General features: G+C 42.5%; 17 protein-coding genes and 2 long non-coding RNA genes across 49 annotated transcripts; 8 read left to right on the forward strand and 11 right to left on the reverse strand.

The window, feature by feature from the left end:
* Nucleotides 1-17751: 17751 nt before the first annotated feature.
* Nucleotides 17752-32302, reverse strand: LOC118384028 (EGF-containing fibulin-like extracellular matrix protein 2). Of its 3 annotated transcripts, XM_052509581.1 has the most exons (12): nucleotides 32077-32302; nucleotides 31837-31867; nucleotides 22479-22714; nucleotides 22101-22149; nucleotides 21759-21971; nucleotides 21326-21448; nucleotides 20759-20875; nucleotides 20472-20591; nucleotides 20172-20291; nucleotides 19875-20001; nucleotides 18898-19093; nucleotides 17752-18613 (listed from the first exon to the last, which is right to left on the reverse strand). In XM_052509581.1, exons 3-12 carry the CDS (start codon nucleotides 22566-22568, stop codon nucleotides 18452-18454), a joined length of 1317 nt encoding a protein of 438 aa, XP_052365541.1. In that variant the 5' UTR covers nucleotides 22569-22714; nucleotides 31837-31867; nucleotides 32077-32302; the 3' UTR covers nucleotides 17752-18451. The 3 variants fall into 3 exon arrangements, with proteins under 3 accessions (XP_052365541.1, XP_052365540.1, XP_052365547.1); XM_052509580.1 differs by lacking the exon at nucleotides 31837-31867; XM_052509587.1 differs by lacking the exons at nucleotides 31837-31867; nucleotides 32077-32302 and adding an exon at nucleotides 24097-24247.
* Nucleotides 32303-33623: 1321 nt separating this feature from the next.
* Nucleotides 33624-37181, reverse strand: LOC118377443 (acidic fibroblast growth factor intracellular-binding protein B). Its single transcript, XM_035764361.2, has 12 exons — nucleotides 37076-37181; nucleotides 36788-36929; nucleotides 36522-36606; nucleotides 36201-36399; nucleotides 35983-36109; nucleotides 35698-35798; nucleotides 35482-35615; nucleotides 35225-35333; nucleotides 34955-35018; nucleotides 34576-34662; nucleotides 34328-34425; nucleotides 33624-33966 (listed from the first exon to the last, which is right to left on the reverse strand). Exons 3-12 carry the CDS (start codon nucleotides 36604-36606, stop codon nucleotides 33897-33899), a joined length of 1074 nt encoding a protein of 357 aa, XP_035620254.1. The 5' UTR covers nucleotides 36788-36929; nucleotides 37076-37181; the 3' UTR covers nucleotides 33624-33896.
* Nucleotides 37182-37731: 550 nt separating this feature from the next.
* Nucleotides 37732-171669, reverse strand: LOC118377620 (sorting nexin-12). 5 transcript variants are annotated; one of them, XM_052509769.1, is made up of 6 exons: nucleotides 171525-171658; nucleotides 171110-171391; nucleotides 169898-169993; nucleotides 169646-169770; nucleotides 169392-169482; nucleotides 37732-37744 (listed from the first exon to the last, which is right to left on the reverse strand). In XM_052509769.1, the coding sequence occupies exons 2-6, from the start codon at nucleotides 171272-171274 to the stop codon at nucleotides 37739-37741; spliced, it is 483 nt and encodes a 160-aa protein (XP_052365729.1). In that variant the 5' UTR covers nucleotides 171275-171391; nucleotides 171525-171658; the 3' UTR covers nucleotides 37732-37738. The 5 variants fall into 5 exon arrangements, with proteins under 5 accessions (XP_052365729.1, XP_052365724.1, XP_052365735.1 ...); XM_052509764.1 differs by lacking the exon at nucleotides 37732-37744 and adding an exon at nucleotides 160601-165218 and having other exon boundaries at nucleotides 171525-171659; XM_052509775.1 differs by lacking the exon at nucleotides 37732-37744 and having other exon boundaries at nucleotides 169380-169482; nucleotides 169898-169966; nucleotides 171525-171669.
* On the forward strand, nucleotides 49434-53643 carry LOC118377478 (coiled-coil domain-containing protein 85B). Its single transcript, XM_035764395.2, has one exon. The coding sequence runs from the start codon at nucleotides 50648-50650 to the stop codon at nucleotides 51248-51250; it is 603 nt and encodes a 200-aa protein (XP_035620288.1). The 5' UTR covers nucleotides 49434-50647; the 3' UTR covers nucleotides 51251-53643.
* On the reverse strand, nucleotides 53397-59203 carry LOC118377456 (fos-related antigen 1-like). Of its 3 annotated transcripts, none has more exons than XM_035764385.1 (6): nucleotides 58970-59203; nucleotides 58453-58667; nucleotides 57607-57906; nucleotides 56923-57180; nucleotides 54875-54982; nucleotides 53397-54698 (listed from the first exon to the last, which is right to left on the reverse strand). In XM_035764385.1, exons 3-6 carry the CDS (start codon nucleotides 57736-57738, stop codon nucleotides 54138-54140), a joined length of 1059 nt encoding a protein of 352 aa, XP_035620278.1. In that variant the 5' UTR covers nucleotides 57739-57906; nucleotides 58453-58667; nucleotides 58970-59203; the 3' UTR covers nucleotides 53397-54137. The 3 variants fall into 3 exon arrangements, with proteins under 3 accessions (XP_035620278.1, XP_035620270.1, XP_035620263.1); XM_035764377.1 differs by having other exon boundaries at nucleotides 58463-58731; XM_035764370.1 differs by having other exon boundaries at nucleotides 58453-58731.
* LOC118377524 (protein YIF1A-like) lies at nucleotides 65095-72393 on the forward strand. 7 transcript variants are annotated; one of them, XM_052509635.1, is made up of 10 exons: nucleotides 65150-65208; nucleotides 65544-65587; nucleotides 66350-67230; nucleotides 67480-67724; nucleotides 69633-69737; nucleotides 70169-70247; nucleotides 70369-70426; nucleotides 71058-71207; nucleotides 71323-71416; nucleotides 71571-72393. In XM_052509635.1, exons 4-10 carry the CDS (start codon nucleotides 67557-67559, stop codon nucleotides 71727-71729), a joined length of 813 nt encoding a protein of 270 aa, XP_052365595.1. In that variant the 5' UTR covers nucleotides 65150-65208; nucleotides 65544-65587; nucleotides 66350-67230; nucleotides 67480-67556; the 3' UTR covers nucleotides 71730-72393. The 7 variants fall into 7 exon arrangements, with proteins under 7 accessions (XP_035620352.2, XP_035620366.1, XP_052365595.1 ...); XM_052509632.1 differs by lacking the exon at nucleotides 65150-65208 and having other exon boundaries at nucleotides 65219-65587; nucleotides 66350-66530; nucleotides 67143-67230; XM_035764459.2 differs by lacking the exon at nucleotides 66350-67230 and having other exon boundaries at nucleotides 65095-65164.
* On the forward strand, nucleotides 72687-81027 carry LOC118377503 (forkhead box protein N2-like). 4 transcript variants are annotated; one of them, XM_035764437.2, is made up of 5 exons: nucleotides 72690-73954; nucleotides 74061-74748; nucleotides 74857-74978; nucleotides 75282-75337; nucleotides 80124-81027. In XM_035764437.2, exons 2-5 carry the CDS (start codon nucleotides 74107-74109, stop codon nucleotides 80471-80473), a joined length of 1170 nt encoding a protein of 389 aa, XP_035620330.1. In that variant the 5' UTR covers nucleotides 72690-73954; nucleotides 74061-74106; the 3' UTR covers nucleotides 80474-81027. The 4 variants fall into 4 exon arrangements, with proteins under 4 accessions (XP_052365550.1, XP_035620330.1, XP_052365549.1 ...); XM_052509589.1 differs by having other exon boundaries at nucleotides 72690-72901; nucleotides 73296-74748; XM_035764423.2 differs by having other exon boundaries at nucleotides 72695-72901.
* LOC118377488 (atlastin-3-like) lies at nucleotides 81522-87753 on the forward strand. Of its 2 annotated transcripts, none has more exons than XM_035764405.2 (14): nucleotides 81522-81681; nucleotides 82756-82965; nucleotides 83142-83279; nucleotides 83426-83530; nucleotides 83624-83674; nucleotides 84253-84309; nucleotides 84487-84579; nucleotides 84706-84844; nucleotides 84939-85066; nucleotides 85153-85209; nucleotides 85387-85458; nucleotides 85572-85763; nucleotides 85940-86179; nucleotides 86398-87753. In XM_035764405.2, the coding sequence occupies exons 2-14, from the start codon at nucleotides 82762-82764 to the stop codon at nucleotides 86455-86457; spliced, it is 1536 nt and encodes a 511-aa protein (XP_035620298.1). In that variant the 5' UTR covers nucleotides 81522-81681; nucleotides 82756-82761; the 3' UTR covers nucleotides 86458-87753. The 2 variants fall into 2 exon arrangements, with proteins under 2 accessions (XP_035620298.1, XP_035620306.1); XM_035764413.2 differs by having other exon boundaries at nucleotides 83145-83279.
* LOC118377568 (cofilin-2-like) lies at nucleotides 88908-94257 on the forward strand. The gene is made up of 4 exons (XM_035764509.2): nucleotides 88908-89075; nucleotides 92599-92909; nucleotides 93046-93122; nucleotides 93306-94257. The coding sequence occupies exons 1-4, from the start codon at nucleotides 89073-89075 to the stop codon at nucleotides 93416-93418; spliced, it is 504 nt and encodes a 167-aa protein (XP_035620402.1). The 5' UTR covers nucleotides 88908-89072; the 3' UTR covers nucleotides 93419-94257.
* On the reverse strand, nucleotides 95056-101003 carry LOC118377557 (serine protease 23-like). 2 transcript variants are annotated; one of them, XM_035764498.2, is made up of 3 exons: nucleotides 100564-101003; nucleotides 100065-100360; nucleotides 95056-97061 (listed from the first exon to the last, which is right to left on the reverse strand). In XM_035764498.2, the coding sequence occupies exon 3, from the start codon at nucleotides 97048-97050 to the stop codon at nucleotides 95884-95886; it is 1167 nt and encodes a 388-aa protein (XP_035620391.1). In that variant the 5' UTR covers nucleotides 97051-97061; nucleotides 100065-100360; nucleotides 100564-101003; the 3' UTR covers nucleotides 95056-95883. The 2 variants fall into 2 exon arrangements, with proteins under 2 accessions (XP_035620391.1, XP_035620384.1); XM_035764491.2 differs by lacking the exon at nucleotides 100065-100360 and having other exon boundaries at nucleotides 100564-100999.
* On the reverse strand, nucleotides 128186-136106 carry LOC118377579 (ubiquitin-like protein 3). The gene is made up of 5 exons (XM_035764518.2): nucleotides 135216-136106; nucleotides 132181-132289; nucleotides 131743-131829; nucleotides 131284-131361; nucleotides 128186-131076 (listed from the first exon to the last, which is right to left on the reverse strand). Exons 1-5 carry the CDS (start codon nucleotides 135240-135242, stop codon nucleotides 131024-131026), a joined length of 354 nt encoding a protein of 117 aa, XP_035620411.1. The 5' UTR covers nucleotides 135243-136106; the 3' UTR covers nucleotides 128186-131023.
* Nucleotides 136300-156744, reverse strand: LOC118377589 (cationic amino acid transporter 3-like). 6 transcript variants are annotated; one of them, XR_008119105.1, is made up of 13 exons: nucleotides 156577-156744; nucleotides 145683-146101; nucleotides 145101-145262; nucleotides 144711-144882; nucleotides 144343-144461; nucleotides 144033-144255; nucleotides 143591-143730; nucleotides 143381-143483; nucleotides 143069-143304; nucleotides 142652-142818; nucleotides 142281-142389; nucleotides 141795-141998; nucleotides 136300-138806 (listed from the first exon to the last, which is right to left on the reverse strand). XR_008119105.1 is itself a non-coding variant. In XM_035764542.2 (12 exons), exons 2-12 carry the CDS (start codon nucleotides 146047-146049, stop codon nucleotides 141856-141858), a joined length of 1941 nt encoding a protein of 646 aa, XP_035620435.1. In that variant the 5' UTR covers nucleotides 146050-146101; nucleotides 156577-156744; the 3' UTR covers nucleotides 140558-141855. The 6 variants fall into 6 exon arrangements, 3 of the variants coding, with proteins under 3 accessions (XP_035620435.1, XP_035620430.1, XP_035620443.1); XR_008119107.1 differs by lacking the exon at nucleotides 136300-138806 and adding an exon at nucleotides 140558-140857; XR_008119101.1 differs by lacking the exon at nucleotides 136300-138806 and adding an exon at nucleotides 140558-140934.
* A 599-nt stretch (nucleotides 171670-172268) lies between the features above and the next one.
* foxo4 (forkhead box O4) lies at nucleotides 172269-180285 on the forward strand. 2 transcript variants are annotated; one of them, XM_035764598.2, is made up of 4 exons: nucleotides 172269-172433; nucleotides 174232-174705; nucleotides 174932-176382; nucleotides 176605-180285. In XM_035764598.2, exons 1-3 carry the CDS (start codon nucleotides 172407-172409, stop codon nucleotides 176351-176353), a joined length of 1923 nt encoding a protein of 640 aa, XP_035620491.1. In that variant the 5' UTR covers nucleotides 172269-172406; the 3' UTR covers nucleotides 176354-176382; nucleotides 176605-180285. The 2 variants fall into 2 exon arrangements, with proteins under 2 accessions (XP_035620491.1, XP_035620499.1); XM_035764606.2 differs by having other exon boundaries at nucleotides 172269-174705.
* A 2710-nt stretch (nucleotides 180286-182995) lies between these two features.
* On the reverse strand, nucleotides 182996-200370 carry LOC118377666 (sestrin-3-like). 2 transcript variants are annotated; one of them, XM_035764623.2, is made up of 9 exons: nucleotides 200252-200370; nucleotides 188053-188253; nucleotides 187669-187851; nucleotides 187023-187268; nucleotides 186801-186912; nucleotides 186352-186476; nucleotides 185979-186145; nucleotides 185542-185686; nucleotides 182996-185325 (listed from the first exon to the last, which is right to left on the reverse strand). In XM_035764623.2, exons 1-9 carry the CDS (start codon nucleotides 200288-200290, stop codon nucleotides 185236-185238), a joined length of 1308 nt encoding a protein of 435 aa, XP_035620516.1. In that variant the 5' UTR covers nucleotides 200291-200370; the 3' UTR covers nucleotides 182996-185235. The 2 variants fall into 2 exon arrangements, with proteins under 2 accessions (XP_035620516.1, XP_035620508.1); XM_035764615.2 differs by lacking the exon at nucleotides 200252-200370 and adding an exon at nucleotides 199419-199614.
* Nucleotides 200371-205822: 5452 nt separating this feature from the next.
* Nucleotides 205823-208625, reverse strand: c4hxorf65 (chromosome 4 CXorf65 homolog). 2 transcript variants are annotated; one of them, XM_035764640.1, is made up of 6 exons: nucleotides 207537-208625; nucleotides 207342-207428; nucleotides 206629-206751; nucleotides 206429-206497; nucleotides 206179-206291; nucleotides 205823-205985 (listed from the first exon to the last, which is right to left on the reverse strand). In XM_035764640.1, exons 1-6 carry the CDS (start codon nucleotides 207559-207561, stop codon nucleotides 205896-205898), a joined length of 507 nt encoding a protein of 168 aa, XP_035620533.1. In that variant the 5' UTR covers nucleotides 207562-208625; the 3' UTR covers nucleotides 205823-205895. The 2 variants fall into 2 exon arrangements, with proteins under 2 accessions (XP_035620533.1, XP_035620525.1); XM_035764632.1 differs by having other exon boundaries at nucleotides 207342-208625.
* Nucleotides 208626-208853: 228 nt separating this feature from the next.
* Nucleotides 208854-210860, reverse strand: LOC118377716 (uncharacterized). Its single transcript, XR_004824308.2, has 3 exons — nucleotides 210699-210860; nucleotides 210456-210511; nucleotides 208854-209059 (listed from the first exon to the last, which is right to left on the reverse strand). It is a non-coding gene; the product is annotated as an uncharacterized LOC118377716 (long non-coding RNA).
* A 1740-nt stretch (nucleotides 210861-212600) lies between these two features.
* Nucleotides 212601-216753, reverse strand: LOC118377694 (ras-related protein Rap-2c). Of its 3 annotated transcripts, none has more exons than XR_004824305.2 (4): nucleotides 215550-216753; nucleotides 214849-215167; nucleotides 213969-214045; nucleotides 212601-213769 (listed from the first exon to the last, which is right to left on the reverse strand). XR_004824305.2 is itself a non-coding variant. In XM_035764656.2 (4 exons), the coding sequence occupies exons 2-3, from the start codon at nucleotides 215622-215624 to the stop codon at nucleotides 214889-214891; spliced, it is 354 nt and encodes a 117-aa protein (XP_035620549.1). In that variant the 5' UTR covers nucleotides 215625-215816; nucleotides 216130-216750; the 3' UTR covers nucleotides 212601-213769; nucleotides 214849-214888. The 3 variants fall into 3 exon arrangements, 2 of the variants coding, with proteins under 2 accessions (XP_035620549.1, XP_035620541.1); XM_035764656.2 differs by lacking the exon at nucleotides 213969-214045 and having other exon boundaries at nucleotides 215550-215816; nucleotides 216130-216750; XM_035764648.2 differs by lacking the exon at nucleotides 213969-214045 and having other exon boundaries at nucleotides 215550-216752.
* Nucleotides 216754-232285: 15532 nt separating this feature from the next.
* Nucleotides 232286-240522, forward strand: LOC118384029 (stonustoxin subunit beta-like). 2 transcript variants are annotated; one of them, XM_052509648.1, is made up of 3 exons: nucleotides 232286-232468; nucleotides 239518-239564; nucleotides 239646-240522. In XM_052509648.1, the coding sequence occupies exons 1-3, from the start codon at nucleotides 232317-232319 to the stop codon at nucleotides 240194-240196; spliced, it is 750 nt and encodes a 249-aa protein (XP_052365608.1). In that variant the 5' UTR covers nucleotides 232286-232316; the 3' UTR covers nucleotides 240197-240522. The 2 variants fall into 2 exon arrangements, with proteins under 2 accessions (XP_052365608.1, XP_052365606.1); XM_052509646.1 differs by having other exon boundaries at nucleotides 232288-232468; nucleotides 239515-239564.
* A 257-nt stretch (nucleotides 240523-240779) lies between these two features.
* Nucleotides 240780-254773, forward strand: LOC118383854 (uncharacterized). Its single transcript, XR_004825744.2, has 4 exons — nucleotides 240780-240866; nucleotides 245757-245867; nucleotides 247835-247907; nucleotides 254098-254773. It is a non-coding gene; the product is annotated as an uncharacterized LOC118383854 (long non-coding RNA).
* Nucleotides 254774-276287: the final 21514 nt, after the last annotated feature.

The following is a 276287-nucleotide window of genomic DNA, read 5'->3' on the forward strand; positions in this document are numbered from 1 at the left end:
GGTACAGAGCAGGTTATGTCTTTAGCCTGGGTAAGAGCAGGTTAGTTTATGTCTTTAGCCTGGGAAGGTACTTTTAGAGCAGGTTATTTAGCCCTTAGTTTATTATGTCTTTAGCCTGGGTACAGAGCAGTGTTATGTCTTTAGCCTGGGTATGTCTTTAGAGCAGGTTATGTCTTTTTGTCTTTAGCCTGGGAATAGAGCAGGTTATGAGCAGGCAGTTATGTCTTTAGCCTGGGTACAGATGTCAGTATGTCTTTAGCCTGGGTTAAGCCTAGAGCAGTTTATGTCTTTAGCCTGGGTACTGAGCAGGTTTTGTCTTTACAGAGCAGGTTATGTCTTTTAGCCTGGGTACAGAGCAGTGTATGTCTTTAGCAGGTTTATGTCTTTAGCCTGGGTACAGAGCAGGTTATGTCTTTAGCCTGGGGTACAGAGCAGGTTATGTCTTTAGCCTGGGTACAGAGCAGGTTATGTCTTTAGCCTGGGAATAGAGCAGTTTATGTCTTTATTCTAGGTACAGAGCAGTTTATGTCTTTATTCTAGGTACAGAGCAGGTTATGTATTTAGCCTGGGATTTAGCCTGGGTACAGAGCAGGTTATGTCTTTAGCCTGGGTACAGAGCAGTTTATGTCTTTATTCTAGGTACAGAGCGGTTTATGTCTTTATTCTAGGTACAGAGCAGGTTATGTATTTAGCTTTATTTAGCCTGGGTACAGAGGTTATGTCAGCATGGTATGTCTTTAGCCTGGGTACTGAGCAGGTTATGTATTTAGCCTGGGTACTTTATGTCTTTAGCATGGGTACAGAGCAGGTTATGTATTTTGGCTAGGAATAGAGCAGGTTATGTCTTTCGCCTGGGCACAGAGCAGTATATGTCTTTAGCATGGGTACAGTGCAGTTTATGTCTTTAGCCTGGGAATAGTGAGGTTTATGTATTTAGCCTGGGTACAGAGCAGGTTATGTCTTTAGCCTGGGTACACACAGAGCAGTATATGTCTTTAGCATGGGTACAGTGCAGTTTATGTCTTTAGCCTGGGAATAGAGAAGTTTATGTCTTTTGCCTGGGTACAGAGCAGGTTATGTCTTTAGCCTGGGTACAGAGCAGGTTATGTCTTTTGCATGGGTACAGAGCAGGTTATGTCTTTAGCATGGGTACAGAGCAGTTTATGTCTTTAGCCTGGGAATAGAGCAGGTTATGTCTTTAGCCTGGGTACAGAGCAGGTTATGTCTTTATTCTAGGTACAGAGCAGTTTATGTCTTTCGTCTGGGTACAGAGCAGGTTATGTCTTTATTCTAGGAACAGAGCAGTTTATGTCTTTATTCGAGGTACAGAGAAGTTTATGTCTTTAGCCTGGGTACAGAGCAGGTTATGTCTTTAGCATGGTACAGAGCAGGTTATGTCTTTAGCCTAGGTACAGAGCAGTTTATGTCTTTACCCTAGGTACAGAGCAGGTTATGTATTTAGCCTGGGTATAGAGCAGGTTATGCATTTTGCCTGGGTACAGAGCAGGTTATGTCTTTAGCCTGGGAATAGATCAGTTTATGTCTTTATTCTAGGTACAGAGCAGTTTATGTCTTTATTCTAGGTACAGAGCAGGTTATGTATTTAGCCTGGGTTCAGAGCAGGTTATGCATTCAGCCTGGGTAAAGAGCAGGTTATGTATTTAGCCTGGGTACAGAGCAGTTTATGTCTTTATTCTAGGTACAGAGCGGTTTATGTCTTTATTCTAGGTACAGAGCAGGTTATGTATTTAGCCTGGGTACAGAGCAGGTTATGCATTTAGCCTGGGTACAGAGCAGGTTATGTCTTTAGCATGGTACAGAGCAGTTTATGTCTTTTGCCTAGGTTCAGAGCAGGTTATGTCTTTTGCCTGGGTACTGAGCAGTTTATGTCTTTAGCCTGGGAATAGAGAAGTGTATGTCTTTAGCCTGGGTACAGAGCAGGTTATGTATTTAGCCTGGGTACAGAGAAGTTTATGTCTTTAGCCTGGGAATAGAGAATTTATGTCTTTAGCCTGGGTACAGAGCAGGTTATGTATTTAGCCTGGGTACAGAGCAGTTTATGTCTTCAGCATGGGTACAGAGCAGGTTATGTCTTTTGGCTAGGAATAGAGCAGGTTATGTCTTTAGCCTGGGTACTGAGCAGGTTTTGTCTTTAGCCTGGGAATAGAGCAGGTTATGTCTTTAGCCTGGGTACAGAGCAGTGTATGTCTTTAGCCTGGGTACTGAGCAGTTTATGTCTTTAGCCTAGGTACAGAGCAGGTTATATCTTTAGCCTGGGAATATAGTAGGTTATGTCTTTAGCCTGGGTACAGAGCAGGTTATGTCTTTAGCCTGGGAATAGAGCAGTTTATGTCTTTAGCCTGGGTACTGAGCAGGTTTTGTCTTTAGCCTGGGAATAGAGCAGGTTATGTATTTAGCCTGGGTACAGAGCAGTGTATGTCTTTAGCCTGGGTACTGAGCAGTTTATGTCTTTAACCTAGGTACAGAGAAGGTTATGTCTTTAGCCTGGGAATATAGCAGGTTATGTCTTTAGCCTGGGTACAGAGTAGGTTATGTATTCAGCCTGGGTACAGAGCAGGTTATGTCTTTAGCCTGGGTACAGAGCAGGTTATGTATTTAGCCTGGGTACAGAGCAGTTTATGTCTTTAGCATGGGTACAGAGCAGGTTATGTCTTTTGGCTAGGAATAGAGCAGGTTATGTCTTTAGCCTGGGTACAGAGCAGGATATATCTTTAGCCTGGGTACAGAGCAGGTTATGTCTTTAGCCTGGGAATAGAGCAGGTTATGTCTTTAGCCTCGGTACAGAGCAGGTTATGTCTTTAGCCTGGGAATAGAGCAGTTTATGTCTTTAGCCTGGGTACTGAGCAGGTTTTGTCTTTAGCCTGGGAATAGAGCAGGTTATGTCTTTAGCCTGGGTACAGGGCAGTGTATGTCTTTAGCCTGGGTACTGAGCAGTTTATGTCTTTAGCCTAGGTACAGAGCAGGTTATATCTTTAGCCTGGGAATATAGCAGGTTATGTCTTTAGCCTGGGTACAGAGCAGGTTATGTCTTTAGCCTGGGAATAGAACAGTTTATGTCTTTAGCCTGGGTACTGAGCAGGTTTTGTCTTTAGCCTGGGAATAGAGCAGGTTATGTCTTTAGCCTGGGTACAGAGCAGTGTATGTCTTTAGCCTGGGTACTGAGCAGTTTATGTCTTTAGCCTAGGTACAGAGCAGGTTATGTCTTTAGCCTGGGAATATAGCAGGTTATGTCTTTAGCCTGGGTACAGAGCAGGTTATGTCTTTAGCCTGGGTACAGAGCAGGTTATGTGTTTAGCCTGGGTACAGAGCAGGTTATGTCTTTAGCCTGGGAATAGAGCAGGTTATGTCTTTAGCCTGGGTACAGAGCAGGTTATGTCTTTAGCCTGGGTACAGAGCAGGTTATGTCTGTAGCCTGGGTACAGAGCAGGTTATGTCTTTCGCCTGGGAATAGAGCAGGTTATGTCTTTAGCCTGGGTACAGAGCAGGTTATGTGTTTAGCCTGGGTACAGAGCAGGTTATGTCTGTAGCCTGGGTACAGAGCAGGTTATGTCTTTCGCCTGGGAATAGAGCAGTTTATGTCTTTATTCTAGGTACAGAGCAGGTTATGTATTTAGCCTGGGTACAGAGCAGGTTATGCATTTAGCCTGGGTACAGAGCAGGTTATGTATTTAGCCTGGGTACAGAGCAGGTTATGTCTTTAGCATGGTAAAGAGCAGTTTATGTCTTTTGCCTAGGTTCAGAGCAGGTTATGTCTTTTGCCTGGGTACTGAGCAGTTTATGTCTTTAGCCTGGGAATAGAGAAGGTTATGTCTTTTGGCTAGGAATAGAGCAGGTTATGTCTTTAGCCTCGGTACAGAGCAGGTTATGTCTTTAGCCTGGGAATAGAGCAGTTTATGTCTTTAGCCTGGGAATAGAGCAGGTTATGTCTTTAGCCTGGGTACAGAGCAGTGTATGTCTTTAGCCTGGGTACTGAGCAGTTTATGTCTTTAGCCTAGGTACAGAGCAGGTTATGTCTTTAGCCTGGGAATATAGCAGGTTATGTCTTTAGCCTGGGTACAGAGCAGGTTATGTCTTTAGCCTGGGTACAGAGCAGGTTATGTCTTTAGCCTGGCTACTGAGCAGTTTATGTCTTTAGCCTAGGTACAGAGCAGGTTATGTCTTTAGCCTGGGAATATAGCAGGTTATGTCTTTAGCCTGGGTACAGAGCAGGTTATGTCTTTAGCCTGGGTACAGAGCAGGTTATGTCTTTAGCCTGGGTACAGAGCAGGTTATGTCTGTAGCCTGGGTACAGAGCAGGTTATGTCTTTAGCCTGGGTACAGAGCAGGTTATGTCTTTAGCCTGGGTACAGAGCAGGTTATGAATTGCAAAAATCGCTGAAGTTGAGACTTTATCTCCTCACCAACTTCAAACATCAGCTATCCGAGCAGCTAACCGATCGCTGCAGCTGTACATAGTCTATTGGTAAATAGCTCACCCTTTTCACCTACCTCATTCCCATACTGTTTTTATACTGTTTTTATTTATTTACTTTTCTGCTCTTTTGCACACCAATATCTCTACCTGTACGTGCCCATCTGATCATTTATCACTCCAGTGTTAATCTGCAAAATTGTATTATTCGCCTACCTCCTCATGCCTTTTGCACACATTGTATATAGACTGCCCATTTTTTTTCTACTGTGTTATTGACTTGCTAATTGTTTACTCCATGTGTAACTCTGTGTTGTCTGTTCACACTGCTATGCTTTATCTTGGCCAGGTCGCAGTTGCAAATGAGAACTTGTTCTCAACTAGCCTACCTGGTTAAATAAAGGTGAAATAAAAAAAAAAATAAAAAAATATGTCTTTAGCCTGGGTACAGAACAGGTTATGTCTTTAGCCTGGGAATAGAACAGTTTATGTCTTTAGCCTGGGTACAGAGCAGGTTATGCATTTAGCCTGGGTACAGAGCAGGTTATGTATTTAGCCTGGGTACAGGGGTTATGTCTTTAGCATGGTACAGAGCAGTTTATGTATTTTGCCTAGGTTCAGAGCAGGTTATGTCTTTTACCTGGGTACCAGTTTATGTCTTTAGGGGAATAGAGAAGTTTATGTCTTTAGCCTGGGTACAGATTTAGCCTGGGTAGAGCAGTTTATGTCTTTAGCATGGGTACAGAGCAGGTTATGTCTTTTGGCTAGGAATAGAGCAGGTTATGTCTTTAGCCTCGGTACAGAGCAGGTTATGTCTTTAGCCTGGGAATAGAGCAGTTTATGTCTTTAGCCTGGGTACTGAGCAGGTTTTGTCTTTAGCCTGGGAATAGAGCAGGTTATGTCTTTAGCCTGGGTACAGAGCAGTGTATGTCTTTAGCCTGGGTACTTGAGCAGTTTATGTCTTTAACCTAGGTACAGTGCAGGTTATGTCTTTAGCCTGGGAATATAGCAGGTTATGTCTTTAGCCTGGGTACAGAGCAGGTTATGTCTTTAGCCTGGGTACAGAGCAGGTTATGTCTTTAGCCTGGGTACAGAGCAGGTTATGTCTTTAGCCTGGGTACAGAGCAGGTTATGTCTTTAGCCTGGGTACAGAGCAGGTTATGTCTTTAGCTTATGGCCTGGGTACAGAGCAGGTTATGTCTTTAGCCTGGGTACCCTGGGTAGAGCAGGTTATGTCTTTATGGGTACAGAGCAGGTTATGTCTTTAGCCTGGGTACAGAGCAGGTTATGTCTTTAGCCTGGGAATAGAGCAGGTTATGTCTTTAGCCTGGGAATGAGCAGGTTATGTCTTTTAGCCTGGAATAGAGCAGGTTTGTCTTTAGCCTGGGTACAGAGCAGGTTATGTCTTTAGCCTGGGTAGAGCAGGTTATGTCTTTAGCCTGGGACATAGAGCAGGTTATGTCTTTAGCCTGGGTACCAGGTTATGTCTTTAGCCTGGGTACAGAGCAGGTTATGTCTTTAGCCTGGGAATAGAGCAGCAGTTTATGTCTTTAGCCTGGGTACAGAGCAGGTTATGTCTTTAGCCTGGGAATAGAGCAGGTTATGTCTTTAGCCTGGGACAGAGCAGTTTAGCCTGGGTACTACAGAGCAGGTTATGTCTTTAGCCTGGGAATATAGCCTTTAGGGTACAGAGACAGGTTATGTCTTTATCCTGGGTACAGAGCAGGTTATGTCTTTAGCAGTTTATGTCTTTAGCCTGGGTACAGAGCAGGTTATGTCTTTAGCCTGGGAATAGAGCAGCATGTCTTTAGCCTTACAGAGCAGGTTATGTCTTTAGCCTGGGAATTAGCCTGGGTACAGAGCAGGTTTTGTCTTTAGCCTGGTACAGAGCAGGTTATGTCTTTAGCCTGGGAATATAGCAGGTTATGTCTTTAGCCTGGGTTCAGAGCAGGTTATGTCTTTAGCCTGGGAATAGAGCAGTTCTGTCTTTAGCCTGGGTACTGAGCAGGTTTTGTCTTTAGCCTGGGAATAGAGAAGTTTATGTCTTTAGCCTGGGTACAGAGCAGGTTATGTATTTAGCCTGGGTACAGAGCAGGTTATGTCTTTAGCCTGGGAATAGAGAATTTATGTCTTTAGCCTGGGTACAGAGCAGGTTATGTATTTAGCCTGGGTACAGAGCAGTTTATGTCTTTAGCATGGGTACAGAGCAGGTTATGTCTTTAGGCTAGGAATAGAGCAGGTTATGTCTTTAGCCTGGGTACTGAGCAGGTTTTGTCTTTAGCCTGGGAATAGAGCAGGTTATGTCTTTAGCCTGGGTACAGAGCAGTTATGTCTTTAGCCTGGGTACTGAGCAGTTTATGTCTTTAGCCTAGGTAGAGCAGGTTATATCTTTAGCCTGGGAATATAGTAGGTTATGTCTTTAGCCTAGGTACAGAGCAGGTTATGTCTTTAGCCTGGGAATATAGCAGGTTATGTCTTTAGCCTGGGTACTGAGCAGGTTTTGTCTTTAGCCTGGGAATAGAGCAGGTTATGTATTTAGCCTGGGTACAGAGCAGTGTATGTCTTTAGCCTGGGTACTGAGCAGTTTATGTCTTTAACCTAGGTACAGAGAAGGTTATGTCTTTAGCCTGGGAATATAGCAGGTTATGTCTTTAGCCTGGGTACAGAGTAGGTTATGTATTCAGCCTGGGTACAGAGCAGGTTATGTCTTTAGCCTGGGTACAGAGCAGGTTATGTATTTAGCCTGGGTACAGAGCAGTTTATGTCTTTAGCATGGGTACAGAGCAGGTTATGTCTTTTGGCTAGGAATAGAGCAGGTTATGTCTTTAGCCTGGGTACAGAGCAGGATATATCTTTAGCCTGGGTACAGAGCAGGTTATGTCTTTAGCCTGGGAATAGAGCAGGTTATGTCTTTAGCCTCGGTACAGAGCAGGTTATGTCTTTAGCCTGGGAATAGAGCAGTTTATGTCTTTAGCCTGGGTACTGAGCAGGTTTTGTCTTTAGCCTGGGAATAGAGCAGGTTATGTCTTTAGCCTGGGTACAGGGCAGTGTATGTCTTTAGCCTGGGTACTGAGCAGTTTATGTCTTTAGCCTAGGTACAGAGCAGGTTATATCTTTAGCCTGGGAATATAGCAGGTTATGTCTTTAGCCTGGGTACAGAGCAGGTTATGTCTTTAGCCTGGGAATAGAACAGTTTATGTCTTTAGCCTGGGTACTGAGCAGGTTTTGTCTTTAGCCTGGGAATAGAGCAGGTTATGTCTTTAGCCTGGGTACAGAGCAGTGTATGTCTTTAGCCTGGGTACTGAGCAGTTTATGTCTTTAGCCTAGGTACAGAGCAGGTTATGTCTTTAGCCTGGGAATATAGCAGGTTATGTCTTTAGCCTGGGTACAGAGCAGGTTATGTCTTTAGCCTGGGTACAGAGCAGGTTATGTGTTTAGCCTGGGTACAGAGCAGGTTATGTCTTTAGCCTGGGAATAGAGCAGGTTATGTCTTTAGCCTGGGTACAGAGCAGGTTATGTCTTTAGCCTGGGTACAGAGCAGGTTATGTCTGTAGCCTGGGTACAGAGCAGGTTATGTCTTTCGCCTGGGAATAGAGCAGGTTATGTCTTTAGCCTGGGTACAGAGCAGGTTATGTGTTTAGCCTGGGTACAGAGCAGGTTATGTCTGTAGCCTGGGTACAGAGCAGGTTATGTCTTTCGCCTGGGAATAGAGCAGTTTATGTCTTTATTCTAGGTACAGAGCAGGTTATGTCTTTAGCCTGGGTACAGAGCAGGTTATGCATTTAGCCTGGGTACAGAGCAGGTTATGTATTTAGCCTGGGTACAGAGCAGGTTATGTCTTTAGCATGGTAAAGAGCAGTTTATGTCTTTTGCCTAGGTTCAGAGCAGGTTATGTCTTTTGCCTGGGTACTGAGCAGTTTATGTCTTTAGCCTGGGAATAGAGAAGGTTATGTCTTTAGGCTAGGAATAGAGCAGGTTATGTCTTTAGCCTGGGTACAGAGCAGGTTATGTCTTTAGCCTGGGAATAGAGCAGTTTATGTCTTTAGCCTGGGAATAGAGCAGGTTATGTCTTTAGCCTGGGTACAGAGCAGTGTATGTCTTTAGCCTGGGTACTGAGCAGTTTATGTCTTTAGCCTAGGGACAGAGCAGGTTATGTCTTTAGCCTGGGAATATAGCAGGTTATGTCTTTAGCCTGGGTACAGAGCAGGTTATGTCTTTAGCCTGGGTACAGAGCAGGTTATGTCTTTAGCCTGGCTACTGAGCAGTTTATGTCTTTAGCCTAGGTACAGAGCAGGTTATGTCTTTAGCCTGGGAATATAGCAGGTTATGTCTTTAGCCTGGGTACAGAGCAGGTTATGTCTTTAGCCTGGGTACAGAGCAGGTTATGTCTTTAGCCTGGGTACAGAGCAGGTTATGTCTGTAGCCTGGGTACAGAGCAGGTTATGTCTTTAGCCTGGGTACAGAGCAGGTTATGTCTTTAGCCTGGGTACAGAGCAGGTTATGAATTGCAAAAATCGCTGAAGTTGGAGACTTTATCTCCCTCACCAGTTTCAAACATCAGCTATCCGAGGTAACCGAGCTGCAGCTGTTATAGTCTATTTAAATAGCTCTGGGTACCTCATTCCCATTTTGGGTACTGTTTTATACTGTTTTTATTTATTTACTTTTCTGCTCTTTTGCACACCAATATCTTACCTGTACGTGCCCATCTGATCATTTATCACTCCAGTGTTAATCTGCAAAATTGTATTATTCGCCTCCTCATGCCTTTTGCACACATTGTATATAGACTGCCCATTTTTTTTTCTACTGTGTTATTGACTTGCTAATTGTTTACTCCATGTGTAACTCTGTGTTGTCTGTTCACACTGCTATGCTTTATCTTGGCCAGGTCGTAGTTGCAAATGAGAACTTGTTCTCAACTAGCCTACCTGGTTAAATAAAGGTGAAATAAAAAAAAATAAATAAAAAAATATGTCTTTAGCCTGGGTACAGAACAGGTTATGTCTTTAGCCTGGGAATAGAACAGTTTATGTCTTTAGCCTGGGTACAGAGCAGGTTATGCATTTAGCCTGGGTACAGAGCAGGTTATGTATTTAGCCTGGGTACAGAGCAGGTTATGTCTTTAGCATGGTACAGAGCAGTTTATGTATTTTGCCTAGGTTCAGAGCAGGTTATGTCTTTTACCTGGGTACTGAGCAGTTTATGTCTTTAGCCTGGGAATAGAGAAGTTTATGTCTTTAGCCTGGGTACAGAGCAGGTTATGTATTTAGCCTGGGTACAGAGCAGTTTATGTCTTTAGCATGGGTACAGAGCAGGTTATGTCTTTTGGCTAGGAATAGAGCAGGTTATGTCTTTAGCCTCGGTACAGAGCAGGTTATGTCTTTAGCCTGGGAATAGAGCAGTTTATGTCTTTAGCCTGGGTACTGAGCAGGTTTTGTCTTTAGCCTGGGAATAGAGCAGGTTATGTCTTTAGCCTGGGTACAGAGCAGTGTATGTCTTTAGCCTGGGTACTTGAGCAGTTTATGTCTTTAACCTAGGTACAGTGCAGGTTATGTCTTTAGCCTGGGAATATAGCAGGTTATGTCTTTAGCCTGGGTACAGAGCAGGTTATGTCTTTATCCTGGGTACAGAGCAGGTTATGTCTTTAGCCTGGGTACAGAGCAGGTTATGTCTGTAGCCTGGGTACAGAGCAGGTTATGTCTTTAGCCTGGGTACAGAGCAGTTTATGTCTTTAGCCTAGGTACAGAGCAGGTTATGTCTTTAGCCTGGGAATAGAGCAGTTTATGTCTTTAGCCTGGGTACTGAGCAGGTTTTGTCTTTAGCCTAGGTACAGAGCAGGTTATGTCTTTAGCCTGGGAATATAGCAGGTTATGTCTTTAGCCTGGGTTCAGAGCAGGTTATGTCTTTAGCCTGGGAATAGAGCAGTTCATGTATTTAGCCTGGGTACTGAGCAGGTTTTGTCTTTAGCCTGGGAATAGAGCAGGTTATGTCTTTAGCCTGGGTACAAAGCAGTGTATGTCTTTAGCCTGGCTACTGAGCAGTTTATGTCTTTAGCCTAGGTACAGAGCAGGTTATGTCTTTAGCCTGGGAATATAGCAGGTTATGTCTTTAGCCTGGGTACAGAGCAGGTTATGTCTTTAGCCTGGGTACAGAGCAGGTTATGTCTTTAGCCTGGGTACAGAGCAGGTTATGTCTTTAGCCTGGGTACAGAGCAGGTTATGTCTTTAGCCTGGGTACAGAGCAGGTTATGTCTTTAGCCTGGGTACAGAGCAGGTTATGTCTTTAGCCTGGGTACAGAACAGGTTATGTCTTTAGCCTGGGAATAGAACAGTTTATGTCTTTAGCCTGGGTACTGAGCAGGTTATGTCTTTAGCCTGGGTACAGAGCAGTGTATGTCTTTAGCCTGGGTACTGAGCAGTTTATGTCTTTAGCCTAGGTACAGAGCAGGTTATGTCTTTAGCCTGGGAATATAGCAGGTTATGTCTTTAGCCTGGGTACTGAGCAGGTTATGTCTTTAGCCTGGGTACAGAGCAGGTTATGTCTTTAGCCTAGGTACAGAGCAGGTTATGTCTTTAGCCTGGGAATATAGCAGGTTATGTCTTTAGCCTGGGTACAGAGCAGGTTATGTCTTTAGCCTGGGAATAGAGCAGTTTATGTCTTTAGCCTGGGTACTGAGGAGGTTATGTCTTTAGCCTGGGTACAGAGCAGGTTATGTCTTTAGCCTGGGTACAGAGCAGGTTATGCATTTAGCCTGGGTACAGAGCAGGTTATGTATTTAGCCTGGGTACAGAGCAGTTTATGTCTTTCTTCTAGGTACAGAGCGGTTTATGTCTTTATTCTAGGTACAGAGCAGGTTATGTATTTAGCCTGGGTACAGAGCAGGTTATGCATTTAGCCTGGGTACAGAGCAGGTTATGTCTTTAGCATGGTACAGAGCAGTTTATGTCTTTTGCCTAGGTTCAGAGCAGGTTATGTCTTTAGCCTGGGTACTGAGCAGGTTTTGTCTTTAGCCTGGGAATAGAGCAGGTTATGTCTTTAGCCTGGGTACAGAGCAGTGTATGTCTTTAGCCTGGGTACTGAGCAGTTTATGTCTTTAGCCTATGTACAGAGCAGGTTATGTCTTTAGCCTGGGAATATAGCAGGTTATGTCTTTGGCCTGGGTACAGAGCAGGATATATCTTTAGCCTGGGTACAGAGCAGGTTATGTCTTTAGCCTGGGTATAGAGCAGGTTATGTCTTTAGCCTCGGTACAGAGCAGGTTATGTCTTTAGCCTGGGAATAGCAGTTTATGTCTTTAGCCTAGGTCTAGAGCAGGTTATGTCTTTAGCCTGGGAATATAGCAGGTTATGTCTTTAGCCTGGGTACAGAGCAGGTTATGTCTTTAGCCTGGGAATAGAGCAGTTTATGTCTTTAGCCTGGGTACTGAGCAGGTTTTGTCTTTAGCCTGGGAATAGAGCAGGTTATGTCTTTAGCCTGGGTACAGAGCAGTGTATGTCTTTAGCCTGGCTACTGAGCAGTTTATGTCTTTAGCCTAGGTACAGAGCAGGTTATGTCTTTAGCCTGGGAATATAGCAGGTTATGTCTTTAGCCTGGGTACAGAGCAGGTTATGTCTTTAGCCTGGGTACAGAGCAGGTTATGTCTTTAGCCTGGGTACAGAGCAGGTTATGTCTGTAGCCTGGGTACAGAGCAGGTTATGTCTTTAGCCTGGGTACAGAGCAGGTTATGTCTTTAGCCTGGGTACAGAGCAGGTTATGTCTTTAGCCTGGGTACAGAGCAGTTTATGTCTTTAGCCTGGGTACTGAGCAGTTTATGTCTTTAGCCTAGGTACAGAGCAGGTTATGTCTTTAGCCTGGGAATATAGCAGGTTATGTCTTTGGCCTGGGTACAGAGCAGGTTATGTCTTTCGCCTGGGTACTGAGCAGGTTATGTCTTTAGCCTCGGTACAGAGCAGGTTATGTCTTTAGCCTGGGAATAGAGCAGTTTATGTCTTTAGCCTGGGTACTGAGCAGGTTTTGTCTTTAGCCTAGGTACAGAGCAGGTTATGTCTTTAGCCTGGGAATATAGCAGGTTATGTCTTTAGCCTGGGTACAGAGCAGGTTATGTCTTTAGCCTGGGAATAGAGCAGTTTATGTCTTTAGCCTGGGTACTGAGCAGGTTTTGTCTTTAGCCTGGGAATAGAGCAGGTTATGTCTTTAGCCTTGGTACAGAGCAGTGTATGTCTTTAGCCTGGCTACTGAGCAGTTTATGTCTTTAGCCTAGGTACAGAGCAGGTTATGTCTTTAGCCTGGGAATATAGCAGGTTATGTCTTTAGCCTGGGTACAGAGCAGGTTATGTCTTTAGCCTGGGTACAGAGCAGGTTATCTCTTTAGCCTGGGTACAGAGCAGGTTATGTCTGTAGCCTGGGTACAGAGCAGGTTATGTCTTTAGCCTGGGTACAGAGCAGGTTATGTCTTTAGCCTGGGTACAGAGCAGGTTATGTCTTTAGCCTGGGTACAGAGCAGGTTATGTCTTTAGCCTGGGAATAGAGCAGGTTATGTCTTTAGGCTGGGTACAGAGCAGGATATGTCTTTAGCCTGGGTACAGAGCAGGTTATGTCTTTTGCCTGGGAATAGAGCAGTTTATGTCTTTCGCCTGGGAATAGAGCAGTTTATGTCTTTAGCCTGGGTACCGAGCAGGTTATGTCTTTAGCCTGGGAATAGAGCAGGTTATGTCTTTAGCCTGGGAATAGAGCGGGTTAAGTCTTTAGCCTGGGTACAGAGCAGTTTATGTCTTTAGCCTGGGAATAGAGCAGTTTATGTCTTTAGCATGGGTGCAGATCAGGTTATGTATTTAGCCTGGGAATAGAGCAGGTTATGTCTTTAGCCTGGGTACAGAGCAGTGCATGTCTTTAGCATGGGTACAGTACAGTTTATGTCTTTAGCCTGGAATAGAGAAGTTTATGTCTTTAGCCTGGGAACAGAGCAGGTTATATGAGTTCTAGGAGAAGCCTGTCATGTTGGAGATGTCCTTAGATTGAGTGCTCTATATCTTCCATTAGATGTTTTATATCTTCCATTAGATGCTCTATATCTTCCATTAGATGCTAGTGATTGTATTAGGGTTTTTTCACAAAAAAGTTTTTTTTTTTAATTAACATTTATTTCACCTAATTTTAATAAAGAGCCCATGTTCAACTTAATAAAAAACACTTTTTCCTGTTTCAAGAGGTAAAAAAAAAATTACTAGAGTGCCAAAAACAGTAACAGAATTAACCATAACAGGGGTGACCATTGAATCCCCCCATGAGAGAGGGGATGGAAGCTTGTTGTGTGCAACAGAGATTGGCAGTTGAATGCAAGATTCACAAAAACATTTAAATAGTGAAAACATGTATAGCCTGTCTATCTATGGGTAACAGGGTTGATGTGTTATGCTCGACCCATTCAGTTTTACACCACAAAACACCAGAAAATGGCCTAAAAGAGTAGAACCAGAACACCTAGTTTTACACTATGATTTGATGTTAGATGTTCAATGTTTGTTTCGAAAAAGTCATTATAAAGGAATAGTTTCATCCTATTAAAATGAGAGTTCAGTTCACGTAACAGGGTTGACCTTAAAATCAGGGATATGTTCTTGTTTTTTAAACTTTGTACATATTTGTGTGTGTATCCATAGTGTCTTTAATCACATCTTCAGAAATGACTTTGTCAAAGTAACAAAATACCAATATTGGTGCACAGTTTCTACTTAGAATTGAAATGGGATGTGAAAGGGACACATTCCATGGAACAACCCACTACTGTCCCATTGACTCCCACCCCCACACCCAGCCCGCCCACGGTGGAAGGCTTGCCCAGGGAAACAAGCTCATACCTTGGTGGAAGTGGCAAAGAGAGGCCCACCGTTCCGCTCCCTACTGCCACCCCAAACACTCCACCCCATGTCTGCATACACTCACACACACACTCACAGTCTTATTACTCACACACAAACAAACACCCTCGCACATACAAATGCCCATACACGCCCACCCACACACAACATAGTGCCATCCTTCCCCGTGCCCACTGTGCGGACACAGCACAGTCTGATTCCATTTCACTCAGGTCATAACTGTGTCTCAGTGCCAACAGGAAATGCCATGGGACTTGTACCACTCTGTTCCTCCCCTGTAACCCACACACTCCTCCCACATACATCACTCCCCCCTCCTCCATATCCCGCAACAACATCAGGTTGTTAACTCTGATCTGACCACTAAGCCCTCAGCTAAGGCTAACATACTGATGCCATATGTTTTGGAACATCTCATTCCAAAATCATGGGCATTAATATGGAGTCGGTCCCCCTTTGCTGCTGTAACAGCCTCCACTCTTCTGGGAAGACATTCCACTAGATTTTGGAACATTGCTGTGGGGACTTGCTTCCATTCAGTCACAAGGGCATTAGTGAGGCCGGATACTGGCGTTGGGCGATTCGGCCTGGCTCCCAGACCGTTATACCTACTCCACCAAACTTTGCAGTTGGCACTATGCATTGGGGTAGGTAGCGTTCCCCTGGCATCTGCTAAACCCAGATTCATCTGTCGGACTGCCAGATGGTGAAGCATGATTCATCACTCCAGATAACACGTTTCCACTGGTCCAGAGTCCAATGGCGACGAGCTTTACACAACTCCAGCTGACGCTTGGTATTACGCATGGTGATCTTAGGCTTGTGAGCAGCTGCTCGGCCATGGAAACCCATTTCATGAAGTTCCCGATTAACAGTTATTGTGCTGATGTTGCTTCCAGAGGCACTTTGGAACTCTGTAGTGAGTGTTGCAACCGAGGACAGACAATTTTTATGAGCTTCGCGCTTCAGCACTCGGCAGTCCTGTTCTGTGAGCTTGTGTGACATACCACTTTGCGGCTAAGCCGTTGTTGCTCCTGGACGTTTCCACTTCACAATAACAGCACTTACAGTTGACCAGGGCAGCTCTAGCAGGGCAGAAATTTGACAAACTGACTTGTTGGAAAGGTGGCATCCCACATCAGTGAGCTCCTCAGTAAGGCAATTCTACTGCCAATATTAGGCTATGGAGATTGCATGGCTGTGTGCTCGATTTTATACACCTGTCAGCAACGGGTGTGGCTGAAAAATCTGAATCCGCTCATTTGAAGGGGTGTCCACATACTTGTGTACACTTCACGTTGCCTCTGCATCTCGCAAGCCTAGGAGTTCACTGATAGGGAGAGGGAAGGCAGGTTCAGTAGTCAGGTTACAAAACCAGCAGATTCCATCACCTCGGGTTGTTACTATTCCTGTCTCAGCCTGGGAGAGAGAGCTGTGTGTCACACTGCCCCCTTGTGGCTGTACTGGCTACAGACTTCACCTTCGGCTCCTTGTGTCTGTACTGGCTACAGACTTCACCCTCGGCTCCTTGTGTCTGTACTGGCTACAGACTTCACCCTCGGCTCCTTGTGCCTGTACTAGCTACAGACTTCACCCTCGGCTCCTTGTATCTGTACTGGCTACAGACTTCACCTTCGGGTCCTTGTGTCTGTACTGCCTACAGACTTCACCCTCGGCTCCTTGTGTCTGTACTGGCTACAGACTTCACCCTCGGCTCCTTGTGTCTGTACTGGCAACAGACTTCACCCTCGGCTCCTTGTGTCTGTACTGGCTACAGACTACACCCTCGGCTCCTTGTGTCTGTACTGGCTACAGACTTCACCCTCGGCTCCTTGTGTCTGTACTGGCTACAGACTTCACCCTCGGCTCCTTGTGTCTGTACTGGCTACAGACTTCACCCTCGGCTCCTTGTGTCTGTACTGGCTACAGACTTCACCCTCGGCTCCTTGTGTCTGTACTGGCTACAGACTACACCCTCGGCTCCTTGTGTCTGTACTGGCTACAGACTTCACCCTCGGCTCCTTGTGTCTGTACTGGCTACAGACTTCACCCTCGGCTCCTTGTGTCTGTACTGGCTACAGACTTCACCCTCGGCTCCTTGTGTCTGTACTGGCTACAGACTTCACCCTCGGCTCCTTGTGTCTGTACTGGCTACAGACTTCACCCTCGGCTCCTTGTGTCTGTACTGGCTACAGACTTCACCCTCGGCTCCTTGTGTCTGTACTGGCTACAGACTTCACTCTCGGCTCCTTGTGTCTGTACTGGCTACAGACTTCACCCTCGGCTCCTTGTGTCTGTACTGGCTACAGACTTCACCCTCGGCTCCTTGTGTCTGTACTGGCTACAGACTACACCCTCGGCTCCTTGTGTCTGTACTGGCTACAGACTTCACCCTCGGCTCCTTGTGTCTGTACTGGCTACAGACTTCACCCTCGGCTCCTTGTGTCTGTACTGGCTACAGACTTCACCCTCGGCTCCTTGTGTCTGTACTGGCTACAGACTTCACCCTCGGCTCCTTGTATCTGTACTGGCTACAGACTTCACCTTCGGGTCCTTGTGTCTGTACTGGCTACAGACTACACCCTCGGCTCCTTGTGTCTGTACTGGCTACAGACTTCACCCTCGGCTCCTTGTGTCTGTACTGACTACAGACTTCACCCTCGGCTCCTTGTGTCTGTACTGGCTACAGACTACACCCTCGGCTCCTTGTGTCTGTACTGGCTACAGACTTCACCCTCGGCTCCATGTGGCTGTACTGGCTACAGACTTCACTCTGGGCCTGATTATGTAAGACTGCATGGCGTATGAGTCATCACCATTGAGCTGAGGATAGAGGGGAGGGGAGGGGAGGGGTGTGTGTGTGTGTGTGTCAAGGTGGAGGCTGGCTGGGCAGAGTGAGCAGCAGCGGAGGCGATGGACGGTGCATTAGGGCTTTCCCCTGTTTTTTTTGTGGACAGGAGAAGAATCACTACCCAAGCAATATGGCTTTAGTCACCCAGGGGAGAGGCTGTGGCTGTTCCATCAGTATGCCACTGCAGAGCAGGTCGCCTTGTTATGCCCCACATATTAAGGCTAATGAGTCTTAACTGAATATTGACCCGTATAATCCAGCTGATTTCTCTAGCGAGACCTTCTGCCTCCTCTCATTGTTCAAGAGATCTTTTCCATTCTCTCAGTGGTTGTCACACAAGAAGCCCAGGCATGTTCTGCAGCTGTGGAAAGACAGAGTGCCACTGGCACTGGAGCACAGTGGACCTGGGGGGATACATTCAGAAAGGTCAACTAGCTACGACCATAGCACGCTGTGGGGGAAATTAGGACATACTGGTTGAAGGAAAAGGAGAAACAGGAGTTGAAGAAGTAGGAGAGAAATGGGACTATATTAAGAAGGGTGACATGGTGAAATAATATGCACAAAAAGCTATGGTTAACACGTGATTTAAATGTATATCGTTTTATTTTGTATCAGCTTTCTGATACAGCTTTCTGTAACGTTACAAAGCTACAAACGGTGCGTGAGTGAGTCAGAGCTTCAGCACCAGGACTAGGTATGATTCAGGAATTCAGGAGAAGAGGTTTGATCTGAGTGGTTATTGAGTCGTGTCCATGGATGATAAGGGAAACTGTCATAAAGGAATGGGAATAGCACGAAAACATAGGAGTGAGAATGAGTCTGTTCAAAGCAAGGGAACGACAGAGTCTGGATGAGAATGATTATGATACAATGATAACGTAATACGTTTTTTGGTTCTCTCTAGATCTTCAATTGGAGGGTGTTTGGTTGGTACCAAAGGTTACTAGGGTAATGGGCAACGTGGAGCGGTTGAGAATGATACTCTAGGAGGCAGGGAGCAAACATGTACAGTATATCAATACTACTTCGTAGTATTCATATTTATCAGTCATACGTTATTGATGCAGTATTCCTTTTTTATACATTTATTTTTACCTCACTCTATCTTAGCTTTCCCAAATGATTGGGATTTGACAGAGTTGTGTGTTACCTTTGACATCATGTTACATTATCTGACTGTTCTGTTTCTGACCCCTTTCAATTCTAGATTGTTCTGTGTTTCCTATTTGTCCTCTCTTGTGTCTATACTGTGTGTCCCCCTCTTTCTATCTCTCTCCCCTTCCTCTAGAAGGCATGAGGCCCTACGTAGATGGACAGTCGCAGGGCCGAACTGGTCTGGTAGCTCAGGAGGGGATTGACTGACACCATCTCCAGGTCCAATGTGTACTCCAGGGGTCCTGTCACGGCCCGGGCTAAAACCAACATGGCGCTGATGTTGTTGATTTGCTGAGGGAGACACAGAGATGATAGTGAGGTTAGTCAGAGTCAGTCACACTACATTAGGCAGAAAAAGTGGGTGTTTGTTTGACATATTTCTCCTAGTCTTCGAAGTCAAGAAGCTTATCTAAGTGTTGTTATGATGCAAGGTCTCAAAACTGCAATACAACACGTTTCTAGACCTCCACTGTCATCATACATTCACTAGTCTATCATCATATATTCACAAAGTGGATGGGAGGGTGACTCAGGCTGGTGCTATACAAGGGTTGTTACACTATATCTGTGCTCACTCTGATGTAGAAGTCTCCGTTGTCGTCTCCAGAGCGGATACGGAAGGTGTTGTAGGCTCCGGGGTAGACGCTGGTGGCCTGGATCTGAAAGATGTCTGAGGGGACGGAGCGTTCCGACGTGATGCTCATGTAGCGGTGGACGATAGAGAAGGGTAGGTCTCGACAGGCTGGCTTGGTCACAGGACAAACACAACGACTAGACACACAGGAGAGAAAAGTAGCAGTTTTTAGTCCTCTCTCTGAGAGACTGTATATGAGTTGTGTCGTTAGTGGAAGTCACTTCCTGAAATTTGACATCATGAACTAGACTGCTTAATGATTCACTTTTGATTCTGTTTCATTGAAATTAAAACTGAATATTTGTTCATCAATATTGTATATTTAGTGATGAATATGTCCTCTGAAATGCTCATGCCTCTAGATAAAATGTTCAAAAGAGTAGTTCATAACTCAACCACTAGAGGGGTATGTTGCAATACAGAAGGAGCACTGGCGAACTATCCTCAAACCAAGACGGATTACATACAACTGTATTTGAACAGTGGCCATTTCCCCAAGTCATTTTCTGAAACCTTTTCATAGAGCCAAAACAAGTTGAGGGAAATACACCACTGTCCACACCTGTTATCAATTTAACACGTGTTTCCCTCTTCTAACAGCTTTCTAATTGTACTGGAACACGTTCAACTGAAAAGGGCACAGAATTGGACAGAAATATGGAAAAAGTAATTGGAGCAATCTTAGAAATAATGTGAGCTGTGCTCCATGCAGAGCGAGGCTGATGATATGGACAGAGGTTGATAATGGGGGAAAAGGTGTGTGTGTGTGTGTGTGTGTGTGTGTGTGTGTGTGTGTGTGTGTGTGTGTGTGTGTGTGTGTGTGTGTGTGTGTGTGTGTGTGTGTGTGCGTGTGTGTGTGTGTGTGTGTGTGTGTGTGTGAGCGTGTGTGTGAGCGTGTTTTAATAAATGTTCACTCACTTGTCAGTTATTTGGATGTAAGGGTCCTGACAGAGGTTGGTGTCCACACACTGGTAGGCACCGTGGATATTCACACAGGTCTGTCCTGTAGTACACTGGTGCTCTCCGGTCTCACACTCATTTATATCTGGGGGGAGAGGGATAGAGAGAAGGTTAAGAATACAATAGGAGAAAATCTAAATGAATAGAATAGAATCAAGTTGTCCACTAACTAGGACAACGAAAGAACACAGGTACAATTAGCTGACGTTGAAGTGAAAGACGGGCAAAAGGAGAACAGATGGAGAGGGTGCTTACCCTGGCATAGTCGGGTGCCCAACAGCTGGTAGCCTTCTGGGCACTGACAGGAGAACTTCCCGGGTTCATTGACACACTGGAACTGGCACAGGTAACTGGAGTAGCTGCACTCGTCTATGTCTGCAGAACGCAGGAGGGGGAGAGAGGGGAACAGCGTTTCAGATCATAGCGCAGCTGTTTTAACCAAAGAAACAGACAGAGAGCTTTTAAATAATGCAAGAAAGAAAGTGATTGGTTTTTCTTTTCAGATCGTAGCACTGCGATTTTAATGGCACTATAGAGACAGACAGATCCTCTCACCATTGCAGGCGAAGCCGTCAGGCCCCAACTCGTAGCCCTGGTCACAGCGACAGAGGAAGGTACCGTAGGTGTTATAACACCTCTGCTGACAGGGGGCGCCCATGTCACACTCATTCACATCTGGAAGGAGGACGAAAGGGAGAAGTCTATCAGTATATACATTCTAACATCAGTCTGGATAGTGTGGGACTCTGTACATTTGTCTGGTTGTAGCTATTAGTTTTACCATGACTCTGTGTGTATACAGTATGCGGTATTGCGTGTGTGCGTGTCTGACCATGCCTCACCAATACAGGAGCGGTTGTTGCCGGCCAGCTGGAAGCCTGGTTCACACTGACAGGAGAAGGAGCCGGGGACGTTGACACAGCGATGCTGACAGTACCTGTACCTGCACTCATCAATATCTAACAGCACAGATGGAAGGAGAGCATTCAGAAACAGTTCCAGAGAAAGAGGAGATTGCTTTGACCAACCAGGTTGTTATGGTAAAGGAGAATTTGATCCAAGGACTTGCCTGGTTAAATAGAGGTCAAATAACATGCTACAATGACTAAGCTGAACCACAACAATGCAGTGAGACCACAAACAGTGAGTTGGTGTGACTCAGGCCAAGGAGTAGGCTGGTTAGAGAGAGTCCTATGGAGAGTGCTATACATTCTTAGAAAGAATGGTGCTATCTAGAACCTAAAAGGGTTATTTGGCTGTCCCCATAGGAGGACCATTTGAAGAACCCTTTCTGGTTCCAGGTAGAACAATTTCCCCAGAGGGTTCTAGATGGAACCCAAAAGAGTTCCTACGGGGACAGCCGAAGAACCCTTTTATAAAACCCTTTTTAAGAGTATAGTTTGACTTACCAATGCACTCGGTGCCAACCTTGCTGTAACCATCAGGACACTGGCAGGTAAAGGCTCCAGGTGTGTTGATGCACTGCTGGCTGGGCTGGCAGTCGTGTTCATCTCTCTCACACTCATTCACATCTGCGTGTGTCATATGGCAATGAAACACACCGTTTTTAAGTAACATAGGAAGTTAATACATTTGATGCACCAACAGCTGAGAATTCCCCACTTTGCTGAATTGTTATTCCTGTCTCATGCATTCCCCATCAACAACAACACCTACCACCCCGACCCCAAGGACAACAGGACAAACAGCTCTTTCACCACTCTCCGTCCCATAAAACTAAGAGCAGCTGTCCTCGTGAAATCTACACATTCCAGTAACAGCTATCCACGTACACACACACACATTATCCCTCCCCTGTCTCATCCTCCAGCCGGTACTCACCCACACAGCTGTCTCCCTGGGGTTCGTAGCCCAGAGGACAGGGGTTGAAGGGCTCTCTGGCGGTGCTCTCCAGGTTGGTCCCAGGCTGGCTGGGGGGGTCCTGGGCTGGGATGACTGAGGCAGAGCGGGGGAGGCACAGGTAGCCCCCGTAGTGGTTGAAGCACTTCATCTCACCCTTACAGGCCTCTGGAATGGTCTCACACTCATTTATGTCTGACGGGAGAGAGGGAGAGACAGGGAGAGGCTGAAGGAAAAGGACTGAAAGACAGGAGTGGTTTCAAGTTGTAATGCTCTCACTCAGGACACGGACATGGGGACATGAGGATAAGCGAGAGCCTTTACCTTTGCAGTGCTGAGTCTGGGAGTCCCATTGATACCCATCTGTGCATTCCTACAGATAGCAGGAGAGAGTCTCATGTACTGTATCATCCAAATAACCTTTCATGTACAGCTATTATATGCACTTTAAATCATGGTTGTCCACTGTCACACCAATAGGATGAGAGGGAGGAGGAGATGATGACACATAGTCATGAGCACAGAGAACAGGTCAGCGGAGGTCAACTGAAAAGAGAAGAGCAGCTGCAGTACAAAAAGGGGTCAAATCATCAGTCTGGTACATGGTGGGAGGAGGACGAAAAGATAGCAAGGTAGGAGAGAGGGATTGAGAGAGTGAGAGAACGAGAGTCCTGGTTTGCACGCCGAAATACCCATCCTTACCGTGTAGGTGTCACTTTCTGTAGGTGGCTGTGAAATAGCACTGCGGAGGATCACAGACACACACAGGATGGACACACACACGCCCCGCATGCTCACGTACTGACTGGCAGATAGAACAGGATCACACGCGTTAATACACACTGGCACAGCCGGCGGGTCACACAGGTAACGGCGCCTCAGGTCAGGATGAAAGAAGCTTCCGACTTGTTGTGGTGCTCAGAGCAGTTCAGTGGTATCTGTAGAGAGGGAAAGGGGAGAGAAAGAGAAAGAGAGAAAGAAAGAGAAAGAGAAAGAGACAGAGAGAGAGAGACAGAGACACACACTCTGGTGACTCATTGACCTGGGTTGAGAACACTTCAGAAAGAGAGAGATAGACTCAACAACCTGAGTGGTAAATCATCCACCTCATAAACTTCTCAAAACACTGAGCTGTGTGTTGACATCTTTTCTAAAGCCAGGCTCAGACACAGAGCAGAAGTCAAGTCAAACAAGTGACATGTGACATTATTTGCTAATCAAACATATTTCCCCCTGAATCCACGCCAGTATTATGGAGAGGAAGTACATCTCCCCCTGCTGGTGAAAGATAAATATAAGGATGGACTCCATCCATCAGCTAAAAATAAAGAAAAGTCAACAGCAAGGAAATGCTTTCATTATAGCTCTCCACACACAGCCATCTATTCCCTAGACAGCCCCACTGTAACTGGGACTAGGAATACACACACACACACACACGGAAGCGCCCATACACACACCACACACACACAAGCCCGCTGGGACTTCACATTGAAATCTTGTGGAGGCTGAACCTGCAGTATATCAGAGTGGGCCACTAAACACAGTAACCCTGTAAGAGGTCCAAAATCTCAGGGTATTATCTGTCAATTTCAAGACATTACTTTCCGTTCTCCCAGATGTCGCAGGCTCTCAGACAGGTATCTGCTCTGTTCATCCATCTACATCACTGTTACTAGTACCACGTAATCCATTGTTGTCTTTATCTGAGCCTTGCTTCATTCATCATCATGGCTAGTGTTATTAATCACTGAAGTACTGCATATGGAGGTGGAGAAGTATACAGACAGGGCTTTGCTGCCTATTTCAGGAGAACCCAACCATCCTCCATGTAATGTTCTTGGCACGAGGAAGCACAGCTGTTTAAGTAGAACATGTACCTAGACAAATAAATCCTCAATTCCAGCTCCCCATTTCTGAGTAACCGTTGTTCGTGCAAAACTGTCAGCAGAGGCTCCAGACAGAATAGATGAAGAGGAAAGTTATAATCACTGCTTTCTTTGTACGTGTACACACACACATGCACGCGCACGCACACACTTTAAATATTTTATTGAATCCACCAATCACATTATATCACAAAGGACCCATTTCAAGAGTCACTCACGTGAACAAAAAGAGCTTCTCCTCCACACAGCTAGGTGGCCCATAACTGCCGAAACAGAGAAGTAATCTACTGTACATGCACACACCTACACACACACAAACCTCATGCCGAGTGTGTTGGCTATTATGCTAATTAACAAAAAAAGAGGCCACAGAGTGACGTGCGTGCCACACGTAAATACTGTCTTACATCACACTCCAAATGTAGCCTTACCTTCGCTCTGAAGCACCAACACCAAGAGCAGATGTTCCACTGAGTTCCCAGGACAAGTACCCACTCAGTATACACAATGCACTTGTCACACAACTTCACAATCTTTCATACACTCACAAAAGTCTTATAGTGGGCCTTGCATCATATCATCTTCAATAGGTCTGCATCATAAGCAGGAGGACACTTATATACAGCCCCGATATGAGGACACGTCAGAATCCTTGTGTAGACACTGTGGTACTCTTACAGCCAGGGCGGGGGGGATCTGACCTAAAACCACCAAAAAACAAAAACTGTCCGCCCGAGTCCACTCAGTCACCCAGGACTGTGGGCAGCAGGGAGACGTGGGTATGTACTGCCCCGCCACCGCTGACCAGTGAGCACCAAGTGGTGTTTGGACCTCTGGAATGCCCGTGGCAAGGATGTGGGCTGCAGTTCCCAGTAGGGATACCCTACTATCAGTGTTTCCCAGAGTATCAGGTTCTGGGAAAGCCCCCCATGGTTCATGTAGGACAGCTGCTGCCAACCCTACAGCCTCTGGTCTCTGAGTGGGCGGATGGTTCGTCACTCTGACAGCCCTCCACAGGTCAACCACTGGTCTGTTCATTGTTTGTGGTTCTGGTAAAGACAAGCGTTGTTGAAGAAATATATGATTTCCTTGACTGTCATTAAAATGGAATTACAGTTGTATGACTAAAGGAAAATGGGTAGCGTGAAAAACTTGCCATTTAACAGAAGTGTAGAACCACGTAGTTTACCATTTTTCACAGAAATATATATATATATAAAGTTGAAGTTGGAAGTTTACATACACCTTAGCCAAATACATTTAAACTCAGTTTTTCACAATTTCTGACATCGAATCCTTGTAAAAATTCCCTGTCTAGGTCAGTTAGGATAACCACTTCATTTTAAGAATGTGAAATGTCAGAATAATAGTAGATAGAAGGATTTATTTCAGCTTTTATTTCTTTCATCACATTCCCAGTGGGTCAGAAGTTTACATACACTCAATTAGTATTTGGTAGCATTGCCTTTAAATGGTTTAACTTGGGTCAAACGTTTCAGGTAGCCTTCCACAAGATTGCCACAATAAGTTGGGTGAATGTTGGCCCATTCCTCCTGACAGAGCTGGTGTAACTGAGTCAGGTTTGTAGGCCTCCTTGCTCGCACACACTTTTTCAGTTCTGCCCACACATTTTCTATATGATTCAGGTTAGGGCTTTGTGATGTCCACTCCAATACGACTTTGTTGTCCTTAAGCCATTTTGCCACAACTTTGGAAGTATGCTTGATCATTGTCCATTTGGAAGACTCATTTGCAAATAAGCTTTAACTTCCTGACTGATGTCTTGAGATGTTGCTTCAATATATCCACATAATTTTCCTCCCTCATGATGCCATCTATTTTGTGAAGTCCCGCCTGCAGCAAAGCACCCCCACAACATGATGCTGCCACCCCCGTGCTTCACGGTTAGGATGGTGTTCTTCGGTTTGCAAGCCTCCCCCTTTTTCCTCCAAACATAAAAATGGTCATTATGGCCAAACAGTTCTATTTTTGTTTCATCAGACCAGAGTACATTTCTCCAAAAAGTATAATCTTTGTTTCCATGAGCAGTTGCAAACCGTAGTCTGGCTTTTTTATGGCAGTTTTGGAGCAGTAGCTTCTTCCCTGTTGAGTGGCCTTTCAGGTCATGTCGATATAGGACTTGTTTTACTGTGGATATAGATACTTTTGTACCTGTTTCCTCCAGCATCTTCACAAGGTCTTTTGCTGTTGTTATGGGATTGATTTTCACTTTTCGCACCACAGTATGTTCATCTCTAGGAGACAGAACGCGTCTCCTTCCTGAGCGGTTTGACGGTTGCGTGGTCCCATGGTGTTTATAGTTGCGACTATTGTTTGTACAGATGAACGTGGTACCTTCAGGCATTTGGAAATGGCTCCCAAGGATGAACCAGACTTCTGGAGGTCTACAAAACATTTTCTGAGGTCTTGTCAATCATAGAGGCACTGAGTTTGAAGGCAGGCCTTGAAATACATCCACAGTTACACCTCCAATTAACTCAAAGGATGTCAATTAGCCTATAAGAAGCTTCTAAAGCCATGACATAATTTTCTGGAATTTTCCTAGCTGTTTAAATGCACAGTCAACTTAGTGTATGTAAACTTCTGATCCACTGAAATTGTGATGCAATTTCTTTGCTTTTTAATGTGTTTGAGCCAATCAGTTTTGTTGTGACAAGTTAGGGGTGGTATACAGAAGATAGCCCTATTTGGTAAAAGTCCATATTATGGCAAAAACAGCTCAAATAAGCAAAGAGAAACGACAGTCCATCATTACCTTAAGACATGAAGGTCAGTCAATGCGGAAAAATTCAAGAACCTCAAAGTGCAGTCGCAAAAAAATTCAAGCGCGATGATTAAACTTGCTCTCATGAGGACCACCACAGGAAAGGAAGACCTAGCGTTCCTCTGCCGCAGAGGACAAGTTAATTTGCGTTACCAGCCTCAGAAATTGCAGCCCAAATAAATGCTAAGAAGATACTTGCTTTGGGCCAAGAAACACGAGCAATGGACATTAGACCGGTGGAAATCTATCCTTTGGTCTGATGGGTCTAAATTTGAGGATTTTGGTTCTAACTGCCGGGGTTTTGTGAGATGCCGAGTGGGTGAACGGATGATCTCCACGTGTGTAGTTCCCACCATGAAGTATGGAGTAGGCGGTGTGATGTGCTTTGCTGGTCACACTGTCATTGATTTAATTAGAATTCAATGCACAATTAACCAGCATGGCTAGCAATACGCCATCCAATCTGGTTTGCGCTTAGTGGGACTATCATTTGTTTTACAACAGGACAATGATCCAACCCACCTCCAGGCTGTGTAGGTGGCTATTTGGCCAAGAAGGAGAGTGATGTATTGCTGTATCAGATGACCTGGCCTCCACAATCATCCGTACTCAACCCAATTGAGATGGTTTGGGATGAGTTGGACCGCAGAGTGAAGGAAAAGCAGCCAACAAGTGCTCAGCATATGTGGGAACTCCTTGAAGACTGTTGGAAAAGCCTTGCAAGTGAACCTGGTTGAGAAAATGCCAAGGGTGTGCAAAGCTGTCATCAAGGCAAAGGATGGGTAATTTTGATTCATCTAAAATATAAAACACAAAGACACGGCGGTTGCAACCAAAAGACAGATTTCCACCGGCCTAATGTCCAATGCTCGCGTTTCTTGGCCCAAGCAAGTCTCTTCTTCTTATTGGTGTCCTTTAGTATTGGTTTCTTTGCAGCAATTCGACCATGAAGGCCTGATTCACACAGTCTCCTCTTAACAGTTGATTTTGCGAAGTGTGTGTTACTTGAACTCTGTGAAGCATTTATGTTGGCTGCAATTTTTAAGACTGGTAACTCCAATGAACTTGTCCTCTGCAGCAGAAGTAACTCTGAGTCTTCCTTTCCTGTGGTGGTCCACTTGAGAAACAGTTTCATCATAGCGCTTGATGGTTTTTGCAACTGCACTTGAAGAAACTTTCAAAGTTCTTGACATTTTCTGCATTGGCTGACCTTCATGTCTTAACATCATTTCTCTTTGCTTATTTGAGCCATAAAATGGACTTGGTTTTTTACCAAATAGGGCTATCTTCTGTATACCACCCCTAACTTGTCACAACACAACTGATTGGCTCAAATCAATCAATCAAATTCATTTATAAAGCCCTTATTACATCAGCTGATGTCAAAGTGCTGTACAGAAACCCAGCCCAAAACTCCAAACAGCAAGCAACGCAGGTGTAGAAGCATGAACCTTTACAGGATCGGTGTCACCCCGCGGGATGGTTGAGCTAACGTAGGCTAATGTGATTAGCATGAGGTTGTAAGTAACAAGAACATTTCCCAGGACATAGATAAATCTGATATGGGCAGAAAGCTTAAATTCTTGTTAATCTAACTGCACTGTCTAATTTACAGTAGCTATACCATGCTATTGTTTGAGGAGAGTGCACAGTTATGAAAAAAATGTATCAATAAACAAAATGTATCAATAAACTAATTAGGCACATTTGGGCAGACTTGATACAACATTTTGAACAGAAATGCAATGGTTCATCGAATCAGTCTAAAACTTTGCACATACACTGCTCCCATCTAGTGTCCAAAATCGACATTGCGCCTAACATGAAATAGTACATTGTGACCGTTCCTCTTTCATTTCAAAGATAACGGAACAAAAAATAAGAAAGAAACACATTTTTTTCTTTGTTTTACCTTTTACCAGATCTAATGTGATACATTATCCAACATTAGTTTATTTCCACAAACTTCAAAGTGTTTCCTTTCAAATGGTATCAAGAATATGCATTTCCTTGCTTCAGGTCCTGAGCTACAGGCAGTTAGATTTGGGTATGTCATTTTAAGGGAAAACTGGGGGAAAAAAGTTTGTGATCATTACGAAGGAAAGAAATTCCACAACTTAAATTTTCACAGGGCACACCTGTTAATTGAAATGCATGAAGCTGGTTGAGAGAATGCCAAGAGTGTGCAAAGCTGTCATCAAGGCAAAGGGTGGTTACTTTGAAGAATCTCAAATATAACAAAATATATTTGATTTGCTGAACACTTTTTTGGTTACGACATGATTCCATGTGTGTTATTTCATAGTTTTGATGTCTTCACTATTATACTACAATGTAGAAAATAGTAAAAAATAAAATAAAATGTTTAAAAAAACTTGAATGAATAGGTGTGTCAAACCTTTGACTGGTAATGTATATATATATACAGTGCCTTCTGAAAGTATTCAGACCCCTTTACTTTTTCCAAATTTATTTACAGCCTTATTTTAAAATTGATTAACTGGTTTATTTTCCCTCATCAATCTACACAAAATACCCCACAATGACAAAGCAAAAACAGGTTTTTAGAAATATTGGCTAATTTATTATAAATAAAAAAACTTAAATATTACATTTACATTAGTATTCAGACCCTTTAGTCAGTACTTTGTTGAAGCATCTTTGGCAGTAATTACAGCCTCGAGTCTTCTTGGGTATGACTCTACAAGCCTGGCACCCCTGTATTTGGGGAGTTTCTCCCATTCTTCTCTACAGATCCTCTCAAGCTCTCAGGTTGGATGGGGAGCATTGCTGCACAGCTATTTTCAGGTCTCTCCAGAGATGTTCAATCGGGTTTAACTCCGGGCTCTGGCTTGGCCACTCTAGGACATTCAGAGACTTGTCCCGAAGCCACTCCTGCGTTGTCTTGGCTGTGTGCTAAGGGTCGTTGTCCTGTTGTAAGTGAACCTTCGCCCCAGTCTGAGGTCCTGAGCCCTCTGGAGCAGGTTTTCATCAAGGATCTCTCTGTACTTTGCGCCTTCCACTGTCCATTGCTCCTGCCACTGAAAAACATCCCCACAGCATGATTCTTCAACCACCATGCTCCACTGTAGGGATGGTGCTAGGTTCCTCCACAGCATGATTCTTCAACCACCATGCTCCACTGTAGGGATGGTGCCAGGTTCCTCCACAGCATGATTCTTGAACCACCATGCTCCACTGTAGGGATGGTGCCAGGTTCCTCCAGACGTTACGCTTGGCATTCAGGCCAAATAGTTCAATCTTGATTTCATCAGACCAGAGAATGTTGTTTCTCATAGTCTGAGAGTCTTTATTTGCCTTTTGGCAAACTCCAAGCAGGCTGTCATGTGCCTTTTACTAGGAGTGGCTTCCGCCTGGCCACTCTATCATAAAGGCCTAATTAGTTCAGTCCTGTACAGATGGTTGTCCTTCTGAAAGGTTATCCCATCTCCACAGAGGAACTCTAGAGCCCTGTCAGAGTGACCATAGGGTTCTTGGTCACATCCCTGACCAACGCCCTTAACCCCCGATTACGCAGTTTGCCAGGACGGCCAGCTCTAGGAAGAGTCTTGGTGGTTCCAAACTTCTTCCATCTAATAATGATGGAGGGCACTTTGTTCTTGGGGACCTTCAACACTGCAGACATTTCTTGGTACCCTTCACCAGATCTGTGCCTCGACACAATCCTGTTTCGGAGCTCTACGGACAATTCCTTCGACCTCATGGCTTGGTTTTTGCTCTGACATGCACTGTCAACTCTGGGACCTTATATAGACAGGTGTGTGCCTTTCCAAATCATGTCAAATCAATTGAATTTATCACAGGTGGACTACAATCAAGTTGTAGAAACATCACAATGATGATCAATGGAAACAGGATGCACCTGAGCTCAATTTCGAGTCTCATAGCAAAGGGTCTGAATTCTTATGTAAAATAAGATATTTCTGTTTAAACCTGTTTTCTCTTTGTCATTATGAGTGATTGTGTGTAGCTTGCTGATGATTTTTTTTGTATTTAATACATTTTAGAATAAGGCAGTAATGTAAAAAATGTGTGGAAAAAGTCAAGGGGTCTGGAAACTTTACTTGGTTTGAACAAGGAATTCAACTACTCTTGGGGGACAATGTGATGTCTTTAATTGGCCCAGGTGCTTACTTATGTTACTGGCATCAGTAGTATGTTAACTCGTGCAACAGGAGGCATCACTCTCCCTGAATCCACACCATCAGCAGAATGACTAAGCAAAATATCCACAGGGTCAAACAGAAATGACCTCATGGGGACTAGGCAAAACACATAGCGAGACCACACACACAGTTATACACACATACAACTACATCTACACACACACCGGTGGGAGAGCCAACCAGAGATGGTCCTATCTTGAGATGTGCATACTGTACATAGCCAGCTTTGTTCTGTTCTGCTCAGTAGCGCATGGATTTGCTCTCTCCCTAACATGGTGGCCTGGTGGGCTCAAGTTGTGCTCTGCTCCCCTCGCTGCACTGAACCTGCCACCCAGAGGCCAGAACTTCTTACATGTGATACCACTGAACTCCTGTGATGGGAGATTTCTCTCACATTGCCGGACAGTAGCTCTGCAGAAAAACACATAACAGTTCCCTATGGAGTTAGCCTGTTGTCCCATTAGCACAGGGCGGCAGTCTGCTGGGGAGTACATTGCTGTAGTAAATGGATGAGGTGAGGCGTGCCGAGGGCAGGAGATAATGGACACAGGGTGGGTCAGAGGGGGGAGTTTGGTCCTCTGGGGTGCAACTCTCTGACCCTCCTTGGCATGCTTCTGCACTTTCCCCTGAATCACTGTAGTCATTCCAGCCTCATACAGGCCTATGAACGGACTATTCTTTCTGTCAAATGTTAGTTATTAAGAGTATATAAACAAAGCGATAAAATGGGGCCCTGCTCTGCACAGAAGTGGTACGTATGTAACGGAGTAGGAAGGCAGTGTCCTGCACTGTGATGGTGTGTGTATATAGGAGTGAGAGTGTATACAGGGTGTGTTTAGTGCACCTGTCTCTCTAGTTTGATGTGGATGTCTTAGTGTGACCATATGGTACAAAAGGCCTGGCTGCTCTTCCTCACACTAATGGAAGACTTTCCAACAAACAAATCCTGAACTTAAGGTTTTCTCTTAACTGACCATGTTGTCTGGCAGGATTTGTCATGCAAAAGGTGCACAGGGGATATTAATAGACTTTGCGATTGTGACATTAAATAGTTGTGAAATAGTAGTTGGATCTGTAAGAGCGTTTTGTAATACATTTCCATTGACAAATACACCTACTATATTACACATGCTCTCTGTCCCCTCCCTCCCTCCAACTCCCTCTCTAACACACACACATACACAAGCGCAGGGCCTTACCACCTCAGCTCTTGTAAGGCTTGAACTGCAGCTGTGGAGGTTGAGAGGAGAGAATGGTTTAACTGTGACGTGTCCACCCCCTCCAGGAGCAAACAGAAGGTCAGAGGCATTACACACTTTTTCCCCCTTTTCTTTGTGACACACACACTTGGTTACTCACTCGCAAACACTCTCGTAGACACCCCCCCATCGCTCTTTCAAACCTGCACACACTGTCATTGTAAAACATGGTGAACTCACAGACAAGTCTTCTTTCCTGTGTGAAATCTTCTTCTTCTTGCTATCTTCAGGTCCCTAGTTTGTGTCCCTGTTGCTCTGTGCTCGATGTGCTGTTCTAGTCCGCTGGTGGTGGTAGTCCCTGGTGTGTTGTGAGCATGAAGAGCTGAAGTGGTCCTTCTGTCTGTCCTGCTCCTGCCTCTATGGCCCTGAGAGAGTGAGTGGGGAGATCGACAGCTGGAGCAGCTGAATGCATGCAGGGGAGGGAGAGAGAAAAAGAGAGAGGGAGAGAGGAGAGAAGGACAGCCCATTTCTACCCCCACTCTGGCCCCCTGCACTGCCATCCTCCACCCTCCCACCGACCCCCCTCCCTGACCCCCCAGGATGCAAATTCCTGGTCTGCGGCCCAAATTCCAAATCTGTCCAAATCACAGGCGGAACAACAACTTGCATAGATTCACACACATACTCCCACCTCCCCCCTGTGCCCCCACTCACTGGTCACACAACGCACCTGGTTTCATTTCAAATCACCCTCCACAGCTTCACAACTCACTCCCCCATTCACCCCCCATCTATCTATCCTTACCTCCCCCATCTTTTTCTCTCTTTCTGTACAGCCACTTAGTTTCCTTCACTCTCGTCCAATCTGACACAGACAGATATTTATAGCTTGGGAGAGAAGTTGGTGGAATGTGGACAAAAAAAAATTGCTAAGGAGAGAGGGAAAGAGACAAGCCCTCTTGGAAAAGTGGTTAGCTTTTCTAACTACCAATAAATATTTAAACTGGAGGTCCTTTCTGGATGATATACAGAGACAGACATGTTTATATGTAAAAGCATGGAAAGAGTGACTGAAGTAATCATCCATTTCTTCAAGCGGTTTTGTTGTAACTACAGTACTACTACTTTGGCAACACAGTATCTCTTCTAACAATTACATGAAAGCTGTGTACTCCAGGACAGCTCTACTACCGTGTACAGACAGAGAAATATGTTCATCCTTATTATTATTATTATCGAAGTGTCTAAATTGTTAGTTATAATTTCACATTCCTAGTTGACAAGGAAATAAGCAGTGTCATTATTGTCATTAAACACACCTAATCATGGGTTGCTTGTGTGTGTGTGTGTGTGTGTGGGAGGGGGGGTGAGAGCTGTCGTCGAAACCCTCCCCCAGCTGACAAATTGCGCCCCCTCCCGTTGCTGCTACCCAACCCCCAGTGGCCACACACAGACACAATTCACTACGGTCTTCTCATTTCATAATCCACTCAGGTTTATTTTTACTATGCAGATGCATTCCCAATATAGTCATTACCAATATTCATTCATCCATACTGGGGTGTATGAGATTCTAACCGCTTCCTTGGCATGTTAAAACTGTGAAAGATCTAAGCGTTATATTAAACCAAAAGGGTCCCAACACCTGCAGCTGCCGTCAGTTTTTAAATCGTAGTACTTTGCATCTGACATTGTAACACACACAAGCACTCACAACATATGCCCAAATACACACCTTATCTCATTCACAGATCTGCAATACAATCAGCACAGAGACACCGTCGGTATAAAATCAGTTGACTTTATTTACAATAAAAATGAGGTGATATACACGATGACGTCGCAAAGTAGGTCGTCAGAAGAGACAGAGGGGGAAAAAAACTGCATAACAGCATGAAGGACGGAGAAATGTGGGCACTGGCATTAGAGGAGGAAGGCATCTGACAGACAGAGCGGAGGATTTACATGATGACTGCAGACAGAAAGAGGGAAAGAAGACATGACTCCGATATAAAAGAGGACAGAAATTTCCGAGTAGATAGTTGAGCGAGGTCTACGTCTCAGTCATGGTACATTTTGAGGATGCAGCTTTTTATCACTCCCATGTACCTGTCCCACACTACCTGGTGTCTGAGAGAGAGGAGGAAGAGAGAAGAAGACAAATTCTCATTATGAGTACTGGCCAAGGTTCCTAATATGGAGCGATTCTTTGTTAATTCACTTTAAAGAGAGGCCTATGTTTTAATATGGTTGTCTGATGAATATGTCTTTGCTGAGTGTGTCGTGGTGCAGGGTTGTGTAAACCGTTAACTACATTCCAGAATGGCTGCGCTAGAAACAAGGTAACTATAGTTTGAAGAAACGTGGAGAGAGATGCAGTGACACCCACTGGTGACAACTGGGATGTGAATATGAAGAAAAACATAAAACAGCCTGTGACCTTGATGAGTGCCAGACAGCACAATATGTATAACAATTATATTATACTCACTTGAATGTGTCGAGTACGTGTGCAGAGTTAGTGTAGTGAGTGAGGTAGAGTCTCATGTCTCCTGCTGTCCATTTGTCTGACCGACACGGCTCAATGAACTGGCAGGGAGGGAGGGAGGGGGAAAGATGACATCAGTCTCATGGGCAGCAGAAATGTCTATAGACCTTATTGGCCTCGTAACCCAGAGCCAGTGTTGAATATAGAGACGAAAGATGTACTACTACACTACTAATGATTTATAAATGTACCTTTTCCACCAGATCAATGAAGAAGTCTCTGACTTCTTTTGTGTTGGTTAGTTTGGCAGCAATGTTGACAAGGCCTCTGGAGAGATTCTTTGGCAAAAATAGAGAGAGAAGTGTTTGTTTAAAATATTTATCAAATAATTAAAATCTTTTTGATACTGCAGTTTAGAAATAATTGATACTGCAGTTTAGAAATAATTAAACTCAAGTGAACTGATTGAATTAGACAACGTACGTGCACATTTGACCCCATATAACCATGGTTACCACAATTACTATTGACTGATTTACAGATTGTTGTAGTAGGCTGGACACCACCTATGAAACCTATGAAACTGGGTGATGTCCAGCCATGTTGGATAAACACAAGCATGTCACTCACCTTGAAGTTGGCTTCCATCTCATTAAATGCTTTGGTCTTCCCCCGGAGAGCCGTGCACACCAAACTGAGTGGAGCAGAGGGGACGAGAGAAAACAGGAGCAAGGGCATGAGGGACCTTACCAAAATATTATCATTCATAATAATAGAACACACATAATATGGAGAGAAATAAAAATCTTTGTGAATTCTTGACAGGAACTTAAAAAAAATTAAAAGAATCAATAACATACACATCAGGCGATCAATAACAAATCAACCACACTCTCATGCCTCTTGTGCTGGTCCAGCAGATCCCTGTCAGTGATTAAAATCTTCAGTTCTTTTAGATCTTGTAAGAACTCCTTCTCAAGATCCACGTCCATGTCTTCCACCATGTTATCTGAGAAGACAAAACTACTTCAGACCTCTGATGTTGCCATATTATATTACAGTGCTGGGATCGTATAATTGTTTGCAGAACTTCAATTATAATGCGGGTCTCATAGGGAAGCAGGACTGATTGCAGATCTGATGGACCAGGGAATCACCCAATGCTCCCACTGTCCAGTTGCTGATGAGCTGCCCTGCACAGAAGGCAAAGTCCTGGAATGTAAGATAGTGCAGCTTCTTCTTCCCCGTCTCAAAGCGATTATTGGCAAAGAAAACGATGGCAGCGTAATCCCTGAGAAGAGGAGACACAGGGGAGTTTTATAAAAAAAAACAGATAGATACAAGATTTAAATTCCACTATTTTCTACTCTTACCTGGCCAGCTTGTCAGAGAGAAGGAAGTGCTGACGAATGTTCTCCACCAGGGGTCCCTTCAGTTCCTCCACAACTTTGAATACACGCTTGAAGTTATCAAACTAGGAGAAAAAGGTGATAGTTCAGAAGTCCACATGTAGAAAAACAGTTACATTTGGCCTTAAAATTGCAGTGTCTAGAGCTCTGTAGCTCATAGAATCTGTACAGGCAGGACAGTTTCACTAATGTTACAGGTCAGAGATATAGTCATTGTTATTGGGAGAGTCCGTCTTAGGTTTTTGCTACCTGCCGCCTGCAGCTCTTCAGTGTGACACCAGTCTTTGCACTGACGTCATCAAGGTCCTTTTTGGTCCCCTTTGAGAGCTTCTTCCCAAGGACCTCTCGTACAAACACGCTATCGAAAGCATAGTACCTTTACACAGAGGAGAGACAGACAGATTAGGTGACGTTTAAGCCAGAGGAAGATAAGATATAAAGATGTGTATCAGGAGTTGGTAGAGCACCTCTCTATGAGCATGACCTGGCGATGAGGTGGGATCTGGAACAACAACTGATTGGCCAGCTTGACAGGGCTGTGTAGGAGGCGCTCACACATCTGGAAGGTTCTGTACTGGTCCATGGTGTCACTGTGCAGAACCTCAGCACTGGCCTCACACCCCTCCAATACCCCTCCCTCCATACGAACCTTCACTGCATCATTCACTGAGGATGGGGCAGAAAGGTAACAGGATTCACGGTTTACGTCATAGAGAATTTGATTAAATAACTTTGATGGATGACTGTGTCTAGTATATCTATGTGTTGGTTAATGTTGTGGCCCAAACCTGTGTAGCCATCCAGCCATAGCTGATACACTTCCTCATCCATAATGGTGGTGTTAACCACAAACACATCAAGTTCAACTGACATCTATGCAGAAACAAGAAAAATTGTTTTAATAAGCTTCAAAGTTTTCATTTAACTTGTCACAATACCTGTGGAATATCATTAACCATAACTACTGTACTAAGTTATCAAGTCAAGGTAGCTAGCTACTTGTTATATTAACTAAAGTTACATACATTATCTGACTAAACAAGAAGATACTTACCCTTTTAAATTATGGTTCCAATATTCTATATTGTTATTATACTGCAAGTTTTTTAAAACTAGGAGTAATAATCCATAGGCTGTCCAGAATTGGTAAATGAACGTTGGTTAAGGTGGCTAGCGAGTTGACCAGCGATGATCACCTAAGATAAAACAGGTGAAATATGAATTAGTATCTAAAAACATATCGGATAATAACCTCATATAAAATATAGATTTACTACAGGAGACATTTCCATGCGTTGCTAATGCTGTAGTGATGCCCTTTTAAAAAAACGACAGAAAAGACCTGTCAACAACAGACTTGCTTCCATACAGCTGAGCACTTCCGTGTTTTGTCACGCAAATGGAGTCGTAGGTCCTTCTTCTTCTTCTTCGGTGGAGTTTAACGTCGGTTGGCATCCAATATGTGCATTGCCGCCCCCAAAGGAATTATAGTGTACATCCCTTCAATGTTCCCTCAAAAAACGTCACTGAGCAAATGTTAGGTCTGCTGAGAGCAAACTTGAACGTTGTGAAAATTCTGTGCAACTTCCAGCGCACGTTTACTGTGTACCCACTTTAAATGACAGTTTTAACAGTGGCCAAGTAGGCTACTGTGTTTTTTTTATCACAATATAGGCCTAACAGAGTGGCCTAAAATAATAAACTATGGAGAAAATGCATCCCATAACAGTTTAACATGGAAATAGCTGTGCTATCATTCAGCCTACAATAGCAGCCAATGTGTGGCGTTCAATGTAGGGCTACAATCCATGAGACTTTTAAGAGAGAAAAAAACATGCAGGGCTTGACATTAAACTTTATCCACTTGTCCTTCAGACAAGGAGGTGACTAAAAATGTTTGTGTTGTTTGATGCAAGAAACCACTTTACAAACTAAAATACATTATTCACATACCATTATTACAGAGAATCAAACAAATGATTCTACCCTCTGCCTATTGGCTTATTCACGCCTGTCTCAAAATACAACACTGCCTCTTTAAGACAGAAATGTACATGTTTTGTGCTCATTGCTGACTACAAATTATCTATAACTGGGCTAATAAGTCACTAACTAGCAAAGGATATGAACAAAATGTGCACAGGTGGCTACATGCAGCTCTTGCTTTGATCTCAAAACAAGCACATTACTAAGATCACAGCTGTAAACACAGTCCAGTCCTAAGTAAATGGCACAGATTAATTTATGGCAATGGTCTATTTGCATATAGGCCTACTGCAGCTCTGATTGGTTATGCAGCACCGGTCTGTCTAGACTACCGGCTGTCATGAGCAGTAGAATCCAACTCTGATGCGTTCTGCCTACAAGAAAATCTATTGCATAGTTTGTTTTGTTTTCGGTATGTTGAATTGAAGTATCTAATTTAATCAATCACAATTGCAACAGTAAAGGGAAATGTTTACAGTGTTAACTACCTAACAGGGAAAACTATAGAAAGTTGAGTGAAGTTCAATCTTATGCTTCTCTCTGTGGGCTTCTGTGCTCTGCACGGCAGTCCTGAATGCACACACACAGCTTAGAGGGAACATTGCATCTATTACACTTTGTGATACAAAAGGGGGAACGGGAAAATAAAATACAAAATATATTTTTCATTACCTTACACATTTCACTACTTCGACCCTATCTGCCACTGCACCATGCCAAAGGCCCGGGAGAACAGAACACCACCAGTCAACACACCCTGTAACTTTTCTGAAGTCAAATCTGGTATACCCAAATACTTCTCTGCAGCTGCCACCACAACATCTATTCTCTGGGATTCACGTTCCATTTCTGTGGTACAATTGACAACCATTGCTATGAACGCTAAGAAGCCAACCTTAATGAAGCATACTGTATATCACTCATTGGCCTATCCCTCTGTGCTGGCACAGATCTACTACTCACAGGAATCCTCTCAGGATGCCTCACCCTTGACCCATCCTCCTCTACTTTCTTCACTGTCTCATCATATGACATCTTCTGCACTACTCTAGCCAGCTCAACCTGCCTCTCTCGCACTGGACAATTCTGATTCCGCCTCTACCATACGTCCTATTGGCCAACGTGCAATCATTGGAGAATAAACTGGATGAGCTCCGTTCGAGACTATCCTACCAACAGGACATTAAAAACAGTAATATCTTGTGTTTCACTGAGCCGTGGCTGAACGGCAACAAAGATAATATACAGTTGGCTGGGTTTTCCTTGCATCGGCAAGACAGAACAGCTACCTCCGGTAAGACAAGGGGTGGTGGTCTGTGTCTATTTGTCAATAACAGCTTGTGGGCAAAATCTAATATTCAAGAAGTTTTAAGGTTTTGCTCGCCTGAAGTAGAGTAAGCTGTAGACCAAACTATTTACCAAGAGTTTTCATCTAGATTTTTCGTAGCTGTCTATTTACCACCACAAACCGATGCTGGCACTAAGACGGCAGTCAACGAGCTGTATATCGCCATAAGCAAACAAGAAAATGCTCATCCAGAGGCGGCGCTGCTAGTGGCCAGGGACTTTAATGCAGGAAACTTAAATCCGCTTTACCTCATTTCTACCAGCATGTCACATGTGCAACCAGAGGGACCACCTTTTTTCCACACACAGAGATTCATACAAAGCTCTCCCTCGCCCTCCATTTGGAAAATCTGACCATAATTATATCCTCCTGATTCCTGTGTCAGAGGAGGCATTAAAAACTTCCAAAGTCTCCAGCCACCCTATTCATGGACTGTTCTCTCTGCTACCGCACAGCAAGCGGTACCGGAGCGCCAATCTCGGTCAAAAAGGCTCCTTAACAGCTTCTACCCCAAAACCATAAGACTACTGAACAGCTGATCAAATGGCTACCTGGACTATTTGCATTGACCCCCCCCTTTTTTTTACGCTGCTGCTACTCGCTGTTTATTATCTATGCATAGTCACTTTACCCATACCTACATGAACATATTACCTCAATTACCTCGACTAACCTGTACCTACGCACATTGACTTGGTACCGGTACCCCCTGTATATATAGCCTCGTTATTGTTGTTTTATTTGTGTAACTATTTTTTACTTTAGTTTATTTGGTACATTTTTTTGTTAACTATTTTCTTAAAACTGCATTGTTGGTTAAGGGCTGGTAAGTAAGCATTTCACAGTAAGGTCTACACCTATTGTATTCAGCGCATGTGACAAATACTATTTTATTTTATTTTGTTTGGCTGCTGTGATTTCAAACTTTCCATGTGTGTGGTCTTGGTCGGGAGAGATGACGGTAAGGAAGTTCAGTTAGTGTCACGCCCTGACCTTAGAGAGCCGTTTTATTTCTCTATTTGGTGAGGTCAGGGTGTGATGTGGGGTGGGCATCCTATGTTTTGTATTTCTTTGTGTTTGGCCGTGTGTGGTTCCCAATCAGAGGCAGCTGTCTATCGTTGTCTAGGATTGGGAATCATACTTGGGTAGCCTTTTTCCCCACCTATGTTGTGGGATCTTGTTTTTGTACAGCTCTTGTAGCCTACGGAACGGTCGATTTGGTTTCACGTTGTTATTTTGTTGCTGGTTCTCATTTAAATAAATATGATGACCACAAATTACGCTGCGCCTTGGTCTCCTTCAAACAACGGACGTTACAGTTAGGCTATCATTTTGCCTTTCACTTTGAGCTGTGTCTTTGGTGTAGCTACCTAAGTTCTTCGTAGATGTATACTAGCTTGTTATTGCTGTCTAACATTCACGTGGCTATAATCTACCAAGATAACATGAACTAACCTAGGCTGTTAAAGTAGCTATCATCATTGAGAGTACTGTTTGCTGTGAGCGACTGCTAGCTAACGTTATCAACTCATCTAGCTAGCTAGCTTACTAAACTATTTGTAATTTATGCTTGTGTTTGACAGCATATCACAGTTTTTAAAGCTGCTGATAGCTGCATAGGTTTATTTTATCCCAGTGCCAGAATGCCAATTGTATTGTTGTCCCGTCTGCCCCCTCCCATATAATGCCCCGAGACTATGCCCCCTCCCATATCATGCCCCGAGACTATGCCCCCTCCCATATCATGCCCCGAGACTATGCCCCCTCCCATATCATGCCCCGAGACTATGCCCCTCCCATATCATGCCCCGAGACTATGCCCCCTCCCATATCATGCCCCGAGACTATGTGAGCACATATTGAATCTCACAGATTGAAGTCTGTGCCGCATAGAGGTAAGCACATGTAGCTACAGTAATTGCGCCATAATATTTACATCTAAATCAAATGGAAAATTATGATTTCCCAGTAGGGGAGCAGTGTAAAAAAAGGGGGGGTTAATAATATTGCAGATAGCTACACACAGGCCTAGCCACATAAAGCCTACCATTAATTGGACTAGGTCATCCCCTGTCATCACATGATAACATTGTTTAATATAGACTAGCCAGGCTATTTGCATCCCCTTCCGTTAACACTTAGTGTTTAAGTTTTTGTCATTTCAGAGGGATCTGTGGATGCTGGTGGCGTCTCTGCGTCTGAAACCATTCGACATGAGAGAATGGTAAAACAGTCATATAGAGAGACCTGTCACAATAGGACCGGCCTTAAGAACCTGCAAGCTCTGGTGAAGTGTATCACGCTGCGTTGTACAAAGACCAGCCATGTGTGTGGGCAGCCTCTGTTCTCTCTGCCGGAAAGGAGCATTAGTATAGAAGAGGTGGTGATGGCACGCACAGAGGGACACACCACCATCCGCAGGCACGTTGTGGAGGGGTCCTTCCTCAGGAACTACGTGGATGTTTTGGTTATTCTGGTCATGCTGAGACGGTTCTGCTGCTACCCCTACTGGGCAAGACCACTAAACACACAGGTGTGGTAGCTGTGACTCCTGCAGAGTTGAGAGGGCATCTGATAGAGATGCTGAGGCTGGTGCTGGGCAGTGGCTCTGATGAGGAGTGTGCTGTGTGTCTGGACTGTCCTTTTGCCCTTCACCATGCACTGTGCACACAGGTCTACTGCAGACTCTGCAGTGCAGAGGTCATACGTACCAAGCAGGAGCAGACGCGGTGCCCTCTGTGCAGAGGCCAGATCAATGCCAATGAGCTGGTGGAGTTTCCTCAGGAAGAGGAGGAGGAGGAGGAGAGCAACCTCTCAGAGAACTGGAGGAGCAGCTCCAAGGTGGAGGCTGTAATGTCTAGCCTGCTCAGACTGCACAGTGAGGAGAACAGCATCAAGAGTCAGAAGCAGAATCTGGTGGAGAAGGCTTTTGGCTTCCCCAGAGAGAGGAAGACTTCATGCGTAGATGATATCCGAGCCCTCGTGGAGCTCTAGACATCTGGCTGTTAAAAATACTGTTTGAAGAAGACTGTTCTCACTGTTCTTTTGTTCTTTAATATCCTTTAAGTTCAGAGGGAATGTACACAGACACAAACACAACAAGGCCCATATTTTACAGAAGTTGTTTCTAAAATGGTATACGTGGGAATACAGTTTGTGACAAACCATGAAAAAAAGGGTGAATATCACCAGGGACCTCACAATACAATATCACGATACTTAGGTGCCTACACTATATGCATTGCAATTCTCACTATTCTATATATGGCCTATTGCGTTTCTGCGATTCAATGTTCTAAACATATTGCTCACTATATGTCTGCTGCAGGGAGACAAGAGAGCCATGAGAAAATCAGTTTTGATCAGTCATGGAAATGCAAGAAATACTGCAAAAGGCCTCTTGTGTTATTTTCTTTCTGGCTTTCATTATAGTCCTGTTGCCATGCCAAGCTAGAATTGGTACATTGTATTCTCAGAAATGTCACGTGTAGAAAAAGGGGTCTGTGAGGAGGGGTGGGTTTCTTTAGGATTCAGATTAACCCTAGATGCTTGTAATGTCCAACTGGTTTAGTCATGATGATAACATGATACCCCTCCAAGTCAAGACCTAAAGCACCTTTTGTATACTCCAAATGCCATTCTGTTTGAGCTGTACGTTGTAAGATGAATATCTCACATTAAAATGCCCTCTTTCATAATTTCATTCTGTCTTTCAAAATTGTCCTACATGATAAGTTTGGATGCTGTTCACATGGGAAACCATCAGTCCAGGCTAAACATAGTGCCAACTGTAAAGTTTGTTGGAGGAATAATGATCTGGGGCTGTTTTTCATGGTTTAGGCTAGGCCCCTTAATTCCAGTGAAGGAAATCTTAACGCTACAGCATACAATGACATTCTAGACGATCCTTTGTGGGAAAAATTTTGGGAAAACCCTTTCCTGTTTCAGCATGACAATGCCCCCATACACAATACGAGGTCCATACAGAAATGGTTTATCGAGATAGGTGTGGAAGAACTTGACTGGCCTGCACGGAGCCGTGACTTCAACCCCATCGAACACCTTTGGGAGGAATTGGAACGCCGACTGTGAGCCAGGCCTAATCGCTCAACATCAGTGCCCAACCTCACTTATGCTCTTGTGGATTAATGGAAGCAAGTCCCCGCAGCAATGTTCCAACATCTAGTGAAAAGTCTTCCCAGAAGAGTGGAGGCAGTTACAGCTTCAAAGGGGGGACCAATTCTATATTAATGCAAATGATTTAGAATGAGATGTTCGATGATCAGGTGTCAACCTATATATAAACTCAGCAAAAAAAGAAACGTCCTCTCACTGTAAACTGCATTTATTTTCAGCAAACTTAACGTGTAAATATCAGTATGAACATAACAAGATTCAACAACTGAGACATAAACTGAACCAGTTCCACAGACATGTGACTACAGAAATGGAATAATCAAAAGTAACAGTCAGTATCTGGTGTGACCACCAGCTGCATTAAGTACTGCAGTGCATCTCCTCCTCATGGACTGCACCAGATTTGCCAGTTCTTGCTGTGAGATGTTACCCTACTCTTCCACCAAGGCACCTGCAAGTTCCCGGACATTTCTGGGGGAATGGCCCTAGCCCTCACCGTCCGATTCAACAGGTCCCAGACGTGCTCAATGGGATTGAGATCTGGGCTCTTCGCTGGCTATGGCAGAACACTGACATTCCTGTCTTGCAGAAAATCATGCACAGAACAAGCAGTATGGCTGGTGGCATTGTCATGCTGGAGGGTCATGTTAGGATGAGCCTGCAGGAAGGGTACCACATGAGGGAAGAGGATGTGTTCCCTGTAACGCACACTGTTGAGATTGCCTGCAATGACAACAAGCTCAGTCCAATGATGCCGTGACACACCGCCCCAGACCATGACGGACCCTCCACCTCCAAAATCGATCCCGCACCAGAGTACAGGCCTCGGTGTAACGCTCATTCCTTCGATGATAAACGCAAATCCGACCATCATATTCCATTCAAAATCAGCCGTTTCCAGCTACAATAGTAATTTACAACATTAACAATATTTACACTGTATTTCTGATCAATTTGATGTTATTTCAATGGACAAAAAATTAGCTTTTCTTTCAAAAATAAGGACATTTTTAAGTGACCCAAAACTTTTGAACGGTAGAGTATACACATATACAGTACCAGTCAAAAGTTTGGACACACATACTCATTCAAGGGTTTTTTCTACATTGTAAAATAACAGTGAAGACATCAAAAGTATGAAATAACACATATGGAATCATGTAGTAACCAAAAAAGTGTTAAACAGATAAAAATATATTTTATATTTTAGAATCTTCAACGTAGCCACACGTTGCCTTGATAGCAGCTTTGCACACTCTTGGCATTTTCTCAACCAGCTTCATGAGGTAGTCACCTGGAAAGCATTTCAATTAACAGGTGTGACTTGTTAAAAGTTGATTTGTGGAATTTCTTTCCTAGGTAGGGGTGGTATACAGAAGATAGCCCTATTTGGTAAAAGACTAAGTCCATATTATGGCAAGAACAGCTCAAATAAGCGAAGAGAAACGACAGTCCTTCATTACTTTAAGACATGAAGGTCAGTCAATCCGGGAACATTTCAAGAACTTTGAAAGTTTCTTCAAGTGCAGTCGCAAAAATCATCAAGAGCTATGATGAAACTGGCTCTCATGAGGACCGCCACAGGAAAGGAAGACCCAGAGTTACCTCTGCTGCAGAGGATAAGTTCATTAGAGTTTACCAGCCTCAGAAATCAGCAATTAACTGCACCTCAGATTGCAGCCAAAATAAATGCTTCCCGGAGTCAAGTAACAGACACATCTCAACATCAACTGTTCATAGGAGACTGCGTGAATCAGGCCTTCATGGTCTAATTGCTGTAAAGAAACCACTACTAAAGGACACCGATAAGAAGAAGAGACTTGCTTGGTCCAAGAAACACGAGCAATTGATATTAGACCGGTTGAAATCTGTCCTTTGGTCTGATGAGTCCAAATTTGAGATTTTTGGTTCCAAACGCTGTCTTTATGAACCGTAGAGTAGTTGAACGGATGATCTCTGCATGTGTGGTTCCCACCGTGAAGCATGGAGGAGGAGGTGTGATGTGTGGGGTTGCTTGCTGGTGACACTGTCAGAGATTTATTTAGAATTCAAGGCACACTTAACCAGCATGGCTGCCACAGCATTCTTGCAGCGATACACCATCCCATCTGGTTTGCGTTTAGTGGGACTATCATTTGTTTTTCAACAGGACAATGACCTAAAACACACCTCCAGGTTGTGTAAGGGCTATTTGACCAAGAAGGAGAGTGATGGAGTACTGCAGACTTCAACCCAATTGAGATGGTTTGGGATGACATGGGCCGCAGAGTGATGGAAAAGCATTCAACAACTGCTCAGCATACAATATGTGGGAACTCCTTCAAGACTGTTGGAAAAGTATTCCTCATGAAGCTGGTTGAGAGAATGCCAAGAGTGTGTGCAAAGCTGTCATCAAGGCAAAGGGTGGTTACTTTGAAAAATCTAAAATCTAATATTTTGATATCAATATGTATAATATGTTTTGATTTGTTTAACACTTTTTTGGTTACTACATGATTCCACATGTGTTATTTGATAGTTTTGATGTCTTCACTATTGTTCTACAATGTAGAAAATAGTAAAAAATAAAGTAAAACCCTAGAATGAATAGGTGTCAAGACTTTTGACTGGTACTCTCTCTCTCTCTCTCTCTCTCTCTCTCTCTCTCTCTCTCTCTCTAGATATATATATATATATATATACACAGTGCCGTAAGAAAGTATTTGCCCCCTTTCTGATTTTCTCTATTTGTGCACATTATCAGATCTTCAACCAAACCTAATATTAGATCAAGTTTACAATTAACAAAAAAAGGTATGCTTATTTTATTTGTTTAATTAACAAAGTTATGCAACACCCAATGCTCCTGTGTGAAAAAGTCATTCACCCCTTACACTCAATAACTGGTTGTGCTACCTTTAGTTGCAATTACTGCAACTAAAAGCTTCCTGTATTAATGTTGTCCCAATCTTCCATGCAGAACTGCTTTATCTCAGCGATATTTCTGGGTTTTCAAGAATGAACTGCTCATTTCAAGTCCTGCCGCAACATCTCAATTGGGATTAGGTCTGGACTTTGACAAGGCCATTCCATAATGTCAAATTTGTGCTTGTTAACTATTTTCACTTAGGCTTGATTGTGTGTTTTGGATCATTGTCTTGCTGCATAACCCTTCAGTTCACAGACAGATGGCCTGACATTCTCCTGTAGAATTACAGTGGGGCAAAAAAGTATTTAGTCAGCCACCAATTGTGCAAGTTCTCAAACTTAAAAAGATGAGAGAGGCCTGTAATTTTCATCATAGGTACACTTCAACTATGACAGACAAAATTAGAAGAAAAAAATCCAGAAAATCACATTGTAGGATTTTTATGAATTTATTTGCAAATGATGGTGGAAAATAAGTATTTGGTCACCTACAAACAAGCAAGATTTCTGGCTCTCACAGACCTGTAGAAGAAGAAGGGCATTTGGGCATTGAAGATGAAACGTGGCTGGGTCTTTCAGCATGACAATGATCCCAAACACACCGCCCGTGGGGTCAAAAGATCACAAAAAATCCCAGAAACGGGCAACGAAGGAGTGGCTTCGTAAGAAGCATTTCAAGGTCCTGGAGTGGCCTAGCCAGTCTCCAGATCTCAACCCCATAGAAAATATTTGGAGGGAGTTGAAAGTCCGTGTTGCCCAGAAACAGCCCCAAAACATCACTACTCTAGAGGAGATCTGCATGGAGGAATGGGCCAAAATACCAGCAACAGTGTGTGAAAACCTTGTGAAGACTTACAGAAAACATTTGACCTCTGTCATTCCCAACAAAGGGTATATAACAAATTATTTAGATAAACTTTTGTTATTGACCAAATACTTATTTTCCATCATAATTTGCAAATAAATTCATAAAAAAAAAAAATCCTAATTTTGTCTGTCATAGTTGAAGTGTACATATGATGAAAATTACAGGCCTCTCTCATCTTTTTAAGTGGGAGAACTTGCACAATTGGTGGCTGACTAAATACTTTTTTGCCCCACTGTATCTGATACAGAGCAGAATTCATGGTTCCTTTTTTAAGGCAAATCGTCCATGGTCCTGAGGCAGCAAAGCATCCCCAAATCATCACACTACCAACACCATGTTTGACCGTTGATATGAGGTTCCTACTGTGGAATGCAGAGTCATCTATCCATAGAACATTCTTCCAAGAGTCTTGATGATCATCCAGGTGCTTCCAGGTGTTTTTTGGCAAACTTCAGTCAACTTTTTGGTTGAGATGGTTCCCATTATGTCTGGCGAAAACCAAACACTGCATTCCAAGGTAAGAACCTCATACCAATGGCCCTCCAACTGGTAATTACTAGTGGGAAACTCATCTATCATCCTTGAGCTCCAAGTAGGAGGTGGGAATTGTGAAGTTGTAAATACCAGTTGGATGCATTCACATGCTTTGAACTCGTTGAGAAACGCCCGATTGGCTGATGGCCAACAAGTTGTGTCAACCATAAACTAAAAGTACAGCTATCAGGCTTTTAAACAAATAATATTGTTCAAAAACCATATTAATAGATTGCTTTTAAACAATAATGTTTTGTAGTTGCATTTAACTGCTGAAAATGTTGTTATGCTGTTATCTCTGTCAGCGGTCACCATGTGGGAGATGTGTGAGAGAAGCTCAAGGATGACAGATGTATTTCCCACTAGTAACTACCAGTTGGAGGGCTGTTCAAATAGACTTTTCCCAGTTGTATGTGGTAAACATAGAGAATGATAGAGATATCATCTTTATATTTGTCCCATTATGATGTCTGTGGGTGCACGGGCAGTGCCATTGAGACCATCTCCATTTTGAAGTAGTACATTTTTCTTTTTACTACTACTTTACGAGTTGGCAAACAAACTGAAAGGGTGCATACTACCATCTAGAGTGTGTTGTTTGAATGGGTATAAAGCCATGGTTGGTGATTTACTGCCACCTACAATTATGGAATGTTTGCTCACAAGAATAATTAATTGACCGATTCCTCCTGATGACCCGGATGGAATCATGTAATCCTTCCTTCACCCACAGGACGGCACACTCAGTTGACTACTTTAAAATAGTGGTAGCCCTCAATGGCAATGTCCATGCCAAAATGGGTTTTTATCCATTTAGAGTCTTCCATGTAATTCGATGGTGGTAAATCCCCACTTCCCAATTGGTTAGGAACGCCGCATTACTCAATCAAATTATTTAAAAAGGAAAATCAGAACTGTTATTTTCCAATAATAAACACAAATAAAATAGTAAAGAGTAGAGGGCTACTATGAGGAATTGTGGTGTGTGTGTGTGTGTGTGTGTGTGTGTGTGTGTGTGTGTGTGTGTGTGTGTGTGTGTGCGCCATGCGCACTTCCCCCACAGAGATTAATCTGACTAAATCTCACCAAATCTCTCTCCTCACCCCTCCCATCCTCCTTTTGCTTCATCTGTCTGTGTCCTTGCAAAATTACAAAAGAGAAAAACTACATAGTCAACTGTCTTTTTGTTTTACACCACTCACTGCAAACCAGCTAACCCCCTCCCTCTCTCAGTTCCAGCCCTTCTGTTAGCTAACCTCACAGTGACCTGATTCTGTCCCAAGCGAACCCCAGTCCTGGCTAACACCCTATATTGTTAAGGCCTCACTGAAACAATAGAGTAGGAAGTGGAGGGCGGAAGGATAGAGCCGAATGCCGCAGCTTAAACCATAGAAAAGCCATTTGTCAAACTTTCTGTCTGTGTACACTGTAACTGTGCTACACTTCTTGTTATGCGTCAAAGTGTGATACTGATGCCTTTGTGTCATATTCTCTGCTGTGTGTGTGTGTGTGTGTGTGTGTGTGTGTGTGTGTGTGTGTGTGTGTGTGTGTGTGTGTGTGTGTGTGTGTGTGTGTGTGAGGGAGGGCCAAAGCTTGGGGGGGTGCAGAGTGCAGGAAGTCTTTAAAAATATATTAAAAAATGAATATTAAAAAAACGATAGACTAAAAAGATACTATGATATATAGCCTATTTTTTGTGTGTATTTCATAGATTAGGCCTATACATAGATTTGAACACAAATGTGATAGGCTACAGACTAAAGAAAATGAGTATGCCTATAAAAACATGCACTCAAATTGCATGTGTGATGTCATTTCTTTCCACTGGACACAATCCATAAGCTATTATTTTACCGTAAAGGAAAACCAAACGGAAAGGGAGAGGGGGAGACGGCTTCAGCAGAGGGGGCATTCCTACAGCGCCTCCTTCACAACCGCAATCAGACAACCAGATTTGAATGCTCGTAACGACATACTGTAGGATAATAGTCAGCGTTTTTTTACTTCAATGTACTGTATATTTTTATCTTCAATGTTAAGCCGAGCATATCTTCCAAAGAAGTGGTCTGTATCGATTTCGTACATTTTTATTGTGTTTATCCGTGTTGTTTTGATAAGCCTCGCCTGTGGATGATGATTTGACACTTATATTACTTTTTATGTGAGGGGAGAGTAAAAAGCACAATCCCATTATTTTGAAATGGGCGTCATTTTCTGAAATGCACAGAGTGGAGAGAAAAACCGAGTTTGAGAGAGAGGAGACATCCGTTTGATAAGTGACAGTGAAGAAGGCGGACATTGTTATCCTCCACACACCACGCAATAGGACAAGCATGAGTCTGGATTCATATTTTTTGAGTGACTTCAAAGCCTTATGGTTTGATTGTTTTTCTATGGTGAATTTCAAATGACTGCCTCTCATAGGTTCATAATCAAAAGGAATGAATGTTATGCCATGAACAAATCATTCAAACAGAGCGAATACAACATTTACTCGGACAACGAACGCAGATGCTCTGCAGCAGGTCTTTTCTGAAAAGACGTGAAGATCTCAGTGAAAGAACATTGTCATATCTTTGTCCAAGGTTTTGCGATATAGGATTACGAGCCAGCTGCAATAAAAACGAAATAACGGATTGAAGCAGCATGAAAACCTCACCCTGCCGACGGTAACCAAGGAAAAGAAACGGGAAACAGGACAGACAGTAATGCAAACTTGTTTCATAAAGGCCTCTAATCACAGATTACCATGTGAGATTTGAGAGTGATTGGTTGACATTTGATAGAACAAATATTGCCATTGTTGCTTGGTTGTGTTATAGCAATAGCGATCCTGTTCAGGGCATTTTATAGCTCATAGAAAAACGTCAATTTGATCATGTGAAACATGTGCCCTGTTCCCATTATTCATAGGCAAAGCCAAGAATTGCTGTTGGCCTACATTTGTTTCAACGGTGGGAAAGAGACAGTTGATAGTCACAATTTAGGGCAGACTAAAAAGCTTGCTTTTCATGCCCCATTGCAGAGCATCCCAGGAATTAAAGGCTACCGTTATTTTACCCTCAACTGCCTGTAACCTGTAATCAGGAAAGTCATTTTTCTCAGGTTATTGTATTACAATCAGTTAAAACAATATGGGGAGTGACAGTGAGATTTACAACAGAGAGTTGTCAAAGATGTCTGACGAGGATTTACTCGCCTGCTCTAAAGAAGAACTGGTGAGGCGACTGCGTAAAGAGGAGTCTGAAAAGATCTCTGCTCTTATCCAGCGTGGACGGCTGATAAAAGAAGTCAACAAACAATTACAAGGCCACCTGCTTGAGATCAGGGAGCTAAAAACCATCAACCAGCGTCTCCAGGAAGAAAACACAGAACTGCGCGACTTGTGCTGTTTTCTTGACGATGACCGACTAAAAGTGAATAAACTGGCCCGGGAATGGCAGCTGTTCGGTCACCACGCAGCCAAAGTGATGCGTGAGGATCTGGGCGGCTACTTGAAAAAACTGTCCGACCTAGAGCGCATGCAAGACGGATTAGTGAAGGAGAATCTGGACCTGAAAGAGCTCTGTCTGGTCCTGGAGGAGGAGTGTGTCAGCAGGAGTGACTCCAGTCCCGGTGGATCCACTGAGCTCAACCTGCCGTGCATGGTGTCCCGAGACCTGGGGGATGGAAGTTCAAGCACTGGGAGCGTTGGTAGTCCGGACCAGCTCCACCTGGTTTGCTCACCGGATGACTGAAGATGGAACAGAGCTGGATACTTCACTGATTAGTGAAAAAGCACGATACAGCGAAATATGGGTTGAGGAAATATGTTGACATTGTAGGAATATAATTGTTTACAGCATTCATTGCTAGAACACGAACTTTGTTGGGATTCTTTTAAGAAGATAGCATATTACACGAAATACAGCAACATCTCCAAAATGGCAGCCAGTCAGTTGTGCCTTCAGCACCTGCTGCTGTCCTAACGAAAACTTGAAAAATAATCCTGAAGAGAAAATAAAAATGCTTTTTCCTGGAAAGATGACAGCCCTACAGAGACATTAGACACTAAAGATCAAGAATTTTTGGAATTATAATTTCTCAATTTGTATTTATTTTTTTGACCAATCTTGTCAGAGGTTTTCCTCTTTTCGGTGATTGAGACTGTATATGGTTAACATTAGAAGGTGTTGTTGGAAGGAGGTTGAGTTAGGATGTTATCTCATGCACTGGACTGTCCTGGCACCGTATTGCACTGGACAAAGCTACCATGGGATCCCTGTAGATTCATATCTCAACACAGATTTGAGCCATACTAGTACATGATATCCAAAACCATTGAAAAAATTGAAGGGTGAGTTTTTTTTGTGAGAGACCTTTATATAACATTTAAATCATGTAGATTATGCATTCAGTCCCTCAGGTCAGGATTGGAGTGCTGTGTGTATGAAAACACAAACTAACAATGAAATTGTGTATTATCAGCGCTGTCTTGGCAGCCCTTCAGTTTTACACTGAAATTGCACGAGAGACATAGTGTGCTACAGTAATTTAGGCTGTACAATTCACTAAACATGGCACCGCTGGTTTGTGTCTTACACCTGCACCTATGAACTGAACTCACTCAGAACTGAACTGCCCAAGCAGTTCTCAACCAGCCACTTTTGTATCAACAAACTGGTAGGTCTAGACTGGAGTTTACGAGATGATGGATTTATAGATGCTGGCGACTAGGCAAGACACATTTCTTTATTATTGTTATGATTATTATAACTGCTTCACATTCTCTGTATAAGTTGCCAGTAGTCAGGATCCCAATATAACTCATGTTTTGTGGTAATTCTGTAGAGCTACTCTCTCATTGTCTTCATTAACTTGACCTATCAGTATTACTTCATTAATGAATACACATTTCTGTTTTGTGCATATAGAACATGCTCCTGGATTGGATAAGATTTGCATTTTTGGCTTTAATTGGTGGGCTGCTCGTAGTGCATTGAAGACCTTTAAATACACTGGCTGAGACACTCAATCGTGTTATGACCTTTGTGTGTGCAGGAAGGCCATTTTACATGGTGTAACGTGAGTGATTGATTGATCTCGCGATCTGTTTGTCCCAGACTGCAGTTGATTGATGTTCCTGTCCATGTCATACAGCCTGACATTGTGGATATTCATCAGATGTATTGTTGGACCTGTTTGCACAGCAAGGAGACCTGGAGTGGACAGTAACACTTTCATCAACTTAGTGAAACACAGAGAGCTCCTTTGACAGCGAGGAACACACATAGGCACTCTCTCTTCTAACCCCTATACTTATCATATGCTCTCTGGGCCCCGTGTGAGTGACTGACTCACTTCATTTGCGAGAAGTACAGTAACAAGAGAACTCTGTGTTCAGGAATCAGGGTCATGGTAAACTGTTCTCCATTTACTAGACTCATTATGATCTACTCCTCTACTTTCCTGGACTCCCTCTTACTGTAAACATGCTTTCCCATTCAATCAAACCAAGATGTCTCATTGTGACCTCATTTTCTTCTTGCTCGTTATCTTTCATACTCGGCACATCTGAAATGTTAATGTGTTCTTTTCATCTGTTTGTATATGCTAGTGATGCAGTTCTTTGCCTTTTACAAGGACAACCATAGAGGAATGGCCAGTTTGCCACTCCCTTTACTCCCCAGCATCCATTACCCCCTTCTGTAAGGTTGCTAGGCAGCAGCATCAAGCAGGATCTATTCAAAATGGAACTACTAACTAATTGGTTTAACACTAAGGAATATTCTTTAACCCTTTTGTACTATTTTAAAGCATAGAATTTGCTTGGACTTGACAATGTGATATTTGCATCGGTATATTATCAAACATACTTGATCACCACCAAATTAACATCCGTAACCTTGTCTTTATAGTCTTTTATTGCATTGCTTTGTAAGGTCGCATCAGATCGCATCAAAATGAAGGCACTGCCCACTATAAACCCACAGTCAAAAGAGAACACATTATCAAAAATATACACTACACGCTCAAATACATGTCTATATATATTCTATATTTACTCCCATGGTCCTGCCTTAGTTGTCTTAAATGTTCCCAGTTCCCAGTTTTTCATAAATTAAATAAATTCTATTGTATTAAACTACAATATGTATACATTTTTTTATATAAAGATAGCATACATGAGAAAGATTACAACTTGGCATGCATGTATGATTATCCTAAAACAAAACCAACGTGTTTATTACCATGTTGTTACAGGTAATAAAGGCCAGTGTTCATACAGAACATGTAAGGCTTCAGTAAATTGATGTGGTTCCTACATTTCAAATGCAGAAATATCACCATTATTGACAAACTGCACAAAGTTGATGCATTTTTGTTTGAACATTTGCACAATTCTACCTCTTGGGTTTTGAGCATAACACATATAGTTAGTCAGATGTTAAATGCATCAGGGAAAACAAAAAAATAGTGTAACAATACAATCCTTTAAATATGAGTCGTTTGCGTCACCATAATGCTTTGTGAGTGTCAGTGTGTTAGCTTTTGTATGTCACCCATGTCGTTGTCATAATCGTCGTCATCTTCATAACCGCCAGTGTTGTCACTCAGTCTTTTCCAACATGGAAGCCCGTTAAATCACAGTGTGAAGATGGTAGGGGAGTTTAGGGAGTGATCTGATTGGTCCCCACTGCTGCTGCTACGGCGATGGGCAATACTACAGGGCTGGGGGTTTCGAGACTGCTGGGCCACATCCTGTTGAGAGGAAGATGGCAGAGGTGGTAGAGCCTGGGATGAACTAGTGGAACTGGAGTCTAGAGAGCCAGAAGGATAACTGAAGACCAGACTAGCCATGAAAGGAGTAAGAGATGGAGTAGAAATAAGAATTGGGGTATGAAGGGACTCAGATTCTATGGGGACGGTAAAGGATGTCACAGGACGAGCAGGGATAATAATTTGGGGTCTGGGCTTCTTAATCTTTGATTGGCTCTTTACTGAGGACTGTGGTAGGTCCTCAGGCTCGATTTTAATTCCTAATGAGGGAAGCCCTGAGCTCGGGTCAGAATCCAAGTCAGAGTCCTGGATCTTGCAAATGGGACGGTGGGCCTCTATGACCAACTCTAGCTTTTCTTTCTCCTTCTGTAGTTGAGCAATCTCCTTCTGCAGATGTGACTTTTTAACTTCCAACTCGTCTGTCTCCTAAGAAAGGGAAAACGAAAGAGAAAAGGTTAGGGTTGTATTGTCAATCTATTTATTTTTTCAATTGGCACAAAACCCAGTAATTAAAACATTAAATGTGAGTGTCTTATAAACTGGTGATATTTTTTTACGTTTTGTAAATCATATGTTAATAAGCCTCTTCAAATTAAACTTACACTTTGCAGCGTGTCTGTCAGCTCACGTCGGCGGTTACGACACTTGGCAGCTGCCTGTTTGTTTCGCTCCCTCCTTATTCTGCGTCTTGCCAACTCCTCTGGGGACAACTAAAGTGAGAGAAAGACATTTGATGACTACGAAAAAAAGTACCAATAAGTTTGACAAAAATGTACTACAACTTGAAAGACATCTAGCTCAACGCAACTGAAGGGGACTGCACTAAACAGCAGATTACTAAAATGTGTCGTGAAATACTACCACCTTGTGTATAAACTGAGTCACTACATTCAAACTTTCACAATGGCATTTTGTAACATCTGAGACTTTTGTCACGCCCTTCCTCCAATTTAATTTAACATTTTGTCCAGTTATTTGTTTCTTTACATCCAATTTTTCCCGCCCCTGTATTATGATGATTCACTCAGACCCCCGTTGTGACTCCGGTATGAGTCATACGACTTGCCCCGCTGAGTCACATGATAGCCCATTTTCCATCCCATCAAGCTCAAATCAACCACACATTCTGGAAGTGTAACTGATAGCCAACGGGTATAAAAAGCATATACCCTCAAGGAAAACAAAAACTCACTACTAATAGTAGTTAAGCAATTTGATAAATTACTTTATGTGTTGCCTTCTTACATTTCGTGAACCCGCACGTCAGATATATTTAGTCTCAAAATCAAAAACAGGCTGATAAAAGCACTCATTTTCTAGCACTTAGCCTAATAAGTCACTAACGTCAAATGAGCAGCGTATCTCAAACAATTATAAAGCAGGTCAGTGTACATAGCTCTTCCAAAGTACATAGATCTAGGTGTCAACCAAAACAGATGTGGTCAACCTCTGCATCATCTGGAATTTCCAAATTTTCACCCCCCAAAAATCTAGCCCATTCAAAAGAGAGCTCTCAGGAATATTTGTTTCTGTAATTTCGTTTTCATCCTATCAGACAGATTGGTGTGTGGTAATGTCTCACTGCCATATCAGAAGTATAAGTCAGTCACCGGCACTACAGGATATTACTCACTACCGACACCGACTCAGCCATCCGTCTCGACACCTCTGTGAAGTCCCTAGTTGCCCTTTTCCATGCCCCTCTCAGTCCCAACGAAGCACTGGAATTATAAGCCTCTCTGTATCCAGTGTAGCATTATTAATAAGACAACTACACGGAAAAGGGTCTACTAGTGCAGAGCGATTAACCGAAATGTCTGTTTTTTTTTTAAAGAACTAATTGACAGAAGTCAGTTCAATTATTTGATTTCCATTTTGTTTTTCCTGTAGAGATAAATCAGATGAAGCCTGAACTGTCCGGTGTAGTAGGGAGGTGTAGTTTCCACCAGGCCAATATTCTACAGTTTAGCTCAGAAAATGTTGTAATTAACTACAATGACCATAATCCATTGTGCTCCTGCTTAAACTTGTCTGGTCTGAGCGGAGCAGACATGTAGACAGAGAAGAGAGAATGCGCGATCGAGAGGGCTAGAAAGCAGTTGCTTTGCGAGCTTGAAAATACATGATCTAAGTGATTGATAGTTGGTATTCAGCAGTCAAAGTATGCCTTATTTGGAAAACCTATTAAAATAGTGATTTTGTCAGACAGCATAGGCAGCAGAGCTCTACAGAGATGAGATGACTCAGAATTAAATAATTAAGTCATCAAATAAAACTAATATTTTATTAAAGTAAAGTTATGTGAATAAATTATGATTAATAACTGATAAGTCACGACCATCATGGGACTTTTATTAACTGGTTTATTCAGTGTTCAAGCATTCAGCCCACACAAAAACCATGAGATTTTTAAATAAATCGAACTGAAACCAAACCGACTTCAAAAAGGTACTAATCACTCAGCACTATGGCCTACTAAACTATACCTCTTCAAGGACAACCACCTCTTCGAAATGCATGTTATGATAAGTGACCTTACGATTCATCTGCATTTTGGTCAAATATCCACCGACATTCTGGCACAATACCTACCTACCTTTTGAAATAAGAGTTTCACACTCTGCTGGCTAAAGACGAAACATATTCTTACATGTTCATCGTTCCTGCGTCTCGTCGTGCTTCCAGAACTTGCCGCGGCCCTTATGACCCCTGGTCTGTAAAGGTGTGGTTGGGAAGGTGAGGGGTTGAAGGACCTCATTCCTGCTACAGGTGGGTAAGGAGGACGTGGAGGCCGCGAGGGGCCACCTGGACCGATGAGAGAGGGCTGGACCAACCACTGGAGGTCTTGGTTGGAAGTGATGTCGTTGAGACTGGGAATAAACTGACTGCCTCCTGCCACAGTGAACTTCTGAGGAGAGCAAGAGCAACAAAAAAATTATGAGAGCAAAAGAGAGCGAGATTAGCGTAAAGAGATTGACAAGCAGAAGGATTTAAAGCAAAACTATTATTTTGAACCAGATATTTGACATGGACATATGCATGTATCAGGACATAAAGGCAACAATTTTGATAGACTGAGAATCAATGTTTAAATACATCCATCACGTGTATCAAGTCAACATAAACCCACACTCAGACAATGGTAATCAGACATACACCATGGCTATGATACAATTTCTTATGTCATTATTATTCCATTACTACTCTATTATTAATATATTCTGCAATTAATACTATTAAGCAACATAACTATTGGGGGAAAAATCTAAACAAAAATTAGAATGTATTACTCTTATTAAAGTTTATCAACATAGCCCATATGTGTGCCGCCTACCTGATGTTGTTGAGTGGTTGAGGTGCTGGTGTCCTGGGATACAGCGCTCGATCCGGTGTGTGGGGAGCCAGAGTCGCTGTTGGGGTACGTAGAGCTGCCTCCGTGGCCCATGTCCCCAAAGTTCCGGTACATCTTTGATTGTAAACTTCTATCCCGATGAATGCAAAGTAATCCGGATGAGTTTTATGAAGAGCAAGCGGTGAAGTGAACGAAGCGTTCGAGTAGTGTCACGTTCACTATTCAAACATTGGGGAAACCCTACTTGTTGCGGGAAGTTGGTAGGATCTGAAAAGATGTATCCTGAAAGGGGAAGAAGGAAACTTCTAATGAAAAACTTGTTCTTGTGTATGACTAAATTCTCTCAAATAAATGTAAAATTACTCCTTACATACATGGATCATTCCAGTTGGACTGAAAAGTGTAGAGTGATCGTAGAATTATAAACGTCTAAACCAATACTATAGTTTTTCCACGCCCCTCCCAAATTACTGGAAATGGTGTTGTCTGGTTTTCGGTGTGTAACTGACCACGTGCGAATGACGTTTTTGGCCAAATATGGTGAGTTTCCTCCAGCAAGTGTTCCCGGGAATCCTCATTGCCAGTTTGGTTGTTTCAATCAAATTGTATTGGTCACATATACGTATTTAGCAGATGTAGCGAAAGGCTTGTGTTCCTAGCTCCAAGAGTGCAGTGGTATCTAACAAGTCACAACAATACACACAAATCTAAAAAATAATAATAATGGGATTAAGAAATATTTAAATATTAGGAAGAGCAATGTCTTAGTGGCATTGACTAAAATACAGTAGAAGCTGTTTTTCAGTCTCGGTCTCAGCTTTCACGCACCTGTACTGACCTCGCCTTCTGGATGATAGAGGGGTGAACAGGCCGTGGCTCGGTTGGTTGATGTCCTTCATGATATTTTTCGCCTTCCTGTGACATCGGGTGCTGTATGTGTCCCCCGGTGACGCGTTGGGCAGACCGCGCCACCCTCTGGAGAGCCCTGCGGTTGCGGTCGGTGCAGTTGCCGTCCTATGGACAGGACGCTCTAAACTGTGCACCTGTAAAAGTTCGTGAGGGTCTTAGGGGCCAATATGAATTTCTTCAGCTCCCGAACCTAGAAAACTATGGGGCAAAACAGATGGGGTTGGCTTAGATTTGTGACAACATGTAAACTATATATTGGGTCTTCAATGTTTATTGAAAACATGAAAAGACGTTTGCACAATGACCACTTGTCTCAAGTACATTGTTAGTTGTTGGTTAGCAAGCTTGCGAGTTTTAGCAGACATTAAATCAGTCAAAACACCTCAAATCAAAACGTGTTATCAAGAACAAGCTTAAACTAGTTTAAATGACTCACGTAAGATTCCCAATCCCCACATTGCAGTTTCTTGTCATTGTTGGGAGCTATCTGGCCATCCAGAATCACAACAACTCACGGACATCTGCCCAATTGAAGCGTGTGTATTGTTTTGGTGTTATTGTCAGCTAACCCATAACAGGGGCGGAAAGCACGCTCTCTGCCCCATACTTTGCATCCACTTTCTTTTTCTTGAACACATAAATCTGGGGAACACTGCCTGAAGGGGGTCAGTCAGCGGAATGACATTTTGGCTGCGTTTAGACTTGCGTTTTCACTAATTGGTCTTTTGACCAATCAGATCAGCTCTGGAAAATCTGTGATGTGATTGGTCAAAATACCAATTTATGGCAAAAATATCAGAATTTGGTTTGCCAGTGTGAACGCAAAATGTGAATTATTTCTCCATCTGTTTCAACTGTCTTTGGCAGTGTCCGTAACTTGCTGTTTTCTATGTAGTCTACTGTCAAACGCTTCTTAAATCCTAAATGTGCAGCGACTGCCACCATCTCTCTAGTAGTGGCGATATCACTGAACCGCTGCAGTCCCTGCTCTTCCCTTATGGCTCGATTGGGGTTGAGTTCCCGCCATGGTTGACTCATCTTTTGTGAATAACTACCGAGTATTATCAAAGCCAATACGTAGCCTACTGTATGATTCAGTTGCAATTTATTCCAGCTTGTCTCTTAGGATATAGAATAAGGCTACAACTTAGCAGCATGTATTATGATAAATTGATATGTATTGAAGATACAGTGAATCATGACTGTTTTATCATCTTTATCATTTTAACCATTTTGCCCTTACTGTTGTTTTTGGCACTCAACAACATCACAATGCGTGAAAGTGAAAGATGTATACAACATTTGATTTATTTAATTTTTATTGAACCTTTACCCAGGCAAGTCAGTTAAGAACTAATTATTATTTACAATGAAGGCCTAGCAACAGTGGGTTAAGGTTAACTGCCTTGTTCAGGGGCAGAACGACAGATTTATAAAGCATGGCATTTTTGTCTTATGCATCACAGTGACCTAATATTACTTTCACTTCCTTATTTTCAGGTTTACTTTGCCTGTATTATTTCTTTTTGTGGGGAGACACGTGCACTTCTCTCTCTGTGGCATACTATATGAATGACACCTCATCAGACTGTTGAATGAAAATATAGGGGAAGGTGAAGATGACTTAATGCCTCTGGAATGCCATGATGACACACCGTTTCTGTCTCTATATGACATGCCACAACATGCTGACCAGCCCGGGATTTTTTTTCACACCAATTGACTCAGACATGCATCATTGATGCATCACAGACATAGACTACATATACATGCAGAGGTAGGTAGCTACAGTGGTACACACCGTACAACCATGCACATTACAACACCCAGATGCATTTTCTAAGTCTTCATGTTTTTTTCATATGCCACATCACATACACCTACTCATCCAATCCCCCATAACACACACACACACACACACACACACACACACACACACACACACACACACACACACACACACACACACACACACACACACACACACACACACACACACATGCAATCTCCTACCATACACGCTAACATCTAATATGGATGAGTAATTTCCCTGTCTTTTTGGTGTATCTTTGATAAATAATGTTTTGTTGATATGTTGTTCATTTGATTATGTATCAGATTACAAGTAATAACCTTCACAATTACCAAGTGTATTTAATTAGTCACCACGAGTCACTGTTTCTTTCAGAAGGCAACATGGGCTACCTTCTATAAAACTAAAGTTAGCCAGAGGAAAAGTGCACTGTAATTTGGTTTTATGTAAATCAACACTGTGTTTACAATGGGTTTTTGTTATATATATTTATTACATTTCTTAGGTGACAGATAAGCATAGAAGCAGAAAATGGCCAACTAATTGAAGCAAGCAGGGTCAAGATGAAGTAATGTTCCTCTATTCAACAGTTTTGACTTTTGGTACAAGGTGCCTACAATTCTTGATAAATGTGTAGTTTGAGTGCATTCTTTGAGCATAAATTGTTTCTGTATCCAAGCTCTAGATGACAATCCACCTCTTCAAGGAGATAGGATACTGCTAATACCATAGACACTCAGGAGGTAGCTGATTTTGCTTGATATTGGCCATACTTATATAAATATCTATATGGCTGTATAATGTATATATATGCTACCAGGACTGCCCAACCCTCTTTCTGGAGATCTACGGTCCTGTGGGTTTTCAGTCCAACCCTAGTTTAACACACCTGATTCTACTAATTAGTTGCTCAAAAAGACCTTAACTAGCTGAATCAGATACACTAAATTAGGGTTGGATTGAAAACCTACAGGGCAGTAGATCTCAGGAAGAGGGTTGGGCAGGCATGTGCTATATAGAGCCTATTCAGATCTTTTTTTCACTAATTGGTCCAATCAGATCAGCTCTGAAAAATATCTTGATGTAAAAAGTACCAATTACTTAGTGGAAAAAGGGTCAGAATTGAGTTGTCTGTGGTAACGCAGTCTATGTGGCTCTCTATAGCATATATACACATCATACACACTAAAATACAGTAGAATAGAATACAGTATATACATATGAAATTAGTAAAGCAGTATGTAAACATTATTCAAGAGACTAGTGTTTCATTATTAAAGTGAACAGTCAATGTCACGCCGACATTGCTCATCCTAATTCCATTATTTATTTAGATTTGTGTGTCTTGTTGTGAATTGTTAGATATTACTGCACTGTTGGAGCAAGGAACAGAAGCATTTCGCTAGACCCGCAATAACATCTGCTAAATATGTGTATGTGACCAATACAATTTGACTTGATTTAGAATACATGTGTATTCATGTCATAATATTCTAAATGTTTGACATGGTAAAGACTACAACAATCCTTTTTACACCGGCCAAGGTTGAAGGAGCTGATGATAATGCACGATTCCTGATTCACCACGACAGATATCCCGGAAAACCAATCAGTGCACAGACTGAATCTTTATTGGTCGTCATAAATTACCACAGCCACAAAGTCATAATTATGGCTAAACCCCGCCAATTTCTACATTTGATCTTCTTACACTGCTAACTTTATGCCTAACCTTAAATGCCTAACCTTTATGCCTAACCTTACATTTTAAGATATAGACCATTTTGACTTTGTGGCTGTGGTAACAAACATCTTTATGGTTGTAACGAGAGTGAGTACAGCTTCGACCGGAAGTTATTTTATTTATTTAGCCTACCTTTTATTTTATTATTATTTTTATTTCATCTTTATTTAACCAGGTAGGCAAGTTGAGAATAAGTTCTCATTTACAATTGTGACCTGGCCAAGATAAAGCAAAGCAGTTCGACACATACAACACAGAGTTACATATGCAGTAAAACAAACGTACAGTCAATAATACAGTAGACAAATAGGTCTATATATGATGTGAGATAAGGGAGGTAAAGGCAAAAAAAGGCCATAGTGGCGAAGTAAATGCAATATAGCAAGTAAAACACTGGAATGGGAGATTTGCAGTGGAAGAATGTGCAAAGCAGAAATAAAAATAATGGGATGCAAAGGAGGAAAATAAATAAATACAGTAGGGGAAGAGTTAGTTGTTTGGGCTAAATTATAGATGGGCTATGTACAGGTGCAGTAATCTGCGAGCTGCTCTGACAGCTGGGGCTTAAAGCTAGTGAGGGAGATAAGTGTTTCCAGTTTCAGAGATTTTTGTAGTTCGTTCCAGTGATTGGCAGCAGAGAACTGGAAGGAGAGGCGGCCAAAGGAAGAATTGGTTTTGGGGGTGACCAGAGAGATATACCTGCTGGAGCGCATGCTACAGGTGGGTGCTGCTATGGTGATCAGCAGGGTCTTGTAGATGACCTGGAGCCAGTGGGTTTGGCCACGAGTATGAAGCGAGGGCCAGCCAACGAGAGAGTACAGGTCGCAGTGGTGGGTAGTATATGGGGCATTGGTGACAAAACGGATGGCACTGTGATAGACTGCATCCAATTTATTGAGTAGGGTATTGGAGGCTATTTTGTAAATGACATCGCCGAAGTCGAGGTTCGGAAGGGTGGTCAGTTTTACGAGGGCATGTTTGGCAGCATGAGTGAAGGATGCTTTGTTGCGAAATAGGAAACCAATTCTAGATTTAACTTTGGATTGGAGTTGTTTGATGTGAGTCTGGAAGGAGAGTTTACAGTCTAACAGACACCTAGGTATTTGTAGTTGTCCACATATTCTAAGTCAGAACCGTCCAGAGTAGTAATGCTGGACGGGCGAGCAGGTGCAGGCAGCGATCGGTTGAAGAGCATGCATTTAGTTTTACTTGTATTTAAGAGCAGATGGAGGCCACAGAAGGAGAGTTGTATGGCATTGAAGCTCATCTGGAGGGTTGTTAACACAGTGTCCAAAGAAGGGCCAGAAGTATACAGAATGGTGTCGTCTGCGTAGAGGTGGATCAGAGACTCACCAGCAGCAAGAGTGACATCATTGATGTATACAGAGAAGAGAGTCGGTACAAGAATTGAACCCTGTGGCAGCCCCATAGAGACTGTAAGAGGCCCAGACAACAGGCCCTCCAATTTGACACACTGAAGTCTATCAGAGAAGTAGTTGGTGAACCAGGCGAGGCAATCATTTGAGAAACCAAGGCTATCGAGTCTGCCGATGAGGATGTGGTGATTGACAGAGTCGAAAGCCTTGGCAAGGTCAATGCATATGGCTGCACAGTATTGTTTCTTATCGATGGCGGTTAAGATATCGTTTAGGACCATGAGCGTGGCTGAGGTGCACCCATGACCAGCTCTGAAACCAGATTGCATAGCGGAGAAGGTGCGGTGGGATTCTAAATGGTCGGTAATCTGTTTGTTGACTTGGCTTTCGAAGACCTTAGAAAGGCAGGGTAGGATAGATATAGGTCTGTAGCAGTTTGGGTCAAGAGTGTCCCCCCCTTTGAAGAGGGAGATGACCGCAGCTGCTTTCCATTCCTTGGGAATCTCAGACGACACAAAAGAGAGTTTGAACAGGCTAGTGACAGGGGTTGCAACAATTTCGGCAGATAATTTTAGAAAGAAAGGGTCCAGATTGTCCAGACCTTAACTCTAACCTTAACCTAAGTCTCATAACCTGATGCGTAAGAGCCAACTTATACTTGATCCGAAAATGTTGTCGGAGACTCTGTATGGAGGTGACGCAATCGAGGGGACTTTGGAGCTCAGTACCGCATGGCTGTGGGCCTCCCAAATTTTGTAACATTGCAGAGGGCTCTGTATAGCTCCGTGTTGACATGATTGTTTTGATAGTAGGTGGGGGCGGGAGGTCCTGTTTAAACACAAACTCACTTCCTTGACAACATCCTTCACAACAGCTCTGAGCTGTGCTGCAAAGCGCAAGAAGCATGAATGCTCTTACTTCTGCAGAGGCCCTATAACCGTAAATGCTGCACGGCCAATGCAGATGTCAGATTTACCATGTAACACCTTTAAATTCTTCAAACCTGTTACGAAAAAGTCAATTCCGGTCGTAGCTGTACACTCTCTAGTCAGAACCCATCTTTATATATGCCAATATAAGCGCAAATAGAACAATACAACTTTGATATAAGTATTTTGCTAATAGTTAGTGCTATTTGGAATCCTTAAGACGTCTCTACCATGGATTCTAACCTTAACCACTACCTAACTTGAACCCTGAACCCTTAACCGTATCCATTTTTTTGTATGTTTTTATTTATTTATTCATTTTATTTTATATTAACAAACAAATATCAACAAACAAAAGAGGAATAGCCACATGCAAACAAACATACATACAAACTATTTATATTGCCAGGAATCCTAAACAAACAAATTATATTCATAATACAAGTAAATTTCCTTTTTGTTTTTCCTTTTAGTTAAATTAGTGCCATGTTGTTGAAATTCAAATTCATCACAAGTTAGGTTTTGAATTAGCAATATGCATTTGCGAATATGAAATTTACCTAATATTATTAGCAGTTGAATTAAATATACTTAAACTTTATCAATGTCAGAATTTCTTAAATAAATAATTATATTTTAACTGAAGTATTTTAAATATTAACTCCAATAAGGGGTAACGTCAGAGTTGGGAAGTCCCAAGGATGCCAGATAGCCAAATGGTTATCCACTCTGCCACGCAGGCAGAGAAGGAGACCAATAATAGGTTAAGGTAATGTAAAAGGGGCGGGTTCTACGAAGGCCCAGCATACGTATGTAGGTGAAGTTTGGGCTTTTTAAATAGTTTATGTTTTATTCCATGAGTAAATAGGTCATAGTGTTATTATTATTTTTTAAATATATTTTTTTATATAATCGTGTACGTTGAAATATGTTATTCTACTTTAATTAACTGTCAATTGTTGTTCAATTGAAATGGTGGCAAAAACTAACCATCTCTCAGTTAGCTAGCACACATTAGCGAACTAGCAAGAGAAACCAGCTATAGCTTGCTAGCTAGTGACGTTACTGGATGTGAAGATCCAGCAACGTATGAAGGAGCGTTGCAGGCCGTTATCAAACCAGAATATTGTGTTTCTATTTTTGAACAGCTGTTTTACAATGGACCTTCCACAGCATGGTTACAGAGCAAGTGGTAAGTAACGTTAGCTAAAATGTTCTCTGGAGCTAGCTAGAGTTAGGCAAGCAAGGCTGTCATTGCATTATGCTACAGGTTGAATACTCAGTCACTTTTAGAGTCTCATAATTGCTTTGGGACTCAGTATTATCATGCTTCACCATAGTTGAGGAACCCCGGCTCAACTCCATTCTCTTATATGGATGCTGAGTTGGATTTTCATGACTGGTCGCGGAATTTGCTAGCAACAACATTGAGTCACCATCAGTCGATTCTGAAAACGCTTAAATGTTTGTTCTGTACAAGTGAGTTCCTTCCGCGGGGTGCCGAAATTAATACTTAAAATAATAACTTTTAGCGAATACAACCACCGATTTTCTTTTTTTCCCCCGTTGACGTCCCAATGATCCCTGTTTGCATTGAAACAATTTAATCTCTGTTTAGGTAGTATGAGCAACGAGGAAAATGTCGGTTGTATTCGTTAAAGTATGAATTTCGACACCTCGCGGAAGGACCGACGTTGTACAGGTAAGCGTACAGGTATGGTGACTAAATGTTGTTGCTAACGGATCCAGAGACCAGTCCTCAACTTAACTTCGCCTCTATATAAAATAGAACGTTTATACATTGTGAAATAATAGTGAAGACATCAACTATGAAATAACACATGGAATCATGTAGAAACCAAAAAGGTGTTAAACAAATCAAATAGCCACCTGTTGCCTTGATGACCGCTTTGCATTCTCTCAACCAGCTTAACCTGGAATGCTTTTCCAACAGTTTTGAAGGAGTTCCCACATATGCTGAGCACTCGTTGGCTGCATTTCCGTCACTCTGCAGTCCTACTCATCCCCAAACCATCTCAATATGGTTGAGGTCGGGGGATTGTGGAGGCCAGGTCATCGGATGCAGCACTCCATCACTCTCCATCTTGGTCAAATAGCCCTTACACAGCCTGGAGGTGTGTTGGGTTATTGTCCTGTTGAAAAACAAATGATAGTCCCACCCGTTCATTCACACCGCGTCTCACAGACATGGCGGTTGGGTCCCATTTGGACTCCAGACCAAAGGACACATTTCCACTGGTCCATTGCTCATGTTTCTTGGCCCAAGCAAGTGTCTTCTTATTGGTGTCCTTTAGTTGTGGTTTATTTGCAGCAATTTTACCATAAAGGCCTGATTCACGAAGTCTCCTATGAACAGTTGCTGTTGAGATGTGTCTGTTACTTGAACTCTGACACATTTATTTGGGCTGCAATTCCTGAGCCTGGTAACTCCTAATGAACTTTCATCATAGCACTTGATTGTTTTTGTGACTGTACTTGAAGAAACTTTCAAAGTTATTGAAATATTCCGGATTGACTGACCTTCATGTCTTAAAGTAATGATGGACTGTCATTTGTCTTTGCTTATTTGAGCTGTTCTTGCCATATTATATAGACTTCATCTTTTACCATATAGGGCTATCTTCTGTATACCACCCCTACCATGTCACAACACAACTGATTGGCTCAAACGCATTAAGAAGGAAAGAAATTCCACAAATTAACCTGTTCATTGAAATGCATTCCAGGTGTCTACCTCACGAAGCTGGTTGAGAGAATACCAAGAGTGTGCAAAGCTGTCAAGGCAAAGGGTGGCTACTTTGAAGATTATAAAATGTATTTTGATTTACCACTTTGTTTTGGTTACTACATGATTCCATATGTGTTATTTCATAGTTTGATGTCTTCACTATTCTACAATGTAGAACATGGTAAAAATAAAGAAAAACCTGGAATGAGTATGTGTCCAAACTTTTGACAGGTAGTGTCATTTTTCACATTTATTATCAATACCAAATATTTCTGATATGATGTCATACAATACTACAGAGGGACAAATCTCTATCTCATTTCATCCCTCTGTAGCAAAGCCAAGAGCTCGTGCAGGTCCCCACACCGGGGACCCTCTCCTCTTTGCAGATACCAGTTCTGCAGCACCACCAATGAACAATCAGGGTTATTACACTCCTGGATACAACATTGGAGGGGCTCCAGTTGGAGGACCAGCGGATGCTGGGGTCAACAACCTGTTTGCTGACCCAATGGCCAGTGCAGCCATGATGTATGGCTCTTCCCTGGCCAACCAGGGGAAGGAAATTGTTAACAAGGAGGTGAGAGAATCACAGAGGCTGGTTTCATTTTCATTAGGATGATGGCTACATTCCAAAAAACTAGCAGCTGAATGCACTAACGTTGCTGCAGGTACAGTGCCTTCGGAAAGTATTCAGACCACTTTCTCCACATTTTGTTACCTTACACCCATATTCTAAAATGGATTAAATGAAACAATTTCCTCCGCAATTTACACCCACTACCCCATAATGACAAAGTGAAAACTCATTTTTTGCTAATTAATAAAAAATAAACGTATACCTTATTTACGTAAGTATTCAGTCACTTTCTATGGGACTTGAAATTGAGCTCAGGTGCATCCTGTTTCCATTGATCATCCTTGAGATGTTTCTACAACTTGATTGGTGTCCACCTGTCGTAAATTCAATTGATTGGACATGATTTGGAAAGGCACACCTGTCTATACAAGGTCCCACAGTTGACAGTGCATGTCAGAGCAAGTAACAAACCATGAGGTCGAAGGAATTGTCCCTAAAGCGCTGAGACAGGATTGTGCCGAGGCACAGATCTGGGGAAGTATGCAAAAAATGTCAAAATGCAGCATTGAAAGTCCCCAAGAACACAGTGGCCTCCATCATTCTTAAATGGAAGAAGTTTAGAACCACCAAGACTCTTCCTAGAGCTGTCCAAACTGAGCAATCGGGGGAGAAGGGCCTTGGTCAGGGAGCTGACCAAGAACCCGATGGTCCCTCTGACAGAGCTCCAGAGTTCCTCTGGAGATGGGAGAACCTTTCAGAAAGACAACCATCTCTGCAGCACTCCACCAATCAGGCCTTTTTGGTAGAGTGGCCAGATGGAAGCCGCTCCTCAGTAAAATGTACATGACCTCCCGCTAGGAGTTTGCCAAAAGGCATATAAAGGACTCTGATGAAACCAAGATTGAACTCCTTGGCCTGAATGCCAAGCATCACATAGGAGGAACCTGGCACCATCCCTACGATGAAGCATGTTGGTGGCAGTATCATGCTGTGGGGATGTTTTTCAGTGGCAGGGACTAGTAGACAAGTCAGGATCGAGGCAAATATGAACGGAGCAAAGTACAGAGATCCCAGTCTGAGGTCCTGAGCAGGTTAAGGTTCACCTTCCAACAGGACAATGACCCTAAGCACACAGCCAAGACATCGAAGGAGTGGCTTCGGGACAAGTCTCTGAATGTCCTTGATTGGCCCAGCCAGGAGCCCGGACTTGAACCTGATCGAACATCTCTGGAGAGACCTAAAAATAGCTGTGCACCGACGCTCCCCATCCAACCTGACAGAACTTGAGAGGATCTCCAGAGAAGAATGAGAGAAAATCCACAAGTAGATGTTTGCCAAGCTTGTAGAGTCATACCCAAGAAGACTCGAGGTTGTAATCGCTGCCAAAGGTGCTTCGACAAAGTACTGAGTAAAGGGTCTGAATACTTATGTAAATGTGATATTTTCGTTTTTATTTTTAATAAATTAGCAGAACTTTCTAAAACAGTTTTTGCTTTGTCATTATGGGGTATTGTGTGTATATTGAGTGAGGGGGAAACTTAAAAAATATATTTTAGAATAAAGCTGTAACCTAACAAAATGTGGAAAAAGTCGAGGGGTCTGAAATACTTTCCGAAGGATCCTTTCAGATCAACTCAGGATGAGGTTTTATGAAAATGCTTCAGCCAAATATGGATAAAGATAGGATTGTTTATGGTTAGCCGTGCATGAGGTAGCCACATGAGTTCTAGAGCTGGTCTGCATCTGTTCCTTTGGCTCAGTTTGTGCCTGATGGAGCCCACTGTTTACCTTTTCCATAGTTTGTTCCTTAGTATTATGAAACATTTCTCTGTCCGTCTCTTGATGCTGGATGAGACTGCGCCAACAGTCTTTGACAGAGAATTTCATTTTCGCAATCTCCCTCTTCAGATCAGCAGGTACGTGTCTGTGAACAAGCTGAAGTACTTCTTTGCCGTCGATTCCAAATATGTAATGAAGAAACTACTGCTCCTCGTGTTCCCGTACACACATCAGGTAATGAAGTAATTTTATTACACCAAACACACCATATCACAGCCTTACACTTGATGTTCCACAGCGTATGATACCCAACAGCACTGTAGCACACACTGGTGTGTCATGGAGATGGTCTCGGCATTCCACCTTCGTCTCGTCTCATGTTCTCTTGCGCCTATCAAATAGTCAGGCCTCCAAACAAGATAATCACTCAGCTAGCACTGGTGTGTTTTGATGTTGATGTCACATAGAAGATGTAGAAGGGACGGCTGCATTTGTGTTTCATCAATGTTTTATATTAACAAGCCTGATCAGTTTCCACACATGTTCCATACTCAGACTTAGAGAAATGGTTAGACATTCTGTGACCTGATTAAATGTTAGGTTCAGCAAAAACTATGGCTTCTCTATGAGGTGTAAATATATTGCACATATTGTAATGTCAATAGGACTGGGAAGTTCGTTACCACAGGGACACTCCTCTCACACCCAGGCATGATGTGAATGCGCCCGACCTTTACATACCTTGTAAGTTAAGTTTATGACATCAGAAAGATGTTTAATATCATTTGTCCTTCATGACGGAATCTTTTGAATTGGAATACACACTTTGAATTGTTTTGTTTATTATTACTGTATTGTTTTTCAGCAATGGCTTTCATCACCTACATTTTGCTAGCTGGGATGGCCCTTGGCATTCAGAAGAGGTTACTTCAACTACTTTTTCTTTACAACTGTACAAACATGGCCAAGCAAATACAGTGGGGCAAAAAAGTATTTAGCCAGCCACCAATTGTGCAAGTTCTCCCACTTAAAAAGATGAGAGGCCTGTAATTGTCATCATAGGTACACTTCAACTATGACAGACTAAATAAGAAAGAAAATCCAGAAAATCACATTGTAGGATTTTTAATGAATTTATTTGCAAATTATGGTGGAAAATAAGTGTACCTATGATGAAAATTACAGGCCTCTCATCTTTTTAAGTTGGAGAACTTGCATAATTGGTGGCTGACTAAATACTTTTTTCCCCCACTGTATATGATTTCTGTAATGTTACAGATACTGTGTTAATGAAATTAATACATTGTATTTGTCTCTATTTGTAAATTAATCAGCAAACTAAAGTTCTTCCCTCATTATGGTCCTTCTGTGGCTCAGTTGGTAGAGCATGGCGCTTGTAACGCCAGGGTAGTGGGTTCGATTCCCGGGACCACCCATACGTAGAATGTATGCACACATGACTGTAAGTCGCTTTGGATAAAAGCGTCAGCTAAATGGCATATATTATTATTATTATTATTATTATTATTATTATTGTCTCTTCTTCAATGGCAGGTTCAGTCCAGAAGTCCTTGGTCTGTGTGCCAGCACTGCTTTGGTGTGGGTCGTCATAGAGGTCTTGGTCATGTTCCTGTGTCTCTACATTCTCTCTGTTCACTCTGACATTTTTGACCTCTTTGCATACAGTGGATACAAATATGTGGGGTAAGGGATCCAATAGATCTACATTCTGTAAGATATATATACCTCAAGTTGTTACATTTGTTCACACATTACTGTGATACCTCAGTTTTTTTAGCATGATGATTCTTTGTTTTAGAATGATTTTCACAGTGCTGGGTGGTCTGCTGTTTGGCAGTGATGGGTACTTCGTGGCTCTCACTTGGACATCTTGTGCTCTTATGTTTTTCATTGTAAGTACTTCAGAACTCTGGAACTGTTTCAGATATTGTATTACCTAGTAAGGCATGCTTAATGCAAGATAGTAGACAAGTTGACATGGTTTAATTAGTTTATTTTACTTTCAACTTTGTTTAAGACTAAACGGCATTTTGATCACCACATCAGGTCCGCTCTCTCAAAATGAAGATTCTGTCGTCTCTCTCCCATGACTCCATGGGGGCTGGGGCGACAGCCAAACCAAGACTCCGCCTGTACATCGCCGTGGCCACCGCAGCCTTTCAGCCAATCATTATCTACTGGCTCACCTCGCATCTGGTCAGGTGACCTGGTACAGGTTCTGACCCTGAGGGTCATTAGTATCAAACAAAAAACAAAAAAAAAATGTTGATGCTTTCTACAAACTTGGCTCTTGCGAGTGTCATTTACCTACATACCAGCTCATCTGCCAGGGAAAGCGGGATGATGGATATCGAGCTGTATCTTGTGTTCAGCTTGTGGGTTAAAGCTTAAAATTAACATTTTAGTTTTTACTTCTGTAGGTGAGACTTTTGCATGCAAGACATCACTTGTCATGATGAGTGTTTTACAGTCATTTTTGGCCACCTTATTTATAAAGAAAGAAGGGCTTTGTATTCCTGAAATTTGAATTTATGGTTATGATAAACCTTTGTCACACTCCAGTTCTTCCTCTAAAGTTTGTCCGTTTGGGCTTACCAGAAATGCTGCAATGTGGTTAAATGGAAAATGATTGAGATATTTTTTTATTTTATTTTACCAGGTAAGTTGATTGAGAACAGACTCATTTACAGCAACAACCTGGGGAATAGTTACAGGGGAGAGGAGGGGGGACTTGGAGGATGTGCTATCAGTGCCCTCTTCTGCATTTTAACCTTCTCTGTTAATCCCTCCTTTTTATTATTTATCCAAACTTTGTGGAGCATGAACAAGTTTTATTATTTTTGTAAAAATAAAATAGAATATAATTTTATCCATGCCTCTGTGATTTTGTTAACTGAATGGATCATCCTGAATTTAGGGGCTCCCTTCGTGACGCAGCGGACTAAGGCACTGAATCACAGTGCTAGAGGTGTCACTACAGACTCTGGTTTGATTCCAGGCTGTATCAAAACCGGCTGTGATTGGGAGTCCCATAGGGCAGCGTACAATTGGGCCCAGCATCGTTAGGGTTTGGCTGAGGCAGGCCGTCCGTTGTAAATAAACATTTTGTTCTTAACTGACTTGCCTAGTAAAATAAAGAATTTGTTGGCAAAAGACAGAACTGTATCTTTAAGGCGAGAACGCGCAGGCTGCGGGCAATCTACAAAGCGTCCTTTTGGTTTCCAAGGGAACCCTGGAAGAGATCACGGATAGTCGGGAATTAGATTTAGATTCTTTGTATGGTTCTCGGACAATATTTTAAACCGTTGAATGGGAGATTTAGCATGACTCAAGCCTTTTACTAATATCCCCTGACAACTATTTACGTTGCTTTATAGGTAAGACATGCATTGTCTATTTTTATTCTCAAGTATTTCTGCTCCAGAGGGGTATTTGACAAAAGACTGCTTGACTGATGGTGCTAAATGTAACTTTATATTCTACCGCCATTTTCCGAAGTCTGAGCACATTGAGCAGCTTTGTTGAGCACCATGAGGCTTTATGGGCAGAATGTTCAATTTACCCTTATGAAAATAAGTTGTTTTCCAATCAAAAGGATTTTATGCATGCACCTGTCCAATGCCTATTTGCTAGCTGTCTGAATGAGAGTAACAGTTTATAGCTAAATCATTTATCCGTTACAGAAGTGAAATGGGGAGGACTTTGTTCAGACTTTTGTCTTAATCTTTAAATTGTTAGCTAATGTATTTTTTTTATTCTTACCAACTGAAGGTTCTTTGTGCATGGAGTGCACAGTGAAGCTTTTGAAGAGCGATTGTTTTGTTTTTAATTCAAAAGGTGATTCCCAACCTTTTTTGGTTACAGTACCCCGAGTCACATTTTGCTCAGAACCCACGAAGTACTTCCTCGTGTGCATTTTACCAGTAGGCCTATGGTCTTTTGAGTCTTCCCAAGGGGAGGGAAGTGCGGCCCGCCGGGCACTTCAATCTGGGCCGCAATACATTAAAAAAACATATTTTCTCTCCACAATTTCGTGGTATCCAATTTAGTCTTGTCCCATTTCTGAACCTCCGTACGGACTCGGGAGAGCCGTGCGTCCTCCGAAACACGACCCAGCCAAGCCGCACTGCTTCTTGACACAATACACGCTTAACCTGGAAGCCAGCCGCACCAATGTGTCGGAGAAAACACCATACACCTGGCGACCGTGACAGCGTACATGCGCCCAGCCCACCACAGGACGACGCTGGGCCAATTGTGCGCAGCCTGGGGTCGAACCCGGGTCTGTAGTGATGCCTCAATCACTGTGATGCTGTGCCTTAGACCGCTGTGCCACTCGGTACCCCCTCCAGGGGTACATGTACTCCAGGTTGGGAACCAGTAGACTGATCTGGTCTACCATCTGATCTGCTAAGGCTATTATAAATTGGGTTTGTCTACATTTTTCTAATTGTGTAAATGCATTGCCATCAACTTGAGCTGAATTTTTCACCATGCCATTGAAATAATGTTTGTCTGCTCTGCTTTGCCCATCAGATCAACTATTGAATGAGTGTATAAGAAGTCTGCTGCTGGTAGAGAGATGGAGAGTGACTCTCACACACTGCCACTCCTCCCTATATCTCTTCCTTATCCCGCCACTCTCTACCACTCCCTGCCTTTCTCTTCCTCTCTTTTGCAAACTTCTTCCACTGTTCATGTTTCACTCCCTCTGTCTCCTCTATCAATCCCGCCATCCCCTACTTCACTTTGTCCCACAGCCCCAGCTTCAGTTCACCTCAAGACTCAACCTCTCTCCCCTCTTTTACACACCTTGTCCCCACCTTTGTTTCTTGATGGACAAAACTTACGCTGCCTAAACTCTCTAACCACATCTGACGAAGATGACTTGACCTGCCTCAACTGGCTGCATCAAAGAGGCAACTTGCTTCCCCTGCAGCCCCTGCCCAAAACAACACCACTGCCTCAGCTGGAGCCCCAGGATCCCATACCTACCCCACACCTTCCTCCCTCCCCATCCAAGCCCCCTTACTCCTTTAGTAGTCTAATCTTCATGGCGATAGAGGACTCGCCAGACAAGAGGCTCCCAGTAAAGGGTATCTATGAATGGATCGTGAACAGCTTCCCCTACTACAGAGCAGCACCTGGGGGGTGGAGAAACTCTGTTCGACACAACCTGTCTCTGAGTAAGAGCTTCCGTCGGATTCACAGGGACAAGAGCCAGGTGAGATGTGTTCACTGGTTTTCAATGTGTCAGTTTGCAAGGTCTAGATTTTGGGTTGAAATTATGGTGTTTAGTGATATTGAAGATTGTGTATGATTTCTTTTTCAGTTTGTGGGGAAGGGCTCACTGTGGTGTGTGTGTCCAGAATATCGACATGCTCTTCTGGAGGTGCTCAGGAAAGCGCATTATTACCACGGCACCAACAGTAACTTACTAAACAACCCTGCATTGTGAGTATGAACAAACACATTTGCAGTTTAGTTCAGTGTTAAATATCATGACTAATTTGCCCAAAGACTTGTTGGTTAATGAATGTCAGTTAATGATATGTCTTACAGTAGTAGACTTATCACAGCCCAGTCAGAACCTTACCAGTAGTCCAACTAACTGTATTACTTATACAACAGAGTATAAGTTTACCTAGATACAATTCTATTTAAAATGGGGATATTGTTTATTCATTTATCCATAATAAATCCATAATAAATTCAACAATTTTTCATCCCTCTCTGTCCTGTGTGTCCGTGGAGCAGGTTGGAGGGAGCTGATTACGAAGTATCTATGGTGTGTGACACTGTGGAGATCTCAGGTTAGCCCTCCTCCATCACTAAGCATGTCAGCCTCAGATCTTGATAACCATGCTGAACATTGGGGTAAACTACAGCCCCTGACAGTATTGTAATGCCTCTTACAAATGTTTTTTTTAAGATGTCAGTTTCCTCTTAATTTTTAATTAATAGTTTAATCTAAATACTTATTTTCAATTGAGGAACAATTGAACTATTACGCCTTAACTTGTCTGCCAATTTTTATTTCTTTCTTTTTTTCCCCCTAACCCTTTCTCTGCATGTTGCATGGTTGGTGAGTTTGTGTGCTGTTGTCTTGACAACAACCGTCTATTGCCTTGGCAACCTATAGCCATAGCAACACACTGGCTCAGTTCTTTATGTCACTCTCTTTTAGTGCAGTGCTTATGTAAAACTGGTTTTGGCCAAGGCCAGTAACTCCCTACATTCCACTTAGATTGTCTACAGGGTATACACTGTAATGTAGTGATGGCTGGAAAAAATTGATGGTTATATTTTGCAATGTTATTTTGGATGATATTATATCGATACTTTGACTCCAAGTATTGATTTGTGTATATATATGAGTACCTGTCAAGTTTGGCCACACCTACTCATTTCAGGGTTTTTCTTTATTTTTTTTTACAATTTTCTACATTGTAGAATAATAGTAAAGACATCAAAACTATAAAATCAAACAAATGGTATCATGTAGTAATCAACAAATCAAAAATATATTTTATATTTGAGATTCTTCAAAGTAGCCACCCTTTGCCTTGATGACAGCTATGCACACTCTTGGCATTCTCTCAACCAGCTTCATGAGGTAGTCACCTGGAATGCATTTCAATTAACTAGTGTGCCTTGTTAATTTGTGGACTTTATTTCCTTAATACATTTGAACCAATCAGTTGTGTTGTGAGAAGGTAGGGGTGGTTTACAGAAGATAGCCCTATTTGGTAAAAGATCAAGTCCTTATATTATGGCAAGAACAGCTCAAATAAGCAAAGAGAAACGACAGTCTATCATTACTTTAAGACACGAAGGTCAGTCAATCTGGAAGATTTCAAGAACTTTTAAAAAGTTTCTTCAAGTGCAGTTACAAAAACCACAAAGAGCTATAATGAAACTGGCTCTCATGAGGACCGCCACAGGATTGGAAGACCCAGAGTTACCTCTGCTGCAGAGGATAAGTTTATTAGAGTTAACAGCCTCAGAAATTGCAGCCTAAATAAATGCTTCACAGATTTCAAATAACAGACACTTTTCATAGGAGACTGCGTGAATCAGCCCTTCATGGTTGAATTGCTACAAAGAAACCACTACTAAAGGACACCAATAAGAAGAAGAGACTTGCTTGGGCCAAGAAACACAAGCAATAGACCAGTGGAAATCTGTCCTTTGGTCTGATGAGTCTGAATTTTATATTTTTGCTTCCAACCGCTGTCTATGTGAGATGCAGATTAGGTGAACAGATGATCTTCGCATGTGTGGTACCCGCCGTGAAGCATTGAGGAGGAGGTATGATGGTGTGGGGGTGCGTTGCTGGTGACACTGTCAGGGATTTATTTAGAATTTAAGTCCCATTTAACCAGTATGGCTACCACAGAATTATGCAGCATTACGCCATCCCTTCTGGTTTGTGCTTAGTGGGACTTTCATTTGTTTCCCAACAGGACAATGACCCAACACACCTCCAGGATGTGTAAGGCCTATTTGACCAAGAAGGAGAGTGATGGAGTGCTGCATCAGATGACCTGGCCTCCACAATCACCTGACCTCAACCCAATTAAGATGATTTGGGATGAGTTGGACCGCAGAGTGAAGGAATAGCAACCAACAAGTGCTTAGCATATGTGGGAACTCCTTTAAACTGTTGGAAAAGCATTCCTGGTGACTACCTCAATGTGCTGGTTGAGAGAATGCCAAGAGTGTGCAAAGCTGTTAAGGCAACAGGTGGCTACTTTGAATAATCTAAAATATATATATATATTTTTTTACCTTGTTTTTGGTTACTACATGTGTTATTTCATAGTTTTGTGTCTTCAATATTATTCTACATTGTAGAAAATAGTAAAAATAAAGAAAAACCCTTGAATGAGTAGGTGTGTCCAAACTTTTGACAGGTGAGATATACAGTAACAATCTAAGCACAATATCCCATAATGACAGAGTGAAAACGTGTTTTTTTTTTTATTGGGCAAATTGATTGAGAATGAAATACAGAAATATATTTTTTCCATAAGTAATCACACCCCTGTGTCATACTTTGAGGCGATTACAGCTTTGAGTCGTCTTAGGTATGTTTGTATCAGCTTTCCACATCTGGATTTGGGGATTTTATCCCATTCCTCCTTTCAGAGTTTCTCAAGCTCTTAAGTTAGAAGGGGAGTGGTGGTGAACAGCAATATTCTGTTCTTTCCATAGATTTTAGATAGATAGTCATAGTCTTTACATAGATAGATAGTCTTTCCATAGATTTTCAATAGGATTCAAGTCTGGGATTTAGCTGGACCACTCAAGGACTTTAACATTATTTTTTCCAGCATTGCTTTGGTTGTATGCTTGGGGTCATTGTCCTGTTGGAACTTAGACTGGGGCGAAGATTTAAGGTCGTTTGCACTCTGAAGCAGGTTCTCATCAAGGATTTGCCTGTATTAGGCTCTATTCATTGTTCCCTCTATCCTTACCAGTCTCACAGTCCCTGCCGCTGAATAGCATTCCCATAGAATGATGTTGCCACCATCATGCTTCATGGTAGGGATGGTGTTAGACTGGTCATGAAATGTGCCTGGTTTTCTCCAGACATAGCGCTTTGCATTCAGGCCAAAGAGTTCCATCTTAGTCTCATCAGACCAAATATTTTTTTGCTTTGAGTCTTCCATCTGCCTTTTTGCAAACTCTAGGCAGGCTGTCATGTGCCTTTTTGTTGGGAGTGGCTTCCGTCTGCCCACTCTCCCAAAAATCCCAGATTGGGTGAAGTGCTGTAGAGACTGTTGTCCTTTTTGTGGGTTCTCCCTTCTCAGCCAATTAACTCTGTAGTTCTTCTTTCCCACTTCCTTGGTTGGATGGCCAGCTCTAAGCAGAGTCTGTGTAGTTCAATATTGTTTTCCATATTCCAATGATGGAGACCACTGAGCTCTTGGAAACCTTCAACACTCTAGAAATAGTTTTATACCTTTCCCCAGATGGAGGCCTCATCACAATTCTATCTCAGAGATCTACGGAAAGTTCCTTTGACTTCCTGGTGTAGTTTCTGCTCTGACATACGCTGTCAACTGTGGGACCTTTATATAGACAGGTATGTTTCTTTCTAAATCTGTAGATCAGTCTAATGTCCACCACGTGACAGGTCCAGAAGTGACCCAGCATCCTCTTGGGCCTCAGCATCTTATTTACATAAGTATTCAGACCCTTTGCTATGAGACTCGAAATTGAGCTTAGGTGCACCCTGTTTCCATTTATCATCCTTGAGATGTTTCTACAACTTGATTGGAGTCCACTTGTGATAAATTCAATTGATTGGACATGATTTGGTGAGGCACACAGCTCTCTATATAAGGTCCCACAGTTGGCAGTGCATGTCAGAGGAAAAACCAAGCCATGAGGTCGAATGAATTCTCCTCAAAGCTCAGAGACATGATTGTGTAAAGAGACAGATCTGGGGAAGGGTAACCAAACATTTCTGCAGCATTGAAGGTCCCCAAGAACACAGTGGCCTCCACCATTCTTAAATGGAAGAAGTTTGGAACACCAAGACTCTTCCTAGAGCTGGCCACCCGGCCAAACTGAGCAATCGGGGGAGAAGGGCCTTGGTCAGGGAGGTGACCAAGAACCCAAGGGTCAGTCTGATAGAGCTCCATAGTTTATCTGTGGAGATGGGAGAACCCTCTAGAAGGACAACCATCTCTGCAGCACTCCGCCAATCAGGCCTTTATGGTAGAGTGGCCAGACGGAAGACACTCCTCAGTAAAAGGCACATGACAGCCCGCTTGGAGTTTGCCAAAAGCCCCCCAAAGGACTCTTAGACCATGAGCAATAAGATTCTCTGGTCTGATGAAACCAAGATTGAACTCCTTGGCCTGAATGCCAAGCGTCACGTCTGGAGGAAACCTGGAACCATCTCTACGGTGAATCATGGCGGTATGCTGCATTATGCTGTGGGGATGTTTTTCAGTGGCAGGGACTGGGAGACTAGTCAGGATTGAGGGAACAATGAACAATGAACAGAAAAGTACAGAGAGATCCTTGATGAAAACCTGCTCCAGAGCACTCAGGACCTCGGACTGGGGCGAAGGTTTACCTTCCAATCGGACAACGAACCTAAGCACAAAGCCAAAACAACGCAGGAGTGGCTTCGGGGCAAGTCTCTGAATGTCCTTGAGTGGCCCAGCCAGAGCCCTGACTTGAACCCGATCAAACATCTCTGGAGAATAAGGCTATCTCATTTTAGAATAAGGCTGTAACGTAACTTTAATGTGGAAAAAGTCAAGGGGTCTGAATACTATCCGAATGCACTGTTTTGTGAGGAACATGTTTGGAACATCAAATTGCAATAAAATGCAGAATTGAATCACAATACATATAGAATTGTGAAAATTGCAATTGTATCATTACCTTAGTATCATGATAATATCGTATCGTGAGGTCCCTAGCAATACCCAGACCTACTGTAATCTCTTTAAATTGTTCAATTGTTCTACTGTATAGGACACTATTATAAACAATTGCACATCAACCACATGGATGTTGATGTGCCACATTTTTCAATGTGCAGTATACAAACTATTTTGGGTCTCTCTCACACAGATTCCCATTGTCAAACTCTCCTCCTCTCCTCCCCCTCTACCCCAGCCTTGACCATAGACAACCCACCTCTCTCCTCATATCCACTTTGCCCTCTAACCCCTGACCATGAGGAGATGGTCAACATGGAGGCAATGGAATATGAGGAAGAGGTTGGTGAGGAGATGGAGAAAGACCCCCTGTCAGACAGTGGCTACATAGAGTTGCACTACTACCAGTATCACCAGTACCAGTATCTGGTCCTGCCCGGGGACACTGAACTGGATCTGGAGACCGTAGAGATCCTGCAGCTGGATGCTGAGGCCCAAGAGGCTGCTGGGTCACTTCTGGACCTGGCAGGGGGTGGACATTAGACTGATCTACAGATAAGGACATGCAGTGTGGTCTAAACAAATTGACTAATAGACTGAAGTACACTGTGATGTAAGGAGATTATGTGTAACCTGAGTAATATACATTTGCAATACGTTTCTGTGTGCTGACATTTTGACACTGCCTGAGATTTGATTTGCTGTCATAAAGTGATATACTGTAGCTACTATGATTGCACATCCAAGCCACCTTACCATGTAAACACATTTAAGCCACTCGCCACACTCATTGACATATACCAGACATTGGCGTATGCTTTTGGTATAAATTGAGGAGGAAAAATATTGACGCTGTACTGATAAGAATCAAGGCCTCTATATTTTGATGGAATAAAACAGATGAATGATATCATGGGAAATCTACTGCCAATTAATCCACTCAGATTCAGGGGACAAAGAAATGTATGTTCAATTCTGAATCCTGAATCTGATTTTATAATAATCTCTACCAAGTGCATCTTTTATTGAACACTTATTATCGTGCAGAATTTATTTTATAGGCTATGTCTATGTTAATAAAGAAACATTAGACATTTGTCATTCATTCAACTCTTTTTTTTCATTTCATAATTGTATTAACAATAAAGCACCAAACTCTTATAGGAACTGTTAATATTTTTTTGTGTTCAAACGTTTTATCATGTACACCTTTTTCAAATACTTTATGGGAATCTATCAAGGAATCAAATATTTCTTTCGTTTATATTTCTAAATATCTTTGCATTCCTTGGATTCAATGTGCAGACTGACACCCCTAATTAGTGGGGAGACATTTGACTGGAAGTAACCGAAATAAATGCACATTTTTATTTGTGTCCGTCTAGGTATTATGTCAAGAGCCAAAACGCAAGATTAACATGTTGAAAAAAATCATAGCTATGTAGGAAAGTCGATTTTGGGTGTGGTGTTGATGGCATAACCACACTTTATATTCCGCGTTCGTAGCACTTCGATAAAACTACATTTGCCATCATCATTAGCGCAACTGTTATTGCCTGGAGGATCTTTGTAAATGTAGTTTAACTACTTCCCTGGATTACGCCATTGATCAACACTAAAACTACAAGGCGATCGGACACGGAAGCGACAATTCGTAGTTGGAAAGTTTTCATGGTTGCAGTGTTGTTATTTTTCTGACTCATAGCTATCTAGCTTGTTCCTGTGAAATTCGCTCATTTGGGATACCAAAGGTAAAACAGTGTTTCGGTTAATAAATAACGACTGTTCGTGAACAGTAAAATGTCGTTAACAATTGTGAGAATGTTTATGTTAGCTAGTTGCTTTTTTCGGCGAGCTAAAAGCATCGCTAATTTAAGCGTGCGGTCAGTTACGTTAGCTAAAATATTGTACTATGCCGTGTCAACTAGCTAGATTGCTGAATAATTTCACTTGCCAACTAATGCCCTCAATGTATCAAATTGTTATTGGTTTAGAGTAGGCATAAACTGTTGTCTAGACTGGTAGTAGTATAAAAGGAGTGTGAAATTGTTTGGGCCTTTCTATGTACTTTTAGCTAGTTACACAGATCAGCGAAACCTGTTTCAGTCATGCATATGCCTTTGTTACTCTGTACACTGCCTGTCAGACAGTCATGGTACCACACCTTCAGAGCACCGGTCATAATTGCTATTTGGCTATCTTGTCTATGACAGGAGTAATGTAATAGTGTGTGAACACATTCATTTTAGTTTGATCTAAGAATGTCTAGTAAGGTGGGATATTGATGTAGCTTCCAACCAGGTAAAGAATTGGAATGTTGTGTTGATTGATATAGCCCTATTGGCCTTTACCCCAACTTTCAGCAAGGGTGGCTACTTGCACTGCAACAAAGAGCCTCATTGAGAGGGCTAAAGGAATCTCCGCGTGGATGTGGAGCGTGCATTAGCTCTCAGCAGGGTTGATGTATCACACATTACTTAGATACAGTCCTGCACATAGACCAACATTGTCTAATGATTTAAAGAGTATCTCTGTATGAATAATTTCTCATTGGGTTTTCCTCGTGGGGGGTAACATTTCTATGCTACTCTGTCTTTCATGGCCTCAGTTTGAGCTTGAATTGTTTATACAAGGAGTGAGATGACATGTCAAAATATAATGGCATAAGTTACCAGATTTGTAACACCCAGTAGTTATACAGTATCATCAGCGTTTATATCAGCTTGATGTGAGACAGGCCTACATCTAACCGGCAATAACATGAAACGCCTCAGATAAGTACCGACATATAAGTCAAAATGTCATGTCTGTCCCGTCACCCACAGGGAGCGATGGGCAGTGAGCCAGGTCCAGTCCAGATTGTGACAGTGTGCAAGAAAGATCACTCCTTTGCCTTGGATACAGAGGCTTTAGGACGGGTTCTGCTTGCACTGGAGGTTCGGGATAAACATGTGGTGGTGCTCTCGGTGGCCGGGGCCTTCCGGAAAGGCAAGAGCTTCATTCTGGACTTCATGCTCCGCTACATGTACAGGAAGGTCAGTGTTTCTGAAAATGGAACATGTACAGCCACACTTGGTTCAAAGTTCAGTATGTCATTCGTTTTATGTCACATACCATCTTTCCCTGTGACGTGAATTGTTTCCTGATATCAGACTTAATCCCAGGGCTGCTGACCAGTCAGTAATGTGTAGTGACGTCTGTATTCCTCCAGAAGCATGGTGAGGAGTGGCTGGGTCAGGAGGATGAGCCCCTGACTGGGTTTAAATGGAGGGGGGGCTCAGAGCCAGAGACCACCGGCATCCAGCTGTGGAGTGAGGTCTTCCTGGTGGAGAAGAGTGATGGGATGGAGGTACTGACTCCAACATTCAAAACTATGCTCCTTGGAATGATTGTGCAAGAAATTGATATGTGCATTGGAACACAAAAGTATGCAAATTGTAATGTTGGTGTTGGTATTATGCATTTGATTGATGCATTGATTTCTGCCCTCGATAGGTGGCAGTATTACTGATGGACACCCAGGGTGCATTTGACAACCAATCCACCGTGAAAGATTGTGCCACAATCTTTGCCCTCAGTACCATGACCAGCTCAATACAGGTGGTCTGCTATGCGCTCATGTAATTTGTTGTAATTGGTGTTACTTTTAAAAAACATGTATGTAATATGGTTGTGATTGTTTCTCTCTTGCAGATCTACAACCTCTCACAGAACATTCAGGAAGATGATCTGCAGCAGCTGCAGGTCCGTGTTCCTCAGCAGTAACATGTTCGCCTGGCTGAAACGACAGACTCTTGCTAACTCGATTCTCGGGAGACACTGTAATGTTCCGATAATGAAAGGGGCTGTGCTCTTACAGTGTTTGGTTCTCTGGGTCTCTCTCATCTGAAACACCCACACACAGCCCTCCAGCCCCACCACCTTCCATTGCAACTATTCGTTTTTCAAATCCAAGCAGCAAGAGGACTCAATCAGCTTGATTGCTCAAAACTGAGTTCTAAAACTACTGTAAATGTTGGACTCAATGAGAGTTAAAAAATAAACAGGGTATTCAGACCCAACAGTGTGTACACAGCTCACATTGTGCCATGTGGTCTGGTGTCAGACAGACTAACATGTTCTACCTGTTCCACAACCTGAGAGCATTTCTCCCCAAAGGCATGGAAATATCAGGGAATTAAAAAACCTGACACGGGTTTTGGATATCAATGTGCTCATTCAAAATCAGAGAATTTGAATGTACCTAAAGTACTTTTTTGTCATTTATTATTTGATTTCCTCTGCATAATGAAGGACATCCTTTATGTTCTGTCTTCTTCCAGCTGTTCACAGAGTATGGACGCCTCGCCATGGATGAAATCTTCCTGAAGCCATTTCAGGTATGAGAACCAAACGTCTTATAAATACAAAGCAATTGGTTATTAAGAATCTAGTCCAATCATCTTTAAGTTCCTTTTGACTTTCCTTGCTGCTTAGGGTATAATATTTGCTAACTAAAAGTGTATTGTTATGTGCCTTGTTTTTAATTATATTGGTATATTCTCCCATTTTCTCAGTCTCTGATGTTCCTAATCAGGGATTGGAGCTTTCCCTATGAATATAAATATGGTCTGAAGGGAGGCAGTGAGTTCCTTGATAAACGTCTACAGGTACTAGACCCTTTTTAGGGTACCATTTAATGTTGTTGGTGCTGCACTGTGTAAGATGAGAGAGTACATTTTGCCAGGTTTAAGTGTGCATTGGTGATAGTAACCAGTATTTGTGATGTTGTGCAGGTGAAAGAGACCCAGCATGAGGAACTACAGACAGTGAGGGAACACATTCATTCCTGCTTCACCTCCATCAACTGTTTCCTGCTACCACATCCTGGGTTGAAGGTGGCCACCAGCCCCGCTTTCAAGGGCCAGCTTAGTGGTATGGTTGCTCCTTGTACATCTTGTTAATCCATCTAATGATATCCACCTGAGTGTCTGAGGAAGGAACTTAATCGGTTTCAAACCTGTGTCAGATGTGGCTCCAGAGTTTAAAGAGGAGCTACGCAACCTCATCCCCACACTGCTGCATCCAGACAACCTGGCTGAGAAAGAGATCAACGGCAACAAAGTCACCTGCAGGGGCCTCCTGGAGTTCTTCAAGGTGAGACTCTGTTTTTAGCCCTCTGAGGTTCCTGACTGCCAGGTTTGTATCATTGTTGTGTTTGACAGTGGAATGTTTGATTTCAGGCATACATCAAGATCTACCAGGGTGAAGACCTACCACACCCAAAGTCCATGCTGCTGGTACACACCCATTTATCACTTAGATTTCAGCATTACACCTCTTTGAGAGATGTAATGTAAATGCTGTATTGCTCTTCCAACAGACAAGTTCATATTTGAGGTTCTTAAGTCTTGAGTTTTTGTTGAATGTCACTAGTCCACTGCCAGTAAATGTACATGGCATCTCTCTCACACAAGGCCACAGCAGAGGCCAACAATCTGGCAGCCGTGGCGGCAGCCAAAGACCAGTATTACAAGAACATGGAGAAGGTGGGTTTGTGTTCTTGGCAAAGAAATCTATGTGCATTTTTTCATCTGAAAGAAAAATTCTACTTTACTCTTAAGGCCTTGCATTCTGTATTAATCTCTCTATCGTCCTAAAGGTCTGCGGGGGAGACCTTCCCTATGTGGCTCCTGCCTCTCTGGAGGAGAAGCACCACTTCTTCCTCCAGGAGTCCCTCCATGTCTTCTCCTCCACTAAGAAGATGGGAGGACAGGAGTTCTGTGACCGCTACCAAGACCAGCTTGAGGCCGAGTTGGTAGAGCTGTGGCAGTCTTTCAGAAAGCACAATGAGGTAAGAGAGACTGACTCACAACCCAATGTTATCACTTGGCACCAGATTCATTTTTGTCAGTAAACATTTTATTTTCCATTTTAAATTTACTGTGGATACATAAAAGGTAGAATTATTGAAGTTCAGTTTACAGATAAATATTTTGATTAATATTTTATTTTATTTCTCTTTGAAAGTCAAAGAATGTCTTCACTGCATTCCGGACGCCTGCAGTGCTGTTTGTCCTTGTGTGCTTCCTGTACGTGCTGTCAGGGCTATTGCTCTTCATCGGCCTGGCTACCATTGCTTTTGCATGTGACTGTGTCTTGGGCCTGGCCATGGTCGCCATGCTCACCTGGGCCTTCATACGCTATTCGGGAAAATACCGGGGGCTGGGGGGAGCCATCGACCAGACGGCAGGTGTCATACTGCAGCAGGTGAGAACATCTTTTGAATTGTAGGTGTAGGTGAGACATGAGACAAGGCCCATTACAGTTGTTGCACAGAGTATGCCGTTGGACTGTAAAAAATAATTATAGCTAAGCATAGTTGTTTGTGAACTTTTAGTAAGAATCAAAATGTCCTTAGAAGTAATTCAAGTACCCTTATTTAAATGTTTCATTCAATGCAATTTAATGATGTCCTTTTCTTTCAGGCCACTGTGGTGTTGAATAAGTCGAGGCCAGCGGTGGCTAAGATGAAGAAATCCAGCTAGATGGCCTCTTTATCTCATTGCAATACAACACGCACACATCCCAGCACTAAAGCCTTACCATGCTATCACATGGAAACCGACATATAGCACTGACAAGGTGCAGTTACAACACCAACACATGATTACAATGGCAGTGGGAGGTCAACATAATGCACATACACCAGCATCTTTTCAATCGCACAATTGTACACTACATCACTCTATCTACATCAAGATGAGACCATAGTCTTACGGAGTATCTGGGGCAAAGGTGCATTATCTCATACCCATGGGGTTGTTTAATCCTCTGGACCTGTTTTTAACACTGACTGACACTGCCATTCGCACACTCCTCCTTGTCTGTAAAGACAACCCAGTGATGTTTACTTAGACACCCTAGACCCAAGTAATGCATTATTGGACATGCCATGGATTTCAATGCATCATGATCTATGTATCCTTTGTGACCAATGCTTATTACTAAGAGGCTTGCATGGAGGCTTTTAAGTCAAATTAGACTTGAGCAATTTATCCTCCTGATGGAATTGACCTATGCTGTGCTGTAATGGGGTATACATGTAGCCAGATCTTCTTGACTTTATGCTGGTCTCTTTGTACCTCTCTGTGGCCTTGTGCACATTCCATCCCATTCCCAGTTTTGCAGCATGCTCCTTATTTGCTTCCCCTTATCCATGTCAGGGATTCCTTGTTGTTGTACTGTTTTTGCTTTTGTGTTTTATTCCAGGCTTGGAATCCTACTGTAATAGCTCTCATTTTATGTTTTTACAAGCCCACTTTAGAGGCACCACTTCTCCCTTGTAACTTGACCAAAAATGTCTTGCGTTACTTCTGAAATGGAATGGTTGGTTGAGAAACGTTAGTTAAGTGGCACTTACTTGAATGAATGCTCCAAAGATGTTATATGTAAGATTTCGCTATACAGAGGATCACTTGAAATTAGATTGTGATCATTTGAGAATTTAAAAAAAATTCTGGATTAGGTTAACTGTTTGTGTGTAAACAAGTGATGGGTAGTAATGAGGCCCTTGTTCACCTGTCAGCCAAAGAATTACCCATAAGCATAGGGGTACAATGAAAGGCAAAAGACCTTGCTTGTCCTCAGAATCCAGATAATTATACATAGTTCTAAAAGTTGTATTGTCTCTGACTTTCTTTTTGCACATTCCATGTCTGTGTTACATTCCATTGTTGAGGCAAACAATTGGAGGCGTTTTCTGCATTTACTATTGCACTCTCCCTCCTCTATGTACTGTTACTTTTAAACTCATTCAACAAATAAAAATATACATTACAGTAGATGCATGAAATTCATTGCTATTGTTTTTAAATCATCTTTTGCAATATTGTTTTGTGGCCTTGGTAACTATGTTTTTATTTACAATTTTTAGGATAAGTATTGCTTAAGCCAAATAAAATGCAAAAGACCTGTAAGTTTGGTTGAGTTCTTGACTAGTTCATATACCTATTTCACTATAAATTGAATATATATACCTATGTCAAGCCAAAAACATTTTTCATTAAATTATTCTGGTGTTCCTTTTACTGATAGGGTCAGTATGGAATGGATATAGGCCTACAGATGATTGATGACATTAATTGATATTATCAAGATAGCAATCTTTTTGCAGTATTTTAATTGTGATAAATCAATCACCCCTTACTGTTAGTTGGCATCAAGCAGGGTTATTGAATTAATTCACAGGGTGGGTGTGCCAAATGACAGGTTTTTGTGTTGTACACTGCTTCGTTGTAACCGAATGAAAAGGGGTTATTATCCATTCATACTCCAGTGGCGGAGCCGTTCCCTCTTTTTATTTTGTCTTTGTCCCTCCTACTTCCCCCCTCTTGCTGTCACTCTTTTCTATGCTCCACAATGCTGCTCCCACCAGTATGTACTGCGCAGTGAAATTTGCTATAGCGAAAATCATGTCCTTGTTTCCTTATATGGTGATCGGCGTCGCGGCCTGCCTTGTTGAACCGAGGCGCGTGCACTGCCGCCGCCACCATTCGCTTCCATATTTGGAAGTGAGTTCAACAATCCTTGAAGAGGGGGTGTGGTGAGGCGAGAAAGAGCAAATGAGACCGAATACTGAGTTATTATGGATCCTACACTATGATAAATAATTATTATCGTATCTGAATAGCATACGTGTTCGTAGTCTTATATTGTACTCATAGAATCACTGTGATGCAGGGCGAATGTTTTCCCCAAAATATTTTTCAAGTGAATGTCAGTGGCCGGCCTCAGGCATAAAAGCAACAGCATGCAGCATCTTTTGAGAGTTAAGGGATACTCATCCTCGCATCCGTGCAATTCTAATTTCATTTAAAAAATGAAAATATACTTCTATTTTATATAAATGTTGTTTATTTGTTCACATATTTTTTATTTGGACAAACATTAAACGTTTGGCAAAAAATGTATAATTTCTAATCCCACCATGCTCTATGTTAAAACTAACGACCACTCTTTCCTGGAGATGCTCGCACTTCTCACCCCGGCATCAATCACGCGCAGCTAAGCGCGTTCACGTTCTGTATCAAGTGTGTGCGAGATCGACACTGCATCACAGCTCATTCAATTTCTAACCAGACGCCGACCAATTCATACAGCGATGGTACGTTTACATTTAACAACTAGCTATGTGGTATATCATTGAAAACAAATATATATATCACACAAGTATCATTACTGTGTTTTCGCTTTATTTGTTGATGCAATGTATTTTAGCTAGGGAACAGCGAGTTCATTTTGAGATGAAACCGACAGCATCATCAGATTGTCGGGTCAGCTGTGACTGCTATGCTTGTTCTGGAACGTTTCCTAGTTGAATATTGAATCTTGGATGGTTGTAAATTCGTTTTAAAGTGTTTTTGAATCAATCAGGTGACTGTCACTAACTTATAAAAGCATGTTTTATGCAAATGTTTGCTCGTCTCTTGACGTTATCGCCTAGCATAGGACGTGTTTGTATGGAAAGAAAGCGACCCAAAAACTGCCTGGCGCCATTTTCTCCATCACCCAATATCCCGTCACTAAGGCCTAATGCCCAGTCTAGCACTGTAAGCACCGAGTTGCAAGTAGCATATTCGGTGATAAGTGACTGCTATCTAGTTTAATTAGCTAGTTACGGCCCAGTACTACTCACCCCCGCCACCCCCTCGAATTTGCCAGCTATCTAGCACTCTGGCCTTGCATTTGCCGGTACTAAAGGCTAGTTTAGCATGGCTAACGGAGTGCATTTTCTGTGCCTACACATAGCTAACTAGCCATTTAGCAAGCTAACATGAAGCTAACTAGCTAATTTGATTTCCACCTCCTTTGTCTCCGCCAGTCGCACGAGCCCCTTCTGTTTTTATTAACTAGCAAACTAATTTGCGTAGGTGCAATGACACTTGACCAACGTAAGCTTAAATTATGGATGGGACTTCTGTTTACAACGTGTGAAAATAATCGCGTTAGCTGTCTGGTATTTTCTCAATATCGTTTTGCCTTATATAGTGCACATGTGCCATCACTGCATTCATGGCCCCACCCTGGTTTTTGGTGCAAAGAACATTTTTGAACCCTTTCTCTATTGTAAACAGTAGGCAACCAACGTTAGCTATTACATGTCTATCCTGAGGAACTTTTTTTTTACATTTAGTGATGGGTAACGTTATAACAGTCAGGCGAAGGTGAAAAATTGTCGGGGATGACACCGTTATTCCACGAGCTAACGCTAAAGGTTTTTGCAAGCGTTTCCCACGACGTTCTTCCTGTTTTCTACGGAACGAAGTGCGGGGATGCTTTGAACGACCAAATCTACTGTAGCATACGCAATAAACAACCCGTCAAATGTTTGTGTGGCACGCACCCGGGTCTCACTCAACGTACCTAGGCTTAACCCTGAATAAACTTGTCGAATTATCAACATGTTTGTCCACAAGCGCAAATTCTGGGTTCTATTGTCATGCTTTCCGCATGGTATTGAATTATGTTCTTAATTTGGTGAATCTGACTGATTGTGGAGGGGGATGTCGATTATTTTCAATTTAATCGACTAATTAGAGATTTTCCCAGTTGCTGTTCATTTGTGAGTCCCTTATGTGCCGTTCTTGATCATGTGAATAATGTATTACAACATGACATCAATGCTTTGGTTCTATTGTGTATATGATGAATGAATGGTCATTGTTGGACACGATTGGCCCCTGTTCCTGCCGAGTAGTGAGCTGGCTGGGTCCAAGGGCTAGGCTGAAGGACGTGCTGGTTCTGTCCCAGCTATTCCGCAGGAGCCCACAGTTGTCTTTAGTGCCCTATTATGGGTGCAGTTGGACAGACGCAGGACAAGTAAAGTAAAATGATTGGGTGAAGTAATTTCTTGTTAACAGCTACTTGGAGAAGGATTATTTTAGATTTGTTACACTTGATTTCAAGTGAATTGGAATAAAATTATTGTCCCTTTTCACTGCCTCAACTGACGGTCAGTCTGGAGAACTACCTTTGTAGTCACGAACCTGACATTATCTGTCTTATCATATGCTGTTACTTGAACCTTAACCGTTGGCAACATTCCATGGTATATTATGGCAGGAAGAAAGGGATCTCTATTGCTCTGAAAATAATATGCTTTCTGCGTGGAGGAACTAAAAGGGTATAATCTCCACTGGCTTCTGGGTATTTGTCTTTTCATACAGTTATCACTAGTCAGCGCTTTAGTCTGTTTTGTAGCTTGCTGCAGTGTGAAGAAACATACATTGTCTGAAGAGATCTCAGAATAGTAGCAGGAGTGCTAATTGTTTGGGAAGATTGGTAGGATTAAGTGGAGCTGCATGGCAGTTGGCTTCTCTTAAAACACTCTGGCCGCTTCACCCTTGGTAGTGGTGCCTTGCTCTTCCTAGAAAAAACGATTGCCCTGGAAATAGAACTTTCCCCGGCAGTACTTCTAATACTCTTGCAATGTCTTTTCCCTCCTGTTGAGGATGTCTCTAATCCAGATGTTTGGATCTAAACTCACCACTAGGTGATTAGGTCCTGAGCCCAGTGTGGTCTCTCGCAGGTCCTGGCCATCCTCACACCCAGAGCAAACAGGCCCACACCCTTCACACACAAATTACTTCAAATTGGGTCACTACAGTGGCAGGGCTCTGGAAGGATTGGATGCCACTCAAGCCAGGAGGACATTTTTGTATGGATGTGGCTTTACTTGGTGAAAAGAGTGTATAGTCTACCTGATTTGGCAGAAGGCTGGTGAAGGGGTTGGCCAAAACCTGCCAGACGGAGGGATGTTTTGACACTTGGTAACATCCTCTGGCCGGTTCCTGCATGGGTTGATGTGATACCTGTTGGGTAAAATGCCCTAATGGAAATCAGAAAACCGGAGCAAGGTTTATAGGGCTGTTGTGACTCGGATGTGGCCTATTTTATTTTTCCCCCACAGAGGATCCATTGTCTGTGACCGACCCACACATTCTAAGGCCTAATTCCTGTCCCCACCTTCACTCCCATGGCTATTTGTAAAGCAGTTACTTACGTGGCATGGCTGGCTCTCACATACTGTACACGTTCATAGTAGGAGGGGAAAACCCCTCCTTGTGTAACCTGGTTTTATCTGCCCTTTTTCAGAAACACCGGTTACTGGCCCTTATCAGGCAGTGGCAATCTATCAATGCACCTTTGGCATGTTACTTTATTTACAAAGGTACACCAGACAGACCAACATTCATCTGTCCCCCTCACAGCTACAGGTATCCCTTACTCATCAGAGATTTTGGTGTGGGTTCTCCAGATTGTGTCCAAGTTTGGAAAAAGGGTTAAACCCTGTGCCTTATTCTGAATGCCACGCCTGCTGAGTCATGCATGCCATGCTGTACATCATGCTTTTCTGGTCAGTGCCATGGATGGGGACTTGTATAGTCGCCATTTCTTGACTCATCATGTGGGTAGAGGTCATAGAAACCATAGGATTGCAATCTGGCTTATGGTGCCCCACACCCATAGGACTAGTGGCCGCTTGTTCATAAATGCTTGTCATTGTGCATCTACCTCCCTATTGATTTATCAGCTGTCCTTTAAGGGTGCGTTCCTGCAGTGTGAGAAGTCCAAGGGAGATGTATATGACTACTCTCACTGACTTCTCTCTGTCCCTCTCTGCGCAGGCTTCCGGGGTGACCGTAACAGATGATGTTATCACAGTCTTCAACGAGATGAAGGTGCGTAAAGCACAGGCGAACGAGGATGAGAAGAAGAAGAGGAAGAAGGCGGTGCTGTTCTGCCTGAGTGAGGACAAGAAGCACATCATCCTGGAGGAGGGCCAAGAGATCCTGACAGGAGACGTGGGTGTCACGGTCCAGGACCCCTACCTGCACTTCGTCAAGATGCTTCCCCCAGACGACTGCCGTTACGCCCTCTACGACGCCACCTACGAGACCAAGGAGACCAAGAAAGAGGACCTGGTCTTCATCTTCTGGTGAGGAATGAGAGGGGGGGGCTCGGCTAGACTTGGGTGTAGGCTGAGGGGGGCATCGTACATTTTCCGTTATGGTATGGTGTCACTTTGCTTCAACACTCGGGACAATGGTTAAACCATTACTCCTCCCTCATAGGGCCCCAGATGGCGCTCCCCTGAAGAGCAAGATGATCTACGCCAGCTCAAAGGATGCCATCAAGAAGAAGTTCACAGGTGAGAAGCACTGACAGTTGCAGATGTAATCAAACTTTTGGGCTCTGTGGGTTCTCTTAAAATTAAATGGCATCTCCTTGCTCAACCCTATAGCTCTGTGTAATTTAATTAAACATGTGTTTTTTTTGGGGGTGTTAATATGCAGCGTTTCCTATGTGAAGCTACATTTTCCCTCCGTTTCAGGTATCAAGCACGAGTGGCAAGTGAATGGTTTGGAAGACATCAAGGACCGGCGCACCCTTGCCGACAAGCTTGGAGGCTCATCGGTAATCACCCTGGAAGGAAGCCCTCTATAAATTTAGCCTCAGGCTTCTGCTGAAGCCAGACATCTGAAGGGGTTGGCTGTTCATTCCAATATGGTTGGGAGGAGGGGCAAAGCGGGACCAGGATCATTTGTGGGACTTTTGGGGGGAGGGGTATTGTGGGAGGGGGGGGAGGGGTGAAAGTGACAGTTTTCAAATTCCACAAATGCAGCCTGTCATTCCAGTTCACACGACATAATGAACACGAACAAAACGCACACTAAAAAAAAGCAATAAAAATATCAATAAAAAAAAAATACAAAATTGATGAAGGATGATGATTATGAAGACTAAATATGTAAGTGTTTGAGGACATGGTTTTGTTCTTTCTGGATTCCGCTAGAATGACGATCGCAGAGAAAAGGAACAGGGCAACAACTGTTACAATTCCAACCTGGCTCCAGCAAGATAATGTTCTTAATTATACAACTACCTTTTTTGCCAAACTTCTAGTTAAGTTTTCTAAGTGTGTGTAGTTGAGACTAGGTGTAGTACAAGACCATTAATGCTTGATCGATTGCAAGTGACGCATCGACGTTCTCCGGGGGAGCACGGTTCATTTGGGGGCGGGGGGGTTGAACATGCAAATTACACGACTTTTTAAGTGAGTCCAGTTATTTTTATTTCCAGTTCTGAGTTAAAATAAATAAACCATGGCATTGATGTAGTAATGGAACACATTCCTTATACAACAGGATCTGGTGGGTTTAGAAGTGTGAAGGTAAGGACGGGGGCGACGTATTTGAACAACCTGTGTTCAGAATTTAGACTGGTATTGAATGGTGGATGTTTTGTATCGTCTCCTTATCTCTAATAAAAAGGCACTAAACTAACTTTGTACTCTGCCTTTTATTTTTGTCTAGCTTGTGTGATTTGAGGAATGACGAGCTAATATGGTTGATAATCTAGCCTGTCCAAATGGAAGCTGTGGATGTCTTGAGTGTTTTATGCTAAAATATTGATATCCTATTGGCTGCCTTTACACAGGCAGCCCAATTCTGATCTTTTGCCTAATTATTGGTCTTTTGGCCAGTGAGAAAATATTTTGCCAATAATTGGTCGAACGATCGAAATGGGCCTCCTGTGTAAATCACTGTTAAGTGTCTGGGTAATATCTGAATAAATTGTCACTTAGTTGGGTAGCCTAGTGATTAGAGCGTTGGGCTAGTAACAGTTATATGCAAGTTCATATCCCCGAGCTGACAAGGTAAAAATCTGTTGTTCTGCCCCTGAACAGGCAGTTAACCCACTGTTCCTAGGCCGTCGTTGAAAATAAGAATTTGTTCTTAACTGACTTGCCTAGTTAAAGGTAAAATTGTAATAAAAAATATTAAATGTTTGGTTGGTTCAGGAACCTGCTTACACTGGGAAGTTAGTGATACTTTTATTTGAAATTGGTGAACTTGGTCTTCTGTGCAATGTATACCTTTTAACATCCGCTTGATTGAGTTTTATTGTCAAACTGTCCAATTGAAAAAATTAAAGACCAATGGCATCATGTATCCTAAATGTTTACATACTGACCACATGAGGGCACTCTTAACTCCGAAAGGTGGATTCCATTTTACAGTAGCAAGTAGCAACTCATTTTTTGTATACCTGTTGGTTTCCGTAACTGACACAAGCATTAATGATAAACTAAAATATTTATTAAAATAGGCATTTACAAAAAATATCACCATTCTGATTTTCACCCCCTAACCCTCTTGAAAGCAAGTAGTTTATGCTGCCAGCATTGAGTAAGGAACTCCCTTAGGTTTTCAGAGTCTGACTTTTGTTGATTTCACCATTGATACCTTTGACCCTTTTTGACATGTTTGTTGTATCGAGGCACCGTATCTTGTCAGTGTGGCTAGATATGCCTCTGGGCCATTGGGGCTGAGTGTTGATATTTTACAGGTGTCTTTCTAACCCAGAATGAGAAGTCCCTGTACTTTCCAAAATCATTCACATCCTTAAGTGACGTTACCTAAACAAATAAGCGGCCCCCTCCCACATCTCTTTGTAAGATCAACTCCACACCCGCAGATTTGATCCTAAATGTTGAAAACATGCAGCCACAGTATTACGGAGAACAATGGGAGTATGATATCTAAAAATAAAAAAAATCCAATATTTGCTCCATTGGCTAAAGCTGTTCAATATTATTCCAAAGTATAAAGTTAATGGCTGCTACCATAGTTATAAAACAGCAAGGCTCCTAGTCACAGTGGTTAACACCTCCAAGGGAAACCTGTTACGGTGCATGAAGGTTTAGCAGTCCTGTTTTCTTCGATAGTATTGTAGATGTTTTATTAGGATTAAATCCAGTTTCACTCTTACCCTTTTAAAAACTAAGTTGGGGAGTAATTTCCTCTCCACATCTCCTTTAAAGGATTTTGTGCTTACTTTAAATAGTTATCTGTCATGGACTTCATAGCCTCTTTTTTTTTATAGGCCATCCCCCCTCCCCTTCTCTCTCAGTCCTGACTACAGTCCACTCGGTTCCCATGCACCCAGTAACAGATCTGGGCAAACTTCAGCGGGGTGAATCTCACAGCCACGTTGTAGTCTCGGTTCTCCCCATCAATCTCCAGCCACTGGTGTCCAGAGAAAATGCCGATGACTTTCCTCTCCCAGCGTTCCAGAGCTGTGTCCCACACGCGGCCGTACACCCCCGAGCCGCTGGCCCCCGGCCGGGCATCACAGTGCTGGTAGATCAGGTCGTTAGACTCGTCTTCCACAGGACAGAAGCGGTAGACCAGCTCCCCAGGCCTGTCACTGTCAAACCCAGAGAAATGGATGCGTTTCCCTGCCAGGTCGTCAGAGGAGGGAGCCACAGACAGACGCATGAAGGGCCGGCGGTGGGGCCAGCGCAGCTCCAAGAGGGCGTAGTCAAAGTCCATGCTGACCTCTTGGGGGCCCTGGATCCAGCCCTTTGGGACACGGGTGCGTTTGACCCGGACCCAGCGCACCAGGGGCTTCTTGGTGGGGGTCTGGCTGGGCTTGGTGCCGTTGATGTACGGAGGAGTCAGGAAGCCTACCCTCAGTTTACGGGCTCCCTTGACATAGTCCTTCCCATCATGCACACAGTGGGCGGCGGTCAGGACATGGAGTCGAGACACTAGGACCCCAGTGCAGCCGGTGGAGATCCTCACAGCTGTGGAGAATGGGTAGTCCAACAGGAAGTGGTCACCGCGTATGTTGAAGCGCCCATCAGCCCCGTAGATCTGTCTTTTCTGACGCCTGTGCCTACTGGTAACTCTACGTCCTCTTGTTGGTGGAGGTTGAATGGCAGGACTGATGGTGCCCTCATAATTATCCTCATCCGCCACATCCACAGTGGTGAGGGTACGAGAACCGTCTGCATAGAGCGTCTCGAATGCCAGCTGCTCAGTCAGGTGCTCTCGCCTGCTCTCTTGCTCTCCTTTGTGGTAACAGCTGGCATTGCAGTGAGTGGTGAAGTCCAGTTGAGTCTGGGAACTAAAGCGAGAGCGGGAGAGGGGCAGGGGTGCATGGGGCACCAGTGAGGGGAGGTGGACGGGGTGTTGGTGAGGGGGGGCTCGAGATGGCAGAGAGAGGGGGAGGAGCAGGACTAAGATGGAGAGATGAGCCAGGCCAGAGTTTGGATGTGGATACATGGTCATTGAGCAAAACACTGAAATGAAAAACATATAAAACATTTAATGTACGCTCCACAACAACACACAAAAGACACAAAAAAAGGAATCTACTTATCTGTGAGGAACAGTAGGGTATAGATGAACTAGGAATGTCATGGACTTTGCAGAAACCTTGTTTGATTAAAGACGCTTAAAAACAGATCATCACTAATGAAACACAACGGTGTGGAGAACACTGGCTTTACAGGCTTGTCTCCCCAGTTTAAGTACATCATTCACACTCTCAACCCATAATCCCCCATAAAACCAGTCCACTCTTAGTCTGACACATGGCTTCCAGAGCCCATACACACGGGATCAGCTAATGCAGGCTCATGTTGCAATGCAGGTCTGAATTTTCATTTCTTTGAATAGGTTACAATGCAGCTCTTGTTCCTGTCTATACTGTGGGCTATTCAGAAAATGTCATTTTAAACCACGCTACAAGGGTATTATGACAAGCATTAAAATGTCAGTTCTGCTGGTGGTCTTAGTGCTCAAAGAGAGGTTTGTTATACAAGCCATCTGGTTATGTACACAAGATAAGAGTACATAAGGTGGCTGTTGGGACACACATTGGATATCGGTCGTTGAGTTTGGACACTTATCGTTGCACCGTTTATTTGTCTGCAAATTAATTTGTATCATAACGTTTTGAATCTTGGCTACCGTGTTGTGTATGAGTGGGAGGATAGGTGGACTGAAGGGGAGGGGACGTGCATTCCAGCTTGCTCTGCGGAAAGAGAAGGGCGTCTCAAATGTTATTTGTGATAAGGCTCTGGGGCAAGGTGGTGTCTGCCGTCAAACATGAACTCCCTTTCTATGTATGAGTGTCGTAGGCAGGCTCACAGGGTCCAGGGGGAACTCGATAGGTAGGAAGACTATGGACACTCAGGCTCTAGTGGCGTAGAAGAGAGCAGGTGTCTCAAGACCCGTTTATCCCTGGTGCTAACATGCATCCTGTGTCCAGATAATGTCCACATTCGTATTATGCCCACATTTTCAGATAGGCGTAAACGATTAAAATACGCATTGTGAACTGATTTTGATCAGATCTTATAAGTGTAAACGGACAAGATCAGGACACACTCTGACCTATACTGCTATGCAGTCAAAAACAGCAGTCTCCACACCCTGGTCTCTGTTCCCCTCCCATGTACATGCCAGGTATTAGTGGAGCATAAAAGTGGAACAATTCAGCGCTAGCTGTGCCACCAGAGACTCTGGGTTCGCGCCCAGGCTCTGTCGTCCATGGGACGACGCACAATTGGCCTAGCATCGTCCGGGTTAGGGAGGGTTTGGCCGGTAGGGATATCATTGTCTCATCGCGCACCAGAGAATCCTGTGGCGGGCGGGGCGCAGTGCGCACTAACCAAGGTGGCCAGGTGCACGGTGTTTCCTACGAATTGGTGCGGCTGGCTTCCGGGTTGGCGCTGTGTTTAGAAGCAGTGTGGCTTGGTTGGGTTGTGTTTCGGATGACGCATGGCTTTCGACTTTCATCTCTCCCGAGCCCGTACGACAGTTGTAGCGATGAGACAAGATAGTAATTACTAACAATTGCACACCACGAAATTGGGGAGAAAAGGGGGCAAAATAAAAAAGTGGAACAATAGGCATTGGCATACAAAGAGAGGCAGGGGAAGGGTGGAGGCGAAAACGGGCAATTCCCACCACACAACTGTATCATCATAGTGTAGACAGAGAAGATACAGTTACTCAAAGGTGCTCATGTCTTGAATAGATGCAGCCAAGGGACTCCATTTTAGGGGTTACTGACCTACACTGCTATGCAATCAAAAACAGCAGCCACCACACACCCCTGTTCTCTCATCCCCTACACATCAAACATCTACATTTAGCCATCTTTTATTGGGATTTTTACAAACATGTCAGAGAGGACTTAACATGAGTGTCGACTTCTAAGGCCATTAAAGTCTGTATAGACTGTAACCTTTATAGTTTCCATGGTCTGAGACAGATTAGCTTTAATTGTGGAAAAGGTATAGAATATCAAGTAGAATCACACATCTAACCACACTAACCTATAATCAGCAAGCATTTGATGAGGGACCCAAAGCAATGGATAATATACGTCAAGAAATATCATGGTGAGTCTTTATTCCATTTTCCAATCATCTGCGGAGGGTGAGTTTGGTTTGGGTGGCCCTCCATTGTAAGTCCCAAAGTACACAACAGTAAACTGATCCCCACATTAGAAAGATCTTCCGGCTCTAACACATTGTAGAGCCAAACAGCCCAACAGCCTTTTTGACTCCTCTCTAAGGCACTGGACCACCACTAAAACTGTCAGCACCTTGCATCAGTCATTTCAAATACAGTTCAATTCCAGTCAATTTCATTTGGCAATTTGAATGGAACGATCTTCCCCATTTCCATATAGATCCCATTTCTGACAAGCAATGTGATGATTATAGCCCTCTCAGAGGGTAATATACTAGTGCTACATAAATCCATGACTACACGGAACTCTATTCCACATTATGTAACTCATACAAGCAGTAAAATTAGATTTAAAAAACAAGATTAAAATACACCTTACGGAACAGCGGGGACTGTGAAGAGACACAAACACAGGCACAGACATGCATAAACACACGATAACATACGCACTATACACACATACACGTGGATTTTGTGTTGTAGATATGTGGTAGTAGAATAGTGGTCTGAGGGCACCCACTTAATGTGTTGTGAAATCTTTTGTGAATATATTGTAATGTTTTTAAAATGGTATAACTTCCTTAATCAATCAATCAATCAATCAAATGTATTTAGAAAGCCAATTTTACATCAGCTGATGTCACATTGTTTTGCTGGACCACAGGAAGAGTAGCTCTGCCTTGACACCAGCTAATGGGGGTCCATAATAAATACAAATACAAATAGCCCTCTGAGGGATCGTGAGAGGCTAACAAGCACCAATGCACATATATAAGCTACTAAGCACATAAACATTCGAATAATGGATATATGTACACCTGAAAGCTGTTGTCGGCATTCTTCATCTCATCTTTGACCCTTGAGTGAAGGCTCTGGAATTCTGAGAACAACCTGCTTCCCAGGGCCAGAGCTTTGTCCTGAAAACCCCCTCACTGGGTCTTTTGTCATTCACCAACCACATTCATCATGAGTAAATGTAGTACCGTGCCATGTCCCCTCGTTGGGTTGTTGTTAGACCCCAAAGACAACAGATGATGTTTACCTTGCCCTGTCACTATTGAGTTGCACCAATACAGGGGAATAGTGCTGGGTGGGAGGCAGTATACTCAACTCACTGAAAAATGGGGGGGTTAGCTATGAAACGTTCCCTTACAGTAGTGGAGCAACAATATGAGTTACTTTGCAAAACATTTCCCAGGCTAAAAAAAGTGATGTTACAATGTGGCCTCCTGGTGACAAACCAGCTATAACTATATTCCAAATAACGATTAACAAATTATTAGGCTACTTAGAATGACAATAAATGTCATACTGTACCTTTTTGTTAAAAGGTTAGTCTGTGTTTAAATCCAATTCACGTTTTCGCCCCCTTCAAAAATATCGGGTAAATCAATTCTCCAGATTTCTCCCATCGCTTCAGTGTGACAGGTATCTATCTATCTCTCTCTCTCTCTCTTCACAGTCCCGCAGAGAGCGAGTCCCCACTTTGATAAAGTGTCCTAATCAATTCGGTCAAAGCAAAGTTTATTGATGAGAGTCAACTATTGGATTATATTCATTCCTACTCAAAGTGAATGTCCGTCCTTGTGAGTCGCTTCAACTGCTATCCGGCTCAAACGCGCTTACAAATAACTGTCTGAAAATGTTACTGAAAATGCATTTAGAGGCGCTCTCCCTCACGGTCCTAGCGCCCCTGCTATACACAAAAAACGTAACATGTCTCAACTGGACAAATCTGCTTTTAGGATGGTGAGAGAAGATGGGTACTGACAGAGCACATACGAAACATTCTGAAACCTTCAAGTCAAGATCATTGTGTCCTCCAGCTGCAAACAGTCCAAGTGAAACTGTTAACTTGTTTCTCCTGTCAGGAGTAGACCTTGGCACTAGGGTTGGGGAGTGAATCAAATGTGAATAGACTGAGGCTATATCAAATGCCATCTGTCATTTAGAGCCTGATACAGTTGCAAAAAAAGCATACATGGACTTATTAAGCAGCCTATAATGTACAGTTGTGGCCAAAAGTTTTGAGAATGACACAAATATTAATTTTCACAAAGTCTGCCGCCTCAGTTTATATGATGGCAATTTGCATATACTCCAGAATGTTATGAAGAGTGATCAGATGAATTGCAATTAATTGCAAAGTCCCTCTTTGCCATGCAAATGAACTGAATCCCCCCCAAAAACACTTCCACTGCATTTCAGCCCTGCCACAAAAGGACCAGCTGACATCATGTCAGTGGTTCTCTCATTAACACAGGTGTTGACGAGGACAAGGCTGGAGATCACTATGTCATGCTGATTGAGTTCAAATAACTGACTGGAAGCTTCAAAAGGAGGGTGGTGCTTGGAATCATTGTTCTTCCTCTGTCAACCATGGTTACCTGCAAGGAAACACATGCCTTCATCATTGCTTTGCACAAAAAGGGCTTCACAGGCAAGGGTATTGCTGCCAGTAAGATTGCACCTTAATCAACCATCATCAAGAACTTCAAGGAGAGAGGTTCAATTTTTGTTTAGAAGGCTTCAGCGTGCCCAAGAAAGTGCAGCAAGCGCCAGGACGGTCTCTTAAAGTTGATTCAGCGGCGGGATCGGGGCACCAGCAGTATAGAGCTTGCTCAGGAATGGCAGCAGGCAGGTGTGAGTGCATCTGCACGCACAGTGAGTGAAGAATTTTGGAGGATGGCCTGGTGTCAAGAAGGGCAGCAAAGAAGCCACTTCTCTCCAGGAAAAACATCAGGGACCTCTGAGGACTGGGGTAAAGTCATTTTCTCTGATGAATCCCCTTTCCGATTGTTGGGGGCATCCGGAAAAAAGCTTGTCCAGAGAAGACAAGGTGAGCGCTACCATCAGTCCTGTGTCATGCCAACAGTAAAGCATCCTGAGACCATTCTTGTGTGGGGTTGCTTCTCAGCCAAGGGAGTGGACTCACTCACAATTTTGCCTAAGAACACAGCCATGAATAAAGGTACCAACACATCCTCCGAGAGCAACTTCTCCCAACCATCCAGGAACAGTTTGGTGATGAACAATACCTTTTCCAGCATGATGGAGCACCTTGCCATAAGGCAAAGTGATAACTAAGTGGCTCAGAGAACAAAACATCGATATTTTGGGTCCATGGCCAAGAAGCTCCCCAGACCTGAATCCCATTGAGAACTTGTGGTCAATCCTCAAGAGGCAGGTGGACAAACAAAACCCCACAATTTCTGACAAATTCCAAGCATTGATTATGCAAGAATGGGCTGCCATCAGTCAGGATGTGGCCCAGAAGTTAATTGACAGCATGAGAGGGCGGATTGCAGGGATCTTGAAAAAGAAGGGTCAACACTGCAAATATTGACTCTTTGCATCAACTTCATGTAATTGTTAATAAAAGCCTTTGACACTTATGAAATGCTTGTAATTATACTTCAGTATTTCATAGTAACATCTGACAAAAATATCTGAAGACACTGAAGCAGCAAACTTTGTGGAAATTAATATTTTTGTCATTCTCAAAACTTTTGGCCACGACTGTAGGCTATTGTATATCTAATGCAAGCAGTTTCCAGTAGTCCACGTGGATTATCCCAGTCTCTAAAAAACACAGTAATTAAGGTATGGGTTGCAATGGATGCCATCCAACTTCTCCATCTGGACTGTTTTCCATCATATAGGATTTGATGAAACTCACCTGAACGGAGACATATTTATCCTTATTAGTGGTGTGATTATAACCCACAGGCAGGCTGAGGAATTCCTGAGATGTTGGGGCATGTTGTGGCAGTGATGGCGGTGTTCATTCATTCCCTGCCCACATCCCAGTCGGGGGGGGGGGCCCTATGCGGACATTTGTTTTTTTCTAATGCACGTCTCAGCTCATTCTCCCAGTGACCCTCCACTGGCGCTGAAACAGAGGTCCCACTCACAGACACAGCGCCTTCTGGAAAGTTGTGTAATCTACCAGCAAGGACAGAACTCGAGCTCTCTCAAAGACAATGTGTCTGCTGTTGTCCCCAAGTGGGTGTGTATGCTTCCTCACTGTGAACGTCACACATACCTAGCAAAGGTTTACACTTTGGCCTCTTATCACCCATCCTTGAACTATTTTGGCATGGCTCATCACAGCTTGCCTTACGCCTCCAGGAGCTGGAATATGAGATGACAGATTCATGAGTTTTTCACATTAACAAGCGACCAGCAGTCTGTGTTGGTGATGAATGGGTTTTCTGACGCATCCATCTTCTCTCTGAGGTGGTCCAGGGATATGTTGAGAGAACAGGGAATTGAGGCCAAAGTTATGGTCAATTACAGGAGTTTGCCTGGTAGTAGAAGCCACATTAAACTGGGAATGATGATGAAGGGGACTTATATCTTGTTGGTAGAAACAGTCCTGTGTAAGTGCGTCAGGCTGCAGCCACGCCGTTTCCACTGATGGTATCACTCTGGCTTTGGGCAAACATGAACTGTGTCACAGCAGGAGAGAGAGATTTCCTCTGTGGGTGTTTGGCATCAAAACGACTAAGATCCCTCTGTTCCCCTCTGCTCCTTTTATTTTGTTCCTCAGGTTAGTTTTCCCTCTCACACACTCATGCCTCTCTGGGATTGTCTCTACAATCATACATATATACAACATTGAGCATCAACAGACCAATTAGAACCATTAATCATATTCCAATGAGATTAGTGATTTTTTTTCAGCATTGTCTACTTTCCAAATTTCCTCCAGTTTCACCTCTCTTTCAGCGTGTGTAATTAGGAGGACCTAATGAGATGTTGTAAAAAAATAGGCTCCTGGTCAGGATTTCTGCAGGACTGACTCCCGCCAGGAGTACAGTGGAGCGGTTGTTCCTGCCCTGACCTGGGATTCACGCCTCACCCAGGAGAGAGAGACTCACGAGGGCGCTTTGTAAAAACATTTTGGTCCTGTAAAATGTTGAAAACATCTCCATTTAAAGAACCCTGTCTCCACACACAGGTCCTGGGGGTCAGTGGCCTTGGGGCTCCTCTCTCTTCCCCTCTCTCCCTGAACCAGTTACTCTTTTCTAGATGATTCAGTTAAACCAACAAAGCAGCCCCCCCTGCCCTTTCCCCCACGGGACATGGCTATCTTTATCGTATGACCACTCTTCAGGGTGAATGTTTAGTCTGTCAACTCTGACCAGGAAAGAGCGGAATTATATTTTAGAAACACAGATTATGAAAGCTATTGACTATTATGTTATAAGTCAGCGCTGAGAAGCGATTATGTTCATGTTTGCCTAGCTTGACTGTTTTGTGTTTTAGGTTCGCTAATATGTTTTATTACTTATGGCAGTCAGAGTTTGAGGCAAAGCAGAGCCACCTGGTAGGAAACAGTAAAGATTCCAGATGAGTGAGTTCACACTGAGTATATGTGAGTAGGCATACATCACATTTCCATGGAAATGGTCTGCCGTGGTAGGCACAAGACAAAGCCTGCATGTCCATACTGTACAAACACCCTGCTCATATCTTATAAGCTTTTCCCTATGGGCAAACAGAGGTGAGTTCTATTGGATATTACAGAGATTACAGTCTCTCTCTCTCTCTCTCTCTCTCTCTCTCTCTCTCTCTCTCTCTCTCTCTCTCTCTCTCTCTCTCTCTCTCTCTCTCTCTCTCTCTCTCTCTCTCTCTCTCTCTCTCTCTCTCTCTCTCTCTCTCTCTCTCTCTCTCTCTCTCTCTCTCTCTCTCTCTCTCTCTCTCTCTCTCTCTCTCTCTCTCTCTCTCTCTCTCTCTCTCTCTCTCTCTCTCTCTCTCTCTCTCTCTCTCTCTCTCTCTCTCTCTCTCTCTCTCTCTCTCTCTCTCTCTCTCTCTCTCTCTCTCTCTCTCTCTCTCTCTCTCTCTCTCTCTCTCTCTCTCTCTCTCTCTCTCTCTCTCTCTCTCTCTCTCTCTCTCTCTCTCTCTCTCTCTCTCTCTCTCTCTCTCTCTCTCTCTCTCTCTCTCTCTCTCTCTCTCTCTCTCTCTCTCTCTCTCTCTCTCTCTCTCTCTCTCTCTCTCTCTCTCTCTCTCTCTCTCTCTCTCTCTCTCTCTCTCTCTCTCTCTCTCTCTCTCTCTCTCTCTCTCTCTCTCTCTCTCTCTCTCTCTCTCTCTCTCTCTCTCTCTCTCTCTCTCTCTCTCTCTCTCTCTCTCTCTCTGCCCATGTTGTGCCATCGTGGTAGGCCCAGGGGCTCAGACCTTGTGTAATCACTCAGCCCGGCCCCACGACAGTTCTCCAAGCAAACAGGGATTATTAAGAGGATCACAGGGATTTCTCTGTACTCTTTAATCCAGTAATTGGGTTCAGATTCAAGCCAGTGATCTGGGCCTCACAACAGTAGAATGAACCTTTCATGACAATGGCCGCCTGAGCCCGCTTGTCACTCACAATTCTCAACGTACTCCTTGGAATTCAGAGCCTCCAGTATGTAATTCTTTAAGAGTGGTGAGCTGTGAACACAAACAATGTCCCCTTTCTGCCCTCACTCCAGCACTCCAGGATTTTATGGTTCTCTTTTCTACGTCACTACCTCGGTCTTCGTTTCATGAAGACCACAATGAAATTTGTTTTCTAAACTTTTATGTGGATTCTCATTCGTTGTGATGTTGGCCAAGGTTTTTTTCCATGTCATGTGACGCTTGAATGTACAGCTTCGAATAAATCACTTGATCCCTTTCTCCCCACTCTCTTTCTGTGCCTTTCTCCGTCTCTCCCTCACAGGAGGTTGGTGGCACCGTAATTGGGGAAGGCAGGCTCGTGGTAATGACTGGAGCGGAATTATGACATTCCATTCACTCTGTTCCACCCATTATTATGAGCCGTCCTCCCCTCATCAGCCTCCACTGGTCCCTGTACCAGCTCCTCCCGCTGGTCCCCGGTCCTCCTGCAGGACCTAGATGGTACGTCTCCAGCCCCACTTCCCCCTCTGCATGAGGTCATCCTCCGTTTGGCAGCATAAGCAGAGTGAGCAGGAAGTAATGGGAAAACACAGTTAGCAAAACAGCAATAGAGAATGCAAGCTAGAATCAATTTTAAGGATAGGAGATGAGTCCTTAACCAGCTCAGGCATGGTGAAGGGTGTGGAGGCGAGAGTTTGTTAGACTTGGAACCTGTCCTAAAACTGTATCCTATCACTCCACACCAACCTCTAGCCCTAACAAGCCTAATCTCTGTGTTTGGGCTGCAGCCATGGAAACCTGAGGGTGATCTGGTGGTCTAATCTAGTGAGGTCAACCCCAAGTCTATGGGTCAACCCGGTCAGGTCAAAACATAACCAGCAGGACATCTAAATGGACAGAATCAATGTAGTTTTCCACTGTTTTCATTACAAAGCCAGATGGAAGTTTGTTATCAATTTGCCTCACAGGGTCACTAGATGAGATCCTGAATGTGTATTAGGAGGAAAGTACAAAGATCTTTTGTTTATGGGACTCCCATTCAGCATTTCAAAAGATGAGGGGAGGGCTACGATGCTTAATTACTTTGAGTGCGGTTATTTTGATGCAACTTCTATTCCATTATGTTAAAATCTTCAGCATTGACGCCTATTAAACTAAATGAAGCTAAGCCAAAACTATGACAACATCTTTCATGGCTTGGCAATAAAAATGTACCTCGTTCCACAGTGCACATAACACAGCACTTTCCCCCATATAAATATGTATTTTTCCTGTCACAGTAGCGTCATGATAAAAAAAAAAATACACCAGTATCGCATTGCTCAGTGACATAAGTTTTTCTTCCTAAAAACAGGCTTTAGGCATGAGCTGCAGTTATAGAAGGAATATTTATAAAAACATCAACTGGTCTTTGAATCTTTCTGTACAGCAACTGTCCCTCCCTAGAAAGCCATGCCATCCGATTTTGAATAGTACAAGTCCTCCTTTGTTTCAATGATCTGAATTCATAATGACAGACATCATTCTGGGGTATGTCTTCAAGGAATCCTGCCAAAGCATTCAGCAAACAGAGTTTCAAGCACAGTTGGCATGTCTAGAATCTCACCATGGAGGACAATGAGCATATGCCAATTTGTTCATGGTGGAGTGCTATTTCAATGTGAGTTTAGCGAGTGCTGAGTGATACCAAGGAGAATCCAGAAGTGCCATTCAGACATGAACTGCTACTGTAGCTCAATAACTTTTTGAGCCACGCAGATGTGGTTTCAGATATGTTGGTCATCTGCAGGCACTTGAAACCTCTGTAACATGACTTGGTAGAGATGTATTTCCTGTGCTAGCCTTTCTATCCTATCTCCTCTTCCCTCTGCCCAATGTGTCATGCTGCATATTGGAAAATAATCAAACAAGTTGTCATCACAACATGTAGAGGAGACCGGGGTTGGTTGTCACACTAATTAGTGTATTTCTCAGCACCAGTACAGTATATTGTACATGGACATTTTCAATATCAGGAGAAATATTGGGTTGAAATGGGGTTAGTTTTTACCCTCATATCTTATTCCAACATGGAGTTATAAGCCATTAAACACAGCTATTAAACACTTCCCGAGGTTGATTGTCACACAATTTGTTTGTCAGCAACAATTTAAACAATTTACAATGTTTTAGTAAAAGTAAAGCCTTTATTTATTGAACAATATTGCTACCTAACATAATAATCAATCATTTCTAACACAAATACAAAAATAAAATAATATTTGCTTTGACATTGTAGTTCTTCCACCACTCAAATCAAATCAAATCGTATTGGTCACGTACTCATATTTAGCAGATGTTACTGCGGGTGTAGCGAAATGCTTGTGTTATATCCAACAGTGCAGTAGCATCTAACATTGCAGTAGTATTTAAAAAAGATTCACAACAATACACACAAATGTAAAAGTAAAATCATTTAATTAAGAAATATATAAAGATTGGATTGAGCATTGACTAAAATACAGCAGAATAGAATACAGCATATACATATGAGATGAGTAAAGCAGTATGTAAACATTATTTAAACATTATTAAAGTGACTAGTGTTCCATTATTAAAGTGGGCAATGATTCCAAGTCTATGTAAATAGGGCAGCAGCCTCTAAGGTGCAGTGTTGCGTAACCGGGTGGAAGCCGGCTATAGATGGCTATATATCAAATCATCATATCAATGCTTCATAAAAACCAACAACAGTAACCATCTGATATTTGGATAAAAGTTTTATACATTGATAGGATGAAAAAAACATGTGTTTGTTGAAAAAAAGGAATGCTTTCCCAAACAGGAACAGGTGTGTGTGTGAGTGTGTGTGAATGTTGTTGACTCTCAGTCTGAGTTGCGTGATTCACCATTTTGACAAGCAGGTCAGAACCAATCATAGATGTTTATGTTTTACAATTTTGGACAACACAGTACACAGTACAGTAGAGGACAGCAGAGTACATTAGAGTACAGAACGGTACAGTAGAGTACAGAACAGCACAGTGGAGTACAGCATAGTAAGAGCACAGCAGAGTACAGTAGAGTGCAGAACAGTAAAGTAGTACAGTAGAGTACAGTAGAGTAGGATACAGCACAGTAGGGTAGAGTAAGCCTACATAGGCTGCTTTTCAACTATAACACCATTGTTACATTAGTGTGTACAGTACACCCTTATGTTAAACTAGGGTTTCCATAGCTAGGGCTGACTGTGAGGACTTGTGAAAAGCTGAATAAATAACCTTTGCATAATCAAAACTATTGCTTTGTGTGAAGGTGTTAAGGTTTTACAATCAGTCATTATTATGTAAAATGTTTTGGATAAAACACTGGGGTAAATCCTGTATTGAAATGCACCAAAAATGTACTGTATTATATCCTACTGTACTCTACTGAATTAAACTAAACTGTACTGTACTCTACTGAATTAAACTCTACTGTCCTGTTCTCTATTTTGCTCTACTGTCCTATACTGAATTCAATGGTACTGTGCTGCACTGTACTGCACTGCACTCTAATATACTGTATTCTACTCTACTGAATTAAATGCAACTGTACTGTACACTGCTTTGCTCTCCTAGATTAAACTGTACTGGACTGTACTGTGCTATCCAAACTTCTTTTCGATGTAATTTAGCTTACTGGGTATATTGTTACAATGGGGATGGTTGTCAGATTGTGACAAGCAACCCCAACATCAATATGACAGCCCCCCTCCTCCCAATGCTAATGGGTAAGACTCTAAGAGCTTTGCACACCTGGATTGTACAACATTTGCACATTATTATTTTAAAAATTCTTCAAGCTAGGTCAAGTTGGTAGTTTGTTGATCATTGCTAGACAGCCATTTTCTTGCCATAGATTTTCAAGCTGATTTAAGTTAAAACTGTTACTAGGCCACTCAGGAACAGTCAATGTCATCTTGGTAAAGCAACTCCAGTGTAGATGTGGTCTTGTGTTTTAGGTTATTGTCCTGCTGACAGGTGAATTTGTCTCCTAGTGTCTGTTGGAAAGCAGACTGAACCAGGTTTTCCTCTAGGATTTTGGACTTAAAGTTAATTTCTTAGCCACATTTTTTGCAGTTTTACTTTAGTGCCTTATTGTAAATAAAGAGGCATGATGTGGAGTATTTCTTTATTTGTACAAACTTCCTTCTTTTCACTCTGCAATTTAGGTTAGTACTGTGGAGTAACTACATTATTGCTGATCAATCCTCAGTTTCCTCCTATTATAGCCATTAAACTCTATAACTGTTTTAAAGTCCCCATTGGCATCATGATAAAATCCCTGAGCAGTTTCCTTCCTCTCCGGCAACTGAGTTAGGTAGGACGCCTGTATCTTTGTAATGACCAGGTGTATTGATACACCATCCAAAGTGTAATTAATAACTTCACCATGCTCAAAGGGATATTCAATGTAATATAATAATAATAATATATGCCATTTAGCAGACGCTTTTATCCAAAGCGTCTTACAGTCATGTGTGCATACATTCTACGTATGGGTGGTCCCGGGAATCGAACCCACTACCCTGGCGTTACAAGCGCCATGCTCTACCAACTGTGCTACAGAAGGACCATGTCTGCTTCTACAAATAGGTGCCCTTTTAGGCGAGGCATTGGAAAACCTCCCTGGTCTTTGTGGTAATTTTATGTGTGGGGTGCAGAGATGAGGTAGTCATTCAAAAACACAGAGTGAGTCCACGCAACTTAATACGTGACTTGTTTACTCCTGAACTTATTTAGGCTTGCCATAACAAAGTGGCTGAATACTTATTGACTCAGCATTTCATTTTGAATTATTTTGTAAACATTTCTAAAAACATAATTCCACTTTCACATTATGGGGTATTGTGTGGAGGCCAGTGGACATTATTAAATCCATTTTAAATTCAGGATGTAACACAACAAAATGTGGAAAAAGTCCAGAGGTGCGAATACTTTCCGAAGGCACTGTATATTTCAGAGTGTTATTGAGAAGCTTAGCTCTGTTGTCTTCATCTTCAAACCTGCACATGTCCCTATGAGTAAGAAGTTCAGGCAGACATGCCTCAATGGATGTGGTGCGGGTTTTTCCCTTCAAGGCTCGGAGAGCACAGCGTACCAGCACACCTGTCTTTCAGCACATACACACTACAGAGCTATGAGCCTGGCAGAGGGTGGCACCTGAGTCCTCAATGGAATGTCCTGCCCCCCCCCCCCCTGCTCTCCCCTCTCTGGAGGCACTCCCACTGGAACAATGGAGGTTGCCAGGTGACCGAACAGTCTCAATGACAGGCAGATCATCTAGTGACCACACACTGGAACTCATGTGGGGTGAGTGGGGAAATATGTGTGTGTACTTCAACTCACCTTTCACTCCCAATTAGTTCCACAATACAGTGAGGGAAGACTTGAGGAAGAAATACAAGTCATGCAGAAACCCCCTCTATCTCAATTCAACTCAAGGGGCTTTATTAGCATGGAAAACACATGTTGCAAAAGCAAGTGAAATGAATAAACAAAAGTGAAATAAACAATAAAAGGTGACACACACAAATACTACACTCACAATATCACACACTCTCTCTCTGTGTGTGTGTGTTCAATGGAGATACTCCAAACCCAAATCTGGCAAACAGAGATAAGACGATTGCTGCCAGACCATTCGGTCCTATCTGCAGCTGTAGATCTAATCAGCTCTACTCTGCTGCCCCCAACCAGAGATAATCAACTGACATTAATCACATGAGGGAAAACAACCAGCAGTCAGCTTAACATCTCTGAAGCTCCTTAACAAGACATTTCCTCTGCAACACTCTAGACCAGTTTCAGTCAATCACTCTGCACAAGCCCTCGACACACCCTATCCTACTTACTTACCCAGTTATATTTCTCTTCTGACTTCAGTAAGACAGATTAAACTTTCCAACAATGGATAAACAAACTATCAGTGTTGTGTTTAACTATTACTGAGATCTCAAATGCAAGTGGAATTATTTCTTTTTCAACATCTCTCTCTGCCAGAGATCTGGACGTGAGGGATTTCATGGTTCTCCTAGTCTCTGACAGAACTGTGCAAGTGAATGAGGAGCTGAGTGAAGAGGAGGGAGGGACGGCACAGGGAAGTATTCATGTTTATCAAAAAAGGGAAGGAGTGAGGGAAAAAATAGAAAGAACGGGAATGTGGCTTCTTTTCCTGCAGCATTCTTTCCCTCATCAGGAATTCACTGAGGTTTTGGCAGGCAGACTTTTATATTAACTTTATTTCCTCTCGACTTGGGAAGGACTAGGCAGCCTGTTCTGGTCCCCGGGCCCTAAAACAGTGGATGTGTAGACGGATGGGGCTTTAAAGTAATCAGAGACCTCAAAGAAAGGCGAGCCTCTCCGAAGCCCACGCTTAATCCTTTAAACACCACGTATCGGATGGAAACAAAGCACTCCCTCACTCCCAGTGTCAGAAACAGGCCTCCGATCTAAGCCACTTACCGTGTGGCAGAGAATGCCATGGAACTCATTTCAGAGGAGCATAATACTCTCACTGCTGCTCCGCCATGGGCCTGACCTGTGTTTTTGTTCCCTGGAGGGAGATGAGGCAACAGCAGAGGCCTAATGGGATTCCAGCAGGCCTCATCTCTGATCCATTACTTTATTGAAGCTATTGATGTGACCAGATTTGAATCCATCGCTGATTGAGGTCTATAAATCCAACCGATGGGAGGTGGCTCGGATATTTACGGTTCCAAATATCTCAATCAGCCACACACTATCCCTGTGAAAACAACACTGCAACGACAATTGTTTAATTGCAAGCTTACCTGGTGGTATCGATAGCCAACTGACAGACCTCCCAAGAGGATCAGCGCCGGCAAGAATGGGCTGATCACGAAATCGGTGCTAATGCCTGTCTGTTTATAATACGATTTTTTTAAACACCACATACAGTGCTAAGGAAAACGTAGAAAAACATCAGCCTCAACTCCGACAGCAGGAATCTATTTGGGAGAAGCTTAAAAAAATCAAAAGGCAATCATTTTCAAGGCTGTTGGGGTTAGTGATAACGATTCTGTACCAGCAACAAAAGAAACACACCATATACATGTCTCACTCTGTGCAACTATGAAACAATTGCAGTGTGTGTGTGTGGGGTTGTGTTTTGGGGTATCTATACACTTAAAAGTGATGGATTTAAAGACAGTTTATTCAGCGGTCCCATTTCCATCACATCCGGAGGCTGCTGCCTTTCAAATAGTCCCAACAGGGGGAGAAGAAGAAAGTAGAGAGGGAGCGGATGAGAGAGAGAAAAGAAAATGGGAGAGGAGTTAGACAGTGTACTGGATGTGACCACCACACAGCTACATTCAGAGCCATACAGAGCCTTAAGCTATTCAAGTATTCACACACTTGACTTTTTCCACATTTTGTTGTGTTACATCCTGAATTGAAAATGGAATACATTGAGATTGTGTGTCACTGGCCTACACACAATACCCCATAATGTCAAAGTGGAATTATGTTTTTAGAAATGTGTACAAATTTAATAAAATGTAAAGCTGAAATGTCTTGAGTCCAAAAATATTCAACCCCTTTGTTATGGCAATGTCACGCCCTGACCTTAGAGCTTTTTATGTCTCGATTTTGGTTTGATCAAGGTGTGATTTGGGTGGGCATTCTATGTTCTTTTTTCTATGTTTTTGTATTTCTTTGTTTTGGCCGGGTATGGTTCTCAATCAGGGACAGCTGTTTATCGTTGTCTCTGATTGGGAACCATACTTAGGTAGCTTTTTCCAACATGGTTTTTGTGGGTAGTTCAATTCTGTTTTGGTTATGCTCTTTGTTATAGTGTTCAGTTCCAATAAAAAGCATGAACACTTACCACGCTGCCCTTTGGTCCGATGAGTCCTCTTCTTCAGACGACGAATACCGTTACAGGCAAGCCTAAATAAATTAAAAAGTACAAATTTGCTTAACAAATCACATTAAGTTGCATGGACTCACTCTGTGTGCAATAATAATGTAACTTACCTAAATAACTTACCTAAATCACAGAGTGAAAAGAAGGAAGTCAGTACTTAATAAAAATATTCCAAAACATGCATCCTGTTTGCAATAAGGCACTAAAGTAAAACAGCAAAAAATGTGGCTAAGAAATTAACTTCATATTCTGAATACAATGTGTTATGTTTGGGGCACATCTGACACAACACATCACTGAGTACCACTCTTCATATTTTCAAGCATTGTGGTGGCTGCGTCATGTTATGGGTATGCCTGTCATCGGCAAGGACCAGGGAGTTTTATGGGGATAAAAATTAACAGAATATAGCTAAACCAGTTGAACCAGGTTTTCCTAGCTTTCCAACAGATACTGGGAGACAAATTCACCTTTCAGCAGTGAAATAACCTAAATACAAGTCTAACTATACACTGGAGTTGCTTACCAAGATGACATTGAATGTTCCTGAGTGGCTTTAGTTACAGTTTTGACTTAAATCGGTTTGGAAATCCATGGCAAGACTTGAAATTGTCTGTCTAGCAATGATCAACAACCAACTTGACAGAGCTTGAATAATTTTGTAAAGAATAATGTGCAGATATTGTACAATCCAAACATGTTTTCACTGTCATTATGGGGTATTGTGGGTAAATGGGTGAGAGAAAATAATTATTAAATCAATTTTGAATTCAGGCTGTAACACAACAAAATGTGGATTAAGTCAAGAGGTATGAATACTTTCTGAAAGCACTGTATCTGTCATCGTCAACTTTACAAACAACCACGTCCATCTCTGCTTTTCGGTCACTTCCTCACCATTAAGTCTGAATGCTTTACCTAGCAAGAAATCTATCAACCATGACTGACCAACAAACCATTACATTTTGAAAACAGGGCTCCTGTGAAGTAAAACCTTCATCTTTCTAAACTTAGATCTGAGAAATGTTGTCTCCAAAGCAGTAAAACAAGCAGTGTTTACAATAAATGTCTCCCATCTACACACTCTTCCTGCTTTAGTGTAGACTATGTGAAGCTGCACAGACTGCTGGCAGGGTTGCAGACGGCGAGCAGAAGATCCGAGCGGTAACACTCGTCTGTGATTATTACTATGAGAGGGACTGGCGAACAGAGTTGCAGGCCCAAGGCCAGGCCAAGGACCAAGACAGGCGGGCTGCAGCTGTGTGTCTCTGTGTTGAAGTTCAACCTCCATTCAGCCCTCCATTCGCTTGGCTCTTCCACATCAAATATGCTCTTATTCAACAGAGATCTGGGCTCACTGACACTTGGATGGGAATTCACTTGGATTATCCACACTAACAAACGCGCCAATTTAAGCATGCACTCTCTCTCTTTATTGCTTGCTCTCTCTATCTCTCACACACGCAATGTTAATAGCGAGGCATTTGTGAGTTTAAATAGCATTTGTGAAACAGGTCCGTCCGGCACCTTAGGGACAGATGGAGAGGATAAATCATGTGTATAAGAGGGCGTTGAATCACATTGGCCTGCAGGGTCCCAGGCAGCATGACAGAGGTCTGCAGACTGCAGCCACAGACCTCCTCCAGGACTCAGTCTGCTTAACCTGCAGCCAGAGGCCAAATCCGAACCAGCTACCGTATAATATGGAACAGTTCCTATAAGTGACCCAAAACAATCAATTCAGTTTCAGGCTGACCTGAATCACTTCTTCAACTTTCCTTGAGAACCCAGCTTCAATGCAGATGTGCATCATTTCTATTTTCCTATGTACATGTAGGTATGAGGTGTGAGTGAGTTATTTGACTTAAACAAACGGAAATATCATGTTTACATACATATTCAGACCCTTTACTCAGTACTTTGTTGAAGTACCTTTGGCAGCGATTACAGCCTCGAGTCTTCTTGAGTATGATGCAACAAGCTTGGCACACCTGTACTTGGGGAGTTTCTCCCATTCTTCTCTGCAGATTCTCTCAAGCTCTTTCAGGTTGGACGGGGAGCGTTGCAGCACAGCTATTTTCAGGTCTCTCCAGAGATGTCTGATCAAGTTCTAGTCCAGGCTCTAGCTGGGTCAATCAAGGACATTCAGAGACTTGTCCCGAAGCCACTCCTGCGTTGTCTTGGCTGTGTGTTTAGGGTCATTGTCCTGTTGGAAGGTGAACCTTCACCCCAGTCTGAGGTCCTGAGCTGTCTGGAGCAGGTTTTCATCAATGATCTCTCTGTACTTTGCTCCGTTCATCTTTCCCTCAATCCTGACTAGTCAAAACATCCCCACAGCATGATGATGCCACCACCATGATTCACCGTAGGGATGGAGGCAAGTTTTCTCCAGACGTGACGACATTCAGGCCAAAGAGCTCAATCTTGATTTCATCAGACCAGAGAATCTTGTTTCTCATGGTCAGAGTCCTTTAGATGCCTCTTGGCAAACTCCAAGCGGGCTGTCATGTTCCTTTTACTGAGGAGTGGCTTCCGTCTGGCCACTCTACCATAAAGGCCTGATTAATGGAGAGCTGCAGAGATGGTAAACCTTCTGAAAGGTTCTCCCATCTCCACAGAGGAGCTCTGGAGCTCTGTCAGTGACCATCGGGTTCTTGGTCACTTCCCTGACCAAGGCCCTTCTCCCCCGATTGCTCAGTTTGGCCGGGCGGCCAGCTCTATCGGGAGTCTTGGTGGTTCCAAACATATTACATTTAAGAATGATGGAGGCCACTGTGTTCTTGGGGACCTTCAATGCTGCAGAAATGTTCTGGTATCCTTCCCCAGATCTGTGCCTCGACACAATCCTGTCTCGGAGCTCTACGGACAATTGCTTCGACCTCATGGCTTGATTTTTTGCTCTGACATGCACTACCAACTGTGGGACCTTATATAGACAGGTGTGTGCCTTTCCAAATCATGTTCAATCAATTGAATTTATCACAGGTGAACTCCAATGAAGTTGTAGAAACATCTCAAGGATGATCAATGGAAACAGGATTCCTCTTGAGTTCAATTTTGAGTCTCATAGCAATAGGTCTGAATAGGGATTTTTTAAAAACATTTTATACATTCGCAACAATTTCTATAAACCTGTTTTTGCTTTGACATTATGGAATATTGTGTGTAGATTGATGAGAATCTTTTTTTATTTAATCCATTTTTGAAAAAGTCTAACGTAACAAAATGTTGAAAAAGTCAAGAGCTCTGAATACTTTCCAAATGCACTGTATATATAAAAGTATGTGGACACTTCTTTAAATTAGTTGATTCAGCTATGTCAGCCACAACCGTTGCTGACAGGTGTATAAAATCGAGCACGCAGCCATGCAATCTCCATAGACAATTATTGGCAGTAGAATGACCTTACTGAAGAGCTCAGTGACTTTCAAAGTGGCACGGTCATAGGATGCCACCTTTCCAACAAGTCAGTTTGTCAAATTTCTGCCCTGCTAGAGCTGCCCCGGTCAGCTGTAAGTGCTGTTATTGTGAAGTGGAAATGTCTAGGAGCAACAACGGCTCAGCCGGCGAAGTGGTAGGCCACACAAGCTCACTGAAGGGGACCGTCGAGTGCTGAAGCGCATAGCACGTCAGTCCTCGGTTGCAACACTCGCTACTAAGTTCCAAACTGCCTCTGGAATCAACGTCAGTACAATAACTGTTTGACAGGAGCTTCATGAAATGGGTTTCCATGGTCAAGCAGCCGCACATAAACCTAAGATCACCATACGCAATGCCAAGCATTGGCTGGAATGGTGTAAAGCTCGCCGCCATTGGACTCTGGAGCAGTGAAAACACGTTCTCTGGAGTGATGAATCACGCTTCACCATCTGGCAGTCCGACAGACTAATCTGGATTTGGTGGATGCCAGGCGTATACTACCTGCCCCAATGCATAGTGTGTTTTATAGCTAGGGCTAGGCCCCTTAGTTTCAGTGAGGGTAATCTTAACGCTACAGCATACAATGACATTCTAGACGATTCTGTGCTTCCAACTTTGTGGCAACAGTTTGGGGAAGGCTACAATGCCCCCATGCACAAAGCGAGGTCCCTACAAAAATGGTTTGTTGAGATCAGTGTGGAAGAACTTGATTGGCCTGTAAAATCCCTTGACCTCAACTCCATCAAACACCGTTGGGATGAATTGGAACGCCAACTGCGAGCCAGGCCTATTCCCAACATCAGTGCCTGACCTCATGAATGCTCTTGTGGCTGAATGGAAGCAAGTCCCTGCAGCAATATTGCAACATCTGGTGGAAAGCCTTCCCAGAAGAGAGGAGGCTGTTAAAGCAGCAAAGGGGGAACCAACTCCATATTAATGGCCATGCTTTTGGAATGAGATGTTCAACGAGCAGGTGTCCACAGACTTTTTTAATGTAGTCTATGTGCCCGAGGCTTGGCAGCAAGTAGAGTGACCGTCTGCTTTAAAGAGCATTGGTATACCAGCTCCACCATGTCTCAGACAACGTTTCACTCAAGAGTTTTACTCCCCAGGGATTCACAGATGCCCTCTCACACACAACAAACACTCAGAGAGCACACAAAACGGTCATGGATCCGTGTCCTCCCTCTCTCTCTCAGGCTCCATAAACTGAGATGTCGGATGAAAAAATAAAACAGGATATGAAACCGCTGACAATAAATAATAGACTCTGCAGCTCTGCAGAACAATAGAGTCTACGTGACCTTTATTTGTTGCTGCTCTCAGCACCACCGGATCCTGATTCCCTGCACCCGCTGCCACTGCTGGCTTCCCAGTCTCTGAGGCCCAGCTGGACAGAACCCTCAGACAGACTGACAGATACCAGAGGTATGAACACTCACTGCTAGTTCACATGGAGGTGAATAGCTACGGCGTCACAGAATATAATATAGTTCAAATTGAAGTACTCGAACAAAAAGGCTTCATCAAATCCATCTGTTGATGTCGTAAATAAAACAAAGTAGAAGGATGTAAACGAAGAGACTGGTTGGAGAGAGAGCATCAAACGGAAAAACAAATAGCTCTGGAGTAAACAGTACATGGGACAAGCAACAAGCAAGAGGGAGTGTTATGTTGTGGTGCTGGAAGGAGGAATGGCTGAATTCTTTGTTGTTGCTGTTTCTATTCATGAGTTGCCCAGACTTCACGTGACAGACATATGGGCCTCATGCTGAGCCATGGAGACCCAAGTCCCTGAATCATCCTTCTTCAACCCAGACCCAGGCACAGGGAATCAGCATAGCACACAGATGAAGAATAGAGACCGAACCCTCAGGGATCCTGCACAGTGTCTTCTCCCTTTACTCGGGCAATGAGATGCAGCATGCTCTCAGCACTGTTCTCTTTCTATCACTTTCCCTCCCCTGATCCTCACCTCTCCAACTCTCTTTTTCTCACTCTGTTCTCTTTTGGGACACTTTCCCTCCCCTGATCCTCACCTCTCCAACTCTCTTTTTCTCACTCTGTTCTCTTTTGGGACACTTTCCCTCCCCTGATCCTCACCTCTCCAACTCTCTTTTTCTCACTCTGTTCTCTTTTGGGACACTTTCCCTCCCCTGATCCTCACCTCTCCAACTGTCTTTTTCTCACTCTGTTCTCTTTTGGGACACTTTCCCTCCCCTGATCCTCACCTCTCCAACTCTCTTTTTCTCACTCTGTTCTCTTTTGGGACACTTTCCATCCTCTACCCTTTCACTTTCTTTATTCTTCCTCCAAGTGGTGTTTTTTCCCCCTTTTATTTGGCTGTAACACAAGGAAACTGCAGAGGACATCCAACAATGCAACACAGGACTTTAGTGAATGCGGGTGGATTTAAGTAACGTCTAACCTTGTCCTTTTACCCTCGGGCTCCCTACACTCCCTCATTTGATTCCCTCTGATGGAGGTGCTGAGGTGTCAGATTCAGCTAGGCCAAGGTCAGGCCGGCCCACGTCTTCACTCGGTGTTAACCCTATGCAATCAATACGCTCAGTCAGTGCAAAGTCAGATCACACACAACCTGCTGGTAGTGCTGGCCTCATGGAACCGGACTGATCCGGTACAGACCAATCCATTGTGGATCCATAAGGGTTCATCAGTGGACTCAAGGCGATCCCCATACATTGTATGTTGGATGGGAATCCCATATAAAACAAACAGGTGGAGTTTGGCTCACCGGTACTCTCATCGTAGTTTGGAGTTCGGTGATACAACATAATCAATAGTATCATAATGCCTACAGCAGACCATGCAGCCCAGCTGTATCCATGCAGAGCTGTGGTGGGCGAGGGGCCAGGTATTTAAATCCCCATCACCATTGGGAATCCTACCAAGAGAGCACATTAGTGGGGATAAGAGCAGTAATTTAGTGTAGAATGGCAGGGTTTGGCAATGGGCAGACCTCCGGATCATACCCCCAGCTGACAGTGAACTTCTTATGATCTCTCACCACCTACTGTAATGCACTGCAATGTGCTGCTAAATGCCTTAATGAGCCACACCCACATTAAAAAATAGTATAGTATGGTATAAATACTATAGTATAGTATGGTATAAATACTATAGTATTCACTATAGTGTTTTTGCAGACTTTATTTGGTACAAACACTACAGCGAATACTGTACTATTTACTGTAGTATTTACTATAGTATTCTACAGTATACAACAACATTCTATAGTAGGTACTACACGTGATCAAGGGATACAACAGTGTATAGTATAGTATACTACAGTTCACTATAGAATTCTATAGTAAGTACTCTCGTATTATATAGTAAACTGTAGTATTTTTTAATGTGGGTATACAGCAACAAGAAGCCCAATGAAGGCAATCAATGAAATACAGCACCGATGTTTGCAGATACTGTGGAAACACGTATAAACGTATAAAGACAAGCATTTCATTACGTACTTTCTCACACACACAGCACAGGCTCACATTTTCAATTGGAAACGCTCTGAAATACTCACGCAAACTGTGATTAGTTGGTTTGAATGATGTCACAGAGCACATTGGCCAGGCGGTTTGATTCCAGTTTCATATGGTCCAGTTAAATCTCACGGCACCACTGTGTAGGTCAGTGAATGACGAAATGTGTTAAAGGAATGGGCACACGTCCAGATTAGGTCACCTCTCCTCCCCTTCTGGTCCAGTGATCCAAAACACAAATAGACACTAAACTTCAAACAAACAACTCCTTACTAATACTTACCTTTCTGGTGCCTAGGGAGTCGACTGTCTGAGCCACTGAGGAGATGCAGAAACCAGAGCCACCCATTCACAAATCATCATCATCCCCATCATCATCACCATCATGGAAGAAAAACAGAGAGATGAGAAAATGCAAACATGAACCAAATGGAAGTCATTAAAGATACATATTCATGACCGCAGACCAGAGATGTAACGCATGTCATCTGATCAAAGCCTGAGAGAAATATGATTAATCATTTGTCAGAAGTAAACAATGTTCTTTTTGTGGTAATATTTATGTAAACCAATGACAACAGCTGTCTGGATAATATTTATGTAAACAGCTGTCAGGATATCTATACTGAATCTATATCCTTGTCACTATATTTAAAGATCATCTGTTTGGTGGCACAGAGCAGACAAATCAGATAGATTTACAATATGTGGTTTATTAAAACTGATAAACTGTTTTGATGAACCAAAATAACTTAATGTGCATGACTAAAGTGTAATCAAACACAAAGATAACAACATTTAATCACTTTACATGAGCTGTTTGATGGCTGAGAAGTAGCTGATTCTGAACCATTCTGAAGGGCATGTAGTTACCAAGTTTTGGCACAGCTTTTCTTTGTATAATTTATTTTGTATGTTTTTCTTCCTAGCTTATTTTTTCTCATTTTATTTCACTAAGAGTTTGGATAGAAACCAGTCCCATAAAGTGACCAGTCGCCCTGCTCTAACAATGAGCACACACAAGCCAAATCCATGAGCACACACAAGCCAAATCCAAACAAATCTATGGCAAAATGTTACTGTAGAAAAACATCAACTGGCCCTATATTCATTCACACATCATCTTTGAGCTATTTGTATTATGATCTGCAGCCCCTAGAAGACTCTGCTATTACTATTCCATCTAATATGATCACTAATACCACTGCTAAAAGTCAACACCAGGGCTAACCTATTATCCTCAGCAGATCAACTCATCCAAAGAGGCTGGAATTGGGGGCAATTTCCAAACGCCTGAAGGTACCACGTTCATCTGTACAAACAATAGTATGCAAGTATAAACACCATGGGAACACACAGCTGTCATACCACTCAGTAAAGAGACACGTTCTGTCTCCTAGAGATGAACGTACTTTGGTGCGAAAAATGAAAATCAATCCCAGAACAACAGCAAAGGACATTGTGAAGATGCTCGAGGAAACAGGTACAAAAGTATCTATATCCACAGTAAAATGAATCCTATATCGACATAACCTGAAAGGCTACTCAGCAAGGAAGAAGCCACTGCTCCAAAACCACCATAAAAAAGACAGACTACTAACTGCACATGGGGACAAAGATCGTACGTTTTGGAGAAATGTCCTCTGGTCTGATGAAACAAAAATAGAACTGTTTGGCCATAAAGACCATCGTTATGTTTGGAGGAAAAAGGGTGAGGCTTGCAAGCCGAAGAACACCATCCCAACCGTGAAGCACATGGGTGGCAGCATCATGTTGTGGGGGTGCTTTGCTGCAGGAGGTGCTTTGCTGCAGGAGGGACTGGTGCGCTTCACAAAATAAATGGCATCATGAGGGAGGAAAATGACGTGGCTATATTGAAGCAACATCTCAAGACATCAGTCAGGAAGTTAAAGCTTGGTTGCTAATGGGTCTTCCAAATGGACAATGACCCCAAGCACACTTCCAAAGTTGTGGCAAAATGGCTTAAGGACAACAAAGTCAAGCTATTGGAGTGGCCATCACAAAGCCCTGACCTCAATCCTATCGAAAATTTGTGGGCAGAACTGAAAAAGCGTGTGCGAGCAAGGAGGCCTACAAACCTGACTCAGTTACACCAGCTCTATCGGGAGGAATGGGACAAAATTCACCCAACTTATTGTGGGAATCTTGTGGAAGGCTACCTGAAACGTTTGACCCAAGTTAAACAATTTAAAGGCAATGCTACCAAATACTAATTGAGTGTATGTAAACTTCTGACCCACTGGGAATGTGATGAAAGAAGTAAAAGATGAAATAATAATTATCTCTACTACAATTCTGACATTTCGCATTCTTAAAATAAAGTGGTGATCCTAACTGACCTAAGACAGGGAATTTTTACTAGGATTAAATGTCAGGAATTGTGAAAAACGTATGTTATGTATTTGGCTAAGGTATGTAAACTTCAGACTTCAACTGTATATTGTTCCCTTTTACAGTGGAATTTTATGAAGGGACAAGGGACCATCTGGTAAAATCCACTGACAAAAAAAAATTGATGTCGCAAAACGATGCCCGGTGGTTGACTGGGTGGCTCCCTCCACAGTTCTACATTGGTGCCACTACTTCTTGGCTGTGAAAACAGTAGGACTATGTTGATTTGAAACCCCTTTCCCTCTCCACATGCCAAGGCAAAGTCCACGTCGCGTCCTTGACTTCTGTCTAGTGTGGGTCCTTTCATGTGGAACGAATGGAGTCACATGAACTGGTGTCATTTTTCCAATTAGGAGAAGAGGGGATGGCTGGAGAAGGGAGTGAAGAGAAGGGAAAGACTGCTTCAGTCAGTGTGTGAACACTCATTCACACCCAGCTGTGTGAGTTTAAGCCATGCGAGCATGTGTGTGGTGGATGTGTGTGTGTGTTTTCATACTGGCCTACTGAACTCTTATAACTCCACCATGAGTGGGGTTTTCGTGCATTAAAAAAAATGAGACGGAGGAATGCACACGCTGTAAAAAATAGGCACAAGTGTACGTACACACTTTCACACAGACAGACAGCGACACACACCGAAACAACTTTCTCACGCATCCTGTCTGGCTTTCTCCCACACTACTGTCTAACCAGGCTGTACAGAAAGGTTGACTGACTTAGAATGACAAGCTCAGACTCTGTGGTATCAGTAGCTTGTCCTCAGTCTATGTGCTCAACTGTGTGTGTGTGTGCGTGTCTGCACTCACAGCTGGTTTTAATATAAGTGGGACTGACAAGGCAAGATGTATCTGCACCAGCCAGAAGCAGGAAGGGGGAAATGGATTCTGGTAGGCTTAAAAAACAGAGGAATTAAAAAATGTCACAACAAGGTTTGGAAACATTCAAAGTTTACCAGTAAAGTACTGGAATTTGGTATCGTTCAAGGATTTTATGTAATCTATCACTAGACATCTAGTGGCCCTTTTGGGTACTTCAGATTATTAACAATGTCTAATTATCTCTGAACCTTTATCTGGCCTTATCACAGGTAAAATATGAAATAATTAAATACATTTTTTTTTATTGAATGACAAACCTGTAAAACATTATCCTAAATATACCATTGGTGTTTAATACGAGGATTTCAGCATGAAATATACTTATATATATATATATATATATATATATATACTGCTCAAAAAAATAAAGGGAACACTAAAATAACACATCCTAGATCTGAATGAATGAAATATTCTTATTAAATACATTTTTCTTTACATATTTGAATGTGCTGACAACAAAATCACACAAAAATGATCAATGGAATTCAAATGTATCAACCCATAGAGGTCTGGATTTGGAGTCACACTCAAAATTAAAGTGGAAAACCACACTACAGGCTGATCCAACTTTGATGTAATGTCCTTAAAACAAGTCAAAATGAGGCTCAGTAGTGTGTATGGCCTCCACGTGCCTGTATGGCCTCCCTACAACGCCTGGGCATGCTCCTGATGAGGTGGCGGATGGTCTCCTGAGGGATCTCCTCCCAGACCTGGACTAAAGCATCTGCCAACTCCTGGACAGTCTGTGGTGCAATGTGGCGTTGGTGGATGGAGCGAGACATGATGTCCCAGATGTGCTCAATTGGATTCAGGTCTGGGGAACGGGCGGGCCAGTCCATAGCATCAATGCCTTCCTCTTGCAGGAACTGCTGACACACTCCAGCCACATGAGGTCTAGCATTGTCTTGCATTAGGAGGAACCCAGGGCCAACCGCACCAGCATATGATCTCACAAGGGGTCTGAGGATCTCATCTCGGTACCTAATGGCAGTCAGGCTACCTCTGGCGAGCACATGGAGGGCTGTGCGGCCTCCCAAAGAAATGCCACCCCACACCATGACTGACCCACCGCCAAACCGGTCATGCTGGAGGATGTTGCAGGCAGCAGAACGTTCTCCTTGGCGTCTCCAGACTCTGTCACGTCTGTCACATGTGCTCAGTGTGAACCTGCTTTCATCTGTGAAGAGCACAGGGCACCAGTGGCGAATTTGCCAATCTTGGTGTTCTCTGGCAAATGCCAAACGTCCTGCACGGACGTTTGTTTCTGACTGTTTAAGCAGACACATGCACATTTGTGACCTGCTGGAGGTCATTTTGCAGGGCTCTGGCAGTGCTCCTCCTGCTCCTCCTTGCACAAAGGCGGAGGTAGCGGTCCTGCTGCTGGGTTGTTGCCCTCCTACGGCCTCCTCCACGTCTCCTGATGTACTGGCCTGTCTCCTGATAGCGCCTCCATGCTCTGGACACTACGCTGACAGACACAGCAAACCTTCTTGCCATAGCTCGCATTGATGTGCCATCCTGGATGAGCCACTTGTGTGGGTTGTAGACTCAGTCTCATGCTACCATGAGAGCACCGCCAGCATTCAAAAGTGACCAAAACATCAGCCAGGAAGCATAGGAACTGAGAAGTGGTCTGTGGTCACCACCTGCAGAACTACTCCTTTATAGGGGGTGTCTTGCTAATTGCCTATAATTTACACCTATTGTCTACTCCATTTGCACAACAGCATGTGAAATGTATTGTCAATCAGTGTTGCTTCCTAAGTGGACAGTTTGATTTCACAGAAGTGTGATTGGCTTGGAGTTACATTGTGTTGTTTATGTGTTACCTTTATTTTTTTGAGCAGTTTATATATATATATTTCTTCCCCCTTATTTTGGTATGTCAATATGTATTTGCTGTCAATGTTTTAACGTCAAACTGGTGGCAGTTGTGGAAAAAGTAAATTGTAGGAAGTGACAGAGTTCATTGAAAATAATTAGTGGTGTAAAGTGCTTAAGTACTACTTTAAAGTATTTTTACTTAAGTCATTTTTGGGGATATCTGTACTTTACTATTTATATTTTTTCCAACTGTTACTTTTACTTCACTACATTCCTAAATAAAACAATGTAGTTTTTACTCCATACTTTTTCCCTGACACCTAAAAGAACTCGTTACATGTTGACAGGAAAATGGTCCAATTCACACTTATCAAGAGAACATCCCTGGTCATCCTTTCTGCCTCTGATCTGGCGCACTCACAAAAAAAAACTCACTATAAATGATGTCTGAGTGTTGGACAGTGCCCCTGGCTATCCCTCAATATAAAAAGAAAATACATTTGTGCAGAGTCTGGTTTGCTTATTATACGGAATTTGAAATGGTTTATACTTTTACTTTTGATAATTAAGTACATTTAAAACCAAATACTTTTACTCAAGTAGTATTTGACTGGGTGACTTTCACTTTACTTGAGTAATTTTATATGAATATATCTCTACTTTTACTCAAGTATGACAATTGAGTACTTTTTTCCACCTCTGTAAATAATGCCATTGTTGACTAAATGCTTTTTTCATGAATTAGGCTATTTTCACTTGAACCATGTGGTCTATCTACAAGAAACTTATGGACACAGATATAACCAATTAGTACTATACAGTGGGGTAAAAAAGTATTTAGTCAGCCACCAATTGTGCAATTTCTCCCACTTAAAAAGATGAGAGGCCTGTAATTTTCACCATAGGTACACTTCAACTATGACAGACAAAATGAGAAAAAAATCCAGAAAATCACATTGTAGGATTTTTTATGAATTTATTTGCAAATTATGGTGTAAAATAAGTATTTGGTCACCTACAAACAAGCAAGATTTCTGGCTCTCACAGACCTGTAACTTCTTCTTTAAGAGGCTCCTCTGTCCTCCACTTGTTACCTGTATTAATGGCACCTGTTTGAACTTGTTATCAGTAGAAAAGAGACCTGTCCACACCCTCAAACAGTCACACTCCAAACTCCACTATGGCCAAGACCAAAGAGCTGCCAAAGGACACCAGAAACCAAATTGTAGACATGCACCAGGCTGGGAAGACAGAATCTGCAATAGGTAAGCAGCTTGGTTTGAAGAAATCAAATGTCTTCCATTATTAGGAAATGGAAGACATACAAGACCACTGATAATCTCCCTCAATCTGGGGCTCCACACAAGATCTCACCCCGTGGGGTCAAAATTATCACAAGAACGGTGAGCAAAAATCCCAGAACCACACGGGGGGACCTAGTGAATGACCTGCAGAGAGCTGGGACCAAAGTAACAAAGCCTACCATCAGCAAGGGCATTGAAGATGAAACGTGGCTGGGTCTTTCAGCATGACAATGATCCCAAACACACCACCCGAGCAACGAAGGGGTGGCTTCGTAAGAAGCATTTCAAGGTCCTGGAGTGGCCTAGCCAGTTTCCAGATCTCAACCCCATAGAAAATCTTTGGAGGGAGTTGAAAGTCCGTGTTGCCCAGAAACAGCCCCAAAACATCACTGCTCTAGAGGAGATCTGCATGGAGGAATGGGCCAAAATACCAGCAACAGTGTGTGAAAACCTTGTGAAGACTTACAGAAAACGTTTGACCTCTGTCATTGCCAACAAAGGGTATATAACAAAGTATTGAGATAAACTTTTGTTATTGACCAAATACTTATTTTCCACCATAATTTGCAAATAAATTATGTGGGGACTGTATATTAAAACAGAAGATTCCAGTAACTTTGGTAAATTACCGGTAACGTTGCAACCTTAGTCACAACCCACTGCAAGTGCAGAGCCTCAGACATCTAATACTCTTATGATGTTCACACACCTATTACCCAGAGTGCCTGCAAAGGGCCTCTGAGAGAGAGGGGGAGCTGGAGGAGGGAGTGTGAGATACAGAGCCCAAGATGAAGAGGGGAAAAAGAGTGACGGGTCTCCCAGGGCCTCAGAAATCACTACAGACAGGCCTCCGCTCTGCCACATGCAGCCCCTCTCCCAGATCACGGCTTCCCTGCAGAAGAGAGTCCCCAGCCAAGGCCAGAGGAAGCTGGGTATGGCAGCTGTACTCCACCCCACCCCTGCCGATCACCGCAGCAGCATAGCACACTGTACACAGAGACGGCCCAGCTGAACCATGTGTGGTTCTGTTACCCTTGGTCGCCAAACCTGGACTGGGGCCCACTCTAACACACTGGACAGACTGACCGCACGTGCCAACTCATGCAAGTTATTCATCCTGAAACAGTGGTATCTGTGTTTAGAGTAGTGATGCTTTCAACAGATGCTGCTTCCAGGTCAGAGATGCTGGTTATCACCTCACAGTTGAGATCCCTTTGTTATGACCATCGCTCTCCTCTCTGTGTTACTTCATCCACTGCCAGACAGAGCTAAAAACAGACAGAGACATGAGCAGATGCATGGAAGAACAAGTAGTTTATTTAAAAGATTAAGAACAGCAGTAGGTTTTAGAATAAATCTGGGAGCTTGACAGCACTTTTCCTAACTTTAATTGCCAACGTCAACTGGAAACCTGGAGCGCTCTCAGTTATACGTCATAACCAGGTTTTTGGAGAGAATAATATTGAATAATAGGAGTTCGACCAACTGTTACGACTGAATCACTACAACATGCATAGCATTTTATATGGGGTCTAAATCGCAGACAGAATCCAAGATGCACAAACTTATTTCCAGCACCAAAACTATATAAATTGGTATCAGAATGTATTAAAATAGCCATTTTTTTATTTTGATGTATTTAACCTTTATTTAATCTAGTGACTGATTACTACCTACCGTAGTTATCCAAGTCCACATAAGGTAATCCATCAAAACACTGATTCATATCCATTGTTAAGGTAATTTGTGATATTGGAGAGTAATATTGATCAGTCTACTACTTAACTAAATTCATTGCAAAGAACCTCTGAATAATAGATAACGTCAGCCAACCATTATTACAGTCAGAGGAAAAGGTTATGTAACAGCCAACATCAAATAGTACATTCTGACCTTGGAGTATCACACATGGAATTCTTATCGGTACAGGGGCTCCCGAGTGGCAATCCGGTCTCAGGCACTGCATGCAAGAGGCGTCACTACAGTCCCTGGTTAGAATCCAGGCTATATCACATCCGGCCGAGATTGGAAGTTCCATAGGGCTGCGCACAATTGGCCCACCGTCGTCCAGGTGTGGCTGGGGTAGGCAGTCATTATTTTAACTGACTTGCCTAGTTAATTAAAAAAAAAAATACAAGTATGGGACTCAACCAGGTGGTGTTGAACAATGATAGCCCAGGGCCTAGGATGAGAATGGAGTAGCTACACAACACTGCCACCCAGCGGCCATCCAGCTGTTCTACTACTGACAAAGAACATAGATCTGTCCCCTATATCACAAGTCACAACCTCTACAATGAAGAATGCATATTGTCCAAGCAGTGTTCCACACTTTAAAACTTAGAACATTTCTTTAAGATGTTTTATTAATTTATAATACAAGCTTTAAGCAGACAACATTTCATTAGTATTCTTTTTTTTTTATACATTTATTCATATTGAGCTACATTTCATAGCAGTGACATTGGTTGACGGCCACTAACCAAAGGACACTCACTAAAAGGAAGGATTCACACTGTTTCCATGGAAACCACAGCCAAGACCAATCTGTTCTACTCCACCACCTGCATCACTAACCTCCAGTGTTCACACACACACACCGTTTTTAGGTTTTCACAAACACACACCCATTACTCAAATACACAAACTGTCTCCATACACTCAGTCATTTCCCCAACCTATCCACTCACACATACAGTCATGTAAAATTAATACGCAATTCCCACACACACTAACTCCTGGGACAAAAGGCATTCAATTAACAGGAGTCAGACATCAGCAACTGGACAAACAATATCAATACAAGATAAAAATTGACATTTTCCAATTGCAATATTAATGATATTACTGAATAATTCAACAATCAAAAAGGCAAACAAAAACAGACAGCATCCAAACAAAAAGGAGGTCAAATACCATCATCATTTCCTCCTATTTTCCAGAGGGGAACCCTCTCCAAGGACTTGCTCCCTCATGCCTCTAGTCCTAATGTCCTGTAGTTGGCCATGAAGACCAAATGCCAACACCTCTCTGTTGACTGGCTCCTGGTGTCGATTCCCTTATTCCTCACTGAGGTCGGACGGGGAGTGGCGAGGGGGCTGTCCCATGGGACGGGATGTAGTCTAAATGGTCATGTTGATCAGAGGTGGAAGCCATACAGAATGACAATGGTCACTCAGAAGCAATCCTTCAATACTTTTCACTCAGTTAAAAAAAAGGTGGAAAAAAAGCAGGGCTTCACAACCAGGGGGAGAATGTGTAGGAGTTAGTTCAGATTCTTCTAGCTAGACCAGTTCATCATTCACCGTCGAGGTGATCAAACACGTGACAATGCCACACACACAGGTGTCCCTTTACAACTTTGAACTCTTCCTCTGTTGGTCCAAGTCCAGGAACAAACACGAGTGTGGCCCATGTCAGAGATACACACCACTCCACTGGTGCTATGGCGGACTACACACACCCTGCTAGTAGGAGTCAACTACTGTACTGTGCATGGTCTACATTGGGTGAGGAGGATGGCACTTTGTCTAACAGTAGGACATTATTCTCTCTTCCTTTGTAAGATGGGGAGATTAAGACGATACAAAACAAACAAACACGAGAAACACTTTCTAATAAACAACCCAGTTAAGTGCAATGAGAGGTTTTAACGCCGTTCTACAAGAGCCATGGGAACTTCCATTTCATTAGCAGAAAGATACTTGGAGTCAATGCAAATGACCAACGCCACAGTACGGGTCAATGTTCCGAAGTCATAACTATGACAGTGTTCCTGTGGGAGGTCTTCAAAACCTGTATGGTCACCCAGCTATCTCATCCTGGGTAACCACGGAGATATGTACAAATTCTCAACATGGTTTTACAACACAGAAGAAAAAGGCAGAATCTGGCAAAAGGGTGAAAAAAGAAAATTGATCTGAATAAATGGGTACAAAAAAAAAACAACCTACAAATAATTCCAAAGCCACCGATTAGGCCAGAGTGCCACAAACATGTGCCAGACAGCAGGCTGACAGCTCTGTGACCCATCTCCCTGTGATCTCTCCAAATCCATGGTTGACGGGCAGACAGAAGCCGAGCAGGGGTGAATGTGGGGGAGGGTTAAGGGGAGGATTGTGGTTTGTTGTCGTCTTTACAAGAGCAGACAGCAGTTGCTCTCCGCGGTCTTCTCCCGGTTACGCTGACCTACAAAGACGAGGACGATAGAAAGAAACTTGGTAAGACAACTGCAAACACGACAACTAGAGAGCAAATATCACCAGACTTTCCGGTTCAAAAGGGACCATAAGGCCTAAAGCTGTAGCAATTACAGCTCAACATGGTCCCTGACAGCTAGGTGATGGGATGGGTTGACCTCCTTGAGATGAGAGAACGAGACGGAGGGGTTCTCACCATGGGAGTTAGGCTCTGGCAGGGTCTCTCTGGCAACCAAGTGCATGACAGTTGTTCGGCCAGGGGGCAGCTTTAAAGCTTAGAAAACAAAAAAGGACAGACAATGAACAATTAATATGCAGAATATATAAATCCTCTTTAATTATGGTATTACTAAACATGTTCCGAATGCCCATTCCCCACCCTTAAGTGTGGCACGGGTAACCCTCTAGAGTCTAAGGCCACCATCGGCGGATGTGGTGGATTGAGACACAGCCCATGCAAAAAAACTGAATCTCTCTTACTCAACAGTTGATGTTTTTAGTATGCTAATTAGATGTTTGCGGGGGAGTGGACACCGACTCTAGGGTCAAACTTAATTTCAAATGACACAGGTCATTCAGTCACAGTATTCGCTAGTAAATTTCAGACATGTAGGATGAGTGTGTGTGTGTGTGTGTAGGAGGGTCCATCAAATACCTCCCAGGGTGACGTTGCCATGCAGGAAGCGTCCCTGGAAGATGAGGCGTAGGATGCTGGCGCTGCTCACCTGCTCCTCCTCCCATCCTGATGGAGCGATGAGACAACACACAGAAGCTCAGGGGAGAATTGTTTTTATCGGCACCAGAAACACTCAGAGACACTTCCTGCAGTGGTTGAACCCACACAAACATTACTACCATCATCAGGGGTGTGGAGATGGAATAAAGTGTTACGACACAAGGCATGGTCCAATAGCTGTTCCTATAACAGTAACGGACATCAAAGTGGGCTTTCACAACAAGAAATAGAAGTATGCCCAGTACACTAAATCAGACAGTTGAAGTGACCTAATTAATTCCGCAATACAACTCAATAGAAAACAAGACAGTGAAGTGGTAGTTTCTTGGTCCACCTCCCAACATGCAAAAAACTCACCCAAGGGCCAGTTATCAAAGACGTGCTTGGCGATGTCCATGGCTGAGTCGTTGGGGGAGAAGATGAAGTCTTGCGTCTTCCCACTGACCAGGATAAGACGCAGGTTCACCTGTAATGGCCCAAACAAAACATCTGAATAATCCTACACATGCTCCACAGAAATCACAAGATTACAGTATAATAAAAGTCCACATTTCCACCCCATCGAGCAATGAGAGGCACGTAGCGTCGCCTAATCACATGGAATCCTTCCGTTTTCTCTCACCTCAAATGACATGAGATGACCTTTGGAAGCCTGCACCAAAACTGGCATTCCAGTCTAATTAGATTTCTCTGGTGCAGCTCTCAGCCCCTTTGACTGGGCTGCTTCCTTCAGAGAGGACTGAGCTTGTTGTGTAGTGAGCCCCTATAGTAGGACGGGGCATAGATAAGGGTGGAGCTGGGGGGTGATGGGGTGGAGGGGGAGAACAGTGGGCCTTCAGTGGCTTGAGGCAGGGAGCAGCTCCTCTCTCCGGGCTGTCGGCCTAATGTGATAACCCCAGGTGTCCCAGACAGGCCTGGGCCACATTATTACATTGATATTGCCAACGCGTAACCCGGGGGGGTGGGTGGGTGTACGTGAAGGTCTTAGAAAGGGCTTTTCCCTGCTCTTCTTTGTACCCACCCAGTCCACTAAATGAAAGCATCGAAAGAAAAAAAAAATACATGAAAATGTGTTTGACATGTTGCCCTAATCGTACTAGCACCTCATGACATGTTTCCCCAAAGCCTTAAAAGGCTCCTAAAACAAACAGAGACCATTTCATATGTATTAGTCATTTACAGAGTCCAAAAGAATGGTCCTGGTTTACTCTTTAGGAGACTTGGGTAATGGCACTTAAAACAATATATATAATCTTGGATTTAAAATAGTTATTTGGTTTAACGGTTACATCATCCACATGCTGTTTGCAGAGTTCTGCTGGGAATAAACGGCAAAAGAGAAGGACAAGGTAAGGTCCAGTGCATTGAGTCAAATCCCAAATGCCACAGAATAATGAATCAAATGAATAAAACCAACTGACTATTTCTGAGAAATCATAGTACATACAAGTCATGAAATTGAAATCCCATTGGGCAATAGGGAAACATAATTTCACATGAAGTAGATTGAGGTAGTGCAACTCTGAGGTTTCCTGTCAGACACTCCATGTAGGCTATGTAAATGGGATCTATTATCAACTCATGAAACATCCGCTACGGTAAGTAGCCTTAAGCATACACAGCAGTGCCTGCACAAGAGGAGACCCAGGCTCAAAGCCTTCCCTCCTGTGGTGGCAGCAGCCCCAGGTCAGAACCTCTGATAGGGAAAAATGCTCTGAAGCATCATTATGGATGGAAGGCACACCGTCTCCACCCCTCCTCTGCATTAGTTGACGAATCGTAACACGCTGCACACACAACCACTGCCTCACATTAAAGAAAACAATCAAAAAAATAGTAGATATTGGTATTCCACCAGAATCCAGAAAATGCCTGGGAAATCATGGCATTCCAACCATTAGGCCTACCAATACTATTATAATTTGGAGACCAATATCAATGTTACGTTAACAGATGGGTATTTCCCCCACATATTACAATGTGTTAATTTGATCCTAAACTTTCTCTGTTGGTAATCAGGGAAGCCAGAACAAAGAGTGTGCCACCAGGTGTGACGTCAGGACAGTCCTACAATGATCCGTTTACAAACATGCCAACCCCCCTAAGCAGAGGAAGTCCCTCCCCCCTCCCCCCATGAACTGCATAACCCCCCCTGTGGGGTGACATACCCATGTCATCATTAACAAGCTTTAACCCCCCCTTATCCACAACCAAACAAAAAACAAGCTAGAATCTGCCCAGCTGCCCTTTATTTTAATCCATCAAGGATATACTGTTAAGATTATCCAATCAAGAGACAAACAAAAATGCGCTTTAAAACTCAGATTTGAATTAAGAGAAAAGGTCTGCAACATGCATGCATTGAGAACAGATATGTGACAATGAGAGATTCTACCAAATAAGCAAAAGTAGAGGAATCCAGAACACCACAAGCTGGCATCAGTACACAACAGTACAGGCAGTCCAAAGTAGCCTACTAGCTTCTGCATTGATTTTTAGATTGTTTATGATTTCAATTTGACTGGTTCTCCTCAGTAAAAAAAAAAAAAAAAAAAAAAAAATCCCCTCTCCATCCATGCCTTAAAAACCATGTCCGTGGCACTTGTGTTACACTGGTCATACAGGTTTGTTTAAGAAATGAACAATACCCAAGAGGGTAGAGCTGTGATTTGGGGATATGAATCAAATCAGTTAAAGGTCCAATGCAGGCGTTTAATTCTCAATAGCAAATCATTTCTGGATAACATTTAAGTAGCTTAGCGAGATTAAAAAAAAATAAAAACAAAGATTTTTTTAAATAAAAATTTAAAAAAGAAGTTTCTTAGCAAAAAGGACAATTTCTCAAGCAAGAATTTAGCTAAGACTGTCTGAGAATGTTTTGAGTGGGGAAGGGAAATTTAAATGAGCTGTTATTGGCAGAGAGGTTTGGAACTCGATTGGTCTATTAACCAATTTACCACATGGTGACATCACCATAGAAGGCCAAAACTCCCTCCCACTAAAACTGGCTGACATTTCAGGCAGTCTGAAAAACAGCTCTTACACTAAAAGTGCATTATAATTTTCACAGCATTATTCCAACCTCAGTGTGGAAATGTTTATAAAAGCACAGGGGGGGGAAAAAAAGAAAAAAAATCACGTTTGACTGCACTGGGCCTTTAAGGCTCACCTCTACAAAAAATGTGGGGCAATCTCAAAATGTAGTTTGACTGATGATTACAGAAACAGCAGCTATTCTGTTTGAGTTAATCCCTGATCCTAAACTAGCCTCCAAATACATTCAGACATGGAAAACAGAACACGCACTGTAACCACGTCAATATTAGACATACACAGCATTGGATCTTATGCAGTAACTAAGGATTGGTTGTTGGGTTGCAATTAATACTCACAATATCGACATCCCTTTGAGTTGTCATGGCTCTGAAGCTGCTCTGAACAGAGCCGACTGGGCAGTTAGTGTTGCGCTTTGCTGATGGAGACTGGGCCAAACCCCTGGCACAAAGAACACTGTGTGCGTTTCACTACTCTCTCAACCCCCCACCCCCCCTCCTTTCTCTGCTTTCCACAGCCTGGCACCAACTCAACCGCTCTGACCAACGTGAAACATAAAATTGGTTACAAGATTCGCCTGTTGATGTGATATCTGCGAACGATGGTGGCTAGGTGTCACGCGTATGTATCAATTAACCACTGCCTAGCAATCATACACTGTCAGACGGAAGCTATTTACATACATAGCATTTGGCTACACATTAGCTAGTTAGCTAGCTAGCTTCAGTAGCTTGCCAACACTAACGTTACTTAGTTAACAAATGGCTATAAACTCGTTGCTTTATCCTCGACAGATTAACTCAAAATCAACCGTATTGCTTGACAAGATCTAACGCTGGCTTGTAACTAGTAGCATGGTTGGTTAGCAAGGAGATGACACCATAAGAAACGTTAGTTAGCTGTGTTAATTTACAAGGTAGGTAACTAATTTATGTAGGTAGGTAGCTACGTTGCTAAAATGTAACTACAGTGAACATATGACTGCGGCAGAAAAGAGGAACTGTGGGAGCACAGAAAAGACAACCCGCGATATCACGACCGTTAATCTTAACAAAAAAAAAACTCACATCTCTAAAGACCGTAATGGTATAAAACAAATACTTAAATATATAAGCATCCCAATGGTTAAACGTATCCCACGTTTGGGTGTCTCTTTCCGTCAAATAACATCGAACCTAACTGCTGCTTGTCGAAGAATAATGGCAGGACATTTAAAGACACCGGAAATCAGCTGTTTGTCAACATAGGAAACGAAAAGTATTTCTGGGAGTTGCAGTCTTGCCATAAGATTCCATTTTGATTGAACAAGTGATGAAAGTCGGACACGAAGGAAATCAACAGAAATTGGGATAATTTTACATTTGTTTCAAGCCACCTTGTAAAGTCTGAAAAAAATAAAAATTCAGTAAGTCACAAAGACAGTTTTCATTGGAGGATTCAAATTTACTTAACAAAAAAAAAACATTGATTATATACAGTAATTTCTCTTCACACATTTACAGATAGTACAGTTATACTATGCTTTAAAATCAGTAAGAGTACAAATGGACATGAAAAGGTTAGTACAAAACAATTGTTATTTTCTCAAATACTGTTCTGATGACCAAGGTAGTTTGTAAACATCCTAGTATTGTAACTCACTCCACAAAACCTTGTATGAGACACTGACGTAATGTGCAAGACTTTTCTTTGCAACATGATTCTGTATCAAGCTTTGAGCCCCCTGGAAGCATAAAATAAAATACAAAAATACCATATTGTAGACTTTCTCACAGCTATTTGTAGTGTGTTTTCTAGGCCATTTTTACACAAGACTGGCCAGTCTTGATCTTAAAATGGTCATTTAAATCGCAATAATCTGAAGGGATACCAATTTGAATTGATTATCTGTGATGTGACCATTTCCACATCTCGTAAATAGGCATAGAATACAAATAACAGTTACTTACATACCCTTGAAGTGAGCAAATAAATTGAGGCACACAGTTAAAACAGAAAAAAACAAGTTGATTTGAACACCACAGCAAAGTGTCTAGAAACAAAATTGGACTGAGGCTGGTGGGGTTTTCAGTTAATGTTATTAATACATTCAGTTAGACACTCAGAGTTAAGAGATTAAAACCCAGGCCCATCTATCAATGACACAATTATATACAAAACAGTTATGTACAAAATTATACATGGAATCAATCATGTAAGTAACATGTACCACGAGATTAAGACCTTAAAACAGGAATGAAACCTGTAAGCCCTTTCATACTAGGCTAATGTATTGTAATCCTTTCTCTGCCTTTCAGTAGTGCCAGTTTTGGGCTCCAAGGAATATCAGCATTTTTCTTCAGTGTACCTTCCTATAGACATCTCTCTATTTGGTAGAGTTTGTCGATCATCATGGTACAAAAATAAGTTATTTCTCTCTACAGTTAAGAGCATCATTTTAAATTGAATAATTATTTGGGCAGCTCTTCCAATAATTAACAAATATAGCATACATATCTATGTATAAATATGAAAACAAAATTCAACTAATGATTGTTTAAAAAAATATTCTCTATTCTAAATGATAAATTCTTAAACAATTAGAAATATTACCATCTTTTGGGTAAGGACCAAGTTTTACAAAATTTAATTTCATTGTCAAGCATCTCTCTAAAGTGCAGACAGTGAGTTCTGGGTTTGTTTGACCCACTCCTTGGTATTGCCTGTCCCCAAAGAACACAAATAATACCATAGTAATTTACCTATATGGACAGGAGGACACACAACATACCCTGTTGGTGTGCTTACTGTACCCAGCAGTAACTCACAGGCAAAGACAGTGGATATCAGACACCATTTTGGGGAAAATGGCTGAATTCAGGCAGAAACAACCAGGCACTAGAATAACACATTAAAAATGGAGGAACTCTGTGTCATGCCATTTGTACCACCTAAATGACATATTTAATACAAAAAACCTTTTCAAAATGGTTAGATATGCAGAAATTTGGCAAGTTCATGTTGATCGAGTATACAAAACGTTAAGAACACCTTCCTAATATTAAGTTGCACGCACCCCTCCCTTTTGGCGTCAGGGCATGGACTCTACAAGGTGTCGAAAGAGTTCCACATGGATGCTGGCCCATGTTGACTCTAATGCTTCCCACAGTTGTTTCAAGTTGGCTAGGTGTTCTTTGGGTGGTGGATCATTTTTGTTACACATAGAAACCTGTTGAGCATGAAAAACCCAGCAGTGTGCCTCTTACCTACTACCATAACCTGTTCAAAAGGCACATAAATCTTGTCTTGTCCACCCTCTGAATGGCACACAGACAATGTCTCAATGCTTAAGAATCCTTCTTTAACCTGTATCCTCCCCTTCATCTACACTGATTGCAGTGTATTTAACAAGTGACATCAATAAGGGACTGTAGCTTTCACCAGGTCAGACTGTCATGGAAATCACAGGTGTTCTTAATGTTTTGTACAATCAGTGTATATCTCAGTGCACATACAGTACCAGTCAAAAGTGAATACACACCTACTCATTCAAGGTTCTTTATTTTTTTACTTTGTAGAATAATAGTGAAGGTATCAAAACTATGAAATAACACATGGAATCATGTAGCCAAAAAAAGTGTTAAATCAAAATAGTTTTTATATATTTGAGATTTTTCAAAGTAGCCAGCCTTTGCCTTGAGGACAGCTTTGCACACTCTCAACCAGCTTCACCTGGAATGCTTTTCCAACAGTCATGAAGGAGTTCCCACATATGCTGAGCACTTGTTGGTTGCTTTTCCTTCAACTGCAGTCTAACTCATCCCAAACCATCTCAATTGGGTTAGATTGGGTGATTGTGGAGGCCAGGTCATCTGATGCAGCACTCCATCACTCTCCTTCTTGGTCAAATAGCCCTTACACAGCATGGAGGTGTGTTTTGGGTCATTGTCCTGTTGAAAAACAAATGATAGTGGGACTAAGCACAAACCAGATGAGATGGCGTATCGCTGCAGAATGCTGTGGTAGCCATGCTGGTTAAGTGTACCATGAATTCTAAATAAATCACTGACAGTGCACCAGCAAAGCACCCCCACACCTCCATGCTTCACGGTGGGAACCACACATGCGGAGGATCATCCGCTCACCTATTCTGCATCTCACAAAGACACGTGGGTTGGAATCTAAAATCTCAAATTTTGATTCATCAGACCAAAGGACAGATTTCCACCGGTCTAATGTCTACAACTCATTTTTCTTAGCCCAAGCAATTCTCTTCTTATTATAGGTGTCCTTCAGTAGTGTTTTTTGTTATTGCAGTAATTCAACCATGAAGGCATGATTCATGCAGTCTCCTCTGAACAGTTGATGTTACATTTACATTTACATTACATTTAAGTCATTTAGCAGACGTTCTTATCCAGAGCGACTTACAAATTGGTGCATACATCTTATGACATCCAGTGGAACAGCCACTTGCATCTAAATCTTTTAGGGGGGAGAAGGGGGGAGAAGGATTACTTACCCTTACTTACCCTATCCTAGGTATTCCTTGAAGAGGTGGGGTTTCAGGTGTCTCCGGAAGGTGGTGATTGACTCCGCTGTCCTGGCGTCGTGAGGGAGTTTGTTCCACCATTGGGGGCCAGAGCAGCGAACAGTTTTGACTGGGCTGAGCGGGAACTGTACTTCCTCAGTGGTAGGGAGGCGAGCAGGCCAGAGGTGGATGAACGCAGTGCCCTTGTTTGGGTGTAGGGCCTGATCAGAGCCTGGAGGTACTGAGGTGCCGTTCCCCTCACAGCTCCGTAGGCAAGCACCATGGTCTTGTAGCGGATGCGAGCTTCAACTGGAAGCCAGTGGAGAGAGCGGAGGAGCGGGGTGACGTGAGAGAACTTGGGAAGGTTGAACACCAGACGGGCTGCGGCGTTCTGGATGAGTTGTAGGGGTTTAATGGCACAGGCAGGGAGCCCAGCCAACAGCGAGTTGCAGTAATCAAGACGGGAGATGACAAGTGCCTGGATTAGGACCTGCGCCGCTTCCTGTGTGAGGCAGGGTCGTACTCTGCGGATGTTGTAGAGCATGAACCTACAGGAACGGGACACCGCCTTGATGTTAGTTGAGAACGACAGGGTGTTGTCCAGGATCACGCCAAGGTTCTTAGCGCTCTGAGAGGAGGACACAATGGAGTTGTCAACCGTGATGGCGAGATCATGGAACGGGCAGTCCTTCCCCAGGAGGAAGAGGAGCTCCGTCTTGCTGAGGTTCAGCTTGAGGTGGTGATCCGTCATCCACACTGATATGTCTGCCAGACATGCAGAGATGCGATTCGCCACCTGGTCATCAGAAGGGGGAAAGGAGAAGATTAATTGTGTGTCGTCTGCATAGCAATGATAGGAGAGACCATGTGAGGTTATGACAGAGCCAAGTGACTTGGTGTATAGCGAGAATAAGAGAGGGCCTAGAACAGAGCCCTGGGGGACACCAGTGGTGAGAGCGCGTGGTGAGGAGACAGATTCTCGCCACGCCACCTGGTAGGAGCGACCTGTCAGGTAGGACGCAATCCAAGCGTGGGCCGCGCCAGAGATGCCCAACTCGGAGAGGGTGGAGAGGAGGATCTGATGGTTCACAGTATCGAAGGCAGCCGATAGGTCTAGAAGGATGAGAGCAGAGGAGAGAGAGTTAGCTTTAGCAGTGCGGAGCGCTCCGTGATACAGAGAAGAGCAGTCTCAGTTGAATGACTAGTCTTGAAACCTGACTGATTTGGATCAAGAAGGTCATTCTGAGAGAGATAGCGGTAGAGCTGGCCAAGGACGGCACGCTCAAGAGTTTTGGAGAGAAAAGAGAGAAGGGATACTGGTCTGTAGTTGTTGACATCGGAGGGATCGAGTGTAGGTTTTTTCAGAAGGGGTGCAACTCTCGCCCTCTTGAAGACGGGAGGGACGTAGCCAGCGGTCAGGGATGAGTTGATGAGCGAGGTGAGGTAAGGGAGAAGGTCTCCGGAAATGGTCTGGAGAAGAGAGGAGGGGATAGGGTCAAGCGGGCAGGTTGTTGGGCGGCCGGCCGTCACAAGACGCAAGATTTCATCTGGAGAGAGAGGGGAGAAAGAGGTCAGAGCATAGGGTATGTTGAGATATGTCTGTTACCTGAACTCTTAAGCATTTATTTGGGCTGCAGTTTCTGAGGCTGGTAACTCTAATGAACTTATCCTCTGCACCGGAGGTAACTCTGGGTCTTCCTTTCCTGATGCGATCCTCATGAGAGCCAGTTTCATCATTGCGCTTGATGTTTTTTTGCGACTGCAGTTGAAGAAACTTTCAAAGTTCTTGACATTTTCCGGATTGACTGACCTTCATGTCTTAAAGTAACGATGGACCGTCGTTTCATTTTGCTTCTTTTAGCTGTTCTTGACATAATATGTACTTGGTCTTTAACTAAAAAGGGCTATATTCTGTATACCACCCCTACCTTGTCATAACACAAGTGATTGGCTTAAACACATTAAGAAGGAAAGAAATTCCACAAATTAACAAGGCACACCTGTTAATTGAAATGCATTCCAGGTGAATACCTCATGAAGCTAGTTGAGAGAATGCCATAGGTGTGCAAAGCTATCATCAATGCAAAGGGTGGTGACTTTGATGAATCTCAAATATAAAATATATTTAGACTTTATACTTTTTTGCTTACTACATGATTCCATGTGTGCTTTCTATAGGTGTGATGTATTCACTATTATTCTACTATGTAGAAAATAATACAAATAAAGAAAAACCCTTGTATGAGTAGATGTCCAAACTTTTGACTGATACTGTACATCCAAAATCCATTTAGCATGTGAGGGTCTCTCTACATTATAGGAATGACCAAATATCAACAAAGGAGAAGACAGTCGGTTGTAGCACAAAGCCCCGACAGTTGAAAATTAACACAATGAGACCGTGCACCTGTTCGTCTTGCGTGTTATGTTGTTGGGGCGTACACCATCTACTCCACCACTATTCTCCTCTAAGGTGTCATCCCTTCCACCTCACTGTCATCCTCTGCCAGGTAGATGGGACTCTTTGATCGGAGGACTGTCTCAAATTTACCACGGTTGGGTGAGGCCTCTGAGCTGTTCTTAATCCCATAACCAAAGTAGATGAGAAAACCTAGGTGAAAGAGAAGGAAGAAAAATGGATTTAAACAGTGAAACTGCAGCATGTCAAAGGTGAACCTCACTGAGACACTGTACTTGTGCCCCCGCACCTCTCGGATTCAGAGGGGCTGGGTTAAATGCGGAAGACACATTTCCGTTGAATGCTTTCATTCAATTGTACAACTGACTATGTATCCCCCTTTCCTTTCCTTGAGTAACACAACATTAAGTAATAATACAGATCGGCACAAGAGCAAGAGGCAAAGCAAAAATAAGGGGTGGGGATCTCACTAACCAATAGTCATCCACACTGCAAAGCGACACCATGTTGGCCCATCCAGCTGCATCATGAGGTAAATGTTGACAAAGATACTGACCAATGGCAGCACTGGGAGCAGGGGTACCTGAGGGGATTCACATTTTTTTGTTTTGTTTCTACATTAACCACAATTAGCAAACACTGGACATAATCAAGACTAACAAGTACAACATCTAATGTTAATTTGCTTTTTTTAAGCTAAGAGCTGATGATTCAATGAAACAAGTACAGACAGACAGTGGTTTCTAGGAGAACGCGGAAACCTACAGTAAATAGGAAATGGTTTCTCAGGATGAATGAAACAACAAATGTGAACTGAGTCATGTGATTGACAACTCTCATCATACTTTAAAGGTGAGTGCCTGTCTGCTCGGGGGCTGTCTCCAGATGATGGCCACACACAGGAAGGCGAAGAAGGCCAGTATGGCACATATGGTGACCCACAGGGGGTGGCCACTCACCACCTCTGCCCCCCACACAGCCAGCACTACGCACAGCAGGGTGAATACCACAGCTACAGAGAAAAAGAGAGTTTGCGAACTTCAGCATGTATAGTGGAATCTTAATTATACTTTACAGTTCTTGGTCATACATAATGCAAATGAGAGAATGCATTGAAATTATCAGACAGCTGCTTCCATTTGTAACCAGTATGCCAAACTTATTTTTTAAAAATGCGCTTAAATATGTGGAGCTATTCTGGTACACCCAAAACAGCTTTAAACGTCATCAACACTTCGCCCTGACAAAAGGGGGAGACTCACAGATGACAGCGGTAGTGATGTACACGATAAGTCCGGAGGTCTTGGTGGGGACGTCACAGCTGGGCACCAGCAGCATCTTGAGGGTGAACCTCTCCCTGAGGGGCCTGGTCTCCCCCTCACCCTCCTGGTCAAACTCGTCTCCACTGTCCCCCTCCCCCATGGTTGCCCTCCGCAGACCCACCAGCTCCACCAGCTTCTCACTGGCACCGCTGAGGCCCAGGGTACCCGGCTGGTACCTGAGAACAAATACACATAAAGAGTCAACCCTACGTTGACTGAGAACTCTTTTTAGCCAAGATCCTCTGCACTAACCTGAGGATAAGCACACACACTGCCACTAGTGTGTATGCCAGGAGAGTTCCTATCGACATCAGGTCTACCAGGGCTGCCAGATCAAACAGGAATGCCATCAGGGCTGCAGAGAGAAATAATCAATTTCAAGTCTAAGAAACATAGAGTAGCTGCTAAACAGTTGACAGAAAACTAAGTGTTGGTGCACAGTAAAGCAAGGGCTAAGCTTACCTGCTACAATACCCGACACGATGGTGGCTAACAGGGGCGTCTTGGTTTTTATGTTCATCTTTGAGAGGAAGCGGAAGAGCAGGCCGTCCTCAGCCATGGCATAGATTACACGGGGCATGGGGAACATTGAGCCCAGTAAACTGGACAGAGAAAAGACAGAGGGACTCAGACACAGGCAAAGTCATCGCCATCACACTGACTGGCCATCAACATTGAACACAAGAAACAAAAAAAGTTTGGTTCATATATTCCACGTCATAATTGGTTATTTGCAGACAAATAATGAACAACAAAAAGGAACTGAAAGCACAGCATATGATAAGAAACATCTGTTCAGACACAAAAATAAATGAACTAAAAATAGCCTGCCATCTGGGTGCCTTTCTACCTTTGCACACAAGGCCATGAGAAGTCTCTATGGGAAACTGTCTGTGCCAGTCACCTGGTGGAGAGGGCACAGAGGGAGCCCACAGCCACGATGTAGCGGGCAGGGTCCCAGTGCACATAACTGAAGGCCTCTGGCAGTGGGCTCTCTCTGTTCAGCAGGTAGTAGGGCATCATAAGGGTGAGAGCCGCAGACACCCCGAAGTAGGCAAAGAAACAGATGAGCAGAGAAGCCACGATACCGATGGGGATAGAACGCATAGGGTTCTTGGCCTCTTCACCTGTGTCGATAGAGATGGTTTAAATTTGAGTCGTCAACCACAGAAAAAAAATACTCTGGTGTCAAGAGACAAGAAGAAATGGCCTACTTGTTGTTGCGATGCAGTCGAACCCCACAAAGGCATAGAAGCAGGTTGCTGCCCCAGACAGGACTCCACTGAAGCCAAATGGAGCAAAACCCCCGGTGCCAAACTTCTCTTTAATTATCCTGGACAAAGATAGAGAACTTGAAAATACAGAAAAATGCCCAAGAGAAAGAGTAATCGTTTCATATTTAGTCTTCAAGAAGAGAACTGCTACCTACCCCTGATGGCTGCAAAAGCTTTGATCTATTTTTGCAAACAGACTTTCGTACCCTCTCAATTACTGCATAGGGCTTATTTTAAAACACCACCATTCCTGCCTAATAAAGTACTCTTTCTGAGCTCCCCTGCCCGTCTTGTCTTTGGTGACTCACTCTGGATCAGTGATGTTGGTTGTGTTGACAAAGTCCTCCACAGTGAGGTTCCAGTTGGTACGGTCTCCCTTCACCAGGCCTGAGATGATGACGAAGCCCAGCACCACCAGGTTGACCCCCGTGAAGATCTTGTTCACCAGGGCCGACTCACTCACGCCAAACGCCAGCAGGCCTGTGTGGGTGTTAGCAAAGTGTCAGAGCCACAGATGTGGGCAGCGACCAAGCGCGGCCAATCATAATGCTGCACTGAATGGGCACTCTGTCCTTGCTCTAGGGCAGCAATGAAGAGGCAGCCATAGAAACCTCTCTTTAGTAGCTGTAGTTTCGCAGAGGTTGTCAATAATGCTTTCAAATGTGTTTTGAGTTATGTTAATGAGATGTGAGCCACACCAGTGAGCAGCAAGATCAGGATGAAGGCGAAGAGGTCTGGGTATTCAGCAAGAATCTTCCCAGGGACCTTGATGGACATGGAGGCTCTGAAGAAGTCTGAGATCTTCTGTTCAACCAGGTTGTCAAAGGTGGAGCTCCAGGCCCGAGCAACACTGGCTGTGCCTGAAAGGGGGGAGAGACTTACAATGAGAGGTTGGAGTCATACATTCAAGGGCTCTTCTGTCATGAGGCAATCCTTCTGAAGGACCAGGCACTTGTTCTGTCTGTAAAACCTCTTCAGCTCACGTACTCGTCAGAATCTTAATCATTCAGTCTAATTATTCAGCTACTCATAATTGCTGATTATCTCAAATGACTGGCTGGGTATAGCAGTAATATCACTGCAGTTTAAGCAGCTTGGAGTTGTGTGCAGTCACATAGATTTATGTTATCCTTGCACCTCATATCCTGCTTTTACCTTTAAAAACATGTTTCTTGCAACTTTACATAAAAAAAAATCAAACATTTCCTGACCATTTTTTGAAATCACTTTGGTTGTTAATTTCAAAATCACTAATTTTTACTAACCCACTTCTGACTTACCTATGACATAGGAGAGGATGAGGTTCCAGCCAGTGATGAAGGCCCAGATTTCCCCCACAGTCACATAGCTGTACATGTAGGCTGAACCAGTCTTGGGCACACGAGCACCAAACTCAGCATAACACAGACCAGCAAGGACGGAGGAGAGCGCTGCGATGAGGAAGCAGAGCACGATGGCTGGGCCGGCCTTCTCCCTGGCCACCTCTCCAGCCAGCACATAGACGCCGGCCCCCAGAGTGGCACCCACCCCCAGGGCAATAAGGTCCAGCGTGGTCAGGCAGCGGGCAAAGTGGCTCTCTTCCTGGTTACAGTCCAGCGCCCGTCGCCGGAGCAGCATCTTACCGAAGGACGCTAGCTTTTCAGCCATGATAGGACAGGTCACCAAATCAAGAGGAGATGAAGGATCTTCTTACAGCCAACTGAGGAAGAGGACAATCTACTGTCAAATGAGAAAGGAGAGTGGTTTGGAGGGACAAGTCCAGACACAACAATCATCATTTTGTAATCGACTACTTTCTCAGAAAAAGAGAACATATAATCAAATGGGGAGTGAAATGTCAGTCAGAAAAACGCTTCTTCACACATGTGGAGTAGATGCCAAAACTGTATCATAATTCTCTGAAGGGTCATTCTGTTTGAATTCAGTCACTTTTTGACCACATGCATTTTGATTTGAACAAAACTTTCTAAACATATTTGCCCATGGTAGAATTGGTCAAAAAGTGACTGGACATGAATGCCAAAACATTTAGAAGACAGATGTGCTCAAAGTTGACCAATTTTGCATAACACACCCTACCATAAGACACCCATGTTTTCATCACTGGATAAGATAAACAGTTGAGTTTGATCACTAAAAAGCTTACAAACTGGGTTTACACATTTAAAAAAAAAAAAAAGAATTGTCATTTTTTATTTTAAGTTAGACCCTATTTTACATCATCTGAAGTGTAGGTAAGCACAACATCCCCAATTGCAACATTAGAGACATGCATCCTTCGTCAATCCCCAATCTCTCTGCTGATCTAACACTACGTTAACAGTGCTGGGCAATCCCACAGTAACAGCATTGCGCTGAGACTCAGATTTTTCACTTAAAATGTATTCCAAACAAAAACCATTGATTTCAAAGTTAAACAAACCATACAACTCCATGCACAATGACGGCTTTAAAACAATTTACACAGAACAGCTTACAGAAACATTTACTGGAAGAACTGTGCATATGCAAAGTTTGGTAACAACATTTCAGTAAAATATTACTCAGTTATTAAATATCTGCTAAGAATTAAGATTCAAAGATGTCTGCCAACAGAATGGTGTGTCAGCTGTCACAAGGCATCTTGACTCTGAAAAAAATCTATTTTGGAACTACAGTAAGTGAAGTGGATTTACACCCGGTGACATAATTGCGATTATGGAATTCCATCATGGGTGCCTGATCTGTACTACACAAAAATGTATAATTATGGATATGAATGTCGTTCTCTTCATGGTGATGTATCCCAAAGTGGTACACAAAGGTATAAATAACCTCATTTGCATATTTGGGTATTATTCTACACACTTGCTATTATTTTAACGAGCTCCACTGCCAAACTTGGTTGGACCAGACCGGACCAAACCTGAAGCAATCGTATTTGTCTATGTTTCACAATTTTGGATATTAAAGTACAGCACAGTAGAGTAGAGTACAGTACTGCACAGAACAGTAGAGTTCAGTAAAGTATAGTTCAGTACATTAGCGTAGTAAACTAGTGTACAGCACTCTCCTATATGGTACTGTGCTGTCCACTTGTGAAACAGACGTCTATGATTGGTTCAGATTTTGTCCGGTCCAAACCTGGAACAATTATGGACGTCTATAAAAATTGTAAGAAGAAAAATAGTGATTTTGTGATATCTAAATTGGTAGTTACAGTCTTGTCCCATTGCTGCAACTCCTACGCACTTGGGAGAGGCGAAGGTTGAGCGCCATGCGTCCTCCGAGACACAACCCTGCCAAGCCGCACTGCTATCTTAACCCGGAAGCCAGCTGTACCAATGTGTCGGAGGAAACACCATCCAGCTGGCGACCGACATCAGCTTGCAGGCACCCAGCCCGCCACAAGGAGTCGCTAGAGCACGATGGGACAAGGAAATCCCGGCAGGTCAAACCCTCCTTCTCAGACGACACTGGGCCAACTGTGCCCCGCTTAATGGGTCTCCCGGGTCACAGTCGGCTGTGACACAGCCTGGGATCGAACTCGGGTCTGTAGTGACACCTCAAGCACTTCGATGCAGTGCCTTAGACCACTGCGCCACTTGGAGCCCATGGACGTCTATGTTTGGGCCAAATGAAGGCCGTATCAGACGTCGGTGGACGTTGAAATCAAGATCAGGCTGGACCAAATTCCAACTACTTTTCATCATTCATGGTAGTCCGGTGTCAGTTGGTGCTTAGTGGGAGAGGATGCTGATTACAGTAAAATGGGAAGAGAGGGGGCTCATGGGTAGGTGTCAATAAGAGCTGGGAGAGGTGACATTAATTGGAGAGACTTTTCACACTCTTCCTTTGACCACCAGACTACAGAAAGAAAACTTAGCAGATCAACATGACAGTATGCCAGCAGAAGGGAGGACAGCAGCAGGGGACCCAACTGTGGTTTGTGACAACTATGATTTCCCCATTGTAGCCAATTCAATTGCAGAACTTCTGTTACCAATTCACTTAATTCATAAACAAAACTGATATCAGTAAAACACTACAACTAATTGATGTCTACCTTTACTTGTTCTGTGAACATTCATTATCCTTCCTCCTCATGAGGGAGAGAAATTTGAAAATATCTCAAAAGAGATTCTCCATTTTTGTATAGTTTTTTTGCCTGTAGTTCTTAAAGTTGTGCTCACAAGCCAAAAGTGGTCCCCGAAAATTGCTACCGTCACATATGTTCAGATATGTACACCACGTCATTCATTGCATGTGCATCTTGCTAGTCTTCACTGAAATGGCGAGGGGTTGAAGCTCATTGGCTAGAACTCAAATTGCTAGGGGGCTGGCCCATGTGGGGGACAAATGGTGCAGTACAGCTTCCAGAAAACAAGTTGATTTCAAACTAGGGACTTCGTGGTCAATGTAGGTAATTCTGCTCATAGATTATGCATGTATGAAATACACCGACAAATCCAGCCTAAAGCGGAAGGTTTAAAAAAAGGCTTAGTAGTCGCCAAAGGTCTGGATCATATCTAATGATGTGGGTTTTTGGTAATGGAATTCCAAGGCACGATTTCTTGAACTTACAGAATGCTGACCTTTTCTCTTTATAAACTAAATATAAAAAAAGTGTTGATATTAATTGGCAGGGGTCTTCACTTCAACATTGTTTTTTGGTATATTTCTAACACCTTTTAAGACTTTCTGGTAGATGTTTTCTAAGACACCTTTTCCATCTGTTTGATAAGAAATCATAGCTTTTGCTTATTCCACATTTTTAGGATGGAAAATGGTTGAAAAATGTATATATGCCTTAATTTCTCAAAAATAGAGACTCTTAGCTTTCATTTGACATGCTCATATGAACTTGTGGTGTTGGTGCCCGTAGGTCCTTTTACATGGAATTTACCTGCTTCTAAAAGGCAGTCTGACTGAATAGTGAATCATGTCAGGCAGCCATTTAGGCACCGATCACTGGCTGGTAGCCGCTCGAGGAAAGAAAGCCCTGCAGTAGAGAATAGTGCTGACCAGTACCCTGACCTTGGCAGAGACCATATTGAATCTGAAAGACTGAAAGGGAGGGAGTCAACAACCCCATTAATGTGCAGCCAGAAAAACAAAAATAGGAGAATGAAGAAAATAAATTAAAAGAGAACAGGGTGAAAGGGGGAATAGCAGGAATGGTAGCATAGTTGGCAAATAAAGCTTGGGAGAGAGAGGGGAATGGAAAAACATGATGAAAGGCCTCTGACTTGACACACCAGACCGATTAAATTTTTAAGAAGCAGACAGATGATCCCAATACAAAGCTGGGTAAGAATTGCCCTATCCAACTGTGCCCAAAAAAGGAACTATTCAACAGGAAAGAAATTGCTGTCCAAGCCCACTGTGTGGGCACCATGGTTGGACATAATAAAGCTCTCCTGTCTGGCAATGGGTCCAGGTCGAAGGGTTGATCCTGGCACACACACACCGGAGAGGCCATGCAAGTTTAATCAGGCCAGGTCTGGGAAACACACCTCATCAGGAGGGAGAGAGTGTCCATGTTAACTCTGTTTAGCTGACAGGAGACCATGTCTACAGGGGACACAGGCAACTGCATTTCCTACACCCAGATATCATACCCCTGTGGCCCTTGTTCTTAAATCTAGTGTACACACTATAGGCCAGGGCTATTCAACTGGCGGCCAGCAGGCCAGATCTGGCCCGTATATTAATTTATACCGGCCCTTAGATAAATTCTGAACAAAAGATCTGAAAAAAAAATCCCTGCAGAAATCTGACATTCAGTGCCAAAAAGACAAGCACTATGGTGGTTGTCTATAGTGTTGTTTCTAGCGCCTATGTGGCATGTTGATTATTAATTCTTCATACGAACTTCTCTCTAGCGTTTGAACGGTTGAAGCTGTGACCACTTTCCTAAAAGCTACGACTCTCAGGAACACGCATGTGCCTTCCATTTCACCCTCTGGTGCTCGCAAGAAGGGTGTGACAAACATCTAAAGACTGAGAAAAATGAATTCAAAGAATTCTTCCTTCAGACTGGAATTTGGCATATCTTTGTCTTATTTATTGTGATGCTTAATTAAGCTTTTAATTAGTTACTTTTAATTAAGAAGCTTTTAATGGTTGTTTAAATAAAACAAAAATAATGGTGAGCGAGCATTGCGCCTTTTCCTTTCAATGATGATCAATTGTTTTGGTTGCACCTTAACTGGTGTTGGTTGAACACACTCAAAAGTGCTATATTGGTGGTAATGCATTGCTTTTTTTAACACTTCTTCCGAAGAATAATTGCATGTGCAAAACGTCCGGCTCCCGTGCAATTAACCTTTTTACATCTGTCCCCGTAAGAACACGTTGAATGGCCCTGCTATTGGCTATGAGTTCAACAAACAGGCATCTCAGTCACAAGTTACTACACCCACAACACTTACAATTTCCTAACAATTTGACCAGTAAAATTTCTCTGACTTTAGGCTGATAGAGATACAGTCAAAATGGGATTGCAAGGTCTGCCTGGCTTCATGCTGTCATCTACTCGGCGCAGTAGACTGACATACTAGCCAGGCTAAGTTGGGACAATCCAGACTCTGGAATAACAACTATATCAAGCACAGTTGGCCTTTCTCCTCCATTAAGAGGATAATCAACAGTGTTACATAAGCCTGCTAACCTTCTTAGAGGTGAACAAATAATTAGTCATGATTACGTTTGTGTAGCCTAGCATGACCATGGTAAAATGTGTGGGCTAAACTTCACCACAAAGTCTTTGCAATATGATGTGGAAAATTAATTGCATGTTCTGGTAATTTCTAAGAAGTATTAAAGAATAGAACTGTTTTGGACCCCCGAGTGGCGCAGCTGTATTTTTATGTTTAACTGTAAAGAGGGCCTCAAGTTAACATTTTGGCCCACCAGCCACTGTATAATAAAACAAATAAGCATGCTATGTAATTTTCCTAAAACAATACATGCATTACTAGTAAGACATAACGAAATGATGAAACAATATATTTAAGTTTTTTGGAGACAAATTTTTACTTGCCCCTTTAACATGCTCCTGAGTGGCGCAACGGGCACTTCAGAGTAGACATTCCCTAACCGAAATATGCAAATATGTGCTAGAACGCGCCAATAGGATCTCGCTAGCTCGTGCTTGGCTCTGCCCACTATGACTAATTTGTTCCAATGTAAAAAAAAAAAGTTTTAAAAAAAAGGACAAGCTCTGGTCTATCAAGTAATAACAATATTTGTTAGTGGTAAGGCGACTCGAGTCATGTTTGTGCTTGTGAGAATGAGTCTGACTAGTAGCCGTGTTGTCTTCTTTTCCCTAGCATTTGAAACTCAAAACATTGAAAAACATAGCTTGTGAACAATGTAAATAGCCAAGAAACACAGTGACAAAGTCTCACTTCAGTAGACTTTTGTTTCAACTAAATTAGACCATTATGCCTGTGCTCAGCACTTCAAAAAATAATCCTTCACTCAGCTCTTCACGTGCGCACAGCAGCGCGAGGTGGGATAGGCTATAGTATATAATTCGTAGTTCTTTGACTTTGTGCGTTTACCAGCTATGAAACAACACGGCAGAAATACTCTGAAAACAGCTACTGCAGAATTGATTTAGCTATTAATGTGATCATACTTCGTATTCACAAATGCGAGTGAAATGCTCGCACTGTGGAGCCCTGACCACTCGCCAATGTGGCAAGTGAAATACTAGACCTCTAACCTGCAAAATTTAAATCCCGACTGTAAACATAGAAGAACCATTGTAAAGCAGAACTTATGACACAGGAAATATGACCTGGGTGCCAGGACATTTCTGAATTCAACAACGCAATACTGTTGTCTTGCCAAACATGACTACAACTAGAACAAGCTGTTCCATGCTCAGAAGTTCTAAATAAATAAAAAAACAAAGGTTCTATTCCCACTCATTGTTATTGTTTGGAAAAACAACAAAAGGGGAACAATGTGGCCTCCATCAAAGTGAGTGCTCAGGTTTAGTCTGTACAGCTAAATTAAAAAGGCTCATGATTCAGTTCCAACAATTCAAGGAAACAGGCCTCATTCAGAAGACCTATCATATCATTTGACAATGGAATGAATCATTGCCAACTTCGGCTAAGGAATGAGACACAGGGCATAATGCTCAATTTGTGGGTGTTTCCATGGTTAATTTGCTTTGGCTTCTCTGAAATGATGCCAGTTGATGCACACACAGCATTTGCTATTCATCAGATCCCTGTCTAAGTGCAATCTAATTATGGGCCAAGATGACAGAGCATCAGCCATCTCTTGCTACGTAAAGCCCTCTATATACTACTGCACCCGTGTCTCCACACAATAATACAATTTCACCAAAAGGCTGAAAGGAGTACTGGAGTGCCATGCTATACTTGGAGGTTATATCTCACAGTATATGACATATTTGATTACACAGCATGTCCTCCAAAAGAGCTGTTTTCCTCGTCACCCACCATACTCTCAGCCTGGGGGCACTCACAGGTCTCAAGCAGATAATGCACTTGCACAGCCTGTGACTGTCTCCTTGGGTGACACGCCTTCAGGTGGGGTTAACTTTCCAGTTACCATAAATTACTGAACACTCAAACGATCCTTGGAACCCTGAAAAAAGCTAGGTGTGGTAGTTTGATTGTTGATTAAGTTTTTTGGCTGTAAAAAAAGCCACAGAAATGTGTAACACCTGGAAAAGACAAGCCTCAGCAGGTACTTGAACATAGTTACACAACACCAAACATACGACCCAAGCCTTCCACAATAGAAAGTGTCAGCACTCACTTAGCTGATTAAGTAGCAATGGAATATGCACTATCTTTTATTGAATATATCAGTTAGAGACATTCAGATTGGTCTCATAGACTAGATGTAACATAGTAAACGTAAATCTGGGAAACAAATTAGTATGATATGCTATGGTGACATAATTGGTATGTTACATAAGACAGGTAATGTCAGGAAAAAAGGAAAAGGTGGGTGGTTGGTCGGGGTGGAGATCTCTATGTGAACGTCTAGCAACCCAAAGGTTGCGTGTTTGAATCTCATCACGGACAACTCAGGCATTTTAGCTACTTTGCAACTATACTGAACAAAAATACACTGCTCAAAAAAATAAAGGGAACACTTAAACAACACAATGTAACTCCAAGTCAATCACACTTCTGTGAAATCAACCTGTCCACTTAGGAAGCAACACTGATTGACAATACATTTCACATGCTGTTATGCAAACGGATTAGACAGGTGGAAATCATAGGCAATTAGCAAGACACCACCAAATAAGGAGTGGTTCTGCAGGTGGTGACCTCAGTTCCTATGCTTCCTGGCTGATGTTTTGGTCACTTTTGAATGCTGGTGGTGCTTTCACTCTAGTGGTAGCATGAGACTGAGTCTACAACCCACACAAGTGGCTCAGGTAGTGCAGCCCATCCAGGATGACACATCAATGCGAGCTGTGGCAAGAAGGTTTGCTGTGTCTGTCAGCGTAGTGTCCAGAGCATGGAGGCGCTACCAGGAGACAGGCCAGTACATCAGGAGACGTGGAGGAGGCCGTAGGAGGGCAACAACCCAGCAGCAGGACCACTACCTCCGCCTTTGTGCAAGGTTGAGCAGGAGGAGCACTGCCAGAGCCCTGCAAAATGACCCCCAGCAAACGGTCAGAAACAGACTCCATGAGGGTGGTATGAGGGCCCGACGTCCACAGGTGGGGGTTGTGCTTACAGCCCAACACCGTGCAGGATGTTTGGCATTTGCCAGAGAACACCAAGATTGGCAAATTCGCCACTGGCGCCCTGTGCTCTTCACAGATGAAAGCAGGTTCACACTGAGCACATGACAGACGTGACAGAGTCTGGAGACGCGGTGGAGAACGTTCTGCTGCCTGCAACATCCTCCAGCATGACCGGTTTGGCGGTTGGTCAGTCATGGTGTGGGGTGGCATTTCTTTAGGGGCCGCACAGCCCTCCATGTGCTCGCCAGAGGTAGCCTGATTGCCATTAGGTACCGAGATGAGATCCTCCGACCCCTTGTGAGACCATATGCTGGTGCGGTTGGCCCTGGGTTCCTCCTAATGCAAGACAATGCTAGACCTCATGTGGCTGGAGTGTGTCAGCAGTTCCTGCAAGAGGAAGGCATTGATGCTATGGACTGGCCCACCTGTTCCCCAGACCTGAATCCAATTGAGCACACCTGGGACATCATGTCTCGCTCCATCCACCAATGCCACGTTGCACCACAGACTCTCCAGGAGTTGGCGGATGCTTTAGTCCAGGTCTGGGAGGAGATCCCTCAAGAGACCATCCTCCACCTCATCAGGAGCATGCCCAGGCGTTGTAGGGAGGTCATACAGGCACGTGGAGGCCACACACACTACTAAGCCTCATTTTGACTTATTTTAAGGACATTACATCAAAGTTGGATCAGCCTGTAGTGTGGTTTTCCACTTTAATTTTGAGTGAGACTCCAAATCCAGACCTCTATGGGTTTATAAATTTGATTTCCATTGATAATTTGTGTGATTTTGTTGTCAGCACATTCAACTATGTAAAGACAAAATTATTTAACAAGAATATTTCATTCATTCAGATCTAGGAAGTGTTATTTTAGTGTTCCCTTTATTTTTTTGAGCAGTGTATAAAAACAACATGCAACAATTTAAGTTTATGGAGTTACAATTCATGTAATACATTATTTAGGCCCTAATCTATGGATTTCACATGACTGGGCACAGGTGCACCCACTGGGGAGCCAGGCCTAGCCAATCAGAAGAAAAAAAATTCTGCATCAAAGGGCTTTAATACATACAGAATTCCCCCCCCCCCCAAGACAATCCCTCAAGTGATGAAGCCGGATGTGGCCCTGGGCTGGCGTAGTTACACTTAATCTGCGGTTGTGAAGCCAGTTGGACGCACAGCCAAATTCTCTAAAATGATGTTGGGGGCTTATGATAGAGAAATTAACATTCAATTCACTGGCAACAGCTCTGGTGGACATTCCTGCAGCAAAGCATGCAAATTGCACACTCCATCAAAACCATGCTGTTTAATGAGCTTCTTGATATGCCACACCTGTCAGGTGGATGGATTTTCTTGAAAAATGCTTAAGGGATGCAAACAAATTTGTGCACAACATTTGAGAGAAATAAGCTTTCTGTGCACATGGAAAATTTCAGGGATTTTTTTTCAGCTCATTTAACATGGGACAAACACTTTACATGTTGCACTTGTATTTTTGTTCAGCATGTTAACCCAAAGTAACCCCTAGCCTAGCTAACGTTAGCTAGCATTAGCTATAGGTGGCTAACGTTAATATTTTCCACAACAAAATGGAATTCGTAACATATGATAGATTTAGCAAGAGCGTACCATATGTTATGAATTTGTAAAATATCATACAAAATGGATGATTGACATCCACAAATCAATATACTATATTAAATGTGTACCACATGAATATACAGAATAATACGATATGCTATGAGACCAGGTTGTATTAACTAGCCAGCTAAAATTATTAATACATTTAAAAGGGAGAGCTGCAGGCTTGCACACAACAGTCCGTGTTGGACAAGGAAGAAAAATAAACACCAACCGGATTACAAGAGTACATTGATAACGTTAGATCAAATAGAGAAGGAATGTTCGACACGAATTTAGGTTTACATTATTAGGTTTAGATTATCGACACGCTCATGGTTTACATTACTAAACTCGTTTACGTTTGGCGAGGTTGGTAAACTAGCTACCTGATTTACAGCAAGATTAATTAGACGGTCCATTCACGTGCCAGTAAAAATACCTAACGTTAGCAGTCAAGCCCTATGGTCGAGGGAGACTTGCTAAAACCAAAGAACCGACAGTTGAATTGTCTGAAAAGCTAGCTAGATCCAAACACTCCAGCATGTCTGCCAGACTACGCTAGATAGCTACAAAGAGTCTTGTTAATTCATGCTGGGCATCGCGAAAATGTTGTCCAGCTGACCAACTAGTACTGCCACATTCGATTCAGGTGTTGTTATTCACTATACATCGCCATACATTGAATTACGTTGAGTTAATTAAATCCTATCGATGAGCACTCGCTTTGGTTCAGACTCTTTCTTGGAACATATCGCTAGCAAATACAATATTCATTCGATGTCTTTGGTATAACAAACATTAGTTAGCTACATACCTGAGGAATTGATCGGCCCCAAAATAAATTGCGATCAGCAAGATGAAAACTATCGGTCTTCTGATTGAACTTTACAGTCCGAAAAAAAGGTGTGACTTGTCGGTCTTAAAACTTGATACAACACACGCTAATGTACCGTACCAGTCAAAAGTTTGGACACACCTACTGAGTCAATATTTTTTCTATTTTCTACATTGTAGAATAATAGTGAAGACATCAACACTATGAAATAACACATATGGAATCACGGAACCAAATAAAGTGTTAAACAAATCAAAATATAATTTTAGATTCTTCAAAGTAGCCACCCTTTGCCTTTGACAGCTTTGCACACTCTTGGCATTCTCTCAACCAGCTTCACCTGGAATGTTTTTCCAATATTCTTGAAGGAGTTCCCACATATGCTGAGCACTTGTTCTTTTCCTCCACTCTGCGGTCCAACTCATCCCAAACCATCTCAAACCATCTCAATTGGGTTGAGGTCAGGTGACTGTGGAGGCCAGGTCATCTGATGCAGCATTCAATCACTCTCCTGCTTGGTCAAATAACCTTTACACAGCCTGGAGGTTGGTTTTGGGTCATAGTCCTGTTGAAAAACAAATGATCGTCCCACTAAGCGCAAACCAGATTGGTTGGCGTATTGCTACAGAATGCTATGGTAGCCATGCTGGTTAAGTGTGCATTGTATTCTAAATAAATCACAAACAGTGCCACCAGCAAAGCACCATCACACCTCCTCCATGCTTCATGGTGGGAACCACAAATCTGGAGAACATTCGTTCACCTACTCTGCGTCTCACAAAGACACGGCAGTTGGAACAAAAAATCTCAAATTTAGACTCATCCACCAGTCTAATGTCCATTGCTTGTGTTTCTTGGCCCAAGCAAGTCTTCTATGTCCTTTCGTCGTGGTTTCTTTGCAGGATTCACATAGTCTCTGAACAGTTCATGTCCGAGATGTGTTTGTTACTTTAACTCTGTTACTTTAACCCATTTATTTGGGTTGCAATTTCTGAGGCTGGTAACTCTAATGAACTTATCCTCTGCAACAGAGGTAACTCTGGGTCTTCCTTTCCTGTGGCGGTCCTCATGAGAGCCAGTTTCATCATAGTGCTTGATGGTTTTTGCGACTGTACTTGAAGAAACCTTCAAAGTTCTTGAAATATTCCAGATTGACTGACCTTCATGTCTTGAAGTAATGATGGACTTTCCTTTCTCTTAGCTTATTTGAGCTGTTCTTGCCATAATATGGACTTGGTCTTTTACAAAATAGGGCTATCTTTTGTATACCACCCTTACATTGTCACAACACTACTGACTGGCTCAAACGCATTAAGGAAAGAAATTCTACAAATGAACTTTTAACAAGGCACACCTGCTAATTTAAATGCATTCCAGGTGACTACCTCATGAAGCTGGATGAGAGAATACCAAGAGTGTGCAAAGCTGTCATCAAGGCATAGGGTAGCTTCTTTGAAGAATCTGAAATATATTTTTTATTTGTTTAACACTTTTTTGGTTATTACATGATTCCATGTGTATTATTTCATTGTTTTGATGTATTCACTATTATTCTACAATGAAGAAAATAGTAAAAAACAAGAAAAACCCTTGAATGAGTAGGTGTGTCCAAACTTTTGACTGGTACTGGTATCGTCCGGATACTGTTGTGTTGTTCAGAGGAGCTAGCTAACAACACAGCTAACACAATCACTTCAAACTGAAGCTGAAAAGACTGCAAACTAGCTGCACTTAGTTTTGATTTACCTGTTTTCTATTGATAGATTTTTGTATATGTCCATAAAATGATGATGATTCATGATTGTGACTGGCAGAGAAAAGCTGCCTACCTGTCTTCATTACTATGGGACAGCTGGAGATTGAATTTGAATATTGAAACAACGTTGCAAATGTCAGAGACTGACAGTAAGGTTTATACAAATCAGCGCTGTTGAAAACAAATTGTAAGTCTAAAAGAAATGTGAGATAATGTCTAGATGCTTTTTATAGTGGAGATAAAGTTTATAAATTGCCTGGCTGGGCTGATGAGACAGTGGATTGGCGCAGTGAGATGGAACAGAGTAAATAGGCATTTTAATGTCATAGATTTAGCTGGTGGTAACTTGTGGAATAGACACTGGCTGGAATGCGATTTTAACCAATCAGCATTCAGGACTAGACCCACCCGTTGTATAAATGAAAATAATGTGCAGTAGATTCTCTCAATTCCGTAAAAAAAACTTGGTGAACATTACTTGAATATATCTTTAACAAATGGGATATCTGTCTTTTTTATCTCCTACATTGTAATAGTAGTAGATAGTAATATTCCAAATATTGTATTAATCTTGAATGCTATTACAGCAGGTGAGTCTCTTTTCTAGCCCAATATTAAATACATTTTTTTCATGAATAAAGACATTCCATAGTGACAGCATGCAAGATAAGTCATTGTACAATGCATGTACCTGCTTGCAGCATGTGTCCCACCACATCTGAAGCTACATCTATAATCAGTACACTGTTTCAATTGGATAATCACAGTTTGTGTCGCTGAGCAGAAAACAAGCAACTATTAAATCCAGTTTTTAGATGCTACCCCCTCCACAAATAAAATGTAATATGGATGGCAATGTTTTGTTCTAGCATTTGCACACATTTCTTCTACTTCCCATCCGGGGCAGCATGGTGCCCTCATTGGATGGATGACTACCTAGGTAAACAGGTGTTCGTGCAAAGTGAGAATACAACATGGAACCCATGTTTGATTGTGGGAGGTAGCATCTAAAAACTGGATTTAATGGGCGCGTTCAACATTGCAGCTGACTTTAAAAACAAGGCAAAACTGACTTATCTAGAAATCACCCTGCATCATAAATAACTACTCAGTATTATTTATAGATCAGTCAGTCATAATTTTCCCATGATACATCACCATTTTGATGCTCTTGAACACAGCTAATACTTTTTTGGTCACTGCTCAGCGACACAAACAGTGATTCTCCAATCAGAACAGTCTACTGATTATGAATGTAGCTTGGGACCCGGTACACATGCTGTTAGCAGGTTGTTATTGGGCCATGTCACATTCACATGCTAATAGGAACTCAGACATGTCTAACTTGCTGATTCGTTGAATGTGGCACGTGTGTATAAGTTTCCTAGTTCCGACTAGCATGTGAACGCAGCATTAAGTTTACCATATGCTTCCCAGTCTAAACAGTTCTGGCAGATATTCGGATAGAATTTGGCAACATTTTATTTCATTTTAGTCTTCGCTGTTGGTGCACATATTTTTTCTTGAGGCAAGTCGAGTTTGGTAGTGGAAGTCTACACCCCTTCATTGGTGATTGGTCATAAATTCTACTCCTAATAAGACAGAAATAGTGTTTGTTGTCCTTCAATGAGAGACGACTAGTTTTCATGCATATTTCACTTAAGAAATACTGCACCAAAGATCTGAGGTAGATGTACAATTGCTCGACTAAGACCTCAGCAAAAAATGTAAAAATGAATGACAGATTTCTTGATTTACTTTAGATTAATTCAGACTATTTCGAAGAAGTGTTTCTGACTATGTTGTTGCTACGGTGGCTCAAGATGAACAAACAATAATATTGCCGCTTTTTCCTTGTTTTTCAAATTGAAAGGTTTTTAGGGAGTATAAACACAGACGTTCGCCAAGCCTAGATCTGCCAGGAGCAAACCTAACCTATGTATGCAAATGTCTTTAGACTTTGTCTAATTCATTTATTAGAGGTTGCATTTACACAGGAAACCCAAGTCTGGATTTTTTTCCACTAATTGGTATTTTGACCAATTACATCAGTTCTTAACTCTGCCATATTGGGCTAGGCTCTTTCCCTCCAGTCTGGTCGCTTCCTTGTCTTTTCTCTTTCTCTTCTTGACCAATGGTAGGTCTTGATAATTGAAAGACTACTAATTGGTGAAAGTCATTTCCACTAAATTGGTAATCGAGACTAGCCATAACAGAATATTTGTTAAATGAGAAAACCAGTGTTGATATATTTTCATAACGGTTTAATAAACTAACATTACACTGTGGCCAATAACGTTAAAAAAACAAAACAATAAGCAACAATCAGCCTTTATGTATTTGAATGTCGGGAAAATACACATGAACATATAAAACCCCAATTAAATGTTTGGCGAGTAGCCATTAATTTTGTTGAGGTGAGGCAGAGGATGTCCGAGGAAGGCACAGTACAATCACAGGGCAGCAGGGACTGTCTTTGTTGCTTGATTACCAAAAAGGTCCGGCTGCATCAGTGAAAGAAATTGTTGCTCGCTATATCCAGCAAGAACTAGGACCATGAAAAAAAAAGTTTGGCTGGAGCTTTTCTGAGCGGTTGGCTATGCATGTACATTTAATGCTGATTGGTTTTGGTTTGCCCACTATAGTTCTGTCAGGGTAGATGTTCAGGCCCATACTGAGCACTTGTCTTGTCACCAACACACAGCTGTTTCCATTAGAGATAGTTCTTTATGGTTGTGTGGTTAGGTACAATGGATGAGCAACACCTTTAAGATTGGAAAACATCATGTGGGAGTCTGTCATTACCATAGATAGATGGACTCATCTCTGTTAGTGTCTTCTGTCACAGCATGGGCAGTTCCATTGAGGCGATCTCCATTTTGAAGATGTCAATTTTCTTCACGATTAGCTGATCACTCTTGAGGACCCGGTAAGACATGACTACAGCAAAATTACCAAGAGGGATCAGCAAATGAAGTTGGAAGTCCCACCCAATTGACTACATTAAAATGATGGAAGCCCTCAATCGAGCTGCCCATGCCAATACGGCCTTTTGGCCACTAGAGGCCCCTATAATTCTTCTCGCATCCAAGCGCCGATTGGTTGGATAAACAGCAGTGTGAAGGGTGATTGTCAGGGCTGCAGGGCAATCAGACTGAGAGGGCAGATCTTTGTACGATCAGCCTCACCCCACACATTCAACAGATCAGAGTGAACAGTTGCACCAAAACACTGCATACATTTCCTTCTGAGACACAACCCTGGATCAGCAAGTGTAAAAATGTATCCTGCTGGACATTTTTTTGCCATCGATCAACCTTTATTTCACAAGTAAAAAAAAAAAAAACTACAATATTGTTGCAGTAGAGAAGAGATGTTTAGAATGATTATGTGGCCACGGTGGTGAGAAGCTAGGTTGGGAGTTTTTCCAAGAAGATCGGGGTTAACATACCTGCTATTGCAGCAAGTGCCATGGAAATCTTTGATGACAATTGAGATTGTATGAATATTTGTCCCCGAAAACTCAATCATAATTATTCGCAAAAATACAATTCTAGTGTGGAATCATTCCTCAATCAAGATTCACTAATGAATTGTCAAGTACATATACATGAATAAAATAGTATTTTTAATGGAACGTAAAATAAATTGTTTTCTTTGTGTTTGGCAAGTCAGGTGGGCCAGGTTTCCCTTTGAAAATCTAGAGATCAATCTCTATAACTAAGAAAAACTAGGGGCTCTCGAATAAGTATTCAGAGCCTTTGTCATTTTTACATGAGAAATTTACACCAAATGCTACTTCACCAAGCAAAATTCATGAGTTAGGAAGCAAACTTCTGTTACTGAAACAACACAGTACTCTCTAATTTGGTGTTAACTATTACTAAATCATTAGCCTTAATGACTCAGCCTAAAGTCAAGTAGAAAATGTTCTTGTTTCAAAAGGTAGCTTACTAACTCACTCATTTCATGAATTCACCTTCTCCACCCTCAAACATCTGCTACAAGTTAAATGCTCTGTATGTAAGTATCCTGACAGCTTCCCCAGACATAGATTACAAATAAGATATGTATATATGTACATCATATTTACAGAGCGTTCCAACACAGATGCAGGTGTTAAGGAGGATGTGAGGGGAGGCCCCCTGTGGAAGAGGCAACGTGAGCTCTAGTGATAAAGCCAAACAGCCAGGGGGTGTAGGGGGAGGGGGGGGGGCTGGGCTGTGTAGATCATCATTTTCATCCCCGGGCTGCTATAGAAAGGAAAACAATTCACAGGTAATTCATGGCCTCATTAGCATCTGAACATTAGTTGCCATTTCTACAGTCACCTTTATAGCCTTGCTACACTTTGTAGACCAAGTCTTTAAAAAGTCTAAACAAAAAAAGGCACATAGAACATTACTGTTCAACAAGTAAAGCCTATAACATAGTAGCTACGAGGAAGAGAAAAAAATAATTAGAGTAGGGTCGGTGTGTGTAGGTTAGTTTTAGGCTCCAATGCTATGGCTGGGTTAACAATCAAAGAAAAATAAGTTATATGATTTTAGGGTATGTTCCATTTGACCCATTAATGACGAAGTATTGGCCGTTTGAAATCAATACTTAAAAAGAAAAATCACGATTGAAAAACTAGTCAGTGATTCATAGGCTGCATCACAACTGGGCGTGATTGGGAGTCCCATAGGGCGGCGCACAATTGGCCCAGCGTCGTCTGGGTTAGGGTTTGGCCAGGATAGGCCGTCATTGTGAATAAGAATTTGTTCTTAACAGACTTGCCTAGTTAAAGATAAAATAAAATAGAGCAATTGCGTTACCAGTATCGGTGTACTGTATTAGACGCAGACTTTAGGGTGCTGGAGATGAGAGCAGTTGATGTACACTGCTACTTCAATGTATTGTGTCATGAAAATTTTAAAAAACTATGGGCGAGATACCAACCATGGTTAGCAAAACAATGAAAAGGTCTGCATGATATACAGTATGTTAGATACCGCCCTCTAGGTCTTACTTAGTGCCCCCTTGAAAGCCTGCATGACTGGTTTGAGTCAAAAGGGGAAGTAACTAAGTTATCTCTACTAAAGATGAATTGTGAAGATTGCCCCATGCATGCAACCAGATCATGCCAACAGTTACACTTGCATTTACGCAGAGAAAATGAACAAAGGAGAACGTTGGACAGGTGCTGATTGATAAAGTAGAGGTGACGCGAAGACCGATACAGTGGGGCAAAAAAGTATTTAGTCAGTCACCAATTGTGCAAGTTCTCCCACTTAAAAAGATGAGGCCTGTAATTTTCATTATAGGTACACTTCAACTATGACAGACCAAATGAGAAGGAAAGAAATCCAGAAAATCACATTGTAGGATTTTTAATTAATTTATTTGCAAATTATGGTGGAAAATAAGTATTTGGTCAATAACAAAAGTTTCTCAATACCTTGTTATATACCCTTTGTTGGCAATGACAGAGGTCAAACGTTTTCTGTAAGTCTTCACAAGGTTTTCACACACTGTTGCTGGTATTTTGGCCCATTCCTCCATGCAGATCTCCTCTAGAGCAGTGATGTTTTGGGGCTGTTGCTGGGCAACACAGACTCAACTCCCTCCAAAGATTTTCTATGGGGTTGAGACTGGCTAGGCCACTCCAGGACCTTGAAATGCTTCTTACAAAGCCACTCCTTCGTTGCCCGGGTGGTGTGTTTGGGATAAGTGTCATGCTGAAAGACCTAGCCACGTTTCATCTTCAATGCCCTTGCTGATGGAAGGAGGATTTCACTCAAAATCTCACGATACATGACCCCATTCATTCTTTCCTTTACACGGATCAGTCGTTCTGGTCCCTTTGCAGAAAAACAGCCCCAAAGCATGATGTTTCCACCCCCATGCTTCACAGGAGGTATGGTGTTCTTTGGACGCAACTCAGCATTCTTTGTCCTCCAAACACGACAAGTTGAGTTTTTACCAAAAAGTTATATTTTGGTTTCATCTGACCATATGACATTCTCCCAATCTTCTTCTGGATCATCCAAATGCTCTCTAGCAAACTTCAGATGGGCCTGGACATGTACTGGCTTAAGCAGGGGGACACGTCGGGCACTGCATGATTTGAGTCCCTGGTGGCGTAGTGTGTTACTGATGGTAGGCTTTGTTAATTTGGTCCCAGCTCATGCAGGTCATTCACTAGGTCCCCCCGTGTGGTTCTGGGATTTTTGCTCACCGTTCTTGTGATCATTTTGACCCCACGGGGTGAGATCTTGCGTGGAGCCCCAGATCGAGGAAGATTGTCAGTGGTCTTGTATGTATTCCATTTCCTAATAATTGCTCCCACAGTTGATTTCTTCAAACCAAGCTGCTTACCTATTGCAGATTCAGTCTTCCCAGCCTGGTGCAGGTCTACAATTTTGTTTCTGGTGTCCTTTGACAGCTTTTTGGTCTTGGCCATAGTGGAGTTTGGAGTGTGACTTTTTGAGGTTGTGGACAGGTGTCTTTTATACTGATAAGTTCAAACAGGTGCCATTAATACAGGTAACGAGTGGAGGACAGAGGAGCCTCTTAAAGAAGGTTTGTGAGAGCCAGAAATCTTGCTTGTAGGTGACAATACTTATTTTCCACCCATAATTTGCAAATAAATTCATTAAAAATCCTACAATGTGATTTTCTGGATTTTTTTCTCTAATGTCTGTCATAGTTGAAAAGTACCTATGATGAGAATTACAGGCCTTTCATATTTTTAAGTGGGAGAACTTGCACAATTGGTGGCTGACTAAATACTTTTTTTGTCCCACTCTATTTTTGTTTTATGGGGGGGGGATTATCACAATGGTATTAGTACGAATAAAAAGCAACCTTACCTTATTCACACCTAAGAAAAGGGGAAAGACATTGTAAGACACAAAAACGTGCGACACAGAACAGTGATTTCAGGTACCTTAAACCACTGGAAAATGTTCTCTGACATTTTAGAAAAACCCTTTCATTCCCCTGCTAAATAAAGTATTCCTTCATTTTTACTTTTAAAATTGATTAAGCAAATCACACACATATACACAAGAAATATCATGCATGTATGCATAATTATCATATAATTCTACACAATTATGCTTCAAGTAAGCACAACATTTATAAAATATTGACAGAAGTCAAGACTGGAAAGCAGAGGTCACACACACACACACACACACACACACACACACACACACACACACACACACAAAATTATGTGGACATCCCTTCAAATGAGTGGATCTGGCTATTTCAGCCACACCCGTTGCTGACAGGTGTATAAAATCAGCATGACAATGTCCCTGTGCACAAACTGAGGTCCATACAGAAATGTTTTGTCAAGATCAGTGTAGAAGAATTTGACTAGCCTGCACAGAGCCCTGGTCTCAACCCCATCAAACAACTTTGCAATGAATTGGAACACTGACTGCGAGCCTGGCCTAATCACCCAACATCAGTGCCTGACCTCACTTATGCTCGTGGCTGAATGGAAGCAAGTCCCTGCAGCAATGTTTCAGAATCTAGTGGAAAGTCTTCCCAGAAGAGTGGAGGCTGTTACAGCTGCAAAGGGGGGACCGACTCCATATTAATGCCCATTATTTTGGAATGAGATGGTCGACAAGCAGGTGTCCACATACTTTTGTATAGATAGAGATAGATATGTATATAAACACATACAATACCGTTCAAAAGTCTGGGGTCACTTAGAAATATCCTTGTTCTCCATGAAAACATACATGTAATGAGTTTCAGAATGTACAGGAAATATAGTCAAGACGTTGACATGGTTATAAATGATTATTTTTACATTTAAATAATAATTGTGTCCTTCAAACTTTGCTTTCGTCAAAGAATTCTCAATTTGCAGCAATTACAGCCCTTTGGCATTCTAGTTGTGAATTTGTGGAGGTAATCTGAAGAGATTTCACCCCATGCTTCCTGAAGCACCTCCCACAAGTTGGATTGGCTTGATGGACACTTCTTACGTACCATACGGTCAAGCTGCTTCCACAAAAGCTCAATAGGGTTGAGATCAGGTGACTGTGCTGGCCACTCCATTATAGACAGAATACCAGCTGACTGCTTCTTCCCTAAATAGTTCTTGCATTGTTGAGCTGTGCTTTGGGTCATTGTCCTGTTGTAGGAGGAAATTGGCTCCAATTAAGCACCGTCCACAAGGTATGGCATTGCAAAATGGAGTGAAAGCCTTCCTTCTTCAAGATCCCTTTTACCCTGTACAAATCTCCCACTTCAACACCCAAAGACCATCACATTGCCTCCACCATGCTTGACAGATGGCTCGTCCAGCATCTTTTCATTTTTTCTGTGTCTCACAAATGTTCTTATTTGTGATCTGAACACCTCAAACTTAGATTTGTCTGTCCATAACACTTTTTTTCCAATCGTCCTCTGTCCAGTGTCTGTGTTCTTTTGCCCATCTTAATCTTTTCTTTTTATTGGCCAGTCTGAGATATGGCTTTTTCTTTGCAACTCCGTCTAGAAGGCCAGCATCCAGAGTCGACCTTTTAAAATAACATGTTATAAGTCACATGTGCCGAACACCTTACATTGAAATACTTACGAGCCCCTAACCAGCAACGCAGTTCACGGTTGACATTGTGACTGCTGTTTTGCGGGTACTATTTAATGAAGCTGCCAGTTCAGGACTTGTGAGGCGTCCGTTTCTCAAACTAGACACTAATGTACTTGTCCTCTTGCTCAGTTGTGCACCGGGGCCCCCCACTCCTTTCTATTCTGGTTAGAGCCAGTTTGCGCTGTTCTGTGAAGGGAGTAGTACACGCCGCTGTACGAGATCTTCAGTTTCTTGGCAATTTCTCAAATGGAACAGCCTTCATTTCTCAGAACAAGAATAGACTGACGAGTTTCAGAAGAAAGGTCTTGTTTCTGGCCATTTTGAGTCTGGAATCGAAACAAATGCTGATGCTCCAGTTACTCAACTAGTCTAAAGAAGGACAGTTTTATTTCTTCTTTAATGAGAAGAGTTTTCAACTGACCTAAGAAAATTGCAAAAGGATTTTCTAATGATCAATTAGCCTTTTAAAATGATAAACTTGGATTAGCTAACAACATGCCATTGGAACACAGGAGTGATGGTTGCTGATAAATGGGCCTCTGTACATCTATGTAGATGTTCCATTAAAAATAAGCAGTTTCCAGCTACAAGTCATTTACAACATTAACAATGTCTACACAATATTTCCGACAAACTTGATGTTATTTCAATGGATAATTGTTTTTACTTTTCTTTTAAAAATGAAGACATTTCTAAGTGATCCCAAACTTATGAACTGTAGTGGAAATACATATACTTTGCATTTGGAAAGTATTCAGACCCCTTGACTTTTTCCACATTTTGTTACATCATAGCCTAATTCTATAATTGATTAAATATTTTTTTCCTTCTTCCTCAATCTACACACAATACCCCATAATGACAAAGCAAAAAATATGTTGTATATGTTGGCTAATTTATTATAAATAAACTGAGTTCACATTTACATAAGTATTCAGACTTTTTACTCAGTACTTTGACGCACCTTTGGCAGCCTCGAGTCATCTTGGGTATGACGCTACAAGCTTGACACACCTGTATTTGGGAAGTTTCTTCCATTCTTCTCTGCAGATCCTCAAGATCTGTCAGGTTGGATGGGGAGTGTTGCTGCACAGCTATTTTCAGGCCTCTCCAGAGGTTTGATCGGGTTCAAGTCCAGGCTCTGGCAGGGCCACTCAAGGACATTGAGACTTGTCCCATTGCCACTTCTGCGTTGTCTTGGCTGTGTGCTTAGGGTCATTGTCCTATTGGAAGGTGAACCTTCCTGAGCAGGTTTTCATCAACGATCTCTCTGTACTTTGCTCCGTTCATCTTCCCCTTGATCCCAGCTAGTCTCCTAGTCCCCGCCACTAAAAAACATGCCCACAGCATGATGTTGCCACCACCATACTTCACCATAGGGATGGTACCAGGTTTCCTCCAGACGTGACGCTTGGCATTCAGGCCAAACAGTTCAATCTTGGTTTCATCAGACCAGAGAATCTTGTTTCTCATGGTCGGAGTCCTTTAGGCAAACTCCAAGCGGGCTGTCATGTGCCTTTTACTGAAGAGTGGCTTCCATCTGGCCACTACCATGAAGGCCTGATTGGTGGAGTGCTGCAGAGATGGTTGTCCTTCTGGAAGGTTCTTCTCCAGAGGAAATCTGGAGCTCTGTCAGTGACCATCGGTTTCTTGGTAACCTCCCTGACCATGGCCCTTCTCCCCTGATTGTTCAGTTTGGCTGGGAGCCCAGCTTTACAAAGAGTCTTAATGGTTCCAAACGTATAACATTTAAGAATGATGCCACTGTTCTTGGGGACCTTTAATGCTGCAGACATTTTTTGGTACCCTTCTCCAGATCTGTGTCTTGACACAATCCTGTCTCGGAGCTCTACGGACAATTCCTTTGACCTCATGGCTTGTTTTTTGCTCTGAGATTCATTGCTAACTGTGGGACCTTATATAGACAGATGTGTGCCTTTCCAAATAATGTCAAATCAATTGAATTTAACACAGGTGGACTCCAATAAAGTTGTAGAAACATCTTAAGGATGATCAATGGAAAGAGGATGCACCAGAGCTCAATTTTGAGTCTCAAAGGAAAGAGTATAAATAACTATGTAAATAAGGTATACGTTTTTTTTAATAGATCTGCAAAAATGTCTAAAAACCTATTTTCGATTTGTCATTATGGGCTATTGTCTAAAGATCAATGAGGTTTAAAAAAAATGTAATCCATTTTAGAATAAGGCTGTAACGTAACAAAATTTGGAAAAAGGGGTCTGAATACTTTTTTTTTTATACATACATATACACACAGTATTTATATTCTTTCATGTAAAAAATAAAATGCTATTCCCTTGCCGGGAGAGATGGATAGAAACCGTTAAGGATCAGCTAGTCCCTCCCACCTACTGCCACCAGCCTCTTCACCACACCCACCCAGTCAGAACCCCAACCATGCCCATCCTACTTGCGTACTTTTCCAGGAATATAGTTCCGGTCAATGGACTCATCTTGAAGGAACATGTGAAGACAGCGCTCATTCTGGGCCAGGGGATGACCTGCAAGTCTGGTGATAGAGGAGAGTAGCAGGTTTCAGTTAAATAGCAATCATAGTTGATTATTAGTGGAGTCAAAGGCAGATGGCTGGGAGTTAATTTGATAATGACCTGAAATGGAGACACAGCGATACAGAGAGAAATAATATAACGGTAGACAGAAATGATACACACCTGTTGATGAACTGCTCCAAGCCTACCCTCCGCTCCTCAATGAAGGACTCCTCAAAGATACCCTCATCTCCTCGGAAGGGCAGCTGTCTTTTTAAAGCTTTCCCAGGGAGAGGGGGCACCACAATCTATAGAAAGCACACAACTTATCAGTAACTTAGTCACATACAAACTTTAATGTATTAAACATTTCTGTTTAGATTAGTATTATACCGGTCCAACATGCAAGCAATTAGTTATTCAGTGTGTAACTACCTTACTGTCTCTCTCCAGCTCATTCTTCAGCCACTCAAAATCACTGTACCTTCTCCGCACAACAGAGTCCTTAAGTTTGAAGATGGGAAGATTTGTCTGCATGTGAAAAAATGTATATTAAATCACTATATTAAATGACAGAAATCCAGGAGTGGCATTTCCAGTACAGAATCCACAGTGACATGGTCAGACATCAGTGCTTACACCAGAACCCTTCACTGATGAATAATTTGATCAGCATCTTGTCTCTGAATCTGTGAAAAACACTTCAGTTTTGTGACACTGGTGTGTGGTGCTGTGTCTAGTGATAATAGATGGTTTATAATGCAACCACATCTTTAGAGTAGGAAAACACAGAGAGATTGTTGCATTAATATGTTGAGATTTGTAGTAGTAAGTAAGGGTATACAGTAGATATTTGTATTTATTTTACTAGGCAAGTCAGTTATGAACAAATTGTTATTTACATTGACGGCCTACACCGGCGAAACCCGGACGACACTGTGCGCCGCACTACGGGACTCCCAATCACGGCCGGCTGTGATACAGCCTGGATTCGAACCAGGGTGTCTGTAGTGACGCCTCAAGCACTGAGATGCAGTGCCTTAGACACTGTGCAAATTGTGTCTATCCCTCGGCACATGTAGCCTCTGTTCAGCATGCCAGTATGCCCTAGATCTGGGATTTAAGAGACTAGCCCATGTACAAATAGATCTTTCTAATACCATGAAGGTTTAACACCCTAGTGGCTGGTTGCCTATCTCATAACTAGAGCGTTAGCTGGCCCAGTATTCTCCCATCTTGGTCCTGGGGATTCCAAGGGTGTGCAGGCTTTTATTCTGAGTTGGAGAAAAAGCTTATACATCCTACAGAAATCAACAGAGTTTAATAAAAGAGCTATAGCCCATGCTAGTCACTATGTTATCTGGCAGAAGCACTGCAACCAAACTAACACAGTTATTTCACATACTGGCTATTTGATGTTGGTGGTAGCCATCTTAGTAACGACTGCATCAGGAATTTGTATATAACGATTATTTCAAATGACAAAGAAGTGAAAGACTAAGCATTTGAACAGCAAAAAGTCCAGTCTCTCGAAAAACCGTCCCACCCATGTTCCCTCATCATACTAGCGTCACCTAAACTAGGCCCTGCTAAAATCACCGGCCCCGATTTCAATACTGCAAGCGAGTACAAACCTAGAACACTCACCCGCATTCGCACTTCATAGGTGGTGAATCTGTTCCGGCCAACTCCAATTGTTTGTGGGTCATAAACGTCGATTTCAAGAAAATTGCTTGGGGGGCCATACGCATCTGTGAGATCCTGTGGTTTAGAGTTTAATCGGCGAGTATCTGCAACAGTGGGATCCGACATGTTCGGCTTCAGCGGCGGCTGATCTCAAGACCATACAATTGCCAAGGTTCTTGTTCCGCAGCCAATCGAAACAGAGGAAACGCATTCCTCTTTCCCCAAGTATTTACCGGCGTTAACCTTGACCAATTGCAGAAGAGAATGAAACAATTGTGCCAAAATTAAACGAGTGTAAAACAATAATCATACAGACAAAATGTGATTAAAATATTATCAATGAAGAGAACGACTGTTTAGAATTTTAAAGTCTTACAAATTTACAGGACGGCCTATTCTGTTGTAAAATAAATAAATAATTGTTTCCAAAATAAAGACTTTCAGGAGTTTAAATCAGACCAGATGTATATTTTTGTTGTACATAGGTCTAGCTCCACTGTGCATTATTATTCTGCTTACATCACGCGCTGCATTCGATAAACACTCCGCAAACAAAGTTATACTCTGAAATACACTGGGAATTGTAGTTCTTGTGCACACTGTCAGATTATTGTTTAAATAAACACACCGTACCATGTTGATTTAGGCTAATCTTAAAAAGTCAAATGAAACGTGTTGCATAGAACACATCTAACATTCCTATGCTTTTCTAGGTTGGGACCGATATTCTTGAAAAAATAATATCACACTGAAATGAATCATCTTCACAGATCTTTCTGGACACAAATCATTATTTTTGAATGTCACTGTACAACAATGGCAATTTTAAAGTAACCTGACTACGACCTACTTTTTTTATGACAGTATACCGATAGACTGGGACTATTGGTGAAAGTTTGAGTGTCAAATGAAAGAGGGATGCATGTGCTTCTTGACTAGATTGGAGCTGAATAGATCTGTAGCCTAGAACTTTAGGTGTGTAGGTGGTGTGTGTACACTTTAGGAAATGTTACACAATACTGATTTAGGTATTTTAGCTCGACAGCCGTTCGTTGTTTACATTCGTGTTTAACAAGTCACATGACTGACTGCATTTCCCAGCAGTCCTCACCACGCATGCGCAGTACACGTTTTCTGGCAGTGGTAAACAGACGTCAGAAGGGAGTCTTCGCCTCGAGTCAAAAATAAACAAAAAAAGATATACGATGAATGAATATTTGGACATCCAGAATAGCCACAAGTCAAGCGAAACTAACGAATGAAAGGGGGAGAATTCCATAGGAAGGTACTGAAGCCTTTTTTTCCAACTTTTGAAAGGATTTTAAACTCCGAAAATAACTGGAGTTAGCCAGCAGCTAACTTTAAGTGGCTATCACGCTATTTAAAAAAAACTACGTTTGGTGTGTGGAGTCGAGCCGAGGTAGGAGAGCCTAAACTACAAGAAACCGTGGATTACGAACCGTGCTTTAAATTGGCCACAAGACGCGGACTGATCCAATTTTAGGCACACTGAAGGTTTGTGCTCGCGCGAGCATCGTGTGCTGCTGCGTGTCAAGAAACATGGCAGATGGTGACACGCGCTTGCCCGCAATGTGGAGGAGCGTGAAAACTTGAATCAGAAAACCACGGACTTTCTGATAAATTTGTTTCTTCTAATTTTGTTTTACAGACCACCATGATCAAACTGTTCAGTAAGGTTTTGCGCTCAACATTTTATTTTTGTCAGTCGACTAAAATTACTTAGTACTGTAGCCAAAGAAGCGACAGCCAGCATAACATTACTGTTTTGACATCAGAAGTAAACGTGTCATTGCTTAGATAATCAAATATTGCAGATTTATTTTACTTGAAACATTGACTATTTTATTGCAAGCTCCATGAATCCAGATTTTGTGTTCACTCTAAGTAATGTTGTTTCAAGGGAGCAGTGACAGTTAGTTGTATGTTGAAATCAAAAAGTTGTTGTTTACTAAATTGCTTTGAATGTTGATATCAATGTTCAAACTAATATTATATCAACTCCAGTATTCTATTGAAGCGGGAGGTTATTTCTACGAACGAAGGAGCGAGACAGCACGTTGTTTACAAGTGCAGCAGACGGAGGCACGGCAAACCTAGTCGGCTCTTTTGTAACAGAGACCCACTGTGGTAATCCTCATTTGTGGGTTATTTGAAAAGTATATGTGTTTGAGGGTTATAATGTTAAAGCTAAAAGCAAGACGCGAAATAAGTCAGTTCAATTTATAGTGTTGTGAGAGCAATACTTTTATAGCTAAGGTTACTTTTACCTTCATAAACATCGAATATATTTACATTTTTCACAACAAACCACTGAGACAAACGTTTATATATATATATATTAAGTATATACCCCACAGTAACACGTTATGTGGGCCATAAATTGCATTGGTCTTTGATTTCAATCCAGATGTTTTGGTGTGCATTCCTCCCCGAGTTCTCTTTGTTCTTTTATACAAACAAAGGAACCGTCATCCCAGCCCTCCTCTACTCCATGTAAATCGGAAGGTTTATGATAGTTACTATTAAAGGGATTATTTGGGTCCCCTAATCTCCAATCTCAGGATTAACACCGCTATACTGGTCTATCCAGATCATTGTTTCTCTCTTCTACTAGTCCCCTTAATAGAGAATGGAACATAGCGTTTTTGTGTAGATAGTTGAGGTTTATATAGAACTTTTGGCTATACAATAATTACATTAGACAATATAGTCTAATTTTGAACATAGACCCCTTCTTAGATAAGAATAGGCCTACATTTTGGTGTGTCTATTACAAATACATGTCCCCAGATGACATTTTAGTCATTTAACGGATGCACTTATCCAGAGCGGTTTAGAGGAGCAACTAGGGTTAAGTGCCTTGCTCAAGGGCACATCAACAGATTGTTCACATAGTCATCTCAGGGATTCATGCCTTCAGTTACTTGCCTAACGCTCTTCACCACTAGGCTACCTGCGACCCTACAAAAATACAATATTGTTATTTTGATTTTTTAAAAAATTGTTTCAATATCTCTCACTATTATTTACCTTGACAATTTATTTTATGTATCATCTCTTAGTTGTCTACATTTAGGATAGTTGTAGCAAACAAAACTTTTACAATGGAGGTTTCGACGGTACCCAAGATTGACCCAGATTTTGAGCCGCAAAGCAGACCTAGGTCGTGCACATGGCCGCTCCCCAGACCCGACATCTCAGCTGTCAAACCGGAGGGGGCGGATGGCCCTGAATCTTCTGCGGGAACCCCGCCCGCCGACGACGATAAGCAGGAGCAACAGCAAATCATATCCGAGCCTGAGAAAGTTGTGGTCACAGAGGGAGGAGTCGTAGCCGGAGTAGGTGGAGCCACACCCCGAAAGGGATCATCCCGGCGCAATGCATGGGGGAACCAGTCTTACGCGGACCTGATTAGTCAGGCTATTGAGAACTCTCCAGAGAAGCGTCTAACCTTGGCACAGATATATGACTGGATGGTGAAAACTGTGCCTTACTTCAAAGATAAAGGAGATAGCAACAGCTCAGCAGGGTGGAAGGTAAAAAAAACATGCTCATCATTATTGTTATTCACATTGTTAGAACCATGTTATACAGCCAATTTGCTGTGAACACATGATACATTATTACACTGCATTAATTAGTGAATATTGGAAGTTATTGCTTGAAATCTATCGTCAAACCAAGTTGAATGTTTTCTGAAAATTTAACAAGGAACCAATCTTAAAACCCTTTTTCTTGCCCCCCCCCCTTCTTCTAACTCAGAATTCAATTCGCCACAACTTATCACTCCACAACAAGTTCCTGAGAGTTCACAATGAGTCCACAGGCAAGAGTTCTTGGTGGATGCTCAACCCAGAGGGGGGCAAGACTGGGAAAGCCCCCCGTCGCCGTGCTGCCTCCATGGACAACAGCAGCAAACTGCTGAAAAGCCGGATGCGAGCCAAGCAGACCAAGAAGGCAGCAGCAGGCCTGGGCGGGACCACTGGGGGAGATGGCGACGGGGGCGCAGACAGTCCCAACTCCTCCCAGCAGTTCCCCAAATGGGGGGTAAACAGCGGCAGCCCCTCATCCCGTGGTAGCCTAGACGAACCTGACATGTGGACCAGCTTCCGTCCACGCACCAGCTCTAATGCCAGCACCCTGAGTGGCCGGCTGTCCCCCATCGGCCCCGGGCAGGAGGATGAGGATGACCTGCCTGAGGAAGGTCTACTGGGCTACTCCACGGGCAACCTGCCCCCCACCCTCACTGAGACACTAATGGAGGAGCTGGACCTGATCGATGGCCTGACACTGATGACTGAGCAGCAGGGAGGGGCTAGTCCCAGCACAGCCCCACCGGCTCCCCCCACCCCTCTGCCCTCTGCCTCAACACTGCTTCCCCGGGGCTCCGGGTTCCCCTCCTTCCGCCAGCTACAGCCATCCAACATCTCCCAGGCCCCCAACCAGACTGGGGGACAGTCCTCAGGCACACAATGTGGCAACAATAACAACTCCAAACCATTAAACTATGGTAACTCTCTCTTTAACCCCATGCCCAGCCCTGGCTCCCGTGGGACTGGTCTCTATGGCACTCATGTTCCCTCCAGCTTGGAGGCGTTGCTCACCTCAGACTCCCCGCCTCCCAGTGATTTCATGATGACCCAGGTGGACCCCCTTATGCCCAGTCCTGGTGTAGTGGGGATGATGGGCATGGGGGGGCCCATGGTGGGAGGGCGGCCCAAACCAAACCAGCTGTTGCTGGGGAAGGGGCTTGAGCCAAACACTGTGGCATCCATGAGGATGCAGTCCCAGCTCCAACAGCAGCACTCTCAGCTGGGCCTGGGCATGATCCTGTCAGGCATGGCCCAAGACTCTCCACAGCTCTCAGCCCTCAAAGCTCAGCATGCACAGCTGCCAGGTTTGGGGCCTCACCACGGAGGGGGCCTATCCAATATAGGAGGAGGTCTGCCAGGGATGGGCCAGTTCGGAACGCCGAGCTCCTTCCTACCAAGTCAAGACCGCTTGCCCACCGACTTGGACATTGAGATGTTCACAGAGAACTTGGACTGTGACGTGGACTACATCATCAACAGTGACCTCATGGATGGAGAGGGCATTGATTTCAACTTTGACCCCATAGGTGGGCAAAGCTACTCTGGCCCTGCAACTACGCAGAGCGCCACCCACAACTGGGTACCCAGCTAACTTCTCAGCAACCTTGCAGTGTTAGCCAGGTATGCTGAAATTATACTTTCAGGTTCTAACCTCGCAGTAGTTTTGCACTCCACAACTAAACCACCCTTTTCTTTACCCATTGCTTTCTTTATCCTCTTCATGATTACCCTTGTTTCCTTCTCACCCTCACTCACTTCCTGTATCCCCTGCTTTGTTCTGGAGATTAATCAAGAACATCATGAACTACAATTTGAACATTTGTCTTTTACTTGTTGTTGCAGGTAAGGATCTCCAATCACACACAAACTCAATGACACCTACAACAAAGAACACACCTGGTGCATTCATTCCTAATCCTCATCTCCCTATTGGCTGAAGATCCAATTCCGAAGCAATTTTTTAAACCTTTGTGCTTGTACTTTTGATGAAACCAGACCTCAGACATCCATGTCACGGGCCATCCATGTCCCTCCCCCTAAGTAACAGTTGCAACTTTTGGGGACTTTGCTGTATTTTTATGAATGTTTGAGAAAAGTATGACAGAATTTATTTGGAGTGAAAAGATGAAGCACAACTAACAACTCTTAAGTTAATATCACAATGACTATTATTACTATACCAAAGTAGTTTTAGGATTGATATGGTACACTTCCTTGATGTCTTTGATATTGAAGGTGAAATGGACAGTGCACACAGGAAGAAATTGCCAGTTTTCATATAAATTGTAGGTCGTTAACTATTACCGACAACCGCCAACTTGGACATGAAATGACGCTGCTGCATCTTTATCTATGGAGGGAATGAAGTTCCAACACACTCCTCTGGACTTTCCTCAATTCAAATATTGAGAAGATGACAAGAGCAAAGGCTGATGATGTTAAGTCATTGGATGAGACCAAGTAGATATATGATTTCACATTGGACTCCGCATGTTGACCGAACGTAGTCTTAACATTTGGTCGCTTGGTGGTACGAAACATGTGTTTCTTTTTCATTGACGAGACCGGAGCTGCAAAGTAACTAGGAGTTATGTCCGTAGTCATTTAACAGTACAGGGTATGTGATATGCATTTACCGCTTGGCATTCATGACTCCGCTCAGTGTGTGCTAAAGAGCAGGGTAGAAAACACTTTGGTGGAGTTTTTTATTTTCCTGCTGTGCAGTTACACTAACAATGTGAAGAAAAGTGATTTGTGAGCTTTTTACAGGGGGCATTCAAAGGTATTTGCCAACAAATTATTTGGTTGACAAAGTGTTATATCATTGAAAGCAGTTTTTCTCCACTGCTTTAAGGGCCGTTTGAAGGTTTTGCGGAACTGGGTTGTGTTTCAAGGCACTTGGGAGTATTCTTGTCATGTGGCTCCTGTACTCTAATGGCAAAATAAGAGACTAAACCAAGTTCGGTTGAATCATTTCATCAAAGAAAAGAGGCAAGGTTGTATACATGCTATGTAAATAGACATGTCATGCTATGCAGATCAATCAGGAGAATTCAAAAGAAATCTTGAAGGAAATTGTTAAGATCTCCTCTTGAAGGGTTTTGCATTTAAAGTTTTCCTGCAATGTTCTATCCCTTAAAGTAAGGGAAACTCGGGCTTCAGGTGGAAATATTTTCTCACTGATAACTTTGTTATACATGTTTTTTTTCATTAAATTAATACAACACTTGAGAATAAAATATTTGACTAGTTTAATATACAATTTAGATGGAGGTTATATGTGAAATATTAACATATATGAATATATTTCTATTACTAATCGGACGTTATGGAGAAAAACAATTTCAGATCATTTTGAACGGTCATTTTCTATATATTCTTTTATTTTTTTGTAAAAGATGAGATGCATGTAGATTTTATACATAATCAAAATAACACTAAGAATTACATGGCAGATAGGGGGTGCTTGAGACAAAAAAACATCCGAGTGTAGATAAGCTTCGCAAGTGGAGCCAAAGAAGGAAAGAATAATAACTTGATTTTCCAAATTGACTGGCCACTTAGTTAATTTGACTTGATTATTGTGAAATTTAAATCCACGTAAAAACCTGCACATGTTATTTACACAATGGAGGATATTTTGCTTACAGCAGTGATGCTGAATTCACATCTCAAATGATGCGGCGATCAAATCTCAGGGTCATTCAAAAATAATAATAATGGAAACATCTTCCTTAAGTGAGTAATCAGATAATCATCAGAATTACATTTATTTTAGGTGAATTTAATATGTTAAAATACAAGACTGGAAACCAACAGCCCCTCGTGTTTTGCCATTTTCTTGATCGCGAGGCATCCTTGACACAAGGGTCTTTGAACCATACCACTCTCAATTTAACACTTAAAAATATAAATTCTAATTTTACTTTCTAAGATGGAAATAAACAAGAGATCTTTAGTCATGTATATCATAACAATTGTCTTGTTCGAGGTTGTTAAACTGCCAATATTGAACACTATAGCATGTTATTCAATAGCAAGATGCACCATGTCATTTTTCATGTTTTTTTCCTTTTGAAGATGAGTTTTGTGTTAAGAGGAAGTTTGTATTTAAATACTTGATCACGGCAGAAGAAAAGATTTCATTTATTGTAAATGTGTTTTGTGTTGACCAGTTTTTCATCTGAAATGCATCCTAGATGGAGTTTGACATCCATTGTTGATAATTTCACTGTAACCATGTGAATACTTTAGCTTTTCATTTGTATAAAGCGCTCTCTTTCGCACAGATTTTTCTATTGACTGGTGCTAGTTGTCATTAATGACACCCTAAGAGGGCCATAATGCAATGGGTGCATATTTCGATTATTTCAGGGCCTTGAATCATTTGTATGCAGCACAAGGATATTTTGAGTGAGGTTGTGATTAGTTCAATCTGAAATATGTAACTTTTTGGGCAACCTGACAAAATTGTCGTCATTGTAAGCAAGTCTAAGAAGCGGTAGATCTGTTCTATGTGCACTATTTCTATGCTTCCCGTTTTTAAGTTTAATTTTTCTCTTTTACTTTTGACTTTATACACCATCTGAAAATATAATTTTTGGTTATGGAAAATATATTTCACAGTGGTTTAGATGGTACAATAATTCTCTACACTATGCGTGATTGTTTTGTCACATAAACTGAAATTAGGCAAGCTATTACAATTTTAGCAACCAGGAAATGGCGGAGCGATTTCTGCATAGTGCATCTTTCAAGAAACAAACCGTTTATTTTTCTGTATTGTGATCCCCAAACGTTGTCACTTACAAATAGTTTTGAAATTAAAGTGAATACCATGTAGTTTGAGGTATTTTAGTAATGATGTATGAAATGTAAGCAAAAGGAAATTAATTTACTGGTCCCATTGATGTACAACAAATCAACTTGGTTGCTGTGATGGATTCCACAGGGTCATACTATTGTTACCATTATCGTCCGGGTCTTTGAGACATGTCTTCTGCTTATGCATCTTAGGATGGGTGTGTGTTTGATAGGACTGTATGAAAGTGAATGTGTCAGTGTTGGACAGTAGTGTAACTTGTGTGTTGGTGACTGTTTGTAAAAGCACAGGGTATAGAGGACATCCTTCTCATAGACTTTATTTGCTCGGTCATGCCTTGAATAATCTGCTGGAGTTTCAGCCACTGTCACCTACAATTTATGGGCTTTTTACTTTGTATCCCCTAGTCCCTGTAATATTTCCTCTCAATATGTTTCTTAAATTTCTTTAATACTAATTTTCTTATAATAAAAGTAGCAGTTAGTAATTTTCTTATTTTGAAATAAAAAATGGCCCCACTTTTTGATAGTACAGCATTTTAGTATGTGGACAGGGTTGAGTAAGTATTTTCTTTTTAAGGGGGGGGAAGGGGGTCAGGGGTTGATAAGTTGTGCATAGCCAATATGGGTTGATTTACTTTGATTAGTTTTGGTCTTATCACCACTACAAGAGGACATTTGAATAAAATGTTTTTAAAAATCCCATATGTTGATCACAAATGATTTATCTCATGATCACTACATAACAAAAGTTGTTTTGTCGAGGTCACGAGATAATCAAAAGTACCACACATCATCCATTCCTTTGTTCAGATGCACGATAACCACCATTGAGGAGCCCTGTGGCTGAATGAGATGCAATAGCAGCCTTAGAGGCTGATAAAACAGGATGTTGCCTTGTAGGCTGTTTCAAAGGAAGGCTCCTTGCAGACAGCCAACAAGGCAGCATCCTGACTTATCACTCTCTGAGGCTGCTATTGAATCTGATCAAGCTCTGAGGCTGCTATTGAATCTAAGTCGCTCTGGATAAGAGCGTCTGCTAAATGACTTAAATGTAAATGTAAATGATCAAGTTCTGAGGCTGAAATTAAATCTGATCAGCCTGTCAGGAATGGAGCTCACCCACTGTAAATGTTTATTATCCATAAAACATGAAGTGTCCCTTTACAATTATACACATCAGTTATGCAAGCTAACAATCAGCATAGATTATTTATATATTTTTACGAGCTAGCTTGCTCGCTCACAATACTTGCAAAGTTAGCTGCGTTGTTGCTCGCATCCGATTGGCTGTGGTCTTGGGGTTGGCACAGCCTGGGAGACAGTGCTGCCTGTCAGGCGTCGTTCAGGGCTTAAATGCCCGAAGAAAACCTAAAGGAAAATTCCACCTAAAAACTATATTTTGGTATTTGTTTCATTAGTCCATTGTGGACATAGTCCAAAATGTTTTGCCTGTCAGCAATCGTTTTAAGCTATGTAACTTTCAAAATAGAGAAATCATTGCATTTTGCATCATACAGGATGATTTCTGTATTTTGAAAGTTACATCTTGAAAATGTCATTGCTGACTAGCAAAACATTTTTGGGTGTAGTTTTCCTTTAAAACATATGCGCTGATCCAACGTGGGCTCTGCCGCTTCAACCATACTGTCAATCATTAATAGGTCCACTCCTATTTATAGAGTTTCTCGTGATCTCGACAAAACAACCTTTGTTATGTCATGATCATGAGATAAATATGTTGTGATCTCAACATAACGAGGGGGAAAAAAATAATGATTGATATGTTTGCTCTCTGGACATCCATATATTTCTCTCCCAATCGTACTTTACATGTTGTAAAGTCAGCCAGAGATAACGTTGAATACGGTTCTGGAAAGTGGAAACTGTTTAACTCATTTAGCCAAGTAATTATTTTATTTCAACATGTCATTGGTACACTAATATTCACATGTATATTGTTCATGAACTTAATGGTATCAAAGAATATAACATTGGGATGTAATTTTTAAAACGTTTTAACATTGATTCACAATGCTTAATAAATATCTGCCACGAGAGGGAGTACGTGTATAGAAAAAGGATTCTCAGACGCAAGTCCAACATTTCTGTGAGACTAATGGATTAACATATGTTATCCAATAGCAGCTACCATGTTTTAATCATGTCACGAGGGAGGGAGGCCTTTCAAAGTAATTACAGATGTATGTAGGACATTACCTTATGAATTAATTCAGGCCTCTGTTGCAACCTGTTGGCCTATGTTCCTAAGAATCAGAGAATGGGAGCAAGTGAAGACTGGTGGGACTGGAATGGAGAATCAGAAAAAAGCTGAACCCAATTCCTTTATCTTTCATGCTGTGATTTATCATAGCTGGAATCAGTTAGCCCCTTAAAATAAATCATACTGACTGTTCTATTTTAGTGACAATTTAAATGAAATCAAAGTATTTTTGCCAACTATTAGCAATATGTATGAGCACAACTGCTTGTTTGTTTCATATTACACAACAACATGATAGGTTAAATGTGAATTTCTCAGTAAAGTGATCACAGGGGTGAGGGATAAGAAGGGAACTTGGCTTACGGTCAGGGATCCGTGATGAGTTGATTGCAGACATGCTCAAATCACCCTGCCATCTGTCTTCGGTCTCAGATGCTGTTATGGATCCAGGCTAGCCTCACCCTTACTCTGCCTCAATGACATAAGACAACCATCTTTTTAACTTTTAACTGCAAGGACCTTCACCCTTTATTTCATATTTTTTTAAATATGCTTCAATGATATACGGTGAGTATACAAAACATTAAGAACATCTGCTATTTCCATGACATAGACTGACCAGGTTAAAGCTATGAACCCTTGACATCACTTGTTAAATCCACTTCAAATCAGTGTAGATGAATGGGAGGAGAAAGGTACAAGGATTTTTAAGCCTTGAGACATGGACGGTGTATGTGTGTCATTCAGAGGGTGAATGAGCAAGACAAAATATTTAAGTTCCTTTGAACGGGATCGCCGGTTTGTGTCAAGAACTGTAGCACCGTTGGATATTTCACAGTCAACAGTTTCCTGCGTATCAAGAATGGTCCACCACCCAAAACAACATCTTGGGCCAGAATTGCTGTGGGACATTTGACACCACGTAGAGTCCATGCCCTGATGAATTGAGGCTGTTTTGTAGGCCGGGGGAGGGGGAACTCAATATTAGAAAGGTGTATGCTCAGTGTATAATATGTTTCTGAATTGCACTTATTCCAATAGTACTGTGAATGGTTCAACTAAACTGGTTTGCTTGTTGTCGAGTCCCTTAGTTGTACACACTGACAAGTTGATTTGGAATAGACTACAGCATATGGCGAATGTGAAAGCACTATTAGGCAACCACAGTAAATAAAACAGTGGAAACACTCACTTGATAGAACATCTTTATAGAAAAAAATAACTTCACATTTCCCAAAAACATTTTTTTGCTTTTTTTCCACTTACATTTGACATTTTTATTTTTATTTATTGTCCATTCATTTACGTGGTAAATATTGAACAACTGTAACATCCAACTTTGTGTCAGTGGCTCTATCGTTTAGTTCCTTGGCCAGGTGGTCAGAAGCTTCAGACAGACAGGAACACAAAACTCTTTCGCTCCTGCATTTGGAGCCATAACGATGTCATAGAGGAGTTGACAAGGAGCCAATGAGGACTGTAGTACTTCCAAGTAGAGTAACCGTCCATGTGTCCAGCGGTGATGGCACAGGGAGTTATGGGCCACAGAACACTGTTCCAGAGGAGTCAGAGTGGCAGTCTGCTCAAATGAGGCCCACACTCAACCCAGAGTAGACTAGCCTGTCCACTCAAGCACCAGTCCAGTTTGGCCTAAAAGGCACCTGCACTAGAAAGCACTTCTTTTGCATCTATTGATATGCGCTTCCTTCTTTCTTTATTTCCCTCTGTCATTTAAAACGGTCGAGCCCATTAAGAGAGTCGTCAACCTCACTGCCTCTGAAATATTCAGGGTGCAGCACAACAGGCAGGATATAGCAGCGAACCCAGCAACTGAACAAAGGGCTCAACAATCATAGTACTGTGATGCAAAGTTTACAAAAAGTGTAATAAAAAAAAAATCAATAAAGGTGAAAATCTAGTTTTTAGTACCCATATTGTTCTGCTCTGCAAATTGTACCATGCATCAGCATCTTTATTTTAGGTCATAAAGCTCACCAAATAAATAATTGAAAGACAAACCTACTTTTCACATGCACAAGATCATACACAGACCACTGATGACATTTGATCTGTAGTCTACATCTTTTGTAGCTTATTAGAGTACGTTTAACAGCAATTCAAAACCCAGTGCAGGTCACTTTTGGGGACTTTTTTTGTTGCAATATTCCAGTTCAGAGTGCTGCTGACCAATGCAGTTTTAGGGATGGTTGAAGTTTCCTTGAAATGGAGATTCCTTCATTTGATCTATACCAGAGCACATCAATATAACAACTGACAGTCATACGGCTGAGCGTCACTACAAAACATTACTTTGGCCACCCCTGTGTATATTAAAGTTAAAATCTGTTTTTAAATAGTTGTAGCAATTTCAGATTTATCTAAGATACTGAAGTGAATTGTGATCTCCTTCAGGTCTGGGGCCATGGCCTCTGTTAGGACCCTGTGTAGCCTTGCACTACTCCACCTACACAAGAATGCTCTGGGACTATGTAGTGACGGTAGGAATGGAGATCAGCTGATCTAACTACAGAGGGACCCAAGAAGGATCCTTTCTATCAGACGCCATACAGCGTAAAGGAAAGACTCGGACCAACTTTGGCCTCCATCTCTGCCACTGAGCTACCTTGTTTTATTTCGTATTTTATATATAAATAAAGTGCTTTTAAAATAAACTATAGTTGTGTGATATCGTCTTGCAGTGTCTTGGTTTTGTTCTTGACCTGACAGTACTAACGCAAAATGTTAAGAGAGCTACAATGAACAACTGTCCATCACCCTCACCAACTACCTACACCAACACTGACAGGGACTAACAAGACAAATTATGACAATATCTCCAAAACATCCACTCAATCCAAAAAGGATAAACAATTTGTTTAGAACAAATGTAAAGTTCTAAAGACTAATCACAAACCAAGAAATGGGTTAGTGTGACGGCCATGGGTACGGTACGTATCTCTTTGCTACAATGCAGAACCAACCGTCTGCTTTCATCCCAGAATTGAGACAAACATTGATAAAAATGAAAATAATTCATATCTATTGTAATAATAGTATTATAATTGCACATTAACCATCAAGAGCAGAGACATTTTGTAAGAGGAAAACACATTAAATGAGAAGTGGACAGACCACCCTTGCACAGTGGAAAATGAGCAGGCAGAGTGAAGGGAAGAGAGGAATTGCGTTGTGTGTTTTTGACTTTGGAAAATAGCTTTCCACTAGATCTTAAATGATTTCATTATATTTTTTGTCCCATTTTTAACTGAGAAATAGGACAGATAGTTGCACAACGCTTCCTCCTCAGAATTGCCAGTCTCTTCCCCATATCCCTGCCTGCTGTAAGGGGGTTCCCACCCTGCGGCCTTCTAGCTTGGTCTTTCTGTACCGTTGGTGATGAACTTTGTGCCTCCCTCCCGCCAACCGACCTAAGCTATCATGTACTGGGTGATGGCTCTCAGAGCATACAGAAGCTCAGCCTGTAACCGAGCCTCCATTATAAGCAAGTTCACATGGATCTAAGAGAAGAGAGAGAGGAAAAAAAAGAGGATGATATCATAAGAGAGCAAGAGATGGAATGGGGTTGAGGGGGAAACAGAACACAAATGACCACTTTGCATCCCATTTGACCACATTAATTGGACAAAACTATTATTCTCCAGTAGATTTAGTTCCAGTATATAGTTCAGCTTTATATGGATGCAGTATGTATTGGTATGCGGTGGGGTGCGTACCCTCTCGGAAGGTTTGAGTGGTGCGCAGGGCAGGGGACACAGCGGGGTCTTGGTGGCGTCAGGGTAGCAGGCCACAGACTTGATATAAAGCTTCATCTCCCTCTCCAGCAACTGGTTTACCTCACCGTAGTCATAATCGTCATACCTGGAGACCCACACCAAGTGTCACATGTCATGCAAACATGAACGCTATCCAAGCGGGGCCTTTGCAGCGAATCCCAAGCGTTGAATCATAGGACTAACCTGGCTGCAATGCATGTGATCACGATAGCATCTCACTTTACAAGAACTCAAACTATGTACCCAGTGTTCATACGATTTGTGCTGGTTCCTATGTATGTATACGTGTGTGTGTGTGTGTGTGTGTGTGTGTGTGTGTGTGTGTGTGTGTGTGTTGTGTGTGTGTGTTTGTGTGCAGACCAATAGAATGACCTCACCTAATTCCCAACATACAGTGGATGTAGTTCCAGATGGCTCTCTTCAGGTCAGGCCCGTGGGACGAGGGGAGCGCCGTGACGCTGCGGAAACGGTCATCCAGCAGGTGCCCGATGTCCGAATACAGCCGGTTGACCAGGGAGAAGCCGTGGTCCTCCCAGGAGTAGTCCTGCCCAGACAGACCACACAAACAAACCTGAAATACTCGCATGGTTCCTGTAATACCTCAGCTAACTATATGCCCACAGACATACGATGCAGCATATGCTACTCACATTCTACAAAAGCTGATTTGTTACTTTACTCACATGGACTCCGGTCATCTCCTAGGGAGGGCATAACGTATTCCAACATGAACGTAAACCATGTTCTTACCTGCACCCGGAATACTTGGAAGTGGTCTTCCTCCCTGCGGGCAAACTCCTGGTAGCCGAACTCAGGGTCTGTTATGAAACGAGAGGGGTCTGCTGAGTAGATCATCTCCTCCTCATCTTCCCCATCTGAGAGGAAACAGTGAGGATAAATAAATATAGTCGATCAGTCACTCAACGTTCACACCAGTGGAGGCTGGTGGGAGGAGCTATAGGAGGACAGGCTCATTGTAAAGGCTGGAATAGAATCAATGGAGCAGAGTCAAACATGTGGTTTACATATTTTTGTTATACCGTTCCATTGATTCCATTCCAGCAATTACAAAGGGCCCGTCCTCCTATAGCTCCTCCCACCAGCCTCCACTGGTTCACACATGAGGATAAGTTTAGCCCTCGCAGCTTCACAATGTCAGGTGTGAATGTGAGCGGGGACAGCTGTGTGTGTGTGTGTACCTGTGTGCTGGAGTGTCTGGGTGTGTAGGACGCACTCCCCCCTCTCTTTCTCCTCCTGGGATTTCTGTATCCTCTCTTTCAGACACACCATCTCACAACTGGAGTCCAGAGACTACCAAGACAGATGAAATGATAAAAGACGTGAAGTTGAACAACATGATATAATCTGTTGTGGAATAGCGCCAATGTCATATTCAGTCTGATACAGCACACAACCCTTACCTGTCGTCGTGTGGTGTGCTCTGAGGGTGTGGTGAGAGGCGGAGGAGCGCTGACATTGCCATTGGCAGCGTCACAGAGGCAGTAGCCCGGGGGGGTGCCGTTGGGGGCTATGTGGAGGGGGACAGGGTCGGCGTCAGTGCCAGAGCCAAACACAAAGCTAGAAAGAGAGTGGCAGTGGGCCAGCAGCACCACAGCCTGAACAAGCTCAGCCAGAGACCAGCACTGCTCCCCCGTCTTCAGCAACGCCTGGTGGGGGAAGGACACAGCAGAGAGTGAGCCTCATGGTGGAGATTAGACAGGGGTGGAGAACTCTACTGATCAGGGATATGACTCTCTAAACCAGCGGTTCCCAAACTTTTTTCACTCAGGTCCCCCTTCCAACATTGGGGAACGTCCCGCTGTTCACACCCCCTCTTGTGGGTGGAGGGAACATTTTGCAGGTTTAAAGTACATTTCCTGCAATTATACACATTTTGTTATGGGGTGCAGAGAAAATGTTGCTGTTTTAAAGCTAATTTTCTTGCAATAAGAATAAGATAAGAATCAATCTAAATCCAAATTTAGGCATCAAAACATTCTTTTTTGGCACATTAGATATTTTTTATAAGAGCCCGTAACTTTTTCAAGGAGCTGGTTTTTGTGGTACCTGTATGTGTGAGCGGGCGGTGAGCCAGGGTTGGTGGGCCAGAACCTTGTTGAGTTGGTCAAGGTGTTGCAGGCGAGGGGGGACGGCCTCCAGCCCCTGTAGCCACAGCGGGTCGCCCCCCACCCTGAGGAACTGGGCCGAGTGCAGAGACACCAGGTAGCCACAGTGATGCTGCGCTGCAGCCTGGGAGAGATGGAGGGAGGGACAGAGACACACACTTCAATACAAGTAGGCTTGACTCCAGGATGTTGACCACGTTTGTGTCAATGTGCGTGGGTACATAAAAGTGGGGTCAGTGCAAGTGTACGCAACTGTGAGTGGGTGATTGGCGCAAATACAATACGCATTTCTGTGCATCATGCAGTGCGTGTCCAGTAGCCTCACCATAATGGCGATGTAGTGGCGGTACTGCAGGGGCAGGGGGCCGTCCATGTGGAGGATGTAGTGCTGGGTGCGGAGGAAGCTCTCCAGGTACTGGGGGTGAGAGGCCATCTGCTGGGACACGGCGTCCACACCCCCCCTGCTGGCCAGAGACTTCATGCACCGCAGCGACACCCGCTCCTTCTCAGCGTTCACCTTCGTCACCTGGACAGCACCAGAGGAAGAGGATGGTGAGACAGGTGGCAGAGACAATATGTCACTGACAATGCACACAGCAACTAGGTCTATGCAATGATTCATCCCAGGTGAAAATCAATGTTTTATAACAAAATGGGGAATAAATTAAATGCCAGTTTTTCCACAAGCCTTATTTAGTGCAGACTGCTTATGGTAGCAGATATGCTGACAGCCTCAGTTTTGATGGTCCCTGTGGTGTCAGCCTACAGTGAGATCAGTATGTGAATTGCAGGCAGGTCAGGACTGTGGGTTTTGAACCAACCGTCGACAGGAGACTTCTTATAAACGCAGCAGAGATATTTTACCACTAGACATTCCTCACAATATTCCCCTGCAAAACACAAACAAGGCCGCTCTGCACACTTTTCAGGCAGAGAGACTTTCTGGTAGGGAAAAGAGCTCAGCATCCAACACATTCACAGTACCAGAGAGGATCAACCAAAAGACAAAACAGATCAATAGTCATAGGAGGATGCAATGAGACTACCCTGAATTAACTGCTCAAAGTCCTCCACTTTACTATGATAAAATTAGTAGAGCAGATACATGTAGAGGAACTTGGGTGTATGGGGGGTTGTGAGGCTGGGCCTGAATGAGGCCTCATTGAGGGAAGAACCACAGTAAAGAAGTAGGAAAGTCCAAACCGACAGGGAGAGGCTGGCTGGGGAGAGTCACAGGCCAAGAGAAACTTGGACTCAGAGAGAGACTGTCTGGGGAAGAGGAGAGCCACAGGCCAAGAGAAACTTGGACTCAGAGAGAGACTGGTCTTCTAAAGGCTAAAGGGATTTATTACCTCACTCTCAACGGCTTCTAGGAAAAGGTGTTGGCACCGGGCTGAAGAGAGCGGGTCTTGACTCAGTTCCCCAGTGTGTGAAATGTGAGAGGCCAGGGCAGCTTACCTAGGATCCAAGTGGCTAAGCAGCCTCTGTTGGCAGAGCCTGGTGTTCTCAGTTAAGGCTAGGGCTGTTGTGGTGAACTTATTACCGCCACACCGGCGGTCACGAGTGATGAAGCCAGTCAAATTCCACATGACCATTTAAGTCGAGGTAATTAGGCTTCTCCAAGCTCTGATGCTGCTGCTGGTCATTAGTAGCCTACTAAACTTGCTAACTGCCTGGTACTCAGCACTCCATTGTCCCTCTAATCACTGATATCAATGCAAATGTTTTCGAAACCCTAAATCAGACCCTTCACAAGAGCCCATGAACTCATGTTGTGCAACATTTCTATAGGCTTTGCAAATGCAGGAGAAAACAGAGTGATGGCCTCTTAAAAATATAAGGATCCCATCAGCTTTCTATAGGCTCAGCCTACAAGATCTATTTCTCAACTTTCCTAATATTAAGCACAGTGCTTATATTTACAACAGGGGTATAGCCTAACTGGCTTGCATGAAAATAAACCACAGGGAAAAACATCCTCCATTCACTACTTAAGTACATAGATGACATGCATTTTTTCCTGCTGATACCGTTTGATACAGGTGCATGATAATGGTCCATTCTAAATCAAAACGTCACATTATTTAGTATATGTAAAGACAAGATTAAATCAAGAAAAGTGTGATGGGTGACAATATTAGCTTACCACTTATAAATTATATATTATCCCTTTGTTTCTTATGCTGGGCATCATTCACAATGTGACTGTAGCCTTGCCCATAGGCCTATATGTTTTGACGAGGTTTGTTTCACAAGTGGCCAAATAACTTCTTAAAATTAAGTACATTAATCCGCTTTACAAAGGGTGTAGAGCCTAACTGACATACATAAGCAGCACATGACTTTCAAGTTTGGGGAAGATCATTTTCACCATAAAAAAATGCCCCTTTATAATAAAAGCATTACATGCATAATGGCATTTGCGGTCACTTGATAATGGTGTTTTCCACTAATGGAACATTTGCACTTATACAGTGGGGCAAAAAAGTATTTCGTCAGCCACCAATTGTGCAAGTTCTCCCACTTAAAAAGAGGCCTGTAATTTTCATCATAGGTACACTTCAACTATGAAAATCACATCGTAGGATTTTTTATGAATTTATTTGCAAATTATGGTGTAAAATAAGTATTTGGTCACCTACAAACAAGCAAGATTTCTGGCTCTCACAGACCTGTAACTTCTTTAAGAGGCTCCTCTGTCCTCCACTCGTTACCTGTATTAATGCCACCTGTTTGAACTTGTTATCAGTATAAAGGACACCTGTCCACAACCTCAAACAGTCACACTCCAAACTCCACTATGGCCAAGACCAAGAGCTGTCAAAGGACACCAGAAACAAAATTGTAGACCTGCACCAGGCTGGGAAGACGGAATCTGCAATAGGTAAGCAGCTTGGTTTGAAGAAATCAACTATGGCAGCAATTATTAGGAAATGGAAGACATACAAGACCACTGATAATCTCCCTCGATCTGGGGCTCCACGCAAGATCTCACCCAGTGGGGTCAAAATGATCACAAGAACGGTGAGCAAAAATCCCAGAACCACATGGGGGGGACCTAGTGAATGACCTGCAGAGAGCTGGGACCAAAGTAACAAAGCCTACCATCAGTAACACACTACGCCACCAGGGACTCAAATCCTGCAGTGCCAGACGTGTCCCCCTGCTTAAGCCAGTACATGTCCAGGCACGTCTCTAGTTTGCTAGAGAGCATTTGGATGATCCAGAAGAAGATTGGGAGAATGTCATATGGTCAGATGAAACTAAAATATAACTTTTTGGTAAAAACTCAACTCGTCGTGTTTGGAGGACAAAGAATGCTGAGTTGCATCCAAAGAACACCATACGTACTGTGAAGCATGGGGGTGGAAACATCATGCTTTGGGGCTGTTTTTATGCAAAGGGACCAGGACGACTGATCCGTGTAAAGGAAAGAATGAATGGGGCCATGTATTGTGAGATTTTGAGTGAAGACCTCCTTCCATCAGCAAGGGCATTGAAGATGAAACATAGCTGGGTCTTTCAGCATGACAATGATCCCAAACACACCGCCCGGGCAACGAAGGAGTGGCTTCGTAAGAAGCATTTCAAGGTCCCGGAATGGCCTAGCCAGTCTCCAGATCTCAACCCCATAGAAAATCTTTGGAAGGAGTTGAAAGTCCGTGTTGCCCAGCAACAGCCCCAAAACATCACTGCTCTAGAGGAGATCTGCATGGAGGAATGGGCCAAAATACCAGCAACAGTGTGTGAAAAGCTCGTGAAGACTTACAGAAAACATTTGACCTCTGTCATTGCCAACAAAGGGTATATAACAAAGTATTGAGATAAACTTTTGTTATTGACCAAATACTTATTTTCCACCAAAATTTGCAAATAAATTCATTTAAAAAATCCTACAATGTGATTTTCAGGATTTTTTGTCTCTCGTTTGGTCTGTCATAGTTGAAGTGTACCTATGATGAAAATTACAGGCCTCTCATCTTTTTAAGTGGGAGAACTTGCACAATTGGTGGCTGACTAAATACTTTTTTTGCCCCACTGTAGCCTACTACCATGTATGCATTGCTGCGCTTATGGGAAGAAATAGCTATTTTAAGCTAAACATTCTGATTTGTTGCATCAGCCACATTGCATAAAACATGTTTTGATGCTGGTGGTTGTATTCATTTGGGATCTATCACATCCCACAACTGTCCTAGACTATGTTTGGAATATTTATTTCTCACACAGAATAGGTCAACTCATGTACTATGGGGGATAGTAGATTGACATAGGCTAGTGCTTTTGCTGTTTGTTAGGCCTACTCATCTTGTTGGCTGACGAAAAGTAAACGTGAACAGTTCTTCCAACATGCACCTCTGAATTGGATAAGGACAGAGAGTCATGTGAGTGAGAGGGCACAGCACACTCAGGGCACAACACAGCACTCCAGGATGCAAAAAGGCATGGATTTTTTTAGGGTGCATTACAGCCACAAAGGGGATGCCACCATAAAATGCAAGGCATTATCAAGTGCAAATCAAATTGTGAATGAGAGACTATTGGAGTGTGTACAAAAGCAGAGCTCATGACTTTATAGTCTAATCATGCAGCCTTACAATGTACAAAAAAAAAAAACACAAAGGCCAACTTTTGTATAACAATTAAAGTTCCATACACTCTTAATTAAGCATACAGAGTACCCACTTTGTTAACCGCTCAAAACAGAATAGTCGCATGTGGGCACTCCCTCAAATCGCTTGGAGACAATATTTATATTTTATTCAGCCTTGTTCAAATTGTATTCTTCATACTCTAAAATAATTCCACGGAATTATAAGCAAATCTTGTCTGTTAAATGAAATAGTGTAACCCACAGCCATTTGGTATAACCACATCAGGACAACACAGAGTACACTATTCTTCTCTTCTGAAACAGACTACATTTTCTTCATATCATGCTTCTTTAGACCTGTCTAAAATAAATCATGGATTTATTGTGAAGGTGTAGGCTATATTAAATGTATGCTATATTACATGGACTTTTAAAAAATGGCTTGTTGAAGCCAGGAGATCCTAAATGTGTTTTGGTCAATTACAGTGAGACTGACAGTTATTTGCTTGACAATCCCCAGCTGACAATTTCTTGACTGCCACAGCCACTAGTTATGGCTCCCCTCATACCAAAGGTGTATCTATATCAGCGGGTGTGTGGCAGCGATGGTGATTTGCGATGATCGTTATGTAGCTGTAACACCTCACATAATAGCTCCTTGGCATTTAGCCACAATGTTAGCATATCTCACTGGCTTCTCTGTGGCTCAAAAACGCTTCACTTCACACCTTACCCAGCAGGTGGTGCTGCTCTTCCTCCAACATTAGGTACAAAGACTTTCCAATATTAAAATGAATACACATCTCCAACATTTTGGTGGATGTCAAGAAGGGGAACAGGACAGGCCTAGGGGGTTTAACCACTCAGCTGACAGCCCATGGAATTCATTGTCTAAATGTGACATTTTATTTCTATGGCCTTCCAATACACGAGTCCTCATTCACAATGACTTTAGTCCTTTTTTAAATCACCATGCAACAGCTATTGACTGCCATGTGTCAATGTCATGGTAATCCTATATTGAGCATGCATGGTCAGGTGTGGCCTTTGAAGAGAGAAAAACATGTAAGTGGTTCAGTGACAGAGACCACAGCAAACAGGAGAGAAAGCTCTAGTCATGCAGACTTGGATCCTGACCCACTTGTCTACTTTCAAGGAACACGGGAGCTCAACTCTACGACACGCGCCTCATTGGTCTAGCATCAAGGTGTTTGACACTGGCATACGTCACTCACACAACCCTACATGTATGCCCCCACAACTCTGTGCCTGCTGATTTGTGGCCCCACATTTTCCATGTTGGAGAGCAATCAAAGTCCCACTCTCCAGGAACTCGGTCTAACCAAGTCTCCATGGGTGTTTTGAGAAACTTTCTGGGAATCAAGTTCCATACAAGCGAATTAAACAAGAGTTTAAATTTCAGTCAGGGCTCAGTCAGGCTTTAAAGGCTGTATCATAAACATCCTGGCTGTGGCCATGACACCACATTAGTGTGTTATTAAAGTGTCTGTCCGATGCATTAAAGCTGGAATGCCAATGCTCCAGACCAGTCAGCCAGATGGTACCCTATTCCCAACCAAGATGCTACGAGCCTCAGAGGCCACGTCCCACTCGCCCTGTAAATATATAGTAGTTCATTAGGGCCCGATAACCAAGCCCGATGGAAAACAGGCTCAGAGTGGCAGTAAAATACAAATGTGTTCAGCACCTCTCAACAGGCTAGTTAACAATGGCTTGCAAAACTACCTTTACTTCCATCATACTAGACAGAAACATGGTATCCACAACTTAATCTGACTCTGGGGAAGAAGATAAAGGGCCTCATTGCCAAAATCCATAAGTATCCCTTTAAGTTACAGTATGAGAGAACCTGTATGGAAGGCGTCACTGGCACACGTACTAGTCATTCTGTTCACCGTGGTTGGAATTGTGCAATTGTTCACTAATAATTCAAACCAAACAAGAAAATGTCAGACACTTTAAACTATCACAACAGCATACATTTTCTATACGGTACAATTAGTTTCCCCAGACATCTTGACATGCTCAAATAGGGAAATTAATCTCCAACATGTTCCATTATAAGTAGTCTAGTCAAACTAAAACAGGAACCAACATCCTTTCAACAGTCCCAGGCAGGAAATGACACAATGAGTCACACATGAATTCTGCTGACTCTTAACACATTTGTATTTGTGTACGTATAGCCCAACTAACAAGTTGGCACAAGATAAAAAAACGTAGCTAATGTACAAACTACATTAAAAAAAAATATATATATATATATATATACGCAACATGTAAAGTGCTGGTCCCATGTTTCTTGAGTTGAAATAAAAGATCTCAGAAAATCAATAGAAATCAGCCAAGATATCAGAAAAGAAAATTGTACACCTCCACAAGTCTGGTTCTTCCTTGGGAGCAATTTCCAAATGCCTAAAGGTACCATGTTCATCTGTAAAAACAATAGTACACAAGTATAAACACCATGGGAACACGCAGCCGTCATACCGCTCAGGAAGTCTCCTAGAGATGAACGTACCTTGGTGCGAAAAGTGCAAATCAATCCCAGAACAACAGCAAAGGACCCTGTGAAGATGCTGGAGGAAACAGGTACAAAAGTATCGATATACACAGTAAAACAAGTCCTATATCGACATAACCTAAAAGGCCGCTCAGCAAGGAAGAGGCCACTGCTCCAAAACTGCCATAATAAAGCCAGACTACGGTTTGCAACTGCACATGGGGACAAAGACAGTACGTTTGAGAAATGTCCTCTGGTCTGATGAAACAAAAATAGAACTGTTTGGCCATAATGACCACTTATGTTTTGAGGAAAAAGGGGGAGGCTTGCAAGCCGAAGAACACCATCCCAACCGTAAAGCATGGGGGTGGCAGCATCATGTTGTGTGGGTGCTTTGCTGCAGGAGGGACTGGTGCACTTCACAAAATAGATGGCATCATGAGGGAGGAAAAGGATATGGGTATATTGAAGCAACATCTCAATACATCAGTCAGGAAGTTAAAGCTTGGTACCAAATGAGTTTTCGAAATGGACAATGACACTAAGCACACTTCCAAAGTTGTGGCAAAATGGCTTAAGGACAACAAAGTCAAGGTATTGGAGCGGCACACACAAAGCCCTGACCTCAATCCTATAAAACATTTGTGGGCAGAACTGAAAAGGTGTGTGCAAACAAGGACTACAAACCTGACACAGTTACACCAGCTCTGTCAGGAAGAATGGGCCAAAATTCACCCAACTTATTGTGGGAAGCTTGTGGAAGGCTACCCGCAACATTTGACCCAAGTTAAACAATTTAAAGGCAATGATACCAAATACTAATTGGGATTGCACAGGGATTACTGAGAGTGTTTCCAAGAGCAGACTGCTATATTCTATTAAGTGAGGAAGGTTGAGAGGCTGTAAATCAGCTGAAAGCCTTTCAATAAAGTATTGTCCTGACGAAGGCCTGTAACTCCCTCCCAGAGGTTAACATGATTTGAAATGCAAAAGCACCATTGATTTACCACATCATCCACCCTGACCCTGGTCCCTGCCTCTCTGCTGCACAGGGAAACTAATTTGTTTATTGATCTGAGAACGTCACAAGGTAAAAACGAGATGCAAAGGATAGTGGCAGTGGTGAGGGGAGGGAAAGAGGGGTAGAAGAAACAAATCAGCCCCGAATGCTGATTGGCTGACAGCTGTGGTATATCAGACCGTATACCACGGGTATGACATACTAATTTATTTGTACTGCTCCAATTACATTGGTAACCAGTTTATGATCGCAATAAGGCACCTCGTGGGTTTGTGGAAAATGGCCAATATTCCACTGCTAAGGGCTGTATCCAGGCACACTGTGTTGCATCGTGCGTAAGAACAGCCCTTAGCCATGGTATTTTGGCAATACACCACAAACCTGAGGTGCCTTATTGCTTAAATAGACAATGGCCTATAAATTGTGGAGTAGAAAATAAGAAATGGGAAGTATGCAGAGATGACCAAGCAAAGGAGAACAAAGACTAGAAAAATGATGCAAGTAGTGGTTCAAAGGGTAAATGTGACAGGGAGGGAGGGAGCGGATAAGGTAATGCAGGGGGCTGCAAGGGAGCGGGTTAGCTGCAGATGAAGGAGGAGATAAAGGGATATTCTATCTGCATTTCAAGTGAGCCTGAAGGGGTTTGTCCTTGTCATTAGCTGCTCTGATAGTGTCGAGTCCCGGCTGCGTACCATTACCACACTCGTCCCTCATCGGAAACAAACAGCAAGCGTTGTTTTTGGCTCTGCAGGGGAGGTGTGCTAAACAACCAGCTGCAGCCCACAGAAGGGGTAGGGGGTGGGGAGCTGGGCAGGACAGCAGCCATAGACGACCCACACAAACATACCATGTTACATATGGAGACATGCAAACATGCATGTATAACACAACAGAAAAACATGACAGGCAGGTAGAACCAGATTATATGGTGACATGAGACAGACAGCTGAGCATAGACAAGAAACAAGTGCTAATGCACACAAGGTGTTTCAGAATTCAGGTTACATTATTTGCTTGATCTAGTCATCTTTTGTAACCTGGTTAGTTACATTCACAATACCCCCTTTTCAAACTTCTCTCTGACTCTTTTTCAAACTAGAAGCATGCCTAATATGCTGACTACACCAGCCACAGACACACGCGCCATCGCGGTGATTGCACGCATGTTGATTTTGTCCGCACACACCAGTCCAGAGATCATGACACGCGGGTTAAAATATCAAAACCAACTTTAATAATTTGGGGGCAGGTCGAAACACAAATGAAACATTCATGGACATTCAGATAGCTAGTTTGTCTTGGGAGATAAACATTGGGTTGTTATTTTACCCATCATGCACACGGTCCTCTTGTTTGTTGGTTCTTCGCAGAATTTTCACCCAGTCATACAAAATGTTATGTTTCTACGCTAATTAGATTTTAGCTTTCTTTAATCTCTCCTCCTTTATCTTTCAAGCATCCAGGGTTTGTAGCTTCCTGATATTCAATAATCAAATCAAACTTTATTTTTTCACATGTGCCGAATACAACAGGAAGGGACTTTCAGTGCGTTGCGTGTATCAAATAGAACCAAGTTCTATTTTAGCGCTGTCCTACGCAGACGTGATCGAGCGGTGCGGGTGAAATGATTGAAACACTTGTGTACATTTATTTTGCAACACACACACACACAACATGTGTGCATGTAAGAATTGCTAATTCATATCAATGCCAGCAGATAAGACAGTTTTTAAACACCTGACATTTATCTATGGCACTTATATTGACAGGATATACAGTGGTAAGGGAGCAATAGTCTAGGAGGGGGCCCTACTTTGGGGTCTGCACAAAGAACACACAAAAGCATGATGCAACAATATGCCTGTTGTTTTCTAACCAGAGCTGCAACAAATGTCCAAAACTGTAAACCTCAGAAAGGATATTGTTTATTCAAATTAAAAAGATACATCCTATGCTTCTGTCTAGTCAAATCTGCAAACGCCTGGTGCAAATCTCATAAGGATGGCTATTCACATTTGTATGTATGACAGGTTTGGTGCAGGCTTTAAATGTGACACATCTGACATACATTGAAGAAAGCCTTGGTCTAAACCCCTATATGCAAGTGCAGGTACAAGTCAAATATCATTTTACATCAAATATTAAGGAATGCATGTCACTGACCACATTCCTCTATTGTTCTAGCTACTTCTTTCTGAATGTTGAATCGCAGTAAACAAGTTATCCTATCCGCACTGCCCCCTCTCGGCTGTACATGGAAAAACAGCACAGAAATGAGAAAAACAACTTTGATTGGCAGTGCACCCAGCATCACTGCACACAAGGTCTAAATCTTAGTGAAAAAATACACACAAAATATCTTTATCAAACGTTTGACATTATGACAGAGATTATGACAATGCATTAGGCCGATTGAAACAGAACAGGAAAACTGCTCCTTGAACTCTGTCAACGACGGTCTTTGTTTGTTAGCAAGCCAACTAGATTCTTTGCAGCTGGTCAGAACACACTGAGACTGCCAAAATGATGGAATGACATTGCATTAGCAGACACTTTTTCTGTACGTGCAAATCGCTAGAGATTATGTCATTTATTGCCTTCAACAAAAAGAGAAAAAAAAGAGTAGGCGGTTGATGGCCATCAAACCTAGGCTGCAAATATAGCTAAAATCATAATGCAAATACATCACGAAGAAAAGTATAGCCTAGTTTGCAGATTAACATTCATTTTTACGATCCAGTTAACGTTAGCTAGTTGTCAATTCATTATGGCAACATTCTAGGACTAGGTTACCGTTCAACACCATTAGTTTAGTTGAATAGATGTCTAAACCATTTTAACAACAGCAAATGTTCATTCATTGACTGTGACTGACAAATGCAAATTATTGACAGCTTGTTACCGTCCCTTCAAGAAGCCCCTAGTTATATAAATTAAATGACAATCGATGACCATTGGCATTGCTTTGTTGGTACTTTGGCTAGTTAGTTAACGTGATTTACCTAGCTATTTCAGAGATTACAAACAATAGTTAGCTAACGTTAGTTGGCCATTTATTTGGTCAGTTGGCTCAGAATAACCGGTAGTTATCTAGCTAACGTTACTTGCCTTGGCTAGTAAACAAGCTAGCTTGTTAGCTAACTGAATAGCCACCTGTTAACGTAGTTAACGTAGCTGCTCACCTGCCCCTTGTCAACTGTCATCTAACGTTAGCTAGCTGGTTATCAAGTCAGTTGTCTGAATGAGTTACCAAGGCAGTTAACGTGAGCTACCTAGCCATTAGAGGGCGACAAACTAGCTCGGACATTAAATTAGTTAGCTAGCTAAAGCAAATCTCGAGACAAAACCCCCCCCACCATTATCAAGGGATAGAAGTAGAAGTAGTTAACGTAGTTCTGGAGTTAACAGTTTCGAGAGAGACAAAACCTGCCACAAGTTTTTCAGGACAAAATGAATGAACGACAGTCGATGGAACTTTATTAGTAGCCAGCTAACGTTAATCATAAATTGGAACGTTGACTGGCTTTTTCGTAGTTAAGTCAAGACAAATACCTGGTTCTGGACGCGCTGACATTGGTTTCTGAGAGGGTAATCCATTTCTTCCATAAAGATGATCATTTTCCAACTAATTAGTGCATGGATACGGCTCTGTCTCTCCTGATGTCCACCTGACAAAGCGGAGCCACTACAAGTCTGGGCATTTAGCTTGAGGTGAAAAAAACTCGCAGTGGACTGACAGCTCCAGTAACAGTGTGTCCAATCAAATCATAAAGGGGCGGAGTAGAGAGTAGGGGCCGTGCAAATGCTAAAGACCAATCAACTTACAGAGATGGCATTTAATGGCTTCAACTCTTTCACTGAAAGGCTGATATGAAATTCAATTACTGCTAGCTATGGTCTGGTGGGGGAAAAAAACATTTGATCCATTCAACGTTGAGATCAATTTGCAGTGTTTTTCTTTATTTTTCCACAGTCCACAGAGAGGAAAGCCATACAACAAAATTACCTCTCACAGGACTTACTCCAGTACCTACTGGGTCCAAAATACATTTTTCTCATATAGGGCCCTAAAAAAAAAAGAAATGCAAGTGATGTATGGGTATATGTATGGGTATATCAGCAGGTGTGTTTGTAGGTGGGTGCAGTGGTAAAAAAGTACCCAAATGGTCATACTTGAGTAAAAGTAAAGATACCTTAATTCAAAAATGTCCATCCTGATACTTGATTACTAGTAATTCATCAGAAAAAAATAGTGTTTGTAGGAAACAAAATAGAGGAACAGAAGATTGTACTAAAAAGGGAACATATGCATGCATCAGATAACGTCATACGGAACGATTCCCTGACACTTCTGAGGAAAAGGAAAGCAAACAAGTTATAATCACCAAGTTATAAACACAAGCCGTCCGCTGCATCTGTAACATGTTAACTTGCCTAAATCTGGTTTTAATTCCAGTTTTTCTACAAATTAATATGGAACTATTAAATCATAAGATATATGTCCTTCAAATGTGGATATTTGGTTGTGTTGACAATCAAACACAATTCAATATCACTACTTTTGAAATCATCCTGTCACACCCTGATCTGTTTCACCTGTCTTTGTGCTTGTATCCACCCCCCTCCAGGTGTCGCCCATCTTTCCTATTATCCCCTGAGTATTTATACCTGAGTTCTCTGTTTGTTTTGTTTTTGAAACATACCAGCATGTTGTTCCCCTGCGTGGTTCTTGTTCCTAGTCCTTTGTGGTTTTGAACCTTCTGCCTGCCCTGAGCCTGCCTCCCGTTTTGTACCTTACGCCCACCTAACTGGATTATTGACCCGTCTGCCTGCCGTTCTGGACCCTTTACACCCTCTCTGGATTATTGACCCCTGCTCGCCTTTGACCTGTCATTTGCCTGCCCCTGTTTTAGAAATAAACTTTTGTTTCTTGGACACTGTTTTCATCTGGGTCATACCTGAAATGTGATACACCCAGAGCTTGAAACCTTAGGCCTATAGTATTGCCTATTTTTAAGTTGCAAATGCTATATAGGCCTGACTAGCATTAAAGATATGTTAAATAAAAAGTATGGTCACATTTCATTTGCTCTGTTAAACCTACCTTTTTGAAATGACTTTGATAGCAACAGTGTACATTTGGTTTTTAAGTGGAGAGCTCTCAACAATCATTCTCACGATAGCACATTGGTAATAGTCAGTGACAAATATCAAAGCTGGGCTTGGTTAAAACCCTGATGGGAGACCAAAGGGTAGCTGTAGATAAATCAACTCTCTGCCTAGACTATTTTTACCCGACGTACATAACTGTAAAGAACTGACATTGTTTCAAAGGTACACATTTTTTATATTTTATACAAGGTTTGTCTCATTTGGTTACCATGCTGACATAATCCTGTGGTAGAAATATCACCCTTAAAACAACAGTTTACTTTTTTCAAATCAAAACTATTTTCCACGTAGAATCCACGTCACAGAAACAGACAATGAGCAACACAAAAGTGGTTAAAAAGCAGTAATGAAACACATCTGAGATTGCACTTGTGACAATATGATATACAGTAACTTGAAAACTACAAGATTCTGATGCTTCAAAGTCTAATAGGTTCATTGGTGGTATTTTATTTGGGCAAAGGACCAGGGAACGATGTTACTCTTGTGGGGAATCTGATACCAAACCCCTTTTGCTTGCCTGGAAATCTTAGACTAACATTGTCTGTAGAAGTTGCCTCATACACACTGACTCAATACAAATGTGCCAGGAAGATCATTATTTATCCTCCTACACAATTTAATATATTTGCGTTATAGAAAAATAACAAACCATCTAACTGACAGTAGAATAGCCTTCATCTGAGGAAACATACAGTATACAATGTACAGAAGCCGAAACATGAAATGGTTCACTCTTGCCCAGAACTCCATAATGGCTGGCATAATTCAAACCCCCAGGAAATGCCTGGAGAAACAAAACAGGCTGAGAAAACAATAGACAGGGTAATACATTTATTTTTTATATTAAATTATTACATAAAATCTCACCATTTCATAGCACTGTCAGCAGGGCCCCAGGCGGGACTCAAGCCAAGGAGTGCTCTTTCCTGTCTGTATTTACTAAGTTTGTCTCAGAGCCCAACGTGCTCTCCAACCTGGAGAAAACCAATATCTTAGAGCACCACTGGGATTATACTATTTGGTCGGACAATAAATTATATCAGTCCCTTAAAAAGAGCCAATATTTTTCTAACTAGATCAAGATTCTACAGCAGCAAGGTCCTCAATCCATTTAACTGAATGTGAGGCCTAGTATAAAGTGGTTGTTGTGTAAAAGAATCGATGTATATTTCCTGTTCAAGTAAACACATTTGAGAGAGAGTGGACCAAGATTCTGGCATATGTCATTAGAGCCACAGAGCTAACACTGACTTAGAACACATTTTCCCTGCCTCTTCAACTTGGCCAAGAAGTGGGAGAGCCCCATCTGTAAATGCCAGGTTAAATCACAGCCATTCCATTGTTCCCTGCTGTTGGTGTCTGGAAATAAACAAGTATCGTTGCTTTCTCCCCAAACATGTGATATCAACTAATGACTATTGCGTTCTGATTTAATGATTATTTTATTGACCTTCTGCCCCCCTGTTGCTTTCAGCTTGGACTAACTCAGTCCACACACAGGTCTTGAATGAATAGTGCTTTTGTCCTAAAACAGTCATCTGGTCATCATTCAATCATGTCCTGCTAAAATGTACAATGTTTTCGTTCCCAAAAGACACCCATTTGTCAGACATACACATGCTCTCCTAATGCACTACCTTCTGTAACATTTGCTGTTGATAAAATACTCTTCCTATTAGATTTCCACAGTCTTAAAGAAAAAGGTGGGCCTTTGAGACAAAAAAAAAAGACTACAATTGAGTTTTTGTTTTCTGTTACTGCAATGTTGAAAGGAGAGCTTGCAAGTATGTCATTGTCGCATTTTATTGTACCTTCTACACCTGCTGTATCCTGTGCATAAAAGGAATAAACTCTGATTTAGGTAAATGTAATTCCATCTAAAGATTTTATATGTGGTTTGTTTTTATTGCCAAAAGTAGCTTCTCACACTCTTGGCCTCCCTCAGGAGCAATACGTCATAATCAACAAGGCTGAGGTCGAGAGGTGAGGTGAGAGACCTACAGGGAGTGTGAGAGTGAAAGGCAACCGTTTACTTCCAAGGAAACATCCAAGGTCTGAATATTTTCCAGGTATGTCACTGCAACAGTCATTAGAAATTGTAGTTAGCCCTTTGTTTGGTTTATGTTCTGGAAGGATGAGGCCACCCCATTTCACTGGACCTCTGTTTAACTGTCATTTGTTCATTAGCTGTCACATTAAGGCCTATATTAATTCTCCCATAAAGGGAACCGATATCAATATCATCAGCGTCCGCCTGTTTTTCTAGAACAAGGAGTTGATTAAGGTCTAGGGCCTTATATAATATCAGGAGTTATTGCCATGGACTGAGTCATCTGTTCAGGGAGTCAATCAACTGCCAGTGAATGGCAAGGGAGACAGTACCCAATATTCACCCCCATTAATGATGACAGCTTACAGTCATTGTGGCCCCAGTTCCACTGGGAGAAGGGACTGGTGTACAAGCATTCTCATTCTACAGCTGGTAAAAACACAAAACAAGCTCAGAGCAATGACAAGTCAGCCTTGTCAGCACACCCCTTAGAGCTATGGTCTGCTGGTTACTGAAATTGCACCAGCCTGAAATATTTATTTCACCTCGCACATGTAAATACCATGACATATTTTATATGACTTTACTTTCAAAAGTTTGAATATCCTTTGAATGTGCAAGATATAACAGTTGTAATTGTTGGAGAAACTCGAGAGGAGAAAAACTGAGCTGCTAGAATCTAACTCCTGAATACATACTAGATTAACACACAGTTATGTCCACAAAAACATCATGTGATAGCCATTTTGGCAGACATGCAAGACCAGTCTGAACCAGATAACTCTAATCTAAATAATCAGAATAAAGCGCAACCTTTCCACAATTGAACTGGAGGGGCAATTTCATTTATTTTTTTAAATGTTAGAACATTCCATGATTGGTCAAGTCTAAATATTAAATGATTGTGATGTGAAAGGGCTGCATAAAGCTGTCATGTGGTCTCAACGAATCTGATAGGAACCTGACCAAGCTGTTTTGCAGCAAAGGGCAAAGACTTAAAAAAATTATTGGAATAGTTAATGACCCCATTATCTCATCTCCTAAATTCATGAAGTGATGTAACTATTACATGGCATGCTAAATACTATAGCAAGAAAGTAGGCTAATGGAAATATTGAATGGATATTTGCTGGATAAAAAGTGAAATAGCATATACACTGAGTGTACAAAACATTAAGAACACCTGCTCTTCCATGACAGACTGACCAGGTGAATCCATGTCACTTATTAAATCCACTTCAAATCTGTGTAGATGAAGGGGAGGTTAAATAAGGATGTTAAATAAGGATCTTTAAGCCTTGAGATATGGATTGTGTATGTGTGCCATTCAGATGGTGAATGAGCAAGACAAAATATATAGTGCCTTTGAATGGGGTATGGTAGTAGGTGTCAGGCGCACTGATTTGAGTGTGTCAAGAACTGCAAAGAGGCTGGGTTTTTCACAGTCAACAGTTCCAGTGTGTATCAAGAATGGTCCACCACCAAAAGGACACCCAGCCAACTTGACACAACTGTGGGAAGCATTGGAGTCAACATGGGCCAGCAACCCTGTGGAACACTTTCAACATCTTGTAGAGTCTATGCCGTAATGAATTGAGGCTCTTCTGAGGGCAAAAGGGGGTGCTCAATATGGTTTTTTTTTACACTCAGTGTATACTGCTCGTTCTTTTATATACAGTGTAGATGTTCTAGAGATTGGGTAAATCAATTCTCAATCAAAGAGAAGAATCACACAGCAAGCATTCCGAGTTAGATAATGGCATGGAAAATGTATTTTTTATGTTGCATTCCACTTTCTAAATGATGTCTAGATTCTCAATGTAACCTTTTACAAGAACAGCTCAGCTGTTTCTCTTTCTTCCCTATTTTTTTCCACAGTATTTAGCAAGTGGTTAGGCCATCTGCAAGACACAGCTGTATGGCCTGACAGTGGCCCTATTCAAATACTTATAACATGCCTCCTTCTTCCTTTTCTTGAGGTAATCACTTTGGAAAGGACCAAACAAGTACAGTACTTGTTTCAGTTTGGGTAAAAACCAGTTGAATGAAATGAAAACTAAACTTCAAATGGAACTTCATCACAAAATCCCAAAGGCCTTTGTTCCTCAAACGTTATTAGGCCTTCCACAGACATACATTAAGAAAATAATCCAGTGATTCTAGGAAGGGAAGTTATCTGTTATTAAAACCATCTGACCCAGGCTTTGTACATAATTTAGAAGATGGTACACCACAAACACTGGAAGGAACCACCTGCTGGCATTTAACCCACAACTTCCTGTTTCAAAGTGCCAGGCCACCCACCAGAGGTGGCTAAATAAACCTTCAGAAAAGAGAATGGCACACTGTCACACCCCTCATTCAGTCCCTCTGGCAGATAGCCAGAGGGACTGAATATAAACACTGATGTCAGAGCTTCAGTCACGATTTCACACCCTTTCTAAATATATTTATCCCAATTCAGTCATTTCCATCCAATTATCCCAACTGGTAAAGCTTGGTAAGGAACAGGTATTCATACCCACCAATCACAGAAGTAGAAGGTGACATCATCTATCGCTTAACTTCAAGGGACCATGTTAAAACTATCTTCCTTTCAGAACATAAAGCGTATTAGACATGGGAGCGTAGCAATTGTATAACAGATTTCTATTTAGATCTATAGTCATATTTCTATTTTGATCTACCGTATTATTCAACACTAATGACCATTGGCTGGCGTAGACTTAGATAGATTCAGTGTCCACTTTATTACATTTCAAAATTTATATGCACATCAATTATTGTAAAATTGATAGGTTCTTTCAGTTCCTGCTCCTCCTGCCTCCAGTTCGGCGATTGGAGGGTTCATCATCAGGGGTGTCCATATGTACCGCACGGCCCCGGCCCTTAGCCTGTGGAACACAGTACAAAAGTTGGCAATCTTCTATTTGTCCAAATAATTGGTGGAGTGTACACACACACACACACACACACACACACACACACACACACACACACACACACACACACACACACACACACACACACACACACACACACACACACACACACAGCACACACAGCACACACAGCACACATACTCACGGTTTGTGTGGGTTGGGTCTGAGAGGGCGCCTCCATGGCTCTGCGGTCCTCCTGAGAGCGGAGCTGTCTGAGACGAGCCCTCTCCAGGCTGTCAGTCTGAGTCTGCAGAGTCTCTGATACACATACAAACAGGAACAACGTATGTACACACGCTAAGACAATGGGTAAACAAATCAATCCTCCAGAAGACACACATGAAATACTTTATCTGAATGCACACACATAATTAACAAGCAGAGTTTATTGTTACCCAGAAATGCAGGGTCTGGGTTGGCCACTAAGGGGGTGATAGAAATATAGGCACCATCCTTTGGGTTTCCTGATAAGATAAACATAAACTTCAAAACAAAGAAGAGCCATGTATAGAAACATATTTTTGGTAACTAGGAATAGTTTCATAGAGGCCTTCTCCACTCCATTGGTTCTACTTCTATTATGTATAGAACTCACGATTAACAATGCAGAATGTGAGGGAGCAGCGGGGAGGCAGTAGTCGGCTGGCACACTCCTGAGGCTGCTGGGACAGAAAGAGAAGCTTCAGAGCCCCACGGTCATCACACAGATCCACCAGCTCTGAAACACGCGCACACACACAAACACACACATTTAAGACAAATCTATCTGTATATAGAGAAAGAGCCAAAACTGGTTGAATATGTAGCATAACATAAAGATGGCTGATGAGGGGCAGAGCCAGAGTGCAGGATTTACTACTGATAGTCTTGCGGTAGACAAACCCACTCATCAGCAAGCCCCATTAATCTCAGTGCTAATGAGAGTGGTAATGATAGATAGCTTCATTAGTGCATGGCGCTGGTTCTGGGCTTAGAGGCAACACAGTGGTAAGTGTGGCAGGACCCAGCAGGTGTAAGCAGACACCCTTCGAGTTGAGCAGTGTGAAATATTTAACACCAGCCGGTGAACCCCCACTCACATGCCGCTGCCCCCCCACCCCAACCAAATCCCTGACTCTCACATCAGCGCTCTCCATCCACATTCCCTGCTTTAGTTACAGCAGTGAAACTAAATTTAGGATAGACTCAAGACCCCCCTAGTCTGTAAGAGACGATCGGCACAGCAGCATTTCAATCAGGAAGCTGTCATCATCATTAAGGCCCCCCATCCCACCCTTCCTGATGACCCCCCTCCCCCTGAACTCCCACCTGTCTCCGGCAGGCCCATCTTAGCTCTCATGTACTGCAGCAGGAGAACCACGGGGCAGTTGGTGTTGGCCAGAAACTGCTCATTGTCTGTGAGGAGATAGGATGAGAATAAAGAAGTTGTGTGAAATACAGTTTCTAACACTGCAAACATCAAATGTGACACTAGCGGAATGCATTTTATAACTTTGGCCTTACCTCCATGTTTAATACAGATGAACATCACTCAGGAAGCTGAGGAACCGGAGTCACTTGCGATAATGAGAAGCCTAAAGTCACGAAAGCTTTTTGAGAAACATTCCATGGATTGGAATCATTGGAAACATGGTTATGAAGTCATAATATGAATTGTGATTTCACAGGAGTGCTCTCTTCTCTTGTTGGCTTCACAACTTTGATCCTATAATTTTGGAGGCTGCTTTCTCCATCTGTGCTAATCTCCATCTGAACAGGATGTGGTGTTTGTTTTCATGTCAGAGTGCAACCCCACTGCTGTCTATGCCAGCCTTATTACAGTGTGCTGACCAGTGTCACGAGGAGTGAAGGAAAAGCTTAATTACACTTCAGACAACAACAACAGTATAATCGAGACAACAGCATATATGAACTGCACACCAAACAGCACATCAAATTATACATATTTTTAAGTTGTTCTGTTGATAACAAATCATAGAAATTAGAGTTACAATACCCTGTATCTACATCCGAGAGTGTCTTTCCTATCATTTCAAGTTGAAAACATACCCCTTCCACCATTAAAAAGTCAGCATCTAATGCCTAATCAGCCTGTCTTCAACTAGATGAAATAGAACATGGCCAGACCTTTCAACAAACTCTTAATTTTAAAGTCTTGCATAGACTGACGTCGCATTCTGGCGTTTGCTCTGCATGCTGATAGGAGAACCTGGGGCCCAGGCTTCCCTCTGTTCAACCCCACCGCCAGTTCATCTCAAAGATGAGGAGAGTTTCAGAGTGCAAACATCTCCAGAGACCATAAAAGAACACAGAGTCGAACTCAGATATTTCCCTGCGCTGGAATCATTGAACACCAAGGGCCTTGTCCAGGAAATTGGCAAAATGATTTGGTTGTCTAGGTAAGAAGGGTGAGAGAACCGAAAGGTCCATCGTCCTCAAGGTCTCAGTGAGATTGCTGTGAAATTTGAGACAAAATTCGATTTATAAGTTGACCCAATGAATTTCAATCAGTTTGACAACTCTGGGACTTCATTAGCAGAAATCTACAATATGTTAGATTGACAAAGTGTAAGTCTTCATGATTAAGTTGCACATGAGGATTTACACTGACCTGGCAGTGAAGTACAGTAGGTCTTGGTGTAGCTGTCTGGCCAGCTCTAGCTGGTGAATGTCCATAAGTTTGTCATTGAACACCACTAATAGTGGCTTGCCTGCACCAACGCTCTCCAGACAACTACCTTCCCCTGAGAATACAAGAAGAGGCATTTCATTATGATAAATTATCATAAATTATCAACATTAAAAGACCAGCAAAATGGCTTGGTAGTTTAGCTTTTTTATTTCTTCGGACATTGTACACAACATCATGGCTGATATCCAGATTGGCACATTTGACATCTTCAGCGGTGGAATCCTTGAATTTAAAGGCCTCTAAACGTGAGCTTGTGACAGCTGTCTGAATCTGCGAAGATGGAGCTTCGTCCAACCTGCAGGACCAAATGTTGATAGCCGCGGGCTTTCAACACCTTCAAGAAAGATAAGGAAACGTTACTATAAATAGAACAATGAAAGGGTATGGCACATCTACACAACTTATCCTTGTCTAGTTTTTGAGGCCAGCTGGCTAGCTAGAGCTCATGAACCCAAGTTGGGTGTACCTAGTTTACAACCGGCCCTCCCTTGGGTTCTCAGCGGATGTTACTGATCACAGCTGGCTCCCAAGTGAACTACAAACCCGATGCTATGTTTAATCTCAAAGCTCTGTCTAAAACGAAATACTCCTAATTTGCGATACAGTTTTGCAAACCTTTGGAGCTTAACTTTCATATAAGCGTGAAATCATTTTTAAAAATACAAAATATACACTTGCTTGCATCCGGCGGTTTTCACACGGCGCCTTGGCTAAGACACATCCTCTTACGGTGCACTCGCATTTCCACTGGACCATTCCATCCCACATTTCCTGTGTTTCTCAAAATACAACTGGGTGCAACTTTCCTAAACTGCTTTTACAGTAAGTATCTTTTGTATTTGAACAAGTATTTCTCGCTTATATTACAGTTAAATTACAATTGTTTCCTAAACTGTATCGTGTGCAAAGTAGAGTGTATTTGTGTTGAGTCAGACAGAGCATTAGAGCCAGTGGTGTAAAGTATTTAAGTTAAAATACTTTAAAGCACGAATTAAGTAGTTGTTTAGGGTATCTGTACTTTACTTTACTATTTATATTTTTGACAACTTTTACTTCACTACATTCCTAAAGAAAATAATGTACTTTTTACTACAAACATTTTCCCTGACACCCAAAGTGACTTGTTACATTTTGAATGCTTAGCAGGACAGGAAAATGGTCAAATTCATGCAATTATCAAGAGAACATCCATCCCTGGTCATCCCTACTACCTCTGATCTGGTCGAACTCACTAAACACAAATGCTTCATTTGTAAATGATGTCGGAGTGCTGAAAGTGTGCCCCTTGCTATTTGTAAAAAAAAAAAATGCCATCTGGTTTGCTTAATATAAGCAATTTGAAATTATTTCTACTTTTACAACTTAAGTATATTTTTGTAATTACATTTACTTTTGATATTTAAGTATATTTAGCATATTTTCTATAAAGGTATCTTTACTTTTACTCATGTATGACAATTGGGTACTTGGCCGTAGTATATCAAACCATATAGCATGGGTATGACAAAACATTTATTTTTACTGCTCTAATTACTTTGGTAACCAGTTCATAATAGCAATAAGGCACCTCAGGGGTTTGTGATATATGGCCAATATACCACGGTTATAGGCTGTATCCTGGCACTCCACGTTGCGTCGGGCAGGCCACCTCGGGCCTTATTGCTTCAATAACGTTTACCGTCTATTTGAACGGGCTAGCTTATGTAGCCATTTTCACAGATCATACTCACTTGAACAGCTTCAGGGGAAGTAACACGTTCAAATAGGTCATCAAAGCTCGTTGTTCCTACAGTAACAAATACCCTCTTCATGGTTACGCATGTAACTAATGTTATCAAATGTTACAGTACTTGTACCAAAATATATCGATTGTTTGTTTACATCTGTCAGTAGCTTGACGTCACGTTCGCATTTTTTTTATTTACTCACAATAATACATCACTCTGCCACCTAAAGGAGATTTTGAGATTTACCTGCAGCCTCGACATTTTCTCCGCCGAATAAGAAGTGTGGTATTATTGAAATACTGTAGAAACAGTGGTAGTATCCCTCTGACAATTTAGAAAACTACGCTAGTGATGTGAAAATACTTAAATCTGTTAGACACCTGAAATGCTGAAGAATCTACTATGATGAACATCTGCTTTCAAATAAGATAATGCTGCCCCCTCGTGGCTGATTGTGTGACAGTACTTGGCCTTACTGTGTGTAACACAACGTTGTAGACAGAAATACAGTATTTTAGAGAGCTGCCACTATTCTTTCTACATGATAGAAAATCTTAACTGTCCTACACCATATTCTAAACGAATGTTGAGCTAAGTAAAAGTAAGTAGCCTCGTCTCAGCCAAAATGGCCCAACCTTAAGGCCACTTGAGTGGTTTAATCTGAATATTAAACCAAGTTTCACATTTTAATGTCACGTGCACAAGTACAGTGAAATGGCTTTCTTGAAAGCTCTAAACCAAACGATGTAGTAATCCAATAGCAAAGTAATACTAAAAATAACATAACGTAGAACAAAAAACACAATACAAATAAGAACATGAGAAAGTACTGTAAGTAAGCATAACATACTGTAACGACCCTGGGTTTATTAAGCATGGATATCAACTCTGATGCTTGAGCATGCTCTTGGGACACACCGATGGCGCTAGAATGTCGAGGGTTCGAGGCCTGCTCCCTGCCTGTTTCATTACAATACTATATAAAGGTCAGTTCCAGTGCCATATTTACAATGTGGAGGGATGGTAAATATCCCCCTAGAGTCGATGTCCAGGCCCCCATCAAAATCAAATTAGCATAATACAGAAGTCCCAATTAAAATGAGTCTGTTTAAGCAGTGTTTTTCAATGAGCCATCCTAAAATTCAGTCTTCTCAAGAAATTGTCTGTACCGCCAGAACAGTTTGGCTTACTTACTCTAAGACACTCACCAGCCTCACAAGACTCTTCCGAAGGTAGCCTTGTACCAGTTGAAACCCCAAAACAGTACCAGTCAAAAGTTTGGACACACCTACTCATTCAAGGGGTTTTTATTTTTACTATTTTAGACATTGTAGAATAATTGTTGTAAAAGCATTCCAGGTGAAGCTGGTTGAGAGAATGCCAAGTGTGTGCAAAGCTGTCATCAAGGCAAAGGGTGGTTACGTTGAAGAATCTCAAATCTTTTTTTGATTTGTTTAACACTTTTTTGGTTACTACATGATTCCACAGTTGATGTCTTCACTATTATTCTACAATATAGGAAATAAAAAATAACCCTTGAATGAGTAGGTGTCCAACCTTTTGAGTGGTATTGTATATCACAGCATCTGTAATAATGTAACAGTCTAAACCAGAAATATAAGCGCATGTCCTTACCAATAGTGATTCAGGACACCAAACGTGTGAACACTTTATCAGAGAGGTATCCTTCAACGAGGTAACCAGTCATGCAAATGTACCTTAGTCAGGTAAATTTCTACGGCAACAAATCCTTCAGAACTAAGAGGAGAAGACGCAAAGATTGCGTCATCTCCATATATACTTGCTGAATTTGCCAGATAACGTTGCCTTCATTTTGATTTCAGCACAAATGAAAATGTGTCAGACTTCCCAATCCATTGAGGTTTCAGCAGTCTCAATGAAGAGTTTGGCGTTCGACATGCAGTTACGAGCCTGCTAGGTACATCCACCGTCTTAGTACAGATGAAGCTGGAATGTGAGGCTTACTGAAGCTGGTTAGCTTTAGAAAACCCTGAGTAGATCTAGCTTGCTTCTTAGGATACCCCTCTGGCCAGGGTTCTTCAATCTTGGTATCAGATTTGTACTACATGATGGCAGTAATTACATTGAAAAGTTGGAAGACAGACAATAACCACACAGAAACCAATGTAAGACTGAAATCATTTAAGGCTCTGTTAATTCTCATCTTCAAAAACAACACACTGTAAAGTCACAAAAGCAAACCCAAAAGCAAGTATATAAAAAAAAGTTGATAATTGGCTAACAAAGCAATTAGATATTTTAATAAATAGGTTATGAGAAAAGCAAAAACAAAAGTAACAATGTAAGTTAGATCATTTAGGGCAGGGGTGTCAAACTCATTCCATGGAGGGCCTAGTGTGTGCAGGTTTTTCCCTTTCAATTAAGACCAAGGCAACCAGTTGAGTGGAGTTCCTTAATAATCATTGACCTTAATTCATCAATTCATCAATAAAGTACAAGAGTGGCATAAAAACCTGCAGACACTGCCCTCAGTACATCGTGTTTAACATGTGGTTCAGGGCAAGTTAGATGGTTTAGGGTCAGAATTTGATCAAACCATGTAACATATTAGTCATTTGCATGACTAAGAGGAAACTGTATCTCCTGTCTTTAAAGCAAACCACACAGCGGTGACCAGAAAACAAACATGCATAGTGCTCAACGTGAACGTCTCATGCTTGGAGACCTGGCTCGACCATGCCCATCGAAAAATAGAAAGTTGAAGGGTGGTCTGCTTTATAACCACCATACAGTTGGTTTTAGGCCCTATAAACCACAGCAATCATACATTTACCACGGTTTGATTAAATTCTGACCCGAGTCCTCAACCTGCATGTCCGTTATTACTTTAAAATTAGATACCAGATTTAATAAATCGATACAAGTAAAAAGTAAAACCAGGGGAACTAATGACGGAGCAGCTTCAAAAAGCTTTGCTGTGGTCCTGAACAGATCGCTGCTCATTGCCCCAGCACTCCCCAACCCCAAATGAGAAAATAGAAATCCATAGACAATCCTTCATCCTCATTCCCATAAAGGTTATCCTCTACACATTGAAAAGTGGGTCTTCCCTGGGCCGGGTCACCATGAAGGCCAGTGAGTCTGCAGGTGAATGTGTTCCATAGTCAAGATATCAAAGGTTGGGCAGGCTCAAGACTCTCTTGAATTGGATTATGGACAGACAAGAATCTGCTCTCTGGTACTGTAGGTAACACTGCCAGATGGAGAGGTCAAAAGGTGTGATCGAGCTGAAGTGGTTCCTGGGTCATCAAAGCAGGAACCAGTTGGGAGAGATCCTGCCAAATAATGATTATAGAAAACAAAAAAAGTACTATTTTACTTACTGACAGAGTAAAGGAAAGACTGAAGACACCACTAGGTGTTGAGACAGTATGAAGATATTCATATTTGTGTAATTAAGACCTTTACACAGTTAAGGAAATTAGCATCTCATCAATATGTAAACTGGGAAACCCAGTTAAAAACGACCAATACCTCAATGTGTATGTGTGTCTGCAGTTTGTGTGGGGAAGGCAGGGGGTAGTTCTCACACAGTGCAGAAAATCTGCTTCCTGTTTTGAAACATCAATTTATATTCAGGATGCTGCGTTTTCCTTTGTCTGGTCCCTCTGCCTTTACACTGCCAGCCTCTTCTCTTACTCTTCTTTTCTGCCCTTGTGCTCACTGCTCAGACAGTTGGGTTCTTCACGCCACATTCTTCATCTGATCTAATGATAACAGGCTAAACCAATGGTTTTAACAATCTGAGAAGCAAACCCCCTTCCCTGTCTGCTTTATCTAACAGCTGTAATTTTGTTCCACCCCTGATCCTCTCATCTCCCTTCCTCCGCAAGTACATTTTCTGTACACACATTATGAACTCTACACCTCTGCTACCCACGACCATACATCTTCCCACAACATTATGAACTCTACACCTCTGCTACCCACGACCATACATCTTCCCACAACATTATGAACTCTACACCTCTGCTACCCATGACCATACATCTTCCCACAACATTATGAACTCTACACCTCTGCTACCCACGACCATACATCTTCCCACAACATTATGAACTCTACACCTCTGCTACCCATGACCATACATCTTCCCACAACATTATGAACTCTACACCTCTGCTACCCACGACCATACATCTTCCCACAACATTATGAACTCTACACCTCTGCTACCCATGACCATACATCTTCCCACAACATTATGAACTCTACACCTCTGCTACCCACGACCATACATCTTCCCACAACCTGTGAATTCTTGCCCGTTGTCAGTGACAAGCCTATTGTGCATTTACACTTCTTTGTCCTACTATGTGTGTGGAGGGTAAAGTGTAGTGCTTCAGTCTCTTACCTGGGGGAGAGGTGTAGAGGGGACAGTGTCCCCTACTTCCTCACTGCACCACACAGGCCGTGCAGCACTGCTCCTGTTTCTCTGGCAGCGTGGCATAGTTCATCTGACGGACGATCTCAGCAAACAGCTCGTCCACCATGGTCTTGCTCTTGGCTGAGGTCTCGATGAAGGGGCAGCCCCACTCCTGGGCCAGGGCCCGACCGTCTGCACCTGCCACTTCTCTCTCAGACTCCAGGTCCACCTTGTTCCCCACCAGGATGAGTGGCACCTTCTCAAAGCGCTTCACCCGCACGATCTGGTCTCGCATCGGCCTAATGTCCTGGGGAGCAAAGGGGGGAGGAATTTTGGGATAGATATAAGGATATTCTCAGGAACTGTGGGGAACTGTTTGCGCAACAGTTATTGCTGCCTTGCTCTTCAATGTATATCAATGGGTTAAGTAGCAGCACTCTTCTAACCTGTTTATCTTAAACTTTCAGTGTAGAGGACAGACGTATGGAAATGGGGTAGAAGAGAGGTTTATGGATTTATATTGTAGAGATTAGGCTGTCAACAATGGTTTTTAGGAATGATGCACTCAGAATTATATGAATACAATAGGCATTGCTCAGTAGGCCCATTTAAAACATGGCTACAACTCTATCAAGAGGTTGCAGGCTCCTTGACATGTTGGCAGGTAACACCAGATAAAGGCCCTTTACCTGAAATGACTGTTGATTGACGAGACTGTAGACAAGTATGAAACCTTGGCCGTTCTTGATGTACAGGTCCCTCATGGAGGCGAACTGTTCTGTCCCTGCCGTGTCAAGGATCTCCAGCACCGAAGGCGACGAGTCCACTTCGATCTCTTTCCGATAGAAGTCCTCAATTGTAGGGTCATATTTCTCGATGAATGTGCCCGTGACAAACTGGACAGTCAGCGCGGACTTGCCGACGCCGCCGCTTCCCAGCACAACCACTTTGTACTCCTTCATTAGGGTGCACGAGTTTGACCCGGGTTACTTAGCTAACGTTAGCTAGCTGGATTGCTATAGCCTGTGACAACATTAATCAAGTAAATCTTGACAACACAACTCTGTAAACCCGCACAAATCAACCTCCCCGTTAAAATGTTAACATGTATGCGTTTAGTTAAAACAATTTAAAATCTAGTTAAAAGCAGAAGTGTTGCACTGAGCTAACTAGCAAAGTTGGCTAAATCCACAACGCCCCTCCATGCTCGCTCTCGATAAGGAGCCTTCTTATGACAAATCCTTCAGACAGTAAACAGAACTACGTTACCTTGACATGAATATGGGCTGTTGCTTCTATCAGTAATCTGCCCCAAAACGGTGCATTACCGGAGTTGGTGGCTTGCTAGTTAAGATGCACAATATTATAATGACTTGTATTGTCTCCATTTTTGGAGAACATGTGAATGTGGCTCGCTCACACCACATCATAAAGCATACCGGTGTCGCAAAAGCCCAATGCCAGCGTCTGCCACTTCCACCACGGCTGGTCCCTGGCCTTATCACGGGCAAGCTGCACTTCAGCAGCCAGATAGCGTTTAGGAACCTCGGGTTGGAGTTCCAATGCTCTCCACAGTACACTGCTTGGTTGCTATTTAGTACGAGACAGGGAAAGACCTCCCACTCCCTTCCTTAATTTCGTCCTCACGGCCTCTCCCTAGTATCCGTATTGTCTCATCCTCGCGACCACCACTGGGCTGCAATGTCCTGTGGAACCTAGTAAGTAACCAGCTCTTATTTTCTTTCACAAATCTAATCAAATGACGAGCACCAAATTTGCTGGTGCAAATACTAATATATTTAAGTCCTCTGTAGGGACATTGAATCGCTACATGGTTGTCCAAAATGCAGGCCATATGTCAAGGAAAGACCATCGTGAAAAATCTGCAATGTAATTGGTCACCTTGAAGATTTATTGTCATTCCCATTGGTTCAAATATAACTTCAGGCGGGACAGTTGGGCGCAACGTATAGAACGTTGCACATAGAAATATGCTGCATAGAATGGAATTTACAGGATTCAGTTCGCTGCAAGCTGAGGATGGTAAATTAAATGAATACATTCATCTTTATAATGGCTGATAATCGAAGTGTGAACATTAAGTGAGCTATTTACAGAAACTATGTTATAGATTGTTAATAGGCAAGAAATCATTTGTCTGATTTGTCCTATTTGTGTGTGTGTTTTAAGTGTGCTTCAGCTTTTCCATAGCAAGATAAATAGGAGATTCCAAACAAAAGCACTGATGTGAATTTGTGTTTTTTTCCCAGCTTTTTTGGACCTCATATTCTTGTGGATAATTTTTGTTCATATATATCTGATTTACCATTTATAAATTAAAGCACTTCATAGAGATAGTCCCCCCATTTGAAGATGTAATACGTATTTGGACACATTTCATTTATAGTTATAGGGTACTGAAGTAGTCAAAAATTTAGTATTTGGTCCCATGTTCCAAGCACACAATGACTACATCAATCATGTGACTTTTAAAAACTAATTGGATGTATTTGCAGTTTGTTTTGGATGTATTTTGGGTTATATTTTGTCCAATAGGAACTGAATGGTGAATGATGACTGGAGTAATTCTATTTCTGAGTAGACAAGATGCTTCTGAAAATTTCAAAATCAATCCATATAATGCCATGATTAAGAAAAATCATGAATGAATCATGAATAGTGATGAGTGAGAAAGTTACAGAGAAAGTTAAATGTTATTTTGGCATTAATGTGTCACATATTAGTTTGCAAACAATGTAAAAACAAACAAACATTGAGTTAATAATGGTCTCGAAAATGGTCTCTTTTTTTGTTTTCTTGAGTAAGACAGCTCCAAAAGGAAGTATAGTATAGTAGTATATGCCATTTAGCAGACGCTTTTATCCAAAGCGACTTACAGTCATGTGTGCATACATTCTACGTATGGGTGGTCCCGGGGATCGAACCCACTACCCTGGCGTTACAAGCGCCATGCTCTACCAACTGAGCTACAGAAGGACCACGGAAGGTGTTTCAGCCTAGCTCAGTGCTTTATGTGGTGGTGGGGCAAGGCAGCAGAAAATACGGAGCGTTGTGCTGTGATTTGCTCAGTGTTCTGTCACTCATGGGGACACTACGTCACCGCCAAGTCTAAGGGTAGACCTAGAAAATTCTAACCCTTTGGATGCTGCCATAGAGTTACATTAGAAATCCCCTTCCATGAAGGCCCAAGGTCATTGGCCACAGGTAAAATGACGTCAAATGACGTTATATGTACATTAGCTTTGATTGGACTGATCATGTCAACATCGTACTTCCAAAATCTTAGCTAGCAGCCATCATCATGAATCAAGTCGTCAATCTACTGGCAAATCCTTTTTAATCCTTGTCACATGAAGAGAAATAATGAAGAGAAATGATAGATAAAACATATCGGTGCTCATCGGCCATTGGACATTAACATTACACAGCAACATTACACAGGAACATTACCACCTTCCTGTTCAAGTGAGCACAGCACAACAAGGTGAGTCCAAAAATGTCTTGTATGCTGCTGCATAAATTATATTATATGCCAGGGAGATATGGGAGATATGTATACTGTAACTAAGAAAATAAGTGTATAAGTGTATGTAGCTGTTAGTAGCACATGTGCCTTACCCTAATAATTTGTTATATTTACCTACTGTTCTGACTTATTGGTGCACATGTAGCCTATAACCTGTTTTAGAGAAATGTAATCATCGCTTTCATCGTCTGCTTATATGCCCCCTTTATTTATCCTACGGTCTGACTTGCTGTACAGGGAGAACACTGTAACAACTGCCCATGTTCTGAATTCTGTCACTGTACATTTAAAAAATGCTAAACAAATAGTAGCTCACTCATTAATGTCTTAATCGAAATTACGGATTGCCTCTAATAGTTCTCTCACGTCACCCCGCTCCTCCGCTCTCTCCACTGGCTTCCAGTTGAAGCTCGCATCCGCTACAAGACCATGGTGCTTGCCTACGGAGCTGTGAGGGGAACGGCACCTCAGTACCTCCAGGCTCTGATCAGGCCCTACACCCAAACAAGGGCACTGCGTTCATCCACCTCTGGCCTGCTCGCCTCCCTACCACTGAGGAAGTACAGTTCCCACTCAGCCACGTCAAAACTGTTCGCTGCTCTGGCCCCCCAATGGTGGAACAAACTCCCCCACGACGCCAGGACAGCGGAGTCAATCACCACCTTCCGGAGACACCTGAAACCCCACCTCTTTAAGCAATACCTAGGATAGGATAAAGTAATCCTTCTCACCCCCTTAAAAGATTTAGATGCACTATTGTAAAGTGGCTGTTCCACTGGATGTCATAAGGTGAATGCACCAATTTGTAAGTCGCTCTGGATAAGAGCGTCTGCTAAATGACTTAAATGTAAATGTAATCCCTTATGCCATAGTTTGTACATCTCAATTGTCAAGCAATTCAGCCATATCAGCTATGGTTTTTTTAAGGCATTAAATGAGGCTGAATGAACTGTTTCGCTGCCAGACAAGGCTCTACTGATAACCAGGTGTAGAAGTGGTAAAATGTTGGGCCTGCTGTTGGGATAGCTTGATGTAGGCCCTAACAGTTTGTGGGTACCATTTGTCACCGTTATAGTGCAATTAATGTATTGTATAGTGTCGTCTTGTATACTGGCTTTGCTGGCATGCATTCAAACTTTATTTTTTTTGCCCACCAAGATTTCCATGCTAAAATCGCCAGTGCTCAGGAGGCTTCGCAAATGGGTCACACCCTCCATCCGGAACCTCCAACAACATTTTAGGATCAAGCTTAAACTCTTAGGCATGCCGGTAGGCAATGCGCTGGTAGCCGTTAATAACAGTTTTGGCTAAATAGTATTTTCTACTCTGTACTGCCATTTGTTTTGAGTTTCAGACATATTGCTAAAGCAGTGTTTTATTAGGATTACTTACCATTCACCATTGACTTGTTTTGGCATTGTATTCTTTTGCAAGTACTGCGTTACTGTTCAGTTTCACCACAGATGGTGAGACCTGCCTATGATAGTATAAATGGAGAGACTGATGAGTAGTGGCAAGTAAGGAGTAAAAAGGACATGCAGCTCATTCAATATAGTCTGCGTGGTTTCTCGTTTTAACAGTGACATTTTAATTTAAAACGTATATATTATTGCTTTAGGGAACGAATAGAAATACAGTACATTTTCTTTGAAAAACATTTACTTCACTAATTGAATTTCAGTTGCCTAATTTCTCTGAATAGACTTGAAATGAAATGGATGGAATTGAACTATGTCTCTCCTCAGATTTCCATGGGGAGTGCAGGGGCAGCTTGACACAGCAGCTGGGTCACACACACACACACACACACACACACACACACACACACACACACACACACACACACACACACACACACACACACACACACACACACACACACACACACACACACACACACACACACACACACACACACACACACACACACACACACACACACACACACACACACACACACACACACTATCTACTTTGCTTAGTGAAATGTTGTGTTTTTCCATCTCTGACTGAGCTTGCATAGTTAGTCAGTCTGCACTGCAGGTGTATTTAAGAAGGCAAGGAAGGTTCTCTTATACTCTCTCCCTCTTTCTCTCCGCTCTCTCTCTCTACCCCCCTCTCTCTCTCTCTCTTCCCCTCTGTCTCTGGGGTATGGGTATGACCGGCTGAGTTTGCTGAGTGGCCTACACGTACATACAGTTAGCAGCAATGCAGTAACAGTTCCTAAACAAATATTTTACTCCTTGCTAAAATCCACACACACGCACACACACTGTAATTCCCCAGAGGTAAGTTGGGGGAGAGCTGCTTCTGAGGTAGACTTTATTATTGCTGTGTATTTGATAAGAGCAAGATACCATTAATGTGTTTCTCTCTCTATGTGCTCCCCCTCTTTCTCCCCCTTGCTCCCTCATTCCCTCTCTCTCCCACAGGAGCCATTAACCACAGAGACCCTAAGCTGTGTACTGTGGGAGATATCCTCCTCAGCCTCTGGCCCTCTCCACTCCATCACCCTTTCACTCCTTCTTTCCTTCACTTCACTTCCCTTTCTCTCTCTTTTCATTTCTCGGTGTGTGTGTGGTCGCGTGTGCTTGCACGTGCATGTGTGTCTTGATACAGGGCCATACTGAGTAGGGAAACAGTAAGCATATTAGGGGAGAACCAACCTGAATGAATCTCTCTCTCGCTCTCTCTCTCTCGGGGACTGTATTATGTCATGTCTCTGACGGTCCTTGGTGTTTGTTTGTATATGTGTGATTATGTATACATGTGTCAAATCAAATTGTATTTGTCACATCCACATTGCTAGCCGGTGTTATTGCGAGTGTAGCAGAATGTGTGTGTGTGCGTGAATGTGTGTGTGTGCACACAAACATTTGTGTATGAATCAACTGGCGAGGACACACCCATTTTTACACAAGTGAGTGACAGCTGGATGTTGTTAGGTGAGAATGTCAGGGGCTTGTCTCATATGTGACACCATTTTCATATAGAGACAAAGTAGAGTCGCAGTTCAACGGCTCAGACATGAGAGGTATGTGGCAGGGTCTACAGTCAATCACGGACTACAAAAGGAAAACCAGCTCTGTCGCGGACCACGATGTCTTGCTCCCAGACAAACTAAACAACTTGGTGAAAACAATGTGATTTTCTGGATTTTTTTTTTCATTTTGTCTGTCAATAGTTTAAGTGTACCTATGATGAAAATTACATGCCTCTCTCATCTTTTTAAGTGGGAGAACTTGCACAATTGGTGGCTGACTAAATACTTTTTTGCCCCACTGTATCTCAAGGCCATCAGACTGTTAAACAGCCATCACTAACATTGAGGGGCTGCTGCCAACATACTGATTCATCTCTAGCGACTTTAATAATGAAAAAAATGTATGTAATAAATGTATCACTAGCCACTTTAAACAATGCCACTTTATATAATGTTTACATACCCTACATTACTCATCTCATATGTATATACTGTCCTCTATACCATCTACTCCATCTTGTCTATGCCGTTCGGCCATCGCCTCATTCATATATTTTTATGTACATATTCTTATTCATTCCTTTACACTTGTGTGTATAAGGTAGCTGTTGTGAAATTGTTAGGTTAGATTACTTGTTAGATATTACTGCATGGTCGGAACTAGAAGCACAAGCATTTCGCTACACTCGCATTAACATCTGCTAACCATGTGTATGTGACAAATACAATTTGATTTGATTTGAAATGCCACAGAACCATAAATCAAATGTCCCACATGAGAGCAAGAAGTGAACACTGAGAGGCAGATTATAGTATCAGAACTCAGGATAAGACCCAGATGCAGACAGCTAGAGTCACAGATGTTTATTGACCCAAACAGGGAGCAGGCAAAAGACAGGTCCATAATCCAGAAGAAAGTCAATAAGGTACAGAACAGCAGGCAGGCTCGGGGTCAGGACAGGCAGAGGTTCGTAAACAGGTTAGAGTTAGGAAGGTACAGAATGGCAGACTCGGGATCAGGACAGGCAGAAAAGTCAGAACCGGGGAAACTAGGAAACAGAACTTGAGAAAGCAGGGAGACGGGAAAATACTCTGGTAAGACCTGACAAGACAAGACATACTGGCAACAGACAAACAGAGAACACAGATATAAATACACTGGGGATAATGGGGAAGATGGGCGACACCTGGAGGGGGGTGGAGAAAAGTGCAAAGACAGGTGAAACAGATCAGAGTGTGACAAATAGACTAACAACTACAGATTTAGGGTCTTCATTTTATCACACTTTTGTTGCTGAGAATTATGCTGCAAAGCAGGAAATGCAAACTTGTAGTTTATTTGAGTTTTAAAAGGCTTCTAAAGTTTGTCATTTCCATTTTTAAATTTCAGACTTGATTTGCCCTAGTGAAAAATGTATCAACCCATACAAAATGTGTTTAAATTATAATGCACATTTCCTGCAGGATTATTTTCATGCTGTAGCAAACTTGCTCAAATTAAGGTTCTAAATCTGTAACATGGCCACCAACGCCATGCCCAATAGTTAGAGAGAGAGAGAGAGAGGGGGAGAGAGAGAGAGAGAGAGAATTATATAGGGTGAAATCTATGTGAATTGTCTCTTTGTCTCAGAGGCTGTGTGATCGGAGTCACTTCATGCCACTGTGGGGCAGTAATACATAAGGTAGGTCAGGTCATAGATTAGGTTTAAAAAAACACAAAAACTGGCCCCTAGCCTCCCACACACAGGCTTCTTTCTGTCCCTAACACTAAAACGAAAACTGAAACTAATAATATAAAAAATAAATGGAAAAGGTTTTTTATAAAACTTCAACCTAATAAAAACGAGGAAAGTGCATCTGAAAACTGAAACTAAACAGAATTTCAAATACAAAAAAAAATATTAAATCTAATATAAAAACACACATCTATAATAACCGTGACAAATACACTTGGCAGCTATGTGCCACCATCAAGCATCATGGTCTCACCTTCAACCCCTCTCCCGCACTCTCTGCCCTTCTGATCATATGAACCACTGCTCTTTCCCCTCCAGCTGCCCTTTCCCCCAGCCCAGCGGAATGCCCTGCCTGACTCACTCAGATAAGGCTTTGGGGGTCTTTGTCCTTGGCTCAGAGAGATGGAGGTCCTGTAGAGAGAGAATGGGGATGTTCTGCATCCCTTGTTCTGCATCCCTTATTCTATCTGACTAAATTCTAGAATGTGACTGTAGTATAATATAATAGAATGTGACTGTAGTAGAATGTGACTGTAGTAGAATGTCTCCTGTAGTAGAATCACAACTAGCACATAATATTTTGAGAAACATATGTTTCTTAGTGCTTTGGTGATTTATTTTGCATACAACCTTTCTGGGAATTGTGCAGGAGAGTTGCTTGGCTTTGGAACATTCTCAGCACATTTTAAGGAAATTGACCAAAAATGTTCTTGGTATTTCATTACTTTAACAGAACGTATCATTGATATTTCATTTCACAATGCAAATGGACAATGGAAATGGAATAGCCTTAATTTGTCAGAACAAGAATAGACTAACGAGTTTCAGAAGAAAGGTCTTTGTTTCTGGCCATTTTGAACCTGATATCGAACCCACAAGTGCTGATGCTCCAGATACTCAACTAGTCTTAAGAAGGCCAGTTTTATTGCTTCTTTAATCAGACAACACTTTTCAGCTGTGCTAGCATAATTGCAAAAGGGTTTTCTAATGATCAATTAGCCTTTTAAAATGATAAACTTGGATTAGCTAACACAACGTGCCATTGGAACACAGGAGTGACAGTTGCTGATAATGGGCCTATGTAGATGTTCCATTAAAAATCTACCGTTTCCAGCTACAACAGTCATTTACAACATTAACAATGTCTACACTGTATTTATGATCAATTTTATGTTATTTTAATGGACAAAAATTTTGCTTTTCTTTCAAAAACAAGGAAATGTCAGTGACCCCATACCTTTGAACAGTAGTGTATTCTCAGAACGTAACTGCTATGGCATGGATGGCAAAGAGCTTTGGGCAACTGTAATGCTGTCACAACCCCAAAACCTTTTTATTTGAATGCATTGATATAATCTTTTTGAAACAACAAACCTAAATAGACATGATATGTAAAAGATTGGATGAGGGGGTTCCTCTATGGCTAACCTTCAACTCACAGAGTATGGTGTCCCAATCTGTCTCAAGTGCAAGAAAACAAAGACACATAATCTAAGATTGCTACCAAGGCAACCGCCCAAGATCGGACAGGCTACAATCGGAAAGAAGTCCAAAGAGAGCAGGTACGGACACAAATCCTTTAACCACTGCCAGCAACCCTATTGAGACCACTATTAATGCCAATACTACCATTGATGTAGCCTGTCCTAACATAGTCAAACAGAGTGTCTGGTCATTGACATTTTGATGGGGGTAGTGTTTGCCCCTTGTTTGATAGATACTGGCTCTATGGTTAACACAGTAACAGAATCCATCTTTGACCAACATTTAAAGCACTGGGGTTTGCACACACTTCATGATTGTGTGTGGTTAACACTCAAAGCGACTAACAGTCTTGTTATCCCCTATGTTGGCTATCTCGAGTTGGATTTTCAGGTGTTTAATCAAAACACCCCCAGATGTGAAGTATTGGTAATCTGAGACCCTCCACGCCCCAGCACACAGCCAAGACCAGATCAGTGAGTGTTATCACGAACTGTTTGACCAGAAAGGGGAGTTATATTGTTCACTCCTACACAGGAATTCTACTCAGGCGAGAAGCTTACAATACCATTCTGCAACAGCATGGAAACTCATACCAGCATCACAGAGAGGAAGGTCAAGGTGCACCAGAAGTCAAGCATCTACATCCCTGCATGTAGTCTGACATTTGTCACTGTCAGTAGCCCTCAAGATGTTTGTGCCACGGCTAGGACCGCACTACTCTAGCCAGGATCATATGCACTTGCCCAAGGCCTCCGGATGTCCCAAACAGTGGTAAGGGTTAAGGATGGGAAAGCACAGGTCCCTATAATCAATGTAGGAACCAAGAGGGCACCTCTTCAGCCTATGTAAGTCTTGAGAACATTTAATCCAATTGAAGTAGTGGGAGAATAGGAAGTTGAGTGGGTAAACAGGAAGGAGTTCCTAGAAGAGGATGGGGAAATAGGACACAATGGTTTCAGTCCACGTCCACACTGCGGACCCCAGCCCCATTGCTAATGAACTGTTGAAACTACCCCTGCCAGGCCTCACACCAACCAAAGAACAAGCGGCACAAACTTTGCAACTGAAGTATAGTCATGTCTTTGCCCAAGGGGAGGGGGATTTGGGTTGTACTGCTGTATTGAATTTCAAGCAGAAATTTGCTTCCTGCAACACAAACTCAAAAAGTTCTGGGACACTGTAAAGTCCATGGAGAATAAGAACACCTCCTCCCAGCTGCCCACTGCACTGAGGATAGGAAACACTGTCACCACCGATAAATCCACTATAATTGAGAATTTCAATAAGCATTTTTCTACGGCTTGCCACCCTTTCTACCTGGCTACTCCTACCCCGGTCAACAGCAGTGCACCCCCCAAAGCAACTCACCCAAGCCTTCCCCATTTCTCCTTCTCCCAAATCCAGTCAGCTGATGTTCTGAAAGAGCTGCAAAATCTAGACCCCTACAAATCAGACAATCTGGACCCTTTCTTTCTAAAATGATCTGCCGAAATTGTTGCAACCCCTATTACTAGCCTGTTCAACCTCTCTTTCGTGTCGCCTGAGATTCCCAAAGATTGGAAAGCAGCTGCAGTCATCCCCCTCTTCAAAGGGGGGGCGCTCTTGACCCAAACTGCTACAGACCTATATCTATCCTACCCTGCCTTTCTAAGGTCTTCGAAAGCCAAGTCAACAAACAGATTACCGACCATTTCGAATCCCTCCATTCCTTCTCTGTTATGCAATCTGGTTTCAGAGCTGGTCATGGGTGCACCTCAGCCACGCTCAAGGTCCTAAACGATATCTTAACCGCCATCGATAAGAAACAATACTGTGCAGCCGTATTCATTGACCTGGCCAAGGCTTTCGACTCTGTCAATCACCACATTCTCATCGGCAGACTCGATAGCCTTGGTTTCTCAAATGATTGCCTCGCCTGGTTCACCAACTACTTCTCTGATAGAGTTCAGTGTGCCAAATCAGAGGGCCTGTTGTCCGGGCCTCTGGCAGTCTCTATGGGGGTGCCACAGGGTTCAATTCTTGGACCGACTCTCTTCTCTGTATACATCAATGATGTCGCTCTTGCTGCTGGTGAGTCTCTGATCCACCTCTACGCAGACGACACCATTCTGTATACTTCTGGCCCTTCTTTGGACACTGTGTTAACAACCCTCCAGACGAGCTTCAATGCCGTACAACTCTCCTTCCGTGACCTCCAATTGCTCTTAAATACAAGTAAAACTAAATGCATGCTCTTCAACCGATCGCTGCCTGCACCTGCTCGCCCGTCCAACATCACTACTCTGGACGGTTCTGACTTAGAATATGTGGACAACTACAAATACCTAGGTGTGGTTAGACTGTAAACTCTCCTTCCAGACTCACATCAAACATCTTCAATCCAAAGTTAATTCTAGAATTGGCTTCCTATTTCGCAACAAAGCATCCTTCACTCATGCTGCAAACATACCCTTGTAAAACTGACCCACCTATTGATCCTCGACTCAATGTAATTTACAAAATAGCCTCCAATATCCAACTCAATAAATTGGATGCAGTCTATCACAGTGCCATCCGTTTTGTCACCAAAGCCCCATATTCTACCCACCACTGTGACCTGTACGCTTTCGTTGGCTGCCCCTCACTTCATACTCGTCGCCAAACCCACTGGCTCCAGGTCATCTACAAGACCCTGCTAGGTAAAGTCCCCCCTTAGCTCGCTGGTCACCATAGCAGCACCCACCTGTAGCACGTTCTCCAGCAGGTATATCTCTCTGGTCACCCCCAAAACCAATTATTCCTTTGGCCACCTCTCCTTCCAGTTCTCTGCTGCCAATGACTGGAACAAACTACAAAAATCTCTGAAACTGGAAACACTTATCTCCCTCACTAGCTTTAAGCACCAGCTGTCAGAGCAGCCCACAGATTACTACACATGTACATAGCCCATCTATAATTTAGCCCAAACAACTACCTCTACTGTATTTATTTTGCTCCTCTGCACCCCATTATTACTATCTCTACTTTGCACATTCTTCCACTGCAAATCTACCATTCCAGTGCTGTTCTTGCTATATTATATTTACTTTGCCACCATGGCCTTTTTTTGCCTTTATCTCCCTTGTTTCACCTCTTTAGCTCACACTGTATATATACTTATTTTTCTACTCTATTATTATTGACTGTATGTTTGTTTTACCCCATGTGTAAAACTCTGTGTTGTTGTATGTATCAAACTGCTTTGCTTTATCTTGGCCAGGTCGCAATTGTAAATGAGAACTTGTTCTCAACTTGCCTACCCGGTTAAATAAAGGTAAAATACCTCAATTAATGGGAATGTCAACGTGTTAATTACAGTGTCTTCCCAATAGGATGTAACTGGATAAATTGAACATGCACTTCTCGCATGCCTGTTAATGAATGTAGGGCACACCACTATTGAAACAGACACTCACTCTCCACATCAATATGGCTCAACCACGTTTACCAATAATTTATTGGATCTGTGGCGATAAGGCATATCTTTGTTTACCAACAAATTAGACTGGGTGCTGTGTAATTCATAATACCAACTCCTCCATTCCAAGCAGATTAAGACAGGTTAGAAGAAGCATTTCACAATTGAATGACGTTCCAGTTGAGTCAAGACGATCATCGAAGTTGACAAGTTTTGGCGCGAGTTAATTCCATGGTATGGGGCATCGGAAAATGCCCATTTTTTAGATCGATTAGGATAGAATTTACGATTAGAATCCATTAGGATGGGTTCAGTTATTGTTTGGTGTTATGGCTGCTACAATATTTCATTGGTTGATTTATGGCTAAGTTATCTTGTTTGCATTAATGTTTATTATAAATTGTGTTAAGAAATTGTACAGCAAAACCATTGACACTATTCTCACCATGCCATTACTGACCCCTGAAGGAGATGCCCCAGAACCCTATTTACATGATTTATTTCCTATGCCTGATTACGTCTGATGAAGACGATGATAATCCATAACACCAAGGTAAAAACATTGAGTTAATGATGCAGCATGTCCATAGGCCATGCCCACAAAGCGGGTCATGTAAAGGGTGCTCCCATGGTAATGTAGACAGTGTCAATGAAGCATGTACAGATGTTTAATTAATGTTCATTTTTCCCCATTCTGAGAATGAATTGCACTATGTGACATTGGAGGTCAATGACAACAGAGGTTACAGGTCTGTGAGAGCCAGAAATCTTGCTTGTTTGTAGGTGACCAAATACTTATTTTCCACCATAATTTGCAAATAAATTCATAAAAAATCCTACAATGTGATTTTCTGGATTTCTTTTCTCTAATTTTGTCTGTCATAGTTTAAGTGTACCTATGATGACAATTACAGGCCTCTCTCATCTTTTTAAGTGGGAGAACTTGCACAATTGGTGGCTGACTAAATACTTTTTTGCCCCACTGTATATGTTGTGGCAGGTTTTGAAACGCGCAGTTCATGTTTGAAAACCCACAAATGTCGCTGAGTTAAATCAGTTCTGCATGGAAGAGTGGGCCAAAATTCCTCCACAGCGACGTAAGAGACTTTCCAACAACTGGAGGAAGTGTTTGTTTGGAATCATTGTAGCGAACAGTGACACAACCAGTTTTTGAGTGTAAGGGGGCAGTTACTTTTTCACACAGGGGCATTGGGTGTTGCATAACTTTGTTTATGAAATAAATTAAATATGTAATTTTTGTGTTATTTATTCACTCAAGTTCCCTTTATCTAATATTTGGTTTAAGATCTGATAACATTCATTATCAAAAATATGCAAAAGTGGAAAAAATTATAAAGGGGGCAACTACTTTTTCATATCACTGTACATCATTCAAGTACAGGAGGACAGACTGTAGGCTCTGATTGCCAAAGATGCGCTCCATTAGGCGCTGAAACATTCCTGGGTCATAACATAGCCCAGATGGCATACGATTGAACTCAAAGAGCCCAAATGGGGTTCAGAAGGCGATCTTTGCCTTGTACTTTTTTTGCCATAGGGACTTGGTGATAACGAATAGCTAAGTCTATGGTGGAAAAACATTGTGCACCTGTGAGGGCATCAAGGAATTCCTCGATGTGGGGTAAGCAGTATGCATTCTTCCTAGTTTTCGAGTTCAGGTGCAGGTAAATGTTTTTCTTTTTCAATATGATGATTGACGAGGCATAGGGCTTACTACTCTCCCGGATAACCTAGTTGTTTAACATTTTGAGAGGGGGACGCCTATAGCTTTGTCTTACTGGGACCTCGTCAAGTGAAGGGATCTCATGTGACAATTTTTTATTTCACCTTTATTTAACTAGACAAATCAGTTAAGAAAAAATCTTATTTACAATGACAGCCTAGGAACAATGGGTTAACTGCCTTGTTCAGGGGCAGAATGACAGATTTCTACCTTGTCAGCTTGGGGATTTCATCTAGCAACCTTTCAGTTACTGGCCAAATGCTCTAACCACTAGGCTACCTGCCGTGGTATGGAGATAATACTTGGGATGTGACAATGGTAGGTTCGGGAATGGGGTTCGCCAGAGTTGGATTAGAATAGGTTCTCGTACACGGGGTCTGGGTTCTAAAATAATTTTGCCGCACCAATGTGTGCAGTCAAATCCGCTTCTCATATTCCTTTTCAATTACAGATTACCGTTAATGCATTTGTCGCTCAAAGTTTTACCCTGTGAAGTGTAATTTGATAGGAGCACCTCCAGTGCACAGAGTGTCACTTATGCTGGTCTATACTGAATACTGGAGGAATGGTGATATCACTAAGTGTGGAAAAATACTGCAGTTGAAGTCGGGAATTTACATACACCTTAGCCAAATACATTTAAACTCAGTTTTTCACAATTCCTGACATTTAATCCTAGTAAAAATACCCTGTCTTAGGTCAGTTAGGATCACCACTTTATTTTAAGAATGTGAAATGTCAGAATAATAGTAGAGAGAATCATTTATTTCAGCTTTTATTTCTTTCATCACATTCCCAGTGGGTCAGAGGTTTACATACACTCAATAAGTATTTGGTAGCATTGCCTTTAAATTGTTTAACTTGGGTCAAACATTCCGGGTAGCCTTCCACAAGCTTATCACAATAAGTTGGGTGAATTTAGGCCCATTCCTCCTGACAGAGCTGGTGTAACTGAGTCAGGTTTGTAGGCCTCCTTGCTCGCACACATTTTTCAGTTCTGTCCACAAATTTCCTATGAGATTGAGGTCAGGGCTTTGTTATGGCCACTCTGATACCTTGACTTTGTTGTTCTTAAGCCATTTTGCCACAACTTTGGAAGAATGCTTGGGGTCATTGTCCATTTGGAAGACCCATTTGCAACCAAGCTTTAACTTCATGACTGATGTAATGAGTTGTTGCTTCAGTATATCCACATAATTTTCCTCCCTCATGATGCCATCTATTTTGTGAAGTGCACCAGTCCCTCCTGCAGCAAAGCACCCCCACAACATGATGCTGTGCTTCACGGTTGGGATGGTGTTCTTCGGCTTGAAAGCCTCACTCTTTTTCCTCAAAACATAACAATGGGCATTATGGCCAAACAGTTCTATTTTTGTTTCATCAGACCAGAGGACATTTCTCCAAAAAGTATTGTCTTTGTCTCCATGTGCAGTTGCAAACCGTAGTCTGGCTTTTTTTATGGCGGTTTTGGAGCAGTGGTTCTTCCTTGCTGAGCGGCCTTTCAGGTTATGTTGATATAGGACTTGTTTTACTGTGTATATAGATACTTTTGTATCTGTTTCCTCCAGCATCTTCACACGGTCCTTTGCTGTTGTTCTGGGATTGATTTGCACTTTTCGCACCAAAGTATGTTCATCTCTAGGAGACAGAACACGTCTCCTTCCTGAGCGGTATGACGGCTGCGTGGTCCCGTGCTGTTTATACTTGCATACTATTGTTTGTACAGATGAACATGGTACCTTGAGCCGTTTGGAAATTGCTCCCAAGGATGTACCAGACTTGTCGAGGTGTACACTTTTTTTAATGAGGTCTTGGCTGATTTCTTTAGATTTTACCATGATGTCAAGCAAAGAGGCACTGAGTTTGAAGGTAGGCCTTGAAATACATCCACAGGTACACCTCCAATTGACTTAAATTACGTCAATTATCTTATCAGAAGCTTCTAAAGCCATGACATAATTTTCTGGAATTGTCCAAGCTGTTTAAAGGCACAGTCAACTTAGTGTATGTAAACTTCTGACCCACTGGAATTGTGATACAATGAATTAAAAGTGAAATAATCTGTCTGTTAACAATTGTTGGAAAAATGACTTGTGTCATGCACAAAGTAGAAAACTATAGTTTGTTAACAAGAAATTTGTGGAGTGGTTGAAAAATGAGTTTGAATGACTCCAACCTACGTGTATGTAAACTTCCGACTTCAACTGGAGATGTAGGCAAGGATTAGGAGAAAGTGACTGGTATCAGGATAAATAATAGCATTTATAGAAGGTAGTGCGTACGGCCCAGTACATCATTGGAGCCAAGCTTCCTGACATCAGAGGAAGCCCGCCTTGTTTTTATACTGTTAACTCTATTTCTTGAACTGCATTGTTGGTTAAGGGCTTGTAAGTAAGCATTTCACGGCAAGTTCTACACCTGTTGTATTTGGCGTGTGTGACAAATAAAATTGGATTTGATTTGAAACAACAGAGGTAGTTACTCATACACAGTTTGCAGTAAGCCATCATTGTCATGTAAACTGGATGAACAAGTTCAACTTGGTGATAGAGGCAGAGTATGTCACATTGATAAAAGATTTGTTCCGTACAGTCACATTTTTATCAGTGTTCCACACTCATAAGAGGAAGAATATGGAGAGTTTAGAAGAGGACAGAGAGGGCGAAAGACTGCACAAGTAAGAGAGAGAGAGAGATTGTGTGTGTGTGTGTGTGTGTGTGTGTGTGTGTGTGTGTGTGTGTGTGTGTGTGTGTGTGTGTGTGTGTGTGTGTGTGTGTGTGTGGCTAGGCACTTGTTTTGTAATTTGAGTTTTCCTGTTTCAAACCCTATCCTAAACCTCAACCCTAACCTTAACCACTCACAATTAATGCCTGAACTTAACCCTAATCCCTAAATTGAACCAACATATCTGAAATAATGCCTAAATTTAACCATCAAGGTTATTCTGAGTTGTTAAGGTTAGAGTTGAGGTTTAGGATAAGGGGGTTAAAACAGGATAACTCAAAGCCAACGTAAAGTGAAACATGACAGAATTATAACAGCAACACACTTCATAATCTACAGACGGCACCACACTCCATATAGTCCTTAGTCTAAATTTCACATATTTCTCCACTTTGTGCTGGCAAAGTCTAATGATGATTGTCATTAGGGTCCATGTCTGTGCGTTATATTTTGGTATGATATCCACGTATTGAAGGTAGCTAAATGTGCTTATCACTGCGTTATATGTTATGACCCCTATGCTGTTAGCTGGGCCAATAGGATTGAGGGTATGAAATTAAATGTAGTATTATCAGGGAAACAATCTTCTCAAACCTAAGGTAATTTGATATGTTATTAACTTCATAATCTAACACAAATGAAGGTATGAAACCATTTGAATGGTAATGGCATCTCTATGGGCCCACCTTGGGGGGTGGGGGGGTCAAAGGCCATACATGTATGCGTTTTGGTGAACATCGAGCCAGAATGGTGAGTATTAGGATGTGCTCTATTATCTCAGATGATACCTACACCAAATTTCACACAGAATTAGGAAACCCATTGGGGAAGTTTCTGTTTGTTTGTTGCTACAGTATACAGAGTCATCATAGATTCTGTCTATATTTATTCCTAGCATCCATTAACTTCAATGTGGAGGAACTGCATTGATTTTGCATGGCCATAACTGAATAAATAATTGGTGTAATAAGACCAATAATGGAATAAAATTTGTGTTACAATGGGGAAAACACAAAATGACGGGACGTCAGTTATATCTATTTCGCTAAATATTACCGGAATAGTGGTAAAATGTAATACATTTGAAGTAGTTTCAAATGTATTACATTAAAACAATGACATGTTTGAGGAGCATTCACTGATGTCTATTGATTAAAATAGATATGCAATATTCTATAAATTGTGTAAACATTATTTACATTTTAGCAGACACTTATCCAGAGCGACTTACAATAGTGAGTGCATTCATTTTCGTACTCGTTCCCCGTGGCAATCAAACCCTGCAAACCCCACAACCCTGCAATGCTCGACCAACTGAGCTACATATTATAAAATGTGACATGAAATGAGCCACTACATTGCTCCCTATATGAAATCCCATAGGAATGCATTACACCCAGAGGTAAAGGTAATTTTATAAAATGCTTTCATAATGAGTCCACCAAACTTTCATAAAACTAGGGAAGTCTAAACAATAATGCATTACTATTATTGATTTAACCATAGGGTACACAAATTGTATTCTCCAATATGGCCGCCAACCAGTTCCATTGGTTTAAATTAGATTGGGCTGACAAGGCCACAACTCTTTCAATAATAGGTGGAATATTCCTAGTGATAACTAAAGAAGTATCATGAACTCAGCAAAAAAAAGAAAGGTCCTCTCACTGTCAACTGCGTTTATTTTCAGCAAACTTAACATGTGTAAATATTTGTATGAACATAACAAGATTCGACAACTGAGACATAAACTGAACAAGTTCCACAGACATGTGACTAACAGAAATGGAATGTGTCCCTGAACAAAGGGGGTGTCAAAATCAAAAGTAACATTCAGTATCTGGTGTGGCCACCAGCTGCATTAAGTACTGCAGTGTATCTCCTCCCATGGACTGCACCAGATTCACCAGTTATTGCTGAGATGTTACCCCACTCTTCCACCAAGGCACCTGCAAGTTCCCGGACATTTCTGAGGGGAATGGCTCTAGCCCTCAACCTCCGATTCAACAGGTCCCAGACGTGCTCAATTGGATTGAGATCCGGGATCTTCGCTGGCCATGGCAGAACACTGACATTCCTGTCTTGCAGGAAATCACACACAGAACGAGCAGTATGGCTGGTGGTATTGTCATGCTGGAGGGTCATGTCAGGATGAGCCTGCAAGAAGGGTACCACATGAGGGAGGAGGATGTCTTCCCTGTAACGCACAGCGTTGAGATTGCCTGCAATGACAACAAGCTCAGTCCGATGATGCTGTGACACACCACCCTAGACCATGACGGACCCTCCACCTCCAAATCGATCCCGCCCCAGAGTACAGGCCTCGGTGTAACGCTAATTCCTTCGACGATAAATTAGAATCCGACCATAACCCATGGTGAGACAAAACCGCGACTCGTCAGTGAAGAGCACTTTTTGCCAGTTCTGTCTGGTCCTTCGACAATGGGTTTGTGCCCATAGGCGACGTTGTTGTCGGTGATGTCTGGTGAGGACCTGCCTTACAACAGGCCTACATGCCCTCAGTCCAGCCTCTCTCAGGGTATTGCGGACAGTCTGAGCACTGATGGAAGGTTTGTGCGTTTCTGGTGTAACTCGGGCAGTTGTTGTTGCCATCCTGTACCTGTCCCGCAGGTGTGATGTTCAGATGTACCGATCCTGTGCAGGTGTTGTTACACATTGTCTGCCACTGCGAGGGTGATCAGCTGTGCGTCCTGTCTCCCTGTAGCGCTGTCCTAAGCTTCTCACAGTACGGACATTGCAATTCATTGCCCTGGCCACATCTGCAGTCCTCATGCCTCCTTGCAGCATGCCTAAGGCACGTTCACACAGATGAGCAGGGACCCTGGGCGTCTTTCTTTTGGTGTTTTTCAGAATCAGTCTCAAGGCCTCTTAAGTGTCCTACGTTTTCATAACTGTGACTTTAATTGCCTACCATATGTTAGCAGTTAGTCTCTTAATGACAGTTCCACAGGCGCATGTTCATTAATTGTTTATGGTTCATTGAACAAGCATGGGAAATAGTGTTTAAACCCTTTACAATGAAGATCTGTGAAGTTATTTGGATTTTTATGAATTATCTGTGAAAGACAGGGTCCTGAAAAAGGGACGCTTCTTTTTTTGCTGAGTTTAGTCACGCAGAGAACACAACCAATTTAGACAGGTTTGCAATATATATATTACTTGTAAAATATTAGCATCATTGTTCCAGAAGTGTACCAAAACCACTATTCATTCAACTGTTTTTGGTCAGCATGCCATCTGCATGCACCGTCAAAACTTGAGACATCTGTGGCATTGTGTTGCTTGACAAAACTGACCATTTAAGAGTGGCCTTTTATTGTCCCCAGCACAAGGCGCACCTGTGTAATGATCATGCTGCTTAATCAGTTTCTTGATATGTCACACCTGTCAGGTGGATGGATTATCTTGACAAAGGATAAAAACCTCACTAACAGGGATGTGAACAAATTTGTGCACAACATTTTTTGAGAAATATGCTTTTTGAGAGTATGGAATGTTTCTGGGATATTTTATTTAGGCTCATGAAACATGGGACCAGCACTTTACATGTCGCGTTCATATTTTTGTTCAGTGTATAAAAATAAAAATACTACAAATATACAACAACACATTTTTTTTTTAAATTACTAAGGTCCGGATCTCAGTGTCCTCATAGGTAATTATGACCATGATTCTGTTAGGATGGGATGGAGCTGGGATGGACACAGGAAAAAGATTTTGGTTGTCTCTCTCGACAATAGTGCATAGGCCAGCAAGCCATAGTAGCTCACAGCCGAAGGAGCTATAACCACTTCTCTCTCAGTTCTCAGTCCAGGAAAGTAAAGTCTATTAGAGCTCTCCCAGGCAGTGAATTCTTCCTCTGATCCCTGCCAGGATGGATTGTGAACTCAGTCAGTTAGTCTTGAATGAGCAAACAGTGCATTCCACAGGATCACCTCTGAGATGATTGCTTCTGTCTGAGTAGGATAGGTCTCGTCAATAGGTGTTTGGTTTCCAAGGGGATGTGGATCATTCTGTTCAACTGGCGTGACCACATCGCAAAGAAACTTGATCTACTAGTCTGTAGTTATAGGGATACAGAGAGGGTGGTTTCTTGTAAGCTACTCAGTGACAGGATGGGCTGATCCCCACCCCCTTTTTTATTTTACTTTTATTTAACCAGGTAAGTCAGTTAAGAACAAATTCTTATTTACAATGATGGCCTAGGAACAGTGGGTTAAATGCCTTGTTCAGGGGCAGAACAACAGATTTTTACCTTGTCAGCTCGCAGATTCAATCTAGCAACCTTTAAGTTACTGGCCCAATGCTCTTAACACTAGGCTACCTGCCGCCCTTCACCCCATTGATGCATACTATGTAGCTTAGTATTTGTATTATATATTTTACAGTCCGGTTTGCTGACCTTTATCAAGGGTGCCAATAATTTAGTTATTTCTAACATTGTTGTTTCAATGATAAGACAGTCTAGGTAAATAATTTCATCTAATGGCCAAAATTAACCAAATATCATGTTTTTTAAGATACGATCCACCCAATAGAATATTCCATTGTTGTTTGATACAGTCATTTTAAAAAATGTATGTTGTATTTTATCCCCTTTTCTCCTAAATTTTGATTTTGTCTCATTGCTGCAACTCCCCAACAAGTCAGGAGGCGAAGGTTGAGTCGTGCTTCCTACAAAACATGACCCGCCAAACTGCACTTTTTAACACCCACCCACTTAACCCAGAAGCCAGCCACACCAATGTGTCAGAGGAAACACTGTTCAACTGACAATCAGGTCAGCCTGCAGGTGCCTAGCCCACCACAGGGAGTTGCTAGAGCACAGTGAGCAAGTAAAGCCCACCCGGCCAAACCCTCCCCTAACCCGAACAGTGCTGGGCCAATTGTGCTCCACCCTATGGGACTCCCGATCACGGCTGGTTGTGATACAGCCTGGGATTGAACCCAGGTCTAGTTATGATGCCTTAGACCGCTGCTCCACTTGGGAGGCCCAATACAGTCATTTTCAATGGGCATGTGAACATTTCAACTTGTCTCAACATTCCTTGAGCAGCCTGCGAACATTCTATTGCATATATCCCATACAACAACACATAAAGATGTGAAGCTACTTTTTTAGAGAGGGAATCATATATCAATTTGATCGAAGGAATGGGGAGAATAAGATAAGACTATTAAACCTTTGCCACCACAAAGTGGAGACATTTTTCCACTGGCATAAAAGAGCAAGACATGCCTGTAATGAATTTCCTCCTCTTCTTCCGAAGAGGAGAGGCGAAACGGATCAGAGGACCAATACGCGGCGTGGTAATTGTCCATGGTTCTTTTTAATACGTTAAGGTACACATGAACAACTGACTACAAAAAACAAATGTGAAAACTCAAAACAGTCCTATCTGGTGCAAAGACAGAGACAGGAACAATCACCCACCAACACACAGTGAAACCCAGGCTACCTAAGTATGATTCTCAATCAGAGACAACCAATGACACCTGCCTCTGATTGAGAACCATACTAGGCCGAAACATAGAAATTCCCAAAAACCTAGAAAAACAAACATAGTCTGCCCACCCAACTCACGCCCTGACCATACTAACTAAATACAAAACACAGGAAATAAAGGTCAGAACGTGACAATGCCATATCTCTGAATCCTGCAGTTAAGGCCGTTTCAGTCATTTTCTTTGGAGGTTGAGTCAACTCATGTCTTTCGGTGTGGCAATTATTTTACCAGTTCAAAATAACTGATAATAGCCTGCCCTTGATTCAGCATAACTGTAATGACAGTACTAAGTCATAAATGCATGAGTGAAAGAAGGTCCAGAACCTCTTGTAGAATTCTCAAATTAAACAGTTTATTAGTTATGCACAGTGTAATGTTTGACTGTAGTCCACACCCCCAAAAAACAGCTCTTTTTAATGTAAGAGTCAACAGCACAGCATCTCAAACTCGTAAGACATAAGAGAGAGAACAATAGCAATGCATTGCAATAAAACTGAACTAGCTCCACCAAACATAAGAACACAGAAACATTCCTGCCATTCCTGCAGTTGGCAGATAACAGGCTGACAGTCAGGCTGCACCCTTGATACTTGAGTAACCCTCTCAATTGCATGGCCAACAACAACATAATGGAACGTCCATAAAAACAGGGCCAATACATTTACGAGGGTTGCTACAATACTTACACATTATAAGAACTTTATAGATACTTATGACAAGTCTTAAGGCATAGTGACCACATCATAATGCATTTTTAGGTGTATGTCTTATGTCTTAAGTAAAGAGTTAGCTGACATGATCAGGAATGTCCTGATCATGAAATGCCAACACCATAGGCCTACATGATATGAAACATGACACCATACAAAAGGAATGACAAGAAGTCATGTGGTTTCTACAGTATGAAGGATTTTTTAAAACAAGTTCAAGCTTTTTTTATTTTTGAAACTTACCTAGGGTGTTTTTGTTTCATTCAAACAGTTCTTCGTTATATTTAGCAATGCATCTACCATAGAGCATGTTTTCAACTAGCTAAATAACGTTTTGTTTTAAATTAAGAGCAGTTGGTTACACTTCACATGGGGATGCTATAAGACCCTGTCAAATAAAATGCAAATGAATATTCTTCAAATAAGCAAACAATATCATTTTTTACACTCATTATATAGTGCAAAATAGAATTTGAACATATATAAAGTGAATGTGGCTCCTTAAATGAAGACAAGCAGGCATGGTTGGGGTCATTTGCAACCCTAGCAGTGCTAATCCTACTCCTTAAACCCCACCTCTTTAAGGAATACATAGGATAGGATAAGTAATCCTTCTCCCCCCTAAAAGATTTAGATGCACTATTGTAAAGTGGCTGTTCCACTGGATGTCATAAGGTGAATGCACCAATTTGTAAGTCGCTCTGGATAAGAGCGTCTGCTAAATGACTTAAATGTAAATGTAAATAATGCCACTTTTCCAGCAGTGTGGACCATGGTGCAGAGTGCGGGTTACAGTCAACACTGAAGAAATGTAAGTCTTGATTGCGAGATTTGGGGTGCTAAATGGCTACCTGTCATAATAATGTTAACTGGTCTTGTTCTACTTCATTAGATGCCTGTGAACTCACACTGGACCCAAACACAGCTCACAGAAAGCTCATTCTGTTTGAGGGGAACAGAAAAGTGAGACGAGCGGAAGAGGAACAGTTGTATTCCGATCACCCAGAGAGATTTGAAAAATGGTCACAAGTGCTGTGTAGAGAGGGCCTGTCTGGGCGCTGTTACTGGGAGGTAGAGTGGACTGGGCAAGAGATTCGTATAGGAGTGACATATAAAGGACTCTGCAGGAGAGGATTAGGGTACGAGTGTGGAATTGGACATAATGACATGTCCTGGAGTCTCAGTTGTTATGATGACTACTTCAACGCCAGGCACAACAAGGAGAACATTACTGTACCTGCACCCTCCTCTCGCTCTCACAGAGTAGGAGTGTTTCTGGACTGGCCTGCCGGCACTCTGTCCTTCTACAGTGTCTCCTCTGACACACTGACCCACCTACACACTTTCCACAAGACATTCACCGAGCCCCTCTACCCAGGGTTTAGGACGTGGTATCGTGGGTCTTCAGTTTCCCTGTGCAAGACAACTGCTGGGGAGTGCTGAATACCAGATGTTGTTAGGACCATCAGCATGTATAAATGCTTCTCTTTTTTTAACAAGTGGGGTTACAGGCAGAATACAACACAGACACAAAGACAGGCTCTGGCATACACTTATTAAGGGTAACTCAGAGTTTATATGGGTGAGGAATGCCCTTGACTTCCATGTGAGGCTCTTGTAGATGAATCAGATGTATACATTTATCTTTACAGTGATAGAAAATGTCAAGTGAGCAATTTCCTTTATATTTCTGATGGCATGATGAATGAAAACATATTGAAAATGTTGTATGCTATGGAATCCTAACTGGTGGTAAATAAAAAGCATCGCTACAACATTTGGTATCAACTGTCTCATTTTCTACGTTCCGTCCTCAAAGTATAAACTGTGAACCACTAGTGCAGTTTCCAACTCTGCCAAGCAGAGCTCAACTTTACCGCCCCAACTAGTAAAGGCAGCCAGTAAACAAGGGTTGTGACCTCGCCCGACTCTAATATGTACAGACAGACTTGCTGAACAGGTTAAACAAGTTCAACCAAAGAATGCTAGGAGCAGTGATGTACGTCACATTAGAGAATTGTTTAGTGCATTGGAAAAACAGCCACTCTTCTACACCTATCAGAGGAACAAGATGGACAGTTCAGAGGACAGAGTGGAAGAAACACAGCACAAGGTAAAAATCTGTTGTTCTGCCCCTGAAGAAGGCAGTTAACCCACTGTTCCCAGGCCATCATTGTAAATAAGAATTTGTTCTAAACTGACTTGCCTAGGAAAATAAAACCATATGTATTTTACATGAAGGTGTAGGAGGATAGAGTTGGTAACCTTCGGGTAGGACATTTTACAAAGATCCCCGTATTAGTTACACTGAGATGTCTCAATTACACTACATTTCACCTTTCTAAATCCACCTGAATCCCCCCTTCTGATGGGATCAATATCCTCATTTTTGTGGCATTAAAACAATCCTATCGCTACCTCATAAAACCAATTCCAAAATTGATTACCAATTCCAAACTTGAATGATCTTTTGATCTCAAATGATTGTCTTTCTGCTTTGAGATACCAATTTCACCCTAGCACTGTTGCAACACATTATACACTAGATATACAAAAGTATGTGGTCATCCCTTCAAATTCAGTGGATTCGGCTATTTCAGAGATGGCGTCTAATGGTAGATTAAGAGACTTGGTAACCCTAAAAGACTAGTTGGATTTACCATTAAGATTTAGAGACATCCCATTTGCTCAAAGGTAAGAATGTCTGTCAGCTCCTATAATCATCCCAAGATGTTTTGTAATTCTCACAAATAAAAAATAAGCTCAACTACTGCATTTCTATACAATTTCAATATTCTATAACACAAAACACCCAAAAACGTGTACATGGCACACACACACGTCTGTAACATATTGCCATTTAAAAATATATATTATTATGAATGTGTACCTGGAAGGGGGGAAATATGAAAAATGATTCATCATAGCATCAGCTCCAGTCACCCTACGCACATGTTACATTTTTTGGATACGAAAAGGAGACAAAAATATTCCTGACCTGCGCTGCACATAGGAAAGTGTCAAGACGACTGTGAACTGATCAAATCAAATTTGAACAAATCTAATTTTATTAGTCACATGCGCCAAATACAACAGTTGTAGACCATACAGTGAAATGCTTACTTACGAGCCCCTAACCAATAATGCTTGTTTAAAAAAAATACAAATAAGAATAAGAAATAGAAGTAGCAAGTAGTTAAAGAGCAGCAGTAAAATAACAGCAGCGAGACTACATATAGAGGGTACTGGTACAGAGTCAATGTGTGGGGGAACTGGTTTAGTCGAGGTAATTGAAGTAATATGTACACTATCAGTCAAAAGTTTTAGAACACCTACCCATTCAAGGTTTTTTCTTCATTTTGTACTATTTTATACATTGTATAATAATAATGAAGACATCAAACCTATGAAATAACACATGGAATCATGTAGTAACCAAAAAAGTGTTAAACAAATCAAAATATTTTTTACATTTGAGATTCTTCAAATAGCCACCCTTTGCCTTGATGACAGACGTGCACACTCTTGGCAGTATCTCAACCAGCTTCATGAGGTAGTCACCTGGAATGCATTTCAATTAACAGGTGTGCCTTCTTAAAAGTTAATTTGTTAGAATTTCTTTCCTTCTTTCCTTCAGTTGTGTTGTGACATGGTAGGGGTGGTATACAGAAAATAGCCTTATTTGGTCTAAGACCAAGTCCATATTATGGCAATAACAGCTCAAATAAGCAATGAGAAATAACAGTTCATCATTACTTTACATGAAGGTCAGTTTAAAGGGAAAATTTCAAGAACTTTGAACGTTTCTTCAAGTGCAGTCACAAAAAACATCAAGTGCTATGATGAAACTGGCTCTCATGAGGACCACCACAGGAATGGAAGACCCAAAGTTACCTCTGCTGCAGAGGATACGTTCATTAGAATTAACAGCCTAAGAAATTGCAGCCCAAATAAATGCTTCACAGAGCTCAAGTAACAGACACATCTCAACATCAACTGTTCAGAGGAGACTGTGTGAATCAGATCTTCACAGTCTAATTGCTACAAAAAACACTACTGATGGACACCAATAATAAGAAGAGACTTGCTTTGGCCAAGAAACATGAGCAATGGACATTAGACCGATGGAAATGTATCGTTTGGTCTGGAGTCCAAATTGGAGACTTTTATTTCCAACCGCCATGTCTTTGTGTGGGTAAATGGATGATATCCGCATGTGTATTTCCCACCGTAAAGCATGGAGGAGGAGGTGTGATGGTGTGGGGGTGTTTTGCTGGTGACACTGTCTGTGATTTATTTAGAATTCAAGGCACACCTAACCAGCATGGTTACCACAGCATTCCGCAGTGATACGCCATCCCATCTGGTTTGGGCTTAGTGGTACTATCAAATCAAATTTATTTATATAGCCCTTCGTACATCAGCTGATATCTCAAAGTGCTGTACAGAAACCCAGCCTAAAACCCCAAACAGCAAGCAATGCAGGTGTAGAAGCACGGTGGCTAGGAAAAACTCCCTAGAAAGGCCAAAACCTAGGAAGAAACCTAGAGAGGAACCAGGCTATGTGGGGTGGCCAGTCCTCTTCTGGCTGTGCCGGGTGGAGATTATAACAGAACATGGCCAAGATGTTCAAATGTTCATAAATGACCAGCATGGTCGAATAATAACAAGGCAGAACAGTTGAAACTGGAGCAGCAGCATGGCCAGGTGGACTGGGGACAGCAAGGAGTCATCATGTCAGGTAGTCCTGGGGCATGGTCCTAGGGCTCAGTTCAGTTGAAACTGGAGCAGCAGCATGGCCAGGTGGACTGGGGACAGCAAGGAGTCATCATGTCAGGTAGTCCTGGGGCATGGTCCTAGGGCTCAGTTCAGTTGAAACTGGAGCAGCAGCATGGCCAGGTGGACTGGGGACAGCAAGGAGTCGTCATGTCAGGTAGTCCTGGGGCATGGTCCTAGGTCTCAGGTCCTCCGAGAGAGAGAAAGAAAGAAGGAGAGAATTAGAGAACGCACACTTAGATTCACACAGGACACCGAATAAGACAGGAGAAGTACTCCAGATATAACAAACTGACCCTAGCCCCCGACACAAACTACCGCAGCATAAATACTGGAGGCTGAGACAGGAGGGGACAGGAGACACTGTGGCCCCATCCGAGGACACCCCGGACAGGGCCAAACAGGAAGGATATAACCCCACCCACTTTGCCAAAGCACAGCCCCCACACCACTAGAGGGATATCTTCAACCACCAACTTACCATCCTGAGACAAGGCTGAGTATAGCCCACAAAGATCTCCGCCACGGCACAGCCCAAGTGGGGGGCACCAACCCAGACAGGATGACCACAACAGTGAATCAACCCACTCAGGTGACGCACCCCCTGCAGGGACGGCATGAGAGAGCCCCCAGTAAGCCAGTGACTCAGCCCCTGTAATAGGGTTAGAGGCAGAGAATCCCAGTGGAAAGAGGGGAACCGGCCAGGCAGAGACAGCAAGGGCGGTTCGTTGCTCCAGAGCCTTTCCGTTCACCTTCCCACTCCTGGGCCAGACTACACTCAATCATATGACCCACTGAAGAGATGAGTCTTCAGTAAAGACTTAAAGGTTGAGACCGAGTTTGCTTCTCTGACATGGGTAGGCAGACCGTTCCATAAAAATGGAGCTCTATAGGAGAAAGCCCTGCCTCCAGCTGTTTGCTTAGAAATTCTAGGGACAATTAGGAGGCCTGCGTCTTGTGACCGTAGCGTACGTGTAGGTATGTACGGCAGGACCAAATCAGAGAGATAGGTAGGAGCAAGCCCATCATTTGTTTTTCAACAGGACAATGATCCAAAACACCTCCAGGCAGTGTAAGGGCTATTTACCAAGAAGGAGAGTGATGGAGTGCTGCATCAGATGACCTGGCCTCCACAATCTCCTGACCTCAACCAAATTGAGATGGTTTGGGATGAGTTGGACCACAGAGTGAAGGAAAAGCAACCAACAAGTGCTAAGCATATGTGGGAACTCCTTCAAGAATGTTTGAAAGCATTCCAGTTGAAGCTGGTTGAGAGAATGCTAAGAGTGTGCAAAGCTGACATCAAGGCAAAGGGTGGCTATTTGAAGAATCTCAAATATATAATATATTTAGCTTTGTTTAACACTTTTTTGGTTACTACATGATTCCATATGTACTATTTCATAGTTTTGATGTCTTCACTATTATTCTACAATGTAGAACATAGTCAAAATTAAGAAAGAACCTTGAATGAGTTGGTGTCCTAAAACTTTTTACCGGTAGTGTACATGTAGTTATTAAAGTGACTACGCTTAGATAATAACAGAGAGTAGCAGGGGAATAAAAGAGAGGGTGAGGGGAGGGGGGCAAATGGTCTGAGGGCCTGGGTAGAAATTTGATTAGATGTGTAAGAGTCTTATAGCTTGGGGGTAGAAGCTGTTTAGAAGCCTCTTGGACCTAGACTTGGCCCTCCGGTACCGCTTGCCGTGCGGTAGTAGAGAGAACAGTCTATGACTAGGGTGGCTGGCGTGTTTGACAATTTTTAGGGCCTTCCTCTGACACAGCCAGGTATAGAGGTATAGATGGCAGGAAGCTTGGCCCCAGTGATGTACTGGACCGTACGCACTACCCTCTGTAGCGCCTTGCGGTCGGAGGCTGAGCAGTTGCCATACCAGGCAGTCAGGATTGACAGATTGACTGGGAAATTATATTTAATCTCAGAGATTATCAGTAATGTGGTGTCGCCAGGCGGATTAGATATGAGTGTGGCGCAGCAGTAGTTTCACGGTCTCCCTAACACAAGTGGTAAGGGATCAAATCTCACCCCACCTATGACTGTTATGCTGTATCTCTCCCTATAACCCCTTTCAAAATATCAAAATAAATTGAAAGGGAAAATAGACAGAACCAGGGTAACATTTCCCCCTTTTTATCAAGCATGTAGTGTTCCAAACTTGTTTAGAAATAACTAAATATTCTTAGTAACTGTTATATCTGTGTGTTGAAGCCCAATCCACCAGGAGAGGACAGACTCACCTGTACCCAGCTGTACGTCCATGCAGAGTGATCATTCTATGGATTTTCCATTACAATTTAGAGACTTCCCAATTGCTCAAAGGTAAGAATGTCTGACAGCTCCTATAATCCACCCTCCATCTTTCCCAACCCCACATCTAAACTTTGGAAATGATTTATGACTCCTCTCTGTCTATAGAATCACAAAGCACACAACTTGGATACTTTTTATCTGAACAAATTGTTACTGTTGATATTATGCTAATTGTATGAATTAGGAAGTAATTATCAACTATTTCCTCTCGAAAGTTACTCTCTCTTATTTATTTTTTGTGTCTGTCTGTTTACAATGTCAGGTTGTAATATTCTCTATAGTTTTTTTTAACCATTAGAAGCATATATGCATGACACACACAATCAATTGGTCTGGAAATTAAAAACAATTGGTCAGTTCCACGTAACTCATGTAACCTATCATATTATGTTATTTTGGTGTTTACAAACTCCATTGGTCAGTGTACCATACACTCACAATCTATTGGTTTGATCTTTCTACAACTGATTAACCAATCCCCCTCAGCAAATCACCAGTGAGTTACATTTTAATTCCTTTTCCCATTCACTGTGTTGGTGGTGCTCATAAAATTGAGTAGTAGCAGCGCACCCACTCTGGAAATGTGATGTACTTGTCGTAGAAGGATCTCTAAAAATTAACAAACTCAAAATGGGTACTTTGTTTAATGAATAAATTCATGTGAATTTTTGTATTTCAGAATGTAGGCATACTTCATATTTTAGAGCACATAATAGGGAGGTTAATGATACCAAGATGTTGACCATCAAGTACGGCTCACGGATCATTGGGTCTTACAGGAGGCATGTTATAGGTCTAAAAAGGGCCTAAAATGGTTTGTGATAAAAATGTCAAAAGCATATCAAACATCCTTCCTCCCAATGAAGTTTATATGTAAGAATTGGCAGATCCATTTTTGGGCCTTTCTGGCGTGGACTTGCCCAGGAGATTTACTAGGGCGTCGAGAAAACAGTAGGGTTTTTACATGCTACGACACTGGAAGTGTCTAAGTCTTTGCTGGCGTGAGCAGAGTACAAGCCCCTTTAACCTGTTCTACTTTACTCTATGCCTTTCAGACCATCAGTACGGTTGAAAGTATGGATTATAGTTTATCACAACATCATCTAGCGGCAACCAGAGGTTACTGACGTAACCCCGGTTCTATGAACCAGCCACACATTTTCTCTTGCCACCCCTAGTTCGGGAAACCCTGGTTTGGATACAAGCATTATGAAACCTCTAACACAATACATTCATTTGACTCTGTGTTTTGTGAATACAAGCTTGTTGGATGCTTTTGCTGTTTGTTTTGGTTGTGTTTGAGATTATTTCCACCCAATAGAAATGAATGGTAAATAATGTACTGTGTCATTTTGGAGTCAATTTGATTGTAAATAAGAATATGTTTTCTAAGTACTTCTACATTAATGTGGATGATACCAGGATTACGGATAATGCTTAATGAATCATGAATAATGATGAGTGAGAAAGTTACTGTAATGGTGAGAGGGTGGCATGTGTGGTGTGATATTTGTGCATCTATAACTTTCTCACTCGTCAATATCCAAGGTTAATTCAGGACTATTTTAACACTCATATAATATTTTGGTCCCCTAAAATGGTGGGACTGTGTACAAAAAGTGCTGTAATTTTAAAATGGTTCACCATATATGGATGAATACACTCTCAAATTAAAGATGACAGCCTGGACATTAACCTCATAGTCTTTGTATCATTTCAAATCCCAAGCGCTGGAGGACAGAGCCAAAACAACAACGACAAATCCTCACTGTCCCAATACTTTTGGAGCTTACTGTATTTGGTGAAATTATTCATTTTGTGTGTGGTTTCCTTTAAACAAGGGTGGCCCAACTTACCCCTTTGGCTCAATTTACTCCAATCTCCCTGCGCCTAGTTTCATTGAAATTCTTTGGCACGTATCATGCTCTTTGTGTCCGGCATAGTTTGTCAAAATGAACGTAATGTTTTTCTTCCAGATACCAACAGGAGAGATTAAAGTCAGAGATTCCCAGTTATCAGAGTCAAACAGATCTGTCCTTCATATTTAAGGTGAGTTGGCTTCTTTCTTTGCACATACTGTGGTGGTTCCAACTCCTGTCATCTCTGATATTAAATCTTGGTTGGGAGTTGTCGTGACTATCATTAATGTAATGAATGCTATTCATCAAATAATTATCTACTACATTTAATTATTACTCTATTAAATGAATCATGTGACAATGAACTCATTAGGAATTTGGGGCACCACAGGAAGAGTTTATTCATTGAGTTACCTATTCCCGAATTAATGCAAGAACATATTGATTTCATACCAGTCATCAAATAATCATTTTCTCATATCAATCTCATTCTGAATGTCGCTGACTTCATGAATCTGCACATACCCTAACCTGAATCTAATCTAGATGAGTCTAGTTCAAAAACAAGTTAAAAACAAGTTTATTTACTAACTAACGAAATAATCACACAGAAATACATAAACACACACACATAGGATATTGAAATAATGCAATGAAAACAGTCCCTAGTGGACTAACCCGATATGATGGCTTGTTACACAATGGAAAGGTGTGGGGAAAGATAAAGAGCGAGAGAGACAAAGACTTATCGTACGTACATTTGGAAACGATGCTTACTGTAAATAGGAATATTTAGCACCCTAACAACTGCTCATTCGCATTAGAAATGCTACATATATTTACACGTAGATGTCTTTCTCTGTCGTCTCTCTGTTGAAACCACTCGATCCGTCTATGGGAAGTAGTTCGATGTAAGTCTCTCAATGCAAGTCTCTGGCAAGTCTCACCATGAGATCATGTCGCCGACAGAGATGGTCGCCTCACTTTTCGTTCTTAGGAAACTATGCAGCATTTCGTTTTTTTATGTATTATTTCTTACACTGTTACCCCAGGAAATCTTAAGTCTTATCACATACAGCCAGGAAGAAATATTGGATATAAGAGCAACGTCAACTTACCAACATTACGACCAGGAATACAACTTTCCCGAAGTGGATCCTCTGTTTGGACCACCACCAGGTTATATAAATCAAAAATTGTGAGCTTAATGAACCTCTATAGGATGACTGGAAACAGTCGCTTTTTGGTAAACTCTGTTCCATTCTATGCAATTACACATGCTGCACTGTTCATTAGTCTCTTCATTCACAGGACAATTGATAATATTGTCAAACATCAGGCTATTGTTAATGTAACATTGTCTTTAGGCTTTGTCTCTACTATTATAGGCCTATGTGTGAAATTTGTTTTCGATATAGTTTAGGTTTCGATGTGCCATTGCCAGATGGCAGACAACTGTCGGGTGAAGGCAGGGGTAAAAAAATGACATGTCCACGTAAATCTGCTTATAACACAAACTCTATGATATCGAAATGCAAACAACGTCAGTGTGTAAATTAAAAATTGACTTATTTAGAAAAGGTCGAGGACGGAGGGAGACGACTTTAAAAAATGGAACAGATGTTGTCATTTTAAATTCCTATGACGTCAAAATTAGGGTTTAACATATTTTTTTAAATGTGTATTTAACTAGGCAAGTCAGTTAAGAACAAATTCTCATTTACAATGACGGCCTACCCCGGCCAAGCTTGGACAATGCTGGGCCAATTGTGCGCCACCCTATGGGACTCCCAATCACAGCCGGATGTGTTACAGGGTGATCAAATTAAGATCGTACATACGGAGAGTTTGCCGTTTCTAAAAGGATGATTTTGACTGTTTTTGTAGCCTTCCCACTGGGCAAACCATGCCATTTCCAAATGGAGAATTTGTAAATATTTGCTACATATGTTGATCGATGAGATTCCAACCTATTTTCCACTCAAAAAGACAGCCAAAAGTTTGTTGAATTCCCAGTTCTTTCAACCACCTAAAAGCTCAACCAAATTCCAATGGAAAATGTATGTCTGTTTTTTAGTTTAGTTTTCACCTAAATGTGTGATCACTGCACTTTCAACCATTTAAAAGCCCAACGAAGTTCAAATAGGAATACGTCAGATATTTTGTCTATTTATACAACAGCTTAATGTATTATCACTGCGCTTCATCTAATAGCACAACCAAATGACCTGGATTGCTGGTCAGATTACATTAAAGAACATTGCTGTTTGAAATTCTGTGCAGATTATTGTAGCGATTGTGAAGATTTCCACAGACCTGCGACCCTGAACACGCACCCTTTCTATGATTACATAAGAAGACATTCGTTGTTACAGTAACCTCAATTTGTCCATGGATGTGCTACTAATTTTAAGGTTGAATAAATACTGTTACATTAGTTTGTAAGATATCCTTAACATTAAGCTCTATATTGCCTTACAAAAGTTATATTGAATTGTGTTTGGTTGACCACGCAACCAAATATCAACATTTAAAGTAGATGTATCTACTGCTTGGACAGTTCCACCTGTGGCACTGTGTATAGCTTTAAATCCAGTTTTTCTACAAATTAACAATTGATATGTTGGATTCACAATAAAATGTCCACTGGCTTAATCCTTTTCTTTTATCTGTTTAACTTTCAGTTTTGGTTGAGATTGAGACGTGAATCCAACATATCATTTGATAACTTGTGAAAAAGTTAATAGACAATTTACTGTGTTGCAAAAGTGATATTGTGTTTGGTTGTCAACAAAATCACATATCAACATTTGAAGGAGCTGTTACTTCTGCTTGAATAGCTCCATCTGTGCCACTGAGTCTTGCTTTCAATCCAGTTTGTCTACAAATTAATAATGTATATATTGAATTCATATCTCCATTTCAACCAAAACTCTAAGTTGAAGAACAGGACTAAGTCAAACCAAATCAAACTTTAAAATAAATAAATACAGTTTGATTTGATTTAATCCTATTCTTTGGTTGAGATGGAGATGTGAATCCGACATATTTATTATTAACTTGTAGATTCCATTTGGAATAAACAAAAGCTTGAAACCCTAGGCCTATATGTATCATCTATTTTTAGTTAAATCCTGGGCAGAATTTAAACAATAGTGTTAATAAAGGAAATCCGAGGAAAACACTACTGAAATTCTATCAACACACCTCCTGTGCTATACTCGCAACACAGACCCTGGATCATTGCTTCTCTCTCTTCTGGGACGGCTACAAGGCCCTCCCTCGCCCTCCCTTTGGCAAATCAGATCATACCTTCATTCTGATCCTCCCCACCTATAGGCAGAAACTTAAACAGGATGCTTCAAGATTGTTTTAATCACATTTTAATGTTCTGGGTCACCTCTGAGAATAGTATCGATGTAGATACTGACTCAGTGGCTGGGTTCATCAAGAAGTAGATAGAGGATGTTATTCCCACTGTGACGATTAGAACTTATCCAAAACAAAAACTGTGGATAGATGGCAGTATTCATGCAAATCTGATAGTTGGAACCACCTAATTTAACCATCGCAAGGTGACTGGAAGTGTGCAAACAGCTACGACCTCCGTAAGGACATCAAAGAGGCAAAACGACAGTACTCAGACACGAGACATATGGGACTCCAGAGAATCACGGATTATAAAGACTTCCTGTTTCACTGTGGAATTATGAGGTGACACACAGGCTAAAGTCCCTTAATCCTCCATCAAAATGGGAAAGGTCAGAGAACACACAAATGAAGACACAAAATGTTGTTGACCTTCACAAATCAGGCAATGGCTATAGAAAGATAGCTACATGCCTGTAACTACCCATCTCCACTATTAGGGCAATTATTAACAAATTGTAAACAACTGGAGCTGTGAAGAACCTGCCTGGAAGAGGAGGCAAGTGTTTTTCCCCCCCACGCACAGATGGTTCAAGTGGCAAAAGAATCTCAAAGGATCATAGTTGGAGGATTGCAGAAGTTGGTTACATCTTGGGGTCACCAAGTCTCCAAAACTACAATTAGACGCCAACTCCATGCCAACATGTCATTTGGAAGGGTAGCCATAAGAAAGACTCTGCCGTCACCAAACCACAAATGTAAGCACCTGGAGTTTGCTAAATGTCATTGGAACTTGGATTGGAACCAGTTACTATGGTCTGATGGGACTAAAATATAGCTTTTTAGCAAAAGAACAATAGGTGGGTATGGTGTAAAAAGACCCATGGTCATGCTGAAAATAACCTTATCCCCACTGTGAAGTATGGTGGTGGATCTGTGATGTTGTGGAGCTGTTTTACTTCCAAAGGCCTTGGGAACCTAACTTTGTTAGGATAGATTGCATCATGAACTCCATCAATAACCAGGAGAGTTTAGGCCAAAACCAGTCTGCCTCTACAAGGAGGCTAAAACTGGGTCGTTGTTGGATCTTCCAGCAGGACAAAGTACCAAAGCAATACCTCCAAATCTACACTTAAAATTGTTCACTGCCATAGAATCAAGCTTTTGCAATGTCCATCCCAGGACCATGACCTAAACCCCATTGAAAACCTGTGTGTTGAGCTGAAGAGTTCACAAGTGAGGAACAAGGACTCTGAAGGATCTGGAGAGTTTCTGTATGGAGGAATGGTCTCAAATCCCTTCCTATGGATTCTCCCACCTCATCAAACAGGAGACGACTCAGAGCTTTTATCTTGGCAAAGGGAGGGTGCACAAAGTACTAAAGGCAGAGGTGCCAATAATTGTGATATGCATGTTCTTTTCTTGGTATCCAATTGGTAGTAGTTACAGTTGTCTCATCGCTGCAACTCCCGTACGGAATCGGGAGAGGCGAAGGTTGAGAGTCATGCGTCCTCCAAAACAAAACACAACTTAGCCGCACTGCTTCTTGACACAACGCACATTCAACCCTGAAGGCAGCCACACCAATGTGTCAGAGGATACACTGTACACCTGGCGACCTGGTCAGCGTGCACTGCACCCGGCCCGCCACAGGAGTCGCTAGTGTGCGATGAGACAAGGATATCCCTGCCGGCCAAACCCTCCCTAACCCGGACGACGCTGAGCCAATTGTGCGTCGCCCCATGGACCTCCCGGTCACGGCCGGCTGCGACAGAGCCTGGGCTCGAACCCAGAATCTCTGGTGGCACAGCCTTAGACCACTGCGCCACCCGGGAGGCGACATGCATGTTTTTGGATAAAATCCTTTAACTCAATTAAAGTTTAGGTTCATATGATATTTTGAGTGTAATATCAAGCTGATAAACAACAGCCTTTTTTGTTCATATTTAACTACGGTTCCAATAATTCAGCAGGGCACTGCACTGTCTTTACACACCATTATATGTATATATATTTATATACATTATATGTATAAAGTATATATTTATATTCTGGTCTCTGACATTGCTTGTGCTGATATTTCTTAATTTTCTGGATTGTGTGTATTGTTTAAACATGTATTTATTGATAGGTACAGTTTTACTGATATATAATTGCTAACGTATGTTTACATTTAATTTGCTCTGTTGAACCTACCCTTAGGAATGACTTCGATACCAACAGTGAATCTATTAAGTAAAGATTTTTCAACAATCATTCCCAGGATAGAACATTGATTATAGTCAGTGACAAATATCAAAGGGGCTTGGTTCAAAACCCTGGATGGGAGACCGAAGGAATAGCTGTAGATAGATCAACTCTCCAGTAGGAGGTGCTGCCCAGCCTTGAGTTTTTTTCTTATAGTGAATATTACGTTGAAGATCTGATGTTGTTCCAATGGTACAAATTCACCATATTTTACGTTAGTCTATGTTAAAAATTGGTTACCATGATGACATAACTCTCAAAACAGGTTGATTACTTTGAAAAAAATCAGATGTATTTTGAACATGGATTTCACGTCACAATACATCAACAAATTACGTTGAAACAATGTTGATATAGCCAGTTTATGCCCAGTGGGTTTGTTCATGGTTCATTTAAAAAATGTAAAAATAATCTGGACACTTCTATAACATAGAGATTTGGTTAAAGACAAAAGCATTGTCCTTTGAATTTTGTCTTGATAATTATTTTGGGTAATTTTGGATGCTGATTTCAAACATATGCCTAACATCCTTCCCCAAAGGACCTTTCTATGGATTTCAGTTGAGGGAGATCCAAAACATCACAATTATATATTTTTTAACAAATTCAAATGGATTGCCCCAATATTTAAAACAGTTATTGTCTTCTCTTTTCTATTTAGTCATTCTAGCAATTTTGGGCAACTTTTCTGACTGTTTTGTTTTGCATAGGGAAAATATCACCCTTAGTGTTGGTTATAATAAAACAATTATTGTCTGTTTCAGTCGCTTGAAGACAACATCATCACTTTTGTGAAGAGAGAACTGAAGAGATTCAAGAACATTTTGAGTCCAGATCTTCCAGAATGCATTGAGAATTAGGAGGATGAAGAATTAGTGGATGCCAAAGAAGTGAGGCAGGACAGCAGTGCCAGAGAGGGGGCTCTGAAGATCACACTGCAAATTCTGAGGAACATGGATGGACCAACAGGAGCTCGCTGACACACTGGAGAAAAGTAAGGGTTCTCTGATAGTCTTTACAATCTTTTATGTCCACAAGGCAGACACTTTCATTACAGGAATCATGAGGATAATGCACTTAACTGTTTGACCAAATTATGGTTTTAGCTGTCCAAACATATGAAGTTTTGATTGAGGTGACAATGTAGAATGTGCTCTTCATACATTTATAGGCACCCTTTTAAAAAATGTACGATCCATGATCTTGGCTGTCTAACTGATGACTGTGGCCGTTGACTTCCTATTAGCCAAAGGATCATTATAGATAAGTATAACAAAGAAATTGCGCAGAAATAAAAAATATATAATTTTATCAGGCCCACGGGTCGCCGGCTATGTCACCATTTTCATTGTTTTATTTTATGTAAAAAATTATATATTTTTGTGTGTGTCAATTTTGACCAGCCCACCTACCAAAAATGGTCTAGCCCATTTGGCAATTTCCAGATGGACAACCCTCCTGCTTTTGATACAGGATGCAGGGATGCTTATTAAAACTATCACCTGTGACAAGTGAAGGGAGTTATGGTAGACGGCATCCAAAGGTTTAAGAGTAGTTAGTGGCTACTGCATTCCGATAAACGGTGTCACCGTAGTCAAGAACTGGCAGGAAAGTTGAATGTACAATCTTCCTCATGCTGTCCAGGGAGAGGCATGATCTATTTCTATAAAAGAAGCCCACTTTAAATACCAGCTCCTTAACTAGCTCTGTACTGGTTTTAAACTGCAAATGATTATCAATCCAAAAGCGCAGATATTTACTGTATAGGTGGGAATCTGCTCAATGAAAGAACCATCCAATGCATAAATGTGTAAGCCTTCTGAAATATTTCTATGAGAATTCGAGAACAGCATACATTTATTTTTTCCCTCATTAAGTACCAATTTTAAATCAACAAGGACTTTCTTTCTGCAAGGCAACAAATTCAGATTGCAGCTCCAACATAGCCTTGTCAGCCTGCTCGAGGTCCATTTTAGAAGACTTCTGAATGAGTAGGGAATGGTCAACAGTACCAAAGGCCTTGGATATGTCTATAAATATAGCAGCACAGTGATTACTATGATCTAAGCAATGTAATATATCATTTAAGGCAAGCGTAGCTGCTGATATGGTGCTATGTCCAGGTCTAATACCAGACTGATACACATTAAGAATATAACTTGACGTTAAAAAAGGTCTTAGCTGAGAGTTTTCCAGTGATTCTAATATTTTTGAAAGGCGAGATTGTTGTGTGGTCCCTGCAGCGTACGATCTCAAATACGTTCTTGGAACAGTAGCAACAGAACATATGGTGCAACAAACTCGTCTTAACACCATTGTTGTCTGAACAGCATCTAAATATATTTTTGCACTGGTGGATAATAAAAGGTCTCAAACTTTATTCCTTAATTTTACCTTTTAATGTAAAAGATAAATGCAAACTTTATTATCCAAGCATCACACGGAACACATCCACAGTCAAACTCATTCCATAAACTAGTCTAAATAACAGGTTGCGCTGACAAAAAAACAAACATAATTAAGCGATCTAACAGCTAGATTAGTTTACAATGTACCACATCTCTGGTGAGCACAAGAGACTAATATAATGTTGTTTAGAAAATAAATGCGTGTCAGCTAAGCTAACAACAGCTAAATTCTTTATGATGGCAGCCGCATTTGTTTACGTTTGACAAGCGAAAACTCTAATCCCAGAATGCCATTCACTATAAGACGCAAATAAACAAAGTCTAAGATGGCTGCGCTCATTGCCTGAAAAATATGAACTTAGTTTAGCCACTTTTCAGTATAATACAAATCAATGTACTTGTTACAGTGTATACAAGAACCGGAGCACATGACTTGACAAGTCGTTTACCGTTTTTGACAAAATCACAAAACAAATCAAATGTTTTCACCTCACAGATCATGACATCAAATACAGGCCTACTTCCTTGTCTAACCATAACGTTAAAGCTGAACAGCGATGAAATCATTTTAGGGGGGTTTGTGAGGGGGTTCAAGTCCGTGGGGGGTAGAAATGAGGGAAGGTATTGTGGGGGGATATGATGCAGGAAATATTACTATGGTGGGGGATTTATCAATAAATGGGGGGCAAACACAAGATAAGTTTATACACTGAGCTGGCAACCCTGAGGTACGAAAGTTACAATCTGATGAGGAGTTTACAACAACTGGGAACCCTGGAAAAAACTAACTACGACTGGGAAAAATAGTTTTGAACGATCATCCAACTCGGAATTCCAACTTGGGAACTCGAACCTCTTTCTAAAACTCTGACTTTCCGTCCTTAATATCATTGACGTCATGAGTCCACAGTTGTCTTGAAAGCACCAAGTCAGTCGAGTGAACTATCCCTTGTTATAACATCTTTGGTCTGACAGACGCTTACGTGACAAACAGAATACAATTTATGATGTCAACAAACATGGCGCCACACTTGGCTGGCAAATAGCTTAGCATTAGCGCATCACAGTCAGTACAACATTCAAGTATTTTACACACATCATGTGTGTCCAGTACAATCTATGCAAGAATCGGAATGCATGATTTGTCACCAGTACTTGAAAACATGTTAATAAAACAGTAAATACATTATGATCCATACATTAAAGCAGAAATGACAACACGATATACAGAAAATAAGCGACTTACTTTGATAGGAACACACACATGTACAGAGTCCAATTTGTAAGACAAACACCTATGAAGGAAATGCAGGCACCAGCCAGAAGGTCTGCACTGACTAGAGATGCGCAATTTCTTCATACTTGATCTGGGAAAACACTAGACAAGGGCTTGGGCTCTCATTGTAGAGAGAAGTTTGTCGCTCAGTAAAGCCTCAAACATAAATTCTCCGCAAGAGTGAAATAGGCTACTTCTTAAGCTAATTAACGAGTAGGCGGAAGACACCTCAATTTAAACTGTTGTCAGAAAATAAAACTTGTTAGAAAATAATTTGAAACGTAGCCAATTGATAATTAGCAGGCCGTGTGCCTGGGTTTGAGGGCAGTGCGGGTAACTGTCTTGTTGTGTAACAATCACATTTTGGAACAAAAGATTCAGCTCCTGTCAGGGATTTCCTCCTTTTCTTGCAAAGAGGAGAGGCGAAAAGGATCAGAGGACCAATATGCGGCGTGGTAAGTGTCCATGGTTCTTTTAATACATAAATGTACACATGAACACTACAAAACAATAAACATGGAAAACCTAAACAGTCCTATCTGGTGCAAAGACAGAGACAGGAACAATCACCCACAAACACACAGTGAAACCCAGGCTACCTAAGTATGATTCTCAATCAGAGACAACTAATGACACCTGCCTCTGATTGAGAACCATACTAGGCCGAAATATAGAAATACCCCAAAACATAGAAAAACAAACATAGACTGCCCACCCAACTCACGCCCTGACCATACTAAATAATGACAAAACAAAGGAAATAAAGGTCAGAACGTGACAGCTCCTGTGGATTTTTTTTACATATTCTTTTTGCAAGGTACTTAATACTTGTGTATAAAATGGTTAAACATTTTAAAAAGAGTAGGAACCGGGAAGTGCATTATTCTCTGCTATTTGTTTAGAGTTGAATAAATGAATCCCTAAAGTGGAACTTGAAGTATTTTCAGAAACCATTCTTTCAAATAGATGGCCAGCTAAGGCTAAATGTTTTTTAAAAGCACCGCAAATGTATTTTTTGTCTGTTATGGGACCAGAGGCTGTCATAACCTGCTGGGGCAATGAGGGAGTTATTTTTCCAAAGATTTAACCAATTACCATAATTTAGCTGGATTTCCACCACTCTCATATACACAATTCAAGAAGTATGTCAACTTTGCATTTCTAACTAGAGAAGGACATCCATTTCTCAAATATCTGAAGGACTGCACGTCAGAGGTAGAATCAGGAAATGTAGCCTTAGATCAAGCTAAGTTTCTTTCATGAAATATTTCAAACAATTAATGAGTGAACCATGGGTTAGATCTGTATTTTACCCTTAATCTCTTATATGGGGCAAGCTTATCTGAAACATTGTTTTTTTCCAAATGTGTTTAACCTGGCAAGTCATTTAAGAACAAATTCATATTTACAATGTCTTACCCCGGCCAAACCCAGACAACGCTGGGCCAATTGTGCAACACCCTATGGGACTCCTATTCTCGGCCAGATGTGACACAGCCTGGATTTGAACCAAGAACTGTAGTGATGCCTCGTGCACTGAGCTGCAGTGCGTTAGACCGCTGCGCCACTCAGGAGCCCAATGGAAAGTCAAACAGAGAGGTAAAACATTTAAGAGCCTGATCCGAATCAGAGCTATAGGACACACCCTCCCAATCATACAACCCCAGGTCACACAGGAAATGTTGCTCATTGAAAGTTCTGACATTTCTCTTTGTAATAATACATGGATACAAATTCGGTAGCTTAGTATCTTTAGTGCAGGCAATGAGACAATGGTCATTGAGCTCGTTAGCAAAGATTCCATTGGCTGTATACTTATGAGGTGTGTTTGTCAGAATGATATCCAAAATAGTAGATTTTTCAGGGTGTTTTAAGTTGTGGCGGGTTGGTTCAGTGGAGTTAAATTTAGCGTATTACAAATATCTTTCAGTCTATCTGATACTGGCATCAACCAATCCAGGTTAAGATTACCCAATCTGAATAATTCAGATTTAGCATAGATAGACAGCAATTCAGACACTTTTCTAAGAGCAATTGGGAGGGCTGAGGGATAGCGACAAACTCCCACTAACGTTTGTTGGGCATTATTACCAAGGCCCACATTTAGGACAAGACATTTAAAAGCCTCGCCGTCCCGCTAGTGGGATAACTTCCGGCGAAACTGGAGGGCACGCAATTCAAATAAATAATCATAACAATTATGGATCTTAAACATTTAGGTACATATAAGTGTCTTATATTGGTTGAAATATTAAATTCTTATTAATCTAACCATACTGTCCAATGTACAGTAGCTATTGCAGCAAAAACATGCGATGCGATTGTTTGAGGACGGCGCCCCACATCAAAATATTTTTCATAATGTTTTGCATTGTTGCCAAAAAGTTCAATTTTGGTTTCATCTGACCAGAGCACCTTCTTCCACATGTTTGGTGTGTCTCCCAGGTGGCTTGTGGCAAACTTTAAACGACACTTTTTATGGATATCTTTAAGAAATGGCTTTCTTCTTGCCACTCTTCCATAAAGGCCAGATTTGTGCAATATACGACTGATTGTTGTCCTATGGACAGAGTCTCCCACCTCAGCTGTAGATCTCTGCAGTTCATCCAGAGTGATCATGGGCCTCTTGGCTGCATCTCTGATCAGTCTTCTCCTTGTATGAGCTGAAAGTTTAGAAGGACGGCCAGTGGTCTGATACTCCTTCCATTTCAATATTATCGCTTGCACAGTGGTCCTTGGGATGTTTAAAGCTTGGGAAATATTTTTGTATCCAAATCCGGCTTTAAACTTCTTCACAACAGTATCTCGGACCTGCCTGGTGTGTTCCTTGTTCTTCATGATGCTCTCTGCGCTTTTAACGGACCTCTGAGACTATCACAGTGCAGGTGCATTTATACGGAGACTTGATTACACACAGGTGGATTGTATTTATCATCATTAGTCATTTAGGTCAACATTGGATCATTCAGAGATCCTCACTGAACTTCTGGAGAGAGTTTGCTGCACTGAAAGTAAAGGGTCTGAATAATTTTGCACGCCCAATTTTTCAGTTTTTGATTTGTTAAAAACGTTTGAAATATCCAATAAATGTGGTTCCACTTCATGATTGTGTCCCACTTGTTGTTGGTTCTTCACAAAACTATACAGTTTTATATCTTAATGTTTGAAGCCTGAAATGTGGCAAAAGGTCGCAAAGTTCAAGGGGGCCGAATACTTTCGCAAGGCACTGTATATATATATATATATATATATATATATATATGTTGTTTCTTTATATCCCAAAAAGTCAGTTTAGTTGGCGCGATTGATTTGAGTAATCCACTCGTTCAACATGCAGAGAAAGGAATCTTACAGAAAGAAGTATGTTCAATAGGAAACCGATTTGAGCAGGTTCGTCCTGTCTTCAAATTGACATGTCTCTGTCTCTGATATTGGAGGGGTCATGATTATACCTTTCCCCCCGAAAGTTACGCTAGGGCTAAATCTGCTAGGTTATGTAATGGGAACATGACAGCTAACAGGACAGCAGGCATATCGAACACGCTGTACCTTACTGTGATGTTTTTATTGATGACGATCTATAAAAGAGAGATCCAAACCTCTGCCAATAACAGCTAGCTTTTCACTCCGGACTCAGACCACTAGACAGTCCATGCTAAATTCTTGCTTGAGAAATTGTCTTTGCTAAGAAGCTATTTTTGTTTATTGTTTTACCAATTTAATTGAATACAATGACAGTAAGGTACTTAATTATGACCCAGACATGATTGTACATTGAAAACAGCTGCATTGGAAGGTTAATAACATATTAGGCTGTTGTAGTATTTTTCTACTTTGCACTGTCAAATGTTTTGAGTCTCAGACATTATACTCATGCAGTGTTTTATTTTATTTCATTCGCCATTTACATGTTTTGGCATTGCATTCTTTTGCAATTATCACTCCTTCATGTAGTCTACTGAGTAATATTGTAGTGTTCATTTTCACCACCAGAGGGCGAGACCTGCCAACAGGACAGAGAGAATTACAAAGTAGCATAGCCTTCACACCGCTCATTCAATATAGTGTAGGTTTCTCGTTTCAACATTGACGTTTTCATTTCAAACCTCAATGAATTAATGTGAATTCATTTAATTTCAGTAAATTGAAAAAATAAATAAAAATCGAATCAAAGTGTATTGGTCATGTACACAGTTTTGCAGATATTATCGCAGGAGCAGCGAAATGCTTATGTTTTTAACTCCAACAATGCAGCAATATCTAGCAAAACAACAACAAAACACACGTAAGCCTCCCCATAAATAAATATGTATGTGAATGGTGTATAGACAGTATGGACAGTATATGAATAGAAAATGTGGGTAAAGCAGTAATTATATAGGATGAGCCATGACTGGAATACAATATAAAGTGGGTAAAACACTATGTAAACATTATCAAAGTGACCAGTGTTCAATGACTATCTATGTACTTAGGGCAGCAGTCTCTAAGGTGCAAAGTAGAGCAACTGGTGGTAGCTGGTTAGTGACCGTGTCTAAGGTTCAGGGTACTGGGTGGCTAGTGATGACTGTTTATCAGTCTCTCGGTCCCAACTTTGATGCACCTGCCTCCTGCTTCTAGATGGTAGTGGGGTGAACAGGCCGTGGCTTGGGTGGCTGAGGTCTTTGATGATCTTCTTGGCCTTCCTATGACACCGGGTGCTGTAGATGTCCTGGAGGGCAGGCAGTGTGCCCCCGATGATGCTTAGGGCTGACTGCACCATCCTCTGGAGAGCCCTGCGGTTGCGAGTGGTGCAGTTGCCATACAAAGTAGTGACACAGTCCGACAGAATGCTCTGAATGCTCTGCATCTGTAAAAGTTTGTGAGGGTCTTAAGGGCCAGGCCGAATACCTTTAGCCTCCTAAGGTTGAAGAGGCGCTGTTACACCTTCTTCACCACACTATCAGTGTAAAGGGACCATTTCAGGTCCTCAGTGAAGGAACTTGAAGATTTTGACCCTGTACACTGCAGCTCTGTCGATGTATGAAAAATATTCAGTTCATGAATTCTATTTTAGTTCTCTGTATGGACTTAAAATAAACTGGATGGAATTGACCTCTGTCCTTTTAAGAGCTACATATTTTAATTCCTGTCCAGGGAATCACTAGAGTTATGTCTACCCTCAGATGTCCTTGGGGAGTGGAGGGGCAGCTTGACAGCTTGGTCTCACACACACACACACAGACACAGACACAGACACAGACACAGACACACACACACACACACACACACACACACACACACACACACACACACACACACACACACACACACACACACACACACACACACACACACACACACACACACACACACACACTTACTTCTCTCCTATGCTTAGTGAAATGTTGTTTTTTATCCATCTCTGACTGAGCTTGCATAGTTAGTCAGTCTGCATTGCAAGTCTCTTCGGGATCAGTGTCCCCCCCCCCCCATGGGACGGTTGAGCTAACGTGCGCTGATTAGCATGACGTTTTAATGACGTTTTAAGTAGCAAGAAAATTTCCCAGGTCATAGACATATCTGATATGGGCAGAAAGCTTAAATTCTTCTTAATCTAACTGCATTGTCCAATTTACAATAGCTATTACAGTGAAAGAATACCATGCTATTGTTTGAGGAGAGTGCACAGTTATGAACTTGAAAATGTATTAATAAACCAATTAGGCACATTTGGTTAGTCTTGATACAACATTTTGAACAGAAACGCAATGGTTCATTGGATCAGTAAAACTTTGCACATACACAGCTGCCATCTAGTGGCCAAAATCGAAATTGTCCCAAGGTGGAATAATAGATTGTGGACTTTCACTTGCATATCAAAGACGATGAAAAATAAATAAAACATATTTGTTTTTTTATTTGTATTATCTTTTACCAGATCTAATGTGTTATATTCTCCTACATTAATATCATAGTTCCACAAACTTCAAAGTGTTTCCTTTCAAATGGTATCAAGAATATGCATATCCTTGCATATCCTGGAGAGACGCTATCCGATACGGTGCAGCCAACGGGTTTCTCCACGCATCGCGCCGACAGAAACAGACATCTTTCTGGTAAGAAGAGGGGCGGGGGCGTATGCCTTATGGCTAACGAGACATGGTGTGATGTAAGAAACATACAGGAACTCAAATCTTTCTGTTCACCTGATTTAGAATGCCTCACAATCAAATGTAGACCGCATTACCTACCAAGAGAATTCTCTTCGATTATAATCACAGCCGTATATACCCCCCCCCCAAGCAGACACATTGATAGCTCTGAACGAACTTTATTTAACTCTTTGCAACCTGGAAACCATCTATCCGGAGGCTGCATTCATTGTTGCTGGGGATTTTAACAAGGCTAATATGAAAACAAGACTCCCTAAATTTTATCAGCATATCGATTGCGCAAACAGGGGTGGAAAAACCTTGGATCATTGTTACTCTAAATTCCGCGACGCATATAAGGCCCTACCCCGCCCCCCTTTTGGAAAAGCTGACCACGACTCCATTTTGTTGATCCCTGCCTACAGACAGAAACTAAAACAAGAGGCTCCCACGCTGAGGTCTGTCCAACGCTGGTCCGACCAAGGTGACTCCACACTCCAAGACTGCTTCCATCAAGTGAACTGGGATATGTTTCGTATTGCGTCAGTTAACAATATTGACGAATACGCTGATTCGGTGTGCGAGTTCATTAGAACGTGCGTTGAAGAGGTCGTTCCCATAGCAACGATTAAAACATTCCCTAACCAGAAACCGTGGATTGATGGCAGCATTCGCGTGAAACTGAAAGCGCGAACCACTGCTTTTAATCAGGGCAAGGTGTCTGGTAACATGACCGAATACAAACAGTGCAGCTATTCCCTCCGCAAGGCTATCAAACAAGCTAAGCGTCAGTACAGAGACAAAGTAGAATCTCAATTCAACGGCTCAGACACAAGTGGCAGGGTCTACAGTCAATCTACAGGAAGAAATCCAGCCCCGTCACGGACCAGGATGTCTTGCTCCCAGGCAAACTAAATAACTTTTTTGCCCGCTTCGAGGACAATACAGTGCCACTGACACAGCCTGCAACGGAAACGTGCGGTCTCTCCTTCACTGCAGCCGAGGTGAGTAAGACATTTAAACGTGTTAACCCTCGCAAGGCTGCAGGCCCAGACGGCATCCCCAGCCGCGCCCTCAGAGCATGTGCAGACCAGCTGGCCGGTGTGTTTACGGACATATTCAATCAATCCCTATACCAGTCTGCTGTTCCCACATGCTTCAAGACCACCATTGTAGCACTCACTTCCGTCATCATGAAGTGCTTTGAGAGACTAGTCAAGGACCATATCACCTCCACCCTACCTGACACCCTAGACCCACTCCAATTTGCTTACCGCCCAAATAGGTCCACAGACGATGCAATCTCAACCACACTGCACACTGCCCTAACCCATCTGGACAAGAGGAATACCTATGTGAGAATGCTGTTCATCGACTACAGCTCGGCATTCAACACCATAGTACCCTCCAAGCTCGTCATCAAGCTCGAGACCCTGGGTCTCAACCCCGCCCTGTGCAACTGGGTACTGGACTTCCTGACGGGCCGCCCCCAGGTGGTGAGGGTAGGCAACAACATCTCCTCCCCGCTGATCCTCAACACTGGGGCCCCACAAGGGTGCGTTCTGAGCCCTCTCCTGTACTCCCTGTTCACCCACGACTGCGTGGCCACGCACGCCTCCTACTCAATCATCAAGTTTGCGGACGACACAACAGTGGTAGGCTTGATTACCAACAATGACGAGACGGCCTACAGGGAGGAGGTGAGGGCCCTCAGAGTGTGGTGTCAGGAAAATAACCTCACACTCAATGTCAACAAAACTAAGGAGATGATTGTGGACAGCAGAGGGAACACCTCCCTATCCACATCGATGGAACAGTAGTGGAGAGGGTAGCAAGTTTTAATTTCCTCGGCATACACGTCACAGACAAACTGAATTTGGCCACTCACACAGACAGCATCGTGAAGAAGGCGCAGCAGTTCCTCTTCAACCTCAGGAGGCTGAAGAAATTTGGCTTGTCACCAAAAGCACTCACAAACTTCTACAGATGCACAATCGAGAGCATCCTGGCGGGCTGTATCACCGCCTGGTACGGCAACTGCTCCGCCCCTCAACCGTAAGGCTCTCCAGAGGGTAGTGAGGTCTGCACAACGCATCACCGGGGGCAAACTACCTGCCCTCCAGGACACCTACACCACCCGATGTTACAGGAAGGCCATAAAGATCATCAAGGACAACAACCACCCGAGCCACTGCCTGTTCACCCCGCTATCATCCAGAAGGCGAGGTCAGTACAGGTGCATCAAAGCTGGGACAGAGAGACTGAAAAACAGCTTCTATCTCAAGGCCATCAGACTGTTAAACAGCCACCACTAACATTGAGTGGCTGCTGCCAACACACTGACACTGACTCAACTCCAGCCACTTTAATAATGGGAATTGATGGGAATGATGTAAATATATCACTAGCCACTTTAAACAATGCTACCTTATATAATGTTACTTACCCTACATTATTCATCTCATATGCATACGTATATACTGTACTCTATATCATCGACTGCATCCTTATGTAATACATGTATCACTAGCCACTTTAACTATGCCACTTTGTTTACATACCCATCTCATATGTATATACTGTACTCGACACCATCTACTGTATCTTGCCTTTGCTGCTCTGTACCATCACTCATTCATGTATCCTTATGTACATATTCTTTATCCCCTTACACTGTGTATAAGACAGTAGTTTTGGAATTGTTAGTTAGATTACTTGTTGGTTATTACTGCATTGTCGGAACTAGAAGCACAAGCATTTCGCTACACTCGCATTAACATCTGCTAACCATGTGTATGTGACAAATAAAATTAGATTTGATTTGATTTGATCAGGTCCTGAGCTACAGGCAGTTAGATTTGGGTATGTCATTTTAGACCCACTCTCTCTATATTGCTCTCTCTCATTTTCTCATTCTCTCGGTGGTATGGATGTCTCCGTTTGCTTAGTGGCATACACTTTAATACCCTGCATGGGGTGGTGTGTTTATGGACATATTCAATCGCTCCCTATCCCAGTCTGTTGTCACTACATGCTTCAAGATGACCACCATTGTTCCTGTACCCAAGAAGACAAAGATCACTGAACTAAATGACTACCGCCCCATAGCACTCACTTCTGTCATCATCACACTGCACACTGCCCTATCCCATCTGGACAAGAGGAATACCTATGTCAGAATGCTCTTCATTGACTACAGCTTAGCATTCAACATGATAGCACCCTCCAAGCTCATCAAGCTGGAGGCCCTGGGTCTCAACCCCGCCCTAAGCAATTGGGTCCTGGACTTTCTGACGGGCCAGCCCCCAAGTGGTGAAGACAGGCAACAACATCGCCACTTCGCTGACCTTCAACACTGGGGCACCACAAGGGTACATGCTTAGCCCCGTCCTGTAATCCCTGTTCACCCACGACTGGGTGGCCATGCACGCCTCCAACTTAATCATCAAGTTTGCAGACAACATAACAGTAGTGGGCTTGATTACCAACAACGACGAGACAGCGTACAGGGAGGTGGTGAGGGCCCTTGGAGTGTGGTGTCAGGAAAACAACCTCTCACTCAACGTCAACAAAACAAAGGAGATGATCGTAGACTTCAGGAAACAGCAGAGGGAGCAGCCCCCCCACGGTCCACGGTCCACCCACACAGACAGTGTGGTGAAGAAGGTGCAACAGTGCCTCTTCAAGCTCAGGAGGCTGAAGAAATTTGGCTTGTCACCCAAAACTCAGACAAACTTTTACAGATGCACAATCGAGAGCACCCTGTCGGGCTGTATCACAGCCTGGTACGGCAACTGCACCGCCTTCAACCACAAGGCTCTCCAGTGGGGGGGAAAACTACATGCCCTCCATGACACCTACAGCACCCGATGTCACAGGAAGGCTAAAAAGATCATCAAGGACAACAAACCACCCGAGCCACTGCCTGTTCACACCGTTACCATCCAGAAGGTGAGGTCAGTACATGTACATCAAAACTGGGATGGAGAGACTGAAAAACTGCTTCTGTCTCAAGGCCATCAGACTGCCAAACAACTCAGAGAGGCTGCTGCCCACATTGAGACCAAATCACTGGCCACTTTAATAAATGGATCACCAGTCACTTTAAACAGTGCCACTTTAAATAATGCCACTTTAATAATGTTTACACATCTTACATTACTCATATCACATGTACATACTGTACATTATACCATCTATTGCACCTTGCCTATGCCGCTCGGCCATTGCTGATCCATATATTTATGTACCTATTCTCATTCCCCGCTTTTGTTTTATACCATTAATGTGTTTCTCTCTCTATGTTCTCCCCCTCTTTCTCCCCCTTGCTCCCTCATTCCCTCTCTCTCCCACAGGAGCCATTAACCACAGAGACCCTAAGCTGTGTACTGTGGGAGATATCCTCCTCAGCCTCTGGCCCTCTCCACTCCATCACCCTTTCACTCCTTCTTTCCTTTCCTTTCCTTCACTTCACTTCCCTTTCTCTCTCTTTTCATTTCTCGGTGTGTGTGTGGTCGCGTGTGCTTGCACGTGCATGTGTGCGTGTTGATGCCATGCTCACTCTCTATTTCTCTGGGGGACTGTATGATGTCATGTCTCTGACGGCCCCACCCCCCATCCCTGGGAACAATAACCAATTACCCAAAGTGCTCTGTCCCCCTTCTTAACTCTCTCTGTTTCTTCCCAGGCATTTGACCTATAACCTTGCCATTATCTGTGGAGCGACACCTCCCACGACACCGTGGTTGAGTATGTGGGCATGTGGGTGTGTGACTCACACGCGTTTGTGTATGAGTCAACTGTCGAGGTCACACACCCACTTTCTCATAAACGATTGACAGCCTTCCTCCAGCTGGATGTTGTTAGGTGAGAATGTCAGGGGCTTGTCTCATATGTGACACCATTTTCATATGCCACAGAACCATAAATCAGATGTCCCACAGGAGAGCAGGAGGGGAACACTGAGAGACAGATTATAGACTAATAACTAACATGGCCACCAACGCCATGACCAGTGGTTTGGAGGCCACACCCAGAGAGAGAGAGAGAGAGAGAGAGAGAGAGAGAGAGAGAGAGAGAGAGAGAGAGAGAGAGAGAGAGAGAGAGAGAGAGAGAGAGAGACGGGATGTGGAATTATATGCAGGGAATTCTATATGATTTGTCTCTTTGTCGCTGAGGCTGTGTGTTCGGAGTTCCTTTCTCTGTGTAAACCCCAGAGCTTTGTGTGGGCGAGGGAGAGGGCTGAGCTCTCTCTAAACACAAACCATATTTCCCACTTAGCAGAGGTTGCCAACTGGTCTAGGTGAAGGAGAGTTTGGAGGCAGTGTGGCATGAATTGCAGCTTTGGCACACACACACACACACACACACACACACACACACACACACACACACACACACACACACACACACACACACACACACACACACACACACACACACACACACACACACACACACACACACACACACACACACACACACACACTCTTGGCCACTATCTGACACCAATCGGGCCTCAGCCATGGCATCACCTTCAACCCCCCTCCACCGTCTCTGGCCTTCTGCTCATATGCACCCCTGCTCCATCCCCTTCCCTTGTCCCCTTACCCAGCTCAGCGGAATTCCCTGCCTGGCTCTCTCAGATAAGGCTTTGGGGGTCTCTGGCCCTGGCTCAGAGAGATGAAGGTCCTGTAGTGAGGGAATGGGGATGTTCTGTGTCCCTTATACTAACTGACTGCATTCTAGAATGTGACTATTGTAGAATATAGTAGAATGTGACTGTAGTATAATGGTAAAGTAGTATAATGTGGCTGTATTAGAATGTGACTGTAGTATAATGTAGTAGAATGTGACTGTAGTAGAATGGGACTGTATTAGCATGGGTGTCACGAGTCCGACAGAGGGTGGCTTCCCTTCCCGGTCGGGGTGGCGCTCGGCGGTCGTCGTCACCGGCCTATTAGCTGCCACTGATTGTCTTTCCTCCCCCTCCTTGTATGTTTATTGGTAGCACCTGTTTGTGATGATTAGTTGGGCTTCTTTAGACAGCCGGCCCGCCTGTTTGTTGTGCGGGATTAATCATTGTAACCTTCGGCTCTGTAGTAGAGGAACGTGTTTGTTCCCGGTCGTACATTTTTCATTCCCGGTGTTTGGGGCCGTTATTATTGTGAGCACCCTGTGGTGCAATTAAAGAGCACAGCATTGCACTCTCTGTCTCCTGCGTTTGACTCCACACCCACGACACCCGGAGCATTACAGAATCCCGCACCAAAAGATTGAATGGAGTCAGCAGGAGCAGCAGCCAACCCTCTCCCATCGATGGAGGAACGGGTTCTCCACCACACCACCGTCCTCCATCGGATCGCATCCGCGATGGATCAAGTGATGGAGAGAATAGACCGATGGGAGAGGAGTGGTCTCCTCTCTCCACCTTCGGCACCCTCGGCTCCGGACTCCCCATCTCCCGACTCCAGCACCCTCCGTCTGACGCTACCGAGGGCTTATGATGGAGTGGCGGCGGGTTGCCAGGGGCTTTTGCTTCAGCTGGAGCTATACCTGGCCACCGTCAGACCCACTCCCTCGGGAGCAGAGAGGGTGAGTGTCCTCATCTCCTGCCTCACGGGTCGTGCTCTGGAGTGGGCGAACGCAGTCTGGAATGGCCCAGACTCAGCGCGGGAGCACTTCCCAGAGTTTTCCAGATGGCCGAGAACGACTATTTCATCATCTCAGGCAGGAGAGGAGGAGCGCCCAGGATTACGCGCTGGAGTTCCGGACCTTGGCAGCAGGATCTGGGTGGAACGACAGGACCCTTATTGACCACTACAGGTGTAGTCTCCGGGAGGACGTCCGCAGGGAGCTAGCTTTTCGGGACACCGCTCTGTCACTGGATGAGCTGATTGACATGTCCATTCGACTGGACAATCTGCTGGCTGCCCGTGGGCGTTCGGAGAGGGTCCTGTGCGTTCCACCACCCAGCCCCTCCGCTCCCATTCCAATGGAGTTGGGAGGGGCTGTGCCGAGGGGTACCGGAGGAGGACGTCTTCCCTGCACCAACTGTGGTCGGAGAGGACACACGTCTGATCGGTGCTGGGGGGTCCGTCTGGGAGTAGAGATGGCAGGCGGAACGCTTCTCGATCACCCCAGGTGAGTCAGCATCAAACTCACCCAGAACCCCTTGTTGGCCACTTGTTTGTCTTAACTTTTTTCCTTCACTTTTTCCCCTCTTCCCAGCATAGGGCGCTAGTCGATTCAGGCGCAGCTGGGAAATTTATGGATCGCGGACTCGCCCTTAAATTAGGGGTTCTGCTGGCACCGATAGATTCTCCTTTTCCCGTGCACTCCATAGATAGCCGGCCATTAAGGTCAGGGATGGTCAGGGAGACCACATTCCCACTGGACATGGTGACACAGGGGAATCATAGGGAACGTATCAGTCTTTTTATTATTGATTCGCCTGCGTTTCCAGTGGTGCTGGGGATTCCCTGGCTGGCCCGGCACAATCCTAAAATTTTGTGGAGACGGGGTTCTCCAGGGGTGGTCAGAGGAGTGTTCTGGAAGGTGTTTGGGAGTTTCCATCGGTGCCACGTCGGTGGAGAGTCCAGACCAGGGTTCCACCGTGTGCATTCCCCCCGAGTATGCCGATTTGGCAATCGCTTTCAGTAAAGTGAAAGCGACTAAAATACCACCTTATCGACCAGGAAGGGATTGTACGATAGATCTCCAGGTAAACGCTGTGCTTCCCAAGAGTCACGTGTACCCGTTGTCCCAGGAGGAGACGTTGGCGATGGAGACATATGTCACGGAGTCGCTGGGACAGGGGTACATTCGGCCCTTCATCTCACCCGTCTCCTCGAGTTTCTTTTTTTGTGAGGAAAAAGGAGGGAGGTTTGCATCCGTGTATTGATTATAGAGGTCTAAACGCCATCACAGTGGGGTATAGTTACCCTCTACCTCTCATCGCTACTGCGGTGGAATCATTTCACGGAGCGCAGTTCTTCACAAAACTGGATCTCAGGAACGCGTATAGTCTGGTGCGTATTTGGAAGGGAGACGAGTGGAAAACCGCATTTAGTACCACATCAGGCCACTATGAGTACCACGTCATGCTGTATGGGAAAAAGAATGCTCCAGCCGTCTTCCAATCCTTCGTAGACGAGATTCTCAGGGACCTGTGCGGACAGGGAGTGGTGGTTTATATCCATGACATTCTGATCTACTCGGCCACTCACACCGCGCATGTGTCTCTGGTACGTAAGGTGCTTGGTAGACTGCTGGAGCATGACCTATACGTAAAGGCTGAGAAATGCGTGTTCTCTAAATGAGCCGTCTCCTTTCTGGGTTATCGCATTTCCACCTCGGGGGTGGTGATGGAGGGCGACCACATTAGGGCCGTGCGTAATTGGCAGACTCCGACCACGGTAAAGGAGGTGCAGCGGTTTTGGGGTTTTGCCAACTACTACCGGAGGTTTATCCGGGGTTTTGGCCAGATAGCGGCTCCCATTACCTCACTGCTGAAGGGGGGCCCGGTGCGGTTGCAGTGGTCAGCAGAGGCGGACGGAGCTTTCAACAATTTGAAGGCGCTGTTCACCGATGCGCCCGTGTTGGGGCATCCGGACCCCTCTCTAGCATTCATAGTGGAGGTGGACGCGTCCGAGGCTGGGGTGGGTGCCGTGCTATCACAGCGCTCGGGTACGCCACCAAAACTCCGCCCCTGCAATTTTTTCTCAAGGAAGCTCAGCCCAGCGGAGCGTAACTATGATGTGGGGGACCGGGAGTTGCTAGCGGTGGTTAGAGCTCTGAAGATGTGGAGACACTGGCTTGAGGGGGCTAAGCACCCCTTTCTCATCTGGACGGACCACCAGAATCTGGAGTATATTCGGGCAGCTAGGGTGACGGGAGACGGGAGACTCTGGCAGCGCTGGGCAGGAGGAAGGCTTTGGCAGCGCTGGACAGGCGGGAGCACCTGTTGGAAGGAGACCGAGAGACAGCCTGGTGCTGGGGGTTGCCAACAGACAGCTGGTGCGTGGAGGTGGCACCGGATAGACCGGACCGTGAAGGCGCACTAGAGGTCTCGAGCACCGAGCCTGCCCAACCTTACCTGGCTGAATGCTCCCCGTAGCCAGGCCAGTGCGGCGAGGTGGAATAGCCCGCACTGGGCTGTGCTGGCGAACCGGGGACAACATGCGTAGGGCTGGTGTCATGTACCCCGGCCCGAGGAAACGCACTGGAGACCAGATGCGCAGAGCCGGCTTCATGGCACCTGGCTCGATGCCCACTCTAGCCCGGCCGATCCGGGGAGCTGGGATGCAGCGCCCCAGGCAAAGCACGCGTACTGGGGAAACCGTGCGCTCCACCGCATAACACGGTGCCTGACCAGTACGACGCCCGCCACGGTAAGCACGGGGAGTTGGCTCAGGTCTCCTACCTGACTTAGCCACACTCCCCGTGTGCCCCCCCAAGATATTTTTGGGGCTGCCTCTCGGGCTGCTGCCTCTTCATACCGCTGACTCTCAGCTTTCGCTGCCTCCAGCTCAGCCTTGGGGCAGCGATATTCTCCTCCTAAGTCCAGTTTTCCAGGTATCGCTGCCACTCGTCACCATGCTGCTTGGTCCTTTGGTGGTGGGTGTTTCTGTAAGGGTTTTCGTCCTCCTCTTCTGACAAGGAGTAGCTAGGATCGGACCAAAATGCAGCGTGGTATTTATCCATAATGATTTAATGAATACAAAATACAAAAGAACAAGAGAATCAAAAATGAAAGCCGAAACAGTCCCGAATGGTGCAAACACTGAAACGGAAAAATGAACACCCACTACTCAAAAGTGAAACCAGGCTACCTAAGTATGATTCTCAATAAGGGACAAGGATTGACAGCTGTAGTAGAATGTAGTATAATGTGACTGTAGCAGAATGTAGTAGAATGTGACTGTAGCAGAATGTAGTAGACTGTGACTGTAGTAGAATGTGACTGTAGTAGAATGTAGTAGAATGTGACTGTAGTAAAATGTAGTAGATTGTGACTGTAGCAGAATGTAGTAGAATGTGACTGTAGCAGAATGTAGTAGAATGTGAATGTAGTAGAATGTGACTGTAGCAGAATGTAGTAGAATGTGACTGTAGCAGAATGTAGTAGAATGTGACTGTAGTAGAATGTGACTGTAGCAGAATGTAGTAGAAAGTGACTGTAGTGGAATGTGACTGTAGCAGAATGTAGTAGAATGTGACTGTAGTAGAATGTGACTGTAGGAGAATGTAGTAGAATGTGATTGTAGTAGAATGTAGTAGAATGTGACTGTAGCAGAATGTAGTAGAATGTGACTGTAGCAGAATGTAGTAGAATGTGACTGTAGCAGAATGTAGTAGAATGTGACTGTGGTAGAATGTGACTGTAGTAGAATGTGACTGTAGTAGAATGTGACTGTAGTAGAATGTAGTAGAATGTGACTGTGGTAGAATATGGGGAAGAAGCCGGAGTGAATTACGTCACTTTTGCACCCACAATGATATCAGAAGGGTTCAATCTCCTACAAATTTAATTGGCAGAACATTTCTGTAAGCAAGGACAATAACACCATTTTTTGATGGTTCTTCAAATTGATGAGCTTCTTTGAGCATTAATGTGTAAGAGGGCATGAATCACTCTGTGTGACTGTGTTCGTCAACAGACTGTCCCCACCTCCTCAAAAGTCTCTCTAAATCCCTCTCTTTATTTCTCTCTCTCTCTCTCTCTCTCTCTCTCTCTCTCTCTCTCTCTCTCTCTGTCTCTCTCTCTCTCTCTCTCTCTCTCTCTCTCTCTCTCTCTCTCTCTCTCTCTCTCTCTCTCTCTCATCCTCCTCCCCTTACCCTGTGGTTAGTAGTGGGGAAACCAGCAGCTATCTGACACCATCGGGTATCAGCCATGGCTTCACCTTCAATGCCCCTCCCTCTCTCTCTGCCCTTCTGCTCAAATGCACCCCTGCTCCATCCTCTTCCCTTGCCCCCTTACCCAGCCCAGCGGAATTCCCTGCCTGGCTCACTCAGATAAGGCATTGGGGGTCTCTGGCCTTGACTCAGAGATATGAAGGTCCTGTAGTGAGATAATGGGGGCTTGTTCTGTGTCCCTTATTCTAACTGACTGCATTCTAGAATGTGACTATTGTAGAATATAGTAGAATGTGACTGTAGTATAATGGTACTGTAGTAGAACGTGACTGTATTAGAATGGGACTGTAGTATAATGTAGCATAATGTGACAGAATTAGAATGTGACTGTAGCAGAATGTAGTAGAATGTGACTGTGGTAGAATGTGACTGTAGTAGAATGTGACTGTAGTATAATGTAGTAGAATGTGACTGTAGCAGAATGTAGTAGAATGTGACTGTAGCAGAATGTAGTAGAATGTGACTGTAGCAGAATGTAGTAGAATGTGACTGTAGTAGAATATGACTGTAGTAGAATGTAGTACAATGTGACTGTAGCAGAATGTAGTAGTAGAATGTGACTGTGTTAGAATGTGACTGTAGCAGAATGTAGTAGAATGTGACTGTAGTAGAATGTGACTGTGTTAGAATGTGACTGTAGCAGAATGTAGTAGAATGTGACTGTGTTAGAATATGACTGTAGTAGAATGTAGTAGAATGTGACTGTAGCAGAATGTAGTAGAATGTGACTGTAGCAGAATGCAGTAGAATGTGACTGTAGTAGAATGTAGTAGAATGTGACTGTAGCAGAATGTAGTAGAATGTGACTGTGGTAGAATGTGACTGTAGCAGAATGTAGTAGAATGTGACTGTAGCAGAATGTAGTAGAATGTGACTGTAGCAGAATGTAGTAGAATGTGACTGTGGTAGAATGTGACTGTAGTAGAATGTGACTGTAGTAGAATGTAGTAGAATGTGACTGTGGTAGAATGTGACTGTAGTAGAATGTAGTAGAATGTGACTGTAGCAGAATGTAGTAGGATGTGACTGTAGTAGAATGTAGTAGAATGTGACTGTAGCAGAATGTAGTAGAATGTGACTGTAGCAGAATGTAGTAGAATGTGACTGTAGCAGAATGTAGTAGAATGTGACTGTGGTAGAATGTGACTGTAGTAGAATGTGACTGTAGTAGAATCTAGTAGAATGTGACTGTAGCAGAATGTAGTAGAATGTGACTGTAGCAGAATGTAGTAGAATGTGACTGTAGCAGAATGTAGTAGAATGTGACTGTGGTAGAATGTGACTGTAGTAGAATGTGACTGTAGTAGAATGTAGTAGAATGTGACTGTGGTAGAATATGGGGAAGAAGCCGGAGTGAATTACGTCACTTTTGCACCCACAATGATATCAGAAGGGTTCAATCTCCTACAAATTTAATTGGCAGAACATTTCTGTAAGCAAGGACAATAACACAATTTTTTGATGGTTCTTCAAATTGATGAGCTTCTTTGAGCATTAATGTGTAAGAGGGCATGAATCACTCTGTGTGACTGTGTTCGTCAACAGACTGTCCCCACCTCCTCAAAAGTCTCTCTAAATCCCTCTCTTTAAATCCTCTCTCTCTCTCTCTCTCTCTCTCTCTCTCTCTCTCTCTCTCTCTCTCTCTCTCTCTCTCTCTCTCTCTCTCTCTCTCTCTCTCTCTCTCTCTCTCTCTCTCTCTCTCTCTCTCTCTCTCTCTCTCTCTCATCCTCCTCCCCCTTACCCTGTGGTTAGTAGTGGGGGAAACCAGCAGCTATCTGACACCATCGGGTATCAGCCATGGCTTCACCTTCAATGCCCCTCCCTCTCTCTCTGCCCTTCTGCTCAAATGCACCCCTGCTCCATCCTCTTCCCTTGCCCCCTTACCCAGCCCAGCGGAATTCCCTGCCTGGCTCACTCAGATAAGGCATTGGGGGTCTCTGGCCTTGACTCAGAGATATGAAGGTCCTGTAGTGAGATAATGGGGGCTTGTTCTGTGTCCCTTATTCTAACTGACTGCATTCTAGAATGTGACTATTGTAGAATATAGTAGAATGTGACTGTAGTATAATGGTACTGTAGTAGAACGTGACTGTATTAGAATGTGACTGTAGTATAATGTAGCATAATGTGACAGAATTAGAATGTGACTGTAGTATAATGTAATATAATGTGACGGTATTAGAATGTGACTGTAGTAGAATGTGACTGTAGTATAATGA

The sequence above is a fragment of the Oncorhynchus keta genome, chromosome 4 (genome assembly GCF_023373465.1).
Source record: "Oncorhynchus keta strain PuntledgeMale-10-30-2019 chromosome 4, Oket_V2, whole genome shotgun sequence".
NCBI classification, from domain to species: domain Eukaryota; kingdom Metazoa; phylum Chordata; class Actinopteri; order Salmoniformes; family Salmonidae; genus Oncorhynchus; species Oncorhynchus keta.

What these genes read in the sequence shown, in the direction of transcription:
- LOC118377694 (XM_035764648.2), bottom strand. Translation starts at nt 215,822, where the DNA reads ATGAAGGAGTACAAAGTGGTTGTGCTGGGAAGCGGCGGCGTCGGCAAG. An exon ending in TCAATCAACAGTCATTTCAG is followed by an intron (nt 215,168 to 215,549) that starts GTAAAGGGCCTT and finishes TTTGCTCCCCAG; the next exon opens with GACATTAGGCCGATGCGAGA.
- c4hxorf65 (XM_035764632.1), bottom strand. Translation starts at nt 207,561, where the DNA reads ATGTTCATCTGTATTAAACATGGAGGTAAGGCCAAAGTTATAAAATGC. An exon ending in GATGGGCCTGCCGGAGACAG is followed by an intron (nt 206,752 to 207,341) that starts GTGGGAGTTCAG and finishes CGCGTGTTTCAG; the next exon opens with AGCTGGTGGATCTGTGTGAT. An exon ending in CACATTCTGCATTGTTAATC is followed by an intron (nt 206,498 to 206,628) that starts GTGAGTTCTATA and finishes TTATCTTATCAG; the next exon opens with GAAACCCAAAGGATGGTGCC.
- LOC118377557 (XM_035764498.2), bottom strand. Translation starts at nt 97,050, where the DNA reads ATGACCATGTATCCACATCCAAACTCTGGCCTGGCTCATCTCTCCATC.
- LOC118377620 (XM_035764571.2), bottom strand. Translation starts at nt 171,274, where the DNA reads ATGTCGGATCCCACTGTTGCAGATACTCGCCGATTAAACTCTAAACCA. An exon ending in AGCTGGAGAGAGACAGTAAG is followed by an intron (nt 169,771 to 169,897) that starts GTAGTTACACAC and finishes TGCTTTCTATAG; the next exon opens with ATTGTGGTGCCCCCTCTCCC. An exon ending in TTGGAGCAGTTCATCAACAG is followed by an intron (nt 169,483 to 169,645) that starts GTGTGTATCATT and finishes CTCTATCACCAG; the next exon opens with ACTTGCAGGTCATCCCCTGG.
- LOC118377666 (XM_035764615.2), bottom strand. Translation starts at nt 199,484, where the DNA reads ATGATCATCTTTATGGAAGAAATGGATTACCCTCTCAGAAACCAATGT. An exon ending in CCGCCCGCTCACACATACAG is followed by an intron (nt 187,269 to 187,668) that starts GTACCACAAAAA and finishes TTCCCCCACCAG; the next exon opens with GCGTTGCTGAAGACGGGGGA. An exon ending in CCAGACACTCCAGCACACAG is followed by an intron (nt 186,477 to 186,800) that starts GTACACACACAC and finishes GTTTCCTCTCAG; the next exon opens with ATGGGGAAGATGAGGAGGAG.
- LOC118377478 (XM_035764395.2), top strand. Translation starts at nt 50,648, where the DNA reads ATGGGGAGTGACAGTGAGATTTACAACAGAGAGTTGTCAAAGATGTCT.
- LOC118377589 (XM_035764542.2), bottom strand. Translation starts at nt 146,049, where the DNA reads ATGGCTGAAAAGCTAGCGTCCTTCGGTAAGATGCTGCTCCGGCGACGG. An exon ending in CGACTGCATCGCAACAACAA is followed by an intron (nt 144,256 to 144,342) that starts GTAGGCCATTTC and finishes CTATCGACACAG; the next exon opens with GTGAAGAGGCCAAGAACCCT. An exon ending in CATCACTACCGCTGTCATCT is followed by an intron (nt 142,819 to 143,068) that starts GTGAGTCTCCCC and finishes TTTTCTCTGTAG; the next exon opens with CTGTGGTATTCACCCTGCTG.
- LOC118384029 (XM_052509646.1), top strand. Translation starts at nt 232,317, where the DNA reads ATGAACAAGTTCAACTTGGTGATAGAGGCAGAGTATGTCACATTGATA. An exon ending in GAGGGCGAAAGACTGCACAA is followed by an intron (nt 232,469 to 239,514) that starts GTAAGAGAGAGA and finishes CCACTTTTCCAG; the next exon opens with CAGTGTGGACCATGGTGCAG. An exon ending in ACAGTCAACACTGAAGAAAT is followed by an intron (nt 239,565 to 239,645) that starts GTAAGTCTTGAT and finishes CTACTTCATTAG; the next exon opens with ATGCCTGTGAACTCACACTG.
- LOC118377568 (XM_035764509.2), top strand. An exon ending in GACCTGGTCTTCATCTTCTG is followed by an intron (nt 92,910 to 93,045) that starts GTGAGGAATGAG and finishes CCTCCCTCATAG; the next exon opens with GGCCCCAGATGGCGCTCCCC. An exon ending in CATCAAGAAGAAGTTCACAG is followed by an intron (nt 93,123 to 93,305) that starts GTGAGAAGCACT and finishes CCTCCGTTTCAG; the next exon opens with GTATCAAGCACGAGTGGCAA.
- LOC118377488 (XM_035764405.2), top strand. Translation starts at nt 82,762, where the DNA reads ATGGGCAGTGAGCCAGGTCCAGTCCAGATTGTGACAGTGTGCAAGAAA. An exon ending in ACCCAAAGTCCATGCTGCTG is followed by an intron (nt 85,210 to 85,386) that starts GTACACACCCAT and finishes CTCTCACACAAG; the next exon opens with GCCACAGCAGAGGCCAACAA. An exon ending in CAGGTGTCATACTGCAGCAG is followed by an intron (nt 86,180 to 86,397) that starts GTGAGAACATCT and finishes CTTTTCTTTCAG; the next exon opens with GCCACTGTGGTGTTGAATAA.
- LOC118377524 (XM_035764459.2), top strand. Translation starts at nt 65,097, where the DNA reads ATGCCAGATAGCCAAATGGTTATCCACTCTGCCACGCAGGCAGAGAAG. An exon ending in AGGAAATTGTTAACAAGGAG is followed by an intron (nt 67,725 to 69,632) that starts GTGAGAGAATCA and finishes CTCCCTCTTCAG; the next exon opens with ATCAGCAGGTACGTGTCTGT. An exon ending in GCCCTTGGCATTCAGAAGAG is followed by an intron (nt 70,427 to 71,057) that starts GTTACTTCAACT and finishes CTTCAATGGCAG; the next exon opens with GTTCAGTCCAGAAGTCCTTG.
- LOC118377579 (XM_035764518.2), bottom strand. Translation starts at nt 135,242, where the DNA reads ATGACAACTCAAAGGGATGTCGATATT. An exon ending in CTTTGATAACTGGCCCTTGG is followed by an intron (nt 131,830 to 132,180) that starts GTGAGTTTTTTG and finishes TCGCTCCATCAG; the next exon opens with GATGGGAGGAGGAGCAGGTG. An exon ending in GCCAGAGCCTAACTCCCATG is followed by an intron (nt 131,077 to 131,283) that starts GTGAGAACCCCT and finishes TCGTCTTTGTAG; the next exon opens with GTCAGCGTAACCGGGAGAAG.
- LOC118377456 (XM_035764385.1), bottom strand. Translation starts at nt 57,738, where the DNA reads ATGTACCGGAACTTTGGGGACATGGGCCACGGAGGCAGCTCTACGTAC. An exon ending in CAACCACTCAACAACATCAG is followed by an intron (nt 57,181 to 57,606) that starts GTAGGCGGCACA and finishes TGCTCTCCTCAG; the next exon opens with AAGTTCACTGTGGCAGGAGG. An exon ending in GACGCAGGAACGATGAACAT is followed by an intron (nt 54,983 to 56,922) that starts GTAAGAATATGT and finishes CTCTCACTTTAG; the next exon opens with TTGTCCCCAGAGGAGTTGGC.
- LOC118377443 (XM_035764361.2), bottom strand. Translation starts at nt 36,606, where the DNA reads ATGTCAGTTGAACTTGATGTGTTTGTGGTTAACACCACCATTATGGAT. An exon ending in CAGGTCATGCTCATAGAGAG is followed by an intron (nt 36,110 to 36,200) that starts GTGCTCTACCAA and finishes CTCTGTGTAAAG; the next exon opens with GTACTATGCTTTCGATAGCG. An exon ending in AGATGGAAGCCAACTTCAAG is followed by an intron (nt 34,663 to 34,954) that starts GTGAGTGACATG and finishes TTTTTGCCAAAG; the next exon opens with AATCTCTCCAGAGGCCTTGT.
- LOC118384028 (XM_052509580.1), bottom strand. Translation starts at nt 22,568, where the DNA reads ATGCGGGGCGTGTGTGTGTCCATCCTGTGTGTGTCTGTGATCCTCCGC. An exon ending in TACATCCAAATAACTGACAA is followed by an intron (nt 19,094 to 19,874) that starts GTGAGTGAACAT and finishes CTGTGTGTCTAG; the next exon opens with TCGTTGTGTTTGTCCTGTGA. An exon ending in ACGGAGACTTCTACATCAGA is followed by an intron (nt 18,614 to 18,897) that starts GTGAGCACAGAT and finishes TGTCTCCCTCAG; the next exon opens with CAAATCAACAACATCAGCGC.
- LOC118377503 (XM_035764437.2), top strand. Translation starts at nt 74,107, where the DNA reads ATGGAGAGTGACTCTCACACACTGCCACTCCTCCCTATATCTCTTCCT. An exon ending in TTCACAGGGACAAGAGCCAG is followed by an intron (nt 74,749 to 74,856) that starts GTGAGATGTGTT and finishes TTTCTTTTTCAG; the next exon opens with TTTGTGGGGAAGGGCTCACT. An exon ending in TTACTAAACAACCCTGCATT is followed by an intron (nt 74,979 to 75,281) that starts GTGAGTATGAAC and finishes TCCGTGGAGCAG; the next exon opens with GTTGGAGGGAGCTGATTACG.
- foxo4 (XM_035764598.2), top strand. Translation starts at nt 172,407, where the DNA reads ATGAAAGGGGGAGAATTCCATAGGAAG. An exon ending in GGGGAGAATTCCATAGGAAG is followed by an intron (nt 172,434 to 174,231) that starts GTACTGAAGCCT and finishes ATCATCTCTTAG; the next exon opens with TTGTCTACATTTAGGATAGT. An exon ending in ACAGCTCAGCAGGGTGGAAG is followed by an intron (nt 174,706 to 174,931) that starts GTAAAAAAAACA and finishes CTTCTAACTCAG; the next exon opens with AATTCAATTCGCCACAACTT.